The 252,767-nt window shown below is 46.6% G+C and overlaps 1 protein-coding gene and 1 pseudogene across 1 annotated transcript; one reads left to right on the top strand and one right to left on the bottom strand.

The window, feature by feature from the left end:
- Positions 1–46,805: 46,805 nt before the first annotated feature.
- Positions 46,806–234,389, bottom strand: LOC144148869 (phospholipase A1-like). Its single transcript, XM_077680390.1, has 8 exons — positions 234,309–234,389; positions 231,476–231,550; positions 217,885–218,006; positions 177,539–177,661; positions 140,203–140,514; positions 112,518–112,770; positions 67,837–68,094; positions 46,806–47,361 (listed from the first exon to the last, which is right to left on the bottom strand). Exons 2-8 carry the CDS (start codon positions 231,525–231,527, stop codon positions 47,081–47,083), a joined length of 1,401 nt encoding a protein of 466 aa, XP_077536516.1. The 5' UTR covers positions 231,528–231,550; positions 234,309–234,389; the 3' UTR covers positions 46,806–47,080.
- LOC144149675 (uncharacterized) lies at positions 53,270–65,947 on the top strand (annotated as a pseudogene).
- Positions 234,390–252,767: the final 18,378 nt, after the last annotated feature.

Below are 252,767 nucleotides of genomic sequence, written 5' to 3' on the forward strand. Positions count from 1 at the left end.
CGTCCTGTCGCGGACGCCTGAAATTGTCATCGTTTGCCTAAATTTTGTGCGCTGTTCGAAGATATGGGGAGTCGACTGAAGCGGGCAAACAACCCAACCGAATCTACATTGCACATGTCACGAAGGGGGCGGCTGTCTGATGTACGACTTGCGCCGACCACAGCGGTAAGAATGAGTCAGAGCCTTGAACGAATCAACATCAGAAAGGCTTATATTTGGCCTGGCAAAACATTGTAAAACCGCGAGGCTATGTAGCCTTAATGACAGGTAACTCAAAACGAATAGAATTGCGGGAAATAGTACAAATACAAAATGTACAATAAAAAGCTCTAACAGTAATTATTACGAGGTAGAAAAGTTAACTAAAAGAAAAACAGTTCTATGCATATGAGAGACAGAGCCCCACAACATTCACCGACCGGGCCGGACGATGCACCGATGTCGGCGGCGATTCGGCTACCTGTGAAGCGTGGCTTCGACGTAGGACAGGCCATCCGAGACGATCACGGTGATTCCAGGCCCGGCAGTTTGTTGGAGTCCCCGAGTGCGCGGGTCGCCGATGGTGTGGTGTACAAACTTGCAGATGCCGTCGTCACATCACGACGTCCAAACCTAGCTAACTTTCTCCGGCGCGGATTCTCTTTTTATAACTGCGCCGGCGCGAACAGAGAGGGCACAACACCCAACGCGCCAGCCGAATTCGAGCGCACAACTTCCCTCTTTCTCCTTTCCCGAATCATCGCCGCGCCTTAGCACTGGCAAAGCTACGCTCGCCCCCTGGAAAGAACTCGAAGCTTCGGTGGATGCTGAGCGGAGGAGCATTTATTTTGGTATTTTTTTGTCGGCCAGCCGCCGAGTGGTACGGGTCCGCCGCTTCGGTCGAGAGAGTTCCAGTGTTTTCTCGGGGCGAATAAAACGGAAACTGAATGAATCGGACGAGTGTAACAAGAATTAAGCACTGTACAATATTAGAAAAAAAGCAAACGGTACTTTTGAACGTCATTGCTCGATTTTGTGACACTACGATGCACAGTTTTCTGTTCAAATTACCTGGGTTGGACTCGTAATTGTTTAAATGTAATGTTCGAAAGCAGAACGCCCCAGAAATTACTACGGTATGTTAGAGATGTAGGTCACCTGAGCAATTGAGACGCGTAGACTGGGTTATCGCCGGAACTGGTCATCTTCAGTAGCTTTAGCTTGGCTTTGCTATGATTTCATTCTTTATTAGGATAAAGATATTTAAAATGAAATTGTTCTTCATAAAAACTGAGTATACCTGAGTCCATAATCTACCATCTAACAGTACGAATTACAACTGCCATATTTCGAGGCCAATGTCCACTTCAACGTAGCCAAAGTCCAGCCAATGCCTGCGCTATCAACGGAACGGAAAAGACGTGCTACCTCAACGCGATGTTGGCGCAATCAGATGGACGGCGCTTTTATAACCCGAGGAACCCAGGTTGGAATCAGACTGCGGGTACTGTTTTGTTTCTGTTTAATTGACTGGACATGCTATTTTTCCCTGCCACTAGTATCCCCGTGCCCCACGGGCTGCGGGGAAGATCCAGTGATTAGGTTGCCGGTTTAGGGGCGCGATGGATCCGGGTTCGATTTCCCGGATCTCTCCTGGCGCACTCTTTTCTTGAGGCGCGTAATCGCAACACCTGGTCGTGGGCTTGCGTCCTCGCCGCATCCGCGTGGACAGAACAACGTCTCAACAGGTCTACTCTCAAAAAGTGTCAGTGAGCAGTGCGTATAGAGGCTTCGTCATACTATCGGTATCATGGTAACACAGGCCTATGATTTGTTATCAAGAACCCTTTCAAAATATTCCCCCAAAAAACGCAATCTCGTTGTCCTGCTGGTCCGTGGCCGAATTGTTGCAGCAGAATGTGCAACGCTCATGCAGTAATGAAGCCCCACAGCTGACGCTAATGGAAAAGAGGCAGGATTATGCTGAGATATCAAGTAGTGGTTCCACACAGCATTTCGCTTCGTAAGATCAACGACGTGATAGCAATATATTGGCGCCCACGAAGTGTTCTGGAACGGAGGCACTGTATGTAGGACTTTAAGATTAGCTACGGAGTACTGCAGGTCATAAAAGAGCGGAAGACTAGCGGCAAGGGTTTTAATCACCGGTTCGGAGGAGAGACGGGTCCCTCGGCGCTTCTGTTGCTTAAGGTGTGGGTAAAAGTATGTGGCTATGGGGTGGATGTCGCTTATAAAGAGAATAAGTGCGATAAGTGGTCAGTTTTAGCGATAAAGCGATATTGACTGTGTTAAATATGTTTATTCTATATTACCTATGCCTGACTCAAAATTGCAGGATTTTGTCGTAGAGATACTGTGGATAGGTTGTTTTTGGAAAAAGTAGTTATAGTATAGAAAAATGGGTTAAGCAGAGGTCAGGAAGCCGAAAACAGGGAGCTTAAGTTCAGGGTCAATTATGCAGAAGGTCCTTGACGTGCCTTCTCAATCATCGTCCGCTGATCTTGAGGTAATGACATTACCAAAGCGGCCTTCCATGGCTGTAGCGAAATTGAATGTATGTGGTTTGAGTTTTTCTCTCCAGACCATGCGCTTGGCAAAGCCTAGGTTGCGCGGAATCGGAAGGATGTGTCCCTGAATTCACCAGAGTTTAAAGATTGCGTTTTCTGTTTCCCCCAAAGAAGTTCACTCACGTAGAGTTGTAGATACTTACGTTTGCTTGTCATCCACAGAGTTGGCGATTCTTCGGCATTCGGACCCCTTTTGGCATGGTGAATGATCGGGTTTCCAGAGCAGAATGAAGAAACGTACCTACAGTTTATCAGAGATAGCTCCTCGGGAACACCATTACCGCACTAATCGTAGTCGGGGGGGCAAGGTATGTTGGCAAATGTGCCTTTTGGTGGATGGCTAGTTTTTCTCTAGTTCCTTAGTCCCGGGTGACCATGTAACGGCAACTTTCTTTATTGTGGTCTTATCATAATGAGTATATTATCGAAGCGTAGGTATTCTGCTTTCAGCATACAGTCTGCAAGGATGTTTACACTTTGGTTGAGTACATCAGCTACTAAGAATGCCGAGAGGACAGCTCCAACCTCCACTTCTCGGTTCCATCGTGTAGGAGAGTCACGCATTCACAAAAATGTCAGACGAGTTAACTACGACAATTGCTACTTCGTACCGTTGCCCATCCCGGAACCAGTGTACTTTGTTCTCATGTTTTTGAAATGCTGTTCTGGTGAGTTTGAAACGTTTGCCTCTCATCGTGTACGTTGATATCCATGTTTTTGGTAACGGAAAGGTTTTATGTGGAGTCCTGTGGATTGGTTTTGCGTCCATAGCAAGGTGCAATCGTTTCTTTATGAGAGGGTGCCTGTCTTGCATAAGGTGAACCCTCCTGATTTTTTTCCAGCTGCTCCCTCTGAGCTAGGGAATTGGTTCCTTATAATGACACAAAAAGCCGAATAACTACTTTTTACGCCCAAATGGATCGTCAGCATCATGAAGAGCCTATTTTTGTTCCAGTGCAGGACGAACACCCCTCCATGGGTCTTTCAGCCACATCTTTGTAGTCTATCATTGCCTCCTAAGTTTCAAATTTCTTACCACCAACCAGTTAATGAAGTTCTCTTTTTTAGACCCTCATCTGGCTGTCCTTTGTGTTGCCATGGTGGTCCACCGGGTGCCGTTTTGTTCCATGGTAAAGCTGCGAGTTATTGGTGGGCTGTCTTTTATGCTGTCCTGATGATGGTGTCTGCTGGAATTTCTTCGTTGCGAGTACGTTTGAAGTACGGTACGCTCTGCCTTATCACCTTCATGGCAAATGGTTGCATCAGTCTTATCCTTTCTTCTATCATTCCTGATATTTTCTTGGCTAGGCGTTTTGAAATGTCGGAAATATGTTGAAGATTCTCCTGTTTTTGCTATGGCGACATTTACTCTGCCATTTGACCATAGAGCTACGATGACTTTAGTTCCGTGACTGGTACCTGGGAGGACATCAGTTGCTCTTTTTGGGGGGATATTCAACTTTGCCGCGTGGCGCCATACGCGACGGAAACTGAACCGCTAGAATACGTGCATACACTGAGAAAATGTATGTGAATAAACGCTGTATACTTGGTGTTATTTTACGGGTGAAGCCCGAAACAAACAATGCCCGTTTCAACTCGTACCGCATGAACACTTACCCGAAGCTCCCTTCCAGTTTGGCCTGTCCCGCTTGCACCCGTTCCCAAAACACCCTTCCCGTTTTAACCCGCTCCCACAACGCCGCCCTCATGTAGTTCAGATAAATTTCTGAGCTCGAAGTGCCCTTTTGGCATCCAAAATTCTGCTGGACAAGGTAATGTAGGTTATTAGGTACTACAACATATTCTACACATTTCTTGCCTAGTTATTTAGCGCGGGAGCCAATTTCATTTTACCTTGACTCTAACTCTACTCGGTAGATTGCGCCATCTGCACGTTTTCTTTTTAAAGCTGTACAGGCGGTGGCTACAGTAATATGAACGTTTATTATTTTGAATGCTTAAACCAAAAAGTGAAATATTCAAGCTACTTTAAACGAAAGCTAATCGACATGGGCAACAAAATTATGCGTGATTTGCTTTGAGACTAATTCACCAGATATCGCTACTTGCGCCGCGGCGGCCAAAATACACGAACCGCGAACTGTGTGCTAAACGTGTCCTACCGTTTCCAGCGGCAAACAGAAAATGCGGCTCCCAGTAACACGGTGAATGGTGACGCAAACACGGTAACTATATGCTAACACTCTGTAGGAAGCAGGCGTGAAGCGGATACGGTTTCCCAAATTTATTTAGGTCGCGTAGGCCCGGTCTGAACGAGGGGCCGCACAGCTGCTGAGTCGCATTCCAACTGTCGCGTGACGATGGGGATGATGTCGCTACAGGGCTCATCAATAGTGCTTAGCGCGTTTAGATGGCAACGCGTTAAGATGACCGTCAGCACTCCTATAATCATCATCCGCATTCTTTGACAAACACCATCAGCGGACTGGCGCGTGATACTTCCACGCGACGGTTGGAACGCGACTAACCAGCTGGGCGACCCCTCGTTCCGGTCGGGCCTACGCGACCTAATTAAATGTCGGAAGCAGTATCCGCTTCCCACCTGCTTCCTACAGCTCTATCGATGGATAACTACCTAAACGTGTGCTTTTGCTGTTCCAGGTACTGCGAGTCCGCCTAGAGATAGATAGAACTTTATTCGAGCCCTTGAGGTCACCGTTGAGGCGGCCCCTGACGGGGTGGTCCCTTATTCACCGGGCCCATAAACGGCCAACACCTCCAGGCCCCGGGCCACTAGGGCCGCGTGGGTCGTTGCGGTGGGGCTGGACCATAGGATCTCCCTTCGCTCTTTGGGGGAAGGGGGTAGGGGGGTGGTGGTTGGGAATGGGATTTGTGGGATGGGGGCTTTGAGTGACGTACACTGTGCGATGACATGTCGCAAGGTGCCTTTTTCTTGGCGACCGAAGGGGCATGTGTCTTCATATTGTTGTGGGACATGGTGTGTAGTAATTTTGGGTGGGCCAGCGACTCCGCTTGAATTCTTCTTAATATTGTCTGTTCTGTCCGTGTAAGTGTACAATGGGGTGCCGGCAGTGTGCGCCTGTCCTCCCTGTACATCTCTGTTATCGCTTTGAAGCTAGTGACGGGAGTCGGGTCGTCTCCTCCACTCGCCTCCTCTTCTGCCCGGCGTGCCATCTCTCGGGCGTAGTAGTCAACAATTTATTACCGGTAAGAAGTACACGCAACAGAATACAGCTTGGGGTGTTCTTAAAGCGTGAATGAAAAATATGTGTTAACCATTTCCTCCGAGCAAAAATTTTCAGCTTTAGATTTCAATGACCATTCTTTTGCAAATATTTGCAGATATTGGCATTTTGCAGATATTTGCACCGTTAGCCACCCATTAAAATCAACCGTACCACTGACTTGGTCCGTAATATTCGCCGCTTTTCTGATGTTAGCCAGATTTGGTAATCATATTTCAAGAGATCTTTTTCTGCGTAGAAATAAAACAGTAGCACTGTGTTCCCCTATTAAATGATTAGTTGCATTTGTTAAAACACCCAACTGAATTTTCGGCAAGAGGTACAGACGCTGAAAACTGGCACTGCAACCGCGGAAGGTTCTATTTTGTTAATTCCCGTCCTTTCTTTTGTATATGTGTGTCTGTGTGGTGCATATGAGTGCATGTGCATTCATACATGCAACCGTATGGACTCGAACCATCAGCGCTGCCGCGCAGTACGCATGCGAGCAACGAGTTCTAGACCGGCTGACCAACCCAGAAGCAGATGGAAGGGTGTGGTTTCAATTGTCATTCACCAACGTTGTACCAAGTCGGACGGAACGCAGCAACCTAGGTGTTGTTTTTTAATTAGCGCCGCGTATTGTAAAAAGTACCATTGCAAATAGGTTGCTGGTTAATCGGGCGTCTGCATACTTCGGCTTCGCCAGCCATAACGTTTTTTACTGCAAAATCCGTTTGGCGTAACCAATTGAATTTTCATGTTACGATGGACGCAACTATTTTGTGACTATCGGTTACGTCGGACGTAACTCAAAATATAAGCTTAAAATGCAGTCGTTTACAAATTTAATTTAAAAAATCGCAGGACTCGGTCCGAGTCATTCGAGTCGAAACTGGGTTCCTTATTCCGGGAAGGGGCCATATGGGCAAGTACGAAACGGGAAGGGCGTTTCGTACCGGGTTGAACCGGCAGGGAACAAGCAAGAAGGTCAAATAGGAACCGGTTCAAATGGAAATAGGCGAAATGGGAAATGGCTCCAAGGGAAGGTCGCTTTGCGCAACAGTCGAAACGCGAGGGAACAAGCGCGAAGGATGGAATAGGAATGGGTTCAAACAGGAACCTCCCTATTTTACTTTGTTCCCGCTAATAAACTTGTCTTCCTTGATTTTTGAGAGGCTGCCGTTAGTACGTTATTTCCAGTTTCAGTTAGGGGTCCCCCAGTGTTTGCCGGTATCACCTCTTGCAAAAATAAGGTGGGGTTTTTGTGTGGATAAGCCTTGTTCTGCCGATTTCAGGGATACGGGTACGATCCCCGGCCATGACAGCCGCTTTTGTCATGGAAGCGAAAAAGAAAAACGCGTGCGCGTCGAGATTTCTAAGCACGTTGAAAATGCTCAGCTGGTCAAAGTTTAAGAGGAGCCCTCCACCATGTTGCGCTTTATAGCCCTGAGCTGGCATCTGCACGTGAATTATTGAAACAGTATTTTTTCTGTGAAGAGCACCTTTAGATTAATGGCGTGAGTTGCGGACATGGAATGGAGCAAATATCTGCAGAACATGCTTCCACAGACTTCGCGTTGTGTAAACTTCACTGCGCAGGTGCAGTACGAGCTTAAAATTCGGGTCAATTTTTTAGTCTGGCCCATAGTACAAAGTTTCTCCCATCCACACTTCCGTCGCAGCTACCCCGCATTCCACATTCAGGTGAGTTGTCGCATACCACTGCCTATGTCGTACCTGTCAGAGCAGGGGTGGAAGCTGTCATCTAGCAGCCATGATAAGAACAAAAAATGATCCCAATAACGCTATTGCGTCAATAAATGTCCTTTACAATCTAACTGGGAAGGTCTGCTTAGTGGCGTTATTCCCAGCCGCTTTGCTGGGCATCTAATGTTTGGGATAAAATGTATGAATTCGGTATCCGGTATAATTGCTCTTTACTGCGTTATCGGTAGGAGCCGTGGGTGTTGTGGTGAAAGAGTGGTTATCGGTCTTCTAACAAAGCATTTTGTTACTACCTCCCTGGGAGCACGAATACGGGTGCAAGACGCTTGCAATAAGCACTTAAGGTTTATACACAGCTTTGAAGAAAACAAGAGAGCTAGAACCCAGATATTTCTACATAATGCTACAACTGACCGTAACTTCGCGGATTCGAGCGCTTGTTTCACATTCAGAGGTTATTTTGTAGGCACGGGACAGGTCTGTGGCCATCCACGAATGACCCTTTGCTCAGAGTCCTTTCGTGTCTAACATATCACATAAAAATCTTGGATACTCTAGGCTCAACGATTTTAAAAGCTTCTGAGCGCAAAACTTTGATATTGTCATAGGGCATAGCGTACAATCCCCATGTCGCCAACGCAGACCATCAACAACGATGACAAGAAAGAGGAAATTGTGTGCGGCGTGCAGCCAGCACGAGGTCCCTTACGACCGCTTTGAAATGTTTCACTTCATCATGATAATTCACAGAGTCATCGCTATATGTCTCGCGCCAGCTGCCCCGCAGCCAGGTAACAATATTCAAGAAGGTATTAGATAATAGAGCGTTTTACAGCACAACGCCACTGCGCCAGTTCCGTGGACGGTGAATTTTTTGTGTTCTTTTTTGCTTACAAATATCGACTGAAAGAAGGTAAAACTCCAAGCCGCAAGACATTACAACATCTTGTTTGTCATGGCTTTAAAGCCATTATTTAATGCCGAGTCACGAAAATGTCTGGTTGATCAATTACAATGGCGACAATTCTACGGTTCATTTACACGATTAAAAAAACCTCTTTCCCATAGCACAAGCTTTGCCCGCTAGAGACGAGCTTATCCTAAAATACGGTGTTTTAGTAACGAATATTTAGACCTATATATGCCTAAATTAGAGTTTTTGACGCCTGTATATGCCTAAATGAAACTTTTCATTACCCGCTAAGGTGACCAAAACCTCCAATATTTTGTATAAAAAGTTCATGTCCATAGTGAGGACATATGATACGAAAACTTGGTGTCCTACTGTAAAGAAAACATAATGTCGCGGTAATGGGTCATTGTACGCAAGTTGTTACAAGTAACCTTTAGAGAGAAGAAACAAGCGCCCTGTATGAGAGATCAAAGTTGCGAGAAATGTGTAGTTTGAATTAAAACAAAAAACATTACAGAAATGAGCATGTGCTGGCCATGTATGCAGATGAAATAGAGGGAAGTGGAGCGTGCCTCTGCCAGGCTTTGGTAGTCCAGCAAGAGTTGAGGAAGATTATGATGGAGATAATAGTAAGGATACGCCAAATAATCGTTTTGGGCCTATCCTGTTGTGTGGAATACGCATGTACTCTCCGGCAGGCATTTGTCGGTATATTATCTTCAAACAGGTTCGCGCAGCGTTCATATTACGCGCCTGCAACGCCATACTTTTTTGCGTACGTGCTCGTGCCGTCAGTGCAGTCGCTTTACATTGATAAACATTTTTAACGGTAGCTCGAATAATTGCACTGCGCCTTTTCTGTTGGTAAAAGTGATAAGCAGGTGTGTAATTGTTGTAAGCGAATCGAATATTTCATAATAAAACATCGCTCAACTTCGATGAGCAAAAATAAATTTTTAAACCCCCGCGTGTAATTATGCGTGAATCTAGACAAATACAGAAGCTTTATGAGCTTCGTTCACTGCAAAAAATAAGAATGCATTGCATTTTTTTGATCAGGTGCTCAAAACTATGGTGACGCGGTAATACAGCAAAAACGTTCGGTTAGTCGTTGGGCATTTTTATTTCAAAAGATTAGACAGAATTAAACGACAGATTACACGCAAAGGCGCTTCTTAAGTGTAGTGAATTCTCAATTTTTTATGTAATACTGAGCCATAAATCAATAATCGCCAGACTGCGAGCCCTGAAAAAAACACATGCACTAGTGTTTACCATGCTGTTATGGGAGATCATCTAAAAAAGTATATAAATATACAAATACTTGGCTTTTCTTGTTAAGAAGAAAACAGCGATCAGATTGCCCGTTCTATGCGTCTCTTCTTCTTTACGGTCGCGCATCCAAAACACGCCTCCGAAAGATGCGGCACTGTCCTGATCATGTTTTGTAAATCAATCAGAAAAGGCTGCGCGAAGCGTAGCATAATACCACGAAACGGCCATCGCCAACATTGCTACTTGCTGCCGTTCGCAGTGCCTTTCCTGCGTCGGCGGTTATCTGCCTCGGCCTTTTTACATACGCTATATTCTATTGTGGATTATTAGTGATGAGGGTCGAATATTATATTGTATCTAATACAGCCACGTCTTGTTATTATGCACGCCTACATTCCACAGAAACTTCCTCCACATTGGGAGTCGTCCATAATAACGAATCAAGGTAAACAATATAAACGCTAAGCTACAATTGTCGAAGGACAATGCTTATAATTCATTAATGGTATTTTGCATCGAGGAGTCGAAGAGCTTCACAAACTGCCGTGAGTGGGATGACATCATTATGATCGCTCTGTTCTATAGCAAAGCTTTCAAGTATGCAGCTGATGCTGAAGGCGCCACACTTTCGAACCGGCACATTTCCCTCTTTAGTTGAGCAGAAACCTCGGTTCGTTTACGCTTAACACCAGACATTGCTTCCGCGAAACTGACGAGAGAACCAGCGTTGTATTTTATGGAAAGCGAATATTGGTACGAACTTTCTTTTTCTGGCCATTGCGGCACCCGCCAGTCATGTTAGATAAAGAGAGGTATCGCCCTGCCGTCACTACCTGAGATCTTCGCTGATCAGAACTGTTCCAGAACTAAATCAACGACAACTTCAGGAAGAGCGTTCCGAGATAAATGCTTGTTGCAGCGTTGTATGCTTCGGCAAACAAGAAATTTCTTGTACGCGCTTGGTCCTCGGGGGTACAGCAGTCATTTGTTCTCTTTTTTTGCTTTGTGAACCGGCGTTCATACCAACGAGACAAAAATACCTGCATTTACACGTTTCGTCCACAGAAAAGCCGCCCATAGTCCGGTCTGCGGGTTTCAGTGGAAACGCGGCCGAAGGCCTGGCAAGAGATTGTTCGCCGAAACTTTTTTCCATACTGCGGTGCGTCCATATTAACGGGTTCCATGTAAACGAGACATCACTGTAGCTGAATGGTGACTAGACGCTCCCTCTAAATTTTTATCCTGATTACCAGACGCGTGGTTTTTATCATTTCTATTAGCTTTACCACATGGTTTTGTAGAGATTCGAACAGCGTTGAAACACAGTGAGTTCCCTACTGTCGGTGTTCGGAACGCTGTTTTTGTTCTTTACGGTCCTTCTTTACACTGACAAATAGGTTTGAAGGGTGGCAGACAAGAACAAGGGCGAACAAACGGATTCACAAAGGTTTTCTCAGATTCCTTATTTTCAGGGTGTATAACCTACAGTTGTCGCCTTGCCCCTTATTGTCTTCTGCGCTCGTTGTTATATTCCTAGGGTACACGCAGACTACGTTGTGAGTAAAGAAACTTCTTATATTTTAAGGTTCCTGTAAATGAAGGCAACACATGTTTTCGTACTAGTTTTCTTGTGTTTATAACCAGACGAGTTGCTTTTTCGCAACCTCTGTGAAAACAGCGTTAGAGCGCAAGTTAACAGAGTTTTGTGATATGTGCGCGCAGTGTGCGATATTTCAGCACAATCTCTAGATATTTCAAATGTAATATGAGTACGTACAAGAACAATATGTAATGACTCCGCATACTAAAAACGTCAAATATGGCGGACACACCCCTTGCCAAGCTACAGTGCCTAACTGTAATCATCATCATCTACAGCAGCTTATCTACGCACAAAGCAGAGCAAAAGCCATTTCCCAAAGATTTCCAATTATCCAGGTCCTGGGCTAACCACGACCAATTTATCCCAGCAAAATGATTAATTTCAGCTGCCCAACATTGCGCCGCCACCTGCCATGCTTGCCTTCTCTACGGGTACAATCTGTTACGCTTAATGACCAGCGTTTATTTTGCCTTCGCATTATATTCTCTACCCACGTCCATTTATTCTTCTTATTTCTACTAAAATGTCATTAACACGCGTTTGTTCGCTTAACCATTCCGCTCTCTTCTTGCCCTTAATGTAACACCTATCATCTTGCGTTACATTGCTCGCTAAGTAGTTTTCAATTGAAGCTGAACCCTATTATTGAGCCCCAAAATTTCTGCCCTGTAGGTGAGTACCGGTACGATCTCATACACGTTCATCTTGAGGAACGATGGTAGTGTGCAATTCAATATCTGAGAATGCCAGCGGAAAGCACTCCACCCCAGTCTAATCGTTCTGATTATCTCTGCCTCATGGCTGGGGTCCGGGTTCATGACCTGGCCTAGGTAGGTATATTCGCTTACCATTTCCACTGCCTCGGTACCTATCCCAATCCGCTGGGCTGGCCCAAGGTTATTGGTCATTATTTTTGTTTTCTGCCTATGAATTTTCAGGCCCATGTTTCTACCCTGTTTGTCCAGTGTGGTAAGAATGCTTTGCGATTCGTCCCTGCACTTACTTAGCAAGGTAACGTCATCGGCAAATCTGAGGTTACGGAGGTATTCTCCATTAACCCTTACTCCCACCTGTATCCCGATCAAATGTACTCAATTCTTTTTGTAAACATGCTGTGAATAATATTGGAGAGATTGTGTCTCTTTGCCTGACGCCCTTCTTTGAGAAATTTCACTGCTCTCCTGATTGAGATTATGGTAGCTGTAGGCATATTGTAAATATCCTCTAGCGCTTTCCTATGCAAGAAAAAGATTTTAGAAAAAATGGCAAAAAGTAGTTAAATTTTGTGTATTTACCCCTTCCTAATGATGTTTCGACAAGTGAAAATGGAAAGCTCAACATTTTTCACACAGAAAACAAAACCACACCTATGTGTGGCTGGGCTTCTATTCGTATGGTCTGCGGGTAGTAAAAATACCTTTAAAACAGCATGAGGCGCGGAATAACTACATTTTTACGTGTTATTTTTAAGTTTTATGTTTTCAGGAGTACTTTATATTATAAATAGGATTTTGTCAAACTAACCACTAAAGTTTTGTTTAATATCATGAATAATATAATTATTACTGTTATCTTGAGTAATTAGGAAACTAGTTCATGGTTGAGGTGGAAGAAACATTATCTAAGAACAAGCTTGCAAAAAACATCGAATGAACGATCACACCAAGAAATCAAGAAAAATTGTTTATCGCTAGCGCTGCACTGCTCGAGCCCGCCACTCTGTACAGACCAGCAAAATTTTCGTGACGACGAAAGCCCACCGCACACATATGTATGCGTGCAATTTTCAAGATTGATGACGGAACCCACACGAACGGAACGGGTGATTTTTTACCCGATCGTGTTTTTCCAAGTCCTGCTAGTCGTGTGTTACGCTTATTATTCAGAAACTAACAGAATAGCAAGAAGAAATATTAATTTTCATCTTGAAGGCGGCTAGCGTGATCGCGCTGGCCGGGGCGACCTTTTTATTGGCCGCTGTCTCACCCCCTGTTGGCAAAATGAGTCAACTACCGAAACCAATCAACTATCAGAAGCGTTCCCAGTGACTGCCCAGTGCTGGGAAACCGAACCCGAAGCAGGTGCCACTTAGTAAGCGATTTTTTTACCCACACGCTTGTGTAGGCTGGGCCCTAAAGGGCTAGTATACTTACATAGTGCTTGTCTAAACCCAGGTTCCTTAATGCATGAATGACTGCTGAGGAGTTGACCGAGTCAAATGCTTTCTCATATTCTATGAAGGCCATATCTGGTGCTTCAGTATGACCCGCGCAGATCTCTATCACCTCATTGATCCTGTGAATAAGGTTCATTGTTGAATAGCCTTTACTAAACCCTGCTTGTTCGTTAGGTTGACTGAAAGTTAATGTGGCAGAAATTCTTTTAGGAACTAGCTCATTACCTCTGTAAGTACCTCGTACACGACGAAGAGTAGGCTGATGAGCTGTAATTTTTCGTGCTTCATTTCACTTTTCTTATGAATTAGCATGATGCCTATTGGCATTGCATGTGCAGGCTTGCCAGTTTTACTAGTACAATTCACTGGCCCTCCTTCAAGAGGTCTGCTCTTATCTGATTTCACCAGGTGCTTTGCCACCTTTCATTTCATTCAAAGCCTTCCTTACATTATTTGTGCCATTACTGGTGGGATGTCAATATCCTCTGAACTACTTTCTAGTTCGGCATTATACTGGATGTCCCGGCTACTGTACAGATCTCTATAGAACTCATCGGGTACAATGATTATTTTATTCTTATTTATGATGATATCGCCTTCCTGGTGTTTGAGTGCATACATCTGATTTCGCCCCATGCCTAGACTAATCTTCAGTGCTTTGAGCATGCCCCCGTCCTTTACATCAAGTTCTATCCGCGTCTTATTATATTTCCGTGTGTCAGCTGTCTAACTCTTATTAATCAATTTCGAAAGCGCCGCTAGTTCTATTCTGTGAGCTCAGGTGGAGAATATCATGGTTTGCCGTTTTCTAACTAGAACTTTAGATTATATGACATCCCAACTGTAATAAAGAGGAACGTTGCAGGCAGACCACTGAATCAGAGGGTTTACAGAGCGGATGTAACAGGTCGCATTTCAGGACGAAACATCCTCGCCTAAGCATAATATTTAACCTTGAAATTCACTTTTGCGAAGGAACTTCTGCACGTCCGCATTTATCGCACCGCTTACCCCTCTCTCATCGCGTAGCACGCTCGTGGATAAAACAAACACAGTGTTAATACAACAAATTACCCCTTCCTTGAACGGTTTTCTTGGACGATGTGAACATGGGCAATATTGCAAATCCCTGGAATTTTCCGATGGCGTTCATGATAAAAAATTCTAATTTCAAAAAAGTTAAATAGCAATTGTTGAAAGGAATGTACAATGCTAAAAATTGCGGAGCCGGTATCTGCAGTTACGAAGCATTTTTAAATTCGAATAATGCATAATCAATATCTGTTGCGAGTATGCATTCCAACGGGTGAGTTGCCGCCCCGTATGCTACGGAGCCCACATATTGCACCTTCTGTTTCATGGATGCATTCTCGCAATGGAGGCCTCCTCCTTAGGACTTCGATGGCAGTGATATTCCAGCTGAGCTGTGCAATACAGTCATCCACTCGCATGTCACCATCGACGAAAACACAGGCTGATTGATATTCCCAAGTCAACAAGGTCCCGGCCATTATTCTGTGTGTTAACAGTACTTATAACGTTGATATATTGTAAGCACTGTAGTTCTCCGCGGCACAATATTTCGCTGATTTCAATCTTCTGTGTAATCATCATCACCTGTCATCCTTTTCAGTAATGCTTCAACTTCGTCACCTGTACATGATCATTATCATCCCTGAGGCTAGGGCTGCTTGGCTGCGCGTTCACCAAATAAACGGCGTCTGTCTCCTCCGCTCTATCAGTGAGCGACGTCTCCTTGAAGGCCTCTTACACGTGGTGGAGGTGCACCTCGATCCCGCCCTCTGGCTCTCCTAGCGCACCCCTGGAGCTACGTTCAGGAAGACGCCTTCAAATGCCAACCGGGCCAATGGAACAGGACGTCCCGACTCGCACCGCCCCTGCAACGGCTTCTGCGCCTCCGGCGTGGACCGTTACCAGCCGCCAACGGGACCCCAGATCCTTCGCTGGCCTTCGCGGTGAAGACGTCGACGATTGGCTCGACTATTACGACAGAGTGAGTGCGTTTAATCGGTGGGATGACTCTATGAAGCTCTATAATGTCCCGTTCTGCCTTGACAAAGTGGCTAGGACGTGGTTTTATAACAACGCACATCGCCTAGGAGATTGGAATACGTTTACGGAGGAGATTCGCAAGATTTTTGGCACATCGGCGAGCCGATCGGAGAGCGCCACGAAGAATCTCTCCCAGCGCGTTCAACATGTAGGTGAGACGTACACGTCTTACATTGAGGATGTGCTTGCGCTTTGTCGCCAGGCGAACGAGGACATGTCGGAGAACGACAAAGTCCGGCACCTTCTGAAAGGCATTAGCACATTTGCCTTTAATGCTCTCGTCGCTCAGAATCCCACCACCGTACGCGACATAGTTACGATTTGCCAGCGCTTGGATGCGCTGCAGTCCGCTCGCATCCAGCAGGATACCCGACACGGAGCTGCGCTCTTTGATACGTAGTGTCATTAGGGAAGAACTTCAGGCGCAGAAGACCTCTGGACTCTCTGGTGATCGCCAGTTCTCCTCTGGCGCCACTTTGCGTGACCTGGTTAAAGAAGAACTGCGTCTCATGGAAAGCGGGCCCTCTACCGAACACGCCGCTCCACAGCACGTGGCTCAGTACGCCGAGATAAGCCCGCTACAGCCAGTCTTCCCGCATCCTGCGCCTGCTCAGAGTCATTTGTCTGCCCTTTCTCCGAGACTCCCTGAGCCGTACAGCCAGTACTATGCTCCTTGGCGACCCCCCCGACCCACTTGCTTCTACTGTGGTATCAGGGGTCATATTGCCCGATTTTGTCGACGGCGTCAGCAAGACGAACGTGCAGGCCTTATACCGGACCGCAGCACCTACCGACCTCCATATGGCTTTCGTCAACGGGCATATCATTCCCCCCCGCGGCCTTTTCCGTCGACCCCGGACACACAGGACGTTCCTGGAAGTTCCCGACCATCGCGGCGCCGTTCACCATCTCCCTTTCGTAACCGCTCGGTATCGCCCCTTCGCCCCGCGTCTCATGCTGCTGGCCTCCGACAGGAAAACTAACCTCGGCAGTTTTTGGAGGGAAAACTGCTATACCTGGTAAAAGTACAATTCCTCCGCAGCGGCCATCGAACATTTTATCTGTAATCGTCGAAGGTATTTGTGTTGATGCTCTTGTGTACACTGGCGCCAGTATTTCAGTTATACATGCAGACTTGTGTGCTCGACTTCGTAAAGTGCAAACGCCCTACTCTGGCCCGACCTTGTGTGGAGCAAATAATGCTTTGATTCAGCCCTCTGGACAGTGCACGGTACGCGTACTTATCGACGGCCTTCGACATCAAATCCCGTGTGCGGTGCTGGCGTCGTGTGCTCACTCGCTAATTTTGGGGTGGGACTTTCTCTCTTCAGCCTCAGCCGTCATCTCTTGTGATAGCCCAACCATTGAACTCTCCAATGAGCAAGTTTCGAGTGTTTGCAGTATGCCTCAAGTGAACCTCGTAGTGGCTGCAGATTGTGTTCTTTCTCCAGGACTGGATACTCTCCTCACAGTTCGATCGGCCGACATCAGTGAGGGGGACATTTTAGTCGTCCCTTGTGCCAGCCTACTCTCTAAAGGAGTCGTGATAGCTACGTGCCTAATACGCTTCTGCAATGGGTTCGCAACCCTTCCCGTGACCAACGCTAGCCCCGAACTGATCCTGCTGCATGAAGGCACCACAGTGGCCTCGACTCATCAGGGAGAGACCATTGATTTTGTTCCTATCGGCTCGTTGTCGGCTCTTCCGCGTTCCGTTTTTTCGGACACTTCTACTTCAGCGCTGACCGCCACCATTAGCCCCGACGTCATGCAAGCAGAAGCACAGTCCTTATTGGCCTTACTGGACAAGCACCGTTTGTCTTTCGACTCCTTTTCCAAAACGTTAGGCCAGACCACTGCCGCAGCACACCGCATACAGACAGACAGTCCTAACATCATACGCCGCCGCCCGTATCGCGTGTCGGCGTCTGAACGAAAAATAATTGAAGAGAATGTCTCAGATATGCTTAAGCGAGACATAATTCGTCCCTCCGCGAGTGCCTGGTCTTCTCCTGTTGTATTAGTTAGAAAGAAGGATGGGTCAGTTCGCTTTTGCGTGGATTATCGAGCCCTCAACAAAATTACCAGGAAAGATGTCTACCCGATGCCAAGGATTGACGATGCTTTGGATTGTTTGCAAGGAGCTGAATATTTTAAAAGCCTGGATTTACGTTCAGGGTATTGGCAGATACCAATGTACGAGGCCGATAAGGAGAAAACAGCGTTCTGTACCCCCGACGGCTTATACGAGTTTAACGTTATGCCGTTCGGGTTGTGTAATGCGCCCGCCACCTTTGAGCGACTCATGGACACTGTTCTACGTGGCCTAAAGTGGAAGACCTGTTTGTGCTATCTGGACGACATCGTTGTCTTCTCGTCCACCTTCTCTCAGCACCTGCAGCGGCTAGATGAAGTGCTGACCTGTCTCGCTACCGCCGGCCTACAGCTCAACACAAAAAAATGTCATTTTGCCAGCAAAGCCATCAAGGTCCTTGGCCATGTCGTGAGCAAAGAAGGTGTCCGGCCCGACCCTGAGAAGATTAGCGCCGTCATGAGCTTCCCACGCCCGCAGCAACAGAAGACGCTCCTCAGCTTTCTTGGCCTGGCTTCCTACTTTCGACGTTTCGTGCGCAACTTCGCCACCCTCGCGTCTCCGCTAAACCAGCTTCTTCGTTCTGGCACGCCTTTCGCATGGTCTGAGGACTGCGAAAAATAATTTCAAGCCTTAAAAGACGCGCTTACCTCGGACCCCGTCTTGACCCATTTCAACGACACCAAACCAACCTTATTACATACGGATGCAAGCGGGCACGGAATTGGTGCTGTTATTCTCCAGCGCGATAACCAATCTAGAGAGCGTGTTGTGGCCTATGCCAGTCGCACTCTCAGTTCCGCAGAAAAGAACTACACCATTACTGAACAAGAATGCCTAGCTGTCGTCTGGTCGGTACAAAAATTCCGTCCCTACTTATACGGCCGCCACTTCACCGTAGTGACCGATCATCACGCCTTGTGCTGGTTATCGACGCTGAAGAACCTTTCCGGCCGGCTCGGACGGTGGATTTTGCGATTACAGGAGTACGACTACACTGTACAGTACAAATCAGGCAAGAAACACCTTGATGCGGATGCCTTGTCACGATGTCCCCTCGGGTCGACATCAAACACCGCTGGCGATGTTTCCTCCGCTGCACGAGCTACATCCTTGGCTCCCATCGACCCTGCGCCATCCTTTGGGTGCTCCGAGCTGGTGTCTTTTCAGCAGGCCGACCCGCACTGCCGAACCATAACTGACCGACTGTCTGGGGTGACGCAGCCTCCTAACAGCCGTTTACGACGCCAACTTGCAAAGTACACGCTCCGCAACGGTGTGCTCTGCCGCGTCAACCATCACCCTGCTGGAGAAAAATGGGTGCCTGTAGCTCCTCGGGCTTTGCAGCCAAAGATTTTACAAGCCTTTCACGATGACCCAGCTGCTGGCCACCTCGGCTTTCAAAGAACGTTTGATAGGATCCGAGCTCGGTTCTTCTGGCCTGGCATGCCAAGGTGCGTCGCTAAGTATGTTAGCTCCTGTGCATTGTGTCAGCATCGCAAACGCCCTACAACTGCGTCTGCTGGAATTCTACAACCCATTCCTTGTCCGGCGGAACCTTTTGACGTGGTGGGTATTGATCTATACGGCCCTTTACCATCCACCTCATCCGGCTACCGTTGGATCGTGACCGCGGTTGACCATTTGACGCGTTATGCAGAGACGGCCCCTGTTCGCTCTGGCTGCTCCCAAGAAGTCGCCGAATTTATCTTGCATAACGTGATCTTACGCCATGGCGCCCCCCGGGTTCTACTAAGTGACCGTGGGAAAACATTTCTGTCAAGCGTCATTGCAGACCTGCTTCGTGCATCGAATACCATCCACAAAACGACGTCCTCATATCACCCCCAAACAAACGGCCTCACGGAACGCTTCCATCGTACACTTTCGGATATGATCTCCATGTATATCGGACCAAGCCATACTAACTGGGACGCCATCCTTCCATTCGTAACGTTTGCGTATAATACGGCAGGCCAACGAACAACTGGGTACGCTCCGTTTTTCCTTGTTTATGGCCGTGATCCCTCCTTCGTCATAGACACGTGTCTGTTCTCGGCACCTGCGACGGGATCTCTCCCCGGGTCTGACGAATTCATCTCTCGCCTTCGCCACTGCCGCCGTATTGCCCGTGAAAACACGCAAGCCTGCCAGCAGGACCGCAAGCTCCAGTACGACGCCTCTCACTGGTGTATCCAGTACCGCCCAGGGGACCAGGTTCTACTCTGGACTCCCGTTCGTGTGCCTGGGCTATGCGAAAAGTTTCTTCGGCGATTCATCGGCCCTTATACCGTTCTGGAGCAGACGTCGCCAGTCAACTATCGGGTCACCCCTGTGTCTCCCAGCACGGACCGTCGCTGTCGGGGAACCGAAATTGTGCATGTCTCCTGTCTCAAAAAGTTCCACTCTCGCACTTCCTAACTGCCAGCGGCCGGGCGGCCGCCTTCCTCGAGGGGGGGGCAATTAGTGTAAGCACTGTAGTTCTCCGCGGCACAATATTTCGCTGATTTCAATCTTCTGTGTAATCATCATCACCTGTCATCCTTTTCAGTAATGCTTCATCTTCGTCACCTGTACATGATCATTATCATCCCTGAGGCTAGGGCTGCTTGGCTGCGCGTTCACCAAATAAACGGCGTCTGTCTCCTCCGCTCTATCAGTGAGCGACGTCTCCTTGAAGGCCTCTTACAATATATTCAAAGCTCTAGACATGGGCGAATAATATATTACATACATTATTGAAACGCATCTACCAGCCACACAACTAAAAGAGTGTATTAGGTATTTTTGTACACGCCTAATGTTCTAAAATAGCGTTAGGCAGGGGCAAAGAAAGTGAGATGACTATGGGCGCTCACAAATTCAGAGATGAGAAAGCAGGCTCTCTAAAACAAAGCACTTTCTTAGCCAAAGAGTAACATTTGGTCTGAGGACATACAATACTGAACAGCAAGGCACGGACCCCCCTCTACAAACCAATGCACATGCGCCAACATTTCGGTGGACGACCAAGCTAAGATGCCTCTTTTTTTACTTTTCAAGTACCTCATGCTGCGGGATGAGTGAGTTTGTGTGACAATTATTGTCAATCTGGGACGTCATAGACTGTCTTCCATTGGCAATAAATTAATCCAATCTTTCTCATCCTATTTTGTTAAGTTCTTTTGTAGACTTCCTTCGTTTTTTTTCTGTTTATATGGCTTTTCCAGGTGTATATCTCCTATGGTGAAAAAACTCGTTTTTTATAGTCAACGCTCCCTCTCCTCTAAGCTGCCGTGTCCCGTCTCAGCGCTGTTTTCAAAACTCGCTGCAATTATAAGAATAGCGCTCTCCATACAACTCGCCTTTGGATATTAGAGAAGAAATCTTTTCGGTGCAGTTACTTTATTCTGTAGTAATGGATAATGATCGCACTCACGGACGCTGTAAAGTAATATCCCCTCGTGTGGACAAAAGAATGCAATCTAGAGACGTACAGAGATGTTCTCAAAAGTGCGGCACAAGCTTGGACGAGAGAGATACACAAAAACAGGGCAACAGAGAATAAGAGTTCGACGTATTGCGCGTGATTCCACGTTATGATTACACTAGTTGAAGAGAAGAGAAATCTGTGGTGCAGTGAATCCTCGATGGTCGGTCTGGAAATCGCTCTGTCCGGTATTTAGAATAATTGCAATAAAAGTTTGTATTTCCCCACACCCTAAACCGTCAATGGTTGCTTGAACCCCTTGTTAGCCGGTAGGAGTATGTTTCTTACCTTAACGAAAATGCTTGAGTGCAGCAGACTGATACCACTGATACTGAACAACAAACATGTGCGTATGTTGTAGGACTAATTGGATATCACTTGGCCAAATACGCGGAGTGTTCCGTCCCATCCCTATGAGAAGAATGCGCATATGAATTCGTACATTACAACCGCGAGTTTGTAATTTATCCGTGCCGTAATTGTTATTTTTTTAGCAGGTGCGTGTGGTGAGAAAAAGAAACTACAACATTCCATAATGCCTTTTTGTTCTTTCCCTGTGTTTCCCTGTCCGCAATTATTGATTCAAATCATATGCACCCTGATGTGTATCGAAAACATCCGCGCCAACATTCCTTCAACATGTTGTTCAATATCTTGAAAAGTCGCACGAATCAGTCGTCTGATTATTGCAGAACACGGGTGCAACCGCACAACAAAGCGATAACTTTTCCGTATACATTTTACCTTTTATTAAGTGCCCACATATGACTTTATACACAAATATGTATAGACCTTGCGGTGGATGAGTATAACTATCGTGATAGAAACAAATATTGAACAGAAATTTCTAGTACGCCAGATTAAGTTACCTAAAAAGACTAACCAAACCAGGTGCGTAGATTTTGTAGTTGTTACGTAATATTAAATTATTAGGAGTTGTTTTACTCCCTGCGTTCATAACAACCAACATTGGCGAATTGAACTGAATGCTTAGTCTGTAACTCAAACGGGGTTTTCCACAAACCTCGCAATGTCTAACGAGCAAGGAGTTCTTACAAGCATGAAGAAGCTGAAAGACCTGAACCCTGAGCTGAAGCTACTGCTTGCTACTGGCGGCCAACGAGATCCCTCTGAGAAGTATGGGAAGTTGCTAATAAACAAGCACCTCTGGAAATACACAACGGCGAGGGCTTCGCGGTTGTTCTGTTCACGACGTATGACTTCGATGGCGTCTTTGTCGACTTCTTCTCAGGCTATTCTACCCTTGATCACTCATCCAACACCCGGGACCACGCCAGATACATATATAATTTTAGCAAGGTGAGTATAGTGTTTTCCTCACAATACTATGAAAGAGGGTCCACAAGCAATGTTAATAGAAAAAACAACTGTTACTGGTTTTTTTGTATTCCTAAACATAGTTGTAGCACACCCGTACTAACAAGCTCAGCAGATAAACGCTAGCTGGCGAATGGGGTGTTTGAAAGTCAGCCATTTCTCAGTTTCTCATTGAGGTAAACCGAGCTTGCAAAAACAATTAAAAAAAGGAATTTCTCACTCGGTCTCAAGAAGTATTAAGAGCGAAAAAGTATAGTTTCTGAAGGCCTCGACATAAGTCTAAGACTTTTCATATGACCTCTAGGGCGAACAGAAAAATATACCCATTCGAGCATGCTAGCTTTCGTGTAGCAGTGCAACGCGAAAGGCCCCTCTATCGAATAACTTTCCCGTCAAGGTACTCAGCCTTCTCCGACTTAAGCCTTCCTCACACCGTTTCTCTTCCACACAAACTCTCCGCGCATATCCCGTAAGCAAGAGAGGTGTTCTTAAGAGCAGAAACTACAGCAATTACCACTTAGTGGCCCTACGTAAATGTCCTGCCTCCGGCTTGCGTTAAAGGAATACAACGCCAAGCACATATCAAATGTTGCCAAAAATGCGTACTAGTCGCCTCAACAACTTGAAGAGGTACCATATGTCGCATTTCTCTGGATATTTCCAGCACCGCTTAAGTACATAATGCGAAATGTTCAAAGGCCGCGTATTTACAAAGAAATCTCAGTATAAACCTAGATGAAATATGTGCAAGCCATATGCGGCCTGAAAAACGAGGGGCCCGTTTCCTATACACGTTTGTCTGTCTGGGTCTTAGCCCTTGAATTTATATACAGCTGTGAATTTTTACACTGATTCAAAACACACGACCAGGCGCTGGGCCTCGTTTTGTTTCGCCCTTTCACCACAAAACATTTAGGAACAAGACAAGAGTTGTTGGAGGGCGATGGGAGACGACCCCGTAGAGCACTGTATCTGAGCAGTGGCCCAATTTTCTAAAACGACGGCGCGTCGCTTTGAAACAACAGGGTAGCGCTATGCAAATGCATATGTTCTGGGGTCGGGGACGTCGCTTTGAAGCGCTGTGCACGCAGTGCCAGCCTGAGAAAAGCACTGTGGCAAGCGCGAAGCAATATCGCTAAGCACTGTTGCGAGGGCGCGAAGCGAAGCCCACTGCATCCCGTAGTTTCACTTGTCGCTTGGCGCCCTTGCCATAGTGCTCAGCTATGTGGCTTCGCGCTTGCCACATTGCTTTTCTCAGGCTCACATTCCGTGCACAGCTCCTCAAAGCGACGGCCCCGACCACGGAACACATGCATTTGCATGGCGCTACCCCGTCGTTTCAAAGCGACGCCCCGTCGTTTTGGAGAACTGGACCCCAGGCTTTTGATGCTAATAATAATATTAAAATAAATAATGAATAATAATAATAATATTTATGATGATGATGATGTGTCAATCCCAAAGTTTTAATACATAAAAAAACCCCAAAACACTTATGAGGAGCCAACTTAAATTGCTTAGTACGCAATGATTTCTCTATGTTTAGCGCTTCCTATTTTCCCGTTCACCCAAACAACTTACGATTAAAACTAGATGTAACGCATCTTTTCAACGAATTCATAAATTTACCAAAGTTTTGCTATTATCCTCTGCCACCCCTATTGAAGCCCTTGCGTTTGCGACGTCTATGTAACGAAACGTAGCAGCGGTTAACCTTGATGCAATTAAGTCGGCGAGCAGGTCTGTAATTTTTTAGTGCTCTTTAATTCAAAAATCGAAAGTAAAAATGAACTGATTTTGAGAATACTAGCACTACCGCAAGGAGCCATCAGCAAGGAAAACGTCTGTAAACGCCTAAACCCAAAACTCGTCATGACGAGTGTGATGATGAACGGAGGGAATAGCACTATCCCGTGGGTAACGTAGCAGACTCTTCTGGTTTGCTTGTGTAGCGTGATACCATACCAGCTAGCAAGAGTGACTACCCTTCATTTTTTGCCCGCCCCAGCTCAAACTACCGTGCGTTTTTGAGTTTAAGTCTGGATTCGGTTCCAGACTTGAGCTCTAAGGTGCTAGGCTGACCTGCCGGCGTGTAGCCGCGCGTTTACACTTCTGTCAGTGGTATGAGTTAGTCTGTAATGAGTGCTGCGGCTGCGGCTGGAAAACAAAAAGTTGTGTCTTTTAAAGAAAAGCGCACAATTTTAACGTCGTCTTCGCTTGCGAAAAAGACATAATGCTACCGCCCGTTATAGTGAAACATCTAGGACCGTCTCAACAAACTCAAGTGTGGTAAAAAGCATCAAGTTCGCAAAAAGGCATCCTTTCAGAAACGATTAGGTTCTTGTAAGGCATTAGGACGCCGAAAGTGTCAAAAGGCAACAGTGATACTTTAGTTATGTTTGCTAATACGGGGTTTAGAGACCTTGCACATTTGGAATGCTATTTAGTGCCCTCACCACCGCCGGATTGGCCCTCACCAGAGCAGGATTGGCCACCCTAGTGCAGTAAGAATCACGTCCTCCCATGAACACGCCAACTAAACCACGGCCCTCAGTCTCCAGTGGCTGCGAAGCAACTGACCACAGTGGCGGTCAAACCTGTGACACAGCAGAGGGGGCTGAGAATACCTAGACTTTGACGGGCCGTCATTGGAACCTGAACTTGGCAACGTTTAACACGAGAACCTTATCTAGTGAATAGAGCCTAGAGGTGTTTGAGGAGTTAAGGGCATTAAATGAAATGTCATAAGGCTTAGTGAGGTTAAGAGGACGGATGAAGCCTTTACGTTTCCGAAAAATGGTCACATTCTTTGTTACCGTGTTCTATTGGACAGAATAGAACTGGGAGTGAGATTTATAGTCAATAAAAGCATAGCTGGGAACATAGAAGATTACTATAGCATTAACGAACGGGCAGCAGGTCTTGTAATTAGGCTCAATAGAAGATACAAATTCAGGGTGGTACATGGCTACGTGCACACATCCAGCCATGGCGACCAGGTAGCGCAACGCTTCTATGAAGATGTGGAATCGGCAACTGCTAAAGTAAAAACACAGTATACCGTAGTTATGGGGGACTTCAATGCGAAAGTAGGCAAGAATAAGGCGGGAGACAAGGCAGTTGGGGACTATGGTCGAGTCTTTAGAAATAGCAGGGGGGACCTACTAGTCGAGTTCGCAGAAGGGAATCCCCTACGCATAATAAATGAATTCTTGTGCAAACATGATAGCCGGAAGTGGACGTGGGGGAGCCCGTATGGGGAGAATAAAAATGAAATAGACTTCATAATATGCAATAACGCTGCCATCGTGAAGGATGTGAAAGTGCTGGGAAGGGTAAGGTGAAGTCACCACCGCAAGGTAAGACCTAGAATTAGTCTGCATTTGAGGAAAGACTGTAGCAAGCTAGTATGAATGAAGCCGATTAATAAGCTAACAGTACGACGTAAAGTAGACGAATTCAGGATCGCGCCGGAGAGCGGATATTCAGCTCATAACGAGGAAGCAGAGTTTACAAAACAGGGAGCCAGCGACAACCTTAAGCGCATCATCATGGAGTGTGCACTAGAGGTCGGGGGGCACGATGGGTGTACAGGATAGTGGTAATTTTTCCCAGAAGACAAACGATGTAGTTAGGAAACGGCAAACCACGGCAATCTCAACCCCAGCTGACAGACTAGAACAAGCGGAGCTTTGAAAGTTAATTAATAAACGTAAGACCGCTGACATGCGGAAGTATAATATGGAGAGGATCGAATATGCTGTAATGAATGGAGGTAACCTGAATGCAGTGAAGAGTCGTCTTGGCGTGGGGAAAAATCAGATGTACGCACATAAAGACAAGCAATGCAATGTCATCGCAAATAGGGATAAAATGGTCACAGTAGCCGGTGAGTTCTATAGGTATTTGTACAGTAACCGGGACATCCATGGTAATGCCGAACGAGAAAGTAGTTCAGAGGAGATAGGCATCCCACCAGTAACGACCGAAGAAGTAAGCAAGGCTTTGGAAGAAATGAAAGGGGGCAAAGCACCTGGTAAGGATCAGATAACAGCAGGCCTCTTGAAGGATGGCGGAGAAATTGTACTTGAAAAACTGGAAAAACCTGTCAACGCAGTGCCTAATTACCGCAAGTGCACCGGAATCTTGGAAGAACGAGAACATTATCCTAATCCATAAGTAAGGCGACGTGAAGAACTTGAAAAATAACAGACCGATCAGCTTACTGTCAGTCGTCTACAAGGTACTTACCAAGGTAATCGCTAACAGAATTTCTGCAACCTTGAATTTCTGACAACTTAACGAACAAGCAGTGTTCCATAAAGGCTATTCAACAATATACGATATTCGCACGATCAATAAGGTGATAAAGAAATGCTCTGAGTATACTGAACTCATATATATAGTCTCCATAAATTACGAGAAAGTTTTTGACTCGGTCGAAACGTCAGCAGTCCTTGAGGCATTACGGAACAAGGGGGTGGATGAGCATCATGTAGGAATACTAGAGGATATCTACAATGGGTCGACAGGTACCGTCATCCTCCATAAAGAGAGCACTAAAATACCTATAAGGAAGGGCATCAGAGAAGGAGACACAATCTCTTCAACGTTATTCAAAGCATGTTTACAAGAAGTTTTAAGAACGTTGGATTGGGAACTCTGGGAGTAAGGGTTGATGCATATTACCTCGGTAACACCAGATTTGTTGATGGCGTTGCCTTGCTAAGTAACTCGGGGGACGAATGACAAAGCCTGCTTTCCGCAAGGGACAATAGGAGTAGATAAGTGTGCCTGAAATTTGCTATGCAGCAAACCAAAGTAATGAACAATAACCTCGGAACAGCAAAGCGGTTTGAGATAGGTGGCCAGGAAGTGGAAGTTGTAAGCGAATATATCTACTTATGCCAAATTGTGACCGCGGATCCAAAACATGAGGCAGATATAATTAGAAGAATAAGAATGAGGTGGATTGCATACCGCAGACATTCTCAGATAATGAATGCGAGCCTACCATTGTCCCTGAAAAAAAAAGTGTATGACAGCTGCATCTTAACGGTACTCATCTACGGGGCAGAAACTTGGACGCTAACTAAGAGAGTTCAACTTAAATTAGGAACGCCTGAGCAGGCAATGGATCGAAAGATGATAGGTGTGTCATCAATGGACAAAAAGAGAGCTGAGTGGGTCAGGGAACAAATGCGTGTTAAGGACATATTAGTAGAAATTAAGAAGAAATGGTCGTGGGCAGGGCCTGTAATGCGAAGACAAGAAACTGTTGGTGATTAAGGGTAACAGAGTGTATCCCTTGAGAAAGCAAGCATTGCATGGGGTGGCATAAAGTTAGATGGGCAGATGAGATCGAGGCTTGCGGGGATAAATTGGTCGCTGTTAGCACAGGATTGGGGTAATTGGAGATTAATGGGAGATACCTTTCCTCTGTAGACGGCGTAGATAGGCTAGTGATGATGATGATGATGATGATGATGATGTAGTGCCTAAGCTCGTGCGAAAGTAGGATGCATACCTCCCGCAGTTCTGCGGTGTGAAATCAATCCATGAACGGTGGGTTCAGCTTCACTGATGCCTAGAATTTTGCTTGAGTTCTGCATCGTTCCCGCGAGTCTTAACTCGAAATCTGCATCTAAGGGAATTCTGAATGTAACATAACATCGGGAACCTTTGTATACTTAGTTATATCCAGGTTTAACTGCAATGATAACTTAAGCAAAAGGTCTGAGTAGATGCTTTACAGGTGTGTGTAGATATTGCTCTGTTTCTTCGATACAATATTGAACTAATAATACTTGCATGTTACTTTGAAGACTATTCTTGACAAATCCATGGAGCTAACCACTGACTGGACAATTTGCTTGACTATACCAGCTTTCAATGCAAGTACCCGTCATCTTTACGACATCGGGAATCTTGACACGTCAGTTTACATTACTTGCCATGCTCAAACGAACATGAGCAAGTCGTATAATTCACGATATAGGGAAAATGTATTTTTCTTTATTGTGGTTTGGCCCCTGTGCTCACTTCTTAGTCTTTTAGTTAGCTGTCGTGTGTAATTTGAATTATAATGGCATAGTGATACAGTGTGTAATTCAGGCTGGAATATTTCACGAAGAGTGTAATATTTTACGATGAAGCCGTGGAGAATATGCCTCGGGTGAAGTAATTATATAGTGTTGTTTTTTTCACACACTGCTTAAAAAAGGTTTGCTAGGGCAGATGGACTCAGACCGAAACAGTAAAATGAGCTTTCCTTCGGTCACTTGCTGTGCCATGTCAAATTCACGTGAAATACTTAAGTGATGGCTCTGCAAAGCTGTTATACATAGTAATTAGTGATACTCTAAGGAGAATTTGTATTTTAAGCGTCCATGTGTATTACTGTGAGCATAAAGGTTTACTTTGCCGATTACTTATTAGGAAGGAAGCAATTACACGTTGAGTACTTCCACCCACCCCATCAGAACTGCATATACTCTTCCAGTTAAACTTCACAACCAGCCAATAAGACAGAAGTCCTGTTGGCACAACAGAATACCCAAATCGCCGAAACCATAAGGCAAATAAAGGTCATCTTAAAACAAATAACACAACGCTTAGACAAATTAGAAGGACTGCGGCAGGGAATCATTGCTCGTCACTCTCGGTCAAACCTGAAGCGTAGAGCAGGCCCTCAGCTCTGACAAACGACACCGCCTCTCAAGATCAAACTTCCCAAGAAGTGGCGTACTTCACAGCAGGAATCAAAGCTTACCTGATGGCAACAATACAGTAGGGGCGTCTGGAACAGGTCCAGCTCACTAGCTGAGTACATTACCCCACTAAAGATTCACCCAATATTTTTGCACTTTAGAAAAAGAACTCCCCTGTAAAACTTCCTGGCTTCTTAATCTATGGACATGGACCCACGAGCTCTCTCTCCACGCTAACAAGCAAACGGCTCACAGCCATTCAGCATCCACTCAAGCATTTGGAGAAGTTTGCAATGCTCACTGAAATCGTGCCGATTGAAGTTAAAGTGGCAGAGAGCTTGTGCATTTTAAACTTATCTGGTCACCCAGAGGCCGAGAAAGTAACCTCCAAAGCATACTGCATCCTCTCACCTACTATTTATTATGGTAGATATTAACGCGGGACCGCTCTTTCGGGAATACAGCTACGCCACCATAAGAGGGGCCACCTTGCACTCCATTCTCTAGGAGGAAAAATGTATTCTGCTATCATACCCGCATGCACCAAAGCATTTTTGCAGTGGTGTTTCCAAAGACACGTCCACGGGTTTTACGACTACCACCGGTAATCTTAAAGCTACGTGACCTCACAGGGGGAAACCCTGGGAACCGATCACTCCATTTTTGCCACCACAACATTTTTAAATATATCCGCTGTCCCATATGAGGAGCCAAGACAACCGTCAGGGCAAAATTTTGCAAAGGGAGCAAGCTCATGTCGAAGGTGCAGACACGCAGTCCCGCCCGCCAAAGGCAACGAGTCTATTATTGACCTAACGGCCCATCTCAACACAGGTTAGGTAGATGCCCGGTAGAATTAAATTTCCTTTGCATTTCCACTATTTCTATTCATCACTTCTGGTTATTATACCTAAGACCCTCCACACCAGTATGCTGTTTCTGGTAAAATATCCCGCTATACTATTTTTTAACAATTTTACAGAAAGACTTACATAGCTGAAGAAATATACAAAAACCATATATTTTAGCTGTTTGGCCAGGTTGCCCTTGAGCCAATAAAAAACACATTCAACAACATGAGTCTGCACTCCTCAGCCTCCAGAATCTTTGCGGAAAGGATAACATGAATGGGCTGTTCCACGGTTCTTGGCACCCACCGGTCTTAACCAATGAGGACGATGAGACGAAACATGTGATATTCTTGCCTGTTGCAAATTCAATAGCCTCAATACTGAAATTGTCAAAAAAATGAAAACAGTAAGTTCAGTTTAATCGGTGCATTAACGATGGTACTATCGTTTCAGCTGCGCAACATGCACAACCACCGGTCCCGCTGCCACACTATTTTTTTGGAGCCGCTACAGGTCAGTGTGAGGTTCATGTCCATCTTGTAATATTATTATTCACTGCTGGCCACCTCGGCAACTCCGTTATTGTGTACAGCAGATTCTCACCACAAGGACACTAAACTGAAAAGGGAAGCACTGGCTGCTTACTTTTTGGCTGGGGTGGCTGTGTGTTTAGAGGCTGCATTATTGAAAAGTGTTGCACGGCCTGCCGCCGCGGCGCTGCTACCGCGCGGCTGGAGAAGGAAGAAGAAGAAAACGCTGAGTGGTAATAAACCGTGTTCGCTGTAGCTCGAGTCACTCGTCGGTTCGCCTCTGTGTACACCAGTCGAAGTCGTATTAAACATGGTGTCAGAAGTTGTGCGCGATCATCCGTAAGCCAAGTTGCTTGGAGGAATCCGCCTGGAACGGCATCAAACCTGGACAACGCAGCAAACAGAACTGCCGGCACTCTGACTGCCACGGCACCCACCTAAGCACCAGCGTCAATGGCTTCGTTCGGGATACAACCTCCGGAAGCCTTCTGCTTCTCGTCACCCAACGAGTGGCCGAAATGGAAGAAGCGCTTCGAAAGTTTTCGCACCTCTTCTGGCCTCAGTGCCCAGCCTGAAGAACACCAAGTCGACGCCCTACTGTACATCACGGGCGACCAGGCTGAGGACATTTTTGGCACCTTCAACCTCACAGGTGAGGACTCCAAAACGTTCAGCGTTGTGATGGAACGATTTGACAAATACTTCATTCCGCGTCGCAACGTCATCTTTGAAAGGGCGCGCTTCAACACTCGGATACAACAGGAGACAGAGTCTGTAGAAGAATTCGCCACAGCCCTTCACGCTCTTTCCAAACACTGCGAGTACGGCAGCCTGCAAGATGAGTTTATCCGTGATCGGTTAGTCGTCGGCATCAGAGACAGACCGCTGTCCGCGAAGTTGCAACTTGACCCAGATCTGACGTCAGAAAGCCCTAGACGCAACGCGGCAAGTCGAAACGGTGCGACAGCAACAGGTAGAGCTGAATCATGCCCAACCAAGCGTCAACAAGGTAGGCTTTGCCCACCAGTTGGAGTCGCAAGGCTCTCGGAAGCCCTTCTCTGCCTCTAGTAGTAAGAATACTAGATCATCATCTTGGCTTGTTAAGAAGCATGTGATCAAGTTTTGCCGTTGGTGCGGGCGAGAAAGTCACCCACGATCTGCTTGCCCAGCACGGATAGAGAAATGCAAGTCTTGCCTGAAGATGGCACACTACGCAACTGTTTGTCTTTCCAAACGCGTAGACGCAGTTCAAGCTCAAGATGATGGAACCGAAAGTGGATTCCTGGGCACGGTCAGCTCTTCATCGACAAAAAAACTGGGAAGCAACCGTAATACTGCAAGGGCGTCCCCTGAAATTCAAGAGTGACACGGGCGCTGACGAGACGTTGATACCACCTGAAACGTTTAGACAACTCGAGCGAAGGCCAATTCTGTCTAAACCACGCCGACCGCTCAACGGGCATGATGTGAGGGCATTGGCAATACAGGGAGTCGCCCGATTGCAGCTATCGTATCAAGGTCGCCAGACAACTCAAGATATCTACGTTCTTGACGAAGTGCGTTGTCCACTTCTTGGAAAGCCTGCTATTGAAGAACTGCAGCTAATAACCTGCATCAACAACATTCAGCGTGCCGTCAAGCCTAAACAGGAATTTCCGTCCCTCTTCACCGGTCTTGGAACTATCCAGGGAGAACACGAAATTCGTCTTCAAGACGGAGCCAAGCCATTTGCGTTGAGCTCGCCCCTACGAGTTTTCATTTCGTTGTATGAGAAGAATAAACGAGAACTCCAACAGATGGAGAAAATAGGAGTCATCTCTCCAGTCGAACAGCCAACGAAATGGTGCGCGCCAATGGTGGTCGTGCCCAAGCCCTCAGGAGACGTGCCAATTTGCGTTGGCTTCACAGAGCTCATCCGCTTTGTTCTCCGAGAATGGCATCCGAATCCATCTGTTGAACACACACTTGGGCTTATCTCTGGGCCGAAAGTATTTTCAAAGCTGGACGCAAACTCCGGATTTTGGCAAATTCAGCTCGCGGAAGAGAGCAAGAAGTTTACGACGTGATAACGCCATTTGGAAGGTTCAAGTTTAACCGGCTTCCATTTGGTATCGCCTCGGCGCCAGAACTGTTCCAGAGGCAGATGGCTACCATCCTGCAAGGTATTAGTCGTGTCATATGTCACATGGACGACATCCTTGTATGGGGAGCCATACAAGAGGAGCACAAGTCTCTTCGTCAAGTACTGCGGAGGCTAGCGGAAGCTGGCGTCACACTCAACGAGAGCAAATGCACGTTCTGCGCTACAGAATTGACATACCTGGGACACAAGATTGGACAGCAAGGTATCAGTCCTGATGAGTCCAAAATCACAGCAGTTACGCAAATGACACTACCCACAAACAGAACAGAGCTACAGAGGATACTTGGTATGACTACATATCTTGCTGGGTTCGTTCCGAATCTCGCAGACATCTTGCAGCCCCTCACGCTGCTGCTGTCAAAAAAAACAGGAGTTTTTGTGGGGTGCGCCGCAACAAGTAGCGTTCGACAACTGGAAGAAGCTTCTGTCTAGTAGACCAGTTCTTGCCATCTACGACCCCGCAAAAGAGACAGTAGTCACGGCAGATGCTTCCTCTTTCGGACTCGGCGCCGTTCTTCGCAAGCGGCAGACAACAGGGAACTATGCAGTAATCGCTTACGCATCTCGACTTTTGACAGACACTGAAAAGCGCTACGCACAGATCGAGAAAGAGGCGCTTGCACTTGTGTGGGGATGTGAGAAATTCTCTGACTACGTCGTTGGAAAGCAATTTCTTCTAGAAACTGACCACAAGCCTCTCGTGCCTATTTTCAACTCGAAGAATCTTGATGACCTCACACCAAGGCTACAGAGACTTCGCATGCGCATGATGCGTTACAGTTACATCGTGAACTACGTACCTGGCAAGGAGCTTTTGGCTGCCGACGCTCTCTCTCGCTCACCGCTCCAATCCACCGCCCCATTCGCAGAATCCCGTGAGCTGGTTGAGGAAATAGATGCCTTTTTCAGGCAGCTCACGGCAAACGTTCCAATCAAAACAGCCTGTCTCGAGCTGCTTCGGAATAGTCAGAAAGCTGACCAACTGTGCTGTCAACTGCAGACATTCTGCTGCAAGGGGTGGCCTCCCCAGCGAGATCTACACCAAGAGGTGAAGCTTTTCTATCAATTTCGCCATCAACTAAATGTTGAAAATGACCTCCTCTTGTGGGGAACAAGAGTAGTAGTCCCAGTCGCCTGCCAGGCTCACATTTTGCGCCTGCTACACGAAGGACACTTCGGAATATCAAAAACCTTTGCAAAGGCCAACGATACGGTTTCGTGGCCGGGCGTATCAAGGGATATCGAATAAACTGTCCCGTACTTGTCGGAAATGCGTGGAGACTACAAACCGGAAAATGCCGCTTCAACCTACATCTTTCCCGGAAAGGCCCTGGTAGCGGGTGGCTATGGACCTGTTCTACCAAAGCAACAAATGGTGGTTGATAATCGTCGAATACTACTCCAGGTACCCTGAAATCGCGCTGCTGAACAAGCTTACTGCAGCTGAGGTGATCAACCATTGCAAGTGAGTGTTTGCACGCCATGGGATTCCTGAGGTAGTTGTCTCAGACAACGGCCCGCAGTTTTCCCGCGTATTAAGATCCGAGTTCGCAGACTTTGCGCGAGACTATGGTTTTCAACACATAACCTGCAGTCCCCACTACCCACAGAGCAATGGATTGGCGGAGGCTGCCGTCACGATCATCAAGACATCTATGTCCAAGACGCAGGACCCGTATATTACCTTGCTGGCCTATAGGACTACACCATTAAAGAACGGATACAGCCCTTCCCAACTCCTCATGGGTCGCCGCTTGCGCACCAAGTTATCTGAGGCCACCAAAGCATTACTTCCTGCAACGCCCGATACCCTCGCAGTCCGGAAGTTCGAAACAGAAAGCCGGGAGAATCAACGCGAATATTACAACAGTCGTGACGGTGTCCGGGATCTAGTTGATCTTCTGAACGGCGAAGAAGTTTGGGTGAGCGACATGCAGAAGAAAGGCAAGGTAGTGGACACCGCCTCTGAACCAAGGCCTTACATCGTGGACACTGGGGATAGCGTTGTGCGTCGCCACCGCACTCACTTGGTACCCTTACCACGAATGCAAGAGTTTACGCCACCTGCGGAGCAAGCACAAGAAGCCGGTGCAGTGACGCATTGCCAAGACACATCGCTTGGCCACACCCGAAGCGGTCGCTGCACCATCCCGCCGAAAAAATACATAGCCTCTGTTCTTTCGAAAGGAGAACCTACATAGCCTCGTTTTTTCGGAAGGGGATGTTGTACGGCCGGCAGCCGCGGCGCTGCTACCGCGCGGCTGGAGAAGGAAGAAGAAGAAAACGCTGAGTGGTAATAAACCGTGTTCGGTGTAGCTGGAGTCATCCGTCTATTCGCCTCTGTGTACACCAGTCGAAGTCGTATTAAACAAATGCGCATTTGAAGACAGAATTTTCCGGTGAGTGTGAGCGTCTATAGAGAGACGCAACCGCGGCATTTGTCGGTGAAATTTATAAAACCAGTGACAGGATCAGTGTTGCAAGTTTCAAAGGAAATTTCAAGAGGGCTGAAAAGCAGCTAATACTTCTGTCGGCTACACTCCGCCATCATACAATGAAAACAAAATTCTGGCTTTGCAATGTCACCACAGAATGTTTTTTTCGACGTCCAAGGAACGTCATTCGAAACACCAAAATTCCGCAGCAGGTAGAATTAGGTCAGGGCCACCATAGCAGTAGTTTCCCCAGGAGGGTGAAGCTCTCCAGACACAATTCCAAGGGACGTTTGCTTAATATATCATACAACCCTCAAAATCCGATGCATGGCCACAGTTGCAACCCTGAACAAAAAAGGCGAAATCAAGGGTGGTTTTTTCGAGTCCACGAGTGCATTGAACGCTAAAATGAACGTGTAGAAAATATGAGGAATCGATATTTTCGTAAACCCATATGCAGCACAAACTACTTGCCTTCGCTCGACATACCATTCCGAAACTTAAAACTTAGAATTTGCGGGCCAAACTACGGGAGGAGAGAGTTTGTTACGGCAGACGGACACCACGATTTAAAGGTGATATCATTTTGAAACAGCGTGAACAATATTGTGAAAAGTGATCTCTGAACTCGCGAGCATGAAGTTGCACATGTGCCTGGAATAGATGGACAAAATCGCGGCTCTTCCAAAAATCAACAAAGACTTAGGCACATTTCAGTTGGTATCCTAAGCCACCTGCAGATAGGTCTTAAGTATAAAAGTTGGAAAATACTTCTTTAGGAGAACGAAAGCATAAGGTCCTAGTACTGTGCTCGTAGTACTTGCGCTGTGTGGAAACAACGCTCATTGAGCTAAAGAGTCCGGAGGTTACGCAAACACATCACATCAATCAGTAGGAAGAAATCTCCACAAAAAGCATCGAATAAGCGTAAAGACAGGTCAAAATACAAGATTGTGCGAGCCCAATTCTACGGGATATGCTGAACCAAAAACGCACTTAGTCGCAGGCAATATAACAATGCGCCATGTCATCCGTAAAAAAAAACAGACATGCTGAAAAACGTAATCGCTTTCGCCAGCCGCGTTCTCTCAAAGCTACAGAAATATTCGCGGCTTTTGAAGAGTGCTAGCTATTTTGTGTCCAAGGCCTGGATTTCGCCCCTACATACACCCGAGCCAGCTATGAAGAAGGGAACAACAGTATACGCCATTCTGATGAGAGACTTTAAACCAAATATCGGTAAGAAGCAAATGAAAGAAATGTGAGTGGGAGAATTTTGAAATACACAATTGCAAGAGTCGAGGAGATGCCCTTGTGCAATTTGCAAGGAGAAATAACACGAGCTTAATAAACACGATCTTCTACAAACGAAAGAATAGAAAGTGGACTTTGATAATTCTTAATGGTAAAACGAAAACAGAAATTTACATCATTGTAAGTGAGAACCAAGGTGTTGTGCGAGACATACATGTGCTAGGTAAATTTCGGAGCAACCATCACCTTATGGTTAGATACAAGCGAAAGCAGATAAACCAAAGATATAGCAGGAACCTCGTGAAAACTAAGTACCCGAAATGGAATGAGGCAGAGCTAGGACGGAGAAGTTTGAATATCTCTTCAAAACAAATTTTCGCTTCCAAGCATAGACAACAAAAATAGTGCACAAAGCTAAATGGCAACATGACCAAGGTAACCAGAAAAACAAATCAAGAAACTGTAGGGGGAGGGGGCAGCGACATGTAAAAAAAATCTGAAAAACTAATAAAATGAAGGATTGGCCATACAAAGAACATGAAAGGGCAAGTACGGCGCATCAGATACAATTAGCCGAGCTGTTGAAACCGATGAATAGAGTTAACAGAAACAGCATTTGTGTTCACAACACTGCATTGGTCGCCGAAACGCTGCAAATGCGGTAAATGCTGAAATCGACTAAGAGAAAGGTAGCCATCACCAAAGACAGATTACATGAAAGGCTCTCGACACAACATGACACAAACACTTCTCTGAATTATACAGACACCACATTCCATCGGGCTCTTTTTAGCTTACGAGCCATACTTTTAGCCGACGAACCAATGTTTCCTAGCTAACGTGTTCTTAAGTTTTTAGCTGTGATAAAATTTCTGCACCTCTGGTCATATAACATGTAATCATCCTGGCCCTATACACAAGCCATCTCCATTGTCTTTTGTTTTGCGTCACTTGTACTTTTACGGACATGTTTTAGTATTTACGGACTGATCAACAATTAAACAACTTCTTCCCTGGCACTCCTTCTCCTTGTTGGCCTTGCGCCATTAAAATACCAGGTATCATCATCATCAAGCTAGCCAATATGCGAGGGGTAGGTATCACTACCGGTTCTCCCTTGCCGGTTGGCTACATTCTACATGCTGTGCCATGCCCAACAAAGGAACGCCACAAGAAGCGGTGCTTTCTCCAACGTTATTTAACATAGCTATGATGAATCTCCCACAACAACTTAAGACCATCCCGGAGATTAAACATGGACTGCATGCCGATGACATCACGATTTGGACTACTGGTGGGTCAGAAGGCGACATGCAGGATGCGCTCCAGAAAGCTGCTGACGCAGTCCAACAGTACGCAAGTGTGCGCGGCCTTCAGTACTCCCCAGAGAACGCCGAGCTCATCATTCTGAGGCGCAAGCCACGTGGCAAGCCACTAGAACAAACCACAATACAAATAAAGCTCCAAGGTAGCGACATCCCCGTAGTCCCAACCATCCGCATACTGGGACTTCACATCCAGCAAGACGGAGGAGGAACGCTAACGATCCACCGCCTCAACCACACCACCTCGCAAATCATGCGTATGGTGAGTCGAGTAACAAACCGGCACCAGGGTATGAAGGATGATGATGTCAACAAGTTGGTGCACGCACTGGTTGTCAGCCGCGTGGTTTACTCTACGCCTTACATCCCGCTGGAACCGAGGGAAATGGACCAACTTGACATACTACTGCGGAAGGCGTACAAGCAAGCGCTAGGCCTCCCTCCTCACACCGCCACCAGTACGCTGGAAGCGCTCGGGGTGCACAACAAGGTGCGGGAGATAATTGATGCCCACTTTGTCAGCCAGCTAGAGCGGCTACGGCAAACGTCGACCAGTGGCACGGTGCTGAGGCAGCTGGCGACCAGATAGCGGACGCCAGCCACCCTCGACCGGAAACTGTGCCACAGGACATCCGTACGCTGATCAGGGTTGCTCCGCTCCCGCGAAACATGCACCCTGAGCATCACGTACAGCGCAGACAAGCGCGAGTACAATTCCTACTGAGGAAGTACTCTGCCCACCCCAATGTGCGATTCACGGACGCGGCCCACTATGCAACCCATCCAGCCACAGCAGTAAGCGTCATCGACGGCTCAGGCGATGTCGCTTGCACTGCGACCGTACAAACTAAAAACATCGTTGAAGCCGAAGAAACGGCCATCGCACTGGCAATGACGTCTGAAACTTCGAACTACCGCTTCACGTAATTACGGACTGCCAACAGGCATGCAGGAACTACGGCAACGGTCGCATCTCAACAACCGCCCTCCGATTACTAAAAAAAATTTCCCGCATTTCCCCGAGGGGAAGAATGTGAAAGTGCGAATGCAGGAGTTGAATTTGCGCGGTTCGGTAATGTTCGCGAAAGAGAGATCACACACACACACACACTACAAAGAAAGAAAATTGCATTTCTTCACAGACACCTATTTGTGTTGTCGTTGTACTTGATTGCTAGAGCGGATCTCAGCTTTGAAATTTCGTGTCAGTACTCCTTTAAGCGGGTGCATTAGCCCTTCTCACGCCCGATTCCTGGCCAATCCCCCACGTGGGTATGTGCCATGCACAGACACCTATTTGTGTTGTCGTTGTACTTGATTGCTAGAGCGGATCTCAGCTTTGAAATTTCGTGTCAGTACTCCTTTAAGCGGGTGCATTAGCCCTTCTCACGCCCGATTCCTGGCCAATCCCCCACATGGGTATGTGTCATGTCAGCGGCCAGGCAGCGCGCGCCCATCTCCCCCCGTTGCCAAAGAAGACGAGGAGATTCCTGGCCAATCCCCCACGTGGGTATGTGCCATGTCAGCGGCCAGGCAGCGCGCGCCCATCTCCCCCGTTGCCAAGGAAGACGAGGAGCGCGCGCACCCGCTGCTGTTGCTATGCGGACGGCGGCGGAATGCGGACGGCAGCGGACGCTTCAGGCTCGCTTAAGAAGTGCATTCGCACTTAAAAGCACAACGATACCCTGAACCCTACCATACTGATATGGACACCAGATCACGCAGGGCTCGACGGAAACGAGCGAGCACATGCTGCAGCCCGAGCATGCACCCTCCAGGCACCGCACCAGTAGCTCCGTGACCCAGAGCCTTCCCAGCAACAGTTCCGTGCACTTCTGCAACACCACCGCTTTGCCAGATGTGCCTACCTACCACCGCACCAGAAGCTTACCCGAGAAGAGGCTGTAGCCTGGCGGCAACTACAGACCAACACATACCCCACCTTAGCTTCTTGCACATCATACACCCCACAATATATCCACCAACATGCCCACACTGCAGCGAACATGCAACACGGCACCACACCACGCGGGCTTGCCAGAACACACCAGCAGCCTCCCTTATTCGCACCCCCACCCTCGAGCAGTGGTAGGCCGCTCTGTGCAGTTCGGACCCTGAGGACCAGCGGCAGCTGGTGGACAGGAGACGCAGGACCGCAGCCGCCGCAGGGGCCCTGGTCTGAGGGCTTCTCCCGTCTTCAAGCGCAAATCTTTTGAATAAATGTTTTTACCACCACCAGCACCACCACCACATGCTGTGCGCTACTCTGTAGACATGTGGTAATAACCCTGGCATTTTGCGGTAATGGGCGTCACCCTTGTTGGTAATAATAAAGAGGCGGCCAGCACGGGCACAGGGGCACGGGCCTAGCTCGATCCTCGCCCTCGTGGCCGTAGCTCATATTCTGCCCCAGGAATCACTCGATCGGCTGCTTCGCTCTTTCCTCCGCCGCTTTCTCCGACATTCTGGTGCTCTCAAACGCTGGAGATTGAACCACGAGGAGAGTGGACATGACGCGGTGCAGACGCCGAGGTACACTGGGTGGCTGATTTCGTTTGATACAGCTGATTTTAGACGATTTGTCCTCGAACCCTGCTCGCCGGTCGTGGCCTTGCGGAAGCCACCCTGTCGGCCGGCTTCGCTGCCGTCTGCCATGAATAAGCTACGCCGCCGCCGTGAATTCATGAGGCAAGCCGTCACAAGGGGCTCAGCTGTAATTGAATCGCTGCTAGAGGATCCAAATGCATCGACCGACCAGAACCACTGTCACCTGGACTCGCTCACCTGGACTCGCTCTCACGTCGCTCTCACGTCTCCTTATCGATACCTTTCGCGGTTCCTTCCCTACTTGCTGCTCAGAATACTGGAGCGCCGTGCCGTGATTTCGCCGTAACCTGGCAGGGCAATACCACGGCGCTCCCTGGTGGCAGCAAGAGAACCGTGGAGGTCGACAATGTGGTGAACCTGCACTCTGCGTGTGGCCTGCGCGTCTACGACCTACACGTCAGCACAGCTGATGAGGACTCCGCCCGGAACAACTGGCGGAGCTCACGCGAGATTCCCTTGGTGGACGATTGGACAAACCCAGCAGCCCGCCTAGCGACGACTGCGTCGTGCTCGCGGACGGCCACTGCACCGGGCTCTCCAAAGACGTCGTGATCACGACGAACAATAATGCAGCTGACTCGGACCGGCCCAGCTTGGGGTTCTCCGGTGGTTCGAACGTCGCTGTGACTCGTAGGGGTTCCCTGCTGGGAGAGCGCGTATTTGGGCGTCGCGAGTAGGCGCCGTTCCGCCCTTCACGATGGAGGCCGTGCAGCCCTTGCCGCTGGCTTCTCTTCTGCCGTTTATGCTTGCAAAGACCCCTGCCTCTGATCAACACACCGAACTGAAAAATCGGTCACGTGAATCGCTAAACAATCCCTGTGCCGGCAAGCTCGTGAACAGCCACCGGTCACCTTCAATGACGCCACACGGCGGCCCCCTGAAAAGTTCCGCAATGCTCCTGCATCTGTTGCCGCGGTAGTTGTCCCAGAAGGAATGGTCGCGCAGCTCACCCTCCCGGTCTGGACAACTCACGCCAACGACAAATGGTCATCTGTGACCAGCTACTAGACATTGTAAAATGAGCTTGCTTCACGCTACATTGCAATGGCAAACAAAGACTGCGCTTGTCCTTCTGAGGCGAGATCTCTAACAGGGAAATTCCTCAATGACCCCGGCGGTTAAGGCGGATTGAGAGGCGACAAGGGCGCCGATCTACGCACCGGGCATAACCCTCAAGCTGGCTTAGACCAGGATGCTTTTCGTACTGACCAGCGCATCCACACCATCACCCACTCCCACACGCCAAAGGAGCAATCCGCTGCCGTGCAGGAAGCTTGCCGCAGCTCGTTGCACAAGATTACAGTGAGTGGCCTCTTTCTTCGGTGGGTGGTTCTCTGGATGTGGCCAAGCACCGCACGCCATCCTCGGCTGACTGAACTACATTGGCCTACGACTGATTAGCGAATGCGAGTTGGACTACTTCGCGGTGATCCTGACCCCTCGGCTGCCTCCGGCTTCCACAATTTGGAGCTGAAGATCTGCATCATCCAGCTAAACGAAGAATGCCAAAAAGTGCCCTGGGAAAGTGATCTTCACGCCTGGTGGCATCGACATATTGTACGCATTTTGAACTGCAGATTTTTCAAGACTTTCCTAACTGTTCAAAGCAACGGTCTCATGTCAGTCATGGTTGAACTCTTTCATGGCTTCAGCCTTTCTGAGGTTACCACACTGAAACAGCAAAAACCGGAGCTTCACGATTTCGATTGAAAAGTGGTCCCGCGAACGTATATCCACCACATGAGGGGGAAGCTATTGGTGCCTGCGCCCTCTCAATTCAACGTCATATCGCCGTCAGACGCGCAAACGCCATCTGATTAGAGGCCTTACACGTGTGGTCATTAGAGATAGCCTGCATTCTGATGAAGGCTGTGTGCTGATTCGGGTACTTGAACGTCCTCGACTGCGTGGGCGAACTAAGGGAGCGGGGCTTGGTGATCACTCTAGTATCAGCTCTAAGAATACTTTTTTTCCAATCGGTTCCTGCATTTCCATCGCCGTGCTACCGCGAACTTTATACTGCCGCCGTCGACGACCCGTTTTGTATATACGACATGAGCGCATCTACTGTGGCGGCCTACCGACTACTAGCGGCTTCTTCTTGCACCATCTTCGCATCGTGGCGGCAGGGGAGTGTGTCGATGATAATAAAGAGGCGGCTCGCGCGGGCACAGGGGTTTGAGCATTGCCCGCACCTCGCGCTTGTGGCAGTGACTCGTGTTCTGCCACAGGAATCGGGCAATCGGCTGCTTGGCTACAATCTCCGTCGCTCTCCACGACAACCCGAACGGGTTGCGCTGCAATTGACCTTTTTGAGCAACGACTCGGCTACTGCTATCAAGGGCGTCAAACGGAAGCCTGCCGTCATCGTCTCCCGGTTGTCTAGGCTCATGACGCCTGGTTTGTCTTTGGTGGTTTTGATAGAGATGGCGTGATAGCGTGATAGCTTGGGGGAGAGCGGTGAAAAGATACGTTGTTTCAACGGGAACATTTTTTGCTTAGTATCGTGAAAACCATCCCGACGAGCGTTCTTAAGTTAGCGCGGACGCTTCCGGTTGATTACGCATGTTTTGCTTGGAATGTACTTGTACTTTTTCGCGCTAGACCACGGAAAGCTATACGGCAAGCGCGAGCAGTTGTAATTCAAACGCCTATCATTATATAAACCACTTGTTTTTTGAAGCTTCTTTGTTACGCACTTCCAGTAATCCGTTGGGCTCTACTTTATCTCCTTTATCACGCCGTTATCTCACTGCGGAACCTGATTCCGGCGGTCGCTTGACGTCGGACATAGTAACAGCAAACGAGCTAAGACGAAAATAAGAGCACCTGAAATGCCTTGCACGTAAAAGGTGTCCTAATCAGGGCTATGTGATAGTCGTGGTGAGTCGGTTGCATGAAGATTCAAAGAGATACCCCTAGGGCGGGTTGGACATCAAGATAAAGGTATCTATAAGGGAAATCGCGTGGAATAAACACGCAAATGCATCCTACTGATCATCGTGATATGTCATTGGTAGTCTAAAATAAATTAACGTTCAAAGTGATTCCGACAGGGCGTGTAGGATATGAAAATATTTGTCTCGTTGAAGAAAGGTGGATCGGAACCCGGCGCGGTGGCTAACGCGGTTAGCCGCCGCGGTGGCTAACGCGGATAAGGCCTTGTGCTGCTGAGCACAAGGTCGCGAGTTCGATTCCCGGCCGCGGCGGCCGCTTTTCTGATCGAGGCGAGAAGCAAAAACGCCCGTGTGCACGAGATTTGAGCGCACGTTAAAGATCCCCAGGTGGTCGAAATTAACCCGGAGCCCTCCCCTACGGCGCGCCTCATCGGCTGCAATGCGTCAGCGCGTTAAACTCTACAATCCAATCAAGAGGTTGATCGGACGCAAACATAAAAAATTGTGCCACTGAATATTGACGAGCCGAGAAAACAGTGTTACACTGTGCCCCATAGATATATTTGCTCTCGGGAATTGGTCGCACCTCATCTTGAAAGCTTGGCTGGTTCCACACGTGCACTACATGAAATCTCTAAACAGGCTTGCAGTCCCATGAAGCAGCTTGGGAACTAATGGGCTGATGTATTGTGCAGTTATTAAGGCGTAAGTTGCACCTGTCAATGGATCGCTTGGCCATTCATTGCGCTCATGTTGGACTATGTGTTCCCCGTGCCGGGTCAGGGTTTGCCGCTAATGTTGCACGCTGTATTTCAGACTGTTCTGCCCCATACTAATTTTTCTCTGCTTAATTACGTAACAGTAATTCAAACAGCCCCCCTTGAACAGATATGCATCAGCTACGATGTAGAAGGACTGAGCAGTGAGCGCACTTTCCCTCTCCCAATGTTTTTTTTTTCTCCAGATGCCTTTTTTTCTCCAGACACCACCGGGCCTGCAGCCTCTCTGTCGAGAACATGCAGCATATATCAAGAGTTGGGTTTTCAATACATACTTAACAATGCCTGCAGTTGCGCTAATTATCACGGTGTGGAAAATGCAGTGGGATTCGTGTGGAAAATGCAGTAACAAATCGGCAGCAAGAATGTTTCCTTCCTTAAAGGACTTAGGACATCTTGTCTTATTGAATGCAAAAATATTTGAGCACAGGAGTTTGCACCTGAATGAATTGTTAGCACGAGTGAATTTTAAAAACTTCCTGTGCTAATGAAGCCTGATTTTATGTTTAAGCAGGATTGATTTCATAGTTCATTTCGAGATTTGAGCCCGAGAAAGTTTTCAGTCCACTTTTGTTTGTGTTCATTTTGAGTTCTGAGCTCGTTTTCAGTTGTGAGTCCAATTTGCATTTTGCGTTCATTTTAGGAACTGAGTGCAATTTTATTGAAGTCTCAGCACATTTGAGTTCTGAGTTTATTTTTAGTTCTGATTACATTTGTAGTATTGAGGCATCTTGAGTTTTGCGTAAGCATGAGTTAAGAGATTATTTTGTGTTTAAATTCTGTTTTGTCTTCTGGGTTTATTTGAGTAGTAAGTCTGAGTACTGAGTTCATTTTGAGTTCTTACCCAGAGTGATTTCTGAGTTTGCCGCTCCCTGCGAGTTTTGCTTTCATTGAGCGCAGATGTGTTGCTCAGCATTGAGTCTGAGTTTGAGGAAGGGGCGACTCCAAAACAAATTTGTGGGAATTTGAGTGGGCCGGGCCAATTTTTCCGAGGTGTGGTCATATCATACCAGAAAAATGAGTTTACTGGTTAGGTCACGACCTTCGACTTAAGTTCCTCCGAAACGCACGGACTAACCGAAAGATTGGATAAGGCAATGGTAGACATGTTTTCTCCTTCACTGAATATATCACCAAATAAAATCCTCCGTTGTGTCACGTACGCCTCCAATACAGCGACGAAAAGAAACAACGCAGCTGACTAGTTTTGACATTGCCTACGCAAGATTGCTCACTCGGAAAACATACGTGAGGTTTCCACCCGTAGATTATGACGTTAACGCTGAACCCCACATGTACCAAAAATATGCGGGGTGGCCCGCCAGTTTTCTAGAGTCTATAAACAGGCCAAGCAGGTGGTGAACCCAGTGAGCTACAACGTCTGATTGCGAGACTATAAGTATCACTCAATTTTAAAGGTGGCCGCTTACGTCCACGTTCTTCTGACCGGTCCCTCGTACGTCCACTTCCTCCTTATTTTCGATGCTTGAGCCGAATAAAAGGGTGCCGCCTTAGCAGGACTCTATGGCGGTAGTTGAGGGCCTATAGAATATGACTATTTTGGCACCTTGTCTACCCTATTGTCCCCGATTGGACTGCAAAAGAACACGATTGCGAACGTGGGCCAAGGTGGTTTATGTGGTTCAGCTCGAGCAAACAGCGTCAGATCAGTGGCAGTTATCGCTTTCAGATACATTTCATTTCGGCACGAAGGAACTAAGCTTTGTGAAAAGAAGTATTGCCGCGGAAACTGGCCGGGCATTTGTTGTTTTTGTTACTAGGGTGTAGCCAGGCGCAGTCATCCTAACTTGCATTTTAGATTATGGAACGTTAGCTTTTGTGTGGCCGTATTGTGAAGTATCGTTTAAAAATAGCGTAGGTTAACATTAAATTCACACAAAAAACCTTTGTTTTCTTGAAATCGGTCTATTTCCCATGGCCACAGTTCTGCCTAACTGACTTCGTTTATTACAGAAAACTTGGGCCAGAATTTGTAAAGTTAACATTAACTGTTGGGTAGCGTTTCTGCAAAAGCACTTCTGAACGCGTAGATACGCCTGCGGCTGAGTGTGCATGTTTCTTTTCAGGACGATATGACACCCCACAATATAAGTGTATCTATGACGCCACGTTTTGTTTTTGTCTTTGACGGCCGGTTCTAAAGGAAGACTCCCCTTGTATTTTTTACGTATACAACCGTCTAGATACCTACGACGCCAGAGGGATTCCATAATTTTCATAATTTAGACTTTAACATTAAACACAGGCTAAAATTCAAAGAAACATATATGTATAGAAAAATACACATTTTTTTACGGGAGTTCGTAAACGCGTTTTGGTTTTGTTGTTGAGATAATTTAAACGCAGAGAACATAACACCACGCAATTGCAGAGTCGGGGCTAAATAATATAGCGCCATATGGAAGTAGGCAAATGTGTAGAGGAACACAGTGGCTACAAGTAAAACCGGCGCAACCATAAGCTCAACTCTAAGCAATACAATGTATGTGGCCACTCTTCTGTGACAGCACTGCATGTTGGATATGCGTGCAATAAGGGGTATCGCAAACAAGAATAACTGCTAGTGGGCGGAACAAAATTCTATTTTGCCCTCGGAGGTATGCAGCGGCCTTTTTGTAACAGTAAGAACTGGAGCATACCACATGTCAGTTAGAGATTAGGCTCCCTACGAATGTACTGCTCATTCAAAATATTTTGATGTATGAAGACGGTAACTTTTTATATAAAATGAATTGACGGCCATGCACACTAAAAATTCGTTTTACGCCACAATGACACAGGTGGTTTTCCATATACATTTTTGTTGCCATGCCAACCGCATTTTTATTCGTTCAAAACCCACATCCCCCGAAATTCCAAAGGACGTGACCAATTCAACAAACATTTGACACCCAATTGCCAAATCTACACAATGGGGTACTTTTGTTGGGCAAAAGAATATATATATATATATATATATCAAGCACGCAAGTAACAGAAAATAGAAACTACAAGCGAAATCACGAGTATTCCACCCGTGCCTGGTATTAGCAGAAATGACTGCTGATAATGTGAAAGGCGAGTCATTTGGCACGCTCGGCAAGCGTCAGCGGGAAACCACAGTAATTCCGGCCGTGTCCTTTGTTTCTGGGATGCAGTAAGGCGTAGCGTTATTTGTCGCCAGGTACTGGCGTCCCGTCACGTTTCTTGTGAAGCTGTAGTAGCCCATCAACCCTTTTACTGTTTCGTTGTTCTTAAACTCCTCGCGGCATTTGTCGAAGTTTTCCCATCCTTCGGGGCAAGGGTAAGATGTAAAAAAGCAGGTATGATTTGTTAGTGACTCTCTCAATAGGTCTGGAGCCCTGTAGTGGCTGCAAGCCATTTCATCTGAAAATAAAAACACCAGCAAAGAACTCACAAAACATTGTAATATTAAATCCAGCAAACGTCCACAACTTTAGCCTCATTAAGATACTTTTTATGCAAAATGTCGTACGACTGTACAATCGAAGCCGTTAAGACGAAGCTAACTAGAAAGAAAACAAGAAGGGAAGTTGAAATTATCGAGGTGAATTTTACAATTCACAGTACCGTAGTACCGTAAACTGGCTGTTATTTCGACCTTTTTAGAGCGCATATAAAAATTCATTTATTAAAAAGCATGTTTTCAGGGAAACTTTTCTGTTAAATAAATTCATAGGCATACTTTTTTACAAATGGCGGTGGGGCCGGCATGTCTTCGCGAAGCTGCCGGACATGCTTAGTTCCATGCAATATTCAGGACACCGCAATAATGCTTACATGGGAAATTCTTGAAATTCCTAATTGTTCGAAAACTGCTGCCGTATTCCCTCAATCATCAAACCAAAATTTATTTTCTAGATGGGCGGTCATACTGAGCTTTGCTTTGCCTGTTCTAAGTGCTTTGGAGTAAGCAGCTATGAGTTTGCAATGTAGTCACCGTACCTAGCGTAATGCAAGTGACGGGTACGATATTAGATATAAATAGTTATCACATGGGTATTTTTCCATTGCCCTTTGGTATATTTCTGAAGTTTGGCATAGTTTTCACCGTGGAAACACTGGTCGCTGAGGGTCGAAGTTTGATTCGGTTTTATGCATTAAGTAAATTCTTTGGTTACATATTCATTCACACTTCGCCACAAAAAAGATGTGCCAACCAGCCCAAACAAAAGGTACTGATGTTTCGGAATTTATTTCATTCATAATATTTGCGATACAAATATCACTGGCTAAGTACGATGGCATGAGTGGCCTGAAGAGTCCCAAATAATTAAAAGTATGGCATGCTAAACGCTTCACTTTGAAAGGACGGTCGTGTCCTGAAGAACGAGAACTAGTTCAAAAAAGTCTTCATGATTTTATGGGGACGATAAAGGTTATGTAAAAGTGAGAGCTTCGTAGCTTTGCGTATTGCGAAAATGGGAGGAGGCTTGCAACCATTTTCAAGACTCTGACACTCGAATGATGCAAAACCAACTGCGCGGTTATTATGTGAATCGCGGTTTTTTAAGATAAGTTTCATTCGGTAAATGCTGTAACATTCTAACTGCCGACTTTCGCCTGTACTGTGTTCCTGGTTGACTGCATCTTCCCTGGCTGCGTATTATTTTGGTTTATCCCTAATAACACATTCACTCCAATACACCTTGTTTACTACGAGAATCCTGCACAATTTTTGGCTTTTCGACAAGAGTTTTTTCGAAATATTCGGAAAGGCCACGATACATCATAATTTGGAATGGTGACAAGTGCACATGGCTCAAGGGAGAGTATCAATAGAGTGTATGAACGTTTTGTGGTGTAATACCCCCTTTAACAACGTGAGCATCCAGCGCGCTCTACATCGTCATCTGTCAAAAACGTACAAATCAGGATTTGTTGAAATATTTGCGTCTAAGATGTGGACTAATAGTGCCAATGGGATTCGATACCCGGCTCTCTTTGTGTTGCTGTCTGCCTTAGAATGATTTCAGCTCGAAATAGTCTTCCAAATGAGGGCTTGTTGAAATATTTGCGTGACAGATAAGGAATAGCAATAGAACGTGCATTCACCAACCGGTAAAGAAGTGCAGCTTTCAGGCATAGAATTGTCTGAACTACAGAGCTTTCCTCATACAGTGCATATTAGACATCTCTGGGGGACTGGTATGGAAGCCAACAATGCGTGCCAGGTTCGACAATTTCACATTTATTGTTACTGCGCTTAAAAGCGTGTTTGCGTAACAGAAGCCGTTTAGAATTTCCCTCAAAATAAGGCAGGCTTAGGTGAATAGACGCGTTAAAAACAATCCTCCGGTAAATAATTCAGGTTGCGTTTACCGAATACGAAAGCGTTGTTTTTTTACGATACTAAGCAAGCCCTTACCACAGCTTGGCGCGACGTAGCTACAGCAGACGACACCTCCCGGACTAGAGCCAGAGCCCTTCATTCTAATTCGAAGGCTTGTGTCTGAGTCATTGTTCTGTGAATGCCAATACGGCTGTGCAGAAAAGCCAAGTTTCGGTGACGGTGATGATCATTGTGGAAACGCCTAAATAAAAAACGCGTCCTGTGGATGGAGTCAAACATGGGTGCCCCGCCTAATCAATCATACAGGGATGCAGTTGTTATATGGCGAAAGGAGCTCGTGCGTGCAAAATTCCACAGAAACTTTGCGCACTCGTACGTATGCCGACGATGATGCGGGAATGCGAATCTTTGTGCGAAAGCAAGAGACGGGGTCAAAAGTTAAGGCCACTGCAACTAACTTCTAAATTGTGTTGTGAATAAAGTAAACGATAAACGAGTCGAAATGGAAACTTCGGCGAGTCAAAGTGCAACACCAGAGATAACCCAAGCAGAAATGCGAAATTTGTCGGACGATAGATCATGTACACCTCCGGCTAAGAACGACGATTCTTGAACGCAGGAGTTTCTTTGTGCGAAATAAAACACAGCCATTAGATTTTAAGTAGTTCCGATAAAAGGACCAAAATTACCGTGAGTTAAAGTCAACGCTTGATGCGTCCACGTCCGAACCCTTTTTCTAAGCAATTGTTTTTCTTTTATTTGAGGAGCGTAAAATTTTTGGGCCGTGTGTTCCTCCTAAGCTGTTTTCATTCGGTCATTCGGAACGAAGCGAACGAACGGCTGCTGCGGTCAAGTACGTGGTGTTCTGTCACAGAGATTGTCTATTTTGCTTCTCTTTTGACAGTATATCAGCTTAGGCTTGACTTAGGAAGGTTAGCATTCACAAACAATTTAAAAAAAAACTTGCGGGATGCACCCAGCCGGGCCTTGTGCTGTGGTTGTAGCAAAAACTACCTAGAGCACGTGAACGAGCGCCTCGTGAGGCGTGCGCGTGCGCTTGCTCTACGTGAGGCGCGGACGCCTAGTTGTCGCGTAGCGGTAGGTGCACCGCACCCCGCCAAAGCCAACGACGAGTAATCTGTTAATCCATCGTGCACGTACGACGAATTTAAATGGTCACCGGACCAACTCAAGATAATGGTCTACGAATTTGAGGAAGCCCTATAAGACAATTTGCCCTACGTGGCTGTGCCCTCTAATAACTACGAATATTGTGATGATGACGTTGGATACTGTATAAAACAGTGTACATATTTTATTGGTTCTTGATTTAGATTGCTTTTCAAAATTTTATCCACTGCTGTGGTGCCGCTGATCCGTTTCTCCTAGGATATCGGTCCAAATGTGAAGCAAATAGACGTTTACCACCAGCTCTGATGACCCAACTTGCTCAAGTGAAAGTTTGGTGAATTTTGTTTAAAGCAAAGCGTGTATTGGTTAAAATACACCGCTGTTGGTGGCGTGCTCGAAAACCTCTCGTGGGAAACCAACTTTACCCACGTGAACTTTCGGAGCAGCTTTCGTTGAGGGTCCGCGGTTGGCGCGTGTGCTCGTGCACATGTGCCTTTCTGTATGATGCGAAAATGGTTGCAATCAGCGTCATCGCTCACATCATGCGGCATCCCCGGAGCATCCCGCCATCTATAGCGGTATACGTTGGCCGCATGTGGTTCTCTCGGAAGAAACGCGCGTAGTCATTTGAAAAAAATGAAAGCGTTTGAATGTTTCAGACGAACCGAAGGGAATGACGTGACCCGAATATTTGCATTTTGTTAGAGCCCTCAAAATTGAATGGTTTCGCTTTGGAGAAGCGATCACTGGAGTTTTTATTTCAGTCATTGCGTCCTGTCTTGATTTTATTTGTCTCTGTGTTTACGTAAGTCACGATGAGCTTACACAATATTCCCGTAGGGAACGGGCATAGTAATGTTTCGACCGTCTGCGGCTCAAAGTATCGTCTTCTGCAATAGTGGTGCTGATCATAACTTTCCTTATTGAAAAAAAAACAACAACAAATGCACCATACTGAAAGGACAAGCCTTGAGCTCTCTTTCCACACAGGGAACAACTATTGAATCCTACATGCGGTGAAAACGTCTTTGACCAAATTACCTGTGGCAATACCAAGTGCGAAAATAGAATACGGCGGCGGAATATTGTGCGTTAAAGTGAATACGGTTAGTGCATGGACAACCTGTGTAACAAACTTGTCGAACAAAGTTGTCCACGTACAAGTGCCTAATACTAGTACGTCTACAACATTTGTCTAACAACGCCCTATTGAAAACATTGGCTGCGTATCTGCTCCTTTCGTCGCAAATGTCGACGAAAGTCGACAGTTTTTATCGACGTTTGCAAAATCAATGCCTCCCTTCGCTTTCACGCTCACCTCTCATGTTGTTCCTCTTGCGTCGCGCTCCTTCCAAGGTAAATACGCCAAAGGGTTCGCCTAAATCATTTTACATTTACCGATTTCACTGCTCCTCGCCTGCAATCTGGATGCCAACTCTGCCGTACGGCGGAGATGCGCGTGAATCAAGGCGCCCTACTTCAGCGTGTATAGAACCGCGTTGCTCTAATCCACGTGCGTTCCAAGCAGAACGTGCAACCTATGTAGTGGAACCTTTCGTAACTGCTGCCGGTTGATTTGTTAAAATGTCGCCAGAAGCCATAGTGGCGCGGGCGGCAGCAGGCGAAGGCGGAGTGAAATTTTTCTGCAGTTGATGAAGTATTTTATTTTGCAAAAATCAAGCATGTATGGTTTTTTTAAAAAAGAAACACTGCAAATATCACTTCCGTAATAATTTGTTGTCTTATATTTGCGTAATGTTTTGTTCTTCTTCACAAATGTTGACAAGTACGAACACAACACCCGACTTAGACGGGTACATTTAGCACTGGCTATATAATTACAGTTGCGGAGGCCTTGTTTTACTTTGGTGGGGTGGCTGAATTGAGTCACAGGCAGACAGACTGACAGACAGACTGATAGACTGGAATTTCAGGGTTTAAGTAGACGAATTTATGGGTTTAAGTATTTCTTTTAGACTGTCGTCTTTAAAAGAGCATAATAGGCCGCAAACAGTCATGGTTATAAAAATGTTAGGGGGGCGCACATAGACATAAAGAACATCGAAATGGATTATCGAACAACTGGCATTGAACATATTGCTAGTAAAGGTTGAATAAATATGTAGGATTACGCAGGCTATAGAATGCAGTTGAAGAGCAGCTGTGCCATCATCTAACGGAATAGATAACACGAACTAGTATATATTTTACTAAAAAAAAGGCTCGGCGGCATTACTTAGGGGGATCGGGTCCAGATAATAGGGTTTTCACTACTATTGCACGGAAAACACAACACACGAAAGCACAAGGATGTTAACAAAAACTTTCTTGATGGTGATATTCCACAAAAGTATGCAAATGTAACACAGAAGTCAATAGAACAGATATGTAGTAACAAACTGTTAAACAACAATTCCACCCTCAGGGACTGTAATTTAAAGTCGTAGTTCGCGCGTAGCGTATGAACATTTTTCAAACATTTTTAGTCATTCGTTTTCCAAGCATGCGGCAATGTCACGCAGCTAAGCATAATTACAATTATGTGTTTCAGAAGGAAAAATAAGAGGAATGGTGATGTTCCATCGATTGTGGGTTCTATTGGACAAATTTGCTTTGGGGAGGATTGCATTCCAATAACAGACATGTTTAAGCTTCTAGTTTTGCCTCATACTAACAGAAACGCGCACGCCACCGGTCGTCTGCTTGTGACGAGACTCGCCCTTCGTGCGTAGGGGCAACCACCTGCACTCATGAAATTTGATGCCGCCGCGGCTTCGGTAGAGGTGGCGGCCAAATTCTCAAATACTCTGGGCCGCGAACCTTTGTCATGGGGCGAGAAAAAAGTTTCGGATGCCCGAAGAAGAGGTGGCTTATCAGGAAGCGCACCGCGCTGCTAGGCAATATTGCTACCGGCAGTCACCAGCCGAGGACCTAGAGCAGGTGCGTGGGAGTGAGCGTCTGAGTTTACAGCGTCACCCAAAACGAGAACCCGGCTACGGTGTCATGGAGCACTCTCAGCGACCACTTTACCGATCTTTCGGCGGCGCGAACTACCACTCTCAGCGAGAATGAATGGACATCAAGTTTGAGCATAGCTTCTGGGGTGCAGCCTGCTTTGGTTCGACATTAACCTGTATACCATGAGCTCAGTACCAACCTTTGATCCGAAGGAGGTGGCCTTCACGTGCGCGTGGAGTACAGACGCTGAATTAACGCTACAGATTGCCGATCTTTGGGCGGTCTTCGCGGTCTTCGCCGATCTTCGCGAAGCCAATTGCACGGCCTCTAGTGTGTCCTAAGGTGGAACACTTTGGCAGAGATCTGAAATACTTCGGACAAAAATATCCGGATGGGCCAGTCGTAAACAACTTTCAATGGGAAGTTCGGAAACCCACGTGAAGTGCTACAGCCGGCTATTGACGAAGGGAGAGGGGCCGGCGCTCTGGTGTTTCTGTAGCCTTGCCACAGCAGCGCAAGCTGCGCTAATGTTTTAGGAAAACAGTAATGTGCCTTCATTGTGGCCAATTATAGTGTCTTTTAAGATGCAACAGAAGAGCAATAAGGCTGCGTAAATTTAGAGCCGGTGAGGAGAGGGATGGTTTGAACACGATGATGCTGGCATGATTTGATACCCGCGGTGAAAAAGCGTGTGACGGGGGTTAAAATGGCTTGAAATGATACAGTCAGGTATTCTCTTAAGGGATGCCATACGTCTGATTCGTCTTCTTATTCAGGCCTTACGAGATCTAGATGAGTTCCTCTCTTAATTTCATGACTAGGAAAATTCAAATTGCGCGATGGTTCACAGGTGCACGAGAAGCTTCGGATAAAATAGTAAGATTTGCGTTGCTGACTGTAGCAATGTGTTCATGTGCATCTCGATGCATTTCAATGATGCAACAAAATATATCGACAGAATGATGATTGTCAAAGCGTCCACAGGTATACCATGTATATTTAAAAAAATCGAAGTGACTGGCATCTGTTTATGTTAAACAACATGGGCAGTTTATCAGGGCAGAGTAAATGCTGTCGAAGTCAGATTGCACGTTAGCACTAGAAGGGCTGCCACATATTTTTCGTACTCGAAGCAGTCATAAATACGTAATTAAAAGTTCTGTACAACTCGATGCACAAAACTATTCTACAGGGAAACGCATTGAATGATGTCTCTATACTTTTTAGACAATTCAATAGGAAACTTGATCACGGAGTTCATTTTGATTGTGGGGGCAACATGACCAAATTAGTGAAAGAAAACAAGTTTTTATGTTTCTGCTGATCCAGTCGATTGATATCGCTTTGGCATAAGAAATAGTTTTATCAGACTATTATCTATTGTAGACCCTGCTGCAGTAATATAAGACTGGGGACCAACCGCAAAAATAATTACAAATGGCTGATCAACCAGAAAAAACACGTTCTCCGTATCTTCGCTTTTTTTACGGACGTTGTTCCCGTTTAGAGAGCGATCTACTATTTCTTCAGTACAGTAGGCTTCAGGTGAACTAAATTTATTTTATGAAGCTTTTACGTGTTAGGCACAAAACGCTTTCATTGCAATAATTACGACACTATGAGTATTTGGCCTTTAAGATATCACTAAATGTGAACACCGAAATTCCGACCAAAAAAGGCAGGCAATCTGATTTCTTTCAACAGATCGAGATTCCATACAATGGTAAATATGACATGGATTCAGCAGAGAAACCGGAAATGTTTCTTTTTTTGTGTTGCTTAAATTGTTTTGTGTTTTCTGGGTGAGGAAAGTTTGTAATTCAATTTCACTTATTTACTTTAGGCATGCTGCGATAGAACTGGGCCAACAAGGGCTGGACCCTCCGTCCGATTTTGTATCCACTGGTTCAAGCGCGCCTGCTTGCACTTTGAGGAAAGAAAATATTTCAAATCTTTCCAAGGCATTTATTTTTTTTAATTTGTTAGGCAAAAGATTTGACATACTGAAACAACCAAAGAGGATAATCTAGGAGCCTGTGCGACACCCGAAGTTACCCTGGTTAGACAGGACTTGATCTGATTCACAAAGGAATATTGTTTGCATACTTTAAACAAGTGTTGAATAGTTGATATCGGTTTACTAACAATGTTCAACAATGTTAGCTTTGATATCAAAAAGCTGAGGCTCATAGGATTAAAAGGTTTTTAAAACAAAGAAAAATGCATCTATTTTCTGGGAGTCAAATGTGTCGGCGGACAGATTCGAAGCATTTTAAAAAAAATAGAAGAAACAAGAACCTACGTGCCGGTTCTATTCTACACGCTTTAGTAGGTCGTGGACAAATTTCCCAAGCGTTGTCGGACGTGAGGGGCATTTACGGAAGCCTTGTTAGTGAAGGTATAAAATATTTGCGCAAGATAAGTCAATAAGTTTATTGGTGCTATGTGCTCTAGTAGGTTGGAATAAATGTATAGTTTAGGAAGATTAGGTGGTAGTGCTTCGCTAATTGAGTGATTCATGGCTTTATATTGCCACCTTTTTAGGAACGTTTTATTGATCAGGGACAAAATGCACTAGAATATTTTGGCGAATATTACGCGTGATTCTTCTATCGTGACTGCCAGAGTTTTTTGGTAGCCAACTCTAAATCTGGTCAAGCATGACTATGAAGGTAGCGCAAGGCTAAAATGCCAGTTAGATCCTAGGAACTAAGCAGCAAGTTAGCAGAATTGTTGATTAAAGAGCGTGTGATAGTGTTATGGGTTCGTAGCTTAACGAAAGCACGCTAGTAAAATATACTAAAATAGTTGCGCATTGTTGCTTTCTGTTGATGTGCCAGCACTTGTCACTTGAAGTTGCTCGAAACTGAACTTCCGTTACGGCAATCTCCAGAATGTGTTGGCGTTCATTTTAGATTTCGAACTAAATGAGAAGAAAAAAAGTGTCCTGCTTCCGTGACTACGTTTTATAGTGCTCGGCGCAGTAGTCGTATTGTCGTGTGGCCCTTTTCCTTGTTAGAATTCTTAGTCTGAAGAGAAGTTTTTCTTTTGCAAGGAATACATTTGAGTTGTCTGTTGAAACACTGGTCGTGTCACTCAAATATCAATGTTGACGTTTTTGTGTATTTGTTTTGTAATCTTGGAAGCTTGTTGCTCTATACCAGAGATGGATTTCAGTGACCGGGTTAAACGCCAGTCTTCAAAATGTTCGTAATGGCGACCAAGGTTTTCATTGATGGCTTCATTGATACCCGTCTTGAAATGGGTACTAACTTTTCATTTGATTTTATTTCCTAGTGCCAGGGAAATGAAAATATGAAGTACATGCAAATATGATTATTCAGTCCGGGCAACGAGGTCATGCACAATGTGTACTCAAGAGAAATTGTTAAAGCTAGTTGAACGTGTCATCATCTCTAGTTGGATACGTTTAGGCACGAGTGAAGTAGAAATCAAGTAGTAAATCGAGAAGTTTGTTCACTTCGGTATTTAAAGATCTTCGGATAAATCGGAGGTGTGCTAAAAATTATGAAAAACCTGAAAATGTATATAGGAAGATAGGAGCATTGTGTAGTGTATTTGAAAATTTGAAGTAGATATTGGCCTAGTCGACAGCAGCTAGCGGGATAAATGTCGTGCGGTGTGATATATTATCTATGCCAATAATGACTTATCTTACAGATCAAGATTGAACGAGTTTTCAAGTAGTTTAAGTGTCATCGTTACGTATAAATGTTTTCTATAGCAATGACAATGGTGCTCGTTCTGCAGCCGATTTGTTCACTACTATGCACGGAAGCTGCGAATCCCCGTAATGTACTTCAGGTAGAGATGCTTAAACGTGGTAGCATATTCGTCAGCACCGGTGTCACGTATGAATTCTGAAAGTGGCTGTGTATCGGTTTAAGGGGGCGAATGCCTATAAATATCGGATATTTATTTATTGCATTGCATATTGCTCAGAAGGAGCATTATAAGGCAAATCGCCAAACGCGTTCGTTGATATTTTTGGTACATACATTCGATGATAAGGGGTGTTCTCGTGCGCTAGAAAATATGTGGTTACATTTTAACCGGCAGTGGGAGACGTCGTTTCAGTAGCACTTCTTCCCGAAATGCCGCCTCTCAAGCCAAAGTCTACAAGTACATTTGGAAAGCCCCGTAAACTTGACCAGCCTTGAACTATGGGAACGAGCGGGGGAAGCATATTACTTAATTATTGCACAATTAGAGTGTTTTTCTTCTTTAAGACCAGAACGGAATTTTTATGCTTGGTCTACTATGGGTGGAGTTATACAAGGAGAATGTGTTCCGATACGGACTGTTTACGTGACACAGTCAGCAAACGATTCAAAGGATAGTTCATTGCAAAACACACACAATATATCTTCTAAATAATTCAGCTTTTCTTTGCTAGTGTAGCGAATATCAAAGAAATGTAAATCGTTTCTGCGCAGTAAACCCCTAAAACTTTTAGGGCTGCAGTACCATGTTTTGGAGTGCCTGATTCAACCTTTACTCGTACGGCGCGAAGTTCATGTAGGGACTCTAACGTAACCGCCCTGTCAGTCAAAGTAGCTAGTACACCTTAATGTTTCGTTTTCGGCTGTCTTAAATTCGTGTTTTTTTACACTATAGCGGCGTGTCAATATTGTATGTCTTTTTTGAGTTCGCGATGGCTGCTGTTTCAGCACATCTAGCGCGCGAGAGTTGCACTTGGCGCCTGTGTTAGGTAGTAAGATTAGTTCAATTAACAGGTTTTGCGCGAGTATTTGATAGGGTACAGTTGACTACGAGATTGTTGAGGTTGCGGGGCTCAGCACTGCAAGAATACACCAAATACGGCGGCAAAATGTTTAGTATCGGTAAAATAAAAAACTTTGAAAGTCAGATGCTAAGGCATATCGGGGATGATGATGTCCTGCGAAAAATTTTAATTCGTTGCGGACAGATATTTGACCTTGAGGGGCCGCTTAACTAGTGGCATGAACAATGGCGATTTTCGCTAGCAAATGGATGTGCGAACCAACCAGAGCTGGGGTAGCGCGCTGATGCTGCTTGACAATCGAAGCCCTTACGACAGTGTATTGCGTTGTTCACTGCCATAGAACTAGATCCGCGGGAGCGCTGTAGTGGAACAACCACAGCTGCACCTTCAAAGTTTGGACGTATAAAAAGCTGCAGCTGATGTAATCGGGGGCCAAGTACTAGGTAGGGCTGCAAAGATTACATTCATCGTGCCCCAGTCCCGTCAGAGGTGGTGCAGTCGAGGATGGGCGTTTCAGCAGAAGATTGAGTAGCGATCACGTTTACACTATTGCGCTGCTTCAGATCGATGACAAAATTGCTGTCTGTAGGGTAAGGCACAGTCTACGGCTGTCGATTCCAGCTCGGGTAGTCACTTGTAAGGAACGAGCACACCGGCGCCTGTAAAGTTAGTAGCGTAGGCATGCTACGGCTGAGAATGTCGTGATGTACTTGAGTGATATCTCAAATATCTTTTTTTTTTCAATTTGCAAATACGTATGCAAATTTTACTGCAATTTGACAATGACATCTGCATGCTTACAGGCAGGTATTTGCTCGTTCTGCTTCATCATTTCTGTTGCCCTTTGCATTTCGTATACCTAATCTCAATTAAACTCTTCATTTACCTGCTTGAATGGATACCGTTTACTCTCGTCAGCTCTGAAAAAGTTATTTTGCGTGACTGGTGGGGCCGTAGTAATCCGCTAAACTAACGTGGCTTCACGTGCTACAACTGCTTCACCACGGATGGTTGGTGAACATAAGGTCGAGTCCACCCATTGTGTCTCTCCGCTGTTTACGGGGTTACTTCCCCTTTCCGTGAACACTTCGACCCCGGCGCTGATAGACCTCAAAAAAAAAAAAAGAACGCGGCTGCAGCTAGCCGGGAAGTACCCCCGATGCGTTAGTACGTATATGATGCTAGAACGGACGTAGTTGATCCGACCGCAATTTAAAACTTACGCGGTAAGCCATAAGTGTCGCAGAATATTCGGCATTCCAACAGTAGACACTGTGCTGCACTTCTTTTCGTATAATTGCGACTTGGCTGCATGCCGCTTTCTGATATCACCCAGTGCACTGTTCATTTCTTATACATTTTTTACAGGATAACGGTTGGGATTCTTCGAGAGCGAAGGTGCTGTTGTTATAAGACCTCTGACAAACAGCTGCATTGTTAATGTTTCCCTGCACAGCGGGGTAATAAAAAAAAACAGAGACTACAGCCTTTTGTTTCTTTGCGGGATGCCAAAGTTAATCAAAGGCTACATAATATGGCGTATCGTCCACTTCCTACGGCGCCTGTTACAACTGTGACTGGATTTAGCTTCCTTTCTTAAGTCGAGTTTTATTTGAAGTTACACTAATAGACTAGAGGACTTTTTCTTTTTAATATCTCTTCGTGACTACCCAAGATAAAGACGCGACAAATTGATTGTAGTTGAATTCCTTGAAACTTTTACGGGTATAAGGTACAGAACATAGCAAACTGTTCCTCCTTGTTGCTAAAAAATGTCGGTACAGTAACAGCTCTGCAAATGTCTTCCTGAAAAATTAAACTGCATTGGGTCGATCGTGTCAAATTGTATGGGGAACCAGTAAACTGTCCAATGAAAGTTTTCATGTATCAAATACCTTCCGGAAATTGTGCACCATTGGGCGTTACATGCAAAAAATGAGGCAGGAAAGCGTTGAAGGAAGACGGCGCGGAAGGGACCGCGAGAAAAAATATTTAATAGAAGAGCTAGTTGGATGGCGGAGTCGTAAAGGGGCGCTTGCATCATCTTCAGTATGTTCACCAGGAAGCTGCTGGCATCACCAGTGCAGTAGGCAAGCTGGGGCCTCAGCGAGAAAAGAGTTGGGGAAAATACGTTGCCAAAGAAACGAAATAGAAAGAACGACGAAGGGCGTCGTCTTTGAGTATTTAGTTACTTGGCCAACGTTTTTTCCCCGCCTGTTTTCACAAATTATCAGCACCAACTCGCCAAACTTTCCATCATGTGACCATAATGGTTTGTTTGAAAACCCAGACAGCTAGCTATGTGGTTAACTAACCTCGCCTTTGTGAAGGACACATAAACCGACACTCCGCTTCAGTATGTGTTCCTTTTAAACCACACTTGCATTTCCTTCACGTAACCGAAATCTTTTATATAGAAGTACATTTATAGTAGGCCCATAATATCGTTCCACTATACGTCACTGGTCATAGATGTATGTTCAAAAATAAAACAGGGGGATCTCACAGATAATAGGATGTGTATATAAGGGGTTGTTAGTGCATCGACCACTAATGGACGAACTTTAAACATTCATGAGTGGCCCAGTCTGGCTGGCGACAACATTGTCAATAGAGAACCTGGTCTGCTGAAGGCACTGCAAGTCTGGCTTATATTACTGGTTTTACTAACACGGAGCTACTTCGCGATTTCAACGCTCGTGCTTTGTGGTAAACACCCTCGTTTCTTTCAATAAATACCGGAAGTAGGTGATGGCCAACTCCACCGGATCGCAGATAAAAAGTCTCGTTAGCAAGTACCTTAATTTTAAAATTTTTAAGTTAATGTCCCTTAAGGTTTTTCCAACAGGCAACGTTTTTGTTTTGTAACTGGAACGGCTATAATCGCCATTTTAGATTGTATGAGCCATATTAGCTTGCATGGTAAGACTGCCTGACCCGTAGGTAGAAGAACCTACGTTGGGCAAATTTAAAATTCGCCTTTTTTATGCTCTGCTTGAAAATATCGTAATTTTCGATTACTACTTGCCATCTATCATACGGTTTCCAAGGAATTATTGTAATAGCCTTCTAAAAAAATTCGATTTTTTTTTGTTGTATAGCAATTTTCCGAATTCCATGTTGCCTGTCAGTGGTTCTTCAAAAGGCTGTGTTATCACACCCGTTTGCAAATGTCCTAATGCATTTCATGAGATAAAACTCTAAGATATTGCACTCCTCTTTTCAGTGACTGACACTAACCATATTTGTATAAATGTAACATAGAATGTTGGTAAATCCCTTCCACTGGCAGTGATGTCCAGGGTTGCTGTGTCCTCCGAAGAAAAAGACCCAGTGTAATTGCAGAAAAACCCCCCAAAACCACCACCTTTATCTAAACTTTAGCAAGGGTGCCAGAACAGTCGCCATTTTCCACAAGGCCATGCTACTAAAACTGATTTATTCTTTCCCGAAAAAAACGAAGAAATCCTCTGATGTAGAAAACTGTATCACACATTTCATTCATAATCTGCAGTGCCGGAAAGCTACCGCGGTTGACTACTGCCTGCAAAGAAATTAAGATATGCACGTTTAGGTGAAGCGTTTAAAAGTACGATTGACGTGGAATGAGCGTTTGCTGCAAACTATGTTTTACCTTTTTCAGTGCCACTTTTCATTTCTGTGCAATTTATACATCGTCATTCATACTAACCAGGACACTGCACAACATCTCTAAGTGCCGTAAAATTTAAACCAGCGGCGTTGCTCGAAGGCCTTACGCTATTTCTACATGTCAGGGGCAGGAAATAAAAATTGGGCGAAACTTGTTTTGCGCCCGTACAAAGCGCTTTACTGTGGTATGTTCCAATGAAAGCTTTCTCGGACCTCTTCGAGACCTTACCAGAAAATTGTGATCTGGTTAAAGCTTTGTTTCGTTGCCTTTGTTCCTTTTCTGTCGACGACTTGGAATGTACTAAACATCATATAAACCCGCTTGTGTTTAAAGTGGGGCATGGAAAGGGCCTGGAAATCACCAATGCTCGAAGGAGCCACAAAGTAGCCATGCCGCCACACCGCAATTGCCTTCGGCGAAAGTCATGCAAAGTTTTCTATTTGAGGACAAACCGCCAGACCTGGCATCCCTGATAATGGCCGCAACTCCGAAGGTCCTCCTTAGAGGGAGCAGAAGGAGCCGTCACCGATGTGTGCGCCCCTAGCGAAAGTAGCGACTGCACCTGGAAACTACACTGTCACTGCCTTTGCCGGCCCGTCATTGGGCACGTCGATCTTCTTTTCCATCCAGCGAGCTTGGCTTTTGTATTCAGTTCCCTCTTTCGCCTTCGCGTTTTTACAGCGAAGCTGTTTAGCAAATTGTTCGTGCATTGGGTGCGCAGTTTTGAAAATACGAAGTAAATTGTGAGCGAACGTTTCCACGGCCATTGTGGTTAACAAAACTGGCAGTTAACAAAACTTCAAAACTGCCAAGCGCTCATGTGTGAGTGACTAGCGGCGACAGCCCCGCTTCACCGGCGCACGTTTCTCAAGCCAAGCATCCCACCATAAAAATTGGCCAAGATTGCGGTGACCGGAGGGCATTTTAGAAAAACAAGGAAATGCTGAGCGCTCATATGTGCGTGCCTCGTTGCGACTCCCCACCGTGGTGGTAGCATTGCCAAAAGATTTGGCTTATACCCACTCATGGGGATTGGCCAGGAAAGAGGCGCTCATAGAGAGAAATTGCAGAGTAATTAAAGAAGCACATCTTAGGAATAAAATAAAATATTAGAGAATATAAAGAGAAAAAAAACCTGCCCAAACATGAGACGTAGCATCAGGTAGTGTTGAAACCGTGATAAACTACAAACAAAAATAAAAATGAAAAATAAAGGAAAGAAAACATGACAAGTATGTAGATAAGTAAAACAAAAAGGGAAGTTGGTGAAGGAGAGCCAGTTGGCGGGAAGGCACTGATTAGGGTTATCATACACGGAGGGATCTTTTTGAAAGAACACAGGCATTGTCTGGGGCTAGCATGGGAGGCGGCCACATTCCGAGATGAATCAGTGCACGGCGGAGCAAATATCTGCGCGATTCAAACGATAAGTTTAGAGGAAAACAGTGGGAAGGCAAATTGGTTAACGCTTCTTCCTAAGTATCTTTTTTGTATGGATGAGCGCTGTGGGCAGCATAGGAAAAAAATGTTCGGCTGTTTTTAATTCGTTACAAAATGCACAACGGGGGTGAAGGGGCCAGATTGCAGCGGTAGAAGTAATAATTTAAATTTGGGACACCACACCGAAAGCTGGTGGGGTTAACTTCATAAGCTCGTGACTGAATAAACCGGCACTTCCATGAGTACCGGAAGTAAAGGGGAGTGTTTGTAAAGCCAAGAATACCCACTTAGGGAGATTGGAGTAAAATTAGCAATAAACTCCACCCTTCATCGGTATTGTGGCAACATTTCCTCAGAACGAGAAAGACTATAGCGCTTGCTGTAATGGCGGAAGGACTTGCTCGGAACGAGAAAGACATATCTTAGCGTACGCCTCTCTAACTTGATGTCCAATGGTTGGGTCTTCCAAAAAAATTTAGGACACTCATACTTGAAGCAACAAGAATGGAGTGAAGATCGTTCCGATAGTGGCGAAGAAGCCAATTGGCTGCAATATTCGGGTTAAGGGGGTATGGTAGGGTAAAGCGGCCAAAAAATCTAATTTGCAATTTTGACGCAGAACAATTGTGCACACTAGGGGAACAACCCTGTGGAAGGGCGGCGTAAGGCGCCCGCTCTAAATGGTTTAAATGCCGCACCGAAGTGTGGCGCGTGCACTGGCGTTTAAAAATATTGGACCCATTTCAGAGATCGGTTCAGAGGACGGTATGTTTAGCGTTGTTTTTCGCGGTTCGCTGCAGTATTTAGCATTTTTGGTTGTGTCTGTGTTTTCAATATATGTAGTGCATTAAATCGTCATATATTTTTTAAATTACTAACTTTAAGAGACTTGCCGCCAGTGGTGCTCTTGTAGAATATACCGTTTTTGTGATTGTTCCCGCATTTACGGCCGTGGTAGCGTTGCCTCTGCTTCGAGTTTCAAACGCACTGCGATACCGGAAGACGGCAGGATCATTCAAAAAATTGACCAAAAAGAGAACTTTCAAAGGTATTCGGTTTACGACCAAGCAAGACGGCAAGAAACCGGCTCGACGAAGCGCAAGCTTCGCAAAACTAGGTGAGAGGCATAGTGTTGCATCTCTCGTCGTAGACGGCGCAAGTAAAACTGGTTACCTCCTCATCGACCTCACTCTTCTCCGTAGCTTTTTGCAAAACGTTGCTGTGCGTAAAAAGTGCAACAAGGGAGAAATTACCTTGGAAGAGGCTATTGACAGGCGTAGTGGTTGGGCGCCCTCCATAAATGTCGCTGGCCGCGAGTGCGATGCTACTAATGTGCTCGAGACATTCAGGTGCACTTCTGGCAACATCTTTGAAGTCAATGAAAGGTTTGTGTACGCCTTTCGTACGTACAGAAAAGGGCTGGCAACGTGTCGCACCATGTGAGCTGTGCTCAATCTACCGCCACCGCTAACAAAGTTTGCGTCATACATACCTAGGCTTCTTGACGCATCCACGACCACAGTGAGAAATAGTATTGCAAAATCTGCCGAAGAACTTAAGAAAGAGGCTTTCGACTCTGATGGAGAGCTGGAAACTGCGGTCACGGTGGAGGGAACATAGATGAAGCGTGGTTATTCTTCACTACACAGTGTCGTAGCAGCAATATCGGCTGACAAAGGAGAGGCGCTAGACTTTGAATTAGAATCCAAGGTTTGCCAGATCTGTGCTCTAAACCTTTACACAGATGACAACATGAGGGAAAGTAAAGTTACCTACGATGAGCCATCTGGTGTAATGGAATGTGGTGGAGCTGTAAAAATGTTTGCACGCTCTGTGGAAACGCACCAGCTAATGTACACAGGTTACATTGGTGAGGAAAACACTAAAGCATAGGTTTCCGTCAGAGACTCACAGACCTACAAGAAGGCCGTAGAAGAGCATGAATGTGTGGGACATGTGCAGAAGCGAATGGGGGCGAGGCTGAGGAACATCAAGAAACATTGGAAGGGGAAAAAGCTCGCCGATGGTCTGCCATTTTCCAGGAAAGGACGCCTCTCAGATCAGAACATCGACTGCCTTCAGGTTTTTTATGCCAATGCTATCCGGGAAAATGTAGATAGTTAAGATATAATGACACGAGCTGTGCGGGCAATATACTTTCACAAGTCATGAACAGATGCCAAGCCCCAGTACGGACTCTGCCCAAAAACACCATCCTCATGATGTGGGTATAATCGGAGCCTTGTTGAGGGAACCGTGACCTACTCCCCCAAGCAAAACATTCCTGAGGCCGTGAGAGTTGTCCTCAAGCCAGTATTCAAGGCGTTGTCAGATCCAAGTCTTCCGAGGAAATGTCTCCATGGAAGAACCCAGAACACTAATGAGTCACTCAACCAACTCATCTGGGGCCGCTGCCCCAAGACAACATTTGTCAGCGCTGTCACGATGCTGTGGCGTACTACAATGATGTCAGTTCCGCACGGAAAGACGGAAAGAAGTTCTGGAAGCCCTTGGACTTGTTCCAGGGGTGTTTTGTGACATTGCCTTCCACACGATAGATAAATAGCATGTTGACCAGGCAGAATTTTATAGCTCCATCGAAAGCAAAGAAAGACCACGGGTGAAAAAGTGCACCAAGAAAGGTTTCAGAGGCACCTCTAAAATCCCAGCCGTGAAACGTATTATCCTAGTTTATTTTAAGCATATTTGAGCAGTACGGAAACATAAAACTTCATTTTTCTCAAATTGGGTTTTTGGTAACCTATTCAAATTCAATGTACCTTTGCTAGGAAAGTATTGATTCGATTACAGTGAGACCTTGCACACATTTTCTACAGCTAATCATAAATATTCCGATGTCACCGTATTCAGAAGTAATTTAGTGGCCGATGACTCAGACGGGAGGAGCGACAAACAACTGCCCCCTCGATACGAATAGAGGATGTGGTTCGGACCGGCTAACCGGCGATAGGTTAACGCCTGATTGGCCGCTGGCGTGAGGCACGAAACGGGGCACGGGATAACAGTGTCAAAACAAGGCAGATTTACTTTATCCACATACACAGGAATTTCAGAACACAGAGACAGAAGGTTTGACAACTTAATAACACACTGCAGTTGACATGCCGTCGGGGTCAGAGCTGCCAAGAGATCGACACTGAGCACATTGATAAGAATGAATGACACGGTACTCGCCGTCACGAGTCCAAGAAGGAGGCGACAGTAAATGAAGGGGATAGTAGAGTGTACCATAGGCGGGGTTGGAGGCTTCCCCCAACTGCTAATAAAGGCCCGCGAAGAACACATGCAGCGTGGTGCACTGAAGGAGTCGGATGAGAAGCCCGTGCAGTCCTCTTAGACAAATACAAAAGGGAAGATGATTAGAAAAAGTCCCAAGGAAAGTGGAGAGGGGGAGAACGTCTTAGCTGCGGTCCGGGTGATGGCCTCGCCGGGGTGGCGGAGGCTGTCGGTCGACTGTGGTGGGGCGCCGTTCATCCGCGACGCAATATGGGCGAAGTTCGGCCGCGCACTTTCACCTCCTTGAGGCACTCTTCGGGGGCCCGGAGTTTACCGCCGTCGTCGGTCGGCCTCCCCAGCACAGCCCTCAAGGCCGACGCCGTGTCCCGGCCAGCGGTCCGGCCACCGCCAGTTCTCAGCCTATTTTCCCCGCAAGCCCCGCGCTGCACCACGCACACCGTCCACCGGGCCGCGCGTCTTCCGAGAATTCGCGTTGCGCAGCCTTCCGTAGGCCGCGGCGTTCTCGCCCACCTCTCTCCCCGAAACGCATGGCCAGCCAGTCATGTGCGACAATGGTGGCGAAAACATTCCCTCGCTAGGCGGTACCTCTCCTCTCCGCCCAAAAATGGCGAGCGGCAAGGAAACCCGTCAAGGAGGGACATGAATTTCGCGACATCCGAACTAAAACAATTACGTTAACATAAATATTACTACTGCAACAATAGTATACTACAAGACAGCCCCTGCAGCTGTGTGCATGCAGTGACAATATTTTTTTGCCCCCACATAAAAGTAGGGTATGAAATGTCTTTAGTTTAGATAAAACCAATGGTTGTTTAGAATAACACTGCACGATATCATCACATTCCTTCTTTTTGTTCCAGAGAAAAGGTACATTGAATTAACAAACACACCTGGAGGTCTGCGAGTGGGATACAAGCAAGATACACAATCTAGACCCAGACAAAGATTTTTATGTTACACCCAGTGAAATCGTATCTGCGCACAACAAATTTGATGCGAATATCTGCAAGCGTTTCTGAAATATAACGTTCAATTTAGCATGTATTTAAACCGTCATGAGTCTTGCGCGATAGTGTACTGTTCCATTCTTTGCATTTCCTGAAATGCAGAAGTCAGAAATTTTCAAAAGGCAACGTGGAAAGACTTACTGAGAAAGAAAAATTGTACATATTAGGTTCGTCGTCATGTCTCCTGCGGCCACCTGCTTGCTTGCTTCTATGTGTGCCTATGACTTGTGAACTTTATACATTTTACACAATAGCTCTTACTGTGAAACGGCAACGTTGAACCATGGTATTGTACAAAAGTGAAATATACAATATATCATAAATGACTTACCCAGAAAGGCGATGAAAGGGTCAGAAGACGAATTCGTTTTGTTGGTAGCTTTGAATTCGATCTTAGGATAAATAGAACAATTGGGCTGAATTTTTCCCCCATTAGGGTAAAAGTCAACGTGCCCCATCGCATTCCACAAACCTAGCTTAAATGCGTAAATGTCACCTCCGTTTGTGTGAATAATATCGACGTATTTAGCATCGTTACGCGATAATGAAACAGTTGTGCCTTGGAACAAAGCTCCTGCGGGGTCCAGCCCTGCAAACATAAAGATGCAAAAACGTGCCATAAGTTTTCATGTTACATTTTTTTAATCAGATTTATTAGATTTGTACACTTCACGTTTACGGTTAAAACAAAATTTTGATCTCGCAGTAAGTTTGTAGGTCACTCAGAATTAGGCAGCACGACTCCTGCTGGGTATCAAAGGGACTCTTAATGCGTTCAGATCTGGACTTTTGTTTAACGAAAAAAAAAAGCTTTTTCTGTGCGGTTTTCCTAACAGTTTGTATGCTATGACATCAAAAATAAAAAATTGAGATAGTCGTGCAGGTATTCATTAATTTACAACGTGACGTGTAATCATGTAATAACTAAGTTTAAATTTGAAATGCCCACCGAAAAATGTTCTGGTCGTTTTCAAATTTCTACAAAACACGGAGCCCACATAAAAAATGAAGCTGCTAGAGCAAGTACTCGTGATCTACAGGTATGTCACGAAACTAAAGCTGGTCCTTGTCATATCGACGTCAACCTATGCTTAACTAGAGAACCTTCCTCAATCTATCATTTAGCTGTTCGACGAAAAATGAACAATGGTTCGGTTTATGGCAACGTATCCTTGATTAACCACTGTCCACAAAACAAGCGCGGAGAGTGCTAAAAACGCCATACCTGTCCCTTATTACGCGTATTGCGCGTAATCTGTCACGTACCAGCAAGGTAAGTCAGAGGCACTAGCGTTGGTAACGCGATGATTTTGTGCACTACCAAAAGAATGCGATCAGGGATTTTGAAAATGGTCCCCGATTTCACGAACAGTGGATGCTACCGCCCGCTTTTATCTTCGTTGCATAGCGCACTAGTTCATTATGATTGTCCCAGTCCGGTGAGCTACCCGCATGTGATTGTGGCGAGAAGGACCACGAGGCCAGAAGGACGAGTTATGAGGTCGTTTCTGTCACCCGAAAATGTGATGATCGTGGAAGAACCTCGGAACCGTAACACCAATGCCCGCTACTGCACCTAATACGGGAAAAAAACACTAAAAGGCATTTCGACATGCGCTTTCAGACTGAGAGACGGGAGTGCCAAATCGGTTTCTTCCGTTCAAGGACGCTGACACATAAGTTTTTTATTGCAGGTCACAGGTTGGTGTCATGTGGCCGGGGTAATGATATTGTGCATGTGGTGCTGGGTGTTCTTACACTCCTTGGAGATATAGGGCCGATGCCGCTCGGCATGGTTGGGCGAAGGCAAGGTAAATATGGCTCCTACACCTCGATCTTGACATGTTACGTGGCGAGCGTACGAAGGTGGAATCGAGTATAGCCAGCATTATATTTAATGATTTATTTGGTCGTGTTCGAGTAACAAAAAAACGGACTTTTATTGCCGTACATAAGGGACCAAAACACGATACCCCACATCCAGGTAAATTTATTTGCAGCCGAGTCGTCGGTCGATTCAATACCTAGTAGAAATGAAAGTTTGCCACGGCAAGCCGGGAAAACGGCTGCCTGAGGCATCTGCTCAACCGCAAGAGGAGGTTATGGTTAAATTCACAATGGAGTTACATGCACCACACTTCATTTTTGAGCGTGTAACTCTGGCATTGGGGAGTGACATGCATGAGTGTTCCGAAACCGAGAAGCCACGCCAGTAAATTAGCGTATGGGAACTGCGGCTTCCGTTTGTCACTAGAGTGCACGCGAGAGCGCAACGCCGCTGGTGATGCTGGGAAGCTGGAGTGCACACATTTAGGGAAGACTTGTGGCCCGTGGTGATCGGTCGGCGGCCAGTTCATTAGAAATGCAGGGTTCTCTTTGTAGTCTGACGCCACCGTGTTTCTACCAACATTTCCGCTCCCCCTAAAGGTCCTAAAATGTTGCCTTGGTATTCTTGCTCCTGGCATTAAAGACAGCGCAAGGGAACGTCATTTGTAAGATAATTCTCAGGGCGGTGTATCAATCAATTAGAAATGTGGGCTCGCGGACTTCTGAAAGTGATGTGCAGGTAGGTTTCCAGGTAGAGATCACATTCCACGAAATGGCAAAGCGGCAAGCTAGTCAGTCATTCACGTGCATTAGTACATGCGAAATGATTGCTTACGGGTGCATTAACCAGTGTAGTGCGCAGCAAGGCCTTTAACGCAGTCATATCTCTTTGAAAATGCACTGAGCACTGAGTTTTGTGTGGCTTAGCTACCTAGCGGACAGTAGGTGCTAATGCTATGTTCTTCATTGAGGCCCAAGACAGCATCGTTTCATGGAGCGAAAATGAGCACCACGAAAAACACGGTGTCAGGACGTTCTCCAAAACCCACTTCCACCTTCCAACCTTCCTGGAGACTGACCGGGGTAGATGATGTGAGGGTTTACGTAGTGCCCATAAAAACGTGAATAATGGGCTACTCCCCAGTCTCCACTAAATTTTCTGCGCGCCATGCCCGGTTCTGTGCACCACTGCCAGCTTCTCTTCTCGTTGCAACACATATAACCTTGTTAATGCCTTCACCATACCGAAACGATAATGTTTGTTCTCTGAACCAACTGTGCTAAGTAAACACACACGCACCACACACACACACGAATATATATATATATATATATATATATATATATATATATATATATATATATATATATAAATATATATATATATATATATATCAAGGTTGCAGTCGTCATTGCCAGTGCTATTCGGCTTTTTTCGCAATATTTAATAGGGCCGAATGACGTGTGCTTGTCACGTTTCTTTGATTCATTGATAAATAAGCGAAAATATAAGTCGAGAAAAAATCCGCCGTTTTTCCGGGAGCGGGACTCGAACCCACATCTCCGCATAACCGGTGCGGTGCGTTCACCATTACGCTATCCCACAGCGGCTTCTCTCTCAACTTTAAAGCGGGGGTTTATATTTACAAGAGCTCTGAGGCCGGTCAACTTATATATATATATATATATATATATATGTATGTATCTTCTAAGGGGGGTATCGGAGGCTCACGTAGGTGGTCCACGCGATATATTTATAGGCTAGAGTTGAGACGAACGTGGATTGAGCTTCACACGGTGGCTGATCTGACGCGCAAAAGCTCCTTCTTCGGTGGCTCTTCTTCTGCTGACACCGACGGGGGAGCGTACCCTCACGTGTATATTGTACTACTTCTCCACATGGCGGATGCCTGCGCACGGGACGTGCCCTGATGGTAACATGGGTTCAGCAAGGCTTGGGAGTGGGCTAGTTGGTGTTTTAGCATCTTGAAGTGCAGAGGTGCGCTGCCTGACACGAAACGTAGGACAGGGTTAATACCACAAAAACAGACAAGGTGAGGCGCAAACTATCAACTGTTTATTATCTTGTGAAGGGGGCCGGTTATATATGACGGAAATGAAGAACATGCACGAAAAAATAACAATAAAACGCTACGCGTGACATGATATCTATTCCTCATTTAGGAAACTTATTTCACGCGCCGAAAGCCGGATTGAAGGGGCGCTAACGCAATCTCCCTCCACTCCTGACAACATTGCAGATGCTTCGTATATCTCGCGGGTAATCTTGTCTCTGGAGCGGAACAAAATGGTTGTCCCCTCAAAATCGGGCGAACATTTCTTCTCGCACTTCTTAACATGCGCGGCCAAATTTCCATTTGCCGCCAGTTGCGCGCATGCATTCTTATGTTCCCGTAATCTGTCGTTGAGACAGCGGCCTGATTGCCCCACGTACGACCTACCACAGGAGAGGGGGATCTTGTATACACGGCACACGGCCTGTGGCACACGGCACAGGCGCCAGTTCGTCAACTGCGCAGAGGGTATTGTATACAAGATCCCCCTCTCCTGTGGTAGGTCGTACGTGGTGCAATCAGGCCGCTGTCTCAACGACAGATTACGGGAACATAAGAATGCATGCGCGCAACTGGCGGCAAATGGAAATTTGGCCGCGCATGTTAAGAAGTGCGAGAAGAAATATTCGCCCGATTTTGAGGGGACAACCATTTTGTTCCGCTCCAGAGACAAGATTACCCGCGAGATATACGAAGCATATGCAATGTTGTCAGGAGTGGAGGGAGATTGCGTTAGCGCCCCTTCAATCCGGCTTTCGGCGCGTCAAATAAGTTTCCTAAATGAGGAATAGATATCATGTCACGTGTAGCGTTTTATTGTTATTTTTTCGTGCATGTTCTTCATTTCCGTCATATATAACCGCCCCCCTTCACAACATAATAAACAGTTGATAGTTTGCGCCTCACCTTGTCTGTTTTTGCCGTATTAACCCTGTCCTACGTTTCGTGTCAGGCAGCGCACCTCTGCACTTCAAGATGGTAACATGGGCTCATTATTTTAGCTACAATCGTCCCCCGCCGAAAAGGAGCCATCCTGGCTAAGGTGACGACAGAACTAAAGTGTCGTATAAAGGCTTCAACCATTGCACGTGGACGATCTCACGTCCACCCCGACGAAGAACCGAGGTTTACGTGGTTGGTTCCACGACGTATTTGACCACCGATGTGTACTCAACAACGCGTTACGATCAATGATACTTGTTCTACTAACTTCGTAGAGAGCTTGGGTTGGGCTGGGGACCCAAAGTCATACAAGTGAGCCGGATCATATAACGGTGCTTTCGTAGAGTCGTCAAGATGATGTTCCGAAAGCTGTTGGTCTATCGAGGTAAACGAGCGGACTGGTTGGCGGCAGTCTTTGGCGTGGCGGGCGAGATCCGAAACCGGTGTTAATTCAGTGGCATCGGGATTGTAGGGCAGAATGGTGTCAATGGTGTAGGACGGCTAACGTATGTACAATAAGAAAAGTGGTTGGAACTCCGTGGTGGTGTTCGTGGCCGTATTGTAGGCGAACGTGACAAAGGGCAACAAAAGGTCCCAGTTAGATGGTTTGTATGACACGTACGTAAAGGGCATGTCACCGAGGGTACGATTAAAGCATTCGGTGAGCCCATTTTTTGGGGGGTGGTATGACGTAGTGGTCCGGTGAACAATATGGCATTCAGCCAGGAGGGCTTCGGTTGCGTTGGAGAGGAACACGCGTCCTGGGTCACTCAAAAGTTTCCCAGGTGCCCCGTGGCGGAGAAGATAAGGCGCAGAAGAAATAGGCAATGCCTCGAGCTGTCGCAGCAGTTAGCACTGCGGTTTCTGCGTACCGGGTCAAGTGGTTCAGAGCTACCATAATCCCAAAGAGAAAACAAGCGCTGTAAAAACACACATTGGGGGAGGCGTGGAGAGGACAAACGGTAACTTTCAACAAAATGTTTATTGCAGAACCGTGGTCACGTGTGTTGGTTGTACGAGCCTAGAGCCAACAAGCCGCCCATGCCGTACAGCTTGGCACACTCTAATCTGGTCAAGAGGAGCATTGTGCTACCTTTCTTTTCTTTTTAACTCTTTTTAACCTCTCCTTGGTCGACCTTGAGAGATGTCGCTCGCAATCAGAGAAAACCTCAATGCACGCAGACGATATATGCATTTGGTTCTCAGGCCACAACCAGCGTTGTAATCCAGCGAGACTACAGCGTGATATAAACTCGGTTGAAAAGTTTCTCGCGATACGCAGCCTTGACATATCACCCGCCAAGTGCGCCGCAATGGCCTTCACTAAACGGGATGTATCCAAGTACCATTTAATAGCCGGTGGCGTACCAATACCCTATGTCGATCTGCCGAAATTTCTTGGTGTCACTTTTTACCGTCATTTGACATGGACACTACACGTTCGCAGCTTTAAAGATGAGCTTACATCATTTGCGCCAATTATTGGTATGCTCGCCAACAGCGCCGGTGGGTGCAGTGTCAGCTATCTTTAAAGGCTGTATGATGCTCTATGTGAAGGCCTCCTCCGCTACAGCCTCAAAGCACTGACCCCACTATTTAAAGGGAACTGTAGAGGGCAAGATGGCCTACAGGTCAAGATACTACGATTCTGTCTTTGGGTTCCGAAGACCACATAAAATGCGGGAACCATGACAAAAATTAGACGTGTTGTGTTTCCTACTCTGCAGGGACTGGAGCCATGTCGAACGCAACTGCGCATTGTAACTAAAAAGCAGGGGCATCCAATAGCAGTGGTCTATGTGTCTAGGGCGCAGGAGGTCCTGCCCTCACATTTCCAGGCCCCAGCCCCTTTCCAAAAACCAACTAGTCCTGGCTTCAATTGAAAAACACCCGTGCCGGCCCCAGCGTTGAGTTTTGTTGCCTGGGAGCTCATTATTACTTACTATAGAGCCCATACGCACATGTACATAGATGGATCAGTGACGGGTACCTCTTCGGTGACTGGGATTAGGATTCCGTCGCAGCGTACCACCATTTGCGTCCCAGTTAGCCACAAGACATCAACTATGGTTTTAGCTCGCTTGGCTGCAGGCTGCTTTTCACTACATATTAAAGGAGCCACCTACTAAATGCGCTTATTTCACTGATTCCTCGTCCGCTCTAGTACACTTAGGATAACTACCGAAAAATCAGATGACATGGGAGATACATAATCTGCACATCCAAGCAATGCAACAGTGGCACAGCGTCGAATTGGAATGGCTTCCTGCTCACTGCGGAGACGCCCGAAATGTTGCAGCTGATACTGCAGCCTCATCGGCCCACCGCCTCTCTTTAGTAACACATGCCCCTTGCTTTAACAAGACCGGATACGGCAACCCTCGCATATTCGATTCCGTGGGGAACACAGCCCTGCACTTGGATTGACAAGAATTGTTAGTACACGTCTCTACATATAATTGACCATAAATGCAGCTTCGAGATGCCACCTGGGCTCAGCAATCGTGAGGAAGCGGTATTACACCGCCTACATGTCAAATTGGCGAACACACGGCATTTCCTCTACAAAATTCAGCAGGACACTGCACCACTAGGTCTAACATGCCATGTAAGAGCAGACACCAAACATGTCACCAGTACTTGTCCAAATTTCATAGTGCCAAGGCAGACTCTTCTAACATTGTGCATGCTACACCACGCAGGCCTTGAACTAAGGGCAGTTTTGTGCCTTTGGTCGGACCCACGCCAGGCCATACGGGCTACGAAGGCTCCGTTGGTGTTCCTGCCTAGTACTGGATTGTAACAGGTGCTGTGACCAACTTTACTTCAAACTCTGTGTATGGTCTTTCCATACTCTGTAAATGCGCTTGAACACTCGTGCGCATCACCTCTTTATTTATTTATTTATTTATTTATTTATTTATTTATTTGTTTATTTATTTTGAAAATCAGTGATTCTCGACTACCGATTGTTATCTCTCACCACTGGAGATACAGTCCATGTCATCCGAGCAAAAGAAAGACGCCTGGATTTCCTCCATCTTCAAATTCCTGTCAGGCTCATCGGCGAAAGGTGCATCTCGAAACATACGTCGGCAAGCGTCGCACTTCGCCATTCGTGACGGTTCTGTTTCGACGCAACTACCAACCCGAAGGTCGCAAGTGGCTCATAGTAATTCCACGCCACCTACGTGCAGAAATATGCGCATATTTTCATGACGAGCCGCACTGCGCCCATGCTGGTGTACCCAAAACCTACCAACGCTTGCGCCTGCGGTATTACTGGCATGGCATGTACCGTTTCGTTCGTCAGTTCGTTCGATCCTGTGTTCACTGCCAACGCCGCAAATCTCCCCCTCGCCAAGGAAGTGGACCTCGACAACCTTTACCATGTCCAGAACGACCCTTCGACCGCGTCGGCATCGACATCTATGGGCCTCTCCCTTGCACGGCAGCTGAAAACAGGTGGGTCGTCGTGGCTGTTGACCACCTGACCCGATATGCAGAGACGGCAGCACTGCCGGCTGCAACTGCGCCTGAAGTTGCCTCTTTCATTCTTCGGCACTTCATTCTACGACATGGATCGCCTAGAGATCTACTCAGTGACAGAGGAAGGGTTTTTCTGTCTGAAGTTAGAAAAGCCCTCATCACAGCCTGCCGAACCATCCATCGCACCACAACGGCGTACCAGCCGCAGCCCAATGGTCTCACCGAACGTTTCAACCGGACGCTAGGGGATATGCTCGCAATGTACGTGGCATCTGATCATTCTAATTGGGACACCATCCTTCCCTTTGTTACATATGCGTATAACACTGCCACGCAAGCCATGACTGGCTTCTCTCCGTTTTTCCTTTTGTATGGAAGCGAGCCCTCTTGTACGATGGACACAATGCTTCCTTATAGCCCTGATGACTCAGAGTGCACGCCCATCTCATACGTTGCGAAACACGCCGAAGAATGCCGCCAACTGGCACGTTCACTAACCAAGGAAGACCAACAACGACAGAAGACACAGCACGACGAAAATGCCTCTGCACCAAGCTTCTTACCCGGATCACTTGTTTGGCTATGGGTGCCAACGACTGCTCCTGGATTGAGCAGTAAGCTCATTTCGCGATAGAATGGTCCCTAAAGTCTCATCAAACGCACCTCCCCTGTCAATTACATTGTCGAGCCCGTTGCCCCATCACCCGACCAGCGACGCCGCGGCCGTGATATAGTACATGTCCAGCGCCTCAAGCCTTACGTTGAGCCTCTCACCATTTCGACTCCCTTATCACCAGGATGGCGCTTTTTCCCCGGGGGAAATTGTAACGATGCCCTTCGCCAGGGCAATTCACGAAGGAGCAACCCGAGTATAGGAAGCACTGTCCACTCGCCATGAGAGGGTACGTGCCGAAACAGTAGAGAATCATCATCGCAGTTAAGTGACAACAATAGACGGCAGCCGCATTGCGAACGCTAGGAAGGAAGAAGCTGCCTCTCGAACAACAACAACAACGTTTGCTCTCGGCGAACACTACAGAGCGGACTTCATGCTCCTGACTCCTGGAGCTGACTTTGAGCTGACCAGTCCTTCGGCCTTGGAATAAATCCTCCTTACAATTTATTAATATTTTATTTCAGTTCCCAGACCGTCATGTTTTCGTTTCTTCGTGTGGCGTAGCATGCTAAGCCAAATGACCCGGTTAACCTCGCGTTTCCCATTAAATGCATTCTCTTTCTCCCGCAGAGCAAGTCATGCCAACACGCGGTGGTTGAAAGCCTTGACATACAGGTGGCACGTTTGGAAGCTACGGGTTTTCCCAGACCTTTTTTTGTTTCCGTCGCGAAGGCTTGCATCGCAAAAGGAAAATTGAGTCTCGTTTGAGCAATAAGCTGAGGACAGAAAACCAGAGGAAAGACAAGGAAAGAAGAGCCAAACAAAAGATCGCCGTATTCACATGCATACATAAAATCTCGATTACCTCAAGAAAGTTGGGCGACGTTCAGGGGTCACGGGCGTGTTCATGGCGCCTTACAAGCTTTTGGCTTTGTGCAGGTTTAGCTGTCCCACGCGTGTGTCGAAACCCATCGGTTCTATCAAGCACAGAGACGCTTTTATTAAGTGCCGACGTAGTGTTGACTACAAATTCCTCTGTCGTGTTGCAGACACTATAACGACCAGACCGGCAGACCCTTAAACGTTCGCTGACAAGAGCCCAAGTACAAGGTCAGGAGCGTTGCCACCGACGGCCACCTGGCCGCCCATTGTAAAAAGATGTGTCTCGGGAAACCAGTGTGAGCGTCGGTACGACGAAACAACTGCCCTGTATTTTCACCGCTCGAGCCTGACGAGAGAAATTGTGGAAGCGGCCGAGATTGCAAGGTCTGCTGATCAATGCGTCAGCAGGTCATCTGTAGCCTTATCATAACTTGAGCTGGATTTCACCTTACGTCACTGTTTTTCTTGTTTTGTACACCGTTTTGGTACTTCCCTTTTCTTCATCCCTTCTTAATGCAAGCCAGACATGTTTATAATGCGCTGGTTCTGCAATGAACTTTTCATTGAAAGTTAGCGCTTGTGCTGTCCACGCCTCGTCCTATGTGTGTTTTTTACAGCGCTTGTTTTCTGTGTGACTATGAACCAACACGCCCAAACGTTTTACCTTCTGTAGTACTAGACTCCATCGGATTCTGGCGGACCTAATAGGCAGTCGGGCATACATATCAATGCCGACGAGCTTGAAAGGCCTTGCTGGAAAAGGTAGAGGCTGGAACGCGCTGGTCAATCAAAATGGCTGCGATTTGCGGCGTTGACATTCTGTACAAGAGCGGACGTACTTGCGCATGACGTTATACATGCCGCGTCAATATTGCCGTAAGCTAAGTCGCTCATACGTCTTCAGGACGCTGGCATGAGTGTAACTTGGATACCTGTGTAAGGAAGCAAATTTCTCGGCGCGCAAATGGTGAGGAATAACAGAAAACCACTTCAGAGGGGTAGTTGCGCCAGTAGAGCATCTCGTCACGGAGAACAAAGTGAGAAACTCTGCGGCGCACCGTCGCGATCCTCTCTGAATTGACGCGCCTGTAGCAGACAATAGTCCAAAAAGAGAAGTAACCCACGGATCGTTGCGTTGCTCAGCCAGCATGTTAGTTACGTCGAGGGACGATGAAATGGGTCACCCTCAGCATTGGTGGCAAGGCAGGACACGTCAGCAGACGCGGGTGAGCGTGAAATGGCGTCAGCATCAGTGTGCTTATGGCCGGAACGGTAAATTGCACGGATGTAGTACTCTTGTAGTCGAAGAGCCTACCGACCAAGATGACCAGATGAATCTTTCAGGGAAGACAGCCAGGAGAGTGCGTGATTCTCCATGACGACATCAAGTGGGTGGCCGTATAAGTACGGGCGAGACTTTCCGAGAGCCCAAATGATGGCCAAGCACACTTTTGCCATAACTGAATAGTTTGACTCGGTTTTTTAGGGTGCGGTTGCGTACGCCACGAGTTACCCGTCAAAACCTGACTTTCGTTGGGCAAGCAGGCGCAGAGACCCATCCCACTAACTTCCTTGTGGATCGCCGTTGGCACTGACGGCTCGAAATGTCGTAATGTAGGCGGGGATGTAAGAAGCCGTCGAAGAGTCCAAACGCCTACGCACGACGGGGACCACGCTGAGAGATTGCTGTGACTGCTGAGGGGCTTTGTTAGAGGTGAAATGATGATAGCGAAGTTGCGAACAAACCGCCGGAACTAGGAGCACAAGCTGACAAACTTTCGGAGTGCTTTCATTGTGGTAGGCTTCCGAAACTCAGCATCCGCTCGAAGCTTAGTTGCTTCAGGAAGAACCTCATCTTTAGATACGTTGTGGCACAGGATGGTAAGTCAGGATGGTAAGCACAGGATGACACTTTTTTATGTTCAGCTCAAGTCCGGCGTTGGTAGAAGGTGAAATTGGCTCTTAACAAAGTGCGTCTCGAAATCCGGCGAGAAGACGACGACATCATCGAGATAACAGGCAAGACTTGCACTTTAGTCCCGTCAAAATGCTTTCCACCATGCCTTCGAATGAGGCAGAGGCATTGCAAAGCCCGAACGGCATAACAATAAATTATAAAGCCCGTCCGGGGTACCAAACGCCATTTTTTTCCGTTCAGACTCTGCCATTGGAACCTGCCAGTTCCCGGAACGCCAATCAAGGGATGACAACAATTGAGCTCCCTGTAGGCAATCAAGGGCTTGATTGATGCGCGGGAGAAGACAGACGTCTTCGAGCGTTATAGAGCTCAAACTGAGATAGTCAGCGCAAATACGGATGGATCCATCCGTCTTCCCTACAAGGACCACGGGTGGCGCCCACGGACTCTTTGAATGGCGAACTACACCGCGCTACAGCATTTTAGCCACCCGGTCGTCAAGGGTACGACGCTCCACCGGCAAAACACACTACGGTCATTGGCGAACAGGAGCATGTGAGCCAGTGACAACCGAGTATGTGACAACTGACCTCCACCGCAGCGATCGTTGTGCGCAGTGTTAAGAAGATTGAAACTGGCGAAGCAGTATCGTAAGCTGTGCTTTCTGTGTCGGGTCTAGGTTCTTGATAATGGAGTTCCGGGAAACATCGGATCCCAATTTGGCGGGGTCGCATTTACAAACACAAAGTTCTTCGCCCTGGAGGTGGGATAAATCACCCGGTACTTTTATTGAGGTACGAGGATCGACAAGCTGGACAAAGTCGAGAGCTTCGCCGTGCAGGAGGGGGCATGGTATCGGTATGAATTCGCGACCAACATGGCACTTGCACCATCGCGGACAGGCAGAAGGGCGGCAAGTAGCCGCAGACCATCGCGTTTGGAAAGGACTTCGTACGACGGAAAGGGCACAGTTCCATCCTGGACGGATGCGCAAAACAGGGTACAACACAGGATGAGGATAGTGGAGCGTCTGTGTCTTCAGTGAAGTCTAACGTCGTGCCGCGAACACCGTGAGACCCTTCTGGCAGCGATAAAAACCCTAATCCAGCGAGAGCTGAGCGGATGACAGCCTGATGCCAGCATAGTAAGTCCCAGCCCAAAATGACCTAATGGGAGCACGATGGCAGCACGACGAACTCAATGTTGAACTCTACCGACCATCTGTATAACGACACGAGTTGAGCAGCGGTTACTGGCCTAATGTGTTGTGCATCGGTAGTTCGCAACGACAGTCCTGAAAGTGTCGTCATAACTTTTTCAATAGCTCGGTAGAGGTCAGCATGAATTACTGAAACAGCAGCGTCAGTATCCATGAGTACATGGTTGGGGACACATTCTGCAACTATGTCTAACATTTTTGGGAGCAAAACGAGGACTTGGGCAATTTAAAATCGACACAGTTCTTGCCTGCAGAATTGCGGCCGCTGGATTTCCTTTTTGGTGTTGGTAGAGCGGCACCGATAGGGTGCAGCGAGCACGACGGGCTGAAAGTGAGTGGCTGTCGTTCAAGGTGGAAGGACGGGCGGATGTCTATGAGGTAAATTGCGGCTGAGGTGGGACTTGGTACGCAGTTTATGGCATATACGACGGGGCATAGGTGCGATTGTAATAAGAAGCTTTTTGATCGTCTTTCTGGAGCGGCATGAGACGGCGGCAATAGCGGCAGATATGTCCAGGAATTCGGCAGCCGAAACATATCGGTCAGTTATACTGCGTACGCCATGAACCGGAAGGGTAAGGGCTATCCACCCTAAAAAGAGCGCGTCGTCTGGGCACAGTAGTCAGAGGATGTGGCGGCTGACTGGGTACGACAGGCCGAGGTGAAGGGGCCAACTACTGCGGCATTGTCCGGTGTAACGGAGCTGGTTGCAGAGACGGTGGTCGCACGGCTGTGGCGCATGTTAAGGGGGTAGCAACCGACGCATGATGCTGAGGCGTTGGAAGTGCCTCAGCTACGTCTTCCCATATGACGTGCAAGAGCACTGGTTCCAGAGTAGATGGCGGCTCAGGGCCACACGGAAGAAGGGAGACTTGGCGGGCAACGTCTTACCGAATGAAAGCTTTTATTCGGCTGAAAAGCACGGGTGGTCTCCATAGGTCGCAGCCAAACAGGATAGAGGCTCGGCCTGAGCGCAAGCTTGTCTGGTGAGCGCCCGCTGCCTTTGCCACTCGTAAAAGCTCTGGCATAAATCACAACGTCAGAAATCGTCTGGGGGATCGTTGGCCGAAAGGATTTCGAGGGCGTCATCGTCCACTCCTTTTAGTATATGCTTCACCTTGCGGCTTCCGTCATCAAAGGGTCGATGCATTTACACAAGTCAGTCAAGTATTCATTATAGTAGGTAAACATCTCACCAGCTCTCTGGCCTCGCACACAGAGTCGTTGCTCGGCCCGGCGCGTACAGCACGGCCGCCAAATGCTCCACCAAAACTGGCGCGGCATTCGGGCAGGTAGTAATGCCCTGTGCATTTTTTTAATAAAACAGCTTCGTGAGCTCGGTAAGATAGACGCCGATGTGAAACAGTTTGTCTTTATCGTCCCACTTATTCCGCGCACTCAGGCGTTCGTTTGATGAGAGCCAGTCTTCGACGTCACTGTCATCCATGCTGCTGACCATGGCAGTATCCCGCTGTCGCGACGAGCCAGAGCTTATCAAGACTCCGGCCGACGCCACAGCGGGAGACCGGCGCGGCTGGTTGGAAATCGTGAAGAGCGTCCGGTAGCGAAGCTCCAGGGTGGAATCGAAACAATTGACCTCAACCACTTGTAAGGCGGATATCCGACGGTCACGTGGATGGTTCACGCGATTTATGTACAGGCGAGAGTGGAGACGGGCGTACATTTGAGCGTCGAGATGGTGGCCGATCTCACGCACAAATGCGACTTACGCGGTGCTTCCGTTTCCGCTGACTGCGGGGTTGGTGCACATACTCACGGGTAGATTGGACTGCTTGTCCACATGGCTGATGCGTGCACACAGCATATACCCTAATGGTATCATGGGCCTCCGCTCCTTTTTTGTAAATATATATATATATATCTGTGTGTGTATATATATATATATATATATATATATATATATATATGTATATATATATATATATATATATATATATATATATGTGTGTGTGTATATTTATGTGTATATATATATATATATATATATATATATATATATATATATATACTTAAAGATAGGTCAGCAGGCTACGACGCCAAAGGAAGCATAGGGGTGTGGTTAGGCTCTTTCTTTATTACTACAGTTAATGAAGTGAACATTTTTTTTTAAATATACAGAAGAAAGAAAGAAAAACACGCGCCCAGAGTGGGGACCGAACCCACGCCTTTCGATTACATGTCGAATGCCTTAAGAAAGAAAAACACGCGCCCAGAGTGGGGACCGAACCCACGCCTTTCGATTACATGTCGAATGCCTTACCAATTGGTAAGGCATTCGACATGTAATCGAAAGGCGTGGGTTCGGTTCCCACTCTGGGCGCGTGTTTTTCTTTCTTTTTTCTGTATATTTAAAAAAAAATGTTCACTTCATTAACTGTAGTAATAAAGAAAGAGCCTAACCACACCCCTATGCTTCCTTTGGCGTCGTAGACTGCTGACCTATCTTTAAGTATTTCCTCAACGAGCCCCTCATTTCCTTACTATATATATATATATATATATATTTATATATATACCCCTCCCACACAGCGTGATAGTTGCCTCGACATGTACATCAAAGCTGTCCAACGCGATGTGCGAAAAGCTTACCAAACACAAATTTCGTTCCACCGCAACATGACTACCAACGAAAAGAAAGCCCTAGAGGAACTCGCAAGCTGTCCCGACATAATTATTAAACCTGCCGACAAGGGAGGCGCAATCGTAATCCTTGACAAAACCGACTATGTTAACGAGGCCAATAAGCAACTATCAGTATCGACGTTCAATAAAGCACTACCCAATGATCCCACTCAAGATTATAAGCAAATTGTCAAAGATATACTTGCTGAGCTTGTTAAAAATAAAACAATAAATGAAACCACGGTTCGTTCCCTGATCCCCTTAAGCCCAGTAGCAGGTAAATTCTATCTTCTCCCAAAGATCCACAAGGTGAACAACCCAGGGCGCCCCATTGTTTCTGGCATTGGCACTGTTACCGAAAACCTCTCGCGCTATGTGGATAATCTCATTTGCGACATTCCGCCCAGCTTTCCCTCCTTCATTAAGGATACCAATGACTTTCTCTCAGACATCTCAAAAATTGAAATTCCTGATAACTGCCTTCTAGTCACCCTTGATGTTGCGTCACTGTATACTAACATACCCCATGAAGATGGCATCGCCGCTGTATCCCTTGCGTATGAGCAGTCATCGTGCGACAAACCTATCGATTCTTCTGCTCTCCACACATTCCTTAGGCTTATTCTTGAACTTAACAATTTTGAGTTCGACGGAGTTCATTACGTGCATGTCAGCGGAACGTCAATGGGAACTCGAATCGGACCTAACTACACTAATATCTTTATGGCTCACCTCAAATCAAACTTTCTTGACACCCAAAATTTAAAGCCAATGTACTATAAAAGGTATATTGATGACATATTCATGATCTGGCAACACGGTGAGGCGGAGCTCCTCACCTTCATTGAGGCATTTAACCTAGCCCATCCTAGTATTTCCCTTGCTCATTCCTGTTCGGAACACAGTGTAAACTTTCTGGACGTCACCGTTACTACCTTCCAAGGTCGGCTTCAAACTAAACTGTATAGAAAACCGACAGACACGCGGCAGTATTTGCACTTCCGAAGCAGCCATGTCAGACACTGCAAGACAGCAATACCTTACAGCCAAGCCCACCGATTTAGGAGAATTTGCTCAAACCAAGCCGACTTTGACTCAAACTGTCGAGAACTCAAGACCGCCCTCCTGAATAAAAAATACCCGGAATAAGTTATCGACGACGCTATTGTGCGAGCCAACCAATTAGACCGTAACGAAATCTGTAAGAAAAAAGCCCCGAACGGGAACCCGCAAACTAACTTAGTTTTAACCCACTCATCCTCCGCTCCAAGAGTGTCAACCGTGCTAAAAAAACATCACAATATCCTAATGCAAAGTGACCGCTTAAAAAGCATGTTCCCCGAACCACCACGCGTTGTCTACCGGCGTAATAAGAATTTAGGTGACTTTCTTACTAACTCTCGTATCAACCGACCGGCAACTACTGGCTGCATGCCCTGCAATAAACCCCGATGTAAAGTATGCCCACACATGACCACTACACAGCGCGCCACCAGCACGGCTTCAGACTACTACGTAAATATAAAAGGTAACTTTAACTGTGACTCCGCTAATGTCGTATATCTTCTAGAGTGCACTGTTTGTAGGCAACAATATATCGGCCAAACTGAAACGCCCTTCCGAATACGGTTCAATAATCACCGCTCTCATGCAAAAAGCTGCCCTTATTTGCCCCTGTCAAGACATGTGAACAGTCCCGGGCATGCATTTGAACATCTTCAAGCAACAATTTTAGAATCCGCCTTCAAAACGCACCACGACCGCGAGGTTCGGGAATCTTATATCATTTATAAGTTTGGGTCAGCCACGCTTGGAATTAATGAAAGTTACGGAAAACTAACGTGCTTATCCCTCGATTAAAATTAGCGGCTTCATAATTTTTATAACTATTTTCATTATTCCTACCCTCGAGTTTGCCATCAGAATTCGCAGAAACTCTCCTAATACAGCAGCTTTATTACCCTAATGCGGCTCAACAATGCCATTTGTCCTAGGGAGGGAGGCCTCGTTCCCACCACCACTTAAGAATGTTTAACTCTTTGTGATCTATTCATGTTTAACCTTTTGTGACCCTACCTATTTCCTGTTCAATTGCTACCTTCTGTGAAATGCTCTTTTGTGCCCCCTATCTATTCTCTTGACCCGCGGGGGGCACACCCGTCTTCGCTTTCCCCGAACCAGTCTCCGCAGTCACTGAATACCTTCCTGTATACTCTTCCCTTTCTTTTCAAACCGCGGTTGTTCAGTTTCCCCCATTGTCTGAACTTGCAGCCCGCGCGGCATACGTTGACCCGTCATGGTGCAACCTTGAACGCTGCATTGTTAACACGACCCCTTTTTCTCTCTCTCGCTTCCCCCCCCCTCTTTTTATTTTTCTTGTTTGTTTGTTGATGTTGTAACATAGCCGTAACCTGACTGTATGCACACTCCCCATTTCCGAAACATTTTCCGCTCTTTCTCACAGTTTTATGCAAACCTATATAAGAAATGTGTTCAAAATGTTTGCGACAGTAAAATCATATAACTTTACTCTGATGAAGGCGAGTCCCGTTGCCGCTACGTAAGTAAACATTGTTTGTTATTGTTCTTGCTGTGTATCCGACTCTTTACTTATACTATTTCTGCGCGCTTTGTGAGTTTATCTTTCTCTAGATTTATATATATATATATATATATATATATATATATATATATATATATATATATATATATATATATATATAAGAGGAGCGGAAAGCGCGTCAAAAAAGATTGGCTCCATTTGCCCTGGTTGCGCAAGGGTGGAGAAATAAACATGGGCACAGCTGGTGGCTCCCTTCTTCGTCCTTCCGAGACCCGGCTGTTGCATCTTTATCTACCTCCCCGTATTTTTCTTCAGGACGAAGGCCTCTTCCATCGCTTTCACACCGTTCCTGTCGAGCGCAGCTAGAGGTTCTTTTTGCCCCCGAATTTCCTTATTTCTTACTTCCAAAAGTGACCTTTCTATTTTTCTACGCCCATCTTACGAGTCAACTCTGTCACACTGGTTTTCAATCGATCGTTAATTGAAAGAATTACTCGGGCATCCCCAGTTCATTTGAGTTTTTTGTTTGAAGTGCTATCTTCTGCTCTATTTTTTGCAATACAGGAAGCTGGTTTCGTCTCTACCTGTTGCTCGAGATCATAATTACTTCCATCGCCATTGGCCGACCTTATACCCCTTCCACACAGAATTTAATGTCATTCCCAGCGAACGTCATTCGTTCAAAATGACATCTGTTAACTGCTACGCGAGCGCTGCTCCTCATGGCATTCTGCCTTGTCCCAACGAATGGCTGTGCTGGATGGTTTCCTTTTAAGAGGGAAGTGTTTATTCCTTTAATAAAGTAATTCCTATAATGTTCCCTAATGCGCTACGATGTTGTAGAGTTGGGGGCTGTGATGGTTCTTGTACGTACCAGTTCTTGCGCGCATGAAAAGGCATGACTAAGGGCGAGATGGGTTTCCCTTAAGCGTCTTTGATGAATTGCAGAGGATTTTTTTAAATGTTCCTGGAATAAGCGCGAAGAACGACGGCAAACAGAAGAGAACAATGAACGCCTGCTTTTCTTTTCTAAGTGCCGCCATTTTTCTCGCTTATTCCCAGATTGTGTCACTACCCAGGCCAATAATTAACCGTGTTTTAAAAGCGCAACACTCCTGCTGGGAAAAATAAAAGTGCTTCGACAGCAGATTGATCATGCGGAGACATTCATAGCAATTCATAATTTCAAGACATACATAGCAATACATAGACATACATAGCAATCAAGACATTCATAGCAATTCAAGATATACATAGCAATTCATAGCAATTCATACTTATTCATAGCAATTCCCTTCTTGTTTTTTTCTGAATTACAGTGTAGTCTTTGCATAAATGTATTACATTCTTGATTTCCCTTTTGGAAAACATTAAATATAACGGACGAAAGGGGATTTTGCAAAGCAGCAACTATATTTTAGCACTCCAAAATATTCAAACCACGCCATTCACGCCGGGAATCTTAACATACCAAAATCGGTTTGTATACACTTTTATAAAAGAACGTTAGCCCGCTTAGCAATATATTTTAAGTGCCCTCTGGTTACAGAAATGTGCCCCTATGACCTCGCTTAGGGTAAAAACCAACAAAATCTTTAGAGCTGACATAAAAGCCCCAGTAATATTTTGGGCGTGTAGGCAATAGACACATCCTAATATTATGAGGAAATGTATGAAACATCTTATGTTTGATAAATCGAAACGTAGAATTGTTTGAAACAATTGATAAATGGTTACATGCAGGGAAAATGCGCTATGCAGTGTTGCACACTCCGTCTCATGTAGTGTCCGTGTCAACGAGTCCACTTTGTAAAGGGAAATCTCCGGAAACTAATGTGCAAACCACTGTTGGTAACAGGACGACAATGAAACCTGCATCCTCTGGTTGTGGTGTTCCGATCCTGTGTTCTTAAACTTTTATTTTCTCTGAATGATGCTTATAAGTATGTTACCGATCTTCGTGAAAAGCGTCGTCCCTACGCATTTAATGTGACCTTGGGGCATTGTGAATCAGCTACAAACACAGTAAAGTAAATGAAATAATGTAGACATGTGTCTGTTAATGGACTTGCTCCTGTAGTCCTCATCATCATTATCGTCATCATCAATAACCTACCAAGGCACAGTGTGGAGCAAACGCTTCTCCCCTTGACTTTCCATAGCAATGGTCCAGCCCATTCCAGTCAACTGTCGGCCACTGAATTTATGTATTTCATCCCTCCAGCGTGCCATTGGGATTCCCTTATTCTAGACCGATCTCGTGGTATACGCTCTGCTACCCTTATTGTCCACCGCATTTCGGTTTGTTTCGATACAAGGCCAGTACAAGACAATTTCTTTTTTGTTACGTCAACTAAGATATGAATGCATGTTCCCCAGCAAAGGAAGCTCGTTTTCTGTCCCTAAGTGTTACTCCCTTCATTATAAGGTCCATGGCCATTTCGGCCGATCTAAGTTTGCTTTCCAGGTGGTTTAGTAGGGCTCCGCGCTTAAGTTCTGTATGGCATCACAGGCAGTATGCAAAAGTTGTGTATTATTGTTTTTTGTGACAAAGGTAGCTCACATTTCATTATTTTTGAGAGCATGCGGACTGCTTTCCTCCCCAAACGTATCGATTTCCGGCTTTATTTCTCTTTGTAGGGGTCAGAACTACCTGTGCGAGTTCCGTGTATTCTGGTGCTACTTTAGTGCTTCGTCTCAAAAATTGAAGAGGGCGCTTACGGAATGTACATTCATCATTACTTGACATTTATACTAATTTGTTTTTAACCCGTGGCCCGGCTTTCTGATTGCAGTTTGTTAAGCATTTTCGGGAGGTGTTGTAGTGTAACACTCAGCCATACCAAGTAGTCTACAACCCTCAAAAGACTGAAGCGTTCTCTGTTTCTCCTTAAACTTGCGTTTTTTCTGTCAACGTTTCTGAATTCCTCCTCTAAACATGCTGTGAACAGTTTTGGCGAGATAGATTGTGCCTGTCTTACTACCTTTTGGACGGGACATTGTTCGCTTTGCTTGTAAGGGTTATCCTGCCCTTACATCCCTTATATGTGTCCTTTCGGCGTCCTATTGTATTTTACTCTATTCTATGGTCATTTAATGCTTTTAGAACATCTGTTGTTTGAACCACCTGAAACGCTTCCTCGTAGTGTATAAATGCCATGTAAATTTGGGTTTGGTTCATTCTGCGGATTTTCTATAACTTCACTGACAATATGGTTGGGATCCATGTTGAGCACCCTTTCCTAAATCGAACGTGGTCTATGGATTGCTGGGAAGGCAGGCTGTCTCATAAGCGGTTTAATATAACTTTAGTAAGCAGCTTGTTAACAAGTCAGAGTACCGTGATCAGTCTGTAATTCTTAAAGTGACACTGAAGTTGATTTGTGAAGCTCCTGTTCTTGCTTCCACTGCGTACACCGGCTCAAATAAACACACTTTTCATCGTTTATCTGGGAAATGAGGCGGTATTTATTTTATATTGCCTGAAGGAAAGAAAACACTAGAATGCGCGGTTTCCGGTGGCCGCACCAACTAGCACCAGTGATGTCAGGTAAATGTGGTACCTGATTGGACGATATCGATGATATGAACTCAGACAGGTTTCGCTTTCGGTTCTGTGAAACACAGCGCTTGGCGTCCGACTTTATCGTTGAATGGGCGTATTCGATATCTCAGTAACGTAAATTGCGCGCTTCTGTCATGTCGGCTGCAAGATGCGTAAGATATGCCTACCAGCACGGCTTGGAATCACAGCAATCACTATCGGGGGCGTGCGCAGCGAATTAACGACCTGCGCGTCACCGCAGACTCTCATTTGGTAGGCGCTTTTCTCCCTTCGTTGGGGATCGCCTGGCTGATGCCTGTAACATACAAAGCATGTTCTCACCAGGGAAAGGATCGGCTCATGCGGAACTCTGCCCACTACCCTTAAGTAGTCGGTGCGTATGGCAACAGCATGCCAAGGAGAATTGGGTAACTCGTCAGTGCCCGGCGTGGACGCGTTCCAGTGCAAAAATGGTGAATTTAGTAAACAAGACAATGACCAAAAACAAAGAAATCAACTTCCGAAAAGAAACATGTACTCTCTGGGATTCGGACTTTCGACTTGCAATACAACTATCTTAGCACCCCACTCCACTCGGCCAGGAGCAAGTGCAGCCTGCGCAAAATAAATAAAATGTATAAGATGTATAGCCACATTTCGTTTTCTTTACGTATGAGCAGTTCAAGCAGTTCAAGGATATGGCCATTTCTCTTAGGGAGCTCTTGCAGTAAGCGCAGCTCAAATTCCTACGATATCTCTGGGCACCGACTGCGCGTTTCTTAGTCAGAAAAGCGGTCGCAGATGTGTGCTCGTGTTGCTGACGGGTCTGAAAATTCACCGAGCTTAAAACAAGTGCTTACCAAACCTTGGTGTTACGCTGTACAATAAAAGTTGCCGCTGATTTTTTTTTAATACCTGTATTAACTTCGCTGACTCTTCTCCTGCTTTTAATTGGCCATGGGTTTTCCTACTACCGTACCAGTCTGCGAAGCGTCGTATGTGCGCTTGTGGCGCGCTGCTGTAGAATGACCTTGACTTGGAGCTCTATACAGTGTACACACTAACGAACTAAAGGCCCATCCTTTCATTCACAAACGTGTAGTGGCTTAGTTTCAACTGAGCGAACGAATTGTGGTCGTTCGTTTATTTTATTGAACCGTCGGGGGCCGGCCCGATAAACGGTGGGCCGACTGCGGGGGTCAGCGATCCTGCGTGGGCGCAGTTAAGCCAAGCGACTTTATTGGGACCTCAAACAAAGCGCCAAAGAAAATGCGGGATGACGCACAGAGGAGGCCAACATTTTTAAACTGATTTTTCTACTAAATAAAGGCACCTTAACGCACCAAGGGTGCGTTGAGGCGCCTTTGATCCACCCGACGTGACAAGGCCATGTTTTTACGTTTCTAATTAGATCCTTGGTTTTTCAGTCAACATATGCGCTCGTAATCAGGCAACGTTTATAAATCACTTCAGTGTCCCTTGTAGGTACTTAGAGTCTAATTTGTTCTGAATTAGAATAATTTTTGTATTTTCCAGACTGGGCAATTTTTGAGAACTTGAGCAGTCCGAAAATAGTGCATAAAACATCATCACACATGTTCTCCCTCCTTCAAAAGATACACGATTATGCCTTCTACGCCTGGAGGTTTTCCTCTTTTCGAATCATTGATCTAGCTTTTCCTACTACCTCTCTACTAACTAGTTCGACATACCAAGTAAAACGTGTGCACTCTGTAGTTTCCCATGATGTAATGCCGCTGGCATAGAGTCTGCTTTATAGTAATTTTCCCATTCAAATTGTGTCTTGTGCTCAATGTTAGCATGCTCGTATCTCGCTATGCAATTTTTTCTTTGTGAATGGAGAGCTTTCTCTTAGTTGCTTGCAAACGTCCCTCTACTTGCAACGTTTTTCTGATAACTGCCATGCTATATGCAGAAGTGTAGTTTTCTTTAAGCTCTCTTAGCCAATTTATACCCCCTAACAAACACTATTTGATCCACCCAACGTGACAAGGCCATGTTTTTACGTTTCTAATTAGATCCTTGGTTTTTTAGTCAACTTTTGAGTTTCTTTCCTGCTTGCTGTTTGTGTTACAGCTGTTGCAGATTGTGTGACTGCGGTTGTTAGGTTCTCATTAGCCCACACACACTATTCTCGTTCTCTCGAAGGAAGAGCTGAAATTGATTTTGGAAAGCTATATAAATCTCCTCCGTGATTGCAATCACGCTCTGGGTGCTCGGTTTTATAGCTTTCACGAGTTTTGTTTCGAAACACAGACAGCTGGGTGTCGCCGCGTATTTCGTTCCAAGCAAACACTGCTAGAGTATGAGGATTGAGGATGTTCCGGTAAGTTGTGCCTGCTGCATTTTCTTGTTTGTGCGGCTTAGCGAGCGCAGATTGCACGCTGCGTCCTGAACGTTAGAGTGGCCTTAAGAAGATCAGCCGTTGGCTCTTCATACGAGACACCGCGGACTTCAAAGCGCAATAAGCGCCGGTCCATGCCCTCCATTTAAAGAAACCGCTTGGGAATGATTCTAGTTGTTCAGGCGTAGCCTTGCCTTTGTCTGGCTGTCTGGGCACAACCAACGCAGGCATGAGCTAATACCTGCTCCGGAAATAGCCATTATCCCGGATACCTGAGAGGCTTCTAGTAGTTTCCACAAAACTGCCCAAATAGCGCTTAATAACTGTTGCAGCTCCATTTTTTGTCAGGCCCTTAGAGTTGTGTTTTCATATTCCCTGATTCTTTATGCGAAGGGTGCTGCACTTAAAACCTGATGGTTGAAGGACAGTTTAAAATCATTGCTGCGTTCATCGCAATGGTCGGCTTGGTCTTCCCCTTTACAAATTTACGCATCCTTCATGGCGCCATGTTTCAGATGTGGACGATATAAGAAAGTCGTCATTTAGAACTTCAGACAAAGATAGAGTGAAGCGAGCCTTTCACACGTGGTTTTTGAAATTGTTAGGGGCCACTGAATTTATTAAGAAAATTCAAAGTTTACTAACAGGCGTCAGTTGACCATGTATCACTTCGCCGCACCAACCCTAACGGAACAAAGATTATGGCCTAAAACAACAGTAGCCGATCGGTTTGTGCCAAGTGGGGGCTGACTCCGGGCGCCGCATAACCTCTTGTGTAAGGTGCGGTGTTTAATACCACTAAAAACCCCAGCTTCTCCCAGAGTCTGTCGCCAAATTGCCTTAGAGGTTACGCTCGGCCTCTCGATCAAAGCCGGCGCGACGCAAACCCATCCGGCCTATGTGTGTTCTGCACTAAACAGCCCCTTTAGTGTGACCCTCTAATAAAGCGTTACGAGTACAGCCGTGATAATTCCAACACTCGAAAAATTACAGATTCCTGCCCGCCATTACCTAGAAAATGCACGAATTCGTGTCTATTGTCGCCGAACACCTAAACCTAAAACGGTAGTCTTGGTGTCCACATATTATCGACCCTACTAGTGCTCCAGCACCGGCCCCATCACCTAGCTTCAACATCTCATTAATGCGCAACCAAATACCCCTATTCTCGTGGGAGCGACTTCAATGCACATCATACAGTCTGGGAATTCTTACCAAACGCGGCTCGCGGAGCAAACCACGTTGAAAAAACTGAAATGTTAAATCTTCAACTAATCAATGATACCGTATACTTTAACCGAATCAATCTCCATCTATCCCAAATGACTCTATGGAAGGCCATACCCGGGCCTCGCCAGGTTCTACTAAATTATGCGTACACTAATCTATGATGCGGGGCAGTTACGAATATTCTCAAATAAATTTGCTGTAGACAAGCCCGCAACAATCAAAACAGGAGACCGTGCACCCAATTTATTTAAGTTACTTTTCGAGATCGTCTTCTTCAATATACCCCTAAATCTTGATACGTGATCGCCCAAGTTATACGCAACCCCTCTGCGGACGCATTGAAAATTATAACATGCGATAGATATTGCCCTACCTTACACAAAAACCTCACCAAAGTTTTAAAGAAAATGGAGCACCGCATACAGCTCTACCGCTCTGCTGGAAGAAGACAGAACCTACTCCGGTGCATCTGAAATAAGCACAAGGCTAATAATGAATACCAAAAAGAACTAACAAGCGACAACTGGGTGAACTTTTGCCACAGCTTCAGGACACAACCACACAACATTTCTCATGAAAATTTTAACGAATGCCTGGAGACAAAAAAAAACACTGCAAAACTCCAAACATTGGCCCCATCATATTGAGCAGCCCGGGTCCCATGGGTAACGAAAGTTTACAACTCAAAAGCTGCTTCTCCCACTCGTCACTTACCTCTCCCCATTACCTTCAATAAAAACCACGATGGTGTACCGTGCTCAGACCTTGGAAAGCCTTTTAACAATCTCTGAGCTCTCTTGAGCTATTGGACAAGACCGACTGAAGTCTGCCACCTGACCCATCACCGAAACCTTCCAGGATCCGCACAATACAACCTTTTAGAACCCACAAAGGATTCCTTGGAAACCGTGCAGGTACAATTAACTCTAAAACTATCCCTCATATACCGAATACCAAAACCAAACAATTAAGAGACCTGTCGTATAAAATTTCCACACGTTTTGCCAATATAGAGCACACCCTTTCTATATGAATGCATCGAGAGACTCATTCATTGTCTAATGCTACGTGGAGGGTGTTCAACCCTATCTACACTTATTGCAACAAGATTTCGGCTCATATCTCAACTGCACCAATATTCTGTGGCTGCTGCGACGCGTTATTATTCGCTGAAGCTGTTCGATACTCCACGAATACGTTCTCGTACTTGAGTTCCGGATATCATTTAAATGTGAGCCGGAGCGCAATTCTTGGGGATCTTGCCTAGGCCTCTCCCAGCTTACAAGCACATTTTTCTAGAAACTACCCCATCCAGCTTCAAGTTACATTCTCTGGTTGGACCCTTTGTACCCTTCACCTCGGCACAGGAGCTGCTAAAGGGTCGACCCTCATTCCCGCACACTCCTAACCTACGCATGACTAGGATCAACCGGAACCTTTAACAAGAGACTAGTGCGAGATTGTTAATGCGGACGACATCAAAATATTGACCGCGTAATGGCACCACCGGAATAAATACAGTATGGTTACGGCCCTACAAAACGCCATACAATACCCTCCATTGAAGATATCCTAGATTACGTCGACCTTTCCTTAGCCCCTAACATATTAGAGTTCGTCAGTTTTTTGGAGCAGTTCAGTTCGTGATTGTACTCTACTCAACCCTACTCTTGAGTTGAACCTCTTCTAAACATCCACTTCGAGAATATCGGAATATCTATTAAGCAGAGAAGAGCAAAGCAGAATGGTACTTTAATAGAACGCGCTGTTGGGCTAGTTGGCACATTCTGAATGGGAGACTTTGTGCAAAAAAAGACGAGGACGGTGGCAAACGTGAAGCGCCTGTCACGTTTGCACCGTCTTTTTTGCGCTAAGCCTCCCATTCAGCAAAGCAGAAACCAGTGCAGACAATTTGCAGCCCCATCGATGTCGGTATTTTTACATATAGAGAACAATCGTACACATTAAATTGCAGCCAACGACGCGCAATCAATGTTTCTCAAAATGTGACTCACCGTAGCATCACTGGCTTACCAGCCACACAAGAAGCCCCAGTCTTTATTTGGCGGCTGACCTTTCAGCATTTGAAAAGATCACTCAAGAGCAAACCGACCACTACAACTTCAAACGGAAGTTGTAGTCATCAAGGTGCCACACTCGTCTTGGGATAAACAAGATCCCACCCCCTTGCCTGATTTTCTGATTACCATTACTCCGTGGCAACGACCTCTCCTAAAAAATGAACAACCCACACCACCCCTTGCTCAACGGCTGCCTCAAGAAACAAAGGTTGTCAAAAACTCTTCAGAAGAAACCCATATAAGAAAATTGATATCTACGGTAGTGCTAGCTACGGAATTGCTATGGTAGAGCTACCTGGATTTGCCCAGATGACCCACTCGTTATGAAAGTCCAGCATGTCAGATTTACTGTCACACCAACGCAGGCAGAACTACCCGCAATGACCACTGATCAAACTATATAATCCCCATCACGGCACCGATTAGGTCATCATCTTTAGTACCCGTCGTCATAAGGGCAACTCTCGCACGACCTGCTCGTTCTTTCACACATCACCATTATGTAGATGGAACCACCTTCGAATCAAGGAAACATCGCGCCCCTTTGGATCTCCTTCCATTTCACATTTTTGTGCTGAAGCTCCGGATGAGGGCGCATATTCGACTCAGTCTTCCCAACTCCACCATTTTGAATCAGGACATGTGGATGCCGACGAACAATCGTTGTGGTGGACGCGAAAGCTGAAGCTACGCAAACATGACATGGGCCGACGATACGACGAGAAATCTTCGCCTCCGACGCTAACTAAAATCAATAAACAAAAGAAACAATAAAGGGAATCCAGCAACGCATCGGATAACGAAAGGAGTACTTCGTGTACAACACAATTTCAGTGTCAGCCTTTGTACGATCAAGGTTCCAGACAGAAGATAAAAAGAGAGAAAGAGAAGATAATTGCTCGAACCCTACGCAAAAAAAGCCAAATCAACACCAGACCCGTGCGTGAGATACGGGATGTGCAGGATCTGTTTACGAGCCGTCTGAACTTGGTACGAGAAATTGAAGTAAAATTGAGACTGCTGGTTGAAGAAATATAAGCGTTTACGGACATCAAATACCTGGTTGACGAGTATGCCCACAATTTTTAATATAAAGAGGAAGTGTTTAATCGAAAGGCCAGTTGTGTTATCGGTTAAAAGATCAAAACTGTGACATCTGTTATTAATAAATGTGCATAATCGCGCGGAGAGCGCTGAGCCGGATTACTGTTTCTAAACGACCGCACGCGTTATATTCGAGCGACCATCTAAACAGGCAGGTACGAAAGGTGGGAAGACAATGTCTACAAGACTCGATGAGGACTAGCGAGGAACTGGTCCTCTTCAGACCGCTAGGGCTGGCACGGTGGATGGAACGGTGATGAGCTGGCGACTTGAGTCAGTCGATGCAGGGTAGCAGTCTGTCCGCAGGGCTGACGACCTGTGCGCGCCAAGAAGCTTCAACCCAGCGTTATGTTCAACGGCGAAGAACGTGGCGGTGTCGATAACTAGTGGCGGGAGCTGAGAGCCTAAGCCCGAAACGAGGCCTCGGTGTCTGCTCTCCGTGTCACCGGCATACTGCTCACTCGTGGGCCAGACACCGGCATCTCCCGGCGGCGTCCAGGGTTGTCGTCGGGCCTACTCCGCAATGGATGGGGACTTGGACGGCCCCGCCGGTGATGGGCCTCGGGCCTACACCGCGAGGGCAGAGTCTCACTGTCGTCTCGGCCGAACACTTCGGAACTGCTTCTTTCTCCTTCTTGTTCGATGCAGCTTTCTCTTGCGGAAATGTTACGCCACCGGTACCGGCAGATTGGCCATCACTCTGTACCTGCCCTTTACTACACTACCCCCCTCTTCAGAAAGTTCTTAGGAGAACTATTTGGGAGGCGTTGATGATGGCAACGGACAGTCCGTACCGAAGCGACGGTCGAAAAACTAATCCTTCTAGCAGTCATACAGCCCAGTCACTATGGGCGAGTTAGTAGAAAAGAAAAACAGTTCAGATACCTAAGTCCAAGCATGTCATCACAAACACTTCGCACGATCACAAAAACATTTCAAGTAGTTCTCCCAAGCTACTTTACGAGACCTCCTACGTGTTAACTATAAATTGTTCTCAGGTTGCAGAAAAGCCTCCGGAGTAGTCTGCTTAGGTGCACAACAAAAACAAAAAGCGTAAGAAGCTATGCGCAGCCTGCTATCGTTACACAGAGTCATATTCTCATGTTCATGCATGAGTGTAGGCTAGAAAATCCTGCGGTTGCCCATAAAACGCGGCGCCTCTGCCATGTCGGGCAGCATTACACTCCGCTGTGAATGACACTGTGATCCCCTGTTTAGCGTTTCATAGTTGGGTGTTCGTGGTGACACAATCCGGTAGTAGACGGGTTGTCTTGAATTGTTTGAAACATATCACGTTGTTTTCACCTGTGTGGCTGTCTCCTCTGTTCGCTTCCGGGTTTAACCCGTTTGCGGAAATTCTTGCGCGGAGTTGTTCCACCTCGTGTACGACTTCGCAGGGTGATCCGAATAGCAAGGGTTGTTCTTGCGTAAAAGTTGCACAACCTTACACTACAACGAAGTAATGAGCCCGTTGGAAATATTTAAGCTTGGCACACCACACCACGTTTGCTTTAGCGGCTCAACATAGAAAAACATCGAGTCTCGCAATGGCGAAAATCACCTTGACAATCTGGCTGTTAGGATACGTAACTATGCAGATTACAGTAGGATGTTGTCAATGTTTTTGCGGCCCAATATATCACCGTCTTCTTGCGGCTCTTTGGTTTCCGCAGTAGTCTTGATGAGGGCGAAAACATCTCACTGACACCTTGGAGTTCTTTGGAATTATGACTGGCCGAGCTTTATTTAAATACGCTTCGAGACTAAGTGACCCTTGTGGCTCATCTGCCTCAGGAACTTCTGCGTTAACGTCATTGGAGGCAGATGCTTGCACGTCACACTCTGTTTGAACATGCACTGAGCTACGAGCTGGGTACCTGGGTTTAGAGCCTCACAAAGGTTTGGGGGTACGATATATGTCGCGAGGACGAGTGAGGCGCATGCGCGATTGAGAGTGGCGGTTTCCTTCTTGAGGGCGGCTATCCTTCGTTGCTACTCGTCCTTCCTCTTCTCATACGCCCTCAGTGCCTCTCTTTCCTCTTCATCTTTCTTTTCCTGATATTGCCTCAGGATCGCTTCTTTGTCCTCACCACTCTGTTGCAATCGAAAAGCATCGACACCAAGTTGCCTTACCTCCCTACTAAAAGCTAGTTCCTCTTTCAGCTTCATCTTCTCCGTATAAAATAAGTTGAGAAGCGCTGCACTTGTCAGTCCTAAGTCTTGCCCAACATTAAATATACGTTTCAGACCCGTTCGATAAATTTTCGAATATTTGCATGGTAATAAGGCGAACAGGAACCGGACCCTTCTCTTGTGGTAACACGTGAATCCTGGGAGGCTCGCCACTTATTGTTACGAATGAATGGGCAGGATCACGCGAAGGGGATGAGCCGGACAAATGTTTCTAAGCCAACACATGCGTTATATTCAAACGACAATCCAAAGGGGCAGGTACAAAAGGCGGGAAGACAATATTTACAAGACTTGGAGAGAACTACGAGGTACTGGACCCCTTCAGTCCGCTGGGGCTGACACGGTCGATGGAGCGGAGACGGGCTGGTGACTTTAGCGTGTCGATGCAATGTGGCGGCCTGTCCCGCTGTGTGCGCGGAGAAGCAACAACCCGGCGTTATGCTCCACGTCGAAGAACGTGGTCATGCCTATGACTAGCGGCGGGAGGAGTGAGCTTAGACCCGAAATGAGGCCTCGCTGCCCGCGCTCCGCGTCACCGGCACACCGCTCACCTGTATGCCTGACAACGTCTTCTCCCGGCAGCCAACATAGCTGCCTCCAGGCCTACACCATGGCGGGAGGTGATTTGAATAGCAGCTCCGGCGAAGGACTTCGGGCCTACAGCTCGAGGGCACCACTGCTCTGCCGTCTCGGCCGACCACTTTGGAACTGTGGTTGTTGTTGTTGTTGCACCTTTAGATACGGCACATACCAAATGAGGTGATCGGTCAATCAACAGGGAACGGCTAAATGTATGGAATTCTTATCTAACCACGAGACGCTTGGAAATTGGACCGGTTTGAAAGAGATTTGGTTCCATAAACGACGGAAAAAATAATCTGGAAAATCAAAGCGAGCCTGACTAATCGACACCATAAAGAGAATATATTGGAATTTTCAGTGAAGCGCAGGAGAGCAGAGCCCACATCACGGTGCAGAACCCCATTTCTTTGGCCCCGAAATAATGTAGATCCGGCCATGTTAGAGATATCCCAAAACTTCAAAGCGGCACCTCCATGGTCTGATGTCTGAGACGTTGAAAACGTCGGCATGTCAAAAGGTTGTGTTCCACAGACTCGTCTTCGTTACAATAGCTGCAGAGAGCTGTTGGCGCCAGTCGACACGTGTGTAAGTACCCATTTACTTTGGGTACGCGACAACAAAGGGCTGTAATAATCACCTCTAAGTTGCGCGAAAGGCACCATTCAGGTTTCCATGAGAATTCTAGATGATTAAAATCTTTTAATAATATTACAACTGATTCTTGCTGTTCTTTAGGTATTAGCATCCTACTGTACCTAGCGGTAGTTATTAAATGTGTCGGCTCAACAACGTCTACAACAGGCCAAGAAAGTGCGGTCCTTGCTAGAGTTGGTTGGTTGGTTGGAACCAAAAATCAGAGGCGAGTACCCACTCTGGGGGATTGGCCAAGTCAGATTGGGAAAACTGGTCAAGAATTCAAACTAAGGGTAAAATAGAGCTGTGGAGTGTGAGGGAAGTGATGTTGGCAATTTTAAGGGGAAAAAAACTATAACATACTGAAGTAAAAACAGATACTACTCGTACCAGAGAAAGAAAGTATGAAGTGTCTTTTAACAGGGTAGGCGACAGGATTGTGAAATAGTAGCGTGCAGGGCGCGATAAACATCCCCTTGGCAGAAACATACACCCGATGTGCCAAATGACAGTAAATTCGATAAAGACAAGGAAAGACCCAGGCGCCGGAGGGGAACCTCGAGGAATTGATTTCGGATAGAGGAGAACCGCCGGCAAGACAGCAGGAAATGTTCGATTATCTCCTCCTCTTGACAAAATTCTTATTGGGCCGAAGGCGCTATGCGTGCACGGTGAACGCAGAAATTCAAATTGGGCACGGCAGAGAAAGCTGGTCAATGTGACCTCGCACAATCACGACTGCACAACATCGCTCTTCCACGCATACCGGAGGTGCTCAATTTCGGGGCATCCAGAGATACTGTCTGGGTGCAGGCTGTCCAACGAGCTATACCTGCGAAACCGGGATGCAACCACGTGGCCTATGGGGGGGCACAGCATCAACCAGCGGTCCATTCAATACCACACCTGCCAGATAATCAGCGGTTTCATTAAGATGGATACCCCTGTGTCCTGGAGCCCACACCAGGCGGATTTCTTGTACATAGGGTGGTAGGAGCATCGAGAGCGTTCGGCTTAGAGGGGTAAATCTTGGATTAGATAGGGTGGAGCGGACTGAAAGCGCGTTCGTCACAATAATCACTTTCGAGTTGTCTTCATTGAGTTTTCTTATAGCAAGGGCAATCGCCAAAAATTCTGCCAAGAATGTTGTTGTGAAATTGGGTAGCCGCAAAGAAAATTCCCTGTCAAGTGCAGGTGAAAAGATACCAATACCAGCCTTTCTTTCCTGAACAGACGCATCTGTGGCTACAACAGCATGGGTTGTAAACTTCTCTAAATGGGTGATTAGAAGACAATCTACAGTCTTCTCCGGTAAATATTTACAATTCGAGGGGAAAATATTATCAAAATCAATTTCCGCCATCGCATGTCGAGGTTCAAAGGATGGAATCGAGAGAATGTTGACGTTTTATGGGGCTAATAGAGACTGTACAAACACGACCTGCGGGCGTTTGTACCTGGGCCATGGCTGAGCAAAAAAAGGCGTTGGGGAGCGAACGAGGACCATTTGCGACCTTGAAATAGGCAATTCCATTACACGAAGGTATTCCTCTACTGTGAACAATTTGAATCGGCGAATCAGGGGTAGGATGCGAACCTCCCAGTACAATACCCGAAATGGGACGTACTTCGGTAAACCCAAACACAAGCGCAAAGCTTGTCGTTATAGTGTAATCAATGGACGTAGCTTATAAAACGGATAACTTGAAAAAAGGATGGACCCGAATTCTAGAAGAGGCCGAACGTATAGGCGGTAGAGGAGAATGTCTCTATGCATAACCGACTTCTTGTTGCAAAATCTTTTAACAGTGAAACCGCCCTCCCCGTTTTGGCCACAGTATAATCAATATGAGGACGCCAGTTTAGATTGCTCTCATACAGCACACCTAGATATTTCAGGGAAGTAACTTGTGAAATTATTTTCTGTCGGTATGTCAGACAAATGTAAACAGCGGCTTGAACCGGAAATGCAGGAGGGCACATTTTCCGACATTTAGGGAAACGCAGAGCCCGTTTAACCACGATCCTAAGATCGAGAGGTACAGCTGCAGAACTGGTGCAAAGAATGTATATTCCTTGACGATGCAAAAAAGGCTAAATCATCAGCATAGAAATATGATTGAATTCCCACAATAACGGGCCCCTCGCTCAGCAACAAATTAAATAACACCGGAGACAGGACGGATCCTTGTGGTGGACCTCGCGATTGACTGTAACTCGAAGAGGTAACTCCGTGCTGGGCAATAAAGAATTTGCAGCCTGTTAAAAACAACCTGACCCAGGACATATTATATTCCGGGAAAGATAAGCGCACCATCTTTTCTAAAAGTATGCCATGTTCTGAATAAATTTGAGGCGCTAAATAACGGGAACCAAAAAAACACGTAGACACAGACAAGGCGCCACTTCCAACTAAACTTTAATCGTGAAAAACCCTGGATTAAATACACTTTTTGACGTGATGCAAAAACGTCACACCAACAACGTGTGCCAACCTACACGTGTCCATCTAAAAACTGGGGTTCTTTGAATGATAATGTAACCGATGGTGTACTGATGCACTTATCTCCCGCCTTGTGAATGAAGTAAGCCTCCACAATTTCTCTTTCTTGCCTATCACACACTCACACACCCATTTTAAAAACGTGGCCTGTTTGAAGAGCGGAGTGCATTTAGTTCCCTGCTGAGTGCACCTTTTACAGTGCTCAGCCATGTGGCCCCCTGCGTTGTTTTTTACAGCCCAACAATGCTCGCGCGCTCTGTCGTTGAAACATCCGCCTGTTTGGCCAATATAACTCTTGTTACAACTCATGGGAATCTCGTGTACAACTCCCATGGTGCATTCCGTGTAAAATTCGCCGTGCTTCTTGGAGTACGATTGCCGCTTCCTTTCCTTCATCATTGGGCAAACCTTCGCCAATTTGCAGGGCGCGCTAAACACCACATTGATGTCGTACCTTTGAGAAACTTTTTTGAGGTTATGCGAGATCCTGTGCCAATACGAGATAACGTGAACTTTCTTCTTTTCTGTTTTCTTCTGCATGTCACCGTCCCTCTGTTTTTGTTGAAATTTTTGCAGCAATGCTTCGCAAACAGCAGAAACAACTGCAGAAGCGAATCCCGCAGTGCTCAGCCGGGCAATCTGTTCATTAAATGCGTCTTGTACCTTGTGTGCGCACGACTTGTTTAAGGCTGCCGTGATGCATGTCTTGGCCACACCCCTTTTGATTAATTTCCATGTTCAACGCATTCGTACGCTTTGGCCACATCCAATGTCACCAGTGCTGCGTCCTCTTTAGAACGTCGAGCCAGATCAAGGCGGCTCTCTAGGTCTATGTGCGCCGATCATATCGAACAGCCTGGCCTAAATCCCACCTGCCGAGGGCTCAATATGTTAGAACTGGTTAAAAACTTCTCAATTCTGGTCAATAAAATTCTTTCAATTATTTTGACAAGGTTAGACGTTAAGCTTATCAGTCTTATGTTATCCAGTGCATATCTTAATCCGGGTTTCTTAGGCAAGGGGATAATTTTAGACAGCCGCCAATCCAAAGGGATCCAGGAGGCACACAAAGAGTGGTTGAAAATATGCAGGAGGTCTTCGGGTGACTCACTGAACAAGACCTTTATCATTGAAACTGTAATTCCATCTGGGCCTGGTGCTGCATCAGGTACACACTGCAACACGTCATATAACTCACCCCTTGTAACCTCCTCAAAATTTACAGCCGAGCTCAGTAAAGGAGAGTCAGTCACCTGGGGAGCCAGTACTGAATATTGAGATGTGAACGGAGCCTGGAGTCCTAAAGCCAATTTTTCAAGAAGAATTTTTAAGGCAGTTGCCGTATGAATGATGGAGTCAAGGTTTGATGCACTAACGCCGTTTTTCATTATCCGCAAGAAGCTGAAGAGCGCCCGCCTATTACAAGCTTCTGAGAGAATAGAGAATCGGTTTGTGTTGTACATCTCTTTTGCCCGTGAAACTGTACGTTATACACAGTGCGAAAATACTTGAATTTGCTCCATTTACTAGGACACTGATTATACTGCAATTTTTTACACGCTGCTTTTCTTAGACGGTTGTACCTCGTACATTCATCATTCCACCATGGACTGCAAGGCTTCCCTTGGACCGAAGTAATAGGAAATTTAGCTCGCGTGGCCGAATCCTCTATCAATGATACTAGCTCCTTGGCGCGACATTCATTATCTTAAAGTGGGTATCGAAGGCAGGGCTGAACGCATAAGATTTCCAAACCGAGGCATATTTACAAAAGCGCGTGCCCAGTGGATAACGTTTTTCCTTACACTGATATCAAAAACCACGGGTAGATGACCGCTAGATGTTGCACAGTCTACTGTAGACCAAGCAGTAACCAGACCCGGTTCTGCAAACGCCAAGTCGAATGCCGACTTACTTTTGTCGCGTAGGTAAGTAGCAACTGTGGAGTTCATACAGGAGAGAGAGTGATCGCTAGCCCAATCCCATAAGCGCCTTCCGCAAGCATCAGTACGGAATCCCCAGTCAACATGATGGGAATTGAAATCCCCTGCTAATATGACGTGACTTTTACAAGCAGCCAAAGCTGCATCTAGTGAACCGGTCGATGTCACCCCACATAGGAAGTGTGCATTTACAAGGGAGGATGAAACATTTCCTGGCAATTCAAACCACACTGCAAGAATTTCACTCTCAGATGAAAGTGATACAAAGGACATGTGTGCACTATGGCAGAATTTTAAAGAGTGTCGGTGGTCTCGTTCTTCTTGCTTCTTCTTCTACGATGCAGCTTTGCCATGCGGAAACGTTACGCAACCGGTCCCGGCGGATTGGCCACCACTGTCCTCCGGCCCTTCACTAAAACACCATCAAAAGCAGTGCCAGATCATCCAGAAATTGTCCTTTGACTAACTTCAAATAGCATTTAAACCTGATGGAACCGTACCACCACCAATGTAATTTGGACACGCTGGACGAACAAGCGATCTTTCCAATATTCTGGCCTCATTCAGATTTAATATCCCAAGTAGAACGTGAAATAGGAACCATTATCAGGGAACCTGATCTTCAACAATCTGAATATTCCTTACTTACATGTTCACCTAAAGAGATTCCTCGGAATATTTTGAAGGGAACATGCAGCTCTCCAGGTCCCGTAATAGCAGTACAAGTCGTGTGTATTGATTAAGATAAACATTTATAAAGGAGGGCCAGCCGATGGTAGGAGACATGGAAGACAGGGATCCAGACGCTTTTGGAAGGCATGAAAAGAAGATTGCCGCTGTACATACTTGACATTGCACTGTATCCCAAACAGTAGAAGGCAGTCAGTGTGCAATGAACAAGAGCGCATTCGTCAAAGACGTCAAATTGTGAAAGTAGAGAGCTTGAGAGTGCAGCGGAACGCTCCAAGAAGCTGTTTTTAGGAAATAACTTCAATAAAGCATGGTGTTGGGCTAGTTCGTATCAAGACATCATGGAACATAAAGGGCTGAACTTAAAACAATGACCACAGCATAAAAGGAAAAAAGGGACGCACGAAACGGAAGATACGCTACTAGCAACTGTGAAAAGTTTAATGAATAAGACACTATATAAATACCCGTACTGCCTCGTATCAATTCTCAGCGAGCGTAGGAGTCATATCAATTCATAAAACTGTATTTTTTTTCGATGCCCAATATCTTTTTCCAGCCGCAAAACCACCAATGTTTTGGACCTTTTTTATACTGGGCCGCGCACCGCCGTTATGGCAGCCATAGAACAATGCAATGATGCCTACAGATGTGGTAGATTTTAAAATGAATGCGCTATGAGCACCGGATATTTTCGCGACGTGTTAAACCTGTACCTAAGCACGTGGTACATCGAGTGAGATGGTGCTTTGTTTGCACAAAAAGATGGCTTTAATATTGTCTACTGGATGGCACGAAAGCTTCACTCTAGGCTAGTTTGGTACACATAACCCCTTAGGAAACAGCGCTAAAAACTCGGAAAGAGAGACGGCAAACAGACACGAGCGCTGCTCTCTCTGTCTGAGTTTTTCGCGCTATTTTAAGGTTTCCTGCATTGTACCTGTTATTGGCGAACTCTGTTTTTTAAGAGGAAGACCATGTGTTGGAGTGGAGCCTAAAGACTGTTGCTGCGTTAGAAGGTTCCGATGCGTGGATGATTTCCTCGTGTGCGTGGCTTCTGGAGGTGACACTGAAGGCATTGTCCAGAAGGTGTTGGATATGTTTAAAGGAGTGCATCAAGGGTTGGATTTCACGTTTGAATTACCCGAGTTACCAAATCAGGGGAGAAAAACCGCTTGTTCCTTTGTTTCAAGCGAACAGTAAATTAGTAAAGCGAGGCACAGCCAGAGCTTGTATAACAAAAGCGATAAAAATCCTGTTATCTTGCCATGGGCGACAGCGTTGATATCCAAACAGCCAGGCTTACAAAAGGTGGCTATCAGGTATGTTTGATTGGTTGTGTTGCTAGAACGGTTATGTCTGTTCTTGTTTATTGAAAACAATCGACGTGTGAAAGACCAGATAGACGTGCGGTGGTGATACCGTATATTCATGATTTGTACTATGCACTGAAAAAAATAGGAGGGAGACATGATGTATAGGTAGTTTGTTCTGCGCCAGATAAGTTTGTAAGGTTTTGCCATCTGGTAGATAAAGTTCTGGCGACCGAAATATTGGGCACTAGCCTAGAAATTGGTGGTGGTAAACTTCATAAACTTCCCCACTGGCTGAAGTTTATGAAGTGCTCTGTTGGCATTGTATACAAGTGGCCGCTTACTTGCAAAAAGGCTCATATAGGGCAATTCGGCCCATGTCTCATTGAAAGGCTGAAGGACCACCATGCGCTGTGTGAGCAGACGCCTATTTCCGTCAATCTGGCACGGCACTGCACAAAGTGCAAATCCACTTCAGGTTTATCAAAAGGAAGGTTCTCTTTATATACGGGACCGAGTGACAAAAAAAACTGCGAAGCATATTGTATGGTTTGGGGCCTCGAGGGAGAGTTCGTCAATGCGGCGTTTGTGTCGTTGCTAAAAAGAGAGGCTGAGTATATAAAAAAAACAGTCGTGTGAATTGATACGACTCGCACGCGCGCTGCGAACGATACGGCGTGGCAGGAGTATTTATAAGTTGTCATGTTCAATAAATGTTTCGCAGTCGCTAGCACCGCATCTTCTGTTTTAAGTGCGAATGCACTTCTTAAGCGACCCTGAATCACGCGTCCACCGCCGTCCGTCCGTCCGCACCATATACCCACTTAGAGCGATTGGCCAAGAAGAGTTCCTAATTTCTTTAGCACATACCCACTTAGGGCGATTGGCCAAGTAATCTGAAACACGCGTCCACCGCCATCCGTCCGTCCACACCACATACCCACTTAGGGCGATTGGCCAAGAAGAGTTCCTAATTTCTTTAGCACATACCCACTTTGGGCGATTGGCCAAGAATCGGGCGTGAGAAGGGCTAATGCACCCGCTTAAAGGAGTAATGACACGAAATTTCAAAGCTGAGATCCGCTCTAGCAATCAAGTACAACGACAACACAAATAGGTGTCTGTGCATGGCACATACCCACGTGGGGGATTGGCAAGGAATCGGGCGTGAGAAGGGCTAATGCACCCGCCTAAAGGACTACTGACACGAAATTTCAAAGCTGAGAACCGTTCTAGCAATCAAGTACTACGACAACACAAATAGGTGTCTGTGAATAAATGCATCTTTCTTTCTTTGTAGTTGTGTGTGTGTGATCTCTCTTTCGCGAACATTACCGAACCGCGCAAATTCAACTCCTGCATTCGCACTTTCACATTCTTCCCCTCGGGGAAATGCGGGGAAATTTTTATGTGTCTTTTTTTCTTTCTATGCTATGGTAGTCGTGTTTAGTTGAGCGCTCAATGTTCCATGATATCTAGATACCAACTAGTCCAACCCGAAGCCTATTGAAGTTTATTTCTAGTACCTCGGGCATCTGTTTCTTATCTTCCTCCACTCCCCGGATCTGCCACTTCGTCGCTTTAACGCTCAAGCCAGGGGCCCCACGAAGGTTCTAACCTGCGCTTTGACTCATGGCATCCGCTCCCCCGTGAAAACCACGCTAGCAGGAAGAATCAGTCTGGCTGACTCAGCAGCCAGAACATTTTGTAGAATTCTGAGAGATGAGACTTGGAGACAGGTATGACTGTTTCATGACAACTTCAGGGTCACCTGCATTCAAGCCCGGAACACGGCGCCTTCCAGGAGTAGGACAAAGTTTTTCTTTGATCTTGCCGAAGCGCAAGTAGAAATGCAGTGTAGTGCGCCGTTTAGATTCCTGCCAAAAGAGGCAAAAGCTTTAAAAATAGATGTTCAAGATGTTGCCAACCTGTCGAATGCCGTCCTTCTGTCACTTCAGGAGGAACCTTCAGATAAGGGGGTAAGTATGCTGTCCAGTTTAATATGAAACTTGTGAGACCGTTGCCGATGGCGCACAATTTGCCAACCTAGCAGATCATGAAAAGAAAAAAAAATTGCCTTTGTGAGGGTGTCGACAGCGTCATGGCGCACAGGTCGACTAAAAACAGTCGAAGTGTGGCGGTGGATGAAGTTGTTGACTTTCTTAGTATCAAAAAGATGATGCTTTTACAGCCTGAAAAAAACAGGGGCTTTCGCTGTGATAGAAGAAATTCAGTTTTGAGAGAAATCAATAGAAATGGTCTGAAACTTTTTTGAAAAAACAAGGGCTGTCAACGAGCGGAGAATAAAAGCCTTGAGGGCCAACGACGTGTACGCTTGCGATAAGCTAGGTTTGGAAGCTGTGGCGGAAAGAATCAAACAAAGTAAAGTGCTGACCTTGGAGTCTTTTTCAGTACCAAGACTCAAAAACCCATTCCGCCTTTCAGGACTATTATAGTGCACACGGAAACGTGGAATAATGCACGCTCCAAGTTCTTTCAAGGGCCACTAGCAAGACTGCGCATGGAAGACCTGTTTCTTTTCGAGAACTCTGAACTGGTGAAATTTGTAAAGTAGTGTGCACCTGTGTCGGGCTTCTCTATCGATGTTTCAGACATACTTTATAGTGCGCCCAGCCCCGCCGCTACGACAGCGGTAGAAAAATGTATTGATATGTGAGGGCGTGTTATAGTTCAGAATGAATGAGCTATGATTACCAGAGATTTTCTGGAGCAGTTGGGCCTGTACCTAGGCACCATGTACATCGAGATAGATGGTTACTCGTTTGTACAAAAAATGGCATCAGCATTCGCTCCTGCATTGCACATGTTCTCTGCAACATTTATTAGCCACAGGGAGACCATGTGTTGGAGGGGAGCGTTTAGAATGGTGGAGTGCTTAGATGCTTCAGGTACGTGGATGTTTTCTTTGTGAGTTTCGCTTCAGGAGGCGACAGTTAAGGCATTGTCCAGAATGTGTTCGATATGTTTAAAGCAGTGCATGAATGGCTGAATTTCAGGTTTCAAGTGACCACAGATAACTGTCTTCAGCACTGAGACTTAAGGCTGAAGTTGGAACAGGGGCAAACGTGCCTTTGTTACCACACCAGGGCAGAGAAAAAAGCTTTTTTTCTTTTGATTTTGTGTGTAACAAATTAGTAGAGTGAGACATAGCCAGAGCTTGTCTAATGCAAGCGATAAAAACTTGTATTTTCATTCCACGGACGAAATCCTTGATACTCAAATAGCCACGCTTAGAAAAGGTGGCTTTCAGGTACCTGTGATCGGTTCTATTGCTAGAACGATTAAAACGGTTCCTAGTTAATTATAGAAAACAATCGACGTCTCAAAGACCAGGTAGACATGCGGTGAGTACACCGCAAATTCGGTATTTGTCAGTTTGGTTGAAAAAAAAGCAGAGATGATGTACAGGTAGTTTGTTCTGCAGCAAATAAGCTTGGGAGCTTGTGCAATCTGGTAGATTAATGAATGTTTGAATGAATGTTTATTTATATCAGATGCAAGTTTATGGCCAGGACAAAAATGGAAAAAGTTGCAATCATGCAACTTGACGGGCCCTAGAAATCCATTTACAGTTGGAGACCGCAGCGTATACGCATAAACAATACAATAAAAAAAGGAAAAGGAAAACCAAAGACAGCATACACTTCTATACAAAAGGAGGCGAAGAAATAACGTTGAAGGAAAAAAATGAACTAGAGGGGGTAGCCAGATAAATGAAGGGGAGGGGGGCTGCAAGGATGAAGAACAGAAATCACTGCACTACACATTCTTATGTAGCATTAGAGAAACAATCCAGATAAATTATATACAGGCGTTCAATGCAACCGTCGGGGTTTCAAAATGCAAGACATTCAATACAAATTGAAAAAAAAAAATGAGTTTGCACATGTGGCGCTGTAACACTGAAAAAAGGCTGGTTAGTTTCGTAACGCTAGATGGTTAATTATGCTAGCATATGAACACAATGTTACATCAATTTCATTGATGTAACATTGTATTCAGCGTAACAGCGCTTTATCTCATGATGTAACAGCGCTTTATCTCATCAATTCCATTTATGAGATAAAGCGCTGGAGACAAAAAATGGGCACTAGTAGAGATATTTGGTGTGGTGTTGCGCTAATGCGCAGGTTTGTGAAAAGCTCGGTTGCCATTGTATACAAGGTCCCACTTATTTGCAAAAAGGAATACATAGGGAAATCACGACGATGTCTCAAATGATGGAGGAGCACGAGGGGCTGTGTCAGGAGACGGCTATTTCTGGCAATCTCCTACAGCAGTGCGGCAAGGGCAAATGCACTCCAGATTTTCCAAAAAACAAAGGTGCTCTGAAACTTACGGGATAGAGTAACAAAGAAAATCGGAGAAGCATATTGTGTAGCTTCGGCCGTCCAGGGTGAGTGTTTCAGTGTGCCGTCAATCTCGTTGCTGGAAAGACTGAGTGTTTAAAAAACGGTCGTATCAATTCACAGAACTCTCAAGCGCACTGGGAAGATATACGAGGTAATAGGGGTGTTTATATGTTGTCTTGTTTATAAATGTTTTATAGTCAATGTAGAGAATCTTCCTTTCGAGTGTGCTTTTTCTTTTTTATGTTGTGGTAATCGCGTTAAGGTCACTACTTTATATTCATGATGTTTTTTGGACGTGGGTAAATACATCTCAACAACTCATGTTCATGTACAGTACCATTGAAGCTGCGCGATAGATTACGACTTGTCTGCGTCGACTGCGCTGAATCTCAGCGTGGGTTTAAAAGATGGCACTTGAAGCAGTTTCCCCTTCTGCCTCTTCGAATAGCTGGGCCTGAATGCATACTGACTAGGCCTTCTTGGTGGTTGAATAAGATGTTTAAACTTTATGCACACCATTGAGGCACTGATGAGGCTACAATCATTGGTGTCCGTCGTCATGTGAGCAGCTCTCGCACGAGCTGCTACGTCTAGCACAAATGGCTAGCTTTGGAAACCGGGATCCACCGGATCACCGAGATGTCGCGGCCCTTGTTTTGCCCCTCTTAGCTTACAACACACCTTCTTCACTAACCTAAATGTCACCACCATCATCACATACCAAAGAAGATCAGAATAATAACCGATTGATAGGAATCATTTCAAGAACTCCGACTTTCATTTTGAATCCACCCTACACCATACCAACTTATCAGGCAAATGTTAAACCTACCACTCTACGACATTTACTTCCGCAATAATGGACTTCTGACCATGTTTCGGCAATACACGGGGACCGGGCAGCCCATAAAGCTCCGCAGGAGGCTTGACGTTTTGCTTCGGCACCGATGCCGCAGTCCCTGAAGCTTTCGACATTCCCGACAGCTTCAGCGCGAGCGAAAATTCTGCCATATTCTCCTACCAAATACACGGATAAAAAAGGGAAATATACTTCTACTCAAGCAATATACGACTAGGAATCACGTCTCCAACGATCCTTCTTTTACATCAACCAATACGGGTTTGTTAAAAAGTTCTATATAGGTACATTATTTTCACCGGACACAATTCACAAATTGTGCTACACCACATCAGCCCGAAATGTGCATACTGTCAGTGAGATACCAAGGCTGACAGCCACCACCTCATCTGATTATGCCACAAGGTCTCACAATACCGGTACTTGACGTCCCGACACCTAAATTCCGCAACCTATATTGATCCTCTGACATAAGATGAAAATACCATCAACTATAAAATTCACCACAAAGACTTGTGTACCTCGACTTACAACGGTGACGGATCGCACCCGTGAATAGACCGTGCAGTCCTGTACAACCCTCCTGTGAGAAAGCCCATGGCACTTCCCGAAGACCCTGAACACATCAGGAACCATTTAGCCCTTAATTCCTCCCTTCCCAACTCCCACGCGAAGGTATCGGCATTTCTTTTTCAAAAGATTTAGCAACAACGCCCTTACCCTCGCAATTTCTCGGGTGTTGCTCTAAGTGCCTCAATGACGGTTCTCGGCTTTGGAGGCTAATGTTGCTCTTGTGGGACTGTCCTTTCACGTCATCGCCTTTTTGTTCTTTTGTGGCAGAAAACAATTTTAGCCTACAGTTTTGTATTGATCTCACTTTTATTCATTTCAACATCCGGCCATGTACGGCCACTCTGACAAGAAGGGTAGTGTCCTAAACAGATATATCCCAAGTTGAGACAGAGTTTAGCAGCTGTACTCGGCGGCGCAACAAATCGACGTTGAATAAGGGGGACCGACTGACGCATTGTACGGTTATTCATGCAGCCATAGCCTTGTAGTCAATCACTGTTTCACATGCATCAGATTGGTTGCTAAGTCTTGCAACTGAGTGCATAAACACGTTGTAACCAAGATGGTGTTGGTCTGTAGATAGAAAAGAAACCGTTATGGAAATCTTAACGTTGTCACCTGTGTTTTTTAAAGTCGCCAGAAAAAATCAAAAATATACACAACATGACATGGTTGTAGAGTATATTTTATAAATAGTTATTTAACCTCTCGTTGAACTTTTGTTCGAACAGAAGTAATGCATACCTTTAAAATACGGAAAATTTCCAGGGAGGTCGCCGTACAATACCTATAGTCATTTGAGTTTTGCAATCGAACAATTATATTTTTTGGTGTTACAGCACTTCGACTTACCAATAATTCGACCTAACTTCATCGAAGTAGTCTTTTGGAAGTGACGTCCTGCAAAGCCCATCACGTGTGCTCCAAGGCTGAATCCTACCAGCGTAATATTGTCTGGGTGGAGGGTGCAGTTAGTTGCATTGATAATCCTTTGCAAAAGTATTGATATCTCCACGCCTACCATTGGTGTGTTCGCAGCCGCTCTAAAGTAGTTCGGTCCTTCAGCACCAGGGCCCCAGTCTGCCACAATGACATTGCAGGTAACCTGAAGGCAAGAAATAATATTACGAACAATGTCCACAGTGATTTATCACTTAAACTCTTTAAACTGTGATCTTCAATGTCTTTTTTTTCGATTTCGTATTTGAGTGTTGCAGGAAGAAGTTGTGTTAAACACGTGTGGCGGTAATATTTCGGCACGCAAGAAGATGCTAATGTCCCAGTCTTTTTCGTGGAAATGAGGCTGTCTTCCACACATATTACTTTAAAGATGCGGTTGGTCTCTCGATTTGTGTTCGCCTACTTGTGGTGAAAGACCTCGCAAGTGTTCATATCAAAGACGCGGGTGGCAGTTAATATATGCTGGAGCACGAGGACAAACTATTTTGTGTGAATGACTGTTGAGCACATCAAGTATAGCACGGGCGTTGTATACATTACCTTCAAAGAGCAAACCTCTGTGGTTTTAGAAAAATGCAGAGCAACGCGACGGAATTTTTATACCTACTGTTGTGAGGGTGTCTCTGATACAGCAATAGGGGTGAGAAGTGCGTGGGGTCTGATCGGTGAAGTCTTACATTCCTGGCAATCACCACAGATCCGAACGTAGTGCGCGACATCGGAACGTAAGCTTCGCAAGAAAATTTAGCTGTCATTTGCCTAAGGCGCACCCTGTGTCGACGTGTGCTTGCGGCGAAATGTCGTTGCACGCTCCCGAATTATGTTTATGTAGGTCTTCTGGAATGACGAGCGCAATATTTGTTGCCCTTCAAGGCCAGAGTTTTCTTAACGAGTACGGAGGTCCTAAATACTCAATCCTGGCACGTCCCTTTAGATTGCAGTGGCCACAGTGACATTTTGACCGATAAGGTAGTCTTTTGGAGCCAAATTTTTTTGCTTGTTTTAATCATTTTACAATGAACTGTTCCTAAAATGCAATAATTACAGCTGGTTGTTCAAGTATTTAAAAATTTCCTGACATGTGGTAAAATTGGGACGTCTGATAATTGGGTAGCCCTGACGTCAGCCTGGTCATCACTTTAATGCATTCCTCTTTCCAGCATACAGCTTCGAAAGCAAACAATGATAATAGATGTGACATAAGACATCCTTGCCGATGTATATTCCATAAAATTACCGGTTCTTGTTTTGACCCGAATAATCCAGAATTTGGTGTAATGCATTTTTAATGTGTCTTTTGGCCTAACTGAATGTCTCCAACCTGAACCATTAACACTAAGCTTGTTGCTGAATGTCTCCAACCTGAACCATTAACACTAAGCTTGTTGCTTGGACCATTCCACTCAATATCCTCCCAGCAGAGAGGCCTGTCTGCATTATTTGAGTACCTCGAGGACAATGGCTTCGCCACACCATTGTAGCCATCTCCCTAGCGTCTACATTCAAGTTTTTACTCAGCGCCTTTAAACAGGACTCTATCCATTTTTAATTTTCATTCTGTTCTTTTAGTTTTTATTCTCTTCTTCTTGTCTCCTACTCTTCTTTTTTCATCTACTTCCTTAGTTTCCTTCTCCCACCTTCTCCGCAGAGTAGCATGTCGGCGAATTCCTGCTATCAAACCTCTCTGCTTTCTCTGTATTAAAGTCTCTCTCTCTCTTCGTCGAAAGGGCTTATTAGTGGTTGTTCGGGCAATCAAAGGCTCGTGGCGACGTGGTGTTCGAACCGACTGACCTACACTAGTTATTATTTTGATGCTTTTAGGCGAAAAATTGATTACCGCAGTCGTTCGAAAAACCACTTTAGTAGTGCGACAGCACTTATGATAGGCATCTTCAAGTTCTACCTTCGTGTTGCACTAGAAGCTCCAGCCATTGGGCCCACACAACAGAACTTGAAAACTGCACCAGATTCCCGATGCCGAGCGGGAAGAGATATTCACGTATCACTCGCATCGCGTATTTCTGCGAGGCTTTAACAACGTTAGTACTACGAACAAAACAACATATCATTAAAAACACATCATTACTCTAGAGAGTACCCCAGTCGAAAAACAAATCATGAATTTCTGTCGCACAACAGAAATTTGTGTCGCACGACAGGGAATTTTGTTGGCACTACAAGATGGTCTGTCGTGCGACAGGAATATCTGTAGTACAACAACAGAAAATCTGTCGTACGACAGGCATTTCAGTCTCACGAGAGGAATTTCTGTCGGGACTACAGGATGGTCTGTCATGCGACAGGGATGTCTGTAGTACTACAGAAAATCTGTCGTACGGCAGGCATTTCTGTCGCACAACAGGAATTTCTGTTGGGAATGCAGGATGGTCTGTTGTGAGACAGGAATCTTTGTAGTATGACGACAGAATGTCTGTCGTTCGACAGAAATTTATGTAGTACAACAGACATATCTATCATGCGACAGACATTCTGTAGTCCTACCAGAAAAAACTTTTGTAGTAGAATACAAAATCTCTGTCGCATGAGACATTTATGCTGTACTACAGAAATTTCTGTTGTGTAACACCCTGTAGGCAATACGCAAATTTCTGTCGCACCACCGACTGTCCTTCAGCCATCACATTGAGCATTCCGTAATTACTATTATTGTCTTGCATGCGACAGAGCATTTTGTAGTCCCTGCAGATTTTTGTATTGTGAAAGAGAATTTTAGGTTCATTGCAAAAGTGTAAAAGGGCAAAAGGGGAGAAGACAGAGACCAGAAAATAAAACGACTACGGGAAGCGGTCGGGTGCTGCCAATGCTGAAAAAGGAACTGGAGCACGCACAGGACGATGTGGTGACGTTGCGGAACTCAACAGATACCTGCAGCAATTGCTTTGCGAGAACCTTTTTCAGCATGGTACCCAGGCAATATCTGGCCTAATGTTTGTTTTTGTGTATGCTGTGATTTTCTTCATCGATGTACTGACCTGGCTAGTGCTGGCTTCTCAGTAGATTTTGTTGTTGTCTGCGAGAGCACAAAGTTGATTACCTGCTTTGCGTTTCATTCTAAATAGTGCAGACTGTTCAGGCCTTTTTTGACAATTAGCTGTCGGGAACGTACAAACAGTTTCAATGTGCGTTATTGTCGCTCCATGCATGTTTTGTTAGCACTCTTGCGTGTGTGACAAATGGGCTTGAAATTAGAAAAAGAAAAGCATGAAGGGAATTTCAAGTTTGGGCTTTACGTATTCAGGATATATTGGGCTGTACGGTTCATGTATCATAGTGCAGGCCTGTAAAGTACTTTGGACAACATGCCTCAGGTTCTTCACAGAGTGCTCCAATGTTCCACGCACTACCGTCCTGGTTCTTGCCACCAACAGAAAAAAACTGGTCGCTTTAGCTTGCAATAAACCACCATTATTTGTTCCTCTGTGCCTTTTGCTGGTGGACCTGGTTATGATCCGAGATGGAATGACAAAGGTATTATGAAATAACCATACAAAGATTAAGAGTCTGCAAAAGTTCATTGTTTGGTTTGGATTGGACGTGGTGATAGCTGTGCACTTCACAGAAACTGCTAAGTACTATCTGCTCGAGCAGTATTTTACACTGACATTGCCCATGGTCCTGCTATGCGGCAGTGCGCACTATTACCTTTGATGAACCGACACCTCTCACTGACGACTCGAGCACCTCTGGCTGCATGTCGACCCAGCCAAAGGAGTCCACCAGCAGCACGGCACCTTATACGCTGTCCGGTAAGATTGCAATTGCGACTTTCTGTTTTTGGTCAGGCGGAATATGTTGCCTTGATATCTGGGAATGTCTTTGGAACCTAACACGATTTTGATGTGTTTGTTCAGTCTAAGTACAGAAGGGGCATTTTTAAGATGGCCACAAAGACAGAAAAAAAGTTAGTTCATTAAAAAGAGTGTTTTACCCCAATAACAATGATGCCCCTCTTATCGCAAACTTCCAACAAATAACCGAGATTTCGGTAAAATATATGCGGCAGTGGCAACTCCCCATGTGGCGTCACAAAAAAGTGTTTATTATTGGCAGCTGCCGACCTCAGCCTCTGCTAGATGTGCAAAATATGAATTTTGAAATGCAGAAATGAAAACGAAAGCGATGTAAACTTTGTGAATGGTCCCGTTGCACCATGGCCTAGAATGATGTGCTATGGAGCTAAACGGCCTAAAGTCAAAACCTAACTTTGCGAATGGGCGCTACTTAATATTTTTAACAAAATTTACTAAACATTACTGTCGCAGAGCAACCCGTCTCCCGGTACAAAATTGGTGCCATGAAACTGAAATAACAGTGATGTTTATTTGTGAGGAGCACAAATTATTCTCCAGTAGCTGTGACATGCGATGACCACTCACCATTTTCTCACTCTGTTCCTGGAAGTTAGCCCCAGATAATAATTTTTAATTGCGAATGCACTTCTTAAGCGAGCCTGAATCGTCCGCCGCCGTAGTCCGCATAGCAACAGCTGCGGGTGCGCGCGCTCCTCGTCTTCCTTAGCAACGGGGGGAGATGGGCGCGCGCTGCCTGGCCGCTGACATGGCACATACCCACGTGGGGGATTGGCCAGGAATCGGGCGTGAGAAGGGCTAATGCACCCGCTTAAAGGAGTACTGACACGAAATTTCAAAGCTGAGATCCGCTCTAGCAATCAAGTACAACGACAACACAAATAGGTGTCTGTGAATAAATGCATCTTTCTCTCTTTGTAATTGTGTGTGTATGTGTGATCTCTCTTTCGCGAACATTACCGAACCGCGCAAATTCAACTCGTGCATTCGCACTTTCACATTCTTCCCCTCGGGGAAATGCGGGGATTTTTTTTGGTTTGATAAATCAAAACTTAACATTTTTTTTTCAAAAATTCATTTTTTAAGCTAGCTCAAACAGCTTCACCTGTGACAGAAACGCCATGAAGACTATGAAAAAAAGCCCCATAATTGTCGTTAAAATGGACGGTTGTTCATAGGCGCAGTAATGAAAGAGGGAAAGCTGGGTGTTTTCGCTCAGTAAATAAACCTGTATGACAGTGCAGCTCTGAACAAGGTGACCAGAAACTTGAGATGCGAAACGAGGGACAGAATTGCTTTATTTCTTTGAAAGCTCTTCATTTTAAACTTCAGTAATGCGAATTCATGGATATTTAAAACTGTACAATTTGGTCTGGCCAAGTCTTCATAGAAGTCTATGCATAAGGAAGCCTGTTAATTTGAACACGGGCAGGTATTGCCACCGGTAATTGGAAGTATGAGCTATGGTGTCAGCGACTTGGCATCTGACACATTGCAGGGAAATGCACTCGCTCCCTATGCACAAGACTGTGCCCCCTAATATTGTAATAAGGAAGAAGTAAGCGAGGAGATGAAATGGGGAAAAACAGATTTTCTAGGTAAGATTGGGTAAAATTCTAGTCTTTATTGCTGATGACATGGCTGTGGAAAGAGTGCGCTGATGTGGTGTGTTGACAGATGAAGACATAATTGCTCAGGTCAGAAGCACCTTGGGCCGCCACTGTATATTTGCTTGTTAAATCACAAAGTGCTGGATGTCACCTTCAAGGGCAAAAGGCTAACACCAATTACGGACCTAAAGGAGCACCGACACGAAATTTCAAAGCTACGGTAACTACTTAAAAATGCTTCCTTTTTCATGATATATCTCCCAGCAAGTTTCAGCAGCAACCGTTTGGCATAACATATTTTAAATTCATTTTATTCTTTGCCCGCACGAGAAAGCCCCGAGCGGGCCGACATGACATCATCTGCTACTTGCCCCATACTGTCGATGTCAAGGCTCCCGTGACGAAGCCGACGTGCTGGCTGTGGTAGTTCGCACTGCTCTGGCGTGTGTACACGTCATGGTTTTCGGGCTGGCGTCATGCTGCCCGGGCATGTGGCGACGGTGAAGACCTCGGCTGGTCTGGGTGCGCCGGTGCGCTCACTCGCATGCGCGTCCAGAGGGGCAGGGTTACGGCAAGAATGGTGGCCGCTCGGCGCCCGCTTGGTTGAAACAGAAACTGACACAAATAAATGACGCCGTAAATGAATGCTTACGCTGCGCTCGACCTTTTAATGTGTCAGTATGAGATTAGAGGGCTGGTAGGCAATCATAGCAGCAAAAAAAACTTAATACGAAAATTTCCTGTCAGTACTTCATTAACCAAGAAATTATTTGCCTTTCTGCTCAACAGTTGCAGTGTACTGTTGCTTTTTACTTTTGTTTGTATTCAAACTTTGACGGCTTCCCTTTACATTTGAATGAACAAGCTTCCACTGTGTAAGCGACGGTGTACGTGCATTTCAAAATTGGAACCGAAAGTATGTAATGAACGCGAAATAGTGCAAGGCCACTACAAATTGATAGCTTCAGCTTATACCTGTCGTACTTTGCAGTGTGAGCATTGTCCATGTGCTTCTGCTAAGGTGTGTGAAAATCTTCAGGCACATCTGTTGCAAATGAGCGTGAAAAAGGTGAAAGCGCAATACAGCGGCTCAGACAACATCAAAAAGAGCAGCATCAATCTCATAGTTTGGTAAGATTATGAATCCGAAACTTTTTGTGTGAAAAATGATATCCCCCCATATCCTATGCGCGTGAATGAACCCAACAAAGTAGGTTCTATCCCGCTCCACGAAAAGTACGCTCGTATAGAAACATTTCAGTAGACGTTGGCAGTTGCGCTTATTTTATTTTTTAGTGAATAATCAGGGGGCAGGAGGAAATCGGACTGGTTGATTCTAGAAATACTGACATTTGCAGCTTGAAAATGTAGTTTTTTTTTGTGGAAAGGTTGGAGGGGAAGGCATTGCAAGTGTGGAATGGTTGAAATGACCATGTGCAATTTTTTCCGCATTTTCTGCACGTGCCACTGGAACGGGGACCGGATTGAGCCGGAACGTGCCACCACCTGCTGTGCCACCATCTGCTGTGCTACCACGTGCTGTGCCACGACCCGTTGTGTCACGCAGTGATGAGAGACACTGCCTACACAATCTGGTAACATCATTGCTTTGCCTTAGTGTACCTGTGGTCCTTTTGAAGAAGCTATTGTACCGAATGCTCAAAGCCCATTATTACCATAGTGCTTTTTTCTATTGTCACAACAATGAATACGGAGAAATATGGAGCAGAACTAGTCAATAGGGCCGTTCGCAATCTGTGCTTGTGGCTTTGTATTTATTGTTAAGAGTGACATCTGAGTTGGTGGCTGCCTAGCTGTTTCAATGCTTTAACCTAACTAGCATTGACCTTACCTCCAAGTAAAATCAACTGCTCAAATTCCATTTCACCGTTACATTGAGGCTTGTTAGTTAACCCCTTTTCAGCATGCATTAAGCACCATGAACCTCACCTCAATCTCTCTTCACTTCTGTGTATACCCCTAACTTCACTTCACCTCAACCTCCAGCACCTTATTGGTTTGTTAATATGCTATTTTATTCCAATTGCAGGCATTTTTTATGTGCTGAGCAGGAATAGATACAAGTGCAAAAAAATGTATCCACAAAACGTTTGTGAAGAACATGTCAAGCAGACCTGCTAAAACAGTGCAGCACAAACATCAGCGGTAATTCCTGTGGAGTAGATAAATATTTTGAATGCAAAAATAAAAATATTCAAGAAGTAAAACATATGCCGCATAGTGCTCCTTTTGTTGCAAATTTCGATGAAAGACTATAGTCTGTTGCCAGGTGAATGCTTTTCCCAATTAAATGCTTCCCCGCTCACCTCATGCTGTTCTGCTCCCGTCGCACTTCTTCCATGATAAACACGCTAGAGGTTTGCTCAAGTCAACGTAATTTTACCACAGCACCAGGCCGGGTGCCTCAATGCCAGCACTGCCGTACGGCAGAGACACGCGTGGATCAAGCCGCCCTAGTTCAAACGTTTCCCTTTCCCCTCGTGCATTCCAAGGGAAACATGGAACCTTTCATAACTGTTGCCGTTTGGTTTCTTAAAATGCTACCAGAAGGTATAGTGCTTACACATTAGGTTTTGGCTGTGGTTATGTAAATCTTCTTCTTTTTTCATTTCTTTTCATTTTCTTCAGCTTCTTTTTTCATTTTTGCCGGCTGGCTGAATCGAGCCACAGGCAGGCAGGCAGACCAAAATTTCTGCGTTTTAGTGGCCCAGGAAAGACCATCGTCTTTACATAATTCGAAGTTTTCTTGAAGGACAATCTGACAGTGGCACCTGGAAGTGGGAAATGACTCATATCTCCCCTTCCTTTTGAACTGTTTGTAAGGGGAATGGCTTGGTGACAAATAAATTATCTGTGGCCGTTAGGTACTAGTCAGCTATATATGACAAAATGTGGCAATGCAGCCTACGAAAAGAAGCCCAGGAGCATTCTGGATTTTCAATGACTCCAGTGTTCTTTAAACTGAGCAGTGCGGGTGCCAGTGTAAATAGCTTAAAAATGCCCCAGCCAACACCTTGACGGAAAAGAGGTTTTATTTTTCCATAGTCAGTTTTACTGTTTTCACTAGAGATGTCTGCACTTATCACAGCATTTATGTTATTTTCTCAAGATCAGAAGTGGCTGCTTCATCCAGCTGCACAGTAACCCCTGCTGCCACAGCACGAAACTTGGCAGCAACAGCCTCGGCTCCAATCGGTAAGATTTAAAAGCCTACTGAGAGGAAAAGTGCTTGGGATTTTCCATATTAAAGCCTGCGTCATATTACTCAAAAATGATCATGGCGTGCATTATAACTATAGTATTTGCAGCAAACGTTTTTTGTTTAAAATGGTCTAACTTTTGATTCTTTGGTACAAACGCATTGCGGTCCGGAAATTTTACCCACTTTCTGGCCAATCCAGTCCTCAACTAGTTTGCCAGTTTCTAGCCTCACAAAGGAAAACAAGGAAAACTCATAGGATATTTATTTTTTCTCTTGCATTCTGCTTACAACTCCTTTACCGCTATTTGAACTGCATGTGAAACCCCTAGAAGCATTATCCTGGGTGCAGGCTTTTTGCAGACACCTCCAGGGTTTTAGCAGGTTTTGGCGAAAAACAGTAACTCAGCCTCCTTTTGTTTTGCTATCGCTACAGACAGTACAGTCCTTGCGGCTTCAACGTAGGAGCTTGTAGATGAAATGGCTCGTCCCATCTAGCCTTTCCTCGCCCCTCATACGTTCACATGGGTCCTGCGTTTGGCTCAAACCCTCACATCACCCACCAGCTGTCGATTCAGGTTGCCGCAATACTGCAAGTTTCGCTGCTCTTTATCGCCATGAACCAGCAGCTTTGTGTGCCTCCAAATATAACTGTTGACAATCAAAACCTCTAGATGACCGTAAAAATGCTTCTATTACCATTTTATTGCCCTTGTACTAGATGCATAACTCACAGAGTAACGATCCGCATAGGGCTGTCTCCACCACCGTCACAGGTCTTCGCTGCATGCTTTTGTTGAATACCTCGCCGTTGCTAAGTGCCCCACTGTAGAATGCACGCAATGAGAAAGTGGCCACGTTTTTCAGTGAACAGCGCACATGTGAAAGTGCTCTAAAATCCAAAAGGCCTGTTCCGAAATCTTGAACAAATGTCACATATCCCTCAAGAGATGGCACATCATGTATATAAAGAATGCAGGCACATCACAGCGAGAAAAACCGTGACATTTAATCTTGAACGCCCAAGCCAGATGTGGCCTGACAGCGGACCGCTATGGCCGTAAAGCATTCGCGGACAGGGCCTGACAACAATCAGCAAAGGGTTAGAACCATCTATTTCAGTTATAAACTTTACAGTGGTGGTGCTGTACTTAAATTTGGATGTGGATTTGTTGTTGCTTTTTTGCTGCATGTACTACAAATAACGGGCACGCATACTAAATACTCAAGCGTCGTCGTTTTAGCATCTTCAAGGTCACATGTTATTTAGTATCTCAAATGTAATTTGTTCTACTTCCTCCTCCCCCAGCTTTTGAATTGCTTGGCACAGGACTGAAGGCACCATTGCTGTCAAGGAAAAAACAAACAGGTATGGGCAGCACATGTTCTTTGTAGACAAGTCAACTTTTCGTTGAGGTATACACACATAGGTAAATGGGAATGTTAGTGAACTGCATGCAGGCTGGGTGGCTGAGCTCAGTACCTTCCCATCTGTATATGTGACCAGTATGCTGAAATAGTTGAAGTACCGGCTCAACTCAATAAAATTTCCGAGCGCCAAGCTGTGCGCTACTTTAATAGCTTCAGATTGAAGCCTGTTACACACATTCTTCCTTGCTCAAGAAACTTCACAAGAGCATCACCAACTTCTACACTGAACTCGGGCACTCTGTTATTGAACTTTCGCGAAAGCTTAGGCTTGCCAAGTTCTGCTGCAGCACATTTTCGCACTTTTCTCGCATTTCGCGCACCGTGGGTCTGTTGGGGAGATGGCAGCGATGGTGCATAGTAGCATATAGATGCACTTGATTGGTTTTACCTGATCTGGTGACATGCGAATATCTTCACTCCCAGCGGCTGTCATTTATAGATGTCAGGAGACCATTCATCTGTTTTGTGTGCATGCCATAATAGACATGTTTCATTTATTTACGTTTACTTTTTAGTTACGCTTCAGCGTGCACGTAAATCAAAGCTGGAAACCTAGGGTGAGGCCACAGCATACCGTAAACACCGTCAACGTGCATTAAAACTGACAAATGCTAGTTCGGGTTGGCATCTTGTGCATGAAAGTACAGTCCACTGATTTTCCAATTCTCAAGGGGCCTAGATAGTGCCCCCGCAAATTTGGAAGTTCGAGAAAAAAAATTCACCCCAACAAAGTCACTTTACCAGGAGGCTTAAAAACCCAAGTCTCTTTCTGGATCGGGATATAGTTTCCTTCGCAGCAGTTTCTGGACTTTTTACATTGTTTGTTAGGTAGTCTGAGATTGTAACTGATGGTCGATTGTAGCATTTTAACGTGCTGATGCATTGCGCGCGATGAGGCGCGCTGTAGTAGAAGGCTCCGGAATAATTTTAACCACCTGGGGATCTATAACGGGCGCTGAAATCTTTCACACACAGAGGTTTTTGCTATTCACCTCCATCAGAAACGTGGCCGCGGCGGCCAGGAATTTCAGCTGCATCCTCGTGCTCAGCAGCACAACACCGTGGCAACTGAGCCACCGGGGCGGATAGTCTGAGATTTTCTGTTTCAAAATTTCAAACTGGTGCCGAATCCTCTAAAAAAACTGGGCGTCGCTTTGAAACAACGAAGCAGCGCTATGCAAATGCATGTGTTCTGGGGTTGGGGCCGTCGCTTTGGGGAGGCTGCGCACTCAGTTTGAGCCGCAGAAAAGTACTGTGGCAAGGGCGCAAAGCGACAAGTGAAACGATGGGGGCAGTGGTTGTCGCTTCGCGCCGTTGCCACAGTGATTTTCTGCGGCTCACACTGAGTGCACAGCTTCCCCAAAGCAATGACCCCAACCCCAGAAGACATGCATTTGCATAGCGCTGCCCTCTTGTTTCAAAGCGACGCCCCGTCGCTTTAGAGTATTTGGCCCCTGCTGTGCCATGTCCGCTTGTGACCTACCACTTTGCACCTAGCTAGCAAAGGCGGCCTTCTTTATCGTCAGTCAAATATTTTCCCCACTTTGAAGCTTCTGTACGCATGCATTGCTGTTTCGAGGCTGCTAAAGAATAAAATGGAAGTGATTTTGTTTGGGCTTTTGGTAGTTTTTTTTTCTGATCGCAATAAGACGTCACATTTGAAGTGTCCAAACTTTTTGTCGATGTCATACATTAACTATAAGGTGCCTGATGGTGCCATGGGAGGACGCGGATATTGAGGCATGTGCAGAAAATGGAGTTATCTATTTAGCATTTACAATTTGCAGCGATTGTTGAATCTTTGTAGAAGCTCGTATTTTCACTCACTAACCCTCTCGGCGGTATATTGAAGAGTACGAGGCGAATGCTCCCACCCTTCATTGCTGGCACGCTTGCTCGCTCCGCGTGCTGTACTGTGTCGGTGTAAGTGACCATGCAGCACGCGTGCGATTACCCCTGGACTGTTCATGCCATCTGTCGAATCTTTCTACCAGCGCATATTTTCACTCGCTAGCTCTCTCGACGGTATATTGAAGAATGCGGAGCGACCACGACCACCTGTCGTGGCTGGGGGCCTTGGTTGCTCTTCGCGCTGTATTCTGTTGGGATGAGTGACCATGCGGCACGTGTGCAATTAGGGGTGCAAGGGTTGTCGTGCAATCCACAACCGGTTTCTAGATTTTTTTTTCTCTTTCCACGGTGCGCCAGGTTGGCCAAGCACGCCATTGCCTCTCCAATAGACCGAAACATGACTAACTCACAGCTTTCGCTAGCTGATTTCTCTGCGTTGGGCGGGCTGCTGAAAGTGCTCCCTCCATCCCTCGATGTTACTTTCGGATGGCCGACTGCCTGGGGACTTTGACTGCGAACGGGAGTGATGTTTCTGGGATTCCAATCCGAATGAGCTGAGCTGGGATTTGCATTCTGACAGTTTCTCATCCAAAGAACGTGCGCAAGTTTCACAGCGTCGGATTCTGATTTTGAAACGTTGGGGTTGTCATGGAAGCGTGCACGGCAAACTGAAAATCCCTGGGAGAAAGGCGATTTCTCACCCACGCTCTTTCCTTTCGATGCGTTACGTTGTGGACGCTATTATGATAAAATAAATCACTATGTTCGTTCCCTCATATTTTGTAAAGCAAGCCGACACTGGGTGTGCGTCAGGCCACAAACACCTTACAGTTGAAGGGTTAAAAATCGGTTAGCAACTGTACAAGAAACTGTGGCACAGAATGAAATATAATGCAAAAATGACTTAAGGACTGCCACTAACATTTCTGTTGCAATCCTTAGCTCTAACTGTGCCCTAGGTGTGCGTGTATATAGTCTGCACGCAGTTGCAGATTGGCATCGGTTTTTGTGGCTCAAACTCTTTCTGTTCATTCGTTTACGTAGCTTTGTTACGAAAAAAACTTTTTTTGCGTGAAATGCGGTGCCACATTTTAACTAAAAAAGACTGGAGCAGTAGTAAGTTATGATCAGTCTGCCGTACTGTTGCCTTTAAAGCTCCCTTCTTCGTTTATGCTGCCTATTTTAAGCAGCCTGATCTGCATATTGAAGATCACTGAATATTTTGTTTTGACGTTTGTGTAAACGTTTTCATTTTCATGCCTTATGGTGTCATGGGGGCAGAAAACTCTTGAACAAAGTGTTCCTAAAGCCATTAGTTTGCGCCCACAGATAGACGGGTTACGCAATTTTTTTTCACTTCTGCTGCTTCACAGCGTGATAAAGGGCTCACATGTTGTTTGGCCGGTGCTTGTGGGTTACTGCTGAATTTGGTGGGTGGTACAGCTTTTGATTTTTAAATAATATCATGTGGGCGCCAACCATCGGGTGATCAGTGCCTTATCACGGTGAGCAGCAGTGAAATGAGTGAAAGTATTTTGCGTGTACATAACGATCCCGCCAGTGCATCAGTCGTCTGCTAGGCTGCTCCCACAAGCATAACAACCCCTTTCTGTTGGTACTCAGGTGGCTGTGTTCATCATCATCATGAATAATGTTCACGCATTCGGAAATCACAGTTATCGCAAGGGAATGAAGACAGTCGACTCATTATGACCGCCGAAGCATTCAATGGCAACCTACACATTGAAAGTATTTATGCCTGTCATTGCTTTCACTCACGACCTTCCTTGTTATTCACCTTGTTTAGTTACTGCATTATATTGTATATATTACCTGCTTTATATGATTTGTGCCGTGAAGGTTTGTTAGTAGAAACTCGAAAGTCTGAAATTTTCATTTTGTTCTTCTGTTCCCTACAAAACAGATTTCTTTCTGTTGTCGTCTGCTAGCAGCTACATTGTGTTAGAAATGCCTGTGTGTATCATGCTAACAGTTGTTTTCTTTCACCTTGAAGCTTTGGAAATTAATGATAACATCGAGAGCACTTGTGGGCAAGTGAACGAGGCTGGTGATGTAAGTGTATTCTTGGTTGTTCCGATGTGTTTCAGATGTTTGAAATGTATCAAAGTACCTATCAAAAATTTTATTCGATGCTATTTTATACCTCTCTGCTTTTGCGAGCATCTAGTGAAGTGGTTGGCGTGGGCAGGGCTTCAAAGTGGGGTGGTGCTAGGAAAATGTACGCTTTTTCTCTAAACTATTTTTTAATAAATTAAAGGGTGGTGTGGGATATTAGGGTGCTTTTATTCTGGTGGCTCATATGATATCACTCCTGCTCATATAACGTCACTTTGATGCGAAATGTAAAATTGTGTTAATACTGCTCGCATATATTCCATTAAGTGCCATACTTGGTTTGAATGGAGGTGGGTGAGGTACCGGACCCTAGTTCTTTTAAATTAAGCAAAGTTGTATTTTGCTTTTACGGTCCCTATACCTTCTAGCTAGGGCTCGCAGTGCTTACTAATAGTTATGCCTGACTAGGTACGTTTTTGTTCTGGTAGTGGATTTGATTCATTCTTGTGACAATCGTGTGCACCACAGTTGAATTCATTTACGGCATCCTTAAAGGCCTGATGACATTAAATAAGTTCCAGATTACGATTTGTGATCATACCCGCCGCGATGGCTCGGTGGCTAAGGCGTTGCGCTGCTCAGCACGAGGTCACGGGCTCGATTCCCAGCCACGGCGGCCACTTTTCTGATGGCGGCTAAAAGCAAAAACGCCCGCGTGTACTTGATTTCGACGCATGTTAAGGATTCCCAGGTGGTCAAAATTATTCCGGGGCCGCCCACTACGGCGCGCCTCATCGTCTGCGTAGCGTCCGTGCAAAACCCTACTATCCATCAATCACCTATTTGTGATCATGCGTCGACAGCAGCCTGCAGGTTTGGAATTCCTTTGCGCATATTGAGCCACTTCTTGTTTGCAGGTACAGCTGGGGCACGGAGTCTACATCAGCCACTCAACGTGGGCCAGCCTGATGTCTATACCAGCGGACAGTACGTATTGTAAACGGCTTACAGTGGCTCTTTGAGGGCCTGAAGTCCTCGCAAAGAGGAGCGTGACGGGCAGCGCGTCAAACAAAGCGGTGTCTAAAGGCAACAAAACCACTTTCCCAGCCCTCTCGCCACTGAAGCTGGCTGGGATGTTATGTAGGTGTATACCATTTTTTTTGGTTAAAAATATCAATGGTCGCTTTGTATCTACGTACACCTGTAGCATGCGTCAACTCTCAACTTAGCACCAATTAAAAATGTAAAAATAACTATTGTTTTGGGCATTGAGCAAAGTCAAGCTGGATTTGTTTCTTGCTTACCAGCACTTAAACGGAAAATATTGCATGTGCATGTTTGACGGGTATTTGAATAATTTTGCTTGTGTCTTGTGCTTACATTGGCTATGTTGGGATGATGATGAATTGTAAACCAGAGTTAAGTAGGAAAAAAAATTACGCAGAATTATGGCGCGTTTGCAAGGCATTACACCGCGCATCTGGCAGAAGATATCTTACTTGATGCACGCAATCGTACCAGCAAAATTTGTTCGTCCTTCATAAACGTTCTTATCTAGCTCCTACTGGAAATAAATATCCAGTGCCTTGACCTTCATAGTATTGAATGCGAGCGGCCGTTGGTTCATTCTCTACGTGGAAGTGTTCGTGCTCTCAACAATGTTTATGCTAAGGGCCAGTGAAACCTTGCCCGAAAATATAGGCCTTCTTTATTTACACAAGTACCGTACTCATGTCTTCGGACCATGACCTGACAAAGATACTGCTATCTATGCAGTTGTACCTCTGGAACCACTGAAATGGGGGGGGGGAGGGCAATTACAGTAAAACACGTGGAACAACTGCCTAAGGTATGTCCATGAAGGAATGGGCATATCAAAATTTATTGCAGGATCTATATGGATTGTTTTGGATTAGGTAACGTTGGATTTCGGCAGGAGTTCGTTTCGTAGCAATGCTGCTGGTTGTTTTGAAGCAAGCTTCGGTGTGGCGCCCAATAGTGACGCATGCACAAACTTGAAGGCTACATTTAGAAAAAAGGTGCGCATTAGAATCATGCAAATGCAGTACGTAGCTGGCGCTCTGTTTTTAGCTTGCCTTTTTTAGCGGCTTTCTGGGCCTACCTGGAGGAGCAAAATTGCCCCACCGTGGAGTGCGTCAAGCGGCAGAAGCTTCTGAGCCGCTATCTGGCTCAGAAGTGCTCGGACGTGCGCCGTTAAGTTGGAAAGGAATACTAATGCCGATGGTGTTTCTTTTAAAAAAGGGCTTTAACATAAACTGTTATGTCGGGGAAGCTTTACGCGTTTTAATGTTTCTTGGTTTCACTTTGTATTGACTGTATTGCTCGTCTTTTTTTAAGTTGCACATAGTGGGGCAGTGTAGTTGACAAAAGGCGATCTTGAGGGATCCGCTTTTTGCCCAAAAACCGCGTACCCCTGAAAGGCAGTTCGCACACCTTTATGGTTAAGACGCTTGTTTGTCTAAATGCAGGGTTCATGGTGCAAAACTGTGCTCGGCAAGTGAAGCCATGGCAGTGCCCAGAAACTGTTGTAAAGAATGGAAAATAAAATTGATAAGTACCGCAAACAACTTTTTTTCGGACTGTGATCAGGCATGTGCAGTCTGCGTAACATCAAACTTTTGTATTGCATGCATGAATGTACCACTTTTTCAGTTGCCTATATTTCCTTTTGGTACAGCTTTCTGAAATCAGTTATTCACTGAAAACAATTTTAAGCTCGTACCAGAAAGGCAAAAAGGCCCTAAAATGCTTATGTTTCTTCGTCATATTTTTATTGAAAGTTTTATGCATATCCTGCATACTTCAGGTACCTAATAGAAAAAAACATCACGGGAAGTAAATTTCTTATGCGAAATAAGTTGAAATTCGAGAAATGACAAGATTTACAACGAATACAAACATGACAGGATTTAACACAGACTAAGAACAGGATTTACTACAGGACAGGATTTACTACAGACTACAGGACAGGACTTGCTACAGACTACAGGACAGGATTTACTACAGACTACAGGACAGGGTTTTCTACACACTACAGAACATCTCATTCCCTCACAGGATTATTGTGTCGTATTTTTCTGTTGCGTTTTTTGACTGGGACTGATAAAATTGTCAACGTATTTGCTCACATCGCTGCAAATTACATAGAAAAGCTATGTTCCTCTGGAGCCCCTGGCATAAAATGCCTTTCTTCCCTAATCCGGTCACCTCTCATGTGCTTTATTCTTCCGTCCCTCTTCTTCTACGATGTAGTCGGAGGAACTTTATTTTTATGCTCCACTGGCTCCGCGAACTATTTGAACAATTCGCTACTTTTAGACTTGTTGAAGTGCCACTAGACGCCGCTTTCTGCATTTTCGCATCATATCGTCATTTTGTCAGGGGCTGCACAGAGACGCGTCCACCGCGTTGTGAGGGGAAGCGACGTTGGCGGAGGCTTTGGGATTCGTGTGGAGGGGGAGCCTAAAACTTCAGGGTCAGAGAGGGGACGAAGAGGTGACTAGCATCACAGAGGAGGAAACTTTGGGAAGGTTTGGGTGTGCAGACGTAGTTATCATACGGATGTGAATTTAGAACAGTGGTGGGAGGAAAAAAGGGGGTGGGATTGAACAGTTTAAAGCAGAGGTGAGGGAGATCGGGGGAGGCAGGCAAATCTATTCTCTTAGGTAGGAGTAAAATAATTGGAATAAAAGGGGGAAGTTGGTTCCTGACAACCGACGCCCCATTTCGAAGCGAGAGCCACTAATCATCATCGTCGTCGTCGTCAAACCTTTGTCTACAATGCGTTTTTTTCAATGTCTTTCGGCAAATATGCAAGGCAAATGCGTACTTATTAAAACAGCGTTTGAAGTAGTACTTATGAAATAATGTAATCGCTTCTTATACCACCAGTGTGCAATTATTCCTGAATATTGTTCACAACTGTCAACATTGCCACCAGATTTAACAGTTGTACAATGTTTTGCCCACTGAAACATTTTCGTAAAGCAATCTTTTACTTTTTGGCCGTGGTGGCTCAATCGAAAGAATAAAAGACAAAGATAAAAACGGGAGCAAATTTTCTGGTTTCCGTAGGCCAAGAAGTCTGTCCTGTTTGAAATTAGTGCTAGAAAATCCGGCCTCATGATTCGGTATAAAGCTAAAAAACACGATGTATTATTGTACCTGCAACCGTTCGCTCCTCTGTGAATTATTTCTTTCTAATACACTGCGCAAATATTCGTTCCAATGTTTCCGGTTCCCACCTCCTCAGTCAACAAACAAAAAAAAATCACGTTTTTTCTGCTGCCAAAGAAAAACATTGAAGCTAGCGGAAAACAGACAGCAGTGAGCGCAGACTAAAACTGATATTCGTCAAAACCTTATAGACCGGTTTATCAATTTTGGGGAGGAAAATAACACATAAAAAGCAGAAATGCGAAAAAATTCCCCCAGTGATACACAAACGGGAAAAGCGTTGTTATAAAAACGGGAAAAGCTAGTAGCCTGAGCCTAGGTGCATTACGTCGGTGTCTTGTGTGAACGCTAGCTGCATTTTTTCTTCGCCCTCCTTTTGATGCTCCAGCGTAATCCTTGTGTTTCTGTCAAATTTCGCAGTGGAAGCCAAGTAGCTAGAATGGACAGGGAAGTGGCGCACTGACGTTTTCCTAATTTATAGTGGTGCTCCCAGTGTCTTATTTAGGTACCAGCTGGTCTGACGAACCTAGCTATTGCCGCATGTCAGCAGACGCCGCCATTTGCAGAGGGCCCACATATATAGCTTGGCTTCTGACTGTAATTAAGAAGTGTTTTTGCCTCTCGCCTCACCTTTTTTGAGAAGCTGAAAGGCAGGTAGGTGCACAAAGAAGTGTGCCCACACAAACCATACAATTCTACTCTTTAGGCAATCCAAACTTGTTTTCAGGTACGGCGGAACCCCATCGTTCTTGCTTCGCGTGTACAGAAACGTTTCTCTATTAGCCCAATTTCCAGCCATTTATTGCTATCATAGCTAGGAAGTTTAAATTCCTCTGCAGGCGACCTGAGATGTGTACGGGTCATGTGTAGTTGACAAAACCCTTTGTCATATTACGCTGACACGTCTTTTCGGAACAATTTTAGGAGAAGATTTCTGCAAATCCCGGCTAACTTATTTGAAGTAGGCGTAATTAGAATACTAGACGCGTTCGGACTTCTCGTGGTTAACGATGACCGCGTACGTTGAGCAGCAAAATGAAGTCAAAGTTCTAAAAATGTAATCACTACACCTGATCGAAATTGATGAATCGGAGCTAACGGTTCAAGATCTTGGCGAAATATCGACGGGTTCTCGCGGCCTTCGGTTGTTCAGTTCCTTGCCACCATCTTAATGTATAAAAGTATTGTATAGATCTGACTATTTTTATCACGTTTGCCCTTTCTGATTTTCCTGCTAACGTGTTTTTTGCGTACGTATGTGAACATTTCTTTCTGGTGGTATACAGGCGCCTCAATAAAAACAAATCTTTTGAATGTACAAATCATATTTTCATTGCACATAGGTGAAAGTCGTGGATTCGGCTTGCAACACTAAATACCTGCTTCGCGGAGCTCCACAGCGATAGCGTAACACGTCGAAGGCGCCCAAAAGTGGGCACAGGCTTCATATCGTAGTGTGAAGAAAGGCATCTTGGAAGCCGGAAGGTGGAAAGTGTCTTTATTCAACATTCTATTTTAAAGGGCTTTCAGTTGATGACTGCATTTGCATAAAATGTTAATTCTCCAACAGAGTATTTTATAAACATACATGCACCCTTTCTTTCGACGTATACCAATTGAAAACTTCAGTATTTCATTTCAAGAAATGACATCAGCAGATGCTGGTGCATCACACCTACTATAAAGAATCATTTTATGGCGCTCATTCAGTCATTGATTTTCCGTTTGCGACTAATTGTCCTAATATCAATACACATGGCTCAGGGCCTAACACAAAAACTTGGCCGGCCAGTGAGCTCACTGATTTCCCTCTTAGGCAAGATGAAAATATAGTCGATCGATTGATCAACGAGGCGTGTGGCGCCAAGTGGGTTGTCCGGCCACAAACGCAACATAATGGCGATGAGGCTAACAATCGTGCAACATTAGGTAACCTGCGAAGATAACACTACGACTTCTGCAGGAACCACCCACCCACAACAACAACAACGAACATTTATTAAAAGGGATGGCTCAAGGCCACATGGGGAAGAGGAGGGAGGGGAGATGAAGACCTCAATAGTGTCCCAACAAGGAGGAGTCCAGAACGAACCGCCAAAGCGCGGATAAAGTCTGTTTGATGCGGCCCTTCGGATGGATCCAGTCCTCGTAAGCGAGTACCCAGGCAGGCCGATGTGTCTCACGTGGCCCTACGAGGCCTATGCAGTCCCATACAAGGTGATGGATGGTCGGCTTCAGTGACTGCCCACATGCGTAGCAGACGTACGAAGGGTGTCGCTTTCTCTACAGGCTTCATACTAAGGGAACGACTTGCTTTTATATACAGTGAATGGTGGTTCGCGTGTTAACACTGTGCCCAACATTTTGTGAGTTAAAGTTATTTGGTCTCAAGATATACGCACGTCGGAAAGGTTTGAACGCGTCTGATCAGTCGTCCACAAAACCTTCACTGCACCTCTGTAACCACTTTGCAAACAACGTTAGCAGTATGTATTGGTAATTGCCGAACGCGCAAAATTCAGCGCAGAATTCTAAAGAGGGCGAACCCATACAGGCATACGTGGCGGATATGCAACTACCAGAAACGTGCTATTGTGAATGCCTTCTCCACGAACAGTACCTGCCCGCTTTGTAAGTGACAAGAATGCAAAAAATATGAATGAAAAGTCGTAAGTGGAAGCGGAACTGCAGAACTTTCAGAGCTCCGGACGGAACGTCCAGCCAGTGCGGTAGAAATTGTGAGGGTAACGAAAACACCGACTATCGTCATGCCTGCATATTCGAGTTCGTTGTTTTATGTGCCTACGTAATATGCTCATCCAAGAAATCTGCAATGCAAACCTTAGAAAAGACACGCAAGGTGTATTACTTAGTATTCGAACAGCTGACAATACGTTTCCATGAGAGATGTTACATTTTCTACACAAGGAAAGCCAATAGTGGTAACACGAAGCACTCAAAGCGTGCCTTTGCTACCGGAAGAGTGCACAGAAGCTGGTGTGCTAAATATTTAAGGAAGCCTTTGCCAAACGCCTTTTCCCTGGCCTGCACATGGAGGGGACAACCCTCCGGCCGAGCATATAAACGGGACCGCTCATCACACTGCCCGGAGCAGTAAAGGTCCACGCGAGGAAGACGCACAAAAGACGTTTGCTTCTTCTGCACGTTGTTAAGCAGCATGGAAGACCACTTTTCTGTAACAGGTTGGCAACAAGCCATTTAGCTAGACTGAGCAAACATTAAGAGTTGCACACAAGTAAATATGAAGTAACAAGAATCAGAGAAACAGCCAGCGTGTGTCGAGGCACTGCTCCCGCAATATATTCGCGTGTTATTGTGAGGAGCTGGGAACAGCACAAGGGGTGAAGGCACAGCCTAATTTTAGGCGTGATGAGCAGCACAGGTTTGTGAATACAGAGCCTGTGCCTTTTGTGAGCAAACGATTCAGTCCTTTAAAAATTGTAGGGCTGACGAAATGGCTTGTACTTTCCCCTTCCACGAGTAGAAAACAGGTGACACCTGCAGTGCCTCATACAGGACCGATGGTTCTATTAATCTTCACGGCGATTATAAAATTACTGTACATTTAGGATTAGACATATTGAACTATCCTCTTCTCAGAGCAAAAGAATTGTATTCAGTCCAAAAAAATTGCAAGACGTTCTAGAAAGTGGAGCTGCACCGAGTATTGAAACAGTTAGAGTGGGATGAGATTCCGACAAGTTGTCTCCTTGATTACCCATAATGGGTTGTATTCAGTCAATTTTCGCCCCTGATGCATTTTATCGTGCAAGCAATCGTCAAAATAACTTCGATTATCATTCTAAAAGAGAAAAAGAGGTACCTTTCTACATTCCAAAAAATAGGAACGGAACAAAAACGAATCTTCTTCCGCTAACCAAAGTTCATGATGCAGCACGTATTACAAACACGGGGATACAGAAACCACAGCATGGATTCTTCGAAGATAAGCGGCAGTGTTCGGGCAATATCTTAAGCCCGAAAGAGCTTAAAAAGTTCACTAAAAGTGATGCGATAATGCGTCACCACGATCGACAGACAAATATCAGTTAAGGTCACTTTGGGTGCTAGTGATATATTATCAGAACTCGTCCCTAGTCATTTCTGTGTGCTGTGTGCCCTTAACATTCTTTCGGTACATGAAGTTGTCTGGCCGTGCAGTGAACAGTGTAAATCTGCCTTCCAGCAAGCAAAAGTCTTCTCCGGTGACCCACTCCCTGCTACCACATTCCAGTTTCACTATCCCGGTGCAGCTATTGTGTGATGGTAAGGGTATGTAATTGATGCGTTGTTGTCACACGTGGATGCCATGAGTGAATGTCATTCTGTTGTGTATGCAAGTCGTGCACTGTATAAGGCAGCTACTTGTTACAGCCATTTATGCAGGCGAGTGTTTGCCTAGGCTTTCGGAATGGATTTTGTTGCCATGCGTATTGCGTCACTTTCATCCTTGCAGTGGAGCGAAGACATTTTTGTGCAATGTAGCAGTTGAAGACAGGCATCATATTTTTCGCCACCGTGAGTTGTCAAAGCCTTGCCATACCTCTGCGTCCATATTCGTACACGTTATATTAAAGTTTTCTTCAGGGAACACAGATTCCAACTGCTTTTCAGTTATACTACTTCCTGGTCGTGGTTATGGGCCTTCGGAAAAAACCTGTGACGAAGAAACCTTATCTGTGCACGTTGGGGACGTCGCATATATGACTGGACGTAGACATGTGCGACTGAATAAGCTCGAATTTGTAATGAGTAGTCGGCCGGATCGCACTTTTGGCGACAAACTAGAACAACTAGAATAGATTGGCCTAGTTGGTATTCCATCATTTCTGCATTTGAGTAGAAAAATAGACAGCGATTGCAAAAGTACACAAGTAACTACACGTGTACTTTACAGCCTCTCAAACGGTCCCAATCATTTCTGGAACTTCATCAGGGGCATCTAGTTATTTTGAGAACCAAGGACTAGGTGACGATTTACATCTGGTGGCTTCCATTGAACGTGACATGAACCGCAAGTGAGCACTTGTCGGTCTTGTCAGTCACAATGCATTTATTAGCCTTTCGACTGGATTTATAGGCTTGGCCGACAAAACCTTGTTTCTGAACGTGTTCATGTAATTTTTTGTGCCTTTCAAAGGTAGTATGCTCCTCGTTGTGATTGGTGAGCCTTCGAACTGGTGATATGTGTTTCAAATAAAGCCAACATAGGTTGAAGAGAGCATAAGCGTTATTCAGGATTTCTGATCTCCATTCGCGTTTTTAAAAAAGCGTTTATGCGTTTTAGATTACCGGTAGAAATTTACATCTGCGGGAATAGCAGAAAACAAGAGCAGTAAAAGCACGCGTCTTGTTCGAATGGTGCCTTACATCGACGTAGCAAATCGGGATCAATGAAACTATTGTTGCCAGGAGTAGTAAGAGAACGAATTCAGTTTGCCGTGCCAAATTTCTCTTCATCCACCTCAAACAACCTGTACTACCAAAGCTCTAGCACTGCTGCTTCTCCTAAAATATCTCTGTAACTGACTCGATGCGATCAAGCCGTCGATTCAAGCAAAGGTATTTGCCAAAGAGGTTACGCAAGTTTGGGGCAGGAGCTCACAAACAGTAGGACACACATCTCCGTAGTGGGTGATGGCGTCCAAATGCAAAATGTCAGTTTTCTGGGATGTTGGATTTCTTTTGCTAATAATTGGTCATAGAGAAGCAGTGACTTTGAATATCCTCATTTATAACTACATGTGGTTTGATTCAGCGGAATCGTCAAAACAAGCAAATTATTGCTGCGCTGCATGAGGAAGAAACGCCCACTCCATCTTAGGTAAATGGACAGAACAATTTACCCGCGGCAGACTACCACGGATCATTCTCTTCCACGTGCAGCTGTGCCCTCCAAGCATCAGCGGATGTACCTCCTTTAACAAAGGCAGGCAGAGAATCGATTCGAAATATCCTCAAGTTGTATTATGTTTGAAATATTAGCCCGATGCTTGTTGTATTGTGTGTATTGTGCCACTAAACGTGCCGTAATCCACTCTCGCCCCCCTCTCTGACATATTTCTCAGGGCAAATACATAAAGCTCGGCAGGGCACACGGCTCTCCTTTAAACCAATGTCAACTGCTCAGTAAGTTGTTTCAGTTCTTCAACGAAATTTCTTTCTTCCACATGATTCCAGTCATGTGAGCAGCACGACAAACATTTAATAAGAATATCAGAAATTTAGAGGTTTTCCAAATTGGTAATACTTTTTGTGGACTTTTTGTGGACTTTTTGTTCCAGTAAAGGTTGTCATACTCCCTGCAAAATCCCAGCCCTGCGATCGTCCGTGTATTTTGAGAAGGTCTCAAAGACCTAGCTTTCCCCCACCAATATCGATTAGAAAGATTCATAAGCTTTTCCAACTTCATTTCCCATTGACCATAAATACGCGTGTTCCTACTGCAGGGTCAATCAGCATATCTTGCTCCTGAAATCTGCCCATTCGAAGTTAGTTCAGAGGTGTGAAGTCGTCTTTCGAATATTCCCCAGTCAATACATATGTGGATAAAATGTATGCACGTTTTAACTACCAATATTGTGCATCTAGCCAGGGCTTTTTCCCCCACCACGGTTTATAACCTCTGTAGTACAGGAAATTTTGAGGGGAACCATGTTAGGTGCTAATTTAGAAAGTGCTGTGGAGGGTAGAATCCTGAAAGTTGGCATTGGGCCATGCATGCAGAAGGTTTGTTGTCAGCTGAAGAACATAGGAGATATTCTGCGTGTGAACATCATGTTTTCAGATCATTACCACATTTTATGGTTCGGTAAGCAATTTAACGATAAAAAAAGCAGAACATGAATAGATTAGGCAGCACTGTCAGCCAATTTGTCAATCGTAAACGGTGTCGTCTAGGAACTTCCTCTCGCATGCGGTACGGTACGTGCTGAATTGGCAAGAACATAGGGAAATGAGGGGATTATGGAGCACTACTACAGCTCACTGAACTACTTTACGCAAAATATGGCAAGGTTAAGACTGTTTGCACACCAAATCTCAAGAAAACCATATAACTACACTGCAGACATCATAAAAAACGGAAGGGGAACTGAAAAAAAAAGTAAAACGCAACATAACAAATTGGCGTCGTATCGGCTCACTCCTCTGGAAATGACGAAAGACGGTAGCTTTTCCCTCCCAGCCGCGTATATCCCCCATTCCTCCACCCTCCCTCATATCTCACTCTTCTCGTTTCGTTTCAGAACTCCCACCATAAACACAGATGTTTGCTCAAGTCATATGATTCTTTTCGCACTTCACTGTTCCCATCATATACTGCAACCTTTTGTTACTTTGAACATTGAACTCATTACCTAACCTGCGCCGTTAGCGTTTTTTTGCAATTTGAGGTAAAATCATTTTTATCTAGGCGTATTTTTTATCTGGTATTACCAAAGTAGAACAGCGACCATTTTGAAATAAGAGAAGAACTTAATTGTCATTTTTAGATCGATTTTTTTCTTATATACACGTCAAATTTACATTTTGCTGAACAATGTTAAAACTGGAGGAGTGCAACCGTAATGATTGCTTTAAAAACCCCTTTCTCGTTCTGGTGCGAAATACATTCAGACCTGTTGCCGGCCGCTTCAAGTAAGGAACAGACAAGCACGGAGACAGACCCAACGAAATATTCGCGTTAATGGCTTACGAAAGACCGTCGTCTTTATAGCGCTAGGTGTGCTGTTAGTGATGTGTTCCAGCAAGCGTTCACAACCGAAGGGTATGAGGGCCTGTTATCTTCAGGCTAGGTGGGTCACTAAGAAACAAACAAAATGCGCAGCCTATTTTCACACACTGTTGGTTCTATTTCCGGTGGTATTTTTTTATGTGTTTTGGTGTTTCGGTTAAAGGGCTACTGAACCGCCATTGGCAACTATTAAATGTGAATTGTTAGTCTGTGCTGTTGCTCTGCCTGTTGTTTGCTCCCGTTCGGTAATTTTTTTTCGGGCGGTTGAAAATATGCGGTCTAATACCCCAGTGACACGGCAAATATAATGTGATTCTAATTGAACTCCGTTCATTCAAAAAGGCGCTTTTTAGCTGCCACACAAGAAAATGTAAAGAGATTCAATCAAAATGACATCACAGACCTAATGAGTTCGGAAAATTCATGCGACTGCGTTTTGCCCGCAAATGCATCATCTCGACTCGAGGGACTCGATGGAAATTACCACCCAACACAGTATAATAAAGCGTAAGTAGTATTGTTATATATTTCGATGCGTATAATTGTTAGTCCTTTATTTACACCTATGAAAGCAGCCGAATAGAGTTATAAAAATAAAACTGCTATTCTTGGTGCCAAGCCGGGCTCGGCTGGTGTGGTGGGCGCATGCAGCCATGTTTGTTGATATGCTTCATGCTAATGTCACGGCAGTGCTTAACTGTGTTGAATAAGTTGCTTCAACTGTGCTTAAAAAGCATTCACAAGTGCTGTAAAGGTGTTTAAGCTCTTTTCGCCCAGTTTTTGAAAATATGAAAGTGCCTACTAAGTTTTTTATTTTAAGCATATTTTTAACCATTGCAGCTGCCATCATTTGCAAATTACATAAATTTTGGCCGTGTAGCAGCACGTCAAGAAAACCCCATGAAGTCCAAAAAATGACGTTCGAGGGGAATAACAATCACTTTGTGCTTTGGCTGGGGTGTAACAAGGACCTAGCCAAAAACCCACTTTGTGTATACTCGTTTTTTGGCCATCTACATTAGCTTCTTGAATCAGGGTACCGTCCTACGTTTGAATTCTGGTATTTATTGTGCCTCACAAATATATCCTAGTTCGATCACTCCGTGAATAAAGAAGTAAAGGTGAATATAGGATTTTGCATATTCTTTTTATACATTACATCCAGTGTTAACAAACATGTGTACTCTACAACATTCGAATCCTAGATAGACCTGTGCTATTGGCTATTGTAGCTTTCTGGTCACCACTACACCTCTAATTCTCCACTGATTAAGGCAGTTTTAATTATATAAAGTAGAAATCCCTAAAAACACCGAAAAATTAGGTGTTGTACAAACTGCTCTTGATTTACAGATTGGGGATGTCAAGTACTGTCAGGGTGTATTATCGTGTACTTCGTGCTTTCTTGAACACGGGTTTAGTTTCAAATACACTTCACATATGTTGCAAATACTAGGTTTTTATGAACTCCGGTTGATTTTCGCATTGAAGATGTGAAGTACTGTCAGAGTGCGATTTAGTACTTTGTGCTATCTGGAACACGGGTTTTGTTTCAAATACGCTCAGTTATTAACAAGTCTATGTTGCAAAGAATATAACCACTTACATTTTCAAGAAAGGCTCTAACAAGAGGCAGCAGCCACGGTGTTGTAATATTTCCTGTGAAGCCATGGGTTATGACCACCAACCGCTTGTTCCAATCCTCTCCCATAGATGCCAGTGTCCAGGTAGACAAATTAAAAGTTGTGTTAAACAATTCTTCTTTTGCACCGGATGCATTGGTAAAATATGTAAATAGAGTTCCAACGTCTTCAGGCGACACCGGGCCACCATATGGCAGGCTCATACTTTCATTTGCGTAAAAGCAGCCCACAGTTTCGTAGCAAGTCTTGTTTGGTTTGTTAAAGTTATTATAAATCTACAAGAAGAAAGCAAGCTTTTTACACTTGTGGACGTTTTAAAACAGCGGATATTGAAGAATTAGAAGAGAAGGAAAGAAGCAAAAAAAGAAAAGTTCAATGTTTACGAAACTTAGAAGGATATCTGCTTATTTGGGCTTTTCGGTGTGCAGATAACCAATTCTACCATTCCCAATTTAAACGTGGTTTTATATAAAATACCACCTTTTCATGAGAAAAACTCTTTAGCAGCGATTCACGACAATGACAGACAGTTCGCACCCTGTATTTTTGGGTGCAGCTGGACACTGCCAAAACTAACACTTATAGATTGCCCTTCCTCTAGCGCGTCTGTGTGAAGACGCTTTTTATTTTATTGGCGGGTACTTTACTCTCTTGGAGAAGAAGCAGCTCAATATATCACAAAAGTTTTTATTGCTCGCAGTAAAACCATATATAATATTACTGTAAACAGTGGCGGACACAAACAAAAACTGCATGCTGAGGTTGTTTTTGCATCTTATATTGTGTCGCAAATATATATCGAACCCTATGATTTCACGGACGTCACGCCCGAAAATTAGAAAATAAGCAGTTGCATTTATTATTGCATGCTCAAAGAAAAAAGGTGGTAATGGCTTGTGCACAATTTGAAAAAAAAATTGAACCCAGTATGAAATAGTGCTTCTGGAACTATCGGCATCCTCGTCTCCTGCCGCCATTGCCTGGTTGGCTTCACACGAGTACTTCTGCTTGGAGTCAGCAGGTCAGGGCGGTTTCGTCCTACCGTTATATGCGGAAAGGCAGTTTTTGTCCCAGCAAGAGTCTTCTGATAATTTTTTCTCCCCGCACCAACACAAAATAATCCACAATTAAGTAGTGGTAGTCTTCTTGCAAAGCTGCAATGTCTCGGATAACTGGTGTCTTTCACGCGAGCAAAGCCTCCAAAAATAAAAAGGTTTCGACTTCATTTTAAGTGTTTTCATTGACCTTTCTGAATAATGCCTCGAGTAATGTTTTGGCAGAAGTTCGTCTTGTCCGCCAAAACACCCTTAAAGGCATCTGAAGCGATATTTAACATGTCTTTCCCGTCTGGGCACCACCGCCTAACCGGTCGAGCTGACATCCTAACGCGTGAGGAGTGAAAATGAGCGAAAAGTCTAACCAATAAACAACAATAACGACGACCTTAACCTACGTATATGGAAGCGGGGATACGCATCTTGCAAACTCACTGACCGTATCAAATAATGAGACACGGGAATGTGCTCTCTAGGTGCTGTAATCCGCAGCTCAAGCGTCCGCTAGTCAGCTTTCATTGTGCCGCAATCAGTTTACGACATTGAAGCCTTGCAATGCAGCATTTCATATGCCAAAAGTACTCAATTTGTTAGAATACAGAGTGAAGAAACCTAGGTGGCGGATAGTCACTTCCTCGCCTTTTCCTTGTGCTCAGTGCCTACGCTACGTGTCACCTCTTTTATGTCATTAAACAAGGCAAGTGTAAAGGGTGGCTTTACGTATATTAAACGCTGTCATTACGCACGGGTGGTAAGTAAACTTGGTGACAGAGAAGCGCAAAAATATATAGTCAAACTGGGTTACCAATGGAGAGTTGGATTTGTTAGATAAAGCTCATGACGATCGTTAATTCAATTGAATTTCTTAAGACTTTCTAGGCCTTGGATAGAGCAGCAGACAATTATTCGACGTCAAATCCACTTAGCATGCAGTTAGGACCACATAGCAGAGCTATCCTTTTTTTTTCAGGCGACGATTGAGGCGCTGGCGTTTCCATCGTTTGATTAGGCTCCTTCTTGTTTCCCATAAGTGGAGAATATGTGCATCTACACAGGGGGCCCTCGTGGTAAGGTGAGTATTGCCTGTAACGCCATTCATGACTTCGCGATTAAGGGCGGTCCACTCCTTCGCGTGAGGGGCTGGGTGCCTGCACCATTATGTCGGGCTTGCTCCCTTTGCGACATTTCGGCCAGTTTGTTAGCTTGGCTGTACCTAGCGTGGAAGCGTATAAATTGCTAACTATTGTGGTGTCAAGGACGGAGTGGTCGCTTTCCAGAGTTTCCCCCGCGTGATACCACATAGCCTTGACGTTCCCTGTGCTAATCGTGAGATCCGGGGACGTGTCTTTGAAAACACTGTTACCCGAACGCGTGGGAGCATGCGGGTCTGATAGCAGAATCCAATTTTCCTCTTGGAGGATGGAGTGCAAGGTCCTCCCTCTTTTGTTTGTTGAGCTGTAGCCCCATAAAGAGAGTGCCGCGTTAAAATTTCCCATCATAACAAGTGGATGAGAGGTTGCAATGCGCTTTGCTTGTTTTATGACAAGAGAACGATTACTTTCTTGGCCTCGGGGGCGACAATACATGTTTAACACGTGTAAGCTCTGTGCCACTTTACTTGGTATGATTTTAGTGAGTATTCCTATCTGCTCCGATTGCTGGAGTGGGTGCTGTATGGCTGTAAGTCGTTTGCTCATTAGCGTGGAGATAGAACTCGTGGGTCCATCTTCATTGGTGATGAAGCCAGGAAGTTTTGCAGAGGAGTTTGTTTCCTGAAGAGTAATCATATCGGGTGAATCCTCAGTTTTGGTAATGTACTGAGCTAGTGAACTTGACTTGTTCTTGTAGCCCCTACAGTTTCATTGCAATATGGTAAGCTTTGATTCCTGCTGAGAAGTGCTCCTATTCTTGGGAAGGGCCATCTTGAGAGGTGGCGCGTCGTCTTTTCAGGGCTGATTCCCTGCTGTAGGGCTTGAGATCTCGGCGAGAGTGACCAGCGGTGACTGCCTGCCCCTGTCCTTCTAATTTATCTAATAGTTGATGATTTCTTTTAACATGGCCATAATTTGCTTTACGGTTTCGGCGATTTGGGTATTCTCTGGTTCCAGCAGGAATTTTGTCAAATTGGCGGGTTGGAAGGTAAAGTTGAAAGGGTATTTCTGCGGGCTCTGGTGTGGCATGTTCAATTTTTTTGCGTTTTTTTTGGCGTATGGTTTATTCCTTGCCTGATTTCTGCCTTGAGTGCAAGCAGCTCATAATGTAGTTGTCGATTTTCCTCCCGTTGTTGTTTAATCTCGACAAGATGCTGCGCGTTAAGACGTTTAAGTTGCACCAGCTCGTCACGTTTGGGTGTATTGGAAGGAGAAGGAGGGGTCTGAGCACGTGGAGAGAGCATCTAAGCACAGCTCACCTGCACTGCCCCGGCGTCTTCAGCAGATCTTCGCTTGGCGGAAGGTGTTCCCCCTTTGGACCTGGACCTGGATGGGGTCTTTCTTCTCCCCCTGACGGGTCCTCTGGATTTGGAGTGGGATGTTGACTCCCGGCTTCCGCGGTGACCCTTGGCTACCTCGGGTTGCTTTTTCCTCCCACTGGCTAGTGGAAGAAAGCGTTTCGGGCACTCCCTGCTAGCCGTGACGTGTTCCCCACCGCCGAGGGCACTCTTAGGCTGGCAGTGGTGCGGAACGTCCTTTTGTCTCAGCAGGCCACAGCGCTTGCAGTGGGCGTCTGTGCCAGCGTTAGGCTTGGGGCAAACATCGGCTGTGTGACCTGTTGTGTGGCACAAGTGGCAGAAGGCGTGGGTACGCTTGTACAGGAGCACCTAGCCTCAGTTCTTCCGCTGTACACAAAAAAGGAAATTTCTTCCCAGTAAATGTGATCAGTATTGTGCCCGTCTAGCACAGTCTTCTGCACGTGAGAGGCTCACAAACAGCGCCAGAGAGAACCGCCATTATTTGGTCTGCTGTGGCGTCAAGAGAGATGTTGTTCACCCAAGAGATGTTGTTCACGTCAAGAGAGATGTTCACCCGACAAGTCCTTTGCAGGACTTGTCGGGTGAAATTCCGTAGGTGTTAAGGGAAAAATTGTATCTTCAACCTTCAGGTGTTAAATTTTATTTACCCCATTCGCAGCCACTATGTAAAGGGTTTTCAACCTCATAAGTTCTGATTTGGGATCCGCTTCTCGCCACGTGAGCTTTGCTTCGTGTATAATGCAGAAGGCAAGCGTGTAAGGGCTTATTTTACGCAGTGCTAGGCCAGTTCTTGGGCGAATGCGTTGACCACGTCGGGTGACATCTATCCATGGTTCAGTGTTGTTGTTGTCTTCTTTATAGCAGTACCGCTGTTTGAGGACTGCTGGTCCATGTCGTCTGCTTCGTCCGGCAATGGTATTTGGTTTGGAACGACGAAGAACGAAGCCTCTGGGGCTACCTCATCCGGTGACGTGACATCCATATGCGACGCTGAGACCCCCCGGCGGCCTTAGCGGTAGAAGTGCGCGTGCACCACCGCCTCGAAGCTTCAGATGGCCGTAAAATGGCGTAAATATGACTTACGGCCTAACGTATGATATTGGCGCTATCCAGATGACTTGAAGCGCACGATAGTTACATGTTTAAGTGATACTGAGGGACATATCACAAGTATTCCCAAGTTTTCTGTACAGCCCTTGAGAACTGGCTAGCTGTCCTCTTCTTCTTTCCGACAGTTAGCAGACATGAGGGTTTGCGACGGGCAGTTGTCAGATGCATGATCGTCCTGAGCACAATTTGCCCACGTAAGTCGGCCACAGCAGAAGTTGGTACTATGGCCAAACCACTGGAATTTAAAACACCTGCGCGGATTGGGGATTTATGTCATGACGGGACAATGAATGAAACCTGTATTTACTGAATAAGGAGCTGTGGAATGGTCCGAAGTCAATATTACATGTTTTGTTGGGATTTCTATTGTTATCTCGACGAATCAGGATACGCCTCAATGCTGTTTTGCCTTGGTGTTTAGGGCCTTCCAACAGATCGGTTTCAGTTTCATTCATCATATCTGACTCAGAAATCACACCGAGGAGCTATTAGGGCTGCCGTGGGGTGTGACCCTGATGTCCAGATCTACGATGCGAGTTTGAGTCAAAAGATTTGTAGCTTGTTGCTCTGGCATTGCGTTGCGCCTTTACACTCGGCCGCACTGCAAGCGTGCCGACCCCCCACAAACTGTTTGAGCGGGCTTCTGGCTCCGGCTTGAGGGTCAACCCACGACGAGCTGAAAACGTAATTGCACGTCTCCTGTCCCTAATTGTATCCTAAGGCTTTGTTCCAGTCTTTTTTTATGCTTTGTGTAAGAACTTCACTTTCGTCAATTGAGGAGAAAGTCAGGATGGCGTCTGGAATGATAATTTCCTCTACCCCCCTGAATGCGCGTCATGATGTCCTTGCATTCATATTGCATTATGTCGGCACTGTCACTCTGGTTACCCTGGTTACCAATAATAGCCGCTGAAACATACTTGGCTGTGTCAAGTGCATTTTCGGTTTTTATGTGATCATCGTTGTCCATCTGGTCTCTTCACGCTGCTCCCTTCCTAACTTGAGCTAGCATCTCCTCGTGCTCAGCATCATTGGAGAGAGCAGAACTGATGGCCGGTTCCCGACCGGAGGCCTCAGAAATGCTGGTAATCGAATTGCTGAGAGTATCCATCGGAACCGTCGCCTCGCGTTTTTGTAGCGGCAAAAGTGCTGCGTGCGGTTACTAGAGTGGCACGTCATGGGGGAGCGAACGTGGCCTTCCGCCAGCATCTGGGAGTAGCTGTAGCGCTCCTTTGAACTTCCAAGCATCACGCTCACTTGGGGTGAGTTTCCGGGCCACGTGATGCCCGCAAAATAGTAATAGCTTCGTTTAGTAGAATCGATGGCGCTGAGCGTCAATTTATCTGGCGGACTCTCTGCCGTGCCTTTGGAAGCCTATTGAGAAAACGCAGAATGGTCATCACGACTGTTCCAATAGGCCCTGTCGTTAGCTGTGTACAGGCGCCGGGCCGTTCCGAAAGGACCGAGCTCAGCGGACACGCTAACTTCTCCGATCCTGCGGGGGTCCAAAGGGGCTCACTGTCCCGGGGCAACTGCGTCTGCACAGGAGAAAGCGTGAACTGGCTACGGGCTCGCTAAAAACAAAACGTTTGGGAAGCTGGACTCCATTTTCGATGATACTTGGACCCATTCCGCTGGTAGCATCTTCATCTATCAGTGAAATGTTACTCGATTCGGGCTTCGGGTCTGCGTTCTCAGACAAGGGCTCAGCCTAGGCTGGCTTGTGAGACTCCTGAGCCGGCTGTGTTTCTCCCTGCTGCTGTCCTACAGCCGGACGGACGAAGGCTTGGGGGCTCACCTCTGGCGGCTGCACCGCCAAGCCTGCAGCTAGAATGGGGTCGGCCGGCCCATGTATGACGTACCTCCTGGCAACAGGAAACGCCCAGGTGAAGTCGGAGCCTGCGAGCAGGTGGAGATCGTTAGATATGTACACTGTGACGTTCTCGCTAGGGCTTTGCAGCGGGCACACATTTCTATAGAGCGACGGTCGTATCTGGCTGACAATCTACTGACCGCAGCGATTAATTGCCCTCTCCAGCTGGCCCAGGTGGGATGGGAGTGACCTTCGTAAAGGTGTCACTGTCAGGCCGCATCGCGCAGGCGCTCTTGTGCAACTCACCACTTGGTGTGGTCGGACCACGCATCGTGGATAGCAAGGGCGTCGATCAGCTTTACCCAAGAAACAGCATCGTCCTAAACCCCTGGAAGACCTGCATAACCGTGTGTGCGGGTGATGGAAGCGGGCTGGGATTGACGTCGCGAAGATGCTGACACATCTGTTTCAGGGCATGAGGAGTCCAAAAAGGGTGTCTGGCGGTCGCAGAAGTGGTCGTCATTGCGAGAGGTTGGTCACTCATGGAGAAGAGCCCAAAGTCCGCATAAAGCACGGCATGAACAGCGGACCCAGAGGGGAGGCACGATGACGTCTACTGGTGGGGCAAGGCGCAAAACAAGGCTGGCTCGCCTGGGGGTGAGCGTTACTTCCGCTCGGCGGTCGTGCTGGGACCGCGGCCCCACCGATGAACTGGGGCAGCAGGGCTGGAAGGTGTGACAGGCTTTCCACGGAAGAGGGCCGACATTTCGGATGGTTCACCACGATGATAGAGCAGGTCAGGAAGATGGATCTCCTCAAGGCTTTACGGCTTGTGGGCTGCGCCACTTGTAATGAACAGCGACCGTCTCTCAAGTTTAAATGTTTATTATCTGCCTGAAGGAACTTTTCTCCTCCTTCCTGCGCTTCCAGCAGCCTGCGGTCGCCCTCTTGGTGCAACAGCGGGTTCACCGCTGACCGTTTTGAAGCTTTCCTCTAGCGATTCTTTGCGCCTTTACAATATATATATATATATATATATATATATATATATATATATATATATATATATATATATATATATATATATATATATATATATATATATATATATATATATATATATAAATATATATATATATATATATATATATATATATATTATTAACACAATAGGAAATGAGGGGCTCGTTGAAATAAGAAAGAAATAAGAATTGGCAGTCAAGAACTGACTGCCAATTCTTATTTCTGTCTTATATATATATATATATATATATATATAGTATAAGTAAAGAGTCGGATACCTACGTAGCGGCAACGGGACTTGCCTTCATCAGAGTAAAGTTACATGATTTTGCTGTCGCAAACATTTTGAACGCATTTCTTATATAGGTTTGCATAAAACTGTGAGAAAGAGCGGAAAATGTTTCGGAAATGGGGAGTGTGCATACAGTCAGGCTACGGCTATGTTACAAGATCAAAAACCAAACAAGAAAAATAAAAAGGGGGGGGGGGGGGAGCGAGAGAGAGAAAAGGGGGTCGTGTTAACAATGCAGCGTTCAAGGTTGCACCATGACCGGTCAACGTATGCCGCGCGGCATACGCGCGGCATAAATATATATATTTTATATATATATTATATTATATATATATAGAAATACGAATTGGCAGTCAAGAAAACCTCGAAAAGCAAAGGGGAGGAGTAGTTAGTCAAGATAACTAATTTGGAAAATAAGAAAGTGGAGAAAAAATGCCCGCCAGGTGGGATCCGAACCCACGACCTCCAGAATACCGGTCTGGTGCGATAACCACTACGCTAACGGCGGGGCTACTTAAGCCTCCACTTTCTGGGGTATTTATGTTCCAGTGTTTTTCTTTCATGCACTTGGGGGTGGTAGCCAGCGCCACTCGGACTACTCGGGGTGAAGGGGACCTTCTTTTTAACCCCCGGGCCGTGACTCGAGCGTCTACGACATGTCGAGAGTGGTCGACCAGCGTTACACCCTCTTAAGCTCCCTATGGCACCCAGACTGCAAGAACAGAGGCCCTCGCTATGCATGCTATGCATGTAGTGAATCAGAATAGAAAATTAGGGGCTCGTCTATATATATATATATATATCTATATATATATATATATATATATATATATATATATATATATATATATATATATATATATATATATATATATATATATATATATAGTGTAAGCAATGTAGTTCAACGTGGCCCAATATTTCACTTATTTCAATCTTGCATATCATCATCACCGGACATCTCTTCCAGTAATACTTCAGGTTCTTCACCTGTACTTGGTAATTATCATGGCTGAGGGTATGTTTGCTTGGCTCCTCTTTCGCCAAAGACATGACGTCTGTATTCCCTGCTCTATAAGAAGCGACGTCTTCCTGATGGACACTTACACGTGGTGAAGGTGCACGTATATACCGCCCTCGGTCTCCTAAAGCACGCCTGAGGTACGTTCCAGAACACTCCTTAAAATGCCAACCGGACCAATGGAACAGAACGCCACGACTCGCACCACTCTTGCAATTGCTTTTCCGCCTCCTGCGTTGAACGTTACCAGCCGGCAACGGGATCACAATTTCCCGGCTTGTCTTCGCTGAGAATACGCCAACGAATGGCTCGAAAACGAGAACAGAGTGAGTGCGCCTAATTGGTGTAGCGACTCCATGAAGCTCTTCAATGTCTCGTTCTGCCTTGACGAAGTGACGATGAATAAGGTAACAAAAAAAATGGAGAAAATATGCCCGGTGGTTGGGACCAGAAACTACGACCTCCGTAATACGCCTCTGGTACGATGACCACTACGCTAACAGCGGGAATATTTTCCCCTCCATTTTGCCAGGTATATATGTTAGGGTATTTTGCTTGCTCCACTTGGGGTCGGTAGCCAGTGCTACTCGGACTACTCGGGGTGAAATGAACCATCTTTTTAAACCCGGGACGTGACTCGAGTGTGTTTCTTTCGGTCTTTCAAACTCTTCATGCATTTAAATGACCTACTACACTCACGTCTTTGGTTTTCGAGGCTTTCGTGACTGCCAACCATTATTTCTGTGCTAGTTCGATGAGCCCCTCATTTCCCATTGCGATTTGCTACATGTATAGCCAGGGTCTGTTCGGGTAGCCTTGGTCCCGTAGGTAGCTTAAGAGGGTTCAACGCTGGTTATCCACAATCGGCATTGCGTAGTCACTCGAATCAAGTCCTTGGGGTTAAAAAGAAGTCCCTTTGAACCCGTGTAGTCCGAGTAGCACTGGCTACAACCCCAACGTGAGGAAACCAAAAATACCGTCACATAAATATCCGAGCAAGTCGAGAGGAGAACAGCCCAACCGGTAGCGTAGTGGTCATCTCACTAGACGTGTACTCTGGATGTGGTGGGATCGAAACCCACCAGTTGGGCATTTTTTCTCCACTTTCTTTGTGTCTTTCACCATTCTTTATCTGTTTGAATGACCTACTGCACTCTCCCCTTATCTTTCCGAGGTTTTCGTTCGTGCCTGCCGTTATTATGTGTATGTGTATATACATAAGTATATATATATATATATATATATATATATATATATATATATATATATATATATATATATATATATATATATATATATATATATATATATATATATATAAACTTATGTATATACACATACACATACATATACACATACAGAAGGTCCCCTTCTCCCCGTCTAGTAACAGTGGCGCTGGCTACCACCCTCAAGCGTCAGATACACTTCTAATAAATTTAAATAGCCCAGAAAGTGAAGGAGAACACAGTCGCCCAGATAGCCAAATTGGTAAGGCATTCGAGATCTAATCGAAAGGCGTGGGTTCAGTCCCCACTCTGGGCGCGTGTTTTTCTTTCTTTCTTTCTTCCTTATAGTTAAAAAAAAATCTTAACTTCCTTAACCTTAGTAAAAAATAGAGCCTAACCACAGCCCTATGCCTCCTTTGGCATTGTAGACTGCCGACCTATGTTTCTGTATTTCCTCAACGAGCCCCTCATTTCCTTACTATATTATTCTGCGAAAGCCTAGCGAGGGTCTCGGTTCTGGCAGCCTTGATGCCTAGGTAGCAGAAGAGGGCTTCCCGCCAGTTAGCCGCTCATGACAGGCTGTAGACTTTTGAGTCACGCCGCGGGGGTTGAAAAGAAGGTCCCCTTCTCCCCGTGTAGTAAGAGTGGCGCTGGCTACCACCCTCAAGCGTCAGATACACTTCTAGTAAATATAAATAGCCCAGAAAGTGAAGGAGAACACAGTCGCCCAGATAGCCGAATTGGTAAGGCATTCGAGATCTAATCGAAAGGCGTGCGTTCGGTCCCCACTCTGGGCGCGTGTTTTTCTTTCTTTCTTCCTTATAGTTAAAAAAAATCTTAACTTCCTTAACCTTAGTAAAAAATAGAGCCTAACCACACCCCGATCCTCCTTTGGCGTTGTAGACTGCCGACCTATGTTTCTGTATTGCCTCAACGAGCCCCTCATTTCCTTACTATATTATTCTGCGAAAGCCTAGCGATGGTCTCGGTTCTGGCAGCCTTGATGCCTAGGTAGCATAAGAGGGCTTCCCGCCAGTTAGCCGCTCATGACAGGCTGTAGACGTTTGAGTCACGCCGCGGGGGTTGAAAAGAAGGTCCCCTTCTCCCCGTGTAGTCAGAGTGGCGCTGGCTACCACCCTCAATCGTCAGATACACTTCTAGTAAATATAAATAGCCCAGAAAGTGAAGGAGAACACAGTCGCCCAGATAGCTGAATTGGTAAGGCATTCGAGATCTAGTCGAAAGGCGTGCGGTCGGTCCCCACTCTGGGCGCGTGGTTTTCTTTCTTTCTTTCTTCCTTATAGTTGAAAAAAATCTTAACTTCCTTAACCTTAGTAAAAAATAGAGCCTAACCACACCCCTATGCCTCCTTTGGCGTTGTAGACTGCCGACCTATGTTTCTGTACTTCCTCAACGAGCCCGTCATTTCCTTACTATATATATATATATATATATATATATATATATATATACTGTTAAGGAGATAGTTGAGGCTAACGCAGTTGGTTAAGGGGATTTATTTACGGGTGACCGGTGAAACGAGTGTAGATTTGAACACCCAAACAATGGCCTACATCACGCGCAAAACCGTCGCGTACGGTGCTTCTTTTTCCGCTGACACGGGCGTGAACGCATGCCCTCACGGGTAGATGGGACACCTTTTCCATATGGCTGCTGCCTCTACACGGCACATACCCACATGGTCTTGGGTGTCCATTATTCTCGCTACATTCGTGCCTCGTTCAATAAGGAGCCATTCCGGCGACTTGGCTTAGGTGACGAGCACACAAAGAGCCGTAAACGCTTCAACCGTTGCACATTGGCGATATCACGTCCGCACGGACGAATATCTGAGGTCGATCTGGTTGGTTCCATGATGTCGTTGACCAGCAATGTGCTCTCAACAACTCGGTGCGGCCCATGCTACTTGGTTACGAGTTTCGGAGAGAGACCAAGTGTTGTCCATAGGACCCACAGCCACCCAAGTGCGCCAAGGTCATAAGTCACCGCTTTGGTAGACTTATGTGTCTACCGCAGAAGTGTCCCTAGCCCTCTTGTCTGACGTGGCTCCGACCACCCTCGACTCTTCGACGCCGCTGAAGGCATCTGTGTGGTGCGCCAGGCATCACCAAGCACATCAGCTTCATTCATGGTGGCAAGCATTTCGTCACTGTATATCTCCATCGCATTGCCCATCCGCATCACAATCCCCTATTGCGTGGTTTCGACCGGGACGTGTGACCTCAATGGGTGGGGGGTGATGTCATGGGACACGTAGGCAGCCAATGCCCCACACGGCCATTGCTCAATACAGAAGACGACGAGGACGACGAAAGGGCTGTGTCCTAGAGTGCGCGATATTATGGCCATCATCGGAATTCTGTAAATATATCTTGTCTCATCATTCACCATGTTTACAATATAGGGTGTTTCGCATAACTTTAGCCAGAGTTAAATATATTTTGATGCACTTTAAGATAACGCAGCCGAATGTATGTCGCTAACTTTTCATTGTAGTTTTTCAAACTATTTTTGTGTCATGCCTAATGACGTAATTAGTCAATACAATTATCCAACTTTCGAACAGACGAAGCTAGGAAAAAATCCCAATTAGAATATTGCAGAGCGGTAATGAAAGCCTCAGCGTAAACACTTTGCGTCGTTATATCTTTAGCTGTTAATGTTTTTCAGCGTGTTGAAGAAGCCCGCGAAATAGAAAAAATACCACGTCACATGCCGGTTCGCGTGTCTTGATCACAGTGCTCCAAAACGTTGCACGCACCAAGTACCATAAGAAAGCCGCCGCTGAAAAGGCTACAGGGCAGTAACGTAGGCAGTGGCAGCGCAATTTGCGCCAGTGATGTGCTTCTTTCGCGACAGATCGCCACTAGCGATAAGCTTGTTTAAAGCGTTACACAATACGAACGGCATTACGTTAAATTTGTAAAGACCCTCAGGCATGCGAAAAGCTGTTTTTTTTGTCTTGCTCGTGCATGAAAATTTGCCAGTATCCCGATCTCAAATCCAGAGTGGATAAGTATTCGGCTCTTTGCACGATGTCCAAAGCATCATCAAGTCTAGGCATCGGGTAGACATCTTTCCAAGTTGTGTTGTTAAGCGCCCGGTAATCCACACAAAATCGTACAGATCTATGCTACTTATGGACCAGAGCAACGGGTGATGACCAGGAACTCGTTGAATGGGGACCTACGTTTTTCTTCAGCAGCTCGTCAACTTATTCCTGAATGATTTCACGCTCCTTCACTGATATGCGGTACGGGCGACGTCGAATGATACAAGAGCCATTTGTGTCGAGTCGGTGGGTGGCTGCGGAGGTCGGCCGTACAATGGTAGAAGAAGAATGAAATAAAATTTCGTGTTTCCTAAGAAGAGCCAATAGCATTTCGTATTGCTTTGGATCGAGATGAGCTGATTGTTGCACTACTGGGAAAGGATGAAGGCTTAGTGGTCACCCTATAATCGTCCGACATAACAGATCCCAATGAGACGACATTCACTTCCTTGTCGCGCGGAGCAGAAGCAAAGGTGGTTCGCCGGGTCAAAAAAAAAACTGTTTCAGCTGTAGTATTCGCTCCTTCCAGAAGAGCAGTGCCTTCAGAAAACTGGACAAGGCAGGGGGATATAACTACGCCATGAAAGAATAGTCTTCCTCTCGGAGCAATATGTAAAACACCGTCGAGAACTTTGTCCGAATTACCGGAGAGTATAGTTTCTTGAGCAGGGAGCAGAGTTAATTCGCAGGACGCCACCAATCGCATGTCTGAAATATCCGAAACACTAGCCATGTCTCTATCATTCATATGAATCATCAGTTCACCACAGGAAATCACTGCATATGAAGATTTAGGAAAATCCAAGCCTTATATGATTTGGTCAATGCATGATGCCAGTGCTGCAACTTGAAATTGGTGTCGAATACCGTTGATAACAACACGAGCTGTACACAGTCCAGAAGGTTGGATAGTAGCGGAGTTCGCACCCCGTAGAGCCGGGTAAAGAATAGGGGGTTTTTACTTTTCGGAGTGGAGAGGATAAACTTCCGTGAATTATCGAAATGCTCACTACAGTGTCCAGGACAGCTTCAACAATAATTCCTTCGACTAAATCTGATAACGGAATTGACTGAAGATGAGGAGGACTTTCGGCCTCAGAGGAGTTTCGCCCCAATAGATTTCCACCTCTAGTTTTTCCTGTTCTGGTGGGTACCCTCGGAGGCAGGACCAAACGGCGAGGTAGAGCTGCGGTGGAAGGGGGCCGGGGAACTTCATTTCGTCGGGCGGGAGCTGCGGTGCTGGCCCTGGTAGTTTGCAGGGAACGGCGAACATTGTCTGTACGGGAACATTTGCGCATAGTAGTAGTACGACGGTTGACTCCTGCCTTGTGGAACGGGGGAGCATGCGAGCCTCTTATGTTGTTGGCGTCTTCAGCAGAAACGGGAGATATGTGCCCGGATGCCAATATAGAAGCAGGTTGGGCGGAACGCACGCCAAGCAGGGTAGCCGTACAGGAACTGGGGAGGACCCGGCAGAAACTGAGGGGGATTATTAGCCGGCACTGGGTTAGGATGCACATGGGCAGACCGGGTGAGCATGGGCGGTGCACAAGGTAAACATACCGCATCGGAGAGAGGTGTCGAAATCGGGCATTAGAAGCATAAAGCAGCGAAGCCAATGTGGCTTGAGTAGAGCCGGTATGAATATCCGTTGTTGACCGGGAGGCCGGCATAACGTAGGCCTGCTCTTGTTTGGTTATCTCGCGCAGATCCGGAGCAGATGTCGCGCATCGTGATTTCTAAAGCCGAGCGGGGTCTGCTTTCCCAGTTCCTGGCGGATAATCAGTCTTATTATGGTGGGCACGTCCGCTTCGTCTGTGGAAACGCGAGTGTCCAACTGGGATGGCTGCATACGGAGAGGCTTCGGATCGTCGTGGCGCTGACCCATCGTTACGATCTGGTTAATGCTTGTGGGGTTCTGTGCGACCAGAGCGTCAAATCGGAAGGGAGAAACTCCTTTCAGGACATGGCGCACTCGGCTGTCCTCTGTCATGTCATTGTTTGCACGGTGGCATAATGCGAGAACGTCCTCAATGTAGGATGTGCATGACTCACCAGGTCTTTGTATGGTCTCGCCAATTTCTTTTTGGCGGCTTTCCTAGGCATAGACGACGTGCCCAGTTCGCTGCAAGTCAGTGATGTCGCGCTCGTGGTTGTAGAACCACATCTTCGCTACATTTCTGAGGGAACGGGAGACGTTCCGATTGAAGTAGCTGATTCGGTTATGTTCATCCAGCTAATCCTCGACGTCATCGCCGGGAAGGACAGCGAAAAAGGGAGGGTCCCGCTCACGGCTTGTTAACAAGCATGATGGGATGGCAGGACCCGCCACGTTGGCTGGTTCAGCTGTCTTTGGCATGGCCTCTTGTGATAGGCGGCGACCGGAACGGAGCACCAGGGGTAACTCGGGGGTCGAGGTATGAAAGGTCTGACCGATTTACCTATACTAAATTTGAGGCACAGGCCAGGAGTCGTTGGGCACCGGTTTTTTACACGAATCCCACACAGAGTGTCAGCCTAGCGAGACCTGGTCGAGCGGAGAAATTTCAGAAAACACCTGTGATGATACCGTGGACCACGACATGCGTGGCGACCGAGGCCGGAGCACATAGCATCTGGCACATAGCCACTAAACAAAATGTCCACATTCAGCTCGTAATGTCTGCCTTAGTCAGCGCTTACAATATGTATAAATGTAGAGAAAGATAAAACTCTCAAAGGCAGAGGAATACTATAAGAAAAGAGTCGGATACATAGCGAGATCAATAACAACGAATGTTTACTTCCGTAGTGGCAACCGCAGTTGGCATCATCAGAGTACAGTAAAATCATTGAACTGTACTCTGATGAAGGCAAGTCCAGTTGCTGTAACGCGGAAGTACACATTCTTTCTTATTGTTCTTGCGTGTATACGAGTCTTTACTTACGCTATATATATATATATATAAAAATATATATATATATATATATATATATATATATATATATATATATATTTAAATAAAGACAAAATAAGGGCTGGCTGTCAAGAAAACTCCGAAAAGCAAATGGGGAGAATGCGTTAGGTCATAGAAAGAGATGAAGAATTTTTTGAGTCAGAAAGAAAGTGGTGAGAAAATTCCCGCCGTTTGAGATCCGAACCAACAACATCTAGAACAGCGGTCGGATGTGCTAACCAATACGCTACAGGCGGGGCTGTTTCCCCACCACCTTCTCGGGTATTTATGTTAAGGTATTTTTTGTTTTCTGCACTTGGAGGTGGTAGCCAGCGCACTCGGACTACTCGGGCTGAAGGGGACATTCTTTTTAACCCCCGGGCCGTGACTCCAGTATATATATATATATGTTGTTAGGGCGATGAGCAGGCGAGTAACAGGCGAAGTAGGGTTTATTCACAGTACTGGCAGTGGTTCACCGGAGAGCGTGCAACAAGCATAGATTACGCCCAAAAGAAGCGCTTCGTTTCCTTCTTCATCGGCCGTGCTGCTGGCGGGGAGGATTTGCCCGTACAGTGAAGCAGTCCTGACATTTTGTGTAACATTTCCCCCTCCGCAGACGAAACCCCCAGGGAGAGTCATTCAGCAGCGCGCGGGTTGTATGTTTTAAGGCGTGCCACATGTACAAGCTGACTCTTGCTTGACCGGCGTGCGGTCGCAGTGAGACGGGAAATGACGTAGGTGACATCGCTGACACGATCCACAACAACAATTGGGCCAGTGTAACGGGACAAAAACTTGGTACACAAGCCCCGTTTCCTTAAAGGTGCCCATAGCAACACCAGATCACCTTTAGAACATGCAATACTACGGTCGCGAGCGTCGTATCAGTCCTTAGAACGCCCTGCGAGGACAGTGTACGTACACGGGCTAATTGGCGGGATTCTTCAGCCAGGCAAAGGGTTTTGGCAATAGATGCCTCGTTGTGCAAGGAAAATGGTAGAATGGTGTCGATAGGTGTCCTAGCTGAGCGGCCGTAGACGACGTAGAAGGGACTGTAGCCGGTGGTTTCGTACTGGGCGGTGTTGTAAGCGTACGTGATGAATGGTAGTATTTCGTCCCAGTTTCTATGGTCGGAAGAGATGTACATCGAGATCGTGTTGATGAGTGTGCGATTCGTGCGTTCAACCAATCCATTTGTCTGTGGATGGTACGGGGTAGCATGCCGGAACTGCGAAGTACAAAGCCGCAGTAATTCCTCCCCAACATCCGCAATAAATTGGCGGCCACTATCACTGATAAGCACATGAGGGGCGCCGTGTAGAAGAATAAGGGCATGCAGCAGGAATACAGACAAAGAGGTTGCTGAAGCAGTTGGAACAGCTGCGGTTTCCGCATAACGCGTCAGATGGTCAACACAGACGATAATCCAGTGGTTGCCGCCACGCGTTCGTGGAAGTGGGCCTACAAGGTCAACCCCAACCTGCTCGAAAGGAGCAGTGGGAGGTTGCACAGGATGAAGCAGACCGGCAGGTATGGCGGCAGGACGCTTGTGACGCTGGCATTCTGTACAGGTGGCGACGTATTTTTGAGTTGTGCGCCGCATGTTGGGCCAGTAAAAGCGCTCTTGGGCGCGGTGTAATGTCCTAGCGTAACCAAGGTGTGCAGACATCAAATCATCGTGCATAGCTCGCAGTACGCAAGAGCGCAGACTCTCTGGTACAGCCAAAAGAAACCGCGGACCAGATGCTCCGTAGTTTGCCTTATAAAGCAGGCCATCCCGAAGAGAAAAGCGATTAGAAGGGGCGAATGCACGAGCACCGGCGAAGAATGGGGCCAGCTTGGGATCGTTCTGTTGCTCTCGTCGAAAGGTTTCAACGTTGGGAAATTCCTCAGATACTGGTGCGAGGTAGTCTCGAAATTGTCGGCGTCGCACGCAGTCGTTGAAAGTGGTAGCCGGGAAAGACAATCAGCGTCGGTGTGACGGCGGCCGCTTTTGTAGGATATAACGAAATCGTATTCTTGGAGTCTGAGAGACCAGCGGGGGAGTCGCCCGGATAGATCACGTAGTCCAACCAACCAACACAGAGAATGATGATCCGTGACAATCGTAAAAGGACGTCCGTAAATGTAAGGTCGAAACTTCTGCGCAGCGTAGATAACCGCCAAATATTCCTGCTCGGTCACAGTATAGTTTCTTTCTGACTTGCTGAGTGCGTGGCTGGCATAGGGGATGACATGTTGGGCCCCGTGATGCCTCTGCACGAGTACTGCTCCGAGGCCGATGCTGCTGGTATCCGTATGCACTTCGGTCGAAGCCGATGCGTCGAAGTGACGAAGTATTGGGCCAGAAGTGAGCAAAAACTTAAGTTGGGAAAATGAGTCCTCGCACTCTGGCATCCAGTTGAAAGGCACATTCTTGCGCAAAAGATAGGACAGAGGAGCAGCCAGCTCTGCAAATTTAGGAATGAACCGGCGGAAATAGGAGCATAGCCCCAAGCAATTTCGAAGGTCATGCACGCACTGGGGCGGCTTGAAATGGCTGATGGCTGCGATCTTCTCCGGGTCAGGTCTAACGCCATGTTTGTCAACTAGGTGGCCCAAAACTAGTGCTTGGCGCTCACCGAAGTGGCACTTGTTCGAATTCAACACAAGACCGACCTTTCCTAGGCAGTTCAGGACAGTGTCAAGGCGTGTGTTATGCTCTTCAAAAGTACGGCCGAAAATTACCACATCGTCGAGGTAGCAAAAACTAATCTCCACTTCAAGCCTCGCAGAATTGTGTCCATGAACCTCTCAAATGTAGCAGGAGCATTACAGAGGCCGAACGCCATGACGTTGAATTCGAAGAGTCCGTCGGGGAAAGAAAAGCCGTTTTCTCTTTGTGGGCTTGATCCATGGGAATTTGCCTGTAACCAGATCTTAGGTCGACTGACGAAAAATACGAAGCAGAGTGCAGGCAGTCAATGACGTCGTCTATTCATGGTAGTGGGTAGACGTCCGTCTTTGTCATTCCATTCAGGCGCCTGTAATCAACACAAAATATCCAAGAGCCATCCTTCTTCTTTACGAGAATCACCGGTCCTGCCCACGGACTAGCTGATTCCTGCACAACACCCTTTTGCAGCATTTCGTTGACCGGTTCCGCAATAAGCCTTCTTTCGCTCGGAGAAACCCGGTAAGGTTTCTGTCACACTGGCCGGGAAGTTCCGGTATCGATGCGGTATCGCGAGCGGCACGACTGAATGTCGATCTTGGCGTCTCTTTCCGAGAAGTCAAACACCGATGCATGTGTGCAGAGGACACGAGCTAGTGCCTCCCTCTCGGTAAAAGAAAGACCATTGCTGATCATTCGCAGGAATGGTTCGTCAAGGGTATCCGAGCTCCAACCAGAATCACAATTTTGTTTGGTCACTGCTGCCAGGGATACTCTCACATCTTTTTCAAACGCCGCTAGTTTCATTCCCCGCGGCAAAACAGTACCAGCCGCCTAGCAGTTAACGGCCCGTAAAAGACTGCGCCTACCGTTTACCGAAATCAAACAGTTCGGTAAGAAAACATCTTTCTTGATGCAGTTTGATGCAATGGGCTCAGCTACAGCGCAAAAGGTAGGATCACCAGCACCGCGGGCCAACACGGGAACAAGAGACGTTGAGCGGGCGGGCAGAAGCGTGTCTTCGGATACAACCAGAACTCATTCTTCGCAGAGAGAAGGCTCTTCAGCGAGTAATGAATAGAACATGCTGTTTATGGAGAGCTCGCCCGTCGCACAGTGCACCATAGCGCCACATTCACGAAGGAAATCGATACCGAGAATAACATCATGTGTGGACTTCGGAAGCACGGCAAATTCACCCTGTAAGTGTTTGCCGGCTAGGAAAACGTCCACCGCACAAATACCGATGGGGCATATTGACTCGCCCCCAACACCTCGAAAAATGGCACCATGGTCCCAGCTGAAGATCACTTCAGGCCCGATACGCTCCTTAAAAACCCTACTCATAACAGAAACTGTTGCTCCAGTGTCAACTAAAGCTATCGTCTGTACACCATCAATAAACACTTCCACTTTATTCTTGACCATAAAGACTGGCAGAGGTATGTTTCCTAGAGACTGGCTGGTGACTTCACTCACATCGGCCGCGCCGGCTAGTTTCCCGGCGGCGGTGACAAGGGGCTCCGCCGAGGCGACGGAGATTGGCGTTGGCGTAGGGGCGGTGGCGTCAAACTCCTGTCGCAGGCGGGAGAGCCGTTGCGGGGACCATTGAGATGCTGGTTATTGCCAGTGGGTGGAAATGATGGCGAGCAACGGTTGGCAGGGTTATAATTACTACCGCTAGGCCAGGTAAACCGCGGGCCCGCGCTTGATCCTGAGCTGCGACGCCGGCAAAGCCGCGAGATATGAACGGCGACCCCACATCGGTAAGAAACAGGTGGCTCGCGAGGAGAGTCGAACCACCAGGATGGAAATTGGCGACTGGAAGGGCTTGCACGCCGATAATCATCCGGGTGGTAGGCGTCCTGTGGACGATCTAAACGGCCTCGTGATTAGTAGTAGCGATCTCGTGTCGGGCTAGAATACATGTCACCTCGCCGGTCGTCAACGAAGTCGGCCACGTTGACAGATGGTCGTAACGATTCCACGTGCTTCGTAGAAAAGTAGGAATTCGGAGGTGCCTCGCGCCGTGTGTCGCTTTTGGCGACCGTTGGCGACGTCCACGCTGGCGAGTTGCTGTTGGCGATGTCCACGCTGGCGATCGTTGTGACGTTGGGTAGTCGACCAAACTTTGGCGTTATCCAACGCATCTTGAGCCCTTCAAACCTGCGACAGTGTTGGATTACGTCAGAGATGGTGTTCAGGTAGTCCTTACTGATGAGAAAATTAAAAACGCCTTCCGCAATGCCCTTAAGTATATGCCCAACTCTGCCTTCCTCCGGCATCCTAGCGTCGATGACCCGGCACAACTTCAGTAACTCCTCAATGTAGGTCGTGCATGTTTCCCCGGAAACTTGCACTCTCTGAAGGAGTGTCTGCTCGGCCTTCTTCTTTTTCGCTTTCGAATAACCAAAAGCATTCCTTATGTCTTCTCGGACGGGCAAGAGGCCAGCTACGCGAAGGCATCGACGAAGATCCAGTGAAGCCGTTGCCGGCTGGGATTACCCCGCTCCTCCACCAAGACTGTTAGGGGGATAAGCATGCGAGTAAGAGGCGAAGAAGGGGTTATTCACAGTACTGGCGGTGGTTCACCGGAGAGCGTGCAACCAACATCGATTCCGCCCTGAAGAAGCGCTTCGTTTCCTTCTTCATCGGCCGTGCAGCTGGCGGGGAGCGTGCAGTGAAGTAGTCCTCACATTTTGTGTAACAATATATATATATATATATATATATATATAAATATATATATATATATATATATATATACGGTCCCTGTCTGGTGCAATGACCACTACGCTACCGGAGGCGTTCATTCCCCAACCCTTTCTCCGGTATTTATGTTAAGGTATTTTTGTTTCCTGCACTTGGTGGTGGTAGCCAGCGCCACTCGGACTACATAAAAAATATATATGAAAGTTTTGGGGAAACAACCCCGCCTTAAGCGAAGTGGTCATCGCACAAGACCAGTATTCTGGAGGTCAGGGGTTTGGATCCCGCAAGGCGGCCATTTTTTCACCACTTTATTTCTGACTCAAAAAATCCATCATCTGTTTTCTATGACCAACCACATTACCCCATTTGCTTCCCAGGTTTTCTTTACTGCCAATATTTTTTTCTGTCTTAATTCACCGAGCCCCTGATTTCTAATTTCTGATTCGCAACATGCATAACGATGGCCTCTGTTCTGTCCGTCTTCGTGCCAGAGGTAGCTTAAGAGGGTTCAACACTGGTCGACCACTCTCGACATGTCGTAGACACTCGAGTCATGGCCCGGGGGATAAAAAGAAGGTCCCCTTCATTAACACAAATACCAGAGAAAATGGTGGGGAAACAGGCCCGGCAGTAGCGTAGCGTAGTGGTCTTCCCACCTGACCGGTATTCTGTAGGTTGTGGGTTAGGATCCCACCCGGCAGGCATTTTTTCTCCACTTTCTTTGTTTCCAAATTCGTTATTTGCTTCAAGGACCTACCAGATTCTCTCCTTTGCTTTCTGAGGTTTTGTTTACAGCCAACCCGTATTTCTGTCTTATTTTCAACGAGCCCGTCATTTCCTATTCTGATATATGTATTTAAATAAAAAACGCACACACATTTATATATATATATAATATATATATATATATATATATATATATATATATATAAATATATATATATATATATATATATATATATATATATATATGTATATATATATATATATATATATATATATATATATATATATATATATATATATATATATATATATATATATATATATATATATATATATATATATATATATATATATATATATATATATATATATATATATATATATATATATATATATATATATATATATATATATATATATATATATATATATTTATATATATATATATATAGATATAGATAAAAATATATATGTATATATATATAATTAAATACAAATATACATAGGATAGATTTGAGGGTTACCGTAAGAAGGTAGTATAAAGGAAGCCGAATAATGAGATAACAGTAAGACATAAAGTAGAAGAACTCATGATTGCCGTGCAGAACCGATATTCAGCTCTTACCGACTAAGCAGAGTTGACGACAAGGTAGCCAGCGAAAACCTTACACATATTATCACGGAGTGTGCAGTACAAGTCTTTGGCACGATGGCAAAACAGGATACTGGTAAACGTTCCCAAGAGACGAAATATATAATTAAAAATGGCAAACCAAGACAACCTCCAGCCCAGCAGACAGAATAAAACTAGCAGAGCATTCCCAGTTAATACCAAACGGTAATATATATATAAAGGGCAATCTTGGTGCCATAGGGAGCTTAAGAGGGTTCAACGCTCGTCGACCGCTCTCGACATGTCGTAGACACTCGCGTCACGGCCCGGTGGTAAAAAGAAGGTCCCCTTCACCCAGAGAATTCGGAGTGGCGCTGGGTACCACCCCCAAGCACAGGAAAAAATTACATTGACATAAATACCCCAGAAAGTGAAGGGGACAAATACCCCCGCAGGCAGCGTAGTGGTTATCGCACTAGACCGGTATTCTGGAGGTCCTGGGTTTGGATCCCACCTGGCGGGTACTTTTTTCTTCACTTTCTTTCTTTCCAAATTTTTTATCTGTTTCAATGACCTACCATATCCTCCCCTTTGTTTTCCGAGGTTTTCTTGACTGCCAACCCTTGTTTCTGTCTTATTTTCAACGAGCCCCTTATTTCTTATTCTGATTCGCTACATGCATAGCGAGGGCCTCTGTTCTGGCAATCTTGGTGCCATAGGGAGCTTAAGAGGGTTCAATGCTCGTCGACCACTCTCGACATGTCGTAGACACTCGAGTCACTGCCCGGGGGTAAAAGAAGGTCCCCCTTCACCCAGAGAATTCGGAGTGGCACTGGCTACCACCCCCAAGCGCAGGAAAGAATTACATTGACATAATTACCCCAGAAAGTGAACGGGAAAAATAGCCCGACCGGTAGAGTAGTGGTTATCGCACCAGACCGGTATTCTGGAGGTCGTGGGTTCGGATCCCACCTTGCGGGCAAGTTTTTTTTCTTCCTTATATATATATATATATATATATATATATATATATATATATATATATATATATATATATATATATATATATATATATATATATAAGGTAACTCGGGACAGAGGCAAACCAGAAGGACCTTAAAAATAAGAATATATATACAGTCTCAATATATATACAGTCGAGTCTACTTATAACAATACCGGTTTTAACAATATATCGGATATAACAATTAACAGCCGCGGCACCGTCAGCTTTTCATTGTATTCTATGGCTAAATAAACCTGTTATAACAATGCTGTCATGATGCAATATCGGTTGTAACAATTAAATGTGGGCCCTGGAACCAACCCTGAACGAAACAAAAATGCAAAAACGCTGCGACAATGCCACCCCAATCCCGCCTATTACGCAAAAGGGCATGAGAACATACGCGTGGCGGCCAGGCGATAGCGCACTTGGCCTCGCACGCGGCGAGTGCGCTCCGAAGGGGCTCGCATGCCACCGCTTCTTTCGCCTGCCGCGGCGACGCGGAGGAGGGGGATGAGGACCGGATGGGCGCCTCTACGGGCAGTGGGGCAGTCCATTCTGAGGGTGCGCCGCCTGTAGAAAAAGCACCGGGGCGCCTAAGCCGCCGCAGCAGCAGCGCTGTGTGCACTGTGCCGACCTCCCCTATTCTTCGCTCATTAAATGCTCTTGCTTGTCTTGTTTTCTTTGTTATTTCGGCATAACCCGCTTATAACAATAATCGGTTATAACAATGATATTTTCATGGCACCTCAATATTGTTATAAGTGGACTCGACTGTATACATACATATATATATATATATATATATATATATATATATATATATATATATATATATATATATATATATATATATATAATCCAGGGAGTAGTTGAACTATTGAAGATGGTAGAGAACACAACAAAAGAAAACTTTGAACAAGGTAAAAGCCCGATTGTTGCCAACGTTTCAGCGATGAGACTTGCTTTCGTCAGGGCGGAAGCAAGTCTCTTTGTCCTGACGAAAGCAAATCCAGACGAAAGCAAGTCTATTTGCTGAAACGTTGGCAACAATCGTGCTTTTACCTTGTTCAAAGTTTTCTTTGCTTGTGTATATTTATATATATATTCAGGAGCAGAAGCTTTGTGGTAAGACAGAAGAAATTGTAGCAGCCCAGCCGAGGCTGCCGAGGGAGCTCGTGCCGCCAGAGGAGTGCACCGCGTGCCTGCCCCTCTGTCCTGAGCCGCTAGCCATGAAGCACAAGTCACGTGGCTGCCAGTTGAAATCGAGACACCGAGCCGACAGCATCGAGCTTGCACTCTGTCACGCAGGATCAGCACCGGCGCCATGGCTTGCCTGTTTCCTCCACTGTTCGCCTTCAGCTAACCTCTCGGCCCTCCTCAATAAATCAAAGCGGGCCGTCTTCCCACGCCCCCCTTCATAATTGCTGACCCTGAAAACGAGCCCGCACCGCCGTTAAAGGGTTCACGGCAACGGCTTTTGCGTCATCACGAACGGCACGTCAGCGTTGCGATCGCGCCGTAGGACACGTTTAGCCATGGCTTTAACGCACTGGTCTGGATTCCAAATGTCATCCGTCCAGCCGCCCAACGTCACGCTTCTGGAAATATAGGAGTTTTACGAGAAAGACCCTCGTTTGTGGTTCGCGCTGCTTCAGAGCAATTTTTTCATCCTAGGCATCACCGAGCGATGACAGCATTACAACATCGCCAGCAAGGCTGTCCCAGAGAGCCTCGTGGCACAACATCGGCTGCCGCTGCAAAGCCACCATGTGTGCAACTACTTCAAAACGGCAATTCTTGCTCATTTCGGCTGGACCAGTTCTTTTCATCGTCAGCAAACTTCTCCTGCCACCACAGCCTATAAACCATCAACTGCCACTGCGGAGACGCCACGTTCAGTTCCGTCCTTCGCATCGCAAGAACAGACTGCGGCCTCACCTGACACCGATACGCACCTCACTTCCATCTATGCCCACGGAGCCGTTGATTACACCACGAAACTCAACAGTTTCGGTGAGCGTTTTCGTGCTGTGGGTGATAAGACTGCTGTTTCTAGGCAAAGTCCCTACCTGCAACCACATCGGTTTTACGCAAAAGAGGTTGAGGTATTGCTGGCTCAGGCCGAACCGTTTTTCTCCATCAACGGCATTGTTAGAGACGTTCTTAAGTGCAAGCTTGTGATTCGAGCCCTGCCAACCGATCACTTGTCCTTCATTCGCTACAAGCTGCTGTCTGCTCCGTCAGTTCAGTAGTCCCTACTGAAGCGAGCGATCCTCTCGCGAATACGCCTTCATCAACATAGCTCAGCACCTGGCCCGGCGATCTCATCCTCGCCTATCACCCGAGAAGCCCTTACTAGCCGGGACGACGTACCTGCGGATTCTACACCATATCTCGACGTCGTCGTACAAGTGAGTCAGACATGCATGCCCAAGTGTGTCTCGCCCCATCCTCAACTGCCACCGTGAGCGCGTTTATACCATCTAACGTCTCACCGCATGGACAAACAACCAAGCCAGGTTCGGTATCCGTCTCCCCACTGGGATTCGACAACAAGCTCAGTGCGTCCCTCACTTTGGCTGCGCCCCTTCGCCGACGTCAGAGACATCGTCATCAGTTCTGTGCTCCGCATAGCATGCTGATACCATGATCACAGCGCCAACTGGAAACCACGCCCGGGACAGTGACCGCTGTGTCTCTGATGATGCACCAGATCGTGTCACGTCCTCCATCCAGCAGAGACGCGTTTTACGTTGGGCCATTTCGAATCCGAGTGATCGCAAATCACCGCAAGGAACAAGCAGCCCGTCGCTAGTTCCATCTCAGCAGCCAGAGCCAGCTGGTGGGGCAGCCCTTCTGGAAGGCACGCCCTACTTCCAGAAATCAGACGCGACTATCGTGCCTGTAAGAACGATGGCAAGGACTGCGCACCAGCGGCCAATCAGTCACCGTCAGCAACGACCACCGGCACGAGGCTACAATCAGCAGTGTCAGCACAAACGCCAGACAAAACACTACCGCCTAGGACACGGCGGTCAAACACAGGCCTTCCATTCCGAACCTTTTAAACTCGCAGTTCCAGTGGAGGTTTCCCAAGGTCACCCGCGGTGTGTTTCCAGATCAGAAGCCCCCTACCACTGGCGCAGCAACCGCTCAGCCACCAAACAGCCTCGTTTTCTCCCCCTAGAACTATCAGAGATTCTGTGCGACATCCCGCAAAATCAGAAGACTCTACTTTCTTTTTTTTCTTCGACTAAAGCTGCCCCCTATCACTCGTCAACCACTTAGTACCATGGGATGACCACCCGAACTAATGGATAACCATCGGACAGCTTCAGCGACATGATCAGAACTGGACAGAACTTGTAAATAGTATACAAGTTCTTCTGGGCTGTGACTCAAACGAACTTGTATATAGTGTACAGTGCACATAAGATAGATGTTGTAGTCAACATTTTGTTAATTTTTGTTTGTTCTCTCGCGTCTCACCACCGCGAGACCACTGGATGAGGGTAGATGTAGCAGATCAGCCGTGGCATCCAAGGGAGCTCACGCCGCGAAAGGAGTGCACCATGTGACTGCAGATCCGGTCCCGAGCCGCCAGCCCCGAGGCACGAGTGACACGGCTGGCAGTTTGGCTGGCTACCACCCCCAATCACAGGAAACAAAAATACCTTCACATAAACACCCCACAAAGTGCATGGGAAAATCACCCCGCCGGTAGCGTAGTGGTCTACGCACCCGAAGGTATTCTGGAGGTCGTCAGTTTGGATCCCACCTGGCGGGCATTTATTCTCCAATTTCTGTCTTTCCAAATTCTTGGTCTGTTTCAATGACCTACCACATCCTCCGCTTTTTCTATCCAGTCCTTCGCGATAAGCCACGTCGCCTACGCGGCTTCCTTCCACAACTGGTTGCTTCAGGAGCGCAACCGCGCGGCCATTAGGAAGGCGTACAAGGCAGCCATAGGCATTCTCGACAGCGCGTGCACGGAGAAGCTCTTCCAGCTGGGAATACATAATACGCTGAAGGAGATCATGGAAGCCCAGCGGGTCGGCCAAATAGAGCGGCTCGAGGGTTCGCGAACAGGGAGGACCATTCTCGCCCGTCTCGGAATGAAGACGGTGGCCGACCCTCAAAGCCTCGGCAAGCAGGAATAGCGCGAAGTACCGGCGGCAGTCCGGAACGCCGTCCGAGTGTACCCGTTACCAAAGAACATGGATCCGACGCACAACGCGGACAGGAGAGCGGCCAGAGCAAAGGCTGTGTTGAAACATCACCTGAACGTTCTGGCCACCAGGTTCATCGACGCCGCAGAGTACGGCGACCGCCCGTACTTCGCGGCGGTAGTGATAGATGGGAAGACGGCAGTGACGTTGAACGCCACGAGCATCGTCGCTAGAGACGCGCAGCGTGCAGAAGTGCTGGCCATCGCCTTGGCCATCGCGGACCCAGAGACAACGACGGTGCTTAGCGACTCAAAGAGTGCAGTGCGCAATTTCTCCAAGGGTTTGTTCTACTGTGAAACGGTGCGAGTGCTCGAGCGGGTGAACATCGATGGACGCAAGGTGACAATCAAGTGGATTCCTGCCCATGCGGGGAATGAGGTATCGGTACTCGCCACAAACCACAACGAGACGGCGAACGCAGTCACGGGAGGATTAGCTGGCCGCGCGGCAGCAGTTGAATCGTCTGCAGAGTGGTGGACCGAGACGAAAGACAGGTACGATACCTCTCAGGGTATCACCACATATTATAGAAATTGCAGGAGGGGGTTGGCACCGCCTCACCCCTACCTAACCAGGGAGGAAGCGTCCACGTTCAGACAGCTGCAGACGAATTAACTGATGACCCCGGTCGTCTTGAAGCACATACAGCCAGAACTCTATACAGACGACACGTGCGTGTTATGTAACAAGGCTAGGGCCTCGACCGCCCACTTACTCTGGGACTGTGAAGTGCTACCTAACGAGGCGGCAGCCATGACAGACCTAGCGCCATGGATCCAAGAAGCAGTGCGCTGTTGTGACAAGGACACCCAACTATCAGCCGTTCAGCAGGTCCTGGCGGCCCTCGGAAAGCAGCACCGGAGCGAAATCTGTGGGGCGACGCCCTCCCTTATGGGGCAGCGGTGTCCAACCCTGTAGGAAGTAGCAAAGGTGTGGTCCGAGTAGGGGTGACGTCGGGATAGACGAGTGGCAACGTCCGGGCGCAGTGTACACACTGTGTCTGTTGCAGGCACTCAACAAAGTCTTTCTTCCTTCTTTCCTTCGTTCAAAGGTTTTCTTGAATGCCAACTCTTGTTTCTGTCTTCTTTCAACGATCCCCTCATTTCTTTTCTTATTCGCTACATGCATAGCGGTGGCGTCTGTTCTTGCAGTCTTGGTCCCATAGGAAATTTAAGAGGGTTCAACGCTGGTCGTCGCCCACTGTTGACATGTCCTAGACACTCGAGTCACTGACTGGCGGTTAAAAAGGTCTCCTTCACCCCGAGTAGTCCGAGAGGCGCTGGCTACCACCCCCAAGCAAAGGAAACAAAAATACCTTGACATAAAACCCCCAGAAAGTTGAGGGGAAAATTGCCCCGCCGGTACCGTAGTGGTCATCGCACCAGACCGGTATTCTAGAGGTCGTTGGTTCGGATCCCACCTTGCAGGCATTTTTGCTTCACGGTCTTTCTTTCTTTCCAAATTCCGTATCTGTTTCAATGACCTACCACATCCTCCCCTTTGCTTTCCGAGGTTTTCTTTACAGCCAACTCTGATTTCTATTTATATATATATATATATATATATATATATATATATATTTTATATGCATTGTGCAAAATTGTGATTTTGAAGATCATAGGGAGCACAAGGAAATGCAAACTTGAAACAATAGAGGGACCACAATTGCTGACAATGTTTCGTAACCGAAGCTTTGTTTTCTCAGGACAGATACCCTGGCCCCTGCAGCACCTTTATAGGAGTAGATTCAGAGTTAAGAAGGAAAGTGACAGACAGGGGTACTGTAAGGGCAGAATTGGCTTGTGGGTGCGAGCAGGTAGATTGTAAGGGTAAGCAAGGGTGCACAATTTTTAACTGGGCAGTCCATTAGACAAAATGGAGGTTTGGGCGAGTTCTCGTAAAAAATTTTCTGGGGGGAGGTGTTTGTTGAGAGGCCACGTGACCTCGAGCAATACTCTTGGGAATTACAATAGTGAACCAAGTGTTACGGGAATGCCCTTGTGAAAACATGTCAGTATGACCGAGATAGAAAAACATAAAAGGGAGGTTACACGTGTCACAGGCAGCTACATTCCTGAAGAGCTTCTTTTCTGAAAGTGAAAAAGAAACGTAAAAGCTTTGGCGGAGGAGCAAAAAGTAGTGCAAAAAAGAAAATTACGGACCAGTGACAGTCGCGTTCGCTTATGAAACTTGACGGTGAATACGGAAAGAAAGAACTAGGGGTCACTTTACGAGTGGAGGGAGAAGGTCATAATGATTTCCAAAAATGGTACTTACATGTCGATGCCTGTGAATGTGTTCCCTGGGAAATACACAAATATTCTCTGTAGCCATAGAATCATTACTTTGAGTGGGTTTTAAGGAGTCCCATTTAACATAAAAAAGCATTTTCTGTATTTTCTGTCCATCGGAGACTTAAGGTGTGGCTCAGTTTTATACAACTGAAGTTTTAAAAATGAGGACTAGTGGGTTTTAATGTGGCGCGATGCCGGTTTGAGGGACTGTTAAGAGAATCTGCCCAGTGATCGATCGTTCAACGTTCCCACAAAGGGTGAACAGTTCCTCCTATACTCATTGTGACATAATGATCAATGTAACGTACAGAAATTATTGGACGAAGTGCACATAAGACATAAATAATGCTTGTGGACTTATTTGTGGGCTGTGCCATCGAACATTTTGTTGGTTTGGAGGCACTTGCATGTATTATTTGTTGAACAAAAATGGGGGCAAGGACTGGTTCTTCCAAAGTTGTTATTTGAGTATCCACAACCATATCAATAAGATTCCTATTTTCTGGTGGGTAAGTCATGATGATTTCTTGAACGTCTTTCCCTATCAAATCAGTTGTCAATGCAGGTGGTTGTCATTTTATTTGCTGCCTGGTAAGCATGAGGTGTGGTAATTAATTGGGCTGCCAGATGCATCCCAGCAGGTCCAAGGCGCAGAATCAAGTCTATCATGCTGCCTGAGTGTTTGCCGAGAGCAGGCGCCACAAAGCCCCCCGGGGTGCGGCTTTGACAAACTTTCCCAGTTCTAACGCGGCAAATTTTCTTGCGCATCTGGAAATAGATGTTTTCCAGGATCATCACAATTATTAAATTTTTCCACGTTATGCGTGTCAGAACTCCTGGAGTAGGCCGTGTGGGGACCCTGTAAATCGTTGCATTCGTATTTTTCACATCAATGCGGGGTACTCGCTTTCTGAGCGCTTCGCACACGTACGGTGGCAACGGAGAGCGTTGGTTGCATACTGGAAACGGTGGCTTGTGAAATAGCACAGTGGAATATGATTTCAAAATCGCATGAAACAACGCAACAAACCTGCCGTTAAATGTCGCCTCTCCATCTTCTTGGTGAACTGATGGAGACGAAATAGGGATGTTCTTTTGATGCGCGAGCCGACAGGACGATCTCGAGACTCACTCCGATGACCGACGACCGATGCTTGGAGCGGGTGAGGGATGAGGACTGCCTTCCTTGCTGGATATTAGGTTTATTTACATTATTTACAAAACTCCAACTTTACATCAGGTCAGAGTGACGGTTACATTGTCACTCTGACAGCAGCAGCCTGTTCGGCCGAGATCTATACTAAACTAGATCCCCTCTCGACCGACCCCCGAGAAAACACAACACTCCGGTTTTGATAACAAAAACCCCGCCTCCAAAAAGGGGGCGTACAAGAAAGAGAGAAAACCCTTTCAAAACAATTAATACAAACCATTGATTGGCCACAGGAATCAGCCAATCACACACATGTCCCCACCTGCGGTCACGTGACCCAACCCTCTCTCTCTTATGCACTGAAAGTGCGTTTCCTACGCACGCTGTTACACCCGGCCAGGAAATACAGGACATCTGCGGCCAAAAGTGAACCATCCATTACGTTCAGCGGGCGGCATCTGCACAAACAACAGCCAAGCCGAGGGCCCAGAGCGGTCCCCGCACGGCTGACCTCCCTCCGCGCGGCGCCTCCCGCGACGCCCCCATTGTCCCGCGACGCGCAGGACAATGAGGGTTGCTAATTCCCTCCCAGACGAAGGGCGCCGCGGCCTGCCGCCAGTCGCACCGGAAGACGCGCTTCAGGCCCACTCGGTGGTCTCCGAGGCGATTGACCCGTCAACGACCCACGCCGCCGCCGGAGTCGAAGATTTCTAAGCTTACACCGCGCGCGCTTTCAACACTACGAGATACGATAACCTGGCTTCCCGTCAGTTTGTTATGCCGAATGACCCAACCACCTGCGACGCAGGCTGATCGCCCCCGTCCTTTGACACACAAAAGGACGGGCACAACACACGCTCTCCGCGTCTCCGAACTTGGCGTCCGTGCGGCTACATGAAAGGGACACGGGAAAGTAGCTACCAGCGGAGGCGACGCCAATGCATGGGCCACCGGCGGCCTTCATTATTTACATGCGGAGCCCTAACTTAACACCTCCGCACTAAGAATGTTGTCCGTACACTAGCTGTACGTACAACATTAACTCTCTCTGCATGTTATGTCTTACTGCAGAGCAAGAATAAAAAAAACACAATCAAGCCGTTACGCGAGTCCCACTACAAAATACAATACAGTACAACCACCCAAAATTTCCCCGGCACACAACAACCTAACCAGCACAACGCGCCGGCCAACTGCACCAGAAACGGATACAACACGGCATGCTTAGTGCCCTGGCCTAACCGTGGCTTGCGCAACATCAAACAATAAACAAAAGTGCTCAACTACAGGGCCCGTGAGAACAAACTCGTGGCACCCTCTACCATTAAAGGCAACCAAACCAACAAAGGGTGTAAATGTTACAACTTGACAACTGGATGAATGACACCATCCATCCTTATCCGTTCAGCGCATGTAGGAACATTCTTTCACTCTAATGAAAGAAAAAAAACAACACCCGAACAAAACCCAAACGCTCAAAATGAGGCTACTCCTGTACCAATAACAAAACGTTTAAAGAAAGTTCAGCGTTTCTTCACGCACTCGCGGACGCCGGTTCTTTCGGAATGCGACACAGATTGTTCGTCCCGGTTGCGGTTCACTCGCTGTCCACATGCGATGTAGTGAAAGTTCACTTTTCAGTACTTCAGACACTAGTTCGCACACAAGCGCCACAAGTGGGCCCTACCTGCACATTCCATGGCCCACCATGACCACATGTCAACGAGCGCAAATAAAGAAAGGCACTCGCCATTGTACCCAGAGGTAAACTCCCTACCATGCTGTAACAGCGGCTCTAGTCCTCAAGAAGACAGTTAAACCCGCCAAGCTGCGCTACTCGTAAATCACACGCCTTACGACAGCTGAACACAACCAACACATGCACAAAAAAAAAACTAACAACAAGGGGGAGAACTACAGTACAGGGACAACTAAGAATACCGCTCGTCGGAGCGAACCCTACACATAAAAAAACAGCAGAAAAAAAACGCAAAACGCTAACCACTAAGTGTGCGGCAAACAACACTGAACCGTCCCTGTCTCGCACTGCACACTATTCAGCGCTAACGCCCCTTTCCGCGGCGGCACACACCGACCGTCGCATGGAACCTGATTCCGTGTTGTGCGCCACCAGCTGATCCTACACGAACCCTGGTTCGGCTCGCGGTGTCCTTTGCTCTCGGGAGAGAAGGAACACCCTAGTCGGCGGTAGCGCGTACGACGATGTCGCACCTGCGCCGCCACAGCTGCCCCCGCACTCCGCGTTCTTGGGCCCGTCGGAATCGCCCTACACGCAAGACACCGCGGGCCGCCTGCACCTTCATGCTTTGCCCACGGAAGCTCAACAATCAGGCACGCCGTCCCGCTGCCCTTGCATGCCCCTTGCGCTGCCTCGGTGACAGACGGCTGTACATTGCGCGCCTCCACAAATAGAATTTTGCGGAGCTGGGACAGCTGTCTCGCAGCAGTCCCGTAATCTCATCTCTCGCAGTGGGAACGCTAAGGGGTTTCTCTACAACTGGAGTGGTTTCAGCCCCCTCAACTGCATTCCTACTCTCCTCATCCTGTGGCGTTCGAAACGCCCATGATGGAACAAACACGGTGAAGACATTGGCGTCCTCATCGGGGCCACCAATCTTGCGAAGCTTCGCTTTTCCATAAGCGATCTCCGCTCGTCCTTGGGCTAATTGAGCGCTAAGCTCTTCAGCTGACCATGCGGACGGGCTACCCGCGCCCCGGCTACCCGCTAGCCTTGCTTTTTCTAAAGCGTGCTGGGCATTTTTGAGAGCTATCTCCGCTCTCAACTCCTCAATCTCGAGCACAATGGCACTAACCTTTCGGTCGGTGCCGCGGCATCCCGTTAGCATAGTGGCCATGGTGAACCCGGAGAAAGTAAGTCAGGGCCCACCTGTGCCCGCTCCGGCTTCGGCCGGGTCGCAGTGTCGCTGGTGCAGTAGCTCGTGGACCCGATGCGCCGCTCTCGCCGCTGGGATGGGGCCGTGCTCCCTGGGCCAGAGCCCACGAGGCCTCCCGCTGAGGTGGCGCCCCGTTTAACAGCGGCTTACGCCGCCCTGGGCCGAAGCCCCCGAGGCCTCCCGCGGAGGTGTCACCCCGTTGAACCGTGGCTTACGCCGCCCTGGACCGAAGCCCCCGAGGCCTCCCGCGGAGGTGTCGCCCCGTTGAACCGCGGCTTACGCCGCCCTGGGCCAGAGCCCATGAGGCCTCCCGCTGAGGTGTCGCCCCGTTGAACAGCGGCTTATGCCGCCCTGGGCCAGAGCCCACGAGGCCTCCCGCTGAGGTGTCGCCCCGTTGCCGTTGAATCGCGGCTGCTGCCGCACTGAGCCGAAGCTCACGAGGTCTCCCGCTGAGGTGTCGCCCCGTCGATGCTTGGAGTCTGGCTCGTCGTTGGTCGGAGCCGAACCTTGCGTTGAAGGAGTCTCTCCGCAATGCCCCACCAGCTCCAGCCCATGGTCGTGGTCATCCTGCCGACTGCGCCAGTTAAATTTCGCCTCTCCATCTTCTTGGCGAACTGATGGAGACGAAATAGGGATGTTCTTTTGATGCGCGAGCCGAGAGGACGATCTCGACTCGCTCCGATGACCGACGACCGATGCTTGGAGCGGGTGAGGGATGAGGACTGCCTTCCTTGCAGGATATTAGGTTTATTTACATTATTTACAAAACTCCAACTTTACATCAGGTCAGAGTGACGGCCGAACAGCAGCAGCCTGTTCGGCCGAGATCTATACTAAACTAGATCCCCTCTCGACCGACCCCCGAGAAACCCCAACACTCCGGTTTTGATAACAAAAACCCCGCCTCCAAAAAGGGGGCGTACAAGAAAGAGAGAAAACCCTTTCAAAACAATTAATACAAACCATTGATTGGCCACAGGAATCAGCCAATCACACACATGTCCCCACCTGCGGTCACGTGACCCAACCCTCTCTCTCTTATGCACTGAAAGTGCGTTTCCTACGCACGCTGTTACACCCGGCCAGGAAATACAGGACATCTGCGGCCTAAAGTGAACCATCCATTACGTTCAGCGGGCGGCATCTGCACAAACAACAGCCAAGCCGAGGGCCCAGAGCGGTCCCCGCGCGGCTGACCTCCCTCCGCGCGGCGCCTCCCGCGACGCTCCCATTGTCCCGCGACGCGCAGGACAATGAGGGTTGCTAATTCCCTCCCAGACGAAGGGCGCCGCGGCCTGCCGCCAGTAGCACCAGAAGACGCGCTTCAGGCCAACTCGGTGGTCTCCGAGACGATTGACCCGTAGACGACCCACGCCGCCGGAGTCGAAGATTTCCAAACTTACACCGCGCGCGCTTTCAACACTACAAGATACGATAACCTGGCTTCCCGTCAGCTTGTTATGCCGAATGACCCAGCCACCTGCGACGCAGGCTAATCGCCCCCGTCCTTTGACACACAAAAGGAGGGGCACAACACACGCTCTCCGCGTCTCCGAACTTGGCGTCCGTGCGGCTACATGAAAGGGACACGGGAAAGTAGCTACCAGCGGAGGCGACGCCAATACATGGGCCACCGGCGGCCTTCATTAATTACATGCGGAGCCCGAACTTAACACCTGCCATACATATAATCTATGTTTCGGCTGGTCCAATGTCGGCATCACGGGTTTAGCGAAGATTTTCAATAAAAAGTAAATCTTTCTGTAGGTTACACACCTTGGCCATATCATCATAAAAACGCACAATCAGGAGCCGCGATGTTAGACAGACAGTTGCAAAACTCAGTGATGACGATAAGGCAAAGCATGTCGAACACATTAAGCAAAAGATGTTCCTCGGCGTGAAAATTGCACCTGGGTTCCTCGCTTTAAGAAGTCGGCGTTTTGAAGTCGCTTTGATGACAGTTTTGAAGTCGCTTTGATTTAAAGTGAAATGTGTTTGGTCTCACTTTTTTGGACCGTCCCGCCAGCATGACTCCATAAACCCCCGCAAGCTCTGAAACCTGGAACGAGTTCCTTGAAGAAGAAATGAACCGCTAGACGGGGCCTTAGCCTTATTTTTACGTCTACGCATGGTAGTGCGCCTGAGAGTAGACAGACTGTGACCCTTCAGGCCTTCTAGTAGTTCAACATACATTTGTTTTAGCAGGTATAATTAAGAGATCACACACTGAGAGATATTCACTGCGCGATAGAGTCGGATCCTGATATCCTGATTATCCATACGTAACTACTAATAAAGGTTCGTTGCCTGCTGCTGATTTCTCAGATCTACAAAACATTTTCTCGTCCATCCTTGCTTTTGCATCCTAAGATTTTCTTATTTTGGCTAAAACAACTATCAGGTCAAAAATTGCTGTCCTCGAGGGAACACAGTGTTCTGTATCAAGACATGCAATGATACGGATGTTAGAATAATAGCCTGGCAGAGTAAAATGATGCTTTGTAACTAAATAACAATTAGGGTGTTAGCTCTAGCAGCGACCCTTCAGATTTTTACGAGGGCTACACTTATACAAATGCTATGACATCATAAAAATGGGATATTTCTTCTTGAAACTGATCGCTTATAACAACTTGGAGCATCCTTTTGAGAAGACCGAGAGGAAGCCCAACCACCGCCCCTTAACAAAAACTTTGGCGGCTTCCGTTCGCTGATTCTCACACTCTGCCAATAAACGCCTTGCCACCGTTAGTTATAGCAGATGATTGGGGACTCGGAGCGTTTCGCGTTTTGCCCTTTACCTTAAGGTGCTCGGATTTTCAGGCAGTGATATGTTTGTAAGCATGCTAGAACAAATTGAGAGCAAAACATGATTTAGAACTACATATCCCCAGTCAGCTGCAGCAAAAGGAATCCCAATTTTAATAACAATGTCAAAGTTAATAAGCCATCTCCAAAAGAGGTACTTACAACCGTCGCGAGCGTCAAAACCGCTTGATCGATGTAATCAAAAAATGTTGACGTGTAAGTGGTTTTTTGGTCACTTCGTTCTAAAAGAAGTCGTTGGCGGTCAAATATCGAGTCGGCATATTTCTGAAAAAAAAATGACCAGCAGTCATCCTACAATCACTCTTTTCTCAATTAAATATTGAAAAAAAAAAGTCCATAAAAAATATTTTTTCACAGTTACATGCTAAATTTTCTATTAAGGGTATCCTAGAGAAACTATAATTATATATTACCATAACAGTTCAAGCGCCTTTTTGCCGCTGGAATGAATACTACTGCACTCCTCTTTCAATTGGCTAGGTGACCAGCGCAGGCATACACGTGAACCAGAACATGAAAAGTAATACATGATTCAGCAGATCTGACGCGTATACCTCTGCTGTGCTCTACAAATGAGACGTACAGACGACACCTTGAACGTTTTTTTATCGTTTGATTCAGCGATTGCTGAAACCGAATACTGCGCGCGGAGGATTCTTTGGATGGCCTCAGCTAAAATTATCTGACATTCCGCTGTCTGAACTCCAACATTCCAAAATGAAAAAGTCGGCAAATGTATTGTATGCGACCATCATCTAGAAATACATATCGTTGCTTGTTTTATATGCCGGGAAAATAATCAGATTGTTTCCGAGGGCCCCAAAATAGGTAATTTGCATAGAGAAATACTTTTCTGTTTGTGTGCGTCATGTTTCTTCTACCATATTTTTTTTCCTTTGATAAAGTGTTAAGAGAAGTGCTTGAATTGTTCGGAGGTTTTCCGCTTAAGTTTTTTATGAATTGCAAGCCAACTCGAAACCAAATATTTTATTTTATACAGGTGATGATATATTGGTGGATTCCGGGTAGTTGAACTGTTGAAGGATATATATCTGCACCTATCCCATTGAGGCATCATGTAAAGCGGAAGAGCACTGGCGGTTTATGATGCACAAATGTAAATATCACCATGTATGTAAAATTGTTACAGAGCAATTTCCACTAGCGCGTTAAATTATAGGACAGCTAATAACGAAAATGGTTGTCGGAGTGCACTGTTGGTACACGCAATTTCCATGGGCCCCAGAACAGACTGACATTTTGGCTGTGTATGCTCCAGACTCGTGACCTAATGTTTCTCGCATAACAATGTAAATAACGACGACGTATTCTTTGAAGGACATGTGTGAAAGCTAGCAACAGTGGCTACACCCAGAAGACGTCTCACATTTGGGGAACTCGGCCGGAAGCTTAAAAGCACCAAACTCAGGTCAGTGTGGGCTGTATCCCCCAGAGAATCTGTACTTCCCTATGTATTCAAACAGTTGTAAACGTCTTGTTATATTGTTCGTAGAATGACCCACTTTCTTGTCCTTGTTCAAGGACGAATTCACTTTAGTGCAGATATTCAGGACCCCTTGTAGGCAAGTCATCATACCAATGTCTTGTGACTGCTCACTGTGGAAGCGTCCCTGGCTTATATTGTAGTGGTGAACTGCAGTAAGGAGAGTAAAAGGCGTTTATTAAAAGGGCGAACTTGTGCCGGCAAGCACTGGCGATGCTACAGCTAGAACACGCGAGCTCGGACTACTTCGTCCTCCTCTGCTCACTAGTGGGAGCATACCCGTGACAGGAAACAGCCCCGTTGGCTGGTCGGGGATTGCACCTGCAATAATAAAGTCGCGGCATCGCTCCCCCTCCTAGTTGGCATCGGCCCGATGCCACGGAAGCAAAACGAAAAACCCGCACGAAGACGCTGAGTGATCGGCGAGTGTCATGGCACGTAACCGTAATCATCATGCTGCGGATTCGCAAGACGGTTGTAGTACGGCTTCGTGGGTACATGCACAACTTCTGGGTCTGAACTCCGTCGTGAAGAATGTGCTGGTGTGCCCTCGTGTACGACCTCGTTGTTAACGTCTGACAGACGGTGGAGAACATGATAAGGCCCAAAGTGTCGCCAAAGCAGCTCCTCTGAAAGTCCTCGGTGGCGAATCGGCATTCGAACCCACACAACGTAGCCTGGTCGATACTCGACGTTACGGCGCCCCTTGTACTTCTCGGCGTCGATTTCTTGTTGGTGTCCAATGCGGACGCGTGCCAGTTGGCGTGCTTCCTCCGCCTATTGGGTAAAAGCCTCGGCATCGGTGGCGGTTACGTTGTTTTCATAAACAGGCAACATTGCATGTAAAGTTCTCGTTACAGAGCGTCCGTAAACAAGCCCAAACGTTGCGGATCGAGTTGTTTTTTGCATGGCGGTGTTGTAGGCAAACGTTGCGTACGGAACAATTTCGTCCCAGTTTTTTGCTCCACATTGACGTACATGGACAGCATGTCCATAAGGCTTCCATTAAAGCGTTCGGTGAGGCCTTTGGTTTGGGGGTGGCAGGCAGCGCATTTGCTGTGAGTGCTGTGAGTTAGTTTGAAGACGTCCAGTGGAAAAGTGGCAGTAAAAGCGGCGCCCCGGCTGGTAATAATAATTGTCGGCGAGCCATGGCGTAGAACAATATTTTCAAAGAAGAATTTGGCGACTTCAGAAGCGGTGCTTTTGGGAAGGACCTTGGTGTCGGCATAACGCGTCAAGTAATCGGTGGCTACAATGATCCACTTGTTTCGAGGCACCGATGTCGGAAAAGGCGCAAGCAGATCCATCCCAACCTGCCGGAACAACACTTGTTGAGGGATCCACTTGATGAAGGAATCCCGGTGGTTTGACGGGAGGCTTCTTGTGGCGTTGGCAATCCCAGCAAGTCCTCCCGTGGTGTCGTACCGATCGAAGAAGGTTGGGCCGGTAATACCTTTCATGAATCCGAGCGAACTTGCGACTAACGCCTAGGTGCCCGGCGGAAGGCTCGTCATGACAAGCTCGTAAGATTTCGCTTCTCAGAGGAGAGGGCACGACCAGAAGAAATTTTTCTTTGCTACCCTAGTTGCATTTCTAATACGAAAGGAAACCTCGAAGAAAGAAGCGTGGTGGCGCAGTGTTTTCGCTGCGAAGGTGTTCGATAAGTGGCCGTAAATCCGCATCCTGCAGCTGGTAAAGGGCCATGTCCGCAGTGTGGATGACCCCGAGGAACGGAAAATCCTCTTCCGTTTCATGTGTATCATTCAGAATGGGCGCCCGCGACAAATAAACAGCATCACTGTGCTTCTTTCCGGATTTTTAAACAACCGTTACGTCGTACTCCTGCAGCCGTAGGCTCTACCGAGCAAGTCTACCGGAGGGGTACTTGCGGGTGACAAGCCAGCACAACGAATGGTGGTCGCTTACAGCTCTGAAGGGCCTTCCATACAAATATGGCCGAAATTTAGTAATAGCCCTTATCCCAGCAAGACATTCTTTTTCTGTCGCCGAATAGTTCCAATCCGTTTTAGACAGTGTGCGACTGGCATATGCTATAACTTTCTCGGCATCCTGCTGCCATTGAACCAAACCTATGCCGACGTTACTGGCGTCAGTTCTGATTTCAGTGTCAGTATCTTCATCGAAGTGTGCCATGACTGGGGCCGTTTGCAGGTGGCTACGCAGGTCATCAAATGCCCCTTCCTGGTCCTCTCTCCAAACGAAGGGTACGTCGCCTCTTGTAAGGCTCGTGAGTGGCTCCGCAATTTCGGAGAACCCTTCGACAAAGCGTCTGTAATAGGCGTAGAGACCTAGAAAGCGTCGGACAGTTTTTTTGTCGGTTGGTACAGGAAAAGATTGCACGGCCGCTGTTTTCTCCGGATCTGAGCGGACGCCTCGAGCACTTACAATGTGACCACAAAATTTTACCTCCTGGAACCCAAGGTGGCATTTCTGAGGCTTAATAGTCAGGTCTGCAGAGGGGATCCTTTCCAGAACACTTCGCAGTCGTGTTACATGTTCTTCGAAAAAATATTAGATAATACGACTACATCGTCCAAGTAACCAAGGCAAGTCTGTCACTTCAGTCCATCGAGTACGGTATCCGTCGTGCGCTAGAACGTTGCGGGGGCAGAACAGAGGCCACATTGGAGGACGTTAAATTTGTATAGGCCATCGGGTGTTACGAATGCTGTTTTTTCACGGTCTCTTTTATAAACTTCGATTTGCCAATAACCAGATTTTAAGTCCAGGGATGAGAAGAATTTAGCTTTACGCAAACGGCCCAGCATGTCATTTATTCGGGGAAGTGGGTAAACGTCGCGTTTAGTGACACTGTTCAGTTTGCGATAGTCTACGCAAAAGCGAAGAGTATTGTTATTTTTCTTTACCAGTACAACCGGTGAGGTCCACGGACTTTTAGATGGTTGGCTAACATCGTCGAGCAGCATGTCTTTGACCTGAGTCTTGATGGCCTCCCTCTCTTTAGGTGACACGCGGTAGGGTTGTTGCCGCTTAGGTCTGTTGGATTCATCAGTCATGATGCGAGTATGATCAGTCATGATCAGTCATGATGGGAGTACGACGCACTTTGGAAGACGTGCCGAAATAGTCTGAAAAGTCCTGCACTAGACGCTTTAAGGCTTCGATCTGAGTGGGTGGGAGGTCGTTGTTTATTTGAACTGGTATGTCGGTGTCACCTATAAGCGAATCAAGAGGCACCGTCCTGAGCGCGCCCAGGTGCTTAACGTCAGCGGCTTCCTCAATGAATGCAACTTTTGTGCCTTTCGGAAGATGTCGACGTTCGTTGGAGAAATTGGTGACCAAAACTGGAGTGTATCCATCACGCAAGCTGACAAATCCCCTATCTATAAAAGTACCCCTATCCAGTAATAACTAAATGCTGCCTTTGGCGATGCCTTCCAAGTCCGCGAATGCGTCATTTTTGACCATTACGAAAAGGCTAGAACAGGCCGGCAGCGTGACGCCGTCATCAACAATGCGTTGCGCTCCGTCGCGCTTGTCTTCGATGTTGTTTGCTATGACGGCGTTTGTCGAAAAGCTGATTTTCGATTTTTGCAGGTCGATGACTGCCCCGTTTGTCTACAGAAAGTCCATGCCGAGAATTAGGTCTCTTGAGCAATCAGCGAGCACAATAAAGTCGTTGACGTGGGTGAAACCATGAATTTTTGTCCGCGCAGTACACCTACCACCGTGGTGATCAGATTGTTTGCGGCAGTACGAACTTGCAGGCCAGTCCAGGGTGTCATCACTTTCTTTAGCGTAGAAGCCCGAGTTTCGCTGATGATTGAACGGTCAGCGCCAGTATCGGCCAATGCAGTCATCGTACAGCCGTCGGTATCCACCATCACTAGGCTGGTAATCGGTTATGTTACGCAAATTCCAGGTGCAGGCTGCTCGTCGTCTTGTCGTAGGCGTCGTGCAGTGGTGGATCTTGGGAGTTTGTCACATCAGCGGCCTGACCTCCGGAAGTCGCCAGCCTCAGTTTCCCCGGCCTTCCTGGCTACCCGGGGAACGGCTGTCAGGTTCTGAGGCGAACCGTGCGCTGGAACACCTTCGCCGCATAAGGGACGATGACCTAGGCTGGGGGCGTTGCGGTGAAAAAACGTTACTGCGTCCGGCGAAGTAGTCCGCGAACTCTGGGGGTCTCTCTCCACTCTCTGCCATGGTGCGTTCGGCGGGAATCCACGCAGATCAGCGAGGCAATAGGCGATATGCATTGGTTCCCTGCCGTGGAAGCAGAGAGGTGTGCTGTCAGGGGTGCGCCAAAGGTCGCTCTTCCGGCGGCCCGTTTCCTTCGCGTAGGCTTCATGCATGTGGTGACAGATCCAGGGTACGGTGTGGTGCGACCGAGGCAACAACAGGAGGAGCGCCATAGATGGGCTGGCACAAGGCTGCTGCATATGGGGAGCGGGGTTCATCCTGCTGGAACACGTCAACTGTTTCTTGTACCCGCACAGCCTGGCTCACCTCCTCCCTAAGTAGTTTTGCTATGGACAGCGAAGCCGGTGGCACCTGTCCCTGCTGCAGCCTTTGAAGCTCTTCCCGACCAATCTGTCTCACGAGCTCCCGAAGACCGAGGCCATCCATCTCGGGTACGTTGGACAGGACTGGTTCATTACGATTGTAGTGGCGAGCCCATTGGTAAAGCGCCCTTTCGATTGTTGTAGCCTCGTGGACGAATTCTGCAACCGTTCTCGGGGACTCCGCATTAGCCCAGCGAAGATGTCTTGCTTGACGCCGCGCACGAGATGTCAGACCTTCGTGTCGTTGGTCATTGAGGAGTCAGCGCGCCTAAAAAGGCAAGTCATGTGTTCGGTGTACATGGCGATGCTCTCGTTTGGTCGCTGGTTTCGGGCTTGAAGGGCAACCTCAGCCTCCTTGCGATAACTGTTTGGGTAGGTTAGAGCCGCGAATAATGAAGTGAGGTCATTTATAGTGAAGCAAATCATTAAAAGCCACGCCAGCAGAATGTCAAGCGGCGAGGTTAAATTACCCCGTCAACCTCTTCTACAATTCCACAGTGTGTTTTAGCCATCTCATTCAGTAATGAACCTTCTCTAATAATGAGTAACTCATAGTCATTGTAAATCCCACAACAGACATCAGGCCGTACAACATATAGCCAAGGCAGGCTGAGCAAGCAAACCGCAAACCTAATACATGTCGGCCATGTACATAACTTCGTGTCAAAAACATTTTGACAGTGATCTACATGTCCTCATCATCACTTCCTTTGCTATAAAGCCTGGGAACACCTGTTCCGCATGTTCCCCCTTTTCTACATATAATTAATCAGGTGGTAGTGCCGTAGGGTGTCCGAGGTTCCGTTTTGGTGCTAGGACACGGCCTTACCAGAGATCGACATCTAGGAGCAAAGGGTATAGCGGCCAAATTACTGGAGAATTCTTTTGGCCGCGTACAGACAGTGACGTCCGTATCTCTGTGAGAGCGTGCGGAGCATGTCAGAGGGCTGTCGCTGAAGGGAGAATCACTGGTGAGAGGCAAAGACGGCCTAGCCTAAAAAACCACCAGAAATAAACATCGGGCGCAGGTAGTTGGAGTGGGCGTAAGGGAACAAAATGCGCCTTAAACTACTAAACAATTGAAAGCCAATATTGGCGAGCGTTGTGTTCGTGCAAGAAGGCGATCAACAAACTTGATAGAAAAGACGGAGTCGACTTGGGCTGGCATAGGGCCAATAACAGGGGTGAACTTGTTGTGTACCGTGTACCTCATAAATATGGCATTGTAGTGAAAATGCAATATTGGAGATATGAATGCGTTACTCATGAATTAGAGTTTGATAAATAGTTGTGTCGAATATAAGATTATTTAAGTGTCTGATTTCGGTGATGTGTTCGGGCGCAGACTGTATAAATAGGTTAGTGTTAGTGTATGAAGTGTAGACATAAACGAGTAGTGGCAAACTACAGATTGAGGAACAGGAATATGAAAAACATAATTTTCCCAGATTGTGAAGGAGCGCTGTCGAATGAGAGATCACTCAAGTGGTGGTTGGCAATGATGGGCTAGAAAAGAGTTTCAGTATCTCGGGGATTTAGAAAGTGATGTGTTCGCAATGGAAGGGGGAACGGTGTGAACCAAGTGTGCGTGCTCTGTAGAAAGGAGCGAACTATAGACAACTGTGACAAAAAAATCACGCCATATCCACGGAATGAATGATGATAAGTGGGGCGAAGCTCGAGAGGGGGAGATCATGGGTAACCGTAACTCTCCCGTGAAAGTTCGCCCATTACATCATTGAGAAAGACGTAAGAGGGTGTGCGTACATTGTACAAATCAACTTTTCTTTTCGGAGTCAATGCTCCTAGGCCCAGACCTGGTGAAAGACCCCGCGCCATCGAGAACTACCCCGCACTTCCACCACAATTTGTCACGTAGGATGCGACACAGCGGTAAAGAAAGAACTTCTATTTAGGGCGATCTTGTGCCCGAACAAGACTAGAGGAAATGTGCAAATGTCCTTGTGTCTCGTTCGATCTCTAAAACGACGGCCTGCGTTCGTGGCGTGATCTCTTGCGTGATCTCCCCCTCGGACTGCACGTGCGCTCGCGCCTCCGTTGGCGAACACAGACAAGCTCGCGCTCCCGGTGCCTAGTTTGCGCTGCCGGTTGCAGCCGGTTCTTGCGCGTGCAACGCGGCCCACTTTGCGACATCTCCGAAAGCATGCGGCGGTCACGTACCACGAGACCCAAGGGATGGACAGACCTATGACCTAAGAAGCTTCGCCCCTAAAAATGGTGAGGGGAGCTGTGGAGAAATGGGGGTGAAATATGAAGACGACGGCGGGCAAGATGAAGCAGTTTTTTTGATGAAAAACTCGCTGAGCGGGTGGTAATTGTCATGTTTCAAGGGCACCCCCGAGGGGGGAAGCATGAAAACCCCCCGAAAAAAAAGGAAGAAGCGAAAATTTGAAGTGCACGCCAGGAACGAATCAATGAACGAACGCCGTGCCTAAACACCGAAGCATCACAGTCAAACATGGTAGCGCAATAGTGAGGAGTGAGAGAACGCCGTGCCGGAGGCAACTGGCGTGATGGCCGAATGTGGGTAAGAACAGGCATTTATCCAAAGAGATAGTGCCGCGTTCAAGAAAAGCAGGGTTGAAAGTGGGGCGCACAAGCTGAATGGGAAGGCACGGAACCAGGAGGCGTAATACACACGTGAGGAACGAGCCGGGGGGACGCGGCCCGGCATATGCCTGCCATGCCTGGGTGGGACCAAGGCAACATCGCATCGGTTGCGGAATAGCAGGCGCACCACGAACCTCTTATTTGGAGCCCCAGCGGCGGCGGTCGGACCCCTGCGGCCAACGTCCACGCTCCGTCAATCTTCGCTTCGACGGCCCCAAAGGGCTACGTTTGTGCCGATACTATGTGGTACCTCCAGCGGCAGTGGCTAGCAGGGGGTAGGCAACCAGGAAACACTTCATCCAAGGAACCACCGCGCACATCGAGTACTGACGTCAAGTGCGTTCTGCTGCGGCGGCTACCAGCGGTGTCCAATGAGGAAACACGTAGGAATGCGCGGAGTACACTCCGTCCAGGGAATGACCGCGCTCGTCGGACGCGGGAGCCAGGAAGAGACGACGACGGCTACCACTGAGTTGCGGTCAGGCAAGCGTGTGACACAGTCCCCGATTACCGGGATAGGCCAGTCCATTAAAGACACAGTCGTAGGAGATACACTCGAGAGTTTTGGTGGTATAGAGATTGCCTAGGATATTATGTAAGGAGTGGATTTGGAGTAATTGTATAGGACCGTATTGAATAGACGTTTGGTTTGTGGTTTGAATTGTATGTCGGGCTTATTAGTTAGGGGTATAATTAGTTAGAAGTTTCAGTGTTTATCGATATTATGCGGTGATTTCTTGAGTGGTGTGTTTCAGTGTTCTCCCCGTTTGTGAATTAGATGTGTGTGCTGTTAAACATGTCAACGTCTTTCCTTTGACCATCTCAGAGCCGGTCAAGACAACCTCACCATCCGTCTTGTGACACTAAGGATACGCCACAAAAAGTATTTCATATGTGCTTTCAAGGCTGCTGAATTGGGTCAGACGGGACAGTTACGAAACAAAGAAGAAGGCTTCAGTGAGTCTCGTGCAAGAATTTTCTGGCTGCTTTCCCACAACATCGAAATCCGTCAGACTCATGTGACGAAACACTGCATCCTAACAGACGAATCCGCCCGACCTGTTCCCCAACACCTTTAAGGGGTGTCCCTCTCCGGAGGAGCATGGAGCAATAAAACAGCAAGTCAAAAAAATGCTAAGCGATGATACTACTAGCCTTCAAAGATCGCATGGGCCTCTCCCGTCATACTTGTGCAGAAGAAAGACAACGTGCTTCGCTTTGGCGTCGACTACTGCGAATAAACAGTAAGACGAAAAACGATGTTTATCCGCTCCGAAGGATTGACGACACGTTGGACCGGTTGCGTGATGCCAAATTCCTCTCGTCCCTGGATTTGAAGACGGGATATTCATAAATCGAAGTCGATGAGCGCGGCCGCGAGAAGACGGCATTCGTGATACCGGACAGCCTCAATGAATTCAAGGTGCTACCTTTCGGCCTAGGCCTTGAGCCGGCTACATTCCAGCGCATGATGGGTACTGTTCTCGGTGGGCTGAAATGGCAGACCTGTCAAGTGTACCTAGATGATGCAGTAATTTTCTCCAGTTCATTTGACTACCACTTTGGACGGCTCAGAACTGTCCTGGAGGATATTAGCTCTGCAGGTTTGAACATTATGCCAGAAAGGGGTCATCTGGGTTTAGAAGAACTCAGATTTCTTGGTCATATTGTATGTGCGGCTGGGTTAGTCCGGATCTCGAGAAAACGACAGCCGTCACGTCATTTTCACGCCTGACAATAAGAAGGCTGTGCGACGCTTTCTGTGCCTCTGCGCCCATCACAGACAATTTTCGGAGAGATTTGTGGCGGATCAAGCAAAGAAAGCAGGACCCAGACGTCTGGTTCTCGTGGTGGTCACGGAACACTCAAGCTCGAGCATGCGACTGCGTCCGATCTTCTTCTGGTCGTGCCACGCCCCCTGCCTTCGGTTGTCTCAACCGCTCTCAAGACTAAGGGTTGGTTTCAACGAAGTAGAGCAGTTGAATGGGCCGCCTCATTTCTTGACCAGTTGACAGGCGGAGTTTCACAGGAGCGGGCGATTCCGTCGCGTCCAGGTAGCAACTTGGCCACACGGCCGAGTTTCCAAAACGTTGGGGCGTATCCTTCATCGTGTACTACAATCACGTCTCCGACTGCGAGTTGGTGTACCGGATGTGAAGGCGCTTCGTGAAAGGACCGCAGAAGCAGCAGGTATTCATTCCGCCATCTTTGCCGTAGGCGCTTTGTGACGTTCTGCCGGTGCCTCGAGCGGCGTGTCAACTCGGAGATTGTCGCGGATGGTTGGAATGATCGAGGTTCTCGGGGGGGCACGTGTTCGGCTTGCCGAGCCAGAAATGAGCCAGTGTTATGGGATGAGGTCCGTCAGCATCCGTGGTCAGATACTTCAAGGGCCGGCTGTTGATACCCACCTCCACTTCACACAACGCGGTGGCCGGTTCCTCAGCTGTCAGGGAGTTGCACCCAAGGGTATGTCTCAGCGTCTCTTTTGTTATTCGAATCACTCGTTCCCACCAACCGCCCCACCGTGGTGCCTTCTCTACGTTGAATTTCCAAACAATGCGCTGTCCGCTGCAGACAACTTGGAGAGTGGCGTCGGTGGGGGAGTTGAAGGACTTCGCACGTGTTTAAAAGCAAGGCCGTTATCGGAATATACCATGGCAGGTAATCCCCGGCGAGCAATGAAGCGCCTGAAGGCGAGCAAGAAACTTGACGCTGTCATCCCCGTCGTCGATTCCAGGTGTACAGCCCGCGTGACGCCGCACGAGAATATGGCGATGCATGCTTTGACTTTCGAAGGGTCTTTGGTACGGTAGTACAGAGGACCGCAGCAGTCGACGCCCACAATAGAGAGCAGGCTTGTTTCCGTTTTTCGGTCACGTGGTAGTGGTGACGTCGATGATGTCTCCGTGGTCAGCCTGCGCCTTCGGCACGGCAAGCACTGGTGGAGGGCTTTCTACACTGTCTGGCGTCCTCGAATAATCGAATAGTGCTGGCGGGTCTCCGTGAGGGTGGCTTCTGTTCCAGCGTGCAATAGGCACTCGTGGGTTGCCAGAATAAGCAGCCGGGTTAAATCATTCCTTCCGGGCAGAAAGATCGGATGTCGCACTTCGAAAGGAGATTCCAAGCAGTGTAGCCGTCCCCCCACGCGGATAACGCCAGCTGAGTCCAAAAAGAGCAGTAGACGAAGCAGCCGAGAAATCCCCACACCAAACTAGCAGTTCGATATAGCTTCGCGGTCTTGGGGGAATTCTTCCTGCTGTACCTGGAGAATCCAGTACAGTTTAGCTTCCTGGACTTCGTGAGGAGGCAGTGGCCCGGTAATCGACGTCCGTTCGGTAAAGCGCTATTTACGAGGCGTCGAACCCAGGCCCTCAGTCTAAGTAGCCGTGAGTTGCGGCTCTAATCTGAAAGTTGGCATAGCGGTTCTGGTGACGAAGACCCCACTGGGCAAGATGATGTAAAGGCTGGTGACGGGTCGACAAAGTCAGCAAGTTCCTGGGGCTGATTCAATGGCCACAGGTTTTCTAGGTGGGTGATCCGAAATGGTTCATGCCACCAAAGATCTGAAGTTCTTAGGACTGTTGCGCTTATTCCGCGTGTGATGAGGTCGGCAGGGTTGTCCTTGCTGCTGCAGTGCCCCCATCGGCATTCCTTGGTCATGCGCTAGATCTCTTCGACACGATTCCGGACGAATGGTTGCCACCAACTAGGTTCTCCACGTATCCAGTGCAGAGCGATCGCCGCGTCCGACCAGAAGAACGCACGTGCGGCTGAGAGGCCAGGAACCTGCAGTAGGTGGTCGTAGAGGCGCACTGCGACGGCGCAGGGAAGGAGCTCGAGTCGAGGCAACGTCGTCGCCTTGATAGGGGCCACACGATCCTTGCTAATCAGCAGATTTGCTCAAACGGATCACCATGCGTGGAGCGTCGGCGGACGTAGACAGATGTGCCATATGCTCGTGGGCTAGCCTCCGCGAAGAAGTGGAATTCGATGGACTGCTCCGGGTAACCTTGGTCGTCTGATACGTTTCGTGGCAAACAAAGGTGTTGCAGCTCGATTAGTTTAGAGCACCCTGCGTTCGAGGCAGTGAGTTGCTCACGTCATAGAGGACTGTCCCATGGGTGCCGCAGCTTCCATAAATCTTGAAATATAACCTTTGCCCGGACCGCGAATGGTTCCAAGAAGCCTAGCGGATCATATATTGTTGCAAATGTTTGTAGCAGGGTTCGCTTGGTTGTGGGCATGGTGTTGATACACGCGGCCACGATTGCTGTGCTGATGAGCAGCGTGTCGTCAATGCGGTTCCAGCACACCCAGAGACCGTTCATTGTGGTGGTGTCACCACCTTCATCCTCCAATGCGAGCTGATCTCTTATGAACAAGGCTCGCAGGGAACAGATGTTGGAAGCCCATTTTCGGAGCTCCATTCCGGCTTCGGTCATTGCAGCCCGTGCTTCCGAATATATATGTGATGAGCTCGGTCGACGTTGTCCAGGCCAACGATGAGGTCGTCGACATAGAAAGACTCTCGCAAGATGGCGGCGGTGTCCGGAAACTTTTGTGAGATTCGCAGATGATGTTGCATAGTGGCGGCGAGGGACTCGACCTCGCACAAAAAGTATCCCGTGTCATTCGCCACTTCACTACTGGAGGAAAGGGCTCCTTCGGTGTAGGAAGACGCTCGACCTACAAAAACCGTAGCACGTCCCGGTCCTGTTCCCGAACAATCATCTGGAGGTAGGCCTTCTTTATATCTGCAACCATGACCGAGGGATAGCACCTGAATTTCAGAATAAGCCATAGCAGGTCCGCATCCAAATTGGGCCCCTTACAGAGAATGCTGTTCAGCGAAGGTTGCCCCTAAACATGTGACGAGGCATCGAAAACCACCCTCAGCTTGATTGTGGCAGCGTCCCGACGAACCACACCGTGATGCGGCATGTAGTACCTTGTTGTCGAGCGTTGGTCGCCGTCATGTTCGGCAATTCGTTCGGCATGGCCGTTTTTGAAATACGTCCACATTGCGTTGTCGTACTGGGACAGCAGCTCACGCTGACCACGAACGTCCCGCATCTGCACACGCAACCGCGGTTCTGCGAGTCTATAGTTGTCAGCGCTGGCGTCCAGCCATGGCTCCTGGATCATGAGTACCACGCGCCATTCTTCGTACCGCGCGCCATTCTTCCTCACGTGACTGTCGAATTGCTCTACGGCCGCGGGGTCCAGCACTGACGCATCAGCTATTTCTTTGATCCCTATAGCATCCAGTCGCCACAGTGATGATACCTCGTTATCTCCCGCTGCGTCATCTAGCGAGGTCTCCATGAGGGCCAGTAATAAAGCACTAGATAATCCCGAAGTACACCCAGTTTCTTCGGAGTGTGCACCCTGGAGAGTCCAGCCGAACAGTGTTTCTATGGCGGGCAGGTGCGAAGTCAGCAGTAAAATGTTCCCCGAGGTAACTTGCCAGTAGAAATCTGACCCAATTAGGATGCTGATGTGGTCGTCCATGCAAGCCGACGCCGGCGAAGTGTCAGCGGCGAAAATACCATGGCCATGCATTAGTCTCAGCGTGTTATCGGTTTAGGGGACTCGTAACTACGCAGATACTTGGAACATCTAGGGCGTCGATGGCCACCTTCTTGCCGTTGTTCTGGCTGGGCACCGTGACTGACATGCAAAGATATTTCTCAGCTGCAGCATGCTGGCTTTTGCCGAACGTGACTAGCTTGAGGTCCTTAACGCCTTCAACGGAGCAACCTAGAGCGCGCGAAAAGTCTCGCCGAACGAACGTCCGCTGGCTGCCCGTGTCTAGCAGAGCCCTCACCAGAAGCTGACTGTTGGGACCTCTCGCCCATGCGCGGCAAGTCCGCAGGTAGACTAGAGTGGGCCGTGTGGTTCTAGTTGACGCTGTAACCACCGACTTTGCCGCGTGGGACGATTTGGGCTCTGTGGGCGGGCCCCCTTGACCTGCCGAGTGGGCAGACCTGGTAGCGTACGCGGAACCTGGCTGAGCAAGTCGCACAGTGACGTTAGATGCCGGCGTGAACAGCGGCTGCAGGACAACGTCCTAGCAGTGTGGCAAGCACGGGCAACGTGATTCCGCTTGCCGCACCGCAAGCAATGTCTTCCTGCTTGCAGTCGCCACCGCTTCTCCTCTGGTGGCACATTCGCGGTGCATCGCGCGACCCCATGGCCTCGCCTGTCACAAAGGGGGCAACAGTCACGACGAGGAGGCGGCGATGAATCCGCATAGAGCGCTGCTGCTGACGGTGGAGAAAAGCCCTCATGCGGTGTCGCCCGGGGTGATGATGGGCGTCGAACCGTAGGACCGGTGCTATCCATGTGCCCTTCTTCCCGAATTTCCACCTGAATACAGAGAAAATCCTACATCTCCTTAACCTGCTTGGCATCACCGGTCACCTCATTCGCGGCTGATTCCTTCATCACTTGTCGGTAAAGAGCAGCAGGACCCGGAAGGACCCAGGACCCTTCAGCAGGACCCGGTAGATTATGACGGCGTACCGGTAGGGCGCGTTGCCTAGTGAATCCAAAACGTTTAGGCGAAAGGCGATGTCGCCGTGCAAGCGCCACAGCCCCGCCAGGTCCGCAGAGGTCTTCACCGGAGTTATGGCGAAGACGGCATCTAGCTGATCCGCCATCAATAGGTCTGTGCGGCTAAAATGGCCTTTAAGGATCTTGATCGCAGCGTCGTATCCATCCTCTGCAAATCTGATGCCCTCAATCGCGGTGTTAGCGGGGCCGGTCATGTACGAGCGGATGTACTTGAACTTATCGATTTTGGTCAAGCATTGGTTTGCATGGAGGGTGGCGTCTAATTGTTCCCAGAATCCATTCCAATTGCGACGGTCCCACAGAACGGTGCAATCTGAAGATTGGAGAGGGTGACGCGGGAAACTGGCACAGCGGAAGGAGCCGTGGATTTGCTCAGCCTTCGATCTTTCGTATGTCCACCACCAGCGGAGCTCGATGCACCGGAGACGGCAGAAGGCGATGATCGGGCGGTGTGGACGTGGGCTCGAATTTCGCAAATGCTGTGCCCGTAGTCCCATGCTGTGGCGTAGTCGACCTGAAAGGCCTCATCCGAGAGTTGAGCCTGGAAATTAGCATCCAGGGCGCGCAGCTCTGTCTGCTTCTCAGTGAGTAGGGTGACGTAGCCCTGAATTGGGGTCTCGGGGGCACCGGGATTCTCGAGGAGAGCGTCAGGCTCTCCTCGAGAATCCCGGTGTCACCCCCAAACTCGGCCTTTGTGCTCCATAAAAGAAGGAACCGGGAGCCTGGGCGGTTTTTCGGCACCAGCGTATGGCGGATCAAGCAAGAAAAGCAGGACCCAGACATCCGGTTCTAGTGGTGTCACGGACACTCAAGCTCGAGCACGCGAGATGCGACCGATCTTCTTCTTCTTATCGTGCCACGCCCCTGGCCTTCGCTTGTCTCAACCGCTCATTACACCTTTATTCTCTACAAAATTTTCAAACAAATATACATCATCTTCCCATAGGGTAACCATGAGTAGGATGCGAAACAGCCATGGGGTCGACTGAACTTCCCATTAGTTTTCAGTTCGTCGATTCCGTTGAAGTTAAGCTTCACGTGCCTTCGTTGTATCAGTAGCTTCTTTACGTAGTTTCAATGAGTGAAAGACCTAAGGCGCGTTCGTAGAACATGCTACCGTCTCGGTTTGTTGTTCAGTGGGAAGAATGCCATGTAACTCCCGTTGCGGCCAGAGAGTCGTGGAATCAAAACAGGGCGCCGCCTAACTATTTTTTATAGTGCACTGCGCTGACGTGAGCCCACAAGCTGACGGGGCTGAAGAGACGCACGTGCACAGTAGAGTGCGGACGGCGGACAAGGGAGGCAGGGAGACAGCCCTGAGCAGGAGATGATCTGCATCTAAAACCAATGAATAACAACATTAGTGTCCCCACATAAAACCGCAGATAATGCAAACCTTTTAAAGATGAGCGATAGGCCATGCTTATCACAAAAAACAATAGATAAAGGTTTCAGTACTGAGCCGGTCGCTACCGCTCACGCTTTATTGATGTTTTTGCAACTTACGCCGATCCTCGAAGTGACACTCCTGTCTCCACAATAGCGCGTTACCCTGAGTCCTTTTATTTGCGTCCGATATCACCACAGGTACCTAAGTAATTTCTTGCTCTTAAAAATGAATCAGCAGGTTTAGTAATGATCTATTTCCAAAATTAAGCTCGTGTCCTCGTGCATATCTCCTCTTTATACTGAAATAACTTGAGTTGTTTAGGCCAGGTGCATTTTCGCATGCATTAAACTACAGAAAAAAAATATCGCCCATTTTTAACATATTAGCTCCAATCCCCTCTGTGAAGGTCATTGGTAAGCAAAGATTTAAACGATAACAACAACAATTGCCCATGCAACGTCACTTGAATTTACACCCGTGGCACTACAAAGAGAGAAACCAGGGATTCCGCCAACCGTTACCTGGCATGCGCGGGAGCGGCGTACCGAACACAGCCGCAGCTTCCGCCGAAGCTGGGCTAGAGCGGTGGACGCCGCCGCTGTAGCTCGGCCGTGAATCGGGAGAAAGAAAAGGGAGATGAGTGTCTTTCAAAAAATGACACAGCAGAACTTAGCAACCCTGATGTTCTACTTTGAAGCAACACCACCGTGCAACACAATCCGAAACACCGAAACAATTGGACATGTGAGCTTAGTGATTCCCCTTTAAACCGATATAAACTAGTTATTTTAGTACGTTTCACAATTGCCAGAAAGCTGAAGGAGCTTTTATAATCTCTATTTATCTGAACCATTTGCTACTTTTGCATTTTGTAAAAACTCTTAAAACACAACACAAATCAACAATTTAGAAAATGGCGTCAAATTCAGGGCAAGCTGTTCGCAAAAGGTAGTGTTTCTCTAGCGGCCTGATGCCTGTACGTGTTCTTTACATCGTTTTCCTGCCCTGCAAACGAATGCTTAACGTTAATTTGGAGTACGACCAATTCGTCACATCCGGTGCGGCTCACCCTGGAGGTGGCTTCGAACAAGTTAATCAATCCGTGCGAAGACACCGCGCAATAGGTGGGTAACTGCCACAAAACAGGCCCAAAACAACCGTCGCTAAAGCAGACGACAAAGCCGTACCGACCACGCCACCACCAGTGCCCAGGAATGTGCATGCGGGGAACGCTGGGTAAATTCGGAGCTCCATCTGTAGTGTGCTCCTTGAGGGACACCCTCAGCCTTCTGCTCCTTCCCCCCGCCACCGCCTGCGATGCGTTGAGAGTTTGTTTTCGCGGAGGCCACGAAAGACCTGTTGTGGTGGTACAGCTAGAAAGGTTGGACATAAAAAACAGAAACAGCCGCTTGTCTATCATGACATATCACCCTATTTGCGTACTCCGTTTTTTAGTAAAACAAACAAGAAAGATTTTCGCCGGCGTTTTATGTCGTACTTGCCGAAATTTGCGTACCGTCTTCTCACCACTTTTCTTTCGACCCGGCTGCTCTACTAAACTCGCATTACTTCGCTTTACTCATGGAATCAAATTAGCCATAGATGAACGGTTACTTGTTTACGTTGTATTTATTGAGTTAACCCGTGCTTTTGGTCGAACTTATCACCAATACTTATAAACTAGAATACTTTGGCATTGCTGGTCCTCCTTCACTCTGTATTTGCAGTTCTACAACAAACCAGTTACACCTACGTAATGTTGTTACGAGGCGAAAGAACGGAAGTACAATATTCACAATGCGGAGAGAGAGAAAAATATTTGTATTTCTCCAGCAGAGGCTGATGTGTGGGCGTCGCCCCTTGGAAGGTGTCCCTGGTCCATGATGCCTTGACTTCGGCTGGCCGTCCGTGCTCTAGTCACCAACTTAAGCTAGATAACCGGGTCCGGGCTGGCCAGGGAAGCACTCCACTGGTCGAAGGTTGGGTTGGAAAGGGGGGGGGAGGGAGGGGCAAGTCTGGAGTTCGTTGGCACTCCCACAGTATATGGTAGAGGGTGCCAGGCTGGGGACATTGAGCACAGAGGGAAGAGTGTTGGGTGGAGGAGATGAGGTGGAGGCGGGTGGAATGCAGAACAATGCGAGCGAGAGAGCACAGCGACGGATAGCTGCAAGCGCTTGTCGTCTTCTTCAATTATTCAGCTCAAAACAGCACATAGCAGTAGGTGTCGTCATCGTCTTCACTTTACTGTTTCATGAAGCCCACCCCCGCCCACCGGCGGGAAGACGCAGTCATGGCGTCTTCTAAAATATTATTTATGGTTTGGTCTAGTTAGGCTTCAGCCGGGCCAAGTTAGCGTTGTCCGTGTGAGGTTGGGCAGGTGCGGCGTGATTTTGTACGTGACGTTGGCAACGCGAGGCAACACACAATAAGTGCCTGTCTCGGGAGAAACTAGTTTTGTAGAGAGTCACACGTGACCCTGAGGTGACAACAGTAGCAACAATAAACCTGGCTGGGCGTGGACGTCGGTCTGGTGCCGATCATAGAGGAACTTCTTGGATGCTTGGGACGAAGTGGGGTGTGTGCGAGCGATCTGAAAAGCAAGATCATCTTTTGCCATGCTTCACAGGCGTACGTACTAGAAGGAGCTGAAGCAGGCGAGAGCAGGGTCCCTCCTTGCCGGAGTGGATGTAGAAAGCGTAGCACCTGCCTGTTTCATTCCCCCAGGAACTGTAGGCGAAGGTGAAAAATGGGAAGGCGGCATCCTAGTCCAGGTGGTCAAAGGAAACGTACATGGCAAGCATGTTGTGCATATTTACTAAGCTGTAGTTTATTTATGCTTACTGGAATAGAAATTAAGAATGTCGGTAATAAATTTAGAGAGGGAAGTTTGGCCCCGATCAGTCAAGAGCTGGTGAGGTGCCGCATGATGCAGAATTATGTTGTAAGTGGAGCGTTCATCCATGTCGGTTGCACAGCTGGTGGCCAAGGCCCGGGTACTGGCGTTCCGTGTTGCATATTCTCTTGAAACGGGAACAACTTGTTGCAAGAAGTGAATGCCGAAAAAGGCCCCAGGAGGTAGAGACCGAAGCGGCAAAACGGTTCGCGAATAATTGGAAAGGGTTGTAGGAGTCCTTGAGGCAACTCGCTGGTTCTTTTTCGCCGTTGACACGGGTCACACGCTTCAACATGCTTCCTGACCTAATGGTAAAAGGGAGACCAAGTGAAATGGCGTCGTACCTGGGCTTATGCGCACGCGAGGCCAAGGTGACCACGAAGTGGATGGTCACGAAGTTGTTCAAGGAAGATGGAGCACAGTTGAAGGGCTAGAACAGGCAGCACTTATGGGTCACAGTAATGAAAGTTCTGGTGCTATACGACGCTGTCCTGCAGTACGTAGTTCCTGAAGATGATATCATAGCATTTTTTTCTGGAAGCGATCGGATATTGAACGTAAAAAGGTTTACCGGTATTGTTCGGCACCCTTATAGAGCAATGTTGAGATGGAGCATACACATCCGCCATTCTCATTCCAAGCGAAATCTAGAGAATCCACTGGTAACGAGATAAACAGTCTGGACCACGCTGCCAACCTTCCTATTTATACATGACTGAAAACGGCTATATCTGTAAACGCACGGCCCAGAGTCAAAGGTGGCCCGTCGGATGTCTGGTTGATTGCAGCCAGCACAGCGCTTGGTGATTCGTGACAAAAGAAAACGGACTCCAAAAAACATGCGGACGAATCTTTGCCGCATCGGACACAAGGGCGAGAAAATCGCGTTTGTTTATAGTATAATTGCGCTCGGCAACGGAAAGTAGATGGATGGCGCACGCAATTACGCGGTTTTTGCCAGTCTGGTGCTGTACTAACACCGATCTTATTCCTTGCCATCTGGTGTAAGTGCGTAGTTCGGTATGAGAAGAAATGTCGAAGTCGGCTAGAATAGAAGTGGTTTTTATCCGATCAATGAGCGTAGAAAACGCGTCAGCTTCAGCGAAATCTCCAGTGAAGGATATTTATTAAAGGGCTGGCAAGGTGAGAGACATTTTGTATAAGGCGGTGGAAGTAGGAAAACACCTTGAGAAAGCTTATGATATCTTTTTCGGTTTGCAGCGAGTGACTCCGTGTATTTTAGCTGGATCCGCTTGAACGCCGTTTTCATCACTTACGTGACCGAAAATTTCAAGTTGACGTTGGGTGAATCAGCATTTGGATAAAGTCAGTTGAAGACCTCTGCGGCGGAAAAATGAAAGGACTATTGATCAACGTTCCTAATGCGTTTCGTGTGTGGGAGAGAAAACGATGACGTCATCGAAACAGCAAAGACAGGTGTTCGATTTAAAGCCGCGGACGAGTCGGCGCATCTTTAGTTCGAGCGTGCTCGAAGCACGTCATACACTGAAAGGAGTTATCCTACATTGTACAACCTCTACGGTGTGATAAAGGCGGTTTTGTGCCGTTTTATTTCACCTACGGCTACTTTCCAATAACTTGAACGCAAGTTCGTTGTGACGAATAGTTGGCACCGTGGAGACAAAAAGTGCCTCGTCAATACTCGGAAGAAGGCACACGTCCTTTCTTGGTATGTTGTTCATGCGACTACATCCCACAAAGAGCCCCGCATATTGTCTTTCTTCTTAACCATTATTACTGGTGAAATCCAGTATGTGGAGGAGAGCTCGGTGGTGTGCTTAGTGAGCATTTTGTTCGCGTGGTCGTGCATAATTGGAAATTCAGTTGCGGATACGCGGTATGGCCTCCGGTGGATGGGGCTGGCGTCTCCCGCGTTATTACGGTGCTTGACGATCCTCGTCCTGCTAAACGTGAGAGTGCCAGGGTAAATGCTATCGCTGTATGAGAGTAGGAGGCGATACGGGTCTTCAGGATGCTCGTGTGCGACATCAGGGGTAATCATTGAGTGTTACGCATTGTTCGGGGACGGGGATGTAGAAGACGTGCAGCTGATGGCGGCGAGTGAAAAGATAGGATCTAGAAGTCGTACTTGCACAATGGGTGAGCCATCACAATGGTCATGCCGCCAGGAATAATTTAGGATGGAGCGCCACAAGCAAGGAAAGTGAGAGTAGTGCGGTTGTTTCAAACACGACGACTGTCTGGGGAAGTGGCGCGCCTCGGGTGAGTAGAACATCAGTTACTAGGGCGAGGCAGTAGACATCATCGGGAACCTTCTGTGACACAGAAAGTGAGACATTTGTCACAGCTCCCGGGGAGAGGCGAATGAACTGATTCGAAAGTAAGTAACATTGAACTTCCTCCGAGACATTTACGGGGCACGGTAGATCACAGCTGATGGCTCCATCCGAACAGTCGATAAGCGCAGAATGTTCAGAGAGACACTTAAGGCCAAGATGGAGGTCATGGAGTCAGTGGGGCAAAACTGTAAACAAAGACAGAACTGGGTGATCGGCAATGGTGGCGCGAGTGGTTTACGTATGAAGGTAGCGGTAGTCTCGTCAGCTGCACGAAGGCCGCAGGATGGGGTAGGAGTGAGGTCTTTTTTAATTCGGCTGCAGAATGTTAGCCCGTATTGCAGATTAGTTCGCTACGTGTCTATTAGCGCACGGAAAGGAACTCCATAAAAAGGACATCGAGAAGATAATTAGGTGCAGGTGAAGCGGGGAGAATATTTTGGGTCGTGGTCGTCAATTCCCATCACTTCTAAGAGCTGCACAAAGTGATTTTAGAGAATAGGCGGCCGGTATAGGGCCGCGACGACGAAAGGCAAACTTCGGGGCATGGGAACTACCAAGGCTGACAGCCGAACGAACGGCTAGGTGTTGAGAATGAATCATTGGCGTCGGTGCTGTGGGCAATACTGTCGGGAGAAAATTGTCGGGCAGCATTCTTAGGTTGGCGGGAAGCGTAGTAAACAGTACATGAAGCATCGTAAGGCGATTGCGGTAGTAACGGGAAGCGTGTCCTGTCGGATGACAACAAAAGCAAATCGGACGGTCGTCATAGGTTTTCCAGGGAACGAGATTGCGGAAATAACTGGGTATAATAGATACAGGCGGGGCTTTGTCGAACCGGGTGTAAGTCCTGAGGAATGATGGATTAAGTGGGTGTGTGCCCAAGTTCATAAGTGCTTGGCAGAGGACTGCTTGAATCACAGAAGTTTATCTGCTGTCACCGCATGGTTTAGTGAGCGGGACTGGTTACATGGCCTCAATTTCTCGACGAATTGTTCTTGTGACGAGATGGCTCATAAGACAGCGCTCATCTTGTGACTTTTCGTCTGTTCCCTCTTCGTTTGCTGCGCTGCTACATTCCATCAATTATATTAAAGAGAGTAACAGGTGGGCCAGACGGGCCGATGTCCGGTGAACGGAGCAGCACATCTTTGCCGGACCAAGTAGTGGCCCCATTCGGAAACCGGACGCAGTCTTTATCAATTCGATAGTTTTTGCTTGCTCCAAGCGTCTGCACTCTAGAATGTTGTCAACCGCGTTTGAACTGTCCTTGAAGAGTAGTAAATTGAAAGCATCCTCCGCAATGCCTTTTAAGACTTTGCAGCCCTATTCTTCCTCAGGCATTGCCCGGTCTGCCTTGCCAAACAGAGGAAGTACATCCTGGGAATATACAAAATATGGTTGGGTAGAATTCTGGACATTACATGTGATGTTCTTCTTGGCGGCATGTTGATGGTGTAGAGTTTTTCCAGGCACGGCCCATAGCATCTCATTGAAGATGTCCCAACTGTTCAAGGTCGCTTCGTTGGTGTCGTACCAAGTCTGTGCCCTGCATTTCAGGCAGAACAGGGCATTTGCCAACATTAATATAGGATTCCACTTGTTACGGCTACTTGCTAACTTGTACATGCGGATCTACCCATCTGCGGTGACTCTATCGGTGCCGGTAAACATTCTAGGTTATTGAAGTTGGGACATGACGACGGAGTAATTGCAGTGCTGGGAGCAGGTTCATCGTTGTTATGCATACTCAATGGTGAAATTATGACCGCTGTGGAGATCCGTGGTAGATGAGGAAAGCACGCAAACTCCACAAAGATATTGCCTCGCAAACGCACGTACATACAATGTATTTAAAATATTTACAATGCTGAACTATGTTAGATAGAGAGAATTGAAACCCTTAGCTGGGTCCGCTTGTCCTCCTATTTCTAAACTCCAGTCCAGACAGGACGTAGCAGTAGCTGTCCTCATGGTCGTCACGTACTATTTCAAAGATTCAAATATTCAACGATTTTATTTCCTCAGAAGTAAGAGGATACAGGCTGGGACTAAAGGCTACACAGCCTGACAGAGGCCCCAGCCCCCTTTGGTACAGTCGCAATATTGCAGCAGCTCCCGTTGTACAGTTTTAACTTCCCGCCATGTCAATAGGGGTGTACCTTCCCATTTTGCCATTAGGTGGTGCTCGAAAGCAGCGAAGAAACGAGGAGTGCGCTCCGAAGGAGAGGCAAGAAGAAGACAATGGAACGGTTGAGGCTGGTGAGAGCTCATTTTTTGTGGGCACAAGTTCGCCGTGTCAAATAAACACAGTCTACCTGTTACTTGTAACCATCGTTACATAAGCGGTGGTGTGTACTGGGTAGATGATACCCCAATCATCCAGGCAGGTTCCCATCGAAGTGGCATTCGTTCATCAGCGGACCGGCCATCGCATACTCGGACTGCCGGCGGAGTGCAGCCTCCTACCTGATCGGGCAACCAAAATGACTGGAGGCAACACCGCCACTGTGGAGGCGAACCTGATGGACGCCCATCTCCAGTACGTGGTGCAACAGCCGCGGACACCAAGCCTTGAACGGTGAGCCTTATGAAGACAGGGAAGACTGGCTGGACCACTTCGAATGGGTCGCCACATTCAGCGGCTGGGACAACTATAAGCGGCGACAAATGTACTACTCTATTGAGGAAGGCATGCGAACGTGGTTTGAAAAACATGAATTCCTCAGCGCTTAGTGGCCACTTTCACGCGGAGCGATCGCAAAAGAAAAGGCTGAGGCTGCCCTTCAAGCAAGAAATCCGCGCCAGAGTGAGAGTGTCAGCATGTATGCCAAGGATATTTTCCGTCTTTGTACGCACGCAGAATCAGCAATGACGGACGACAAGAAGGTACGGCGCCACTTGCGCGGCATCAACCAGGACATCTCCACCCGGCTGATGTGAAATCCCCCCAAAACGGTTGCCGATTGAAGGCGCTCTTCAGCTGAGAGCGACGCATTTACTATTACTGCCAAACCGAAGCCATGGCCTCGAACGAAAGCTGCCTGACAGGGTTCGAGAACTCCATCTATTTTCCGAACTGGTGAGGCAAATCGTGCGAGAGGAGCTCCAGGAATTCCGCCAGCAGTTGGCTTCAGCACCGACGGTGTCTATCACCAAAGTGATACGCGTAGAAGTCCGGCAAGTGGTGCGTATTCCTTAGCCAGCACAGAAGCCACAGCAGGAGGAACCAAAATTTTTATACGCAGCTGCTGTTCAGCAATACCGCTACCGCTCGCCGCCGACCGTTGCCACCCCTGCACCGACGCCACCTCACAGCAGCCTGCCATATCCACAGAAAACACAACCCCGGAAAAGTGATCTGTTCCGCACTCCTGACCGCAGACCACTCTGTTTCTACTGTGGAGAATCAGGGCAAGTCTATCCCGCATGCCCCCATTGCCGTATCGACTGGCGAAGATTTTTACCAAATGTTCCGCGTCCGAGGAATGGTGAGGGACCGCAAGAGATCGAATACCACCTCGCAGAACACCGAAACGTTTTCGTACCGTTACGCCCCAGAGTCCCGTTCGCCATCCCCTTCGCCCCCAGTTTCTCTGACAGTCCATCGTGCAGCCCTGAAAGCCGGGGAAACTGAAATTCGCAGCCTCGGAAGGTGACGCCGCTGGCGTAGATTTTTACGAAGAACCTTCATTGCGACGATGACGCCTACGGCAAGAGGAAAGCGACCAGGCGGAGATCGGGAGCTCATCCACCCAACATGTAGTATGGGATATCTTCGTGGAAATCGATGGGCGCGAGATAACTGCGTTGGTCGACACTGGGGTGGGCCATTCCATCATAAGTAAGTATTTGGTAACCGCAGGGAAGAAGGTGCTGGCGCCATGAACTTGCCTCCATGTTCGCACGGCCGGAGGTCAAAAGACTACTACTGTGGGTATGTGCACTCCTCGGAATAAAAATAAAGGATTTACGTACATCGGTACCATCGTCGTCCTACCCGAATGCTCAAAAGACTGAATCCTTTGGATGGGCCATTTAAAAGCCAATGGCGCAGTTATTGACTTGCAGAAATCCACGATCAGATTTTACACGCTGCGAGCCATCGAAAAAAACATTGAACACCGACCCGACACGGCTTTGCGCCTCATTAACGGCGACGCCGTCAAACTTCCCCCTCCCGCAAGTGTATTCGTCAACGTCATGAACGATACATTTCAGGACAATGAAGGGATAGCCGAAGGGAACATGCGGTTACTTGTAGACAAAGTTATCGGCACCGCCAAAAGGATTTGCAAAGCTGGAAATTGGGCGCATGCCAGTCTTCTCTTGCTTACCAATTTCTCTAACGAGAGCAAAGATCTCGCGCAAGATATCGCCATTGCATTCATCGAAGAGGTGGCTGACGTAACGCATCCGACTACAGTTGGCACGACACCGGGAGATCCGCATACACAGGGCGTCATTCTACCTGTCGAAGATAACCAGAACTTTCCCGCCATACAGAAGAAGGCTTTAGTGAGTGTCGTGCAAAAATTTTCTGGCTGCTTTCCCACGACATCTAAAGTCCACCAGACTCATGTGAAGAAGCACTGCATCCTAACCGACGAATCTGCCCAACCTGTTCGCCAGCACCCTTACGGGGTGTGCCTCTCTGAAGGAGCAATAAAACAGCAAATCAAATAAATGCTAAGCGATCATGTTATCGAGCCTTCGAAGAGCGCATGGGCCTCTCCCGTCATACTTGTTCAGAAGAAAGAGATGCTTTGCTTCTGGGTTAACTACCACCGAATAAGTAGTAAGACGAAAGGCGATGTTTATCCGCTCCCAAGGATTGACGACCTGTTGGACCGGTTGCGCGATGCCAAATTCTTCTCGTCCCTGGATTGGAAGTCGGGATATTGGGAGATCGAAGTTGACGAGCGCGACCGCGAGAAGACGGCATTCGTGGGACCGGGCAGGCTTTATGAATTCAAGGTGCTAACCTTCGGCCTGTGCCTTACACCGGCTACATTCCAGCGCATGATGATGGATACTGTGCTCGCTGGGCTCAAAAGGCAGACCGGTCTTGTGTACCTAGATGACACGGTCGTTTTCTGCAGCTCATTTGACGAGCACTTGTGACTACTCAGAAGTGCCCTGGAGGCTATTCACTATGCAGCCTTGACCATTAAGCCAGAAAAGTGTCATTTGGGGTTCGAAGAACTCAACTTTCTTGGTCATATTGTAATCGCGGTTGGGATAAATCGGCACCCGAGAAAATGGCGGCCGTCACGTCTTTTGTACGACACGGAATGAGAAGGCTGTGCGACGCTTTCTGCGCCTCTGTGCTCATTAGAGACAATTTTCGGAGAGATTTTCAAAAATGTTACACCATCATCCTAAGGGGAACCCTGACTAGTATGCGAAGCAGCCCTGGGGTTGACTGAAGTTCCCATTAGTTTTGAGTTTGTCGTTCCCGTTGACGTTCAGCTTGGCGTGCCTTCCTTGCATCAGGAGTTTGAACGAGTGAAGGACATCAGGCGCGTTCGTAGCACATGATCCGGTCTTGGTTTGTAGCGCAGTGGAAAGAGCACCACGTGCCTCCCGTTGCGGTCAGAGAGTCGTGGGATCGAAACCTTGTGTCGCTTCACTATTTCTTTTTTTAATGGACTGCGCTAACGTCAGCCCAAACGCTGACACGGCTGAAGAGATGGGTATGCGGAGTAGAGTGCAGACGGCGGACAACAGCAACGAGGGAAGGATTGACACAGCCCCCAGCATAAGATGCTCCGTATCTATTAATGCTGAGCCACTTACCCGACCTATGCAAGAAGATGTGCCGCTCTCCTGGGGCAACGACTAGGAACATGCCTTCGCCACATTGCGTATACGCTTAGAAATTGCTCCAATTATACCACACTTCGATGACGCCGCCGGCGGGGAAATTCGCACTCATGTCATCAATGTGGGAGATGGCGCTATTTTTGCACAATGGCAGTCTGGGGTAAAAAAGGTTTTAGCCTACGCTAGTCGCTCCCATTCCAAAGAAGAAAAATTATTCGGCGACAGAAAAAAAAATCCCTTGCTGTCCCCTGGACAATTAGCAAATTCTGTTCATGCTTGTGTGGTAGAACATTCAGAGCTTTCAGCGACCACCATGCCTTCTGGTGAATGGCAAACCTAAGGGACGCTTCTTTACGGCTTGTTAGATTGAGTTTAAGGTTACAAGTGTACGACTGGCGAAGTGTACAAGTCAAGCAGCAAGCACAGCGATGCTGATTGGTTGTCACGTGTACCGACTTCCACCGATTTCCCTGAAGCCGGGGAGCTGGACTTCTCCTTTGTTCGGATGGTCCAAACGGCAGAATTACGCACGGAAGTTATACAAGCATGCCATGACGAGCCTGCAGCTGGGCATCTAGGGGTCACTCGCATATTTGCAAGAATTCATAAGAAGTATTATTGGTCAAACCTCTTAGCCTCGGCGCAACAGTAGATGAAGACCTGTCGGGATTGCCAGCGCCGGAAGACGCCACCCGTCCAAAATGCACTAGTTCTTCACCCACTAGACCCTCCTGCCCCATTGTTTAAGCAAATCGGAATGGATCTACTAGTTCCCTTCCCCAATTCAGCCTCAGAAAACAACTCGCTCATTGCGGAAACGGATTATTTACCGCGATATACAAAGAAGCACGCTCTTCTCTCCTCGAGGAACCGCTGTCGAAGTTGCGAAGTTCTTCACAAACTGATCCTAACAAATGGAGCGCCCGCTGTAGTACTCACTGACCGGGGGACGGCTTTCACATCTGACATCATGCGTGAAGTATTGCGCTTGACGCATAGTACTCACCGCAAGAATACTTCTTATCACTCGAAACAAACGGCCCCACGGAAGACCTAATAGAACCTTGGCTGACACGTGGTCTATGTACATCGACCTCAATAACAAGACATAAGATTAGATTCTCCCTTATGACACTTTCGCGTGTAATACAACTATCCATGAAAAGGCCCGGTTCACGCTATTTGAGCTTGTTTTCGGCCGCCCAGTGACAAAAACCGTCGACGCAATGCTCCCTGTAGATGACGACCTGGTTGCGGGGAATACAGTTGACGAATTCACGCAAACCACTGATGAAGCTCGTCAGCTTCTTTCGCATTCGCAAGCGATAAGAAATCGACGCCCGGGAATATAGTCTGAGTCGACAGAATTTGTAGTATCTTCCCGGTGACCTTGTTTGATTCTGGACGCCTATCCCCAGCCGCGGACTGTCGGAGAAGCTGCTCCGCCACTACTTCGGTCCCTACAAGGTTATCCCACGTATCTACGACCCGAACTACAAGATGTTGGCTTAGACCAGCTCCAACGTTTCTTCTCGATGGCGACCGAGTTCTGAAGTTTTGCCCATTGTGCGCGTATAGCCTTATCACGACCGCCAATTCAACACTCCCGTTTGACCTACTGCGCCCTTACTATTTTTTTGGTTACTGGTGCACTCTTGCTGCCTTGTGTTCTGTCTGTTTGTTATTTTGTTTTTTCTCCTTTCCTGTTTTCTTTTTTTCTGCGTTGCCTCTTCGCGTACACGTTCTGTACACGTTCAGTACGCGTTCTTCGCGTACAGCTGCTGAATTGACCCCCCCTTTGTGGAGGGGGGGGGGGGTGGCAATAAAGCAGCTCCCATGGTACAGTTTGAACTTCCCGCCATGTTCATAGTTGTGTACATTCCTGTTTGGCCGCTAGGCGGGGCTCGAAAGAAAGGAAGAGGACGATGAGTGCGCTCCGAACGAGGGGGCAGAGGAAGAAGACCATGGAATGGTTGAGGCTAGCCAGAGCTCATTTGCTTTTGGGAACAAGTTCGCCTTGTCAAATTAACTCAGTTTACCTTTTACTTGTAACCATCTTTACAATATCAATAGCAATTCGTCGTCTGATAATACGGTTAACATGAGTGTTCCGCGAGGTTCAAAACTAAGTCACCTCCTGTGTTTACCTTTATCGATCACCTTCAGAGTTATCTTAAATATGCTAAGTGTCTTTGCGCCCATGATACTACTATTCTGACATCTTGTAAAAGAATTGCTTAATTAAGAAGAAGCCCACTTAAACTCGGATTTGTCGAACATTTACCATGTTTGTGTAAAGGTATCTGCACGTGAATCACTGAGAAGCTGCATTTTAATATTTCAACCCCACACATTATATTACCTTAACTGCTATTTCTATCACTTACGGCCGACTTATTCACGTTTTCAATACCGAATAATATTAAGACGTTGTGCTGGAGAACCATTTGAAATTTATTTATTAGGTGCTCTATATCGCAAAAAGTTTTATTTGGCATTCCTGTCCTCATTAAAGCCCACCCTTACTTTGACTGATACATAATTCTGCCTATATGCTGCTATATTTATAGCCAACTTTCTCATAGGATTTCCTTCTGACGGAGCAAATACACAACCCATCCGGACCATTCAACCTATTCAGAAACAGGCTGTACGGTTCAATTTCTAGGTTCACTTTTCCGTACTTCCAGTAGGTTTGCCGCCCAAACATTGATTTACCACCTCATCTACCAGAATTTCTTTTCAAGGGATACCGTCGAGAATTTTTATCAACGTAAATATCACGCGGTTCTCATCTCTTCACAACTTTCTTCTACCTAAATATCGGAAAAGTTATGGGAAAGTAGTTGTAGTTTTTACAGCTGTAGGTGCCTGGAACAATTTCCCGATCGAAATAAAGGCATGTTCCGCGATACTTTCATTTCGGAAACTGTGAACGCTACTTAGTTTCAATGACTTAGGTTTGAACACTTGGTTCCCATGTCTTGTTTCTCATTTCACCACGTGATATTTCCTGTCTTGTACTGCCTACGCAACCTGAAGCTGCAATTCAGTTGCCGTGTTTCACAAATTTGTAACAATTTTATGCTTACTTCGCACAATGTGCTTTCAGTGCTTGTTGCGTTTATACTGCACTAGTTATTTTGTGCACGTATGCCCCCCAGCCATTTCTAACTTGCGGATGTATTCTGAACCGCAACTTCCTGTATAATGTTTTTGTATTCATTCGTAAAACAAACTTCCTTCTCTCGACTTCTGGTCTATTGCGACGACTGAGTTACCTGGGTCGTGAAATCACCAGAGTCATGACGCAAGGTATCCGCTTCCAAAGGCGGAAACTTGTATACGCCACCCGCCGGAAGCCTTCACCCCAGACCACTATATTTCTCTAAGTGATCGTGGTATTACCCTGTGGTAGTATCAGAAAGATTCCAAGAAAATGTCATTGGCAAAGCACAATGTGGCTTGCGAGAGTAGGAAGCTGAGGTGGCGACTGAGCCTGGTCGTTTCGCGATCTGCTCGCTTGGTTTTCTTCGTGATGCCGGAGAAAATAAACCCAATTTTATCAATCGATGCTGTATCAGTATAGCGAGAGACGTGGGAGTAGCAACTCTAGACACTAAAAATCAGCTTTTGAGCCGTTGCCTGGTAACAAGTTGTCTTGAAATAACTAAAGCTTGATATGGGTGAGTTCGTACATTTTGCTGCATAATCACTGCGGCGAAATAAGACCGTGACGAACAAGAAACACGTACAAAGCAACACAGAGCAAAACTTCGAGCTTGATTTTATTGGGCAAAAAATAGGCTGTGCATGCACACAAAAAGTAAAAAAAACGTGACATTGTGGCGTCAAAATGCTTCGCATTTCTAAAAAGGCTACTTCTTTATCTGGGATCATTATGAACTGAATGCTAACACAGTAATCGCTTGCGTGTATGATATCATAGGCTTCAAGAATTTCGCGCTGAAGCTTTCCCCTTGACCGGGACAGAAACTCAAAAACCTAGAGCAAACACTTTCCAGTGTACGAAACGTTAGCACTATGTACGCAGCGCTCTGAGCGATGTCAGTTCGCAGTATGTACGCATTCAGGTGAAAAGTAGGCTTTTAAGAAAGGTGATGTGTTTTGCCGGCACAATGTTTGTTAGATTTATGTTTTCCACTTTTTGTGTATTTACGCTACATTTTTTTAAGAATAAAATTCGTTTTTAGTTAAGCACTGTGTATCTTTGTGCGTGTTTCTCTTTCGTTCCTGTATTATTGCGGCGTAGTTATTATCAAGCAAACGGTTATGAGGCGTGATATTATCACGCACATTATTCTTGAGCGTATGCCCGTTCGTTATGGGCGACATTGCGCACAAGTGTCATCCTAGTATATCTTTAATGGTAGGCAAACACGTAGTAAGCTGTTCGAACGTTACAAAGTAGATTTGATACTCTCTTCAGGTTGGTAATAGTAGTCAGCCCTCACTGAATCAATGGTTGCTCCGCGATGTCCCATTACAAATGCATCATGGTGCTGGTTAAGATGTCTAAGAATTTAGAGTTTCAAGAGAATGACAGCTCAGAGTAATTTTTTCGACGTTGAATACTAAGCAGATTAGGATTAGCCCAGCTGAAACGAAGTGTGACATGGGCAGTCGCACCTGAAACTTTCCGCTTTTATGCAGTCTAAACGATGATTGTTCTAAGGGTGTTCAGCTATTCTCCTTTATTACACCCAGTTCTTGCTCGTTAGCCCTATCGCCCCAAAACATTTTCAACAACAACCTCGTGTGGTTTGGTAGAGGTTCAGGGCATAGCCAGGCCCCCTAGAACCTTTTCTTTCCACTGCTTCCCCAAAACCGTCTTTCCAACACAGAGATATAGCAGCCATACGTTTATTTACTTGCCTTCCACAACATTGTTTTTCCGATATACGCCTTTTTATATCAGATTGGTAAACCGCCTTGTTGTGTATCATATTTCATGGGTCGCCGCAATTCATATTCAATTCGTGTAAGCTAGAATATTTTATGCACAAATTTTTACTGTTTGGTTCTACAGTTGTTTTTGCGAATAGCTCTTTAGCCGTGCCTAAGCTCTCCTCTTGTACATTGCGGCACCTTCTATGTTTTCCCACAGTTAACATCAGTCGTAGTGCCCCGTAGTTCATTTTGTTTCCGTGCAGAGGTGGTATAAGGATCATATATTACACATGAATGCGAAAAGAAGGCGGACGGGTCAACCATATTCGTCATATTTGTTTTTAGCAATGAATAGAGCTTATATCTGTTGCTGAAAGAGATGTTCTTGAACTGCAATTATAGGGTCAATGAAAAGCCATGTTTGTACACGAACAAAATTTGACTATTTACAGTACCTCAGTGATTATTTTCACTTTCATTTTGCAAAATGAAACAATGCAGAATTATTCTCTATTGTTAGACAGCTTTGAAATTGTCTTCTTGCCCTGATCTATGACGTCCCCACTTGTTTTCAAGACACACCTTTTTTTATAACATGTATAATTTCGAATATAGTGGTCATCTCGTCTTTTCTACAGGTTGCTTTTGAATAGTGGTCTTCTCGTGTATTCTTCTTTTCTAGAGGTTACTTTACATTCGGCTCAAAATATTCGTTTTGGTACGTGCGATACGTACATGCTCGACAGCTGTATCGACGGCAGCCACTCGAAAGCAGGAAAAGAACAAAATATCTAGAGATAAAACTCTGGAAGTGGTATTTGTCATTAGCAAAAATTCTACTTGCGTAAGAAAAAGAGATGAAGTCGGACCTTTCAATTTATATACAGAAGCGGAGACTGAGCATATCACCTTTCCGAATGCCGCACCCGTCCCTATGCGACAATAGCTGTCCCTGGCTATGCCCGTGGTATGGCCCAAGTGGCAGGCAATTCCCTCAGACCGACCTTTTACGCCCGCTACGCACTGACAGGCATAGTGTAAGTGGCCGGGAATATGGAGTGCGAATCCCTTTTAGTCACCGTGAAGAAATTCGAGGGCTCGGGCGCAACAGATGGTTATGAATTCATGCACACACCTGGTTGATGCCCCTACCTTGAAGCTCATTGCGAAGTGGCTGATATTCAAACCAACCAATATTCAATCAAGACATTTAGGACTACGAAGGAGAGAGAGTTCTGCCCGCAAAGAGTGGAACATGGTAAGTTAACTAGGAGAGCACTTTCACATGGGGCACAGGTGACCGCCATGTCTCATTAAGAATAGTTTTACGTAATTCGGAGAGCTGAGGAGATTCTTAATCAGAGCTATTTAATCGCTTTAGTTGGTGAATGCACTTTTCTTGCAGCAGAAAACATTCCATGCTAAATTAAAATTCAGATCCTTCCAAAAAAATTTCCAAATTCGGCGATTTGAATTTCCGGAAGCTACTAATAGACAAATGACTACAAGCTCCAGACACTATTTCTGGATTACACTGACATACGTCTTGAGGCACAGGGTAGTAAGTATTTTCCTTAGAAAGCAGGTTACACAGACGAGCCGCCTGACAAAAATTAAAACTCACAAATATCAATAAATACCCGCTCCATTTTTCACTTTGCAAAAAATTGTTTTCCCTGCATTCACAATTTACGTTTAGGAGAAGACTGTGACCGTAATTTTATGTGGCAAAGCAAAACGTGTTTTTGGAGGTTTGTTCAGAAAAGGGGCACTGCCCTCAGTCCCGTTTATATTACGCGAAGGTACAGTTCGGGCATGCATTTTCCGAAAGGTCGAGTGACACAAAAGAACAAAATATCGGATATGCATTCTCCTAGCCTTTGACCCGCCCCGACCTGTCGATGTGTCCAGCCATTGCCTGACGAGACGGTAACGCCGATCCCGTCCCCACTCCTCCGGTTTGTCTTCAAGAGTTTTCAACAGTACGTTACAATGGCGGAATTGCTGATCTTGTGCCTCTGTTTACCAAGCTCTTCACCATCTGTTTATCATCCTCAAATTCACAATGTCAACGCTTCCACCAACTGATGCGCCAACGATGACAACAGCCATCATGGCAATGTTAGGTGAAGGGAATAAGTAAGCAGTGTTGCCTAGTGCTATGCTCACTCATCTCCGAAAACAAGAGTGGACGGCATACAGCATTTTGGGTCTGTATGGCCACTTACTCATTCGTCACTTCTCTTATTTTAAAGATCACTTCACAGAGTGCCAAGTTCCTTTCATCTGCCTTGCCGTTGCGCGTAACCATGGAAGGATAGCACACTTGGAGCAGAATAGGGCCGCGCTGTGTAATAGCTGAGACACGTCCTTGCTTTGTCCTGCGAACCAACCAACTCATGTTGAGTCGCTGCTCTGCATGGCTGTTATTCATAGATATTGTTTAACAACTTCCATGGTTTACCTCTTACACCGCCAGTTCTTGTGGGTTGTTCAGTTGGCATCACAAAATGGTGGTTGCTTAGTTGACCCACATTTCAAAAGTAGAGTGGCTTCGTCGTTCAAAAAACAAAATATTTCCAATAACCGGGAACGTTCATTCTTCTTGCCACTTTCCGCAGTTTCCTCCCCAGGCACAAAAATATTCTTTACATCAAAACCTGTCTCAAAAAACGATAGCAAGAGAATAAATTATGACTCTCTACATGTTTCGTTATTTTGAAATAACAACCCGGAAACACGAAAGGTGGTGTATTTACTGCACGAAAAAAGTACTTTTACCTGTATTTTACTTTCAGGACACGCTTTTAGGATGCTGTAAGTTACAACGCAGTTTCCCGAGTAACGTGTGATTGGCGCGTGGTATCCGTCGATTTTACAACCACTCCAAATGCGGGAAATTGTTCGCACAAATTACTTGAGAAATTCCACGATACATTGCTACAGTGACATCACAATTTATCATAACATGATTTACTCACGTATAGACAGGGAATCATCAGGTCCACGCATAAAGCACAGTAGCATTAAAAAGGCAGAAAATTTCTTTTCACATCAAAGTATTTTCAGCCTCTAACGAACGACTGATGGAGATGGGCATTCACAACACCCTAGACGAACTCGTCGAAGCCCAGCGCACAACACAGTACAACAGATTAGCCGCAAGCGCCACCGAAAGAGCCATCTTAGATCTTCTCCGCATCTCCTATGCAGACCAACACGGAACAAAAATTTTGCTTGGGGACGAGTTACGCGCGCACCTCAGTGTGGCCCCTTTACCTAAAAATAGGCATCCGGAGCATCATCAAGAGAGACGGCTGGCCCGAGCCACGGCACTTCACAAGCAGTACCACTCCAACTCAGAAGTCTGCTACGGTGACGCGGCGGACTACCCCAGACGAGGAGCGGCAGTGGCTGTTGTAGTAAACCAGCAGGGCAATACAGTCGCATCATGCTCCGTCACAGAGGCTAATCCCGAAATTGGGGAAGAAGTAGCCATTGCTCTGGCCATTGCGGGCACGTCGGCCACGAACATTATCTCCGACTCCAAGACCGCAGTGCGAAATTATTTACGAGGGAGAATATCCAAAGCTGCAGCCAAGATAATTCAAAGCAAACCAATCCAGCCCTGACGACATATCCGTTTGATATGGACACCAGCACACTCGTCTCCCCCCGGGAAACGAGATGGCACACGAAGCGGCCCGATGATTCAGCTACCAGGCCGACTTCGAAGATAACGTCCCGTCATCGACGGGGGGAGGGACAGGCTGGCAACATATCAAGAAATTACCCAGCATTATAGATTAGGACGACGTTCAGTTCCAGCCGCTCATCGTACACTTAGCAGAAGGCAATCGGTTGCATGGCGCAGGGTACAATCGAACACCTTCCCACACCCCGCCCTGTGCCACCGAAACTTTCCAGAAATATACACAGATAAGTGCAAGTGGTGCGGTGCCGCAGCCGCCACGCTCCAACACAGGGTTTGGACGTGTCCCAGTAAACCGGAGACACCACATGTACGCATTACGAGGCACGGGCAATGGGAGGCCGCGCTGCTTAGCTCCCAACCCGATGTCCAAACAGCAGTCGTCTAGGGCACATGGGTTCCTGACCGCCGTCTGAAGGGGCGAGGACACTGCCACTCCGAAGCAGTGACTCCATCTTAACAGAGACGACTATAATAAAGTTTTTTCATCATCATCAGCATCTAATAAAACTGGTGCATGCACCGACGAGCACCAGCTGTACTCTAGGTTCAATTTTCAATAATCACCATATCACTGCAAACACCTGTGCACTGAAGAAATATAGGGAACACTGTTTTGCTTGTTGCTTGCTCTCACCAGCCATGTCGAATAAAGTAAAATCTGCAAAATACGTACAGGACTACCATACGGTCGATACAAAGAAACAACGTGCGTGTTGTTCAAATTCTCACAATAAAGCAAGAACAACTACCCAGTGGATCTAATTGCCGACACATGGAGACCCATGCAAGAAAAAAACTCACTAACACACGGAACAAACTTACTGTATGAGTTGTAGCAAAACGTAATTCCAAATACACGCAAACGACGCATTTGCATTAGCAACAAAATAAAAGTGCTATCCCTTACATCAATAAGATAATCGGTTCTTGTATTGCTTTTGTAGTTTTTTTCCCGCAGGAATCTGCTGTTCATGAATGCTGCAACCCAACGTGCCCCTCCACACTCATTTGTCACATTCTATAACAATTACGGTAATTGTTACGATCGCGGAATGCCCAGATCACCACTTCGCCCAAGTACACCCTCGCCGAAATAAGCAGAAATCTGATAAAAAAAACCCTGATATGGTAACTCATTTTTCTTGGGGTAATACGTAGGTGATCTTAAAAACTTAATAGGACATAGACGATTTTAAACCACTTTTTGTGAAACCAGTATAAAAATTTGGCGATGACAACTTTTCCTATAAGCATGGGGCAGGTTTTATAACCTCACTTTATAGTGCAATTTGGTCAGACACATAAGTTATACCAATTTGGTGGCACACTGAGATGAAAATACCTATTTTTAAAATAGGCTGAGATTTAGGTCTAATTGGCATGCAATATTTCGGCCTTGAATTTATCAGAATAATTAAGGAAGAATGACACATCAATTATGACATCTTTGCAATTCTCATTGACAGGTAGAAAGCATCTGACCCTGTGGCTGATAAGCATGTATTCTAAATAATAACATCCTCAAAACTTGCAAGTGTAACTAGGCAGATAAAGAACCTTTTATTGTTGCAGTTCCAATGACTCCTACCCAGCGGCGTATGAGATCGCGAAGCATAAATCAGGATTTACACAATGAACTTTGTTGTGTCCTTTCCCAGTGTTTAAAGTTCATGCACCAGTTAGCCAGGAGGATAACTTCGAGCATACGGATTTGTTTTCGGCGATGACACTACTTGGTGTAGGCCAATAGCTACTACAGATGATGTATCGAACTGTCTGGATTACATGACTAAGCAGATGGAGTGGTGCATAAAGAGACAAAAGATCCATCACTTCGAACTAAAAAACTGGACATTTTCCGTGATTTCTAGAACACCTACAATGCCAATGATGTTAAAGCTAATGTTATTGTTCCAGTGTGAACTTTAATTACTGGAGCACTATTTGAACCTTTCATATGCTGTGCCAAAGGCATGCCAAATGCAATTCTAAGAAGGCCATCAATTATTAGTTATTCTAAAATACACATTTTAGCGAAGTCTTACGCAAATGTTTGTGCTTTAGTATGGTTCTAACAATGCACATTACCAAAATGTGATTCCTGCAATCCCGGTTTTATTATTCTACTCAATGGAGCAAAAACAGAGGCTACAAGCTTGATAATGCCTTCGTACTCTGGAGACCTAGGTGTATCGTAAATACAGAATATTATGCTATTTTGAATGTCACCGTGCCTCCTAAATATTTTGGCCTTTGCATATACATTCACTGTATTTCGATGATACGCATTTTCGTGCGTAACATATTCTTTGACCAAATCTCCATAAACATATATCAGGTGGCGAAGGTATTGCCAGTTTTTTCCCTAACAAAAATGTGAAGTTGCCTTTTCTTTGGCTGTAAATGACTTTCCGGAATAACATACCACCTACTATATGTCCCGAAACAAATCTACTATTTCTGAGACCATTGCAATCAAGCAGCTTATTAGGAAAACTTCTTTAGAGATTTTTTTCAAGTTCTTTTTCTTTATTAAAACTTTCTCATTCTTTGGTCTGTTAGGTTTGCTACTTTCTTTGTTTGTAGCTTTTGAAACGTTTATTTGGCACGCTTTTAGCTTTGATGTGTACACTGTTGTATGATTCTATTTCACAATACATTTTTCGTTTCAAATGTGAGAGGTAAACCAAATGCCCGTATTGATTTATTCTTAGACGTATATACGCCAGTGAAATAAGCAGACAAAAGTACCGATTCAAAGTGCGTGAAGAAGCGAACGAGTTGAAAAATGAATGGCATTCAAAGAGAAATCTGAAACTTCAACATCACTAGTTTGATGGATAGCGGAGAAAATGTAGTCAGGTCCGAAGTCGTTTTGTACACTGCGATAAATCAGCAGAGTGGTGACCTACTTCAGGTAGAAATACCATAAAATGCTTGCGTCAAGTTACCATGGAAATCTGTGGAATGCACTTTTCTGGATGTACGTGAATAAAAGTCACGCACAACGTCTTTGATAATTTATTCTTTGGAATTTCGCCAAGGGGTAAACGTGATAAAACTTCTACCCGCCAAATAGCTTAGGACAAAATTACAGAAAGAGAAAGCTTCTACATGAGTGCTGAAAAAGCAGACAAGGTAATGCTGAATTGCTAGGCATGGATATTGCATACGCATAAACATCACCACATGTGTAAAAGATAACCGAATCTAGGAAAAATGGTACATTGATGTCTACGAGGCTGACTAGCACGAATAACGCCCGTGACCTAGCAGATCAACAGAGCACCGATATTTTTGGGTCTGCTAACGGCCAATAAAAGCTGAGGGCGACCAAAAGCGCAAATCGTAGGGATTCGAACTCGGAAGAGCCTTTTTTCTGAAGCTAGGGTACATCATTCTTAGAAGAAGGCCTACTGCTGAAATTTTATTCGTGCCTCCATAGATTAGCATGGTATAAAGAAGACACTAACAAACATACGGCTGACTTTAACCATAAGGACCACACAAAAGCTGCTTGCCTCCGCTCGCCCGTGGGAACACTCGATGAAATCGCAGTGCACGCGAAGAGTGGGGCAGCAGACCCAAAGTTTGGCAAACAAAATTTAGTTTTCCTGGCCAAGAGACCGCACGTAACGCGTATGTGGCCGATAGCACCTCTGTTAGCCTTTGCGTCTATCCCCTTTTCTGAGCACACCGATTAAGCTAAGCAGCGGAATGACTGTTTACCTTTTTTTTATTGTCGACATGGTCATACACGAGCACGAATGCCGAACATTTTTCAGGTTATTCTTATCAAGCTTCGCTCTAAGTTGTCTTTAAGTGTTCAATGGAAAGGTTATCTCCCACTTAATTTTTTATATTTATAGGAAACACCAGAGTGATAAAAATTTAACGAAAAGTAGTCCTAGTACTGGATAATATCGGGGGATCACTAAAAATAACAATCATTCAGTTTTGTAAGGCTAAGTATCCTGTTGCGCAGGTTTCGTAATTACGCCGCTTGATTAGGTCTTTCGTCTACGGGACAAAGCTCTCGTTTAAAATCGCCGAATGTTCGGGCGGTGGCTAAAAGGAGCCTGCTAATATTTTACGCATAGAATGCTATGCAACGTAACATATTCTGGCATAGCTGAGCATGTGACAAATGATTTACTCATCGCCACTCTGTTTATGTACCTTAAGAAGCTGGAGACGCTGTGATGGAGGCCCTAAGATTTCGCTTTCATCTTCTGTCATAAGCCTTAATTCAATGTCTTGTTGCGTCTTGGTTAGGCTCGTATCAATTGCGAAGCATATTCCTGTAAAAGAAAGAATAAGGTAGCTGATACGCACTAAAAGTGTGCACGCTTTACGCAAGACTCTGCCAGTGAGACAACATGAGCACAGCAGGAACCCCTCTACACTGTAATCAAACTATGCCCGTAAAATAAGATCTCTAGAGGAGAACATGTGCCCAAAAAAATACACAACGCCATTATTCACGCCCGGTTTATAAAACTTACCTTGAAGCTCTTTTTTGTGACCAAACAAGTTGACTTTAGGAACCTTGTGATTTCTGAAACCCTTATTAAGCAGCCAAGTAAGTGGCGGAGGGTGAAAATAAAAGCAATTTTTGTTACTTATAGTCTGCGATAAGCTCTAAAAAAGATTGGCTAGATAGTCTGTATCATCCATTCACTACCGCTGCCCCTAGACAGAAAGGGCATTCCCCTAGGATACGTATCACGCAGCAATCCCTTCAGGCTTGCAGTTCATGCTTTGCATACATCATTTTCGTATTTATCAAGGCTTGAATAATAATCTCTCTGGAAGGCTAGATAGGTGCTAGTGTGAGCGTTCTCTCTCCGTATACCTCATTTTGAGAAAAATGGCAATTGGGAGGGGAGGTCAATGTGCATTTTGTCGCTTTAGGGAGTATGAACAGCATTATCGCTTGACTGGCCAGTTGGGGCACTTATCATGAAAAGCATACCGAAGGCAGCTCCCTGGCTACCCATCCACTACAATAAATGCCAGTGTGTAGGCCAGGTACGTCTCCCATATGCAGGATTTCCTCAAAGGCTACCAAGCTCCCGTGCCAACTTCAGGTACCCCCTTTAGGCAGAAAGTTTGTGATGACATACAGCGATGTCCCAAATTTTAATCTGTATTGAGATATTCAGCTGAAGTGAGCATGATTACAAGATGCATTGTCATGACAGCTGCCACACAGGCGATTTTATTGGTCATTTCAGGAATTGCAGATAATTGCTCTAGCGGAAAAATACAACGGCACGAGAAACATTGCACTCGAAGGTTCTTGTAAAAACACCACGTACACTGACCCACCAGAAGAAAGACTTTGAGTGGTTAAACCGGAATATGTTGCACTAAAACATCGGGAATTATATCACAAACATCCTTATCTACACGAAATATATCTTTCTATTTACGTACTCGCGAGTTTATGGTGGGTAGTATAAAATACTGTAATCGTTTACTGGGCACCAAATCCTCTGCAACGCTTATACCGGAATAGGAATATCGTAGAATACGGAGGTGTGCAATACGGCACACCTTATGCACGGTGTGTGCCAAGGAAACAAAGAAATTCTTTTGAACGCTATGCGGGGGCTACGCTTATGGCAGGAAAAGAAGGGGCACAAAAGTAGCCTTGCCCCAACAAAAACAAATCGCATACCGCACCAACAAACAGCAGTATTAGGTGAGACAAATGGTCCCCTGAGACTACAAAATTGTTACACCGCATGCGACGGCGTGAAAATGCAAATAAGTATCGCTTATCAAGAAATCTCCTTTAGGCACTTGGTTACCCTGAAAGTACCAATACCGCTCGAGAATGTACCTTCAATATTTTCAATACCCGACTCTGGCTGTAGTATTGATTCCGACAAAAAACTGACACACCGCTGCGTCGGAAAAAGTCAGTGCATTTTTAATTTGCACAGGACTCCCTAAGCCTGACCTCGACTGCTGAAACGACTGAAGCGGAGGGGCGAATTGTCAACTATTGCGTAAATATAAAGAACCCTGGCTGCTACATCATAATTAACACAAAATTTTCCGAGGTGGAGATGATGACTCCACGTACGTCTCGAACAATATTTCAACAAATGGTGGTCAAATTTGCTGTTTTTTTCTAAATAATATTCATCAAAAATTCTTTTAAAACGTGCGAAAATCTCCAGACTGACAATTTTAGTGTCCCTGAAGAGACCTCTATCTCAAGAAAGCTCATGAAACATGTGGTCTTCAGTCTATTTCATAAGACTAGTAAACACTACACAAATACTATGCAATTCGACCCAGCTGTATTTTGCACTAAGTACATTATGCTAAGACTCAGAATCAGATAATTAACGGACGAATGAGCTCTCATTTTTACACCTGAGATAACTTTACCTTCATCCCCGTCACCTCATTACGTTTAGTAACGTACGCTACGACGCTTATAAGGTTCAGCCGAGAAATCTACGCTTCAGAAGCAAAACCCAGAATTGATGTAATATTTTGTTTCATGCACACCCACCGTGGTTTCTCACTTCTTAAGTCGTCGTACTACTCAGTTTAAATAACCCTGTTTGAATCGTCGCACCGTAGGCAGGTTTTAAGGTGCGGGTGACCAGCAGAAACGCCCATGTTTTGAGATTTTCTCGCACATTATGTACCCAGGAGGTAAAAAAGAAATAACGAGGACACCAACATGACGTGTCCCTTAGCTGAGGTGTACTGTGGGTTTTTACACCGAAAAATTGTGATTTTAATAACAGCATAGCGGTTTTAAACAACGTACTTTTGCCGTTGCAGCACAAAATACCAAAAACATGTCAGGCGCTCGTGAAAGCAGGCCTCGTGGTGACCTCCCTTCCGCGAGCAGCGAGAAAATACCCCGAGCAGCGATTAAATGGCGAGCGCTTGCTTGTGAGCGTGTGGCGTGCAGCGACTGCTGAGTCATGTGTGCGCTAGTGGCTTTAGGAAAAAAAAAACTCTAGCACGGTCGTCAATCATTAACGCCGTGTTTAAAGAAGTCTTTGGTAATGAAACAGTAGAAAACACACCCGGTGGGAGTATTCGTCATGGCTGCCGCACTCTTTAGAAGCCCTATAAGACATGGCTACGAGTGTACCAATCCTTCCGGAGACGACTTGCAGATCCCGCTACCACTACCTCGAGTGGATGAGGAAGAGCTGGTGGAAGTCTACAATGCCGAGCATGACTTTGCATCTATCACTCGCCGCAAAGAAAACGGCAACTCCTGTGATGCATATCACTACTATTACAATCATCGCAACTACGCAAATAGACAATGATACAAAAGCTTTTGTAGAGCAGTTCTCGTCTTCCACAGCTTCGCCACCGAAGTTTCTCTTGTGAGCGCAAGCTTTCCTAAATTTTTCTTCACGACCAACATGACAACGATGTCCTGAAGACGAATTGGTGAAACATAAATAAAACATCGTTACCATGGCGAGCCGCAAAACCTGCCCTTTTTACCCACATTATTCACCAGGATATGGCTTCCCTGGAGGTTAGACGGCAATAAAACATTGTACATATATTTGCTAGATGTCACCTTTTGGAGTAGCGAGTAAATCTATTTGGGCCGCGGCGACCGCTTTCCTGATGGAGGCGAAAAGCAAAAACGTCCTTGGGTACGATATTTTTCTCACATTATTGTAGTCAAGGTGGCCAAACTTATTGCGGAGCCCTCTACTGCAGCGGGCCTCATTGCCTCCGTTGCGTCGACGAGTTAAACCCTATAAGCAATCAATCAAATTTTATCAAAACCGCCGACGTTAGCCTAATATTTTGTGTTGTATTGGTATGTTGTTGGTTATTTTCAAGATGCCCTATCGGGCGCAAATTTTCGAGTGATGGCGTATTTAAAATCTCAAGGGCTGTCATATTCACGTGTCATATAAGATACATTTTCAACAAACCAGCTAGTGTAGCACAAGCCCAAATTCAAGTATCCAAAAAGATGCATGCTCTCATGGTGACGACATTTCGCACGAACCGAGCTAAAATATTACTTTTGTGCACACGAATATAGCTTACGAATATAGTAAGAAACCGAACCATGCAATCAATGTACTAGACACCCGTTATCTCAATGCGGCCAGTGGAATTCCTAAAAGTTCCAAAAAGTTACTCATTATGTCTACCGATAACCACGGCCGATGAAACATGAAGGGGCTAAGGGGTACACAACGAGCCAGTTGAAATAATTTACTTTTATAATGTCGCCCACCACAGCCATCCACAGCAGACGACCCCCCCCCCTCATTGCCGACTTTCTCAGTATAAACTTCTACAGAAATTTGTCACCTAAGCTACCCATTTTATTTCCAAGCAGCATATTGAAAATCAGCACTTACTAGGATGACTCGGCAACAATACAGCCAAACATTTCGCAAGAAAAAAAAGACGCTCCTCACAACCAATTAGCATTTTTTCAGAAGGTGTTTTACCAAGACGTGAAGAAACCAATGTCACGCACCGCGATTGTCGTCGTACCTCGCTAACTCGGACAATTATTAGCGCCACTTTGTTTGCATTGCTACTCTTGGTATTATGAGAGGTATACGATCAAAATAACCTTCACATCCGTTAGGGCGAATTCATAGTAAATTATTCAGCACCTGCCATACGTTGCAGCAGGGAAGGGGCATCAAGCACAAAACCTTCTCGATTCTCGCCAAAACATCACCCACTCATTGCGGATTGTTTGATAATGTGAAGGCATGCCACGCCCCGCAGGAGAATGTAGCTACATGTGAAACAGCTTAGGATCTGCCAAGCCGAGTCCAAATCGCACCGTTATTTCAGCACTCTCGCTCACTTTCTGCTTTCTGCGTTCGCACGTTGCGGTACCGTCGTTCAGTTTTATCGAAATTACAGGGCTCACTGCCCTACATCTGATATATCCCTGAACAAGAGGAATGCATGAGACTTCCACGAACTACAGACATAGAGGTTCCTAATTTGGTGATGTAGAGTAAGTTTTAAAGAAAGTTTACACCCCTACCAGCCAGCGGTTCCCTAGCGTGCGCCACAAGAAACTCCCGACCGCACTAAATAAATCTACTGGTACCCCCAGCGATGGAGCCGGGTCTCGAACAAACGCCGAGCGAGATCCCGTCATCTTGGCGACTAAGCCAGATCCCGTCATCTTGGCGACCCCTACCAGCCAACGGTTCCGTAGCGTGCGCCACAAGAAACTCCCGACCGCGCTAAATAAATCTACTGGTACCCCAAGCGATGGAGCCGGGTCTCGAACAAACGCCGAGCGAGATCCCGTCATCTTGGCGACTAAGCTACGACCCCACGTTGAGACGTCGACGAACAGGCTGGTTTTGAGTCAGGCTACTGGGAAGCTGGAGGGCGCTCTGGACGCGACACGTGAAACAAGATGGACGGGAGGCAGTGAGATAAGTGACGCGTACGCCATTCTCCTCTTGAGCATTCGAAAGGTGCTCCTCAGGAAGGAAAGAATATAGTTTTTTCGTTCATCGGGATCAGGTATTGGGGGTGGAGGAGGCCCAAAGGGTCCCCACGACCACCAGGGGGGTGGTCATGACTTGGCCTGAATCCTTCGGGTAGCGCAACATCTGCTCCCAGGGTCGAAGGAAGGGTACGGCGGATTCGGGTCTGCGGGTTATTCGCAGAGAGAATGGTAGTGAGTGTCGAGTGCCCCGCAGGCTGGACAGCTAGGGTCAATAAAGAGGTGCGGAGGACTGTGCATGGATTGTGTTCCGTGTGGTAAGGTGTGTGTTTGTATTATGCCCAGCATGTGGCCAGCCTCCGTAGAGAATTGTGGGTGCCGGGGTGGGTATCCGCGGCGCAGAAGGCGGTAGTGCAGAGCAATATCCCTGTATTGCAGGAGGAAGGTTGCCTTGTATGCAGAGGCTCACGTGTAGGCGTACTGAAAATGGCGACCCGGTACATGCCCCACATTATTAGCGACTACGTCTGTGTGTGCCGTTGTCTACAGCAGGTTCACGAAGTCGGATGGAGGATTTTGGAAAGAATTTGCAATGGTATGGGAGATATGTTACTGCGAATAAAATCGCAGACGGCCTGCTGACCGTCAGACAGGACGAATTAGGGGTGGGGCACTTGGTGAGCGCGAAGAAAATGGCTGCCTCCACCGCCATGTTTGTGTTGCTAGTTAGGATGGTAGCCGCCGTGACGTTTCGTGGTGTTTTTTGGCAACAACAGCTACCGAGTGTGCGGGTTTTGAGGGTAGGTGGTGGTATTAGTGTATAGTGGGCATAATGGATTCAGTATAGTAGTGGTTAAGCTGCGCAGAAAGTAGGGTGCATGTGGCGTGCAACTGTGCGGATTCGGATGCTGTTACGAATGTGAGGTGTAATGAGGGATTGGGACGGTGGGCGGCAGTACGTTTATAGAGTTGAGAATCAGGTGCCCTGAAGGAGAGGACGCGAGGCGCGTGAATTGGGAAATGTGGTGGGTGCCTAGGTGCTCCCGTATAGTGTTGTGTATGCCGAGGTCGAGTAAACGATGCCTTGGTGCAACTCGGCGAAGCAGAAGTGCATGCCTTTACGTGTTCGGGAGGAAGCAATCAAGGGAGATGCGTTGCGTGGATGTAACGTCTTCCTTCTTCCGAAGCACGGCCGGTATACAGCGGCAGCTTCCGCCGGTATAGCACTCGACGCCGTACGGGGTGCCATCCACGGGAACCAGAGAACTCCACGTGACGGCTAAAGGGGAACGCCTCTAGCGACGTCCTCAGTTGATGGCAGACTGCGACGGCAATACCTCGCAAAGTGAAAACTGCAGACGAACAGACGGAATACAAAGCTCGATAAAAATAAGAGTAACGTTTCTCCAGAGAGTGCTGTAGGCTGAGTCCGGCACATGCTGCTAGAGCCACGTGTGCGCATTGAAATCACACCGAATGGCCAAATATTGTGGCTGCCGTTTACATCGTCGTTTTCCGAAGACATTCAGAGCTTGGATTTAAATCATTTTTTTCTCACCTCTAAACAACCGATCACAAAGAATACGCAGAAAGGTTTCGCCTTTGTAAATATGATATACCTCTCATAAATACCCTGAGTTTCGTTAAACGGGTTTCCACTACTGACCATAAAATGTTCCAATGTCTAATATTTTGATGTTTAAAGAACAAGTTGTATTATATCAATAACGTGGTGAACTAATTCTCGGCGCATTCACACTAGTCCTACACCGGAACATTAGGAAAAATACTGCTTTGTTTTAGTACTACCCAAACTATTTACATGATAGGCATTAACTACGCTAACAGAAACATGTTCCCCCATCATTGCTTGTTTATTTAGACCCCTTTTTTGAAATCCAGGCGCATATCAGCTTTCAGCGTCCATAAGTGTGTTTCTTTTCTTCTCTCGCTTGCAAATGTGACTAAATTAGTGGTATATCTCGAGGAAAAAATCCGAGATCTATTTGGTGGCCCCAAGAAAATGGGTAAGTATCTTGTCCCCCTCCTTTGTAATTTGAGCCTTCACCCGACGCTCACGCTCTGCTCCGACTGCAGAAGTGCAGTCTACGGCATTTCTTGTACATCTCTCTTACGCTGTGACATGCAGATTTACCATTCTAACAGTCCACTGGCCCCGTTTTCCCCCTTTAGGAGTGGCTTTAGATGCACGTGTTTCCTTTTGTTGTCCACCAGTACCGGCATTTGTCGCAGTCATTGTCACTTCTTCCTCTTTTGTCGCCCTGAACTGCCTGCGTGTTCGATCATAATACAGCGCGTACATTTGACGGCGGGATCGAAAAGACCCGCCGAGACACCACGCGCATTGCGAACGCGTCGGTCGTGGTCTGGCGCACCGTGGGGCTTGTGAGGAACTATTCTTTGATGCGTCACGCTCAGCAGTCTAGAAGCCGGCTATGCTTAAGCGCTATCTCAACCTCATCTCTATTTCCTTTATGTCGCTGGATGTTTAACGCAGCGGAACATATCTTCGCCAAAGTTTCCCAAATATCCCCATTTATTGTTCACGCGATATGACGAGCGAATTATTAGGTTTAACATTACCCTAAGCATTTTTCTTATGGTCACATCTATACTACAACACCTGTTTTGAGGAATGGTCTTGTCGAATTTAGTCTGCAAATCATGCAAGTTGAGAATGAAGACTCCGTGTAGTTCCCCTACCAGTGCCCATGAAAGAGTACAAATAAAAGCACCGTATTGACCACAGAACGGTGGTGTGAGCTAATCATGAAAAGAACTGGGCGCCCAGGCTTTCTGAAATGGTTACGGCTTGCTTCTTTACAAGAAAACCACAAAACAGCACTTGGAAAAGCGGTTCAGTCAAAACTCGATTTCACGAAACCCGATTTATTGAATATCCCGAGGGAACAAAAATATTTCAGTACCCCCTCAAACGCCCATAGAGCCCAATGCTTTGAGTAAATTGAAATGACGAAACCAATATTATGATCAGTCCCAGTTTAATCAATTAGCCTTTATGAAAAATCAGCCAGAAAAGTACTACCTTTTGGTCTATTTTGTAGAGAATGCCTAATAATTTATTTATGGTTCGCCAAAGATAACATCACAGAATCCCGTTGTCCCGCTTTTACGAAACTGCGCTCCGTTATCCGGAATTTGAGGCTCGGCCCGGCTATGCAGCAATTTATTCAAAGGTGACCAGCAGGGACGTAACCAAGGGGAGGGAGAGGGGGGTTCCAACTCCCTGCGAAATATTTTCCACGCAGCGCTAAAGCAAGGCTTACCCTGGTATTATTAGTTTTTGATCCAATACAGTCACGAGTGAAGGAGGCCCTTCAAATCGATTTCCTTATACATAAGCTTTGAGGAGGATTGCCCTCAACCGAGTGGAGGGAGGAAATGGTGTGGAGGGGGGAATTATACGCCCTTTAGTGATCCGGTCGCAAAATATTTGTTTTGGTGAAGTGCAAGTTGTTAACCTGAGGTACATCTAGCAAGCGCACTCCTAAACCGTGTAACCACCGTATCGGGTATATAGCCCAAGAAGGAAAGAAAACGGTAGTGGCTTCTGAAGATGCTGGGGAGGATATTGAAGAATTTTGGAGCTCCCGTGCTGATACCCGGTGAAGTCATGAACGCCCTTCATGTACACCGAATGTTTGCCGGAGCGCACGAGGCTACGGAATACGCACTGCAGACTTACGAAAAATCATGCGGTCGCTGCTTACAAAAAGGCACACGCAAACATCATCGACTTTATTGAAAGGAAATACATCTGGAGTCCACCGGGGACCATTCTTGCTCTGGTAACAACTTTCGTGTTTTCTTATTACGCGCGCGGACAAAACTTTTCAGCAGCATTTATTCTCCGTATTTACGATGCGTTTTCTCCGTATTTACGATGCCGCATGCCTGTTCTGGTTGCCGCCGCAGTATGTTATCGAATGTAGCAAATTGGGCGACCAAGAATTGCCTAACTCGGTTTTCCTAGTTTCTCGACTTAACAAAATATTTAGCGCCTTTCCTCAAAACTACTAAATGGAGTTCGGGCTGTGTTAGGCATTCTTAAACGTTTTTATTGAATGCTAGCGGCATAAAAAGATCCCCCTGCGTGCTTCGGCACGTCTGCTTCCAGCGTCTGAAACTGGAGCCCTCATGCGCTTGCGTGAGGTAGCCCACCAATGGAATCCCTACTTCTCAAGGAAAGAACGGCCCCTCCGAAGATCACGGCTACTTGTCAGCAAGGCACCTACCATTTTTGTTCGAGCCTGTAGCAGCTTTCTGCTAAAAAAAATGCAGATTACCCTGAGAACTTTTATACTATTTCTCCACCGAAGGCCTATTTAAAACCTTAACGAATAATGCAAAAGAATTACGAATTGGTCGTAAATTCTGCACCCCCTAAAAGATCTGATTTCCTCTCTGGCGCGAAAAGTAAAGCGAGCGTTTTACGTCAGCGAGGCTTTATGCGTGCTCTCACGAGGCGTTGCGAAGTCATGTACCGACAAGACTTTGAGAAACCTCACGAATACAGCCAGCTCGTCCGTTAAGCTGGCTTTTCTGATTTCTCAGGAATTCATCTGAAGCCAGCACAAAAATTCCGAAGAAAACGATGCCGAAAGTTGATAGACGATTGTCTCGCACTGCTCATCTGTAGACGAACGAAAAGTATTCTTCAAACCATACGCAAAGAAGGTGACAATACTTCTCAAGGTTAACAATACTTTCAATTTTTCTTATTAACGATTCTTTGCACTTGACGTGAAAACTAAGACAACAGTCAACATCAAGCCTTCTGGAGTGGCTGGGGTAAAGTATTCTGAATACCGTCAGAACCTTCGCAAATATTTTGCATTGTGGGAACATTTTAAGGGAACAAGTATTCATTGTTTTGTAATTTTCACAACACAATTTGGGAACTGGCTTCCGAATTTAAAATGTGCGGCACAATGTGGGATAGATTCTTGTAGAAGCATTACTATTTTTCAAACGCCTGCGTGGGATTGCGTGGTTGGGCAACTTCCCCATTTTTTAAGCTGTAGTAAAATCAAGCTACGTGAGTAAAACCAAACGTGCACCAAGGAAGTTTCACTTGACTTACGCAATGTGTTAGTGTGATTTTTATTCTACTTCATACAGGGAAACTGCCAAAAAAATCCATTCGCAGTAGCACAAAAAAACCACTTTATCAATCTATTGCCCTCAACAACCTTCCGTCAACATTCAGGCAATGGTGGCTGTCCCGTAGTGTTACTCAAGGAAGAAAAAGTGAATTCAGCCTAGACCTATGCCAAACGTAAACCTGTGTATTAAAGCACTTGGGCTAAGATCGAAAACAAGGCTTTCAAAATGTTTTGGAAAAGTACTGCAAAAAATGTACCATCACAATCGGCTCTTCTCAAGGAGTGCCTGCTACCATTCTACGTGGGACGTTGAAAGAAACCAGGTGAGAACTCTGTGAATCTCGTATATCGATTTGTGGGGAGGAGACGAAAGATGTGACCGGGCGAGTACTCAGTAACTCCGTTGCTTGAATCAGAAGATGAAACAACAGCTTTCCTTCTCTTCCGTAAAGCGCCAGAAAATACTACCGGCGACACCATCACTCACTCTGTGAACTAGTACTTGAAGCTTGATACTTCCGGAGCCCACGACGACCGGGTAGTGCTGCCCTTAGCAGATGCAGCATCTTGTATGCATAAGTCTAGAGCACTTCTAAAGATTTGTGATCGAGAATTACCGCACGTGACTTGTCGTTCCCACCGGATTCATCAGGTTTGTGAAGAGCTACAAATGTTGCTCTGTTCAGTCAACTAAGGAATACCTGCAGAGAAGTCGGGTTCTTCAAAGCACCTACAAACGTTTGCGCTTTCAGGAAGCAGTTACAGGGTGTGCCTCTTGTGTGGCTGAATGCAGTTAAATACCACGGAAAACACTTCACCGGTGTTAAGCTGGTTATTAACAGATTTGCAGAAGACGAGAGAGTCGCCGTGAGACGGGCGAGAAGGTTTCACATGACGGTACACTTCAATGTGGCTTGGCATATTTGTGTGCACACGTCACGTTCTTTCCATTAACCATGCACAAATTTGATAGTTTGCGCTCCACAGTCACCCAAAATATTGAGCTGACGTTTTACGCCCAGGTGGAGGTTTGCGAGCGCCCCCAGGAGTCATATTGCTGAAAAAGCTATAAAATTCTTATGTGTGTCTAGTATCTAAATCCGCGAATTTGTACACTTAAGGAACTGTCTGAGTTTTTCGTTGCAACATACAGCGACTGCAGATGGAATCAAACCATTGAACTTGCCACAGTCCAAGTCCGGTCCGCTAACTTTAGTAGATGTTGAGCATTCCTTTTTTTTGTACAAGTAAATAATAACAGATAGAAGGCACAGCTTCATGCCCGAAAACATTGATATGATGCTTGTTTGCCACTTTATCCGCAGCCTTGCTCAGAGTGTGCGTCACACTAGATCTTAAGAAATATTTAAAATTGCAACCCTTTATTGTGTTTTATGAAGGAAATAATATTACGTTTTCCAAGTCACGAGGTTTCTCTCCCGGGTTTATTTTAAGCCGAAAAAATTCAGTGAAATACGCTGCCTGAGAAAATACAACTGGAGCCTACATATGCCTATACGGTAATAGTTTGTGCCGGATTATGCCTAATTTACAGTTTTGAGCGCCTACAATAGGCACCTGAAGCCCATTGGCTTCTTCCCTAATCTTGCGGTTTCTTATCCTAACTTTGGATGCGGGGGTTAGGGGTATGGGAGTTACAAGTTCAGTCGTGATGTTTTTCTTCTTGAGGGATTTTACTACCCGTCGGGTTGTTGGGCGTACGTTGGTTCAAGGATTCTCTGCATCTAATATATCCAAGACATGTTGCGTTTACATATTACTCGCAAACAGCCCTGATGAAACGGAAACACAAACACTACAGTTATATTTAGGATCCGGAGCAGGCATAGAAATTATAATGTAAGATAGGTATGGGGTCCGGCTAGTATATGATATACCTCGCTACAAACCGCCCAAACTAACAACACAAAAAAAATATACACACATTTGTGCTAATTTGCAACTAGCTTCAGTAATACCACACTTACCTAGATATACATTCACGAGAAAAAAGAAAACCTCGCATCAAATATAGACTCCCCATATGAAAAGCCGCGCGAAAACATTCTTGAACTAAACAAAACCCAAAAGCACTCCGCTCCCCTCCAGAAGACTCAGGCAAGGTACGTGTATATGCTCTCTCGTTGCCCAGGTCTTGAGTAATTGGTACTGGGCCTTTTCACAAGTTACTTGCCACTCTCCTGCAGAAGAATTAGGTGATCCAACTGTTTCGGTTTTTCGGTTTGGTAAGTATTAGTTGGCTTTTAAAAGCAACATTGCTAGCGCAGATCTGTCTATAGAAGGTATTGTCGGAATTTTTCAAAAGTGCCTTAGACTGTTAATTGTCACGCACGCGATTTAAATGTGGAACGACCTAATGGGGGTCTTTTTCTCCGTCTTAGCTTCTAATATTCACATCTGCGTTGGTGGTTTCAACAACGCGTTAACAAGGCGTTATTATTATAAAGTTCGTGCCATTAAAAGCTGATTAAGCGAGGAATTCTGCACAGGTGCTTCCCGAATCTTAGAAAAAATGTATGCCCTGATGCAATGCGAGAAAGCCCCAGTGTTCAAGCTTCCCGCCTGCCCTTTGCGTGCTGGCTTGTGTTATTGCTCAGTCCTGTCCCTCCAAGATTGTGAAATACTGCGTAGAATGAAGAAACGGAAAACAGAGAAAAGGAGACAAAAAACAACCACCGCATATTCATTTCTGAGCATCACCTAAAATGTGCCTGTGCTGGTCGTGTCAGTGTCATCAACAATCATGTTTTTGTAGCAAAATTGCAGACATTACGCAAAATGTTTTTACGAAGAAATTATTTTGGGGTTTTCCTTGAAGTTTGCTCAGACGAAGTGGGATATCGGGCCACACTAATACACCACACAGTCTAGTCTCATTTTCATTGTCGAAGGGTGGCAACACGAGCATACGTGCAAATATTGCAGCCCTAACTCTCGAAAACTGCACTGGAGAAGTCCAGGTATCTCCCTGAGAGGTAAAACAATTCCGGACATCTTTTTGTATAATTCACAGGAGCTATCTTGAGAGGTTACTTTGATAGTTATAGTTTCGCTTTTCTTGATGTATCGCTCTATCCTCGGGTGTAACAATTGTTATAAAAGTAAATATATTCAAGCACCAAATATATTCTTCGCAGATGTGTCCAATACATACCAAAGAAAAACAATACCGATGAGAAAATGTTTGCTTTCATTATTTGCCTCATATCTTCAAGAGCTGGTGATAACCCTGTAATAAAATAGCAAGCATAAGATTTTCAACCGTGATCTTTCCAGGCAAAGTAGAAAACGACAGAATTTACTAGGTATGAGAGAATTACGCCACACTTTATTGCAGTGAAGTAAATTACATTCGCCGGAAGTGTTAGAGAACAACAATATTGCTACGTATTCTGTTAACATAAATATATTCCGTGTATTCTCATACCGATCATACAATCCTGAATTGCCCTCATTTTGCTTCCCTATTGGCCGAAGGAGTATATTGCCAACCGGGGTTAGCCAGATATTAAAGACATTTTCATTCTATGGGATTAATTTTTTACGTTCAAAGTGCAACCCTTGACTGCAGCTCTTCACTTCTCTAAAATATTTAAATAGTCCCACAGGCGGTATAGTTTTAATAAAGCCTTCTTTAAGTTACCCTCCTAAAATTTAGAACATTTGGCGCTATCGGGCACAGTCTGAACGAGTTGAGGTGTATTGGTTCTAATTCAAACATAATAATTTTTGGGTTGTCTTGTCACGATAGGGGTTTTAGTTGGCCTCTCTTTTGTAAGAGAACAAACTATGGCAATTATTCGATTGGCATAATTAAAGAACACTCCCGGTACAAAGAATCAGTTTCTAGGTCTTGTGTTCCCATAATTCACGCGAACTGTTTTGAAACTGGTTTTAAAATTGACATATATCACAAGTACCATGTCAGAACAAATGTTCAATTACATGTTTATCAGGTGCAGTTGTCACGGATATTTATATTCAAATGTAAAGCAGGTGTTTACACTGCTGCGCAACCGAACGGCTCAATAATGTTGTGTGAAAATTACAGAGGTTTCTTTATAAATGCACTGAATAGTTTGTTGTATGGGGAGCAGCGCGTCACCCCTCGCTCTTAATTGAGCCAAGGATGGAGGTTCTTTAATGTACCCGCAGAGTGTGCGGTATGGTAACGTTCGTGAGTAATATATTACCGGGAAAAATATTAGCTCGGAGAACTCCGTGGGCAACTAACCTTCCCGGCTTGCATGTGGACGTTCTTCGTGAAGTAATTTTGCAGTTGTAATAATAACCGTTCAAAGAAGACAGGCTTTACGGAATAAATTTGGAAACGCATAAATTCTAACTAACATAAAGGTAGCCGAGTCTTGCTGGAATCTGTTCCTTCTTCGTAGCAGGAAATATGGAGATATCGAGCCACTCATGACAAATTACACCGTCACGCTGAATCGGTCCGTTCGATCCAATGTTTGTTACGTTATGCTCACGAAAATGCGCCCCGCATGCTGTGGGCAGATACACGCGGCAATGAACATTGCCTTGATAGCGTGGGGTGGTATTACAACAGCGTCAGCAGTACCAAAGAGCAGGTAGCTGCTCTTCCACGAGGAATAAAAATCCTGCTCTCAAAGAAGTTATTGTACCGTTAAAAAGCTAATAATCGATGGCAACATATCTGAGGTAGTGACACTAAAACAGGCCATCAACGTTTAGGCGCAATGTTAGCTTGCCTCTTCAAACTTCTGATATACGCATCAATCGTCGGAAAACTTTTACCACTACATCCCCAATCGTGCGAAGCTCCTGATCTGGTTGTCATTCGCTACACTTATTTGTCTTCAGTATACGCGTTTCAAGCTGTTTCCTGTCTTTGTACTTTCACTTTTATTTTGGCCAACCTTGCGACGAGAGCTCAACCGAGCAAAAACGGGGATTGTGAAATTTATGCCCAGCTAATTTGGCGGCCCCAAAAAATCCGTTTCCATGATATCCCAGCCTGCAGAGGAGTTGGGCGGGAGAACGTCACGTGCTTACCAGGTGTAGCCATAGTTCCTACGCAAGGCATCGAAAGCTCACCGTTGCCTCCCCTATCTTCTTCTTTATCTCTCATTACCCATCTTTCCTCGCGTGCACCCTTCATCCGCCTGCAGACAACGTTGGAGGGAACGGCTACATGCAACTCAAGACCACCCCGACACCCTTTTTCGTTTATATTTTCTTTTCCTCGGCTTTTATTTTCCCCGTAGCGACCAGTTTTCTTCAATAAGGGTAACCCTGCGCAGGTTATTTAAAGCTTCGTGTTCACCGAAAGCAGAAGAATGAGGCCACCGGCACAGCCGGGCCGTAGTAGGTAGTTCTCATTACCTCAGTTGCACCCTTGTGCCAGTTCGTTATATCTGAAAGAAACTGCCAATACATCAAATCATACTGTGATGGTAATGCCGCGTTCTCCGGTTGTGGCAGAGCGTTCGTTTAAATTTCTACCATTATAATTCGCCCGACTGTATCGCTTATATTATCTGCTGAAGCTGGGTATCACTTTATAATAAAAGGCTGCCACGTCTTCAGGAACCCGTTTTTGCAAGCGCTCGACAATTCTTTTGTGTGCCATACTTAGGGTTATATCACTGTGTGTACAATATTTTTTGGTGCATGGCATCCGTAGTGATTGTAGGGCGACTGCGTTTCATCAATGTGTGTCTCAGCAGTTTCATTGGACTAATGTGTCGTTTTCAGAAAAATATTAGGTAAAACATGACGTCAATATAAAAACATGTTTTACTAGGCTTCGAAGGTGTTTTCTGCTTAAGCAGATTGTTCTTTCTCGCGTTTCATCGAAATTACGTTTTACAGTTGTCATTACCATATAATAGCCGAAAACGTAATAAAATTTTATTGCTTAGTGCCGCTAATTCCACAAGCGATTTTATTCCTCTAACCAACTCCAGAAAGCATGCAAATACTCTTTTATGATATCGGCCACTTACTGTGCGTTCCTTGGGAGCTGAAGAAAAACAAGTTCTCACGACTGAAGGAGAACCGTCTGTCCCAAAGGTTTAGAAAACTGCATGAAGGGCACTCTCGTAGGCAACATTTATTTTGGAGAAGTTTATTTTGACAGCACTTGAAAATGTGACTACGCTAATTTTCATTTTGCACGCACGTGGTGAACTTTAAAAAACGCACGCTGTAATTGGAAAACACAGAGGCCATCTTAAGCGGATGCCATGGCCATTAAGTACGCTGTCACCGAGCAAGCAAAACATATCAAAAGGCGAAGGTCGCACTAAACTGCCAAAAAATAAATACTATATTTAAAAGGGGCTGGTGTTGAAATTTTTATGCGCCGCATCTTTGGCCTAACGGATCTCGGTAGACGTTAAGGTATTGGTGAAAAATGCGTGCCACCGATTAATGGTGTAACATGGCGGCAGATAACACGAACCATGTAGCGATGAAGCTATGTATTTACATAATAGTGAATATCCTGGCCTGGCTGCGCCGACTACACAGCTCTTCTTCGTCGTCCCCCTTGGTGGTGAGCCATCGCGCAACGGGTATTGTCCCATCCCGTGACATCACTTCCTCGGTCGATGAGGACAGTCCCGGTCGACGCCGAGGAAAATAGGCGAGTGAAGGCGGATGAGTGTTGAGATGAAAAATGCAGTGACGAATCACTTGCTGCCATTGAAGACTATGATGGCGTTGATGATGCCTGGCCCATCAACAGCAATGGCTTCAACAGCGGGGAAGCACCAAAGTTCTTCGAGCCAAGTCGGTCGTAAGGGCTGGGGAACATATTTTCGGCTTGTCTCGGCACGCCTCATTTCGTCCGGTATTCATTCGGCTCTTTCGTCCGGTCTTCATTCGGAACGCGAGGCGGAGGTCATCGTCTTGTTCAGGTCTCGAATGGGCTGAGGCTGCCCGGCGCGGCTTCGATGTCCTTCGCGGCTGCCTCCACACTGATGCGATGCGATGCCGGGGCCAGGATGGGGATTACGAAAACGCACACTCCACCAAATCTAACGGGGTGGCAGATGACACGAACCATGTGGCGATGAAGGGATGTATTAACATATAGGTGAACAACCCGGCCTGGCTGCGCCGCGTACGAAGCTCTTCTTCGTATTCACCCTTGGTGGTGGGCCATGGCGGAACGGGTATTGCCCCGTCCCGTGAAAATAACAAATAACAAACCGTGTAAAAAATATGCTCTCTATTAAGAAATACGATCATGAAAGCGTAAATTCTACATATTGCGATCGTGGTATGAACCCGAGGAGATACAAGGCTTATAACGCAATCTTTCATCGCTCTCTTCTTCAAGTCAATTCAACATCATTTCTAGGTGTGTGTGCATCGCTTAAATCACTTAAACATATTTATCTTGGTCCAGCTCGTGTCTGTACAACCATGTCAGCGTAGAACTAAACTGCAAAGTGCGATCACTTTCTTATTTCTACGTTTTTGTTAAGAACCAGTTAGACTTTGCTTTAGCGCGGGTGAAGAAGCAGACACGTGTAAAGATGTGCGTGTACCTAGTCTGCAGAAAACCGACTGCAATAACACCGCGTTTTTACTTCTTCTGAGGTACAGAGTCCCCTTCAAGGTGTGGAAATAAAGACAAATATTGTCACAGACTTCGGACAGATTCCCGAGAAACGTACACGGGGCAATCTCTCCCTATCGGGGTATGTGCTCCAGTGGAAAGACGCTGGGCGATGTCCAACAGAATGAAGAGGAAGTAGACGAAGCCCGAGCTCCCGCTGGGTTTGCGCCATCAACCCGTCTTTTCGCCCGGTGGCTACGGTGTCCTTTGTAAATACACCTCCTTCCTGACTACCCATCTCCGCGTTGTCACGTGACATCTTTGGTGGAGGTGCTGGACTTCCGGTTTCCTGTACCCCTCGCCAGCGCGGCTTCTTAACAACACGGAACTTCGGAGTGGGCGCATCGCTCGCGGCCCCGCGATGCCTACCGATGAGCCCGGATCCCCTTCATCGTTCATCGTTGTGTCCCACCCTCGGGACCCCGGCGACTTCACTGGGACGGACGACATTGATGTAGAAGATTGGCTCCGTAGGTTCGAACGTGTGAGTGCTCACAACAGATGGGACGACACCCTTAAGCTCGCCAACGCTGCTTTGTGCCTCAAGAAAACGGCTGAGACATGGTTTGACACTAATGAAGCACGGCTAACCAGTTGGGATGTTTTCAAAGAAGAGCTTCGAAAGGTGTTCGGGAAGCCCGTTGGTCGCCTGCTTGCGGCAAAGCAAGAGCTCTCAACACGGGCTCAAACATCCACTGAAAGTTACGTCGCCTACATCCACGACGTTCTGGCCCTATGCTCCAAAGTTGACCCAGGAATGTCAGAAATGGACAAGGTTGGTCATATCCTTAAGGGCATCGCCGACGACGCCTTTCACCTGCTCATTTGTAAGGACTGCGCCACCGTTGATTCCATCATCAAAGAGTGCCGGCGATTTGAGCAGGCCAAGGGACGCCGTATAGCTCACCAATTTGCCCGGCTCCCGCACACTGCTGCGACATCTTCCTGTGATGACGTCCATCTACCCGCTCCTGCTCCACGCAGGCCGGACCCTGTCGCCCCGTCTGCGGATATTACCAGAATCGTGCGCCGCGAAATCGAAGCGATGGTCCCTACCCCCACACTGCCATATGCAGATGATCGCTGCCAACTCCCTACGATCGCTGCAATCCAGGCCGTCGTTCGCAATGAAATGGCAAGCATGGGAATCCATCAAGTGTGCAGCATCGGGCATCCCCATCCTCCTTTTGCACAACAGTTTTCGCCGACCACGCACATGGGCCCCCAAGCGCCTTTTGGTAACCGCCGCCGGAATCCAGCTGAATGGCGAACGCCTGACGACAGACCAATATGCTTCAACTGCTCCCGTATTGGCCACATCGCTCGTTACTGTAGGAGCCGCTGGACTCCACCCCCGCCCAATGCGTCACCTCGTTACGGCTCTCGGCCTTTCTCCTATGGCTACACTCCCGATGCGCAGCGCCGTGCTTCCCCAACCTCGGATACCCAACACTTGAATGCAGACCCTGTGCACACCCGGTTCAACCGCTCACCCTCGCCCCAACGCCGCCAGTCCCGATCGCCGCAACCTCGCCGCTCGTCTCCGATTCCTGACCGTGCCGCCCGGTACTCTCCGGAAAACTAGGCAGTGCAGCTCCCAGAGGTGATGCTGCATTCCCGACCCGGCCCGAAAATCCTCTACCTCCTCGTTCTGGAAAGCACAACTTATTAGCCCTTCATGTCGATGATGTCCCGGTAACTGCTTTAGTCGATACAGGTGCGCAGTTGTCCTTCATGAGCTCGTCCCTTCGCCGCTGCCTACGGAAAGTCCTCACGCCTGCCCCGTCCCGTGTTTTGAGAGTTGCCGATGGTGGGATGACCACCGTAGCCGGAATGTGTACTGCGCGTGTTGGACTGGCCGGCCACCAAATCCCTGTTATGTTTGCTGTCCTGGACACGTGCCCTCATGATGTTATTATCGGCCTGGACTTTCTCGCGGACCACGCAGCCTTAATCGATTGTGCCTCAGGTGTTCTTCGGCTCGAGCTACCGAGCCCCCTTGCTACTGATGTCGAACCTCAGTCCCGGCTTCGTTCCACTGAGCACATTCGCCTGGCCCCAAAGGCAGTGACCTACCTTCCGCTCACCTCGTCTCCGCCCGTGCCGGATGGCGATTACATCGTTTCTCCGGTTACAGCCGTGTTGCTCGACCGACACGTGGCTCTCCCATTTTCGGTCGTAACAGTTGCCCAGAATCGGATCACACTGCCGTTACTAAATTTCGGACTTTCGACACAAGTCCTTCCTCAAGGAATAGCGCTTGCCCAGCTTTCACCATTGGATAACTGCGAGATTTCTGCCATGGCCCTTGAATCAGCCCAAGTTGACAAAGAAGACCACCACAACCTCGCAAAATCAAAGGAGTTTGTACGAATGATTTCCCCGGACCTTCCAGCGCACCATGCTCACGAGCTTCGCTGCCTTCTTGCCAGTCATAGTGACATTTTTGACTTCGACGGCCGGCCCTTAGGTCAGACGTCCGTTGTGACGCATCACATAAACACCGGGGATGCAAGTCCGATACGTCGACGCCCATATCGCGTGTCTCAGACCGAGCGAGGTGTCATTCGGCGGGAAGTTGACGAAATGCTCAGAAGGGATGTTATTGAACCCTCCTCTAGCCCATGGGCATCACCGGTTGTTTTGGTGAAAAAGAAGGACGGCTCATGGCGCTTCTGTGTTGATTACAGGCACTTGAACAAAATTACCAAGAAAGATGTATACCCGCTCCCTCGAATTGATGACGCCCTCGACTGCCTACATGGTGCCTCCTACTTTTCATCCATCGATTTGCGGTCCGGATACTGGCAAATAGCTGTTGACGAAAAAGACAGAGAAAAAACCGCTTTCGTAACACCTGACGGTTTGTACCAATTCAAAGTCATGCCATTCGGACTGTGTAACGCGCCGGCCACATTCGAAAGGATGATGGACTCTCTTCTTCGTGGGTTCAAGTGGACAACTTGCCTTTGTTACCTTGACGACGTCGTTGTGTATTCGCCCACATTTGAGACTCACCTGCAACGTCTCTCGGACATTCTGGGTGTTTTTCGTAGAGCCGGTCTGCAACTGAACTCCAAAAAGTGCCATTTCGGTTGCCGCCAAATCAAGATTCTCGGCCACCTAGTCGACTCCACCGGTGTTCAACCCGATCCTGAGAAGATACGCGCCGTTAAAGACTTCCCCATTCCGCGTTCAGTGCACGACGTGCGCAGCTTTATAGGGCTGTGCTCGTACTTCCGCCGTTTTGTCAAGGATTTCGCTGCCATCGCTCGCCCCCTCACTGATCTTCTTAAGAAGGATGCAGCGTTCTCTTGGGGCCAAGCGCACGAGTCGGCTTTTTCCGCGCTCATCAGCCACCTGTCAAACCCGCCAGTCCTGGCTCACTTTGACAGCTCTGCTCCGACGGAAATCCGCACGGACGCCAGCGGCCATGGAATAGGGGCAGTGCTAGCCCAAACACAGGCGGGCCTCGACCGGGTGATAGCTTACGCAAGCCGCCTCTTGTCTCCATCCGAGCGCAACTACTCAATCACCGAGCGTGAATGCCTTGCTCTGGTGTGGGCCGTCGGCAAATTTAGACCATATCTGTACGGCAGGCCGTTTACCGTTGTAACCGACCACCACGCCTTATGCTGGCTTTCTTCTCTGAAAGACCCCACAGGTCGGCTTGCTCGCTGGGCTCTATACCTCCAAGACTTTGATTATTCAGTTGTGTACAAGTCCGGTAAACTGCACAGAGATGCCGACTGTTTATCTCGTTATCCCGTCGGCGAGCCTCCCACTGATGAGCTCGACACGGATATTTGCGTCTATTCTTTGTCGGACTTCAAAGACATCGGGGACCACCAGCGCCGTGATCCGACGTTTCGGCCTATTATCGACCGTCTCCAATCACAGCCAACGCACCCTTCTCTGAACGCGTTCGTGCTGCGGAATGGTATCCTATACCGCCGCAACTACCGGGCTGATGGACCTGACCTGCTTCTGGCGGTGCCCGAGCGACTTCGCTCGGATGTCCTCCGCCAGCTCCACGACGTCCCGATGGCTGGCCACCTTGGCGCTGCTCGCACTTATGACCGCGTCCGCCGACGATTTTACTGGCCAGGGCTATACCGGACTGTGCGTCGCTATGTCGCGGCGTGCGATCCTTGCCAACGTCGAAAGACGCCTCCATTACGTCCCGCCGGCCAGTTGCAACCTTTGGACATTCCCACCGAACCATTTTATCGTGTTGGTTTAGACCTTTTAGGCCCCTTTCCGTTGTCCTCCTCCGGGAATCGTTGGATTGCGGTAGCCACAGACTATACTACCCGCTACGCTATCACCCGTGCGCTCCCAACGAGTTGTGCTACAGATGTCGCCGATTTCCTCCTGGAGGACGTCATCCTGCGTCATGGTGCTCCGCGACAGTTGCTCACGGACCGTGGCCGGTACTTTTTGTCACAGGTTGTCGAGGACCTTCTCCGCTCTTGTGAAACAAAGCACAAACTGACGACTGCTTACCATCCTCAAACAAATGGCCTTACTGAGCGGCTCAACAAAACGCTCACTGACATGCTTGCAATGTACGTTTCCACAGACCATCGAGATTGGGACGTTACACTACCTTATGTCACATTTGCTTATAATTCCTCCCGGCACGACACGGCTGGATATTCTCCTTTCTTCCTTCTTTTTGGTCGTGAGCCTACTTTACCGTTCGACACCACCCTACCGACTTCAAGTGAGCCGACCACTGCATATGCTCGTGACATCATCGCCCACGCTGAACTGGCGCGCCAGGTTGCCCGAGAACGACTATTGGCCTCACAAGCATCCCAGAAGTCTCGATACAATGAGTGTCACCGCCCTGCACACTTTGCTCCTGGCTCCTTGGTTCTTCTGTGGACCCCTTCTCGCCGAGTTGGACTGTCTGAGAAGCTCATGTCCCCCTTCACTGGCCCCTACCGCGTCGAGCGTGCTGTCACCCCCGTCACCTACGAAATCGTGCCTGTTTTGCCTCTGACCTCGTCTGGGCACTCAGTACCTCAGCTCGTTCACGTGAGCCGCCTCAAGCCGTACCACCGACGGAGTCTACCTGCTACTGCTTCTCCCTCATAACAGGCACCGGGACGGTGCTTCTGCGGCGGGGGAGTTGTGTCACAGACTTCGGACAGATTCCCGAGAAACGTACACGGGGCAATCTCTCCCTATCGGGGTATGTGCTCCAGTGGAAAGACGCTGGGCGATGTCCAACAGAATGAAGAGGAAGTAGACGAAGCCCGAGCTCCCGCTGGGTTTGCGCCATCAACCCGTCTTTTCGCCCGGTGGCTACGGTGTCCTTTGTAAATACACCTCCTTCCTGACTACCCATCTCCGCGTTGTCACGTGACAATATATACTCTAGAATGGGAAAATCATTTTAGGGTGAAGCACCCTAAGGCCGAGGTTTATTCGGCGTCTGGCGTTCGTGCTGATGGCACAGCACCTTGTAAATCGAAACAACTGTGAATAAAAGGTTCACAAAAGGTTGACAAGAACAAATTAAATGGTTCGCGAGAGGTTAGAGAGAGAGAAAGAGAGAGAGAGAGAGACCGATATAGAGAAAGAGGTGCACAGTGCCCTGTAAGTGGAAACATCTGTGTATAAATGGTTCAGAAATGGTTAGAGCGAGAAAGAGAGAGTGGGAGAGAGAAAGAGATGGCGGGAGAAAGGGAGGGAGGGAGGGAGGGAGGGAGGGAGGGAAGTGAAGGGAGAGAGAGAGGGAGAGTGCTGCTGGAGAGCCGTGCTGCGCATACGCGAGGATCTTTGGATTCAGTTGGACTGGATTGGATTACACTTGATTTGGATTGGATTGGATTGAAATGAATTGAATTAGAATATATTTTGTGATATTGGATTGGAAATTGTTTTACAGCAGTAAGCATCCCCAGAGCTTTGCCCACTCGTCATAATTCACTTCGTGGAGATGCGTGAATTTTTTTTACAAAACTGCTGCCGAAATATAAAATAAAATACTAGTTGGTCCGTGCTAAAACAGTGTGATTAACAATACGGATCGTGCTTAGAGGTAATCAGTTTGCTACAACATGCTTCGAGAAATCCTGATTAGAAATGTCGTAGTGCGGCCCAAAATGCACTAAGCATGGCCCTAGCACCATCTTGCACCCTGCATGTGTTGGCTAAAGAGGTTGTCTTTACGATGACAAATGCTTTAGGCGACATATCTCAAAGTGGAATAGAAGCCTTTGCTGCGCACCTGCAGGATTGTTAGAGTAGTCAAGACGGTCGCCATCGGTTTACATGCATTTGAAATAAATGCAGTCGCCAAAAGGTACATTTTGCTACATTTTTGAACATTTTGTTTTCATCAGATAGTGTATTGTAAACGTAATAAATGGATATGGTTTTCAAAAATTAAGCACTGCTGCGGCCTGGATTCTCCGAAGTCGTAATCACCAACGGGGGACATTCTTTATTTACTGCTCTACTGATGCAAGGAACCTTTTTCAATGGAAACACGGATCACCGAGGAAAGACGGCATACCACAGCCAATCTAACAGAATAACGGAACGTCTGAGCAAGAAAATTGCGGATATGCTGTCTGTGTACGTAGACGTTGAACATCAGAATTCGGTGAAGTCGTGCCGTATGCCACCTTCGCGTACAACACGGTCCTCGAGGAAACTACGCAGGTCACACCGTTCGACTTTGTCTACGGGAGACAGACAACTACGCTGCTTGACGCCATGTTTCCGCAAGCAGAATAGGACGACCTTAATTCCGACGTCCAAGAACATCTTCAACGTGCACAGGAGGCCCGCCAGCTCGCTCGAGTTAGTACACATGGCTGGTAGCTAGTAAATGCCCTACGCTACAACCACGGAAAGCGAGACACTGCGTACCACCCAGGGGATCGTGTGTGGGTTTGGTCTCCCATCCGATTACGCGCACTCAGTGAGAAGGTCCTGCGGTGGTACTGCACGCCCTACCGGATTTTACGAAGTGTCGGGCAACTTATCTACGAGGCGATTCCCGACGGTAATTCTGGAACATTACGACAATGCACGTGACCCGAAGTTGCCCACGTGCTCGACTAAAATTTTACTACGCAATATGGGGACTTATTGTTTGTTCGCAGGGGTGTTTTAATTTGGCATTGGGTCGATGCAGCATTAGATGGGGGGACGAGTAAGGCCGCAAATACGCATCGGGTTTGTTCGTGTTTTCTTAATACAACCCCGCTCGGCAGGGCTATGCCATCTGCGTGCCAAGTGGAGCGCGAGTTTTATTCTTTGTTTTTATGCCGCACGCTTCATCGTTTTTGAGAGGGAGAGTGTTTTGAACTAACCCCTCCAGCCTAGAATCACCTCCTTTTCTATACAGTGTACTGGATGTTTTTCGAAGACTCGACAAATACTCGCGCCGAAAGATAAATTCTCGCTTGCAGACACAGCGGTGTTCGATTCGCCGACACAGGCATGCACGCGTCAATTTGTTTAGGGCTGTTTCGCTGACTTCATATTCTTTGGGTTGTTATGTGAGCGTGAGTTTGCTCAAAAAACTGGCTTTCCCTTCAAGACAGCTGCATCATCTTCGGCTACTTGACCACATGCCACTCTCCATAGACGTTTTCCAAAGTACTGGCTAATTTAAATCTCCCGGATTTAAGAATACTTCAACAAACACTTGACTAAGTGAACACCCCGTGCCCTCTGCGGAAAATACCTGAGGAGCATTTTTCACTTACCAAGTTTGAATACACAGATGAGGCAATGTCTGTCGTAGCGATCTTAATGCTAAACTTGCCCCTCCAACCGGGTGAAAGTGATTATTACCCAAGAAAACATGTTACCTAACTGAACAAGCGAACCCGCACTTGAATGTGCTTAACTGCAAAAGAAGAAAGGGCTCCTAACATCATTGTAACAGGGTACGTAATTACAGTGTCGCCACGCAGCTTGAACAGTTGGTGTTTTTTTGCTGGATGCCCGTATACAGTGGCAACTGCCCCAAAGTGAAAATAAAAACCACGGTGTTCCATCTCTAGAGCTGCATAAGTGTCTTCGTTATTCGTGATTTCGTAGTGTCGATAAGTATACCTCCACTAAACACTGAGTAATAGCATACTGAAGTGGCTATTCCAGCGCTGCGTGGTGCAACAAAATGTGACAGATTTCTTGTGATGGGAACATTAGTGTAATCACTCCCGCAAGTCCAGAGCGTGAGCAAGCAGTGCCTGGGAACCAATTTCTTTACACCACTAGCGCTTCACAGTCCTTTCAGCTGCCTTTTGCGGCCTACTACAAATCCCGTGGTAGTTTCTTCACGTTGGCTTTTTCAATATAGCAATAGTATTGTTTTAGTGATAGGTGCTGCTTTATTTTTTTATTCGGATGCCTGGGCTCATAATTTTGTCCGTTTTCATGTGGGCACTGCCTGGTATTTTACGCTGGTGATTGCCAACCAGGATATAAGGAATCTGCGCCTGACGTTTCGTCTTCTCAAAGCTTGACCTTCTTGGCAGGTACCTAGTAGCTGGTAACATTATCACATTGACGGGCATGGGCTCGTGGAACACAAAGGCCGTTTACACAAACGTCGCGCTCCATAATACCAGGTTTCTTCACAGAGGTTTAGTATTCACATTAAGCTCTGCATTAGGAGCACTTTACGGTCCTTCAGATCATCCACAAACGTACTGACTGATACGAAATGGTAGAGGAGAAAAGTTATAGAATGTTTTTTTAAGATAAGAGAGAAAAGTACGGCGGATATATACAGGAATTAGACGTGCCATCAGACATTGTGTTCACTTTTTGGATCAAGGTTGATACTGTGCGGTGAAGTTTATTTCCAAATTCCCGCAGAGCAACGACACCTTCATGCGCAATGCATTGTTGGCTTCGGACCCGGAATCTTTCGTCATAAACTTCAGTTGTTTTTTATTTGATTTGGTTTTTTCTTTCTTGGCAAAAACCTAGGGGAGGCTGAGACTAAAGGCGAACGTGGCCTGCAGAGGCCTCAGCCACCCGAGTTACAGCGTACATAACAACACGTCTGTTCACAAATTTACGCATGATAGCACAATCGTAAGAGAGAAATAGCACAAAAAAAGGTGTTGATACACTTCTTATGTATTATACAAAGCATGGTCGCAAATTCACAAAGAGATCGCAATGATACACATAAACGCAGTAATTCGTACGCATCAACTTTCAACAGTTACACTACTATGTCACAATTACGTATTAATATATTTTTGTTTCTAATTGTTTTTATTTTCTACCCGTGGGGGAACATGTAAACATATACTTCAAACACATAATTATATATCGGTATTGCGAGCGCTTTGCTTAAGTAACACTTCTTTGACCTGTTTTTAAACGTAAGTTCACTGGCGTCGAATTTTATTTTTCTCCTGATTTATTTATATTTCATTTGACTGGTACACGTAAGATTGCTCATCATAGTTCGTTCTTACTTTTGGAGTGTGCCGTATTGTATGTCTGAGATGGCAGCCAGAAGATTTATTGTTATCTTGATTGCGGGTCTTTTCCTTATAAATGGTGTCCAGAACCTTCATGTAATAGATTTGGTCAACTAGAACCATTGAATATTCAGTCAATAAAAGACTTGCCCTCAAATCTCCGTAACAGGGACGATATTCTAAATATATCCGCAAAATTCTTTTTTGCAATACAATGAGCCTGTTATAATTAGTTTTAGTTCTGGTCCCTCACACCAAAATCCCGTAGCATAGTTTCGAATAAATAAGAGCATTGTATAAGTTTTGTTCCAACCATAGTGGTATCAAATGGCCGATTCTATATATGAGACCTATACTTTTAGACAGTTCGAAGGACAGGTAAGCAATATGCGTCCTACTGTCTACTGCCGAACACGCATAATTTTAACTGCCAAACGTTATTCAAGGTTTCAAATACGATACTGCACCTTCGTGTGATCATTACTTTGACTGGAATTCTCCCGAATATAAAAAAGCGACACATTTGTGCTCCAGCAAGCGGCAGATTCCTGCCAGCAAGTATGTCGTGTGCTGGCGCAAATGTGCTGCCTGTAACTTTTCCCTTATACATGAACTTTTGCTAGTCCTAAAACGGGCATTTTTGTACGAATCAATCCATCAGGTTATAGCGAATGATTATCATTTGTGCATGAACTGATCAAAATGTATCCGTTCTACTTCTGCTTCAATATATCATATGCAGCTACCATGGCAGTTTGTAGAGTTACCGAAATTTGTTCCATTCCGTGACAGGCGTTTTTTTTTTTTAATGCGAGCTATTTTCTTCCCCGTAACAAACTGCCAAGACAGTATCTTGAAGAGCTAACCAGAAATGTTCACATTCTACGGAGTAGATATTCGCACTAAATTTCACAACATTTCACTATTCTATGGAAATGTTAATACCGCGCTAGACTTCGTTAATGTAGTCAAAATAATTATTGAGAGACTTACCACTACGCGAACTCAAGACATCCCCTTGAACTTCCCCGGTTAGTAACTTGTTGCAGCCTTCTGCTGCAGACCTTAAGGACGTGTCTTTAATTTCGACTGCGGTGGCCGCTTTTCGCATTGATACAAAAAGCAAAAATAATGCCGTGTGTCGACATTTAGGTGCACGTAAGAAATTCCTTGCGATCAAATTTATTCTAGATCCCCCACATAGCCGCGCAGCGCAGCTGAGGTGTAGCTTCGGCGCATTGCGGGCCGTAACCAATACATGAAGACCTCGCCCTTCAGCCTGAACCTTTTCTCACTAGAGCTACTTAGCCTTGAGCTTGGTCTGTCTCTATTCTTCGCTACAAATACGAAGGAAGTACACCGAGCGCACGTCAGCGCGCGCCTGGTAGTGATCTGCCTGCATCAGCTGACTCTACCTTCGGGAACACACTCCCCAGCGTACGTGGCGTGATCTGTCGCGTGCTCTTCTCTTTGGCAGTGACGTGATTTCACGCCTTAAGTGCGGAGAACTGAGTACTCCGTGTACACACGCTGAGTTCGCAAAGGTGGCTGTGCGGGTTCTAACTCGTGCTCACGCGGTCCACATAACCAAAGATGTGAAAGCCTCCACACAAAACGCAACGGCTTGCCAGTCATGAAGAACATGCGCCGGAGACTTCTAAAAATCTGTGAGGCGTAACGGTCGGGTCTCCGACGTAAGGAGTGGGGCATTGAGCTCTGCTATTTCTGCAGCCTTGCATCACTGGTGAAAGCGTCAGTTTTACTTTATTTTGTGGTTATTTTGCGGCGCTAGGTAATTAGTAGACGAATGGTTGCAATACTCAAAATGAGCGTCCATCGTGTAAGTTAAACAAAAACCGGAATACCCTTTTCTCAAGTAATGCACGTCTGCTCCGGCCGCTCCCGGAATTCTTTTGACTTTGCTTCCGTAGTATGAAGTCGCATGCCCGAAGAATATTTTTATTGTCATTCTACGCAAAAGCTCTCCTTATCAGTGTTGCATTCGCCCGCTTTTCATATCACTTGCAGAGCTGATGGCAAAACTGCTTCAGCTTCTTTTAGATGAAAACAAAATACTTTACGCTGACATTCATGATATATTCGTTGTTCTAAGGTAATTATAACCCGCCAAGCTAAAGATATTGTTTTTTATGCTTTGAAGGCCAGCAATAGAGCCTTTGTTCACGCTGGGGCTATACCATAGAGACCTCAACACAGTGTACAAGTATAGGAGAAAGAATGAATCTATGGACCTAAGAAGAGTGCGGGAAACAAAACTTCCCGCCAGCCTGTGCGGCACAAACATCAGTTATGTAGAGCGGCAGTCAAGCCCCGTTAGTCGGTGGGACCATTTGGAGACACAGCTAGAATGGAGTAGCGTTGATGCCTTATCACAAAGTTTGATATTTCCCCAGTACCGTAAACAATTCTCAGCCTTTTTAGACAGACTGATTAGGAAGATTTGTTAGTGAACTTTCCAAAGACTTCAATTTCGCTTGAGAACTCTCTGGGCACATCCTTTCCCCTGCAACCTGGCAACGCTTGTTTAAGAAGTTTGTTGCGTATGCTTCGCCGTACTGTAGTTTTTTGGGGCTCGTGAACGACTTCACGATTTCACGCACTTTTTCTGCTTTCACTCATCCGCGTCCCAGGTGGCGCTAATACCGCTGTCGGATATCTGCAGGGCCACCATCACATATTACAAAAGAGCCATAGTATCAATGAAAAAAAAAACAGTTCTTTCTATCGCAGGAAAGAACACACAGTACACATTCATATCAGTCGAGGTTTATACGAAGGCAGCTTTTTTTTTCATATACTTCTGTTCTACCATCACGGACATAAGCCGCCTTCGGGTTTGACATATTTGTTAATTAGTTTTTGCAGACACAAAATCGGTGTCAGAAAAAGGTGGTGTGTTTGCAAGCAGTAAATATAGCTATCAAGTACATTTGGAGGTATAAATCTATAGTATCAGGAAATTACAATACTTTCTACCCAGACAGTCTCATTTCTAATGCCCAAGAATTATTTTAGGAGAAACAACCCGTCAAAAATATTCAGTTTCATCGGCATATCAACATGTACACTGATATTTATTTCCTGAAAATTAGAAGGTACGGGTGTGTACAGATCAATATTTTGTCACCTGTATGAGCAGTTGTTCGCAAATATTTTTATAATGAGTAATTTTGTTTGATTTCCAAGTGCACTATTCAGAGCACTTTATTAACCTGTCTTTTGCTTTTACTGTGAGAAATCCTCCAAATTTATAATTTTACATACGAACTAATTACAATCCAAGTGATTGAAAACATGCCGGTACCGGATAAACACGGTATATCTCAGGAACACGAGGAAACAACTATGCATTCAGTGGTTGAGCAACAGAAGGCTCTTTAAAGACATCCACATGGTACAAAAAAGTGGCTTGGGCTCGACAGTACGCCGAACGACTAGAGCGATGACGGTGGCTCAACCACTGCGCCTCCTTCAGTGAAAAGATTGGTTCACGCAAGCTATGGCACACATTTCATACCCTGCCGGGGAAGGCCAAAGCCCGCATACGTGCTACAATATTTGTCTGGCAGCCAACATTTCCACTGCAGAATTTGAGGGGGAGGCGGTCGCCCATCTTTCCCATAACCCAGCATTCCCCCGCCACCGACTACGTATAAAGGGCAACCACCAGAAATTGATGAGGCCCAGAATGTGCTGTTCACTCCACAGGAAATGGCAATAGCTCTGGGGGCGATCAACGTGACGAGCGCGCCTGGCACAGATGGCATTACATGGCGCATGCTTCAGAACTTGGCTGAAGAAGCCTAAATGCAGCTTTTGTCAGAACTAAACGCTGTGTGGATGTCCGCTGAGCTGCCAGTCGACTGGAAGGACTCCGTAGTTTACTACATTCCCACGGCAGGAAAAATGAATATTATAAACAACAAGAGGTCCATTTCTCTGACTTCCACATTTTGCAAGATACTTTAGCACAGGGTTCGTATGAGGTTAACATACATTCTTAAACACATTGGCGCATAACCGTACTATGACGCATGGCAAGCTTGATTTCGCCCTGGTCTTTGCACCCATGAGCGCCTGCTGCTCTTCCGCAACTTCACCGGCAAGAAGCACCGACATGAAATGAATATCCCCGCCGTAATCGTGACAGTGGACCTCAAAAAGGCATTCGAAAACTTCTGACACAGTGCCATTATCGAAGCTGTCCAGAACTGTTGGTCACGTACGCACTTCATTAATTTTAATACGAGCTTTTTGAACGGCACGACATTTTAAATTACAATTGAGCTAAACCATCCCTGCGTCTTCACCAATAAAACTGGTGTACCGCAAGGAGCCATTTTCTCGCCTCAAGGAGCCAACCTACTTATGCGGAATATTGCACAGGAGCTCCGCAAAATTCTACATCTGCAGCACACTATGTACGCTGATGACATCACCATCTGAGTTGACGTTCGCTGTACTACGATGAACACGCTGTACGTCAAATACACAATTTACTTCGGACTTTAGAGTATATTTACAGGTGCCTGTCCCCACCTGGAATGAGTCCGTCTCCAGAAAAGACAAAATACCTCGTCGTTGGAGGGCTCGACCACTTGCAGGCACAAATACACTTAACGTTGAATGGACAGCCCATCCAGCGTGCGGCCGAAAGGTGGCTAAGAATAGTTGGCATTCAATTCCGCGAAGACGGAGGGGCCAGATAATGGATCAGGCAGATCACGTATGTTTGAAAGCAGCAGCTTCATATTTTCAAGAGAATTCGAGGCCGCTTTGGCGGGGCAACACCGCAGGTCCTGCACACACTTACATAGACCCTCGTGACTTCCAAGCCGTACTGCGGCGCTCAATGCTTTGCCATTACGACACAATATGACCGATTCGAGAAATGACACCGCGAAAGCCTGAGAGTAATTACTAGTTACCTCGACACACTCGCGAAGAACTCTACCGCTAATCACCGCTGCCCCACTCACGGGCGATTATAATGGAGAGACTCGACGGCCACAAAAGGAGACGCGAAGGTACGCGTGCGGGGCAGCTGGTGCAAAACTTAGCTTCTGTTCAGAGCCACTCGCTTTTTCCGCAACTGCTTGCTGTTCGAGCCCCTAGGGAAGACGTGTTGGTTCGTGTGCTAAAGCGTCTATATCACCTCCGTGGCCAAACCATATGCACCAGGAGCGCGCCGCTGCTGGTGCACGCGCTGAACTCCGAGCTGGCGCCATCTTTACAACAGCGGTCCTAAATGAAAAAAAACATGGCGCGCTTCCCTTTCGTTTATTGGCAGCCAAATGCGCATGTCCCGCACCATTCCATTTCTTCGCACGCAAAGCCCATGTTACATTCGCCACGTGGCAGTTCTCGCTGAGGAGCACATTGTGGCAACTTACGCGCCGGCTACAACAACCAATTTACAATATTTATGGACATTCACGATGCTCTCGATTCACTTGGCCAAACCACATACGTGAGAACTACCTGCAATATCCTAAAGACTATTTCTCGCACCCTCAGGGACACACGCAGTATAGTCGTTCAATATAACCGGCAGCGATACCTCTTACGCGGGTGCGAGCGACCACTTTGAACTCCACTTCAACCCGGCGTTGCCCGTCCTATTCGCAAAATACGACGCCGACCCCTCAGAAGCAACGGCTGCAGCCAGGCACGCGTCCAAGCAGTCGTTGATGAATTTGGTTCCACCAGAATCCTCTCACCTGCCCGTTGGATTGCCCCGCGCCGCACAAGTGCTTCTCCACAATACACGGGCGGGGGCCGCGTGAATTGATGATGTGCTGGCCAAGTGTCGTGCCTATGTTCCCAAATGTCACCAGCATGCTGTCCATGATCAGCAACCTGTTGCAGCAGTTGCCTGCACCACCTGGTCCACAGGTGCACGTCACTGTACCCACATTTTGTGGGAATGTCCCGGCCTTCAAACGCTCCGCTCAAAGTGTCCCCGGCCCGGCGTACAGCGGCTTGTGGACTGGACAACCCCGCTGCGACCCGCCACTACACGGCAGACGCAGCTTTGTCTGTGCGAGTTCGCGCGGTCGTCAGGCGTCGACCGCCGATTTTAACCATTAAACTATTTCTCCCCCCCCCCCCCTTCATTTCTTCCCCATGCCGAGCGATGTCCACCTTATGCAACACAGCTTCATTGTGTTGTGGTAAGTACGAACTTTATTTATTGACATATTTTGATTACCCCTACCATAATATGTTCATCCTCTCGTCCATCTTAGAAAGTATTGCGGTTAGACTAGTTCCAAATTTCACGCTCAGTGCTTACACATCGTCAGTGCTTTCAAATGTGCATGAATGTTTGCATTGGCCAGCATATTATGTCCCTCACGTGGAATTTCCAGCATGGACGTACATTGCCCAAAACCACTACCGATAATAATGCGTGCATATCGTATTATTTCTTTTTAATATCCAAGCATAAAAACTGAACCAAGATCGCCGAAAACGCCTGGGGACCTTCAACCTGCGCCGAAATCTCGAACGCAACGGGCATTTTCGGATTTCGCTTCTATCTGAAAACAGCTGTCGCGGTCAGAAATCAAACCCACGACCTGGGGCTAACCAGCACAAATGTGAGCGTATTGTCCCGCGACGTTCAGTGGTAAATTTCAGCAATCGTCTGTCAATAAAACAAATAATAGTTTCGTTTTGAGTACTGCAGTTCTTCAGGGTCTAACCCGTTAGGTTCCCCACACACAGAGTGGTAGCATCACTAAATACACGTGAAGGTTGTCATCATATAACATTATTTGGATAACTACCCGCAGGCTAGAAAAATAAACATCTTGCGCGGGCCATTTTTCTTGAAATCAACGCATGATCCATCCTATTGAGTTTACCGGTGCACTAAAAAATTTATTCAAGTTACGCTTCACAGGATTTAACGTGCAGAAAAAAGCAGCTCGATAGACAGCGGAATGCATAATTGAATGGGTTCAGCCTCGACAAGCAGCCCTGAAACTTTTTCGCTCTGTAGCTTCAAACAGAACTCTCCATTATTTTACAGATATAGTGTATTACACGGGCAGAAGGCGAAAAGTTATCCGAGGATGAGAAACGTGTTCAAATTGTTATCATTCAGTTGAAACTTGAAATTTCATAGTACAAAATACTATGAGGCTTTGCGGACAGCCGTGTTAGGTGGGGAGGAAGGGCTATGGACCAATTTATGACGCCTAATTGATTTGAACGTGCTCAATACTTGAGGTACATATACGTTTTTGCTGATGGTACTTTACCATTCTGTTGCTTTGTTTTTACTTGATGGGAAAAGCGACTGTCATTGCGAGGACCAAGCCGAAACTTCGTGCTCA

The sequence above is a fragment of the Haemaphysalis longicornis genome, unplaced genomic scaffold (genome assembly GCF_048455015.1).
Source record: "Haemaphysalis longicornis isolate Haplotype H1 unplaced genomic scaffold, Haemaphysalis longicornis Haplotype H1 scaffold_8, whole genome shotgun sequence".
Lineage (NCBI taxonomy): Eukaryota > Metazoa > Arthropoda > Arachnida > Ixodida > Ixodidae > Haemaphysalis > Haemaphysalis longicornis.

Excerpts from the sequence above, each read along its gene's own strand:
- LOC144148869 (XM_077680390.1), bottom strand. The coding sequence starts at position 231,527 with ATGAGGCAAATAATGAAAGCAAACATTTTCTCATCGGTATTGTTTTTC. Across the intron at positions 140,515-177,538 it reads TTTTGACGCTCGCGACGGTT|ATTTATAATAACTTTAACAA; the intron begins GTAAGTACCTCT and ends TTCTTCTTGTAG. Across the intron at positions 47,362-67,836 it reads CCCTTTCATCGCCTTTCTGG|ATGAAATGGCTTGCAGCCAC; the intron begins GTAAGTCATTTA and ends TTTTATTTTCAG.